Here is a 288,358-nt window from a genome sequence, read left to right on the forward strand (position 1 = left end):
AACTACAGAATTATCAAAAGAAAAGAGGAGAAGAGTAGGAAGAGGAGCCACTCATGGAATCCATAGTATTTATGTTCTGATCAGACTTGTTCAATTTTTTCATACTTTCATTTCAAAAAAAGTTCAAGGAGAGGGGCTACATGAAATTATAGCAATGAAATTTTGACTTCTGCTAGGCACAACTCTCTAACATCTCTAACAACTTGTGGAAGGTGCCTCTGCCTATTGCAGGGAGGTTGGAAGTAAATGATCATTAAGGTTCCTTCCAACCCAAATTATTCTATGACTCTATGATTCTGCGTATGCTGTACTAGTTAGGCTTGGCCTACATGTTGTTAATGAAAACATTTGTCTGTAAATCTACTTAGGTGTGAGTCATGAAACACAAGCAAAGAACTAAAAGAAGGCATTGGAAGTGAAGAAAAAAAATGAACTTACAAGACACAAATCGAAAGAGAGTTGTGTATAAAACTAGGACACAAAGCTTGGAAAGAACATTCCCCCGCTCAAGAAACCTCCTGCCTGCTGCCAAATACTGGAGATAGGAAACACCCACTGTGGTGGTGAACACGGTGTACTACAGCATTAGTACTTTGAAGACACTGGTGTGCATTAACACAGCAGGTGCTGTGCAGTGAAGGAATTAAATATTTTAAGAGTCTTCACTCAGCAGAATCTGTTGCTTCTCCACCTCCCAGCTGTTTTTGTCTTTCACTATGGATGCTTGAGGACTGTACAATCTGGTTTAAAAAAGAGTAAAAGTCATTATCTTTCTCTTGTAATCCCTATGTTCTTTAGTACTCTCCATGAGGCTTCTGCAAATCTACTCACTTTTTCTCTGCTGCATTGTATAAAACACAGATATTTGTCTTTAAAGATTAACTAATCTTTTCTTGTATTTGCATGCAAACTGTTATGGACTGAGAGTAGTCTTCTGTTCAATTTTATACTTCTGCACCAGTACAGTCATTTTTGTATTATGTCACACCACACTTGAACTATGATTCCCATTTACCTTATTACCTAATCAAGCTGCAGATAATAACTATAACAAAACACTTATTTCTCCATCCTTTTGGTGTACGTTTGATTCTTTATATGAAATGCCATATTTTGCATATATGTACCAAGCTCTCCCATAGTTTAATTCTGAGCTTCAGAGCTTTATACTGTTTGAAATGTCATTCTTCAGGGTTGAATACATTTTGATAAAATACAGAGATTTCTTTACCCAGCTCCCCCAAATACATGCTTTTCCCTGAAAAAATCTCCAAAGCTTTATGTAAATTATCCACTTTGTGATCACACATATACTTCCAACATATGGAAAAGCACTTGTTCAAACAAAGAATTAGCTGTCTGTTACCATTCTTTTCTTTCCCTGGCTCTCAGACATATGTATACAGACCCACACAGTCCTCTACACTTTTTAAAATGAAAACAATTTGTCTGCTATTCTGATGCAAGATATATCAGGAGAATAATGCTTCCAAGAGATCTTGGTGAAACTGCCTGAGAGACGTACAATATTTGCTTGTTCAAGATTCGATTTTCTGTTTGGTAGATTTATATTTTTCCACAATGACTTGGCACAGGAATGATCACTTTGCTTTGTCTGGTTGAGCATGGTGAATAGTGTCTCTCCTATAATTCTCCTGGGGAAAGTTACTGGGATAATGAGGCATATTCATGTACATTAAGTATATCCAGTTAATATGGATTCACAATTACAAGAAAATAAATTCTAAAGGCTCCTCACAAAGGGCAGAGAGAGACTACAAAAGGGATAAGACAGCTATCTCATAATGCAAAGAAAGAGATACTGGGGATGGGAATTGGGGTGATAATAAACAAAAAGTTGCAAGTTCTGCCTTAGTCCTTACATGCGCTGAGCTTATTGTATCTCTCATTACAGCACCTGAGTGCCTTCAACCATGCCCTGGGGCATTTTTAGAGCCTACTAAACTCTCATCTAAAATAAATTATTAAATTACAGTTAAGTTGGAAGGTTAAAGCATAGTCTTTAAAGCAACTAAAAATTCTTAGCAACCATGGCTGTTTGGTGCTTTCTTAGGCTAGGCATTTACTTAGTTATTAGTTTTTTACTTGTTTCTATATGCAATTGCATATACTTAAAAATATTCTTTTCCTTTGCAGAATAAAATCTAAAATATGCCCTCTATAGTTCACTCCTGAGTTTAAGAATTCCTAAGCCTAGAATAACAGATGTCTTACATTTGGGAAGGCATTAATGTGCTTGCCTCACTTGCATTTAGAATGTCATAAATCTAAACCAGAGAACAGATTTCAGTCCTTCATATTTTTCTAATGAGAAGTCTAATCATCAATCATTAAACTAACTTATGCCTTTATTCTGAAAGCTAATCAATTTAAATGCATTGGACCTGGAGGTTTGGGTCTACACATGCCTTAACTTTGTGAACAACAACACTTATGTAACTGATTACATGTTCTGGACCTTTTGGGAAATGTGTAGAATCTCTTTTCTTAGCATGCTTATGGTCAAGCAGGAGAAGGCAGAGTAAGTCTTCTGTAGATTTTGTCTGCCTAAAAGTTATCAGGCAGAACTTGTTATAGTTTCTGTTTGTTGAAAATATGCATGCACTTTGGCCTAATAATACTGTATGGAAGTAATGTAAAATAGAGGTTGTAACATAAGATCTTAATTTTAAACCTCACTGACTGTACAAAGAGAATGTATTATCAGAGAGAAGCCGAGTGGCATTTTATGCATTGAGTTTCAATATGGATGGAAGGAATCTTTACCTGTGTAGTTAGTAAGATTATGGTATCAGGAATGGTCTATGCATAGGGACCCCAAATATATTAACTTTCTTTCAGTTATAAAACAAAGGCTGAATTGGATTTGAATCTATTTTGCTGGCGTTCCACTCTACAAACGTGATTCTAACTAGCTTCTTGCAGGAACTGAAGTTGCCCAAATAACTACATATCTTGTTAGAAGGCAGGGTTACTTTTTACCCCTGCTTGGCATCAACTGCTTGAAAAGCAGTGGTACATAGGCAAAGAAAGAAACATGCCTTAATAGTATTACAATTGAAAGAACAGCAGATGGGATTAAATAACAGATTGACATCATGCTTTAAGAAACAGCCCAGAGAAGCTTTACAGTTCACTTATCTTCTTCCAACCTGTTTTTACTCTTTGTCGCTTGTTAATGTTTCTTATAGCTATGGAAAGAAAAACGCTGAAATGGATGTTTCTCCTCAAAAGTTCATTGTGTTACCACTGGGTCTTCTTCTTAACTGCTAAAGCATATATGTTAAGATATTTTTTCAGATAGACATTAATAAATCAGTACAAAGGTTCACTTTATTTGGAACATTTAAGAAATGTTTAGAGAACTTTTTAACTGAGGTTTCCAGTACTGCCTTCTCCTGATTGAGCTAAACACCTAAAAGTGATTATCATAATGTGACACTTGTACCCACTATTAGTTATGAAAGAATAAAGGTGGAGGAAAAAAAGCCCACACCTTTTCCATGCGTCCATGTGTGTTTATTTCTTAGTATGTAATAACTAGCTTCTTTACAAGATTGTGTATTGAGTATATCTGTTTGAACTCGACTTCAATCAAGCTATAATTGGGGCAAAACATCCTTTTCAAAGTCACTTACTTTGTCCTAAAAGTGATAAATTATAGAAGGATAGAAAAGCAGAACAAAGACAGGAAGTCTTCAGAAGAAATTGCCAGACACCGGTTCCTATACATTTACATACGAGCAGCTCACGTTGTACTAATATGGAATTCATAGCTAAATCTCAGATTTAAAAGAGGTCACATACCACATGACAGATTTCTTGTAGAACAATCTTGATAATTTATTCATCAAGATGGTATCAACTAGGATATGACAGTGGGGAAGGGAAGTAGAAACAGAAAGAGCAGGATGGGGAAAGATGTGGTAGAATTGTAGTACACTGCACAGGTTTTAGAACAGGGGAAGAACATTATTAGCAGGAGCCAAAATTAAAAATGAGAACTAAAAGTATGTAAAATAATGTAATCAAGGAAGATAATAAGATAGTGTCATGTCTGTAGAATTATAGTGACAAAAAAAAAAAAAGAGTGGAATAATAAAGCAGTACAGTTGGAAAATACAACACAAAAGATAGTGCGAACTATAATTCTGTGGTTGAAGGGCACACACCAACAAGCACAAAAGTGTGGAGAGAGCACAATGTACATTTAGGACAAAACCAGCATAGAAACACTTGATGAAATCTTCAGTAGTTCAGATGTAGAAAAAGGAAAGATGTTATGTTGCTGACATAAAAATGTTGAATGAAATATAAAAGGAGAGGAATATAGAGTAAAAGAAATAAGATATTTGCAGGAGCTAAACAAGGTTGAAGAATGAAGATAAATAGCATACTCTATATAAACAAGCACTAAATTAATAGAGGGTTATATTACAAAAAAGGAAGCTGAACAATGACTTGCAGAAATAAATGAAATAAACTACAGTGTATCGATAGCATGGACAGAAGTTCTTAGGGTCACAAGCAATTAGAGTCACTGAAAATTAAATATGGTAACGCCGTCTGTAGAAACAACAAATTAATTATTTACTGAGAAAAATAATGACATTGTAGTTTTGTTGTGCTTCATCTCACAAACTAGTAAAATCGTTATCTTGTAATAGAAATTCTTAAGAGTTCTAGTTTTGAAAAAGGCAACACAGAAGCATACCGAATTAGCTACGTATACTGTTCAGAGGATTCCTCTAAAAGCCTTTAAAAAATGAGGAAAATATGCACTGAAAATCTTACTTTAGTTCACCGAAGCTTACAGAAGTATCTTCTGACTTCAGTAGAAACCAGGTTAGATAATCAGCAGAGACTCACTGCTCCCCACGGGAGTACTGACTGAGAGATGGAACAAGGCTGTATTTTGCCCTTCCCAATAACCTAAGTCCAAGCCTAGTGGCTCTCAAGAAACAACTCGCTCACTCGCTTATTCTTCAATTGTTCATTACAATAACTTCAGCTAGCGGTTAGTTGGCAAGATGAGTACGGGGCACCAGAATTACACAGCTTTCTTCCTAGAGAAACTGGAACAAATCTGTTGTCAAGCGTGACTTTTGCATGCTCAGGTTCTCAATAAGATTTTCAAACACCAATTGAAAACACCTGAATGGTGTTTGCTTTTCAGATGAAATAAGTGAATAAATAACAAGGACCTAAGTTTAAGGAAAATTTTGCAGGTTTTTCTCTTTTTTTTTTTTTCAAAATAGGCCACTTTGAACAAAGATGTAATCATTTCTAAGTTCCAGAACAGAAACTGATCCTGTTTCTGTCAAGGTAGATTTCAACAGCCATTGAGAGAAGACAGAAACTAAATCAGTACTGGTTCATGTCTCAGTTATGGGTCTATCCTCTTTGTGCTGTGTTTAAGAACACAACACAACTTGTCTAAACGGTCTGGAAAGCAATAAATGAGGAACTTAAGTTCTGGCATAAACACATTGGAAGCAGTTGTTCCATTAGACACCCACATGAAGCAATGCCAATCAATCACAATTCAGACACTGAATCAAGAATACACTTTGGCACCAAAGGATTTGAGAAAACACAAATATATTAATAGTTATCATCTCAGAACTAATACTTTTTTTCCCCTCCATAACATATGTTGTGACGTTTTCCTATCACAGCCCAGAAAGCTGTCTCCTGGGCTGCATCAAAACAAGCATGACCTGCAGGTCGAGGGAGATAATTCTGCCCCTCTACTCTGCTCTTGTGAGACCTCACCTGCAGTACTGTATTCAGTTCTGGAGTCCTCGGCAAAGGAAGGAGATGGATCTGTTGGAATCGGTCTAGAGGAAGGCTGCAAAAATGATCAGATGGATGGAACACCTGTCCTATGAAGACAGGCTGAAAGAACTGGGGTTGTCAGCCTGGAGAAGAGAGTGCTCCAGAGAGATGTTATGGCAGCTTTCCAGTACCTAAAGGGGGCCTATAAAAAAGATGAGGACAAACTTCTAGCAGGGCCTGTTGTGGTCGGACAAAGGGTAACAACCTTAAACTAAAAAGGGTTAGATTCAGACTAGACATAAGGAAGAATTTATTTATGATAAGGGTGGTGAAACACTGGAACAGGTTGCCCAGAGAGGTGGTAGATGCCCCATTTCTAGAAATACCCAAGGTTGGGTGAGACAGGACTCTGAGCAACCTGATAAAATTGAAGATGTCCCTGTTCACTGCAAGGGGATTGAACTAGGTGACCTTTAAAGGTACTTTCCAATCCAAGCCATTCCATAAATGAGCAGCAGCAACAGCCTAGAGAAGCACAGATAAATTTAACAAAAATGGTAAAGGGAAATAAAATGCTGACTAGTCACGGAGCATCAAGGCTTGCATCAGCCATTCAAATGTTGTCTGGTGTAGAGCACAAAGTATTACAGCAGGAATCCAAAAATTTCAAAGCTATGACGTTAGCTTAACACACAAATGACTGTGATAACTCACCAGCACATAGTTTATGTCCTGTAAGAACACAAACAACAAAATGAAGAACTTGTTCTCAGTCACAGCCCTCATGCATTTCAGGAAATTTAAGTCAACCACCACCAAGAAAGGTCAGAGGAAAAAAAAAAAACTACACTGGAATCACAGAAATCCTGAATTCTTCAAATTGCATTTTTCATGTGCTGCTGCAAAATATCTTATTTAGTGAACATTACAAAAAAAGGAGTTAGAGAAGACTGCCAGCTAAACATATTTGTAGATCCATGTAGAATTTAGCATATGGAGAGACATCCACACAGTCCCTTAGCTGCAATGGGACATCACAAATGAAAAACTGACAGTTGCTAAACATTTTAAAAACCCACATGGAACATAAATATTTTCAGATGGGACTGTAAGAACCCTCTCCTTTCCATTTTTCATTGTTGGCATTCTTTAATTAGAAAGGTGCTTTGTTGAGTTAGCAGACAAAAATGAAGGCTAACGGAAGAAGGAAAAGTCAGCAGCTCCTGTCAGTCTCTGTAGCGTCCCATATTGTCAGCTGAAGTGGCAGCATGTACTGAGCATCAGTTTTCCTACTGTAAGTGAACATAAAATAGTTCAGTCTTACTTACAAAAACTGTTGGTGTTGAAATTGTATAAAAAGTAAATAAAGGATACTAAGACAATAAACTGCCTTAAAATATCTTGGAAACAATAGATACAAATGCAAATTTATTGAGAAGAGGATAATTAGTAAACCATTCCTTACTGCATAGAAGTAAACTACTTATTGGTAAAAACATGGTATTATGTATTTCTTATATCCTAAAAATAGCATGCTTCTTAACACCATGTCAAAAGGTAAAACTTTGTGATGTGCCTCTAGAGATGTAACAGAAAGAATTCTGCACAGAGAAGAAATAAGATCATGACTCCATAGATGAGAAACCTGTCTGTGTCAGCAGAGCATACCAGCATGGACACTCCTTTTTATACAGAGGTTTAAGAAATGTTAAGTAGGATTTTAACAACTTCTGTAAGAAGGAATTCCTTCCTGTATTTGTTCTTCCATAGGTGACCATGCCTGCCAACAGGGCAAGTCCTTTCCACAATTCCAAATGTATAAGGATGATTATGTTGCAAGTCATGAAGGGTAGAAGTAGCGCATGAGGTAGCATGTTATCAGTGTTTCTCATTTGATCAACTTGTAGATAAAATACCTTCAGCAGGAGCTATAATCTAAAGCAGTATGCTCTGTATCACTCACATATTTTGCATTAGTACTGGAAAAAAGGAACATTTTACTTAGCTGCGGGGATTAGGTCAGAGTAATTTCTCAGTATACATTCCTCTGAGACTGGTGGTATCAGTGATACAAATGGTGCATTCATCAGCTCCTACCTAAATTACTCTCAGCACATTTGATATTCCTGGGGAATTTCAGCCCAAGTGCTTCCACACTTTTTATTATTTGAAGCTTTGTACAGACAGCAGGAAAATACTGTACAGTTTGAGATGAAAGATTAAATCAAAGCTTCTATATTTAAGCTCTGTCCTTCTAAAAAACATACCTGAGTATTCTCAAATACAATTAAGCACATAACAAGACACGAACAAAACATCTGGACAAAATGTTAGGGACAAGATAGGCAGCTCAGTTTAGATAACAGTCTGCATTAATAGTGCACAAATTGTCAACACATATTTTGTGATCATGACAGCCATGGCCAGTTCATTCTGCTGTCTGCTAACATGCCAACTGTTCCTGTGTTGCAGAGACAGGGGGATCAGGAACAAACTTCAGACAGCTGGTACTGAGGACTGTGTGGGTAGGCAAAATGAGTACTTCCCAGGAGAAATGAGCTTGGACTACTGTTAAAAGTTTCTAATTCACGTTCTACTTCTTACATTGAATCAAGGCCAGCTTTCATGCAAAAGCAATCTGATGCAAAAGTGCTGGCCAAGCAGATAACCTGAATATAAACAAGGGAGAGAATAGGGCTGCTGGATAGCTACTTTTCCATTTAATTAAAACTTCTCGATTGTTGTATTGGAATTTCCAGTGAAGTGGAATAACATATTTGAATTTCGTTGGTCAGGTAACTGGACAATCCTCTAGTCCACCCAGCAGGTGACAAATAGCAAGCTAGTCAGCATCCTGGCTCCCAAATCCCCAGAGTTTCCCATCTTATGAGGGTGCAGGTCAAGAGGATGGCATCAAACTCTTTTTCAGTGGTGCCCAGCAATAGGAGAAGGGGCAATGGCCACAAATTGGAACTCAGGAAATTCCACCTGAATATTAGGAAAAAATATTTTCCTGAGAGGGTGACAGAGCACAGGAACAGGCTGCTCGAAGAGGTTCAGGAATCTCCTTCTCTGGTGATATTCAAACCCCTTGATCACTAGGAAGTGTATAAGCTCACGCCTTGGCTTTGAAATCCAAAAAGCTTTAAGATTCTTGAAACTCATCCAAGATTCTCCAGACTTCTCAGCACAAAGCCCCCCCTGAAATTTTATCCTAGGTTTGCATAATAATCAAACCACTTAAGTAAAGGTAGTGACTTTCTCTGTACCTTTTAGCTATTTTCATCCATAGTTTTATAACACCTTCTCTGCTCCTTTATTGTAACTACTAAGAGATCTGTGCAAATGATCACTTGTAGTTTGCTCATACAGAAAGACATTTTCATGAATTAATGAGATTATGGTTCATTGGTTTGGAATACTTGTAGTAATTAGACTTAATATAAGAATTCTCACAGCTGATCAGAGGTGTGAAAGGCATTTTATAATTAAAGCCTATATAACACCACATTGTCTTTATTTTTCAGCTGCTCAGTCATACATCAACAGATTGTATAGGCTACTTAACAGTTTGTGTTGTGAATACCTTATTGGAACCAAAAGAAAAGCCAAAAATACCCTGCAATTCTTTTCAAGAAAATTGTATTTCCAAGTATTTTTTCTTGTGGTCCTCTATCATCAAATTTAGTAAACAAGGAAAATTGATCCAGAAATAATACCTTTGTTATTACCACCAAACAGAATCTTTTTCAGTAAATTCAAAGGACAGCTGACATTTAATGGCTAACAAATTCTTGCTGTTTTTATAAGGCAATATGTAGAAGCTTTTAAAATTATAGGTCTTGATAAGGTGATCTTTGACTTAGCAAAATGTCCAGCAGCTTTGTATTCTGAAGGACTGAAAAATGCAGCACACCATGAAATGTGCAGCAATAAGTTGGCATTTCATAGTGATATCAGTTGTCTAAAACCAGTTATTTATTGTAGCCATTTAATGTTTAGTCACTGTAGGAACTACAGGACTAGTATCCCAGCCTTTATAGATTAATATTTTAGCTTTGGGAAGAAACTTGGGATATATTCCATCAATGTATCAATGTTCAATTACGTGAAAAGGGGCAGATATGATTATGGATGCCTAGAATGCATTGATTCATTTATGTGCCATCAGCCACTTCAACATTAATTTCTGATACTGCATGGACTAGCTTGAGCAGTGTGAAACAAAATATTTAAACTCTTCCACTAATATTTATAGACAAAAATGCCATTTTCCATAAATATTGATTCAGTTTCACCTATTTTTATATGTAGCATAAGTATCCAGAATGTATAAAATTCCCAGAGCTATCTTTTCCTGTGTAGGTATCAAAATAGAAATGTTTTTCTTAGATCTTCAGTTGCTACTGACTGTGAATACTTCAAACTACAGGGAAGGATACAGATGTAAGTTCCAAAATAAGCTTTGGGTTTCTTCCTTCCAAAAATCTGTGACTTTTAAAACACAGGTGAGAATTCAACTCCTCAGTAGAAAGTAACTCTGGCTTGTGATATACAAAGGTGCAAGCTGCATTTTGAAGCACCTAGTTAACAACAAACACATCTCTAGACACTGTCGGCTTCAGAAAAGGTTACTCAAACGGTAAATCACATTGATTTATGCTAGAATGGATTGATAAAACTAATATTCTCAGTTTCTTTATTAAAAACAAACAAATGTTTTTGCAAAACAACATCAAAAACCTCATACCCACTGAAAAACTGTATCCTGGGTTTTCTTTCGAATGTAATAATAGCTATTTTTTTACAAAGGTATAGTGTTTACTAAGAAATCTGCTCCTAGGGTAAGCTATTATTACTTCAGCAGTCTCCAGGCTCCAAAAAGAATGAAACTAGTTTCAGATATGTAGGATGTTCATGAAATGGATGATGAATTTGCGTTACTTACTGCACCTCGTCAATCGTTTGCTTTTTATCAGAAACTGAAAAGACTGCACAGACCAGCCACTTGGAAGCAGGGCCAGTCTGAGGAGTAGGTAAAAGCAGAGGCTGCCTCAACTAGCAGGAAATAAATAATGTCAAAGGTAGTAAATCTGGTAGCGTGGAACATCTATTATTCACCTGCAATAATTCGTTACCTGAAAAGAGCTGATGAATCCAATTTTGAGTATTTTTACAGTGAGTTAAGAAGTTTACAAAGGAAAATCAGTAAAAATATTCTTTTTTGTTCTAGAAATAAGCTAAAATAATCAGTAGAAATCTGTTGCCTTTGATAACCTGACAAGAGTTAAACAAATCAATGGTCAGCATCACAGTAACACCTGGAGATGGGAATGTTGAAATTTCTTATGGCAAAGTTCTGTTTCATGCTCCGACTGTAGAGCAGCAAAAGAAAAGGAAGGGAGAGGCTCTGGTTTGCTGCAGGTGACCTGGAGTATGGTGAAAGGTCTTCCTCACTCATGAAAAGGGTGGGGAACAGCACAGCTAAGGTCTGAAATGCTCACCACGTAATCCCTCCAGCACACCCATCTCAGATTTTTTATGACAGCGACTGAGAACAGTGACACACAGGCTGGTTTTATCAGCATTTTACAACAACCTACATTTGTTTCAACTGAAATTAACCTCATGGGATTGTGGGTAAGAGAGTTAAAGGGGCTTTTTTACCTTTTTTTTTTCTTTTTAATCTGACCAGCATATATAACATAAAAACATGCCATTTGTTCCATAAACACGAACACAGGGAAAATGCTCATACATTCACTGGATCTATTTCTGCTTTTGTGCCAGCTTTCTAAAAATTTGGCTGCAAAAGATCTTCCTAACAAATGGAATTCATGTGCTGGTTTGTATACTGGGGAACAGACTTTTTTTTTTACTTCATCCAGCAAAGCAGAAAGAAGCAAACTAATCTCAATTTCTTTTTTTCTTTCCTTTTTTTTCTGTGCCACAGGACTAAAGTTAACACAAAAATTGTTCTTCATAAAAACCTAAGTTTATTGATTTTGAAAGTGATGTGATGGTAACTAAATTGAAAAGTTTTGTTCATAAACTCTGACTTGTCAGGTAAAGAAACAAATCTTTTTAAATAAGAAATTAATCACTCTTATAATTTTAATGTCTAATAAAACAAAAACTCATTTCACTATTACTGTAACTTCTTATTATAAGCTACAATTTATATTATATTACAAATCCTCCTAAAGGTAATAAATTTGTCATAGAGAAAAATTAATAGAAAATATAATTACATTTAATTTGATTAAAATAGAATGGACTTTTTCTGTAATCTCACTTAATTCCAGACATTTGTAAAACAGTAAAATTACTAACAATGCTTAACATATTAAGTTACAGGCTTTATCAGCTGCCTACCTTCCTCTCCACTAGAGGAGAGACAAGAATGGAAATCTCATGTTCTGGGCCAAATTCTGCCATAGGCAGCCACTTTCTATGCTTCGCTGACCTGAATCTGTGTTACATAGATCTATAGTTTTGAAGGCAGAGAAGAAATAGGACACAGGAAGGGTAGAGTATTTCTACAGCTTCTGATTTCTCTGAAAATGTATGGGAATCTCACAGCTATTTTTCTGAAAATGAAAAAGAAACTCACTGCTTGTCTCATCACATTTACCCTAAAAGAATTCCCAGTTCACATGAGTAAAATCTTTTCCCTTTCAGTGAAGAAGGTTTGCTCTGGCAGAAGCCTGTTCACTGCTGATATTACTGATTTTAATATATGTGCGATGTTGCCCAACTAAGGAGCTAAATCTTCAGCCTGATGGAGGATCACAGCAGAAAATCTACTGAACTCCTCCTCTGTACTTTTTTTAAGGTGAAATCTAACCTGGCTAAAAACCCTGGGTACTAAACCGTGATGCTTTCCACAGGAAAAACTTTTTAGAATGAGGTTTTTCTCTTTTTGCCAACAAAGCTGACTTTGTAAATTCTCCGATGATTATTCTCAAAACAGATCCCCCTGAAGAGATTTGAAGCTTCCTTCTTGAAGTGTTTTGCTACTCCTGTCTTTTAACTATGTTCACTGAAAACACTTAGCCAAAGTAAATTACTTTGTGTCAAAAACATTTTGCTTAGGTACCATCAGGAGGATGAAATGGTAATTAATTTCTGCTGTTGACAGTATCAAGCAATCTTTTCAACTACCAACTCCTTACCCATCTGGAGGCCTGGGGTTTTTGCTTGTTTTGTATCATAAGCTGAGTTAGGCATCTTACACTTCTCCAGAACAGTCCAAACAAAGTTCTCCCCCCTTTACTTGCCTTTCTTCTGATCTCTCTGTGCTGCAGAACTGGCTATTAAAATACCATCACAAACCAGTCATGAAAAGAAAACCAAATCTAGTTTTGAGAAAGAACAGCTGCCATTTTTAGACAGAACAGATAAAAAATCTATTCTACACAGAAAACGTTTAGGCAGATTTTTTAAATTAACAGCAGTGCTAAGGCTTACTTAAAGATTTGTTCACTTCAATGACTCAGTATCTTGTGTTTTTTTCTATTTTTTCTGTGCCACAATAAATCAGGCTGTGAAATAAGCTTGGTTTAAGTAGCAAAAACATTATGATTTCACATTTAGCAGCATGAAAATTGCCTTATGTTTGAATTCATGCTTCTCAGTAAGGTTCCCAGATACCTTCCAGCTTACAGAGTTTTCTTTGGTGACTATTAGACCTGTCCAGCTTGAATGTATACGTAAGCAACCTCCAGCAAAACAAAGTCTTAGTGCACATGCACAAAAAGGTCGATACCATTGCTTAAGATATCAAGCTTATTTTATACATGAAATTAATTCTGGATGTGATAATGAGGTATCAGATATTAGTCAAGTTCAAGAACAAGATGGAAAATTCCAGTTATATTTACTTTGGGGTAGGATAGAACTCAATGTCAGTTCAGCATTTTTAAAAAATGGCTGGAAAACTGATAAAAATCTGAATATATAAGTAACGTTGCGCTGTTAAAATATCCCCATGTTAATATTCATATTCAGATAACAGAGCAGAAAAAAATAAGATAAAAAACATTAAAGCTAGATGAACCAAAAACCACCTTCTGAAAATTAAATATTTCAACATTGTCAGCATGAAATCTGTCAATAATTGCAAATAAAAATATACATAACTACAATATTTATTTTAGCTTGCTTTATTTAATTATAAAAATGAACGTTCTTATTTTCAAGGAAATGCTTTCTCGTAAAGGACTTCTTTAGAAAATTTTTGAAATATTTCTGTGTAAGGATTTATAGTTGTGGCTAAATATTTGTGATTGGAACTATGATTTTTGTATATAAAATTATGAATTCATTGTATTTGAGTCAATATGGGAATTTTATGTAATGAACTGTAGTAATTAAAAAATCTAATTTCATCTCAAGGTGCCTTCTTCAGATATTGTTCCTACAGGTACTGTTAAATAGGATCTCAGTCTTGAAAGGCCATAATAGGCTTATAAAGATGTCCTCAAAGTATTCTGCTTCACTACTACAGCTTCATAAATGAAGAGAAAATTTTATTCTTTGTAATTTTCAAGACAAAAGGAAAAACTCAAATGGCATATTCCAACAATGGAAGCTAAACCTAAAGATTGTCTTAAAATATATTAATTAAAAGTTGCATTTTGGAATTAAAGCCTTCAACACCTGAAACTGTGCCTGGAAAACATAGCAATGAATGAGGACTATAAACCTTTCAGAAATATCACTGTTCTGGAAGTCTGAAGATATCAGAGTGAGCATTCATAAGACATTTGTTCCTTTACTTCAAGACACGATGATGAGCATTTCTTTTAACACCTTCCTACATGAATATTTGAGCATCCAGGCATTTAAAAAAACAGATGGGGAAGGGGGAGATGCAAAAGCCTTAATGCGATCAAAATAGTAATTTTTCTGAAGAGTTTCAAGAGTTCTGAACAATCACTCTTCAGGTCTGACCTAATGGGCTTGAAATGATACCCAGCACTAAGCTGGGGAGTAAACATATTTTGGCCTGTATGTTGTAATACACAGAAACTAGCTGGGATGCTCTAAGCAGAAAAATTACTGTCAGAATGAGTTTGTATGTTAGGTTTTATTTATTTCAAATGTAACCTTTAAATATTACAAACTGTTCAGTAGGTGGCAAGCAGCATACTTAAGATGTTTCTTTTAATTGAAGAAAAATGTTAACTATGTAACACTGAAGTGAATTCTTTGATTTATTGGTAACAAATTTGCAGCAGTAAAGAATAGGTGTGAATAATGCACCAATTTTAACATCTCATCATCTTTCAAATACTTAAGCACTGTTTAAAGACAAGCAAACAAAAGGAACATCTAAGATAAAACTAATTACTGAACTGACAAATGTGATTCAGTAGCTGAAGAACATCTCATCTCTTATTTTTATATGTCCATTGTACCACTTACACTGAGATGGCATAAGAACCTCTTCAGTAGGGTGGAAGTGGGAAAATGCAGCATAAGTACACAGGAGTAAAAATAATTAGCATGCACATGGGTGCTATCTCTGCTTCCTGTATTACAATTTATATAAATACTATGTTCCTTTACACTGAATGTTTGCATTTATTTAGTGCTACACATGCAAATGCAAAAGTGACCATTGCTGAAGTTCATCATCTCAAACATCAAAGCTCACTGATGTTGACTGCAGAAGAAAGGCATCACAAAGAATTAGCCAAGGGCAGCTTCCAGCTTTATATCACAGTTCTCTCAGGAAGAGAGATGCATATAAAATCAGAAAGCTGTTTCTTAGAATAAAGCCACATTGTACCAGGCATTCTTTTCTGTGTACAGAAAGTAGTATCAGCCCAGATGGTTGACCATACTGTCAACATACAAACAACAAAGTAACTGTCCACTATCCTCAGATAATACAGAAAAGGCAAGATTTTACAAGCCACGGAAATACAGCCACTATCTGACAACTTCACCAAGTCTTCTTCTAAATGTTATGGAACTGCACGCATCGAACCGTCTCTCTCCAACTCCTGTGAAAACTATCTTTCAACAATGCCATACTGTGATATCCTTCAGAGAAGAAGCAAATAATATCCAGGCACACTGCTGTTACAATATACTATGTCATTGCTGAACCATCCTTAGAAGGAAGTTCCATTTCACAAATGGAAATTCCACTTGATGTGCTTCAAACACCCCCTTTATAAGATGGAACATTCTTACTGAATTTTCAGCAAGAATCATGCTTTCCTAACTCACAAATATTGCATATTCAGGAACACAAGACACCCTAGTATCCTTAGATAATGGCAAACCATGTCAAAACCAGTGTTATAACCCGGTTTCCTTATAAACAGTAATGAACTATTTGGCTTGTAGAAAAATATACATTAACTAGTACACAAAATAGTAACTTTAATGTTATCTCCGTGAAGGTCTTAATAAAAGGGAAAACATATGTAAATCTATTTTTCAGCATTAAATATTCACAGAATGTTTATTAAGACAAATAAGTAGCCTCATCAAGATGGAAGACTTGCAAAGATTTGTGAATTTTATGAATTAAAAATAAAAACAAAATGTTAATACGACTTAATGGCTTAGTTAATTATTTAAAATATGTCTGTGAAAAACTCTTTTAATATCTAGCTATCTAAATAGATTTTTCTCTATGAACTAACATTAACTGCTAAATTTTTGTTGTGAATGGGTTGACGTAATCAAAATGTACTATTTTTATGCTTTCTTACAGTTGCTATCTTCTTCATACATAAATAATAAATATTTCTTCTGAATCAGCTGGCTAAGCCAGATAAAATTTACAGAAATAGAAGTTGTACAACATTTTAGTTCTATTTAGGATCACGGGTCAAACAGACACTTGAAACATATTGCTTTCCAAGCAAACCTTTTTGCATTGTTTATACCATGCTATTAGAAACCCATGCCAAATAGAAAATTAAGAAAATTATTTCATACTTCCTAATGTTGCATAGTTATTTATAAGAGAGGTCCTACAAGAGGAATATGGCTATTTTGTTCCAGATGGTGGCACAGATAACAGTAAGCAAGGACAAGATTAACTGCCATGGTGAAATCTAACTATCAGGCTTTCTTTGCTTTTTATGGCTAGATCAATGAGGAGATTTGTGACCATTCTTTAAAATATTCCTTGATGCTTAGGTTTGCCTTCTCAGCTGGTGCTACAATTAGATCTTCTAGGGATTGAGATCATCAGTCACTTCAGATTCATTACAGAATTACTCATTCACAGACACGCCTTTAGACAAAAAGGCGCGTAGAAATAGCAGCTAAGCTCTGTAACTCTTGATGTCTTTATTGAGAAAGCTTTCATAAAAGTACTTTAAAATATTAAATAAATCAGTTCTATAAAATTTTGACCTCTATTTTTGAAATTTAGATGAAAAAAAAGAGTAAACAGTAAAAACCTTCGCCATAAGTGCCTGACATGCTGATCAGAATTTTAAATTACTTGATCCATTCAACCCAAGGATCACTACAACATTCACGTTTCTCATGCTTCTTTTGGGAAACGGTCTGATGGCCAATGCCTGAAGATGTAAACAAAGCTTTCTCATCATTGATCATTACAAAGAGGAAAAAGAGCGTGGGTTGTGCATTAAGACCATCAGAAGGATTCAGCCCACCAAACCGTACACTCTTAGCAGCACTTTTTCTTTCACTTGCCATATGACACAAGCATTATACTAACCAGATACTTGTATTTAGCTCTGACTTTGCTGATTGCCAAAGTGGTAAGTAGCTTGACATATCCCTCAACACTGCTTAAGCAGTTGATTTAGCAGTGTCTGAACATAACTTCGATGTGACTTCTACAGCTTTTGCAAAAAGAGAAAAGAGCCATGACAACAGAGTTTCTCTCACTTTCTTTCTCAGCTGCAATATCACTCCCTTCAGAAAATGACATCAGTGTCCATTTCTAAAGTATCAGGCTCTGGCTTGATCTTTAATTTGATTAGTTTTATATCCCAAAGGTTTGAACCAAATCCTGTACTTTTGCAAAAACAAAGTGATCCTAGAATGCTGCATTAAACACAGATGTTGTCAATCTGCACAATGATCCTGAAATCATGTTTTCCATTTCTTGTTCAAAATGTGATCTTTAAACAGCTGCTCTGTTGAGTCCCACAGGTAGCTTTGGTTTATTTTGAGAGAAACAAATCCTATATATAGTGTCCATATGTTCTTTTACTTTCAAAAGCTTAGTGGAAATAAGGTAAATAAACAAAAAAAATCCCACTTCGAACTGCAATGTATAGGCTATCCTCTGCTTCTACAGAGATGCTAGAAAACCTTCTGTGAAAACCATGAAGTTGAGTCTCATAGTATAAAGGTGGTAACCGAGGTCAAAACACTCTCATTTTACTGCTGACCTCTAGTGTTAAAGCCAATAGAACTTATTTGTGTTTAAAGCCCGGGACTTGAGTGCCCTGCAATACTGAGACCCTGATGTGAGAGTTCAGATTTTCAATGTGTTTTCAGATGAGCAGTGGAAAAAGTAGTAATGGAGTGAAATAAGATTTTTACCCCATTTACATCTGCAAAATAACAATAGCTCCAAGACTGAGAACAATAAGCATTTAAAGAAATGGGGTCAGGAATCCTATCATTCTAAGTTAAGATTACCGTCTATATTTTTCTCCAGCACACTGCCAGGCAAATTGCAAGATAGTATTTATTTCATTCTTGGACAAGTACAAAAGAGACTCCGATCAATTCCCCTCAGCTCAAGCTTCAGCTCCTACACTATTTGATTTCTTGTATTACTTTTTTACAATTTTGCTTTGTTTGATTCTTATATTTGTGCCTTGCCAGAATACCATAAAAAAATCTGTTCAATTTATGATGTGGGCAAAAAAAACCCCCTTTGATGTGTCTGACGTTCAATCCTAGCTTAATTTGTAAGTGATAAGTCAGGAGGTTTAATCTTAGTGCCCATATGTCACATCTAAAAAACCAGATCACACTTTGGCATGAATGGCAGGCTCTGCTTAGCAGAACTCTGGATTGACATATTGGAATGGGTTTGGGAGATGCTCCTGGGGAAAGCTTATTCATCTTTTATCACAGGTGGAAATATTCATACTTCAGGTGTCTAATACGGAAAAACAGCATTTTCAAATCAGAGGTTTCTTATGGACAACTATGAAATCAGCTTTTCCTTAGAGTCACTGATCTATGTGTAAGGATTGTTTTTACCTGAGTCAGTGCTCTAAACAATAGCGACAGCTTCCATCTGGCAGTTTCTGGTCCCGCAGGTATGAAAACAGAATTAAAAACAGGCAAGAACAGTCAAAAGATGTAGGGTGCAGACTTCCATGTAATTATTAGTGTAATAAAATCTTCTTTCTTTCTATTAAATATGTTTTTGTCTATACTTGAAATTGTGTGTAGCACATAGCTACTCAAATACCACATTTGAGGATGTTTATTCACTGTTCCAAAAGCGGTTGTAAAAATTATCTGAAAAATTTAGAGGAAGAGAAAACTAACTGCTAAGGCACATAATCCAGTTCCTCAAAATATAAAAGTCGTAGAAAGACCAATGTTTTTTCATGCAGGGGATGCATGTTAGCATTGAATAGAATTAATCTGTGCCTATGTAGTCTACTTCAATTTTTGTGCATCACGGTGTTTGCGCTTACTAGTACCTATTGTAGAGGAGAATATTTAAGAGTTACAGAGCCCTTCATTCAGTGGCATTTACTTGTTTAACGATGCTGAAACCTCCTGGTGGGACTCAATGCTATTCTGTTTCCCCACCACATAAGACCAAAGCCCATGTTTTCCAGTCCATCCTAAATTGCAAGATTTCAACCACAATCTTCTGCAGCTTTGAAAGCTAAGTATGGCCAGCTAGCTATCACATCTTCAACCTATCCTCAGACAACTCTTGCTAAACAGCCATTTGCTAAGGCTGGGGTCACAACAAATGGGATTTTCGGTGTTCTCTAAACATCATCTTATGCCAGAATGGGAACATTTTGCGGCCAGAAATGTGATCTTAACCAAAGATTCATGGGGAATCCAAACTCACTACTTGCAATCACATTATAAAGAAACACATTCCAATTAGCAGGAGTGGATAGAGGGATTTTTTCTTCAGGATTGTTTCCTCTCACAAGTATGTCCTAACAACTTTACAAGGAATGGAAAAGCCATTATGAGTAAAATACTACAAAATATTGCGGTCACAGTGTTAGTCATCTCATACCTAACTGCATGATTAGTCCATATATCATTAGTCCATTTCACTGTAGAAAAACTTGCCAGTGTTTTTTTTTTAAGTGATTAAAAGAACAGAAGTTCATTCTTTAATTCTAGCAAATTCTGATGAAAGTATTTATAAAAGGATAACTGGAAAGGGAGACATTACAATATTTGATATCACAGATCAATATAAACTAGAATGGGACAGTATGAAATACCTTTGAAGTTTAAGAGAAATTTGTTACAGAAACTTTTTGTCTGTTTTTTCTCCTACAAATAATCATGCAATATAATAGAAAAGTTAGGAAAATTAAAAAAGGTACTCATGCCATAGCTCAAACAATTATTGAGTCAGATTCTGTGATGCTGTTGCCCAACAGCGAGCTGGTTTCCCAAGTCACGTAGCACTCCTGTAAGCTGTGCAACCCTGCTAGACAGCGCCAATTACAAAAAAGAAGAGGTCTTCATACTCTATTTATATGATTGCCACCATCTAAATTACAGGAGCTTTGATTTGCTCTGATATGCACTAGAGCTAAGACTTGTACAATACTGCAGATTCCAGTTTAACCTTTGCTCTAGTCCCGCGACACAGTTCTACATTTCACATTGCTTTGCAGAGACTGAATTTTATTCTTTAGTTTCTTCACTTCTATTTTACCCTTTCCTTCTACAAACTTACTGTTGAATGAAATCTGATGTTGCCTTCTTCTTTTCTTAAATCTCCAGAGAAACCCTGTCCAACCAATGCAGTGCTTTCAGGAATTCTGTTCTGCCAGCTGCTCAGCTCCATTACAAAAGCACTTGGAGATGTAATTTTTCACTGTTTCTCTCATGAGCTGAGCTGTACAGAAGGAGATGGGTTAGAGTTATTCCCACGGAACACAAAGCAGTGACTGGCCGGAAGAAGCTGACTATGCAGATACTGATCATCTCTGATATTTCTTCATCATTCCTGGAGAGCACAGCTATCAATCCATGCCTAATCTAGGCAATATATAATATTTCTAACATAAAGTCTCCATAAAGCAGGAAATGACAACTGCAAAAGCTGATTTATCCAAGCTGCTCTGCTAGTCCCTATTCCATGACAGAACAGCTAATATGCTGACAGACAGCTTAAGGTTGAGCTGTTACTTTATCTCATTATGTGCCAGCCGATGCAAGTTAGCAACCAAAGCAGTTAATCCTCATGTAGACAAACAAAACTTTTGCAACAGCTAGTAGAAATAGTTTCAAGCTAAAGCAAATAGATTTCCATTCTCTTGTATTCTTGAAAACTTGCTTAGAAGTTGACCAGTGACATTCTAGCATCTTTTGGAATAATTTAAATCAAAGATTCTATACTCCAGAAATAGTTTGAGAACATCATTTTACTAGTTTTCATGAATGTTTAAATTCAAAATTATTGGTGATTGATTAGACCCACTTTATATATAGGTCAAAATGTTAAATATAGACACATCCATTTGCCTGACAAGTGCTTGTAGTGACATCTATTCCCGACTCTTGTGCAAAACCCCAGCATAATATGACTCCATTCCCTTCTAGAAAAAGCAATGCAGAACTAGATTTTTGTAGAGAATTATCAGCAGTAATACTACAGACTGTCAAAGCCTGGGATGATTTCACAGAAGCAGGGCTGTCTTACTTCATCCATAAGACAGTCAGTGATACCTGAAACTTGTAATCTTACAGAAGCATGGAAAGTAGAACAGCTCTGTTTGAATAATATGGAGGTCTGCCTATATTTTTAAGCCTTCTCAACACGATACAATTTTCAACAAATATGCTTGGTTTTAGATGGAGCCTATTCTGCAGTAGGGAATTAACAGCAGCAAGTGGAAAAAAAAAAAAAAAAGTTAGCAAATTAGTGCTAATCCTGGGAAACAAATAAAATATTTACCGTTTTATTTTTCCTTGTACTTTTCATTGACTTTGAAAGTCAATCCTTTTTCCTGGCTTCATTTTGACACTTCATTATCCAGCGGGTCATCACCTTTTGCCCCACTGAGTAGTGGTTATTTTTCATGCCAACACAGATAGAGGATTCAGACCTGATTTGTATTGCAGGTAATAAATGGTAATTATCTGCACCTTTTTTTTTCTGATGTGAATCACTGTCTCTGAATTGGAGGAACTAAATCTTTGTAACTTCGATGACAGCGGATTATAGTAGAACCAGTCTTTCTCTGGTATACTTATTGGGGCAAAGACTAGAGGTCACACATTCAATTTTGTGTAATTACTGTCAGTTTAATGATGAAGATGAAAGAAGAGCATATACTTAATCAAGCAGATAAGCATATGAAGCTTTTGCATTAAAGATTTAATGGAACAACAGACTCAGAACTGGAAAATAGAGAGTGGCTAAAACCTGTCCCTTCTGCGACTGCTCATGTTTTACTCAGAAAAATCATGATAAATGGTAAACACTTTCTTCTTTTTCCTCCATCTTTTTTCTAAGGCTGCTATAGTGAAAATCAGGGAAATAGGAGGCCAAAGACAATTTCACGAAATGTAGTTAAATTTTATATTTATTCCTATAGAAGACAATCGTGAAAGGTGCCACAGTAGATGCACTAGAGTCTGAAATTATCCATAGAAGAGAGGTAACACTGACATAGTGCCATGAACTGTTACCCTGACTAACAGCATCACAAATAGAAATGAAATCTGATGCAGTTCACATATTTAAAATTCACTTTTATTCTATTTGTCTTCATAACACTAGTAATCACTGTGGTGAGGAGCAAAATCCTACATTTCATCATCCTTGAAAGAACCACACGCTCAGGACTGTCTCTTACTGGACTGAGAAGCTCAGCATAGGTGTCACATCTAAACCCATTCAAGCTGTCCCTCCTACGTAATGTATCCCAGTGGGTTTTCCCTGGCCATACACTATATGAATTATCATGCTCTGCGGGAAACACAGCGAGCGTAGCAGCTCGCCATAGTACGAGCAGTTGGTTAGGGCTTCTCATAAGACAGTGGTTGAATAGTTGAAAGGATTGTCTGTACATTTTACAGAGAGGAAAAAAAAAAGGATTGAATAAACATATTCCTTGGAGAAGGAAACATAAGCATGAGACTACATACTACAGAGAGATGCTAACACAAAGGTAGTATAAATGCTACCACCTGCTTCTGGGAAGACTGTTTCCACCACTCAAGAAAATGACAGAGCCACAAAGTTGTTGTATAAAAGGAGATAAGAGTAAGCAGAAATATATCTTTCTTTACATGTGTATTAAGAGAAAACAGTAATAATTATTGGAACACATGACAGAGATATTCAACTCCAGCTAGGATTCTGATCTAAGATATACAAGCCCAGATCAGGATTAGACTCCTGAAGTGACAAGTTATTTAACTTTTAATATACATCCTCCTCTTTATCATTTCCTATTGATTAGTGTGGACAATGTTCCTTCTTTGTGCTGACTGTTGTAAATGCAATTTCCTAATTCCCTTCACTGCACAGGAGCATAGGTGCTTACCTCAGAGCTGTTGATCTCGCACCACCAGGTTAGAACATACTAAGACAGTCTGTGTATCTGGCTCTAAGGTCACAGACAAGGTTACAGCACTGCAACAAACTGAGTCCAAGCCTCTTGAACCACAGACTGCGTCCCACTTGCTGGTCTATTTATGCATCAAAAAGCAGCACTGGTAAAGGGCAATGAGACTGAATTTAACTGGATCCTGAAGATGATTATATTTTCCAGTTTGTACAGATCAGTCCACTAAAATGGTAATAGCAATTTTCAACTATATTTGAATACATTAAGTGCAAAAGTAAAGTTCTGTCACTCATTTTACAAGCTTATAAAATTTCAAGGGAATACAGATCTAATTACCTCTCGTATCCAATTTGCCAAGATAAGTAATAATTTCTACTCTTGTATTAAATGCAGATGTAAGGAGCATGTCAAATAGCTCAAGAGTACAGAGCTCTCCAGATGTTACACCTGTTTCTCATATATCATTTTCCTCTGTTTCATCATTTGTGTATACCAGAAGATTTTGAATAACTAAGCTTTGCCACCAGGGAAGGTCATCTCTGAATGATCTGTATTACTTATTACTAGTATTTACTTACATTTTATTAATAGTCCACAGGATCTACCGAGAATCTAACTTGGCTAAAAGTTCTAGAAGTATATGGTGAACATTCAAAGCACAGAAACAGATAACTGACTGGAAAATGCTATACTGGAATGTCAAGAGGAAATGAATTGCTTTGAACTTCTTCCACCCCTTGGGAAAAAGCCCCTGCCACTGCTTTTTGATGAAGTTACAGAAAAGCATGTTGCCACATTTTTTTTATACAGAAACAATGGATATCTTGTCCTATTATTAGAAACAGTTTCAGCCATAAATTCTTCCTGGATTTTGGACTCATCAGCTTCCCTGTAGATTTAGTGCACTTAAGGTCTGATGTCAAGTTTCGGAATCATCTTTTGCAAAAGACACTTAGTTGGATAAAGTCTGTATTCGACCAGAAGTCCAGAGGACTTGTGTAGTCACCATTATTTTGTTCAGACTGATGATAAAGACCTGATATACGATTCTGTGAAATAAGAGTGCTGCTGTAGAATACAGTACTTAGAGCAATATTATTGAGTCACCACCCCTGGAGATGCTTAAAAAAGCAGGTAGATGAGGTGCTTGGGGACATGATTTACTAGTAGACAGGTATGGTTGGAGATGATGATGTCTAAGATCTTTTCCAACCTTATGACTCTATGACTCCATGATCAGCTGTTCGCTGCATTTGATTAGAGCTGCTAAAAGCAGTGGGACTGAAATCCCAGAGACAACTAAAGGCTAACAATGGAGAGGTACACTACAGTTCTTTTAAATATCAAGTAATTGTAAGACAAGCCTAGTAAAATGTCTTACTGTGTCATTTTCATTTCTCAAAGCAATTCTTCACCTTATGCCAGGATGGCTCTGTTTACCAGTGCAGCACTAGTGGTTAAATATCTCTTGTCTGCAACATCTGCTAAGAACTGGAGGGGTTTCCGACTATGAACTGTAAAACTCTGATAACAAGACAGTAAGCCTGGCCCAGTGACCCAAAACAAAGGAAGCAATGAACGTAAAAGGGTAATGCTGGGAGAAAGAAGGAAAGTTCTGAATTAACCTGGGATGATTATGTGTTCTGACAGAAAAAAGTAACTCCTACTTGCTATACGAAAGCTACATGGCAGCAAAATGGAACAAAAACAGATGTAGACTTTGCATGCAGTAGACAATAGAGTATCTTAGCTTCTGCACAAGTAAGTAGAGCTGCTGGAATAAATTCTGTCAACAGCCACTAAAAATACAAGTAATTAGACATATATTTAATATACCAGACTTAATACATATCCTTATGGAAAAGTCCATAAAGGCATAGCATAACATCACAAAGGAGCATGCATACTTCCCATAAGATGTTTTGTTATGCTTATCTACAGAATATATTATTATTATTATTATTCCTATTACAGCAGTTCCTGGTGCAGCTTTGCACTATCCACATATCATTTCTATTAAAAGCTATGGAAAACTGTATAATGAAGGGTTTTGTCTGTTTTAATCTCTTGGTGCCCCTGCTGGCTCTTCCAACTCATACCCCTTATAGGTAAGTGCGACCAACAGAAGCTGTAACCCATGTACTGCACCTTGTAATATTGTTTTTCTTCTACTCAGGATTTTTTTTTTTTATAGCTAATTTTGAAATACAAGAATATTTTCTGTGTTCTGGTTTGAGCTGAATCTCTTAAAGGGCCCGTCTGTTGTGTTTATTAGAGCTCCATAGTTTGTTTTGCACATTTGAGAAGAGGGAAGACTTGATGTAGTTTGTCAATATTTCAAGATGATGATGGTAGGAATTCTGGTCATCATTGGATCTCAGAGAAATGACATCTGAGAATGTCATGTTATTTGTTGAGAATGTGGACAGTTGCACCAACTTCTGAAAGACATACTAAGTGAAAACAAAAATAATCCCCCAATGGCCAGTATAATAAACAATATTGTAGGAAACATTTGAAGAGATTTGAATCTATCATCTGAAAATTTCCTTTCATGACATCCACTTCAAAACATAGGAAAGGTCTTCTTATGGAACTATTTTTACAAATACTTCTAAATATTCTCAATGTATAATATCCTTCTCTTCTAACATTCCTTAGAGTTAAAATGTTTACTATCATTCTCCTCCAGAACATATTCTATTACCAAAGAATTCCTGAAGCTTGCTGGCCCACCGTGATGGAAATGGTGCCCAGGTTTGCGCCTGAAAGGGGTCCCAAGAAAGATGTCATGCAGATGAAAATTGACAGTTGTTCCATTATCAGTGTAATTAAACTGATGTGTCAACTTGGGAAGGAAAACTGCTTATTTGTTTGAGGAATTTCTATGGTTCAGCAATTATCCTCTCCTGATATTACTGCATACCACTAATATCAGACGGAATATCTGAGCTTTATTTTTCAATAGGAGTCTACTGTTGCAAGGTATAATGTTAAGTTAGGCATGCATAAGTGTTTCTTACGTGAATTTACTGGAGGATGTCTGACTGACAGGAAGAGAGAGAAAAGTCTATTTATATAAAAACACGCAGTGTTGATGGAGGCTTCCTCCTCTTCTCTCCTGCCGTTTCTTCCCCAGTGACTTGCCAACATATCTTACACTTAATCTGCATGGTCGACAATGGCAGCAAAAAAGCAGCTCAGTCTCAATGGACATTCAGCCTTTAATATCTCTTCCAAAACTGCAAACAGGCTCACAAATGTCTCTGCAAACCATTGAGATTCTCAAATCCTTCACAGAGTATTTCCCCATAAGACACCAAAGGTTTATTTGACTGTTGATGATCTGACCCACTGTCAGACAGTTGGACAAAGACTCTGACAATTAGGAGAATATAAAGATTAAGAAAAACATCAACTGCCCAGCATTCATGATCCTCTTCCTGCACTTTTATCCGTGAACAAAGAAAGTCATTTGTAAATGCCTCTCAGCCTAAGGATTTGAGATTATAGTACCAATGTTTCACTCCCAGAGACTGTTCTGCAGTCAATAAGATGAATTCAGCACATGAGCTAATGAATCCATACAGTGAAGGACAGCTACTCGACTATGAGTAGCTGACAGATCGTGGGATCCTAAAGCCTTACAAGACCAATTCAGAAGACAGTTAAGAGCAAAGGGACTAACATTAAGAATCTTACTTTTCTGCTTCCCAATTTCCTAAGCAAGGAAGTTACAATGAGAAATTAGTTGTGTTAAAAATGAATGTATTTATAGGGAAAAGTTGTAAGAATAATATTACAGTCCAGTAAATTAGGGAAATATGAATTTAAATGTTATGGTTTAAATCTCTGTATTTTCCTAAAATACCTTTTAATATTGTTCAAATAAAATAGCTGAAACACTGCAAAAATTAGAAAGCTGGTTTCCTCCATTTTACACATTCTCAGAGGTCCTTTCTGCGATTAGCCTTAACGTCTGTTGTGATTATGTGGTGTTTCTTTATTTTGTATAAAATGTCTGGCTTGAAGCAAAAATATTGTAGTATGTCAAACAAAACAAATTTAATACCAATCAGCTGCACTAATTGGAATGACAGTGACATTCTGCACTATACTTAAAGAGTGGAAATACCTTACAGACAAGAAGCCTGACATTTGACTGAGATTTCCTATTTTACTTATAATGTTGTTTAGAAATGCAACCCCTGAATTCGCAAGCATAAGATTCAAAATATATTAGTACAGTTACCACTGCTGACTTAAAAATAAACATGTTTCCTTTGATTCAACCTTAAAATTCACTTTTATTTTATAATCTCAGTTTAAAAAACTGGAACTTTTAATTTTTTTCTTTTTTTTTTTCTTTTTTTTGGAGAACAAGCAAGAAATACTTTCTGTCAGCCAGTAGGTAAGAATGTTCATCATTTACCTGCAGGAAGAGTCCTTCCCAGTTTCACACATTTATAATCTCCTCATCGCAGGGAAATGAGACTGATACTAGATATAATATATATGTTGTTCAGTCTGCATTGCCTAGTCAGTCTTCTGGTAAGACTAAATTGCAAGTCTGGCTGAATTATGGTAGTGTAGACCCTTATTAACTAACTAACAAATTAAGTAGATAAATCAATCAATCAATCAATAAAATCACCACTAGCAAGATATTGCTTAAGAAAGAAATTATACATCCAAAAGAAACAAGAGTTGAAGATAACCATCAATTGGATTAATAGCTGCTTTGGGATAGAGGTCACTTCCTTTTCCAGGTAGTAACCACCTCAGAAGACCACCAGTTCATGGTGACTCAAAAGTGCTAGGAAACAGAACCTATTATGGATAAATGAACATTTTAAAAAGTCAGAATTCAGGGAACAGACCTCCAGAATTCTTAGCCAACTGCGGACTGTGATCATAGATGCATTTCTGAAGAAAACTCTAGAACAGACATCTCGATTGTGAGACAAACAACTGCCTTAGATGACAGCTGCAACACCTTTAGCTTTCAACAGGAACCTTGTGTGCCAAATTTCCCCCAACATAATTCTCTAAGCATCTAAAACTGAGAACAAAATCAACATGCCTAAAATCACGATGTTTAAAATTCAGATCTCAATCTTTCCGCGCTTTTACTTTTCCTAGCAATTAAATAAGATAAATGTTTAATTAAGAAAGGCTTTTTTTTAAAAAAAAAAGTATACTCCACAGAGCTAAGGACATAAAAAACTTACAATGATAAGGAAGTTCAGAGTATTTCTGCCATGTTCACTCATGATTAAATTGGTTTAAATATTAGCTATAGTTAGAGTTGTGCAAAATAGACTTTGTTTTTCAGAAATTACACAGAACTTTTCAATTTCATAGAATTCTGCACTGACTCAGTTATGGGCTTCATTTGCAGTGCTGATTAAGTAGATTTTTGCATCAAAAATGCAAATGTATACACATTTCTGATGCAAAACACTCTTTGCTTGAATGCTGTTACGTCTGCTGTGATACTGGCCCGTTTGTGCTCAACAAATTTTTCTATGTTACAGAAACTTCACAGTACATTATGGGCTCAAAATAGACCCACTTGGGGATAAAGAAAACATCCTTAAAGTTATGCAAAATATTCATAACAAAATGCAAATACTGTTTACCATTTCCAGCATCTCAGTATAGCAACTCATATTCTAAATTGCAACCAGCTAGAAGCTATATGGAAAACTTTTTAATCAGTCTCTGTGCTGGATACTTATACACCGTCTTGTAGAAAAAATGCTGCAAAAAGGCTGGTCCCAGCATTAAGTATAAAAATAATAGTTTTATAGTAAGATAGTGGCTTCAGATACATTTAATGCTGACATATTCAGAACAAGATTCGTTCTTACTGAGAAGAATTTCTAGGAAGGGCATTTAACCAGATGGAAGCATTTTTTCTAGGGGTGAGAAAATCTATAGTTAAAGGATTGGATTTTAATTCCACCAACGTTAAACTGCACCAAAAATGAATTAGGGCCAAAATAATTATTCACATCACGCATTGCGGGGCAGTTATAGATTGATGTATTTACATTTTGCCAGAATAAGCATTGTCTTCTGAGAAATATAAACCCCTGCTTCTTTTAACCTTGTATCATTGGTGAATACAATCCTTGTCATTGCTCACTGACACAGAGAACGTACAACTTCTCATCCCCCCACGCATATTTACCTTGCTGTGTCCCTTGTTCTAAGTAACAAGTCCTCCACGTGCAGGATACAATGCTCTGTTTCCTAGCAGGCTGCATCAATAAACTAATGACACTCCTGTCAATCTTTCTTGTGGTCAATTCTGCTTCCTCGTGAGGTGTCCATAAAACTGACTATTTCTCTCCACTGTGCCTACCTCAGCATCGCTGGTTCACAAAACCATGCCGGCAAGCGAGAAAGAGAAAACAGTTATATTGCAAAAGACTGTTAGCTTGCAGAAAAAGAAACACAGGCAGCTACGTGGATGAGATCTCTATACCTTAAGTAATAGTCATTTTTCACAGAGTAGAGACAAAAGAATATTTTAAAAGCATATACCAATGTGCAGGGTTCACTGGGCTGAAGATGGTTGCTTCCATGACAATTATGAGGACATAGTCTCACTGTTTTTTTACTGAATTTTGTATCTTTAGAAAATTCTTCCACGTATTCTGTTGGATATTCCTTGCTTTTCCAGTCTGAAAACGTGTAGTGCAGATACTCACTGATAACTTCCATTTTCTGATTTGCAAAGGGCAACCACCACGGTGGCAAATTAAATTTTGTGGAAAGAGAGCCAAACTAACTATAAGAATAGTGTATGAAACACAGGGCTAAAGCAAAAGATTTCTGAATTTACTCCACAAGTGAAAAAAACCTGAAGTTCAACAGAAACCTCCTGGTTTAAATTGGGCTTCAGGCATTACCTGATCTTTCACACCTGCTCCTTTTTAGACTCGGGCGCCTGCAACTGATCCTCCATGAAAGAAATCAGATTAAAATCAAAACGGAAGAAAAGGATGACTATGTAGGTACTGAATTGTACCTGAAGTGCAGGTTATGTCTTCATTAGGAGTAAACACTTTATTAATTTAGGAAAACTAGTATACTTTGTAATGGAAATAACTTCATGATGACAGATTTACGTTCTATATAATTTAGTCCCTTGATTATACAAAATACTACTATAAAAATCTAGTTTTGCTGACACAGCAGAACTTACCTTTTAAAGGCTTCCCCTGCTGAAATACATCAGGAGTGACTGCTGTCTCTTACTAACTGAAATCAATGACTGACACTATCTGGAACTGGCAGGGTACACCTCTTTTCAAATGTAATAGTGTTCATCAATCTGGCTCAAACCGAAAACCAATAAGGGCAAAATTAGTGAGTAACAACAGAACCATAGGTGAATAATCCTAGGAGTGAGCAATAGCTAAGACTACACCTAGCGTAACTCTTCTACCAGGTATTTTAATTATGTGCATAAACAGAGTTTATTCAAAGGCCAAAATTTTCTAGCAGCCCAAGCAAACCAAAGATATCAGCAAAAACGTTCAACAGATGCACTTTTGCTCCATTCCAAGTTCCCCTCTGCTTACATTTAGTATGTGAAGTTTTGCTTCACCAGAAATTGTGCTTGACCCTCAGATTTTGGTCTATGTACCTCACAGATAAGTAGCTGCAAGTCCGAATGAGTCATTAGACAACACAAGGGAGTAGATCAAGAGACCTTTTATCTACTATGTCCATTCTTTGTCAAACGCAGGAATCAAGAATGCTTGAGATTTCACAGAGCAAAACACATTGTGAGCTCAAGGCAAACACAGTAACTAAACGTAAGGTAAAATACACTTCCCTGATACAGCTCACTGAAACTCGTAACAACAAAGTCTATCCTTTTTAAATTGTTCCTTTGTGTAAAAGGGATTATACTGCCCACGATTTAGAGCTTCCTTAAATGATTGCTGCGGTAAAAGATTATGGAAATTAAATGATTTAGGAAGAAAATATTCAGGACAGAGGCAGAAAGCCCCCCAAAGCACCCAAAATAGATTTTGCTGAATTATTTAATATAGCTATGTTCTAGCCCCCTTTTGTAACTTGAGCGTACTCCAGTTGATGGTTACATCGTGCTTAGGGACATAGTTCAGGGCTGGCTTGTCAGTGCTACATTAGGGGTTGGACTCGATGCTTTTAAAGGGTTTTTCCAACCTAAACAATTCTATGATCATATTCTGGAAGAATTCCAGTTTAAAAAAGTGCTAAGTCACCTCATTTCAGCATGTATGTAAATCTTACAATACAGAAATATTATATTGGCAAAGCAGTTTCTCCTGCTTCCACATTTTAAATAGTTATCTAATTCCACCTGATATTTAAGAAACCTGTTTGTTTACAGCATTTCTGAAGTGTTTTCTTAAGAAATTACTTACACCTGGTATATGATTCACAGAGGTGGGCTGAATTCTGTTAGTGAAGTGCTGTCGCAGTAATGCCTACAGATGACCAACAAGTCATAGCAGGCAAGAAAATAATGGTTATATTGTAAAAATGCAATTTATACATTTGGGACCCAGTTCTGGCTGATCGAGCACATTAACCCCTTCCCTTTGCCCTTCCCGCACTGGCACCTTTCACAGGCTGTGCAATAATATTAACGTTATGGACAAACACACTGGCGTTTCATACTGCAAACTGAAGGATGATAGCTGAGCAACACCTTGTGTTAGATGATAAAACTAACCATATGCTGTGAGTTTGCTCCTTTTCTTCCTTAATATAGCAGGCTTTCTCTCTCTGTGTGACCAATTTCCACGTTTTCTCTTTGAAGCATTTATGTATTTTCATTACATTCTGAAGCATCACCTTTCATAAATCACTTTATAACACTATTTTATATGTATTTTGTTCTTCCTCATTATTTCTTTCCTATCCTTTCTGGCACTATTCATTATGCCAAATGTTGCTTTCCAGTGTAAATCATGTTCCTTGAGATATTTTTACCAGTATGATTGAGAGCTGAGACTGACAGCTGATTATCACCATTCCACTTCCTTTTTTTGTATATCCTTAGCTATTAAAAAGTTACATGCTTGTCTCCCACTCACTTCAGCTGGAGTTAGTTCTTTTCTACCAATGCATACTTTGAATATTCAGTTAGGAAGGAATGCTATAATGAAGTAATTATTAAGTTACGTTGTTGTGAATAACTACAGGTTATTAATTTTTGTTAAGTAACTGTACCGTGCAAACATAATGCACATGATTCAAAAAGACATTTCCATTATGTTTAGTTAAATACATGGGAACTAGATACTTGGAAATACTTTCTCCCAAACAGAATCCATGCTCAGTTTTCTGATAACTAATTTAGAAAATAAATTTTATCCACCTGATACCACAACTAAGCTTACCTGTAAGCTTCAGAATAAAAGTATTTAAATGTGGGGAATGAGATACTTTTAGGAACTAATGAGATGAAAAACATTATGTCATAAAACAATAAATATTCTATCAGCATATAAAGAGTATTAAAGAGAGCAACAAATTTCAATAAGCTCTTACAATTGATATTATCTTTTCTTAAAAACAACTTTATCATGCTTCAAGAATCAAAATGTATAAAGTTAGGCATTTGTGTGTGGCACTTGCATATGTTTTGGGGAATTTCTTATATGAAGAAACTTTGCTTTTGATGTTTCATTACAATTATATATATATAATTTGACATATAGCTGGGGAATGATTCTTAAGTCCACAGAAAAGCTGCCATTTATCTCATTCAGTTTCACAATATCGGCCTGAAATCAGCACAGCCAGGCTTAACATGCATAACCTACACAGCAGCATCCAGATGATTGACTATAGTACACATAAGCGTTACAATAATACATTTGGTAACTACTCTAATAACACTAAACTGAAGAGCATTTTGGACGTCTGGCTTGGCATATTAACTAGACCTAAAGATCCAAATATGAACTAATTAAGGCTCTCTATAAATTACACAAGCTACATTTTGTATCTTATTGCTACGTAACAAAAATTGATGTGCTTTTGCATCTATTCGCTCTTGAAGCAGGATTTTGTTTCCCCTAACACTTACATTTTTGTTTCTGTTACCAGTAGGTCATAAGAGACTATAAATTACCCTCATTACCTTAATAATCAGAGGATTGCTGAATAAGCTCCATTCCATCATAACATAATCACATTCCAGCATCTGCATCAGGCTTTAAGACTTCCTACTGCTTATGAGGAATATTGGTCTGAGTCAATCAATACAGAAAGCATTAACATTGTGCAACATATTGTATACGTGATAGACACTTACATATCACTACAGCAGCAATATCTCAATGATAAACAAAGAGAAGCAATACACACTTTTGCTTCAAACAACACATGCAGGTTGTAACAACAAAATGTGTTTTATTTCATCTGAGTACATTACTATTTTCAATAATTTTCATCCCACAGAAACTCACCGTTCAGAATTCTACGTGTGTTAGTGCTGAGGGAATGTAAGTCAGTTGGCAGGCTAACTACAGAAACCTGCTATGTCTTAACTAGGAGAGGGAAGACAACATTAACTTGGTCCAATTTATCCGGTCAACGCAAGGAACAACTTCTTTGCCAGCCTTTCAAAAATCAAGCTCATAGCAGCATAATCTTGTGCAGGTTGTGCTGATCTATCTTGACTTTAAAGGTGATTAAATTAAAGTTGGAGTCTAAGTTACTTGCTCTAGGTTAGTAGTTGGGATAAGAACAGAATCAAAGGATCATCACTACCAGCTTTATGTTTCAGGATCCTGTATTGCACAGAATTCCTTCACATTGTTCAAATGTAACTAAAAATCACCTCTTTAATTGCTTTTAAATTGTTCTTAACCTTTACAGTGCAGAGAAAGCTGAAACACGCAAACAAACTGCTGTAATAACGCCTGCCTAAGCCTGCAGTGTAGAACCATGACTTACAGCTCCTTGCTTCTCAGGCAGCATCCAAGATGCCAGGGAGCATTCCCTTCCCCCTGCTTTGTTTTCCTGCCCTGCAGGGAACTGGCCTACAGCAGCATCTTGCTGTCTAAAATTCCCTTCCAAGACCTGCCAATCAAAATGCTATGCATGCCTCCTGCACTGCTCTGAAGGCAGATAACAGGACTTCCCAGAAGCACAGCATGATGAGCAGACAGATCTGCCTCCTCAAACTGCTCCTGCTGAAGCTCAGTGCTCGGGCCAATCTGCTCTGCACGTCTGTGGTTTGGGTCTTCACTTGGATAAGACTGGATTAAAAAGTGAAAACTACAACAGAGAATAGAAGAGTCACTGTTGGACTCCTGTGGATCTTCTTTCCACATCCTTCTCATTCATTAGTTGTATATTTTTTTCTCCAAGTGTTTCTCACTTATAATAATTAAATGCCAGCTTTTTCAGCTGTTCATTTGATGGTGAAATGTTTTACATCAATAATTTTTCTCAAAAGTATGAGAACTCTAAGGATTTCAATTTCTGTGACTACTTTCTGGGGGAAGGAAAAAAAAGACACTATTTTCACCACTGTAGATAGTGTCTAACCCTACCAGTTTACACTTTTCAATTTTGCACTTTTCATAAACAGGAAGTAAAATATTTATTTAGACTTAATGATGCCATGACAACTGACTTATTTTGCAACACTGCTACTCAGCTTTGTACCTGACTGGCAATAATATTCTGAGATAAGCTAAAAATCTCTGAGTGAAAACAAGTCATCACAATCTCAATCATTATCAGTTTATTCTCATGCTTCAAAAACCTTTGCAAAAAAGGCTACTCATTGGGCAGACTGCTTGGAAGAGCGTAAGCTCTTCTTCTGCTCCACGAATAACACACTGGCAGAATTCCACAGTTTATTTCTTCCATAAATGGTCTTCTCAGTCACTTCAGGGTATCTGCACCACCAAAGTACTCAACCAATAACAGCCTGACATAAATCTCTGACACCGCTGAATTGCCAGTCTGATAATTATTCATCAAGTCATCCTAGTAGTCAGTCTCAGACTGCTTAAAGACCTGCAATTCTGAATGTTGCAGGAGTAACTTCTACAGGTCAGAGGAGTGGGTACACATTGTTGGTGTAATGTCAGTGGAGAATTAAAATACGTTTGCACCAGATCTGACCAATGCCTCATTGGGACTAGTTCTTAAGTAATTTTTATTAAGGACTCAGGCACTTTATAAAGCAGATAAGCACTGCCAGGGCTTTTCAGTCATGTGTGCCTCACAGATAATTTGTCCCCCAAGACTGAGAGATCAAATATTTAAATGGAAGAAAGTTGCGGGCATTGCCCTTAAAAAAATCTCTCCTGAAGACCTGGCTCTGCTGCTGCCTCCTTGCGAGTGCACCTGCAGCAGGGTGCTGCAAGCTGATGCAACCTTGCTCTGCATGTGCCCTGAGCAGACAGGATGAAAGCTAGTTAAAACCAAAGCACAGTGTGATTTTGTTAGCATGGTGCCTAAGATATCCTTCATGTCTCAGACAGGTTCCTTAGGTTGGTCTTGTTACTGCACTAACACAAATAAACAGCTTTCAGTACCTTGTGAGTTCAAGAGGACTAAATTAGTGTTTGCTCATGGCATTGCTCAGGTCCTACTACCAAAAAAAAAAAAATAAAAAAAATCCCTTATTTGGATTTTTCTTCTTAATCTTAGTTTCACGTCTATTGAAAGGGATTAATTACAGCCATTAAGTACCCATCAAATACTTCTGAGCAAATCAATTGAATATTTTTATAATTTTACTACAGCTCAGTAATACTGACTTCCTTAAAAAAAAAAAGTCAAAAGACTAATTTTGAGATAATGACTGGAAGAAATAATAGAGGGGAGGAGTAGTGCTCAGATTTACAGAAAGTATCCAAACGTAAGAAAAAAATCTATGTGGCAGAGCGCCAGAACTTGCTATCAATACAGGACTTCTTAAGTATGTAAGGAAGCAACAGAAAGAATTACCATTGAGAAAGGTATAAAGATACCTGCTGCTTGTTTCAGGACAAATTCTGTTTGCCAGCCTCCCCAAGGCAAAAATATCTGAGAAGATAATGGCAATTCCAAACCCTCACACTAGAAAGTCAAGAACGTGAACCTGAAAATAAGGAACAAGAGTATGGTAGATGTAGGAAACCATTAGTACATTTTTCTAAATCACGACAATCATTTACAACTGGCACTTAGAAGTTTTTGGGTTTTTCATCTTAATCCCATAAGAAAATAAACTACTATTGCATCACTGTATATCAAATAGTTCATTAAAAATAAGGTAATGCCATTGACCATCCCTTGGTATATCTCTTCCACATGCAAAAAGTTACTTGAGTATTATATCAACAGTGCTGACCGCATTCATTAGAATCCTATTCAATCAGAAACATCGGTATTTTTTGCAGAAATTCAATGCTCTCTATGCTGTTGTGTGGTCCAGTCCACTGTGGTGACATCATTACATTGGTTTAGCTGCAGTTTTGAAGGTAAAATCTGTCAAGTTTCTATTCTGTTAAGACCATTTTGTGACCAGGTGAAGTAAGTAATTTGGAAAACATCAACAACTGACTGACCACATGTCTACCTTAAAAAGCCTACACTGGAATCCAGCCACTTAAAATAAATATGGACCCACGACATATGTTTATTGATTCCCTTTTATTGTTATTTTTGTAAAAATATAGTGGTATCACCATGATTTACTATTGTTGATTTTTTTTTATGATTTACTTTTTGGTTATTTCGTTTTTAAAGACTTCCTCCCTTAGAAAAGGCATCTTTTTCCCCAAACTGAAGTCAAATACACTTGATACCTTAGAGGAAAAAAACCCAAAAGAACCATAAAAGGTCAGTGAGCTAAAATGGAAACTAATTTCAGTGTGATAATTTTATATAACAAAAACTGATTTTGAGGTGATGATGTTCAATAGGTAATAATCATTATAAACAAGCAAAACATTGGCGCACCTAGCAAAATCATGTTATGTATAGCTTTATTACAGTTTTCAGAATACATGGATTAACAATGGCCAGGCTGTGATTTCATCAAATTCCTATATTTTAAACATTACATACAAACACAGAGCTTTTTTAAAAAATAGAAATGCATGAGTTTTGTCACTTTTTTATTTTTCTTTTTTTTTTTTCTTTTTTTTTCGTTTTTTTTTTTTGGCATCAGGAGTTGTATGACTTCCAAAAGGGAAACCAAATGGTGCATGAGAGCAGACTGACTGAACTGTAATAGATCATTGTTCACATTCTGTGGCATATGTATCACCTCAAACAGTGCTAAAAGAAGCACTGCAAGAACCAATCTTTCTCCTTTAACATTCTTCTAATGACATCAGTGGGTGCTGAGTGACAGCTTGCAGGGCTGCAGAATTCACAGACTTACACAACTCTCTTCCTTGTGCACAAAAGCAATATGTGATCTGAAATTGAGACACCTGAAGCTGAGGGATTTGGCTTTATCTGCTGTGATTTTTTTTTTTATTATTATTTATTTACATGTTGTGTGCATGCGTGGGCGTGTGCGTAGGTACTGCAGAAAGAGAGATGTAGAAGTTCCTTACAAGACTTATTTTAAAATCAATAACTTGCAAATACGGTATGGCACATAAGAGGTGGGCTTTACAATGCTTTATCTCAGCATTTGTTAAGCCCGACCTCTCAGCAATTTGAAGGCAAACATTGAAGTATCATTCAGCCAAGCCTTTGTTTAATGGATAAGAAGCAATTTACATACACAGGTAAGTTTGCTCCCACATAACTATTACCAGCTTTAAATATTTACTAGCTATGTCATTCTCAGTATAGGAAGTAGTAAATTCACCCATCAAAGCAGGTATCGCCTGAGGGATGCAAAAGCTGAACATTACATAGTTTTCTAAATGAAAGCTATAGGAGGATTTCCAGAGCCAAACCTAAAACTCAGCCAGATTCTCAGAATTTTGCAAACCATTTTTATACTGCGGGATGAATTTAAAGTAGGTCATTGATGAATTGTGGTTTGGATAGAAACCATGAAAATATTATGGGTTTTACAGCATTTGTCTGAGGTAGTACATATACCACACACAAAAATGCAAAAATATACAGATATTCATAACTATTTGCTTATTACAGAAGGGAACTATGGGAATGCTTGCATTTGAATCAATTTTCAAGAAAGTACAAACAATTTTAGATAACATTTTTCACATTGACAATGGTTGTCTAAAAGCAGAACAAATTATATAATACTATTTCTGGGAATACTTGCTGAAGCTGTTTGTCAATGCCCTCTGAGGCACTAATTTTGTTTTGGCTTTAGCATCAGTTCATAATATGATTACCACTTAACCAAACATCACTTATGTGCTGGGAAAGGATATTGGTTGAATCACAAACAAACATACATGACAAACTTGGTTGCATTTTTTTCCTCAGTAAACCGCCTAAAACTTGAGCAAAAAGTGTCTAGCGTCTTTATATTTCTGATCTGTACAGCCAGTAGTTGAGCAACAAAGGTGTATATTTGTGTATGATTTAAACATTTTGTTCCTGTATTAATTCTAAATTTAGTTCAATTCACTGCAAAGGTAAGATTATCATCCTCTTAAATAAAGTAAGAAATGTAAACAGTGTAACATCATAAAAAAACCCAATACCTCTTCAGTACTTGTAACTGGTAAAATGTGAATGCAAACAGATGTGCTGGTATATTGTTCATGTAATGTCTCAGAGGACATATAGTGAAACATAATTAGTAAGAAATTTATGTATGAAGCCTCCAGCAATTTTCTTTCTGGGATTAATTTGAATACAAATATAATTTAACTGATATACTTCATTTTTTAAAATTAGAAAATAAGGCAAGTGCATTTCTGAAAAAGGTGCTACTCTTCTACTCTTCTAGATAAACATGTGACAACTCTGAAAATTAGATCAATAAAAACATTAAAAATATCTGCAATTTAATATAGACTGAAAAACTATCAAAAGACAAAGTGACCAGCATCAATTTCAGAAAATATTTTAGACTTCATAAATACGAGCACCCTATATTTACATAAATTATCTTCTAAACTAGTTTTCCTTTGAAAGACACCTTTGTTCTAACAGATATGTCCATTAAATCATATAAATGTTTCAAATACGAAAAAATAGTAGTAAAATAGAAGTATCAGATGATGATGTTATTCTGGATTTGCCTTTTTTTTTTTGCCTAAGATTTGGTTCCTGAAAATCTGTAGTCAGCTTTCAGAGAGCTTTAAAAAAAAAAATACAACCTATGCAAATAAACTCATGCACAAGTAATTACTTCTACAGTATAAAGAATCTGTTGTGAGCTTTTGAGTTTTCACATATAAAGATTATACCAACACTTGTAAATCCCAGCAGAACGCCCATTTTAGATTTTGAATTCTAAGACATTGTTGATTGGAGAACAATTTTATATAGACATTATGAACATAATCCTTTCAAACTGGCTTTGTAAATTAAGCACATAACTGTAAATTTAATAGTTCCATTTTAAAAGTAATGCTTAAACCCAAGGTTGATATTGACATAATTATTTGTATGTCTTACTGATAAACAGGGAGACAGAATCCTGTTGCATGCATTTTTACCCCCTGAAGTACCACACAATTCTTTAGTTTGTTACTAAAACCACAAAAAACCCTAAACAATTTAGGAAGAGTATTAGTTGACAGCAGACATTTCACTATGCTTCAGAGTTGTATTCCTATAGCAATGGGCAAACCCCCTGTTTCCTTTGACGACAATTAAAAAATATACATATATTTCAATACTAGACTGAAAAGGAGCTGTACCTTTTCTTACAATAATTGGATATTGATCACTATAGTTTGGAAGTGTGAGAATTTATCCCAAACTATTGAGATAGTCTTAAGAGTTTCCTAACAGAGAAGCAAAAAGAATCTACTGTACAAAGATGCTTGGCTCAAGCAGTAGTGCAAAGTTACACTGCCCCAGTATCAAATGCTCCTCTAGAGCTAGCAGTTTGTGCACAGAAAACAATGTGACAAATTACTTTCCAAATATTCTTTATACAACATTTAAAAAAAAGCTTCCCCACAAGACCAGGCAATAGAAGTATTCCTAATGATTCATCAATCAGTGAAAAGTAATAATAATTTGTGAACAAGTGCCATCTACTACATTGTATCCTGTTTTTCTTAAATATCATAGCTGAGCAACATATGAGTAGTTCCCACTGGAACTCCCACTTAAAATCTTCCATCCCATCCAGATACGCAATGAATTTTTAGTAAAAAGGATGGTGAAGACTGACCTGAACACCAAACACTGTACATTCAACTAGAGTCTGGGGAGAAAAGGGAACAAGAGTTTCCCATTGAGTGGCAGAACATAAACAGTGTCAGCTACTGAACTGACTGCTCACCTGAGGTACTGCAGTGCAGGGGCCTCTATACCACGGAGAACGGGAGGAGCTTCCCAAAAAAAATCAGACTGCTGCAATCATTGATCACTGCTAGATAGTGCTCCAGGTAGAAAATTGATTCTTAGTTGCTAACTTCCTCAGCACTAAAACCCACTAGTGGAGATCCCGCTACATATTTTACCTGAGAAACAGAAGAAAAACTCAGAGGCAGTTCTGAATAACTTCATGATGTAGCTTGTCTCTAAAAACCTACACAAAGGTATTTTTAGCATAATTAAAATAGGACAATCATTTTTTTCCTCCAAATATCTTTATAAAGAATATATAAGTGCATAATTAGAAAAATCCCTCCTTAGATAGAGTTAAAAACTTATTCTGCCCTTGATATCATTACATTTTGGTAAAATCCTATGCTCCATTTTATTTATTTTTTTGCAGTGATAAGTAACTATACATCATATCACCAAAAGCGTAGATAAGTGGTATATCCTACTTGCAGCAAAAACAGCTGAATCCCCCAGGCTTAACATTGAGATATGATTTTCAGCAACCTGACTGGGGCTACACGTTGCTTTTTTATGGTTACAAAAAAGATTCTGATAATGTAGATCAGCTCATCTCTGAATTTATTAACATACAAGTTCATTATTTTTTCATGTCCAAATCAGACTGTAAATGGAATCCACAGCTGCATTCTTTCAACAAATTTGTATTTTCTTACCCATATAAAACATAACCTAGAAATCCCCAACTCTTTTCACATGAGTTGCCAGCTTTAAAAAAAAAAAAAATTAAAAAGGGGATAAAAAAAAGAATATAAGAAAATAAGGTAATAACCTATTGTTTAACACTGTTTACAGATCTTGGTAGTTGGGGTAATAAGATACAGTATATGGATTATTTAGCAACAGCTTTTAAAATACATAATATTTATACATCTTCTCATTTAATCAATACCAGTATTCCTTTATGATCATTGCCAATTTGCATGATAAACTCTTCTCAAAGTACATCCATTTAATTGTAAATAAAACAATTCACTAATTCTTTGGCATCAGAAGAGTCATATAGCTGCAATTGTTCCATTGTGGCGAGAACGAGACCTTTCCAAAGTTACTCGTCTGTTATCTGTAATACAAAGAGAGGAAAAACCAAATCACTATAAGATTTGAAACACGGATAATGCAATGTCAAGAGGTTTTCAAACAGCCCTGAAAATCATTTCAAATGATATGTAAATAAGTAACGAGGAGACTGGATCAGAGAAGTTTCACACTGCAGCTGCCAGACTGAGTTCAAGAGTTCTGCAATCAGCAATAAATTACTTCCTTGATCAGAGAAGCTGGGTGATAAAAGCGTTAGGAGAATCCTGAAACACAGTCCCCTTGGAAACAGCCCGCAATAACTAAAACTCCGGGTAAAAATCTTTATTTTATAAACAATTTATGTACAGAAGCTCTGGAAAAATGACATTTCAAGTTTCATGAGAATATACTGACCAGCATGGGGAAGGAAATCATACTAGACGCTACAAGTATAAAAGTCCTAATGCTGTTCCCTATAATTTGGTACAGAGTTAAAAATAGAACAGTTAAATCAGCCACTTCCTAAGCATTTCCTGGTTGTGCAATGTGAACAACTTTTAGTATAAAATATTACACAGTAATTATAGCAATGAATAATAAATATGTCTCTATCACAGGAAAACAATCATGAAGTACCAGCCACATACCTAAATGCCTTTAAAATAAAATTTTAAAGCGATGAATATACACATGCACGCACACAAGAAGGGGCAGAAAACTAGCCTCCACTGAGTTTTCTGGATATTTTGATCTTTATTTTTTTAACTGTGGTCCTGCTATAAATTTTTTAATTTATTTTTTTTCCTGACTGCTCACTTGTGACCTGTCCTTTTCTCTTCTCTCATGTTATGTTAGGTTATTGCTATTTGTTTGCACCAATGCAGTATCCACACCGCTACAGCATCAAAGTGCCCCGACATGTGGCTGGAATTCCTATCTAGTACTGGAATGTTGTGAAACAAGAGTCACTTAAGTAGCAAAAAGTCTGAATGACAAACTGCAGACAAGAAGGTTTTTCTCAGCTTTTTCTAAGTGAGTTGATTTAGCGTGCTCTGCTTACACAGCGCGGCAGACCATAAAAGCACACGGTACTTCTCCTGAGCTAAACGCTATTGTTCCAGAGATGAGGGGAAAAGCTGGAGCAAAGAGCAATCTAGGATCATATATATATATATTCCTGCAGGGAGGGTGCAAAGAGGCCAGAGCCAGGCTGTTTTCTGTAGAGCTCAGTCAGAGACAACGGGCACAAAATGAAACACAAGAGCTTACTTCGGAACATCAAGAAGCACTATCTCACTGTGAAGGTGACTGAGCACCGGAATAGGTTGCCTGGGGAGGTTGTGGAGTATCCATCCTTAGAGATATTAAAAAAGTGTCTAGACAGTTCTGGGCAATTGGCTCTAGGTGACCTTGACCGAGCAGAGTGGGTGGACAGGATGGCCTCCAGAGGTCCTTTCCAGCCTCAGCCTTTTTGTGAGCCTGTTCGAAGCTACCAAGCCAGAAATGGTCCAAGCACATCAAACAAGGTTCTAAAGAAGACAAACAAAGTCATGTCTGTGATCTGTTTCTGGGCAAAGAACAGAGATGCTTCTGCGGAGACTGAACTGGCTCTGCAAAATCAACCTTCCTTTCCCCTCTTCAATGAAAATGTCTCCAATGCTACAGGGAATTAACGGCTCCTTTAGCAAGATTATTAGTTCTTTTTATAGTTCTGCCTTGCCTCCTTTTCCTAATGAATCTATCCATGCATAGAGTATTCAAATTACCCTAAGTCAATCTGTTTTGCATGGGAATAAATCTCTACACTGGTTGCAGTGTTACTAGGCACTGGAAATGAAAACAGAAAAAGGCTGTCTAAAACCCAAGAAGGAGAGTTATCAACCCAAATGTGCTGCTGTTCCTCTGAAAGAGTGAACAGTAAAGAATTCTAGTGATACTTGCTCACAGTGGGGAGAAGTGTCTTCACCAGCAGACTATTTCTTGATATCATTTCAGAATCATTTACTGTTAAAACAGTTTAAAAAAAGGTTAAAACAGATTGAAAGAGTCTAACAACTGCTGATTTCTTCTTTTCCTTTTCTTTTTTTCATCATCATGTTAGAGACAAACATTTTCCACAAATGACAACAAATTCCGATTATCCTGTAATAGCAAAACTGACCTGAGCATTATAATTCTCTTCTTCAGCTGATGATAAAAAAATATATATTCCCAATTATCAGAAGTAATCTATTCTTTTAAATTACTTGCAGCTTTTAAATGGATATAGTTATATTTTCTAGAGGTAGGAGTACAAATTCTGAAATATTCAAGAGAGACCGGAAAGAACCACAAGGTTCTTCCCATCAAGAAAACTGTGAAACAACTCACTTATTACCAGTAAGAAATGCCTGTCAGCATTTGCAAGAGATTTTTCTGCAAATCTTAGAGTGCTTTATAGTGAGCCTTACTAAAACAAAGGCAAGCATGATATAAATTACACTTTGATAAAATTTTTATTCATTATAAAAAAGGAATGGGAGGATTAGGTTGAGTCACTATCAATGCAAAAGCTTTAATATATCTGAAAACTTTGGAGGTTAATATAAAGTATTTCTTGTTCTTTACAGAGACCTATTTTATTCAATGATGAGTCTGCAAGCAGCCTTGTGTGTGTGTATATTTACATCTGGTTAAAAAAAGCAGCATTACTATGTGTACAGGCGTATACACTAGACAAAGAAATTACTCATTTCTTCACCATATGTAATACGTGCTTGTATATGTATAAACATATTCATGAGGTTAAAACAAAAGGTTTCTTATCAGGATCTGAAACTAGATTGAGGTGGTATTTCACTGACTTAAGCAAAAATTTTAAAAGATCACGACATCTATAACACTTTGAACATCTACATTCAGTTATCTCCAACACCTATATGACTATTGTAACATCAAACTACATATAACATCAATAAATGGCAAAACTATTCACTGGCACTGGAGGGTGGGGAAGAACAGCAAAAGGCAGAAGCAGTAACCTAAGAGTATTATAAAATAAGCCAAAAAATCATTGCCAAAAGGCTTAATGTCACTTTAGAAGTAAGTAAAAACAACTAGAAGACATGATAATAGTACCTTATCAGTCATGCCTTTTGGGTAACATATCCAATGTAGATGGAAACTTTGTTTCTTGCATTAGTGTCATTAGCCCATCTCTTCTAAAAGTATACCATTTCAGAAGCACTCACAATGCTTGTATTAGAGACATTATAATCTGACGCAGAAACGAACACATGAACTTAAAAGTTGTCTATCAGCTGAATGGTTCTTCTCTCGTAGCAGTAAAAGGCAGAGCAATGAAGGATTAAAATGGAAAACAAAGCATATTTTTATATCATTAAATAATTTTGATCTTCTAGCTAGCAGGATCAAATAAAAAAGAAGTAAACATACAATTAAATACCGCTAAATCAAATCAGTAGTTCCTTTTGGGTGGAAAACTGGTTGGATGGCCGGGCCCGGAGAGTGGTGGTAAATGTTGTGAAATCCAGCTGGAGGCCAGTGACAAGTGGGGCTCCCCAGGGCTCAGTGCTGGGTCCAGCCCTGTTCAATGTCTTCATCAATGACCTGGATGAAGGCATCGAGTGCACCCTTAGCAAGTTTGCAGATGACACTAAGCTGGGTGGAAGTGTCGATCTGCTGGAGGGTAGAGAAGCTCTGCAAAGGGATCTGAACAGGCTGGACTGCTGGGCTGAGTCCAATGGCATGAGGTTTAACAAGGCCAAATGCTGGGTCCTGCACTTGGGGCACAACAACCCTATGCAGCTACAGGCTCGGAGAAGTCTGTCTAGAAAGCTGCCTGGAGGAGAGGGACCTGGGGGTGTTGGTTGACAGCGACTGAATATGAGCCAGCAGTGGCCCAGGTGGCCAAGAAGGCCAATGGCATCTTGGCTTGTATCAGAAACGGCGTGACCAGCAGGTCCAGGGAGGTTATTCTCCCTCTGTACTCGGCACTGGTGAGACCACTCCTCGAATCCTGTGTTCAGTTCTGGGCCCCTCACCACAAGAAGGATGTTGAGGCTCTGGAGAGAGTCCAGAGAAGAGCAACGAAGCTGGTGAAGGGGCTGGAGAACAGGTCTTACGAGGAGCGGCTGAGAGAGCTGGGGGTGTTTAGCCTGGAGAAGAGGAGGCTGAGGGGAGACCTCATTGCTCTCTACAACTACCTGAAAGGAGGTTGTACAGAGGAGGGAGCTGGTCTCTTCTCCCAAGTGACAGGGGACAGGACAAGAGGGAATGGCCTCAAGCTCCACCAGGGGAGATTTAGGCTGGACATTAGGAAAGAATTCTTCACAGAAAGGGTCATTGGGCACTGGAACAGGCTGGCCAGGGAAGTGGTTGAGTCACCTTCCCTGGAGGTGTTTAAGGCACGGGTGGACGAGGTGCTAAGGGGCATGGCTTAGTGTTTGATAGGAATGGTTGGACTCGATGATCCGGTGGATTTCTTCCAACCTGGTTATTCTATGATTCTATTTCATATATAATACTGGAATGCAATCTTGACCATACAAACCAGACACCTACACTGAAAAGTGTATGGACTTTGTTATAATAACAACTACTTGCTGAAATCTTGCATTCAATATAGTATCAAGATGTACAACATACCAGTTATTTGTAGAGGTGCCTCTGGTACCTATACATCATTCACCAAGTAATATGAATCTACTAATGGAAAAACACCAATCAAAGCCACAATAAGCTAAATGCTTAAGTACAACAAATATATGCCATGGAGCCAACAAAAATCCTAACCAATTATTTTTAGAGTGTGTTTTAATTTTATGGAATTCAGCAGTTTCACTCTTAAGGTGATCTCTCTTACACTCTATAGGCATAAAACTTTAGAAATTACAATCAATTAAAAACACATTGGTGGGGGAGAGGAAAATGTTTTTGCAAAAATTACACTCTGCAAAACGTATTTTTCCTTTCCTTAATGTTCCTTCATTAGTTCTATTATTAAAAGAGAAGTCTCAACAGCTGCAACAGAATTATTAACTCAGTAGCTTGTTACCTAAATAAAACTTATTTTGATAAAATTATTATATTATGAGAAAAAGAAATACTATTTTGCAGAACTGCAACACTAAGATTAATTGACTTTTCCATTTTGCTTTCTTCTTATCCACTCTTCCAGGTAGTAACATTGTGTTCTCCTAATTGTAAACCTTACTTCTTATGAGCAATCAATGCTAGTAATAATATAGATGTTGTGCAATCGAACGGATTATTCATGAGACTGAGATATCTGATAATAGAAGAAGTCTGAGTCTACAAAACCATACCTCAAAGGTACTCAACTAGAATTTGTAGTATCCTTTAAAAGCCACAAAAAAATTGTCTCTCTTGGACATGCCTTATATTAAAATTATGTATGTGTTATTAATTGCTACCCTGGGCTTCGTACCTTAGATGCCTAACTCCCCACGATTAAATGTTTGTTTCTGCCAGTCAGTTAAAGCATTAAAAGTGTTTCTTTGTATCTTAATTGCAGCAGTCAGTTAAAATACTAGAATGATCTTGCAATCTTATTTCCTGCAGACTTTCATAGAGTACTCATCAAGCGACTAAGCAAGTTCCTCCCAAATGTAAACAACTGCAGCACCCCTAGGTTAGTATTAAAAAAACCACCACCACCCCCAGGAACCACACAAACCCCCACAAAATGAACAACCATACATGACTGGTGCAGACAACTACTTTTTGCCCTCTTTTTAAAACAAAAGATTGAAATGTTAGTCTTCATGCAGAAAACGAAGCACCTAAATGTTGTACGAAAATGGGCTAAAAAGAATACTGAGGTTTTCAGGAATGAGTACTGCCAGAACTACTTTGCCTTCTTCAAAGACAGTGGACACAGACCCCTCATACCTGAATAATATTTATTTTAGAGAATGCCTTAGTTAATAAATGCTATATTCATCACTTTAATAAGAGCTTAAAATAGTGCCAAAATGTTGAACAGGAAGAGGGGCTGTGCACAGCACTGAGTGCTCCACTAGCAACTCCTGTGCTGCAGCAGGCGTAAGAGCTTCAGCATCAATAAATAGAATTCTGAAATGCTAATTTATTTTAAAAGCTCATATCATTAATTTGCAAAATCACTACATCTTTTCTTTTCTTTTTTTTCCCCTCCTGACTACGCACTCTAAGTTGAAAGAATTAACCCTCCCCTAGCTGACAATAATAAAAGGTGTTTAATGCTCAGAGCAAGAAGGTACCAACTTGAGATGACTTGAAAATGACCACACGAAGAAGGCAGAACACTCAGCAATGAATAAAATATTTAAAATCTCTCTTTTTATAATAATTTTGACTATGCAAAAGATGCAGAAATGCATGTTGGAATTTGCGCAGCCTACGCCTTTGGGAATCAGTGAAAGTATTTACATCAAATATTTATTTAGTCATTCATGTAAAATTTTGTTCACTGGGAAATCCTACTGAAACACATCTTCTTTTCATTAGCAACCCAAGGGAAAATACTCATACAGTCCCCGGTACTTCAGCAAGCACCACAAACACAATGTGGAAAACAATCAGAAGAGCAAGATAACTTCATCTAAATATGGAATGATTACACAAAAAACAAGTAAGCTGGTCACCTAAAAATGTTTTAAATGGATAAACTGTCAAAAGAGATGATAATTTCAAGGAGAAAACACTGCATCCGTGATATTCATGACACCCACGTTTCTGCAGTAGAAGGAGGCAGAAAAATGAATTGCACTTGACAAGCGTCACTTTTTTTCTCACAGAGATAACTGATTATTGTCTATACAGTACCATTGATTAAAACTGGGACACATTAGGATAAATTTAATCACTTTAGCCAGGGTAGCCTCTAGTTTTCTACTTGAGCCACCTTTGCGAAGGGAAAGCTGAAGCCAAGTTACGATGTCATTTATCTAGCAGCATATTATCAATTGCTTTAAAGAGCAATCCATGACAAGAATTAACTTTATTATTTTTCAATATTGACTGCACGCACCTTCATCAGCTTAGCTAACCAACAATGAAAGGTAAATCTTTCCAGAAACTGGAATTGACAGAACATAAGAACAAATATAGTGTAAGACAGCAGGGAAGCCCATCAATCTCCAGCACCTCTTTAACAGCTATAGTTGAACACTATTCTCTATATTTCTGGCCTGTGCCCATGGCATTATTTAGAGAATACCAGCTGAGAAATAAGCTAGTCAAGGAAATTAAGAGCTTCAAAACTGTTGTCTGTGTCTAGATCAAAGTCCTTTTGAGAAACAGCACCTTGAGAGAAAATGGCTCTCCTAACCTCAATTCTGTTGAGATTCAGACCATCTATGTGAGATTTGATTTCAAATTGATCTTTCAAAATGTGTAGCCTATAGAAAAAAATAGCAATGAGGTAAAAATCGGTTATGGGAGAAAGGCCGCCAAAATAACACCTCAGAAAGCACTCTCTGAAATAGCACTTTCCAGAAGATCTTTATTGCAAACATATGAAACAAGCAAATAAAACCGTTTTCTAACTGGGTTAAGGAAAACTGTACAGTTAATGTGTTCTTTTAATCCTTTAGTATGTTAAACACACATTTATTTCAACCTCAACAGGCACCCTGCAAATGCTTGGCAAAATCTTAACTACAGCCTTTCTAATCATTGCACTGGGTCATTTTACATTCATTTGGATTTGATATTTTTGTAACCGAAAATGAGAAAAGATCAAGTTATACGTCACCCTTGTTCTCAGCTTTTTTTTTCCTGAACAGAATCTCAAGTTTCTGACAATCAAACCATTTTAGCTGTCATTTAAGTTACTTCAGCATCAATTTCAAAGAAAACACTGAGATTTCAAGCAAAGCTTGTAGCTGTGAGGTCAAGTTCTATAAAGCCTGTTTTATTTTGGTTTAGGTCCAACCTCTGACTTCCACGTGAAAGCTGAGTGATAACCTCAGCATATACACAGTAAATGTTGTTTTAATGGAAAAAAAGAAACTTAACTTTAGGCCAAAGAAAAAGTCCTCAGAACCAGATAACACATATAAACAGCCCAAAATCATTAATTATAAATTTATCACAAGCTAATCTTACAATAATTTCAAAATTACATTCTTTATGTGCTTAGTGGGATGTTTAGCAAAATACTGATACATAAGAAAACATGTTGAAGAGAAAGGAAAGGTGTCAGAAGAAATAATAAAGGGGATTTCTACGACAGAAAAAAAACATCGAGAACTGTAACAGACTTAAAAGGACACCTCTCAAGGCTGAGCGGTTCCTCCCCAGAAAAAAGTAGACACACTAAGTTATTTGCAGAAGTCAGGAGTGCCAAAATTATCATCATACAGAGTCAGCCTTAAGGTAAGACAGGTCTGTATTTCGGTATGTATTCTGTTTAGAAATATTTCCTTCAAAAACATCAGTCACTCGGGTAACACACAGCACCCTCATTTTAAGAAGGTTGCCACACCAGCCTCTCTCACTGAGAAAATATGTGGATGTTCAGATTCTGTTTAACTTGCTAAGTAAGTCATTAACATCCAGAAGCACTGCAGTACAGAGCCAGGCCTAAAATATGGAGCTATAGGATTTAAGACCTAAGACAAAGGGGTTCACTCAGATTAAAAGGGAACAAAGACAAGTCTAATTTCACTGCTGCCACTCAGGCCCAGCCTGCTGGGCACCGTTAACTGTAGCCTTTGAATTCTATGAACACGCAGAACATCGGTAGGAAAAACATTTATGTTCTATGTGTTATACAAAAAAATGGTTGAAAAATGAAAAGTGGGAGAAGTTTTAATATTATATGGCATGTGTGACGACATTTAGCAGCCCAGCGCAATCCAGCTGTGACCACAGTCAATACAGTATGGGAACATGATAAAAGTAATACTTTTACAACCGAAATCAAGGATGTTGACCACCCACATCACAATTTCATTAAGTAAATAAAATACTTATCCTATTCAGAGCTAAAGAAAATCTCATTAAGTTTAGTATTTCTAGAATAAAAATGGATTTGAAACCCCTATTTTCAAATAATCTATTTAAAATAAATTTTACTATTGCTTACTCCAGGCCTTAAATATTAAAAAACAAAACAACAAAAAACCAAACTTGAATCACCCGGATACGCAAAGATTCCTCAAACCTTTAAATGATACACTTAGTATTTTAATCTGACTTTGGTTGCTTTGTTAATAGTACCACTTGGGATATGCATTGAAAGCTCTTCCACAAGAATAGCAATGGAAAAGCTTTACTTTGAGACAACATAAGCCTGCCTCAGGGGCTACAAGAGAAATCAATCTATCTTTCTCCTTTCCTCCAACAGTAACTGGCCTTTAAAATTACAGAGGAAAATAGGCCTTCATGACAGGACGATGCAGGCACATATACAGCCATTTTCCATTACTTTTTCAGTTTGAATTCTCAGTCGAGAACTAAACTTATAGAGGTGGGAAAATAAAGAGAAGATAAAGAGGAATGATTGCATCAGTTCAAATCCTCTCCAATAACACGCAGCACTGTGACCAGCATTTGAGTATGGAATTCACTGAAACCTGCTATGAGGAGCTGTCATCCTCATAGTCAGTGTTTTTTTTATTCTGTTTGTAATAAAATTTACTTGAATTTTGTGACAGCCTGTACCACCAGCATTCATGGAGACCTGTCACAGAATTTCGCTCAACCGAAAAGTTGTAATTATTGCTTCATTTCCCATACAATCTCACAAAATAATACTGATTTTTACGTCTTCCCTAAGAAATTGTCTTTTTCAAGCAGCAATAATGGCTATGAGCATCCCTACAATCCTTACGCTCTGCTGCACACACAACCATGAAAAAACACAGTTTCAGTCTTTGAATACTGTTAAATTGTATACAGTGAATTTTAACTTGGCTAATAAATTGTTTCAAAGCAGTGTAATTCAGATGATGGCCTTCAGATTTTTCTGATTACCATTATAAGTGATTTGTAACACATTACTCATATCACACCTCAATTAAGAAATTCTCATGCAAAAACATTTTCCAGTGCATAAAGATGAGTAATCAGCTAAATACAACCATTACACAAAACCAACAACAATGAAGTTCAATAAAGTCACAACACCTTTGTCTTTTAAAAACAGTACTAAAATTCCCTTGAAACAAGTACTGAAAGTGTACCACTAAACCTTTAATGTGAGCTTGCTCATTGGGAGTGTGTATACAGGTGTAAAGCAATTATTAGATTTGATATCTGAACGAACTCCGGTTCCCATTAGAGCCTGAATGCTTCAATGACCCTATTATTTTCCTTCCAATGCTCCCAGACCTGATCAACTTAATTATTCTGACTAGTGAAACATTTAGGACATGAATGTATGATTTGTTTTAAACTAAATGAGACAACTGAAAGTACTTCATAAAAGAACACAAAAAAAAGAATAAGCTATGTGATGTGTCAAATCCTGGAAGAAGGTCAGGACTAAGAAACAGTAGCAAAGAAGAAAATCTACTGCAATCAAATTAGTTATTCAGATATTTTCCCTTGAACTTCTAATTTGTAACCTTTTTTGCACCTCATGTGCAGTGCACTAGGTTATGTCTTATGAATCAGAAGGGTGAAACAAGTTCCAGAGAGTAAACAAGATAGGTCTGTTTCAGTAAGGAAAAAAGAAACCCAAATCACAATGCACAGAGAACGCGTCTCCTCTTTGGCACTTTTAGTAGTTGTCCATAAGTCAAATTAGATCCTCTTATAAAAAGCATTTCATGTTCACAGAGGAGTGATTTGCTGATGTAAAAAAAGCATTTCCCTGTTTTAATTGTATCTACTGTTTCACTGCTAAGGAAAAGTGTGTGACATTGCAAAAATATGTATTTGCATTTGGAACAGATCTAGCATGACGGTAATAAACCATGCCCTCGATAAAGAAGAGAATTTTAAAAAGCTCCCAAAATGTCCTATTCCCAGCTCCCCTATTAACACTACTGCTTTTACAATTTGTATTTGCTTTGAGAGTAAGTTGACTGTAAGGTTACGAACAGGACAAAGAAATATAGACAGTAACAGGTTGTGAACTTCAAGTATACAAGCAGTCATAAAGTTAGCATGTTCTCATGCGAATGCATTTGTCCTTAAAAAGAATCAAACTGACATCAAAGTGGTCCCTTTGCCCCTTGCCTCCTTTCACTAATGATACGTAATGGCTGCTGAGCCTGCAATAAACGTGTTTACGTCCAGCTAGATTGCCATCATTTTACAACCTAATCTGATACTTTTAAAAAAGAAGAAAGTCGCGAGAGACCAGCACCAGCTTGTGCTGAAGGCATTTCTTGACATCAGCCTTCACTTCGCACTTCAAATGGAAGCATTCGATTTGACAAAACATACAGAAAGTCAAGAGAGAAGGCTCTTTACCTCTTCTCCGAAACTGCCGGATAGAAGTCAATACCAATTCCTTTACAAAGTTACAATCAAAATCTGCCAGATGAAAGTCAAAGGGGAAGCTCTCCAGCTATTCCTTAAAATATTTTATTAAAGAGTGGTATAGGGATGCATTCGCCTCAGTGGGCTCAGCCCCTCCTCCACTTCACATTTTTATCAGTTAGGAGTTTAAATACTGGAAGTCACATCTCCCATGCATAGATGCTTTATTCTTTGCATAGAACATGAAAGTAATGAACTCAAAGAAAGGGAAAAAAAGAGAAAGGTCTCTTATCTGCAAAGGAATTTCTTTCAGAACAGGAGTTGGATAACATTCCAGAAAAGCAAGTATTTCCTGTTGTTTAATGTAAAGGGGCTACCACAGGTTTCTTCCACACCCAGACAATTGACAGCCCTAGTCAAAAGCAAACAATTTCCCTCATAGCCTGCAAAGTCTGTCTCCTGCATTTTTTATGTGTCAGAAACAAATTCTCTTTATATACATCTAAAAAATAACTCTGCAATAACTTGTCATCTACATGTAAAATGAAATATTTTAAATAATACAAAAAAGACAGACTATCCATAATTATTTTTTTATTAAATAAAATATCAGCATTTTTTATTCATGGCTACGTTAACATTTACAATTCAGCATTTTGCAATATTTAAATGAAATTGAATATGCTATGAGAAAACTTAAAACTACATCACTCATGTATAACCAGCTGGCACAGGCTGTGGTCTTCCGTGCCCATCTGCACCTTCACAGTAGAACGTTAAAGAAAAGCTCCTGTCCAAGCCTGCCAACATGGTGTCATCATTACCTGTTACTTCTCTACATACTCTAAATGATAATAACTAGATGCTTCATGTGACTTTTACTGTGAATTATATGCAACAAAGCATAAGCAGGTTTTGTGCACGTGAAACTATTGTTTATTAAAAGAATTCTTACAAGAAAGTAATTTAGAGTACACATGGCACACATAAAAACTTTTAGGAACTCGGGAGTCTAATTTCTTTCTTGGCTGAGCCCAGAATACTTCTTTATGATTCAATGTGAGAACTCAGTGCTCACGTAACGCGGAATCTGACCTTTTACATTCACCCAAAGAACAGAAGAGAAGCAGTTAATGCTGTGAAGGGGCAACAAGTTTTCACTGAAGAGCTCAAAACAGTTTTCTATTTTCTATTTTGATTAAAAAAATAACTACAACCAAATGCTAATGCCAACATTCATAATATTAATAAAACTACATGAATACTAAGAAAGCAAAATGATAATGATGTGCCAATTACACCAGAAAATCAGTCCTTCCTTCATATCTTCAGGCATGATCACCTCCTTTTAAGTAACATACTCCTCCAGAAAATTTCTGGCAATAGTCCGTAGTCTTTTATCCTGAAGATCTTACATAAATATAAACAAATTTCTCCCCGTCCCTTTTCATGTTAAACAAGTTTACCTAGATTTAATAAAGTTTTTGCTGTTTATGGACACCTACCTGTTTGCCACCTTCTGCCATGCAGTGTGGCTTCTCTGAAGCTTTACTGTCCCTCTTATTCACTGAAGAACTCGTGGCTATATACTGTATTAGAAATAGATTTTTCCAATTCTGCTGAGCAGTAAGAACTGCTGTTCTATGCTTAAGTCTCACTTGGCTACTGCATTGTTTCTGAAAGTTAAACTACTTCATATCAATCGCTCACAATCCTCCTGTGTTCTCCTACTTCTTTGTCAGTTATTAATTTCCTTAATACATTATCTGCCAGTTATTCTTCACTGACACACTAAACTTAGGCTATGTTACAATTCTCTTTAAGGTAACACTGATACCATACTCCAGCTTCAGCAAAAATGAACTGCACATATAACTATGAACAGGGGAACTGAGAGTTACAGAGCAGATATGTTCCGAGCAGGAATAGCAAACCTGTACTTTCTAAGTAAGAATACGGAATCCCGATTTTCACCTTTTCATTTAACTAATGGGCAGTCACATGGTGCTTTTGTCATTTATCTGTGCTTCTACCAGCAGGAATCTGAAACACAACATACAACAAAGTACTGGTTGCCACCTGATTACATTACAGGAGAAGGTGTTGCAGGTCTGTGCGAACATGTTGCAGGTCTGTGCGAACATGTTGCAGGTCTGTACACTCCGGGTTTCAGAATGACAAAGACAGAAAGCAAAAAAAAAAAAATGTATCTCAAATGTTTTTCCTGACTCCATCAACAAGAGTGAAAAGATAAGCCTCATTTCCCTTACTGTTTGTTTCAATCTTCTCTCCCATTCTCATCCTTTTTCACCACAGAACACGAAACAACTATTAGAGAGACACTATTTTTGTAGTTCTCCATCAACTTCCACTCCATACTGAATCACCTCTACTCCTGCACCTGGTTTTGGTTTAATTTGTGGGTGAACCAGCTTCATTTCTACCTGCTTTTCCCTCCCAGCAATTTCAGAACACTGCTATAGCCCTTCCAAAAAATTCAAAGGGTATCCACAACATCAGGTAAGCAGCTCAACATTCCCCATGCCATTCCATGAAAAAAGGAGTCACTCAGTCTTTTCATCTACCTTGACACAGTGGGACTAAACCAGCCCACTTATTCAGCTCCTGCAATGTGTGTGAATGTAAAACTTGAAGAAATATTCATATTCACTTTGGTTGGATGGGCAGCAGTAACGACACCTTACACAATCTCAATAATATTTTGGAGTTTAAATTCTGCTCTTCACCCTTCTCCAGACTGAAGTGACAGAAGGGAAGGACGGGACAAGGGGAGCTTGGCTCTGTTTAAGGGAGCAGAAGAGGCTCAGAACAGGTCACTGCTGCGAGTGCAGAAAAAATGAGCAAGTCATTCAGGGACAAGTCTTGGCCTTAAGCATCTTCTGAACAGAGAGGACTTGATTTGCTAATAAGGATGAGGGTTGCCAGGTCATCTTTTCCACTGTCACATGGAAGAGACTTTAGAATCCCACATCTCCTCTTAGATGCCTTCTAGCCTTCAAAATAATGTTTTCTACCACAAAATAAGCACTACTTTTCTATAAGGGGAAAAAAAAAGTTGGAAAGAAAAGTAGTTTACGGTGCCACTCCAAAGCAAGGAAACTACAAATTTCAGCGGAAGAAAAGAAAGTCAGGAGCCTGTTACAGGTGGGAGAGAGTAGGAATTTACACAGATTTTGCTGCCACATAAAATGATTAGGAAAATACCTCCTTAATGCCACTAAAATAACATTAGTCCATCAGATACTTTTTTGCCCAAAGCTGGCAATGTCCTTTAGAATTATGTTTTGCTTCACGTAAACAGTTTTAACTACAAGCTTCAATTCTTCAGTTTCATCTGAGGGAATATTTTTTCATGCTTGAACTAGTTTTGTCTTTACAAATAACAACGTCAGTGTGTTAACGGTTTACACCTATTTGTGATTCAGTAGTCACTGTGGCCTTTTAAGTACCTTTAGAACTAACTTCTTCCTCGAATTTACTTATAACTGCTAGAGCCAAGGAATTATGCTTGCTTTTAAAGCCAAAGTGATGAAAATCCTGAGCAGCTTGTCCACTGTCCACCAGAAGCTGAATGAAACAGATTTCAGAGCACACAATGCACAGTCCATTCTGTTGAATTAGACTTTTGATCAAAGGACATCCTTTTTTGTTTGTATTCTCTTTAACTGGATGTTCTAGACAGCATTTTCTACAAAACAGGACTGAGACTTAGCTGAATATCGACGACAATTTTTGTTGATACCCAAGTACTTCTGTTGCATTAGATACTCAAATAAACAACAATGTAAACTAAGAAAAACGACATCTTTGAGGCTCTTAAACTACTTCATGAGCCATTTATAATGAATGAAAAAATAATTTAGCAAACTTATCCAATTTTCCAACCTACTATTTCAACAGAAAATAGCAAGAAAAAGAATAGTAAATAAAAGAACCTGCACATCAGCTTAACCTGCAAGCTATCCAGGATTTGGACAAAGAAAACCACCTCTATAGACCTTTTTTTTGTGAGGATGGGAACTTATTAAAATCTTTTTTTTTAATTCTATGAAGTTTACATCTGCAATTTTGGACTATCCTACTCAGCATTAACGGAAAAGTAAATAGTAAATGAAAAATTTTCAAAAGCTTTAATATAAAATTTGTTACAGAGATTTTTTTCATAAAGTATGCCAATATTGCCACTTATATTCCGAGTGTTCTACTGACTGCAGCTTCAGGCAAATAATTTTTTCACAAAACAACATGCTTGCAAAGGGTTGAAAATTATATCTATAATACAGAAAGGAAAAAAATGAGGAAGAGAAATACACTCTGCAGAGTGCTAAGTATTTTCATATGCCTTTTTTAAATTTTTGACAAGAATGCATTCTTTGAATGACATGGATGAGCAGTAAAATAAAGTCAAAGTGCTAACTGTAATTTTGATTTACTGTGTTTGTTTTGAGTTATAGTTCATAAACAAGCTTTATGTACTTCAAGTCCAGCACAGCGTGAGACATCCATAATGTCTGCAAAGTCCAGTGGGAAGGATTAGTAAATGTCACAATACCTTCAGGGCGCAGCAGAGCCTTAAAATAGGTAAAGATTCAAGAGTTTAAACAGGAAAAGTACAGCAGGGTGCCTTGGAAAAAAAAATCTGTATCAGGCTGAAAGGTCTACTAACTTAAGCTTAATGATGAGCAAACTAAAAGGTCACTGCATTGCGATCAGTGTACGTTTGGTTATAGCTGTTTGATGTGACTGATACAATCAGTCCAGCAAAAGAACAATCAAACAGTTAAGTCCCACTGTGCTTCTTATAAAAAAGACCATCTTCTTTTCTTCTATGTTATCACATACATATGATGACAAGACTGTTTGCTGAAGGGACCATCAGATCATTAAATAAAAATGCTATATATTGGTTAAAATAAATTAATATATTTATGCATGTGTACATAAACACATTTTGTCACTTAGAGGAACAATAGATTATGTCTTTTAACATGCAAAGTCTCACTGGGGAAAAACAATATAGTGGTTAATCTAAATAGTTAAGATCTGTGATTTCTATTCTTCTTAAAACGTAGGTAATGGCTACCTGTACTATGTCTAGAACTTCATTAGCTTTACAATCCTCCAATAAAAATTGTTTTCATCTATATTACTAGTCACACATGGTCCTTTGAACATGGAATCACACAGCAAAAAAACCTATAATTTTGCAGTTTAAAAACCATGAGTAAATAATTTGCAAATCAGTTGTAATTTTCACTTCTTAAAAATATTTATGGAAAATAATGCTGTCACAGCCTGGCATTTCCAAAAGCTTTGCCATCTGAAATATGAATAAAAAAATTAAAGGTCTGAAAATGTTCTAAAAAAATTCTAAAAATAATATTAGAATAAAGTCCTGATAAGCTGACAAAATGAAGAAGCAAAACCTTTTCCTTTTAAAAATGCTGAAAAAGAATATTGAACGATGTTTAACATTCTTCCCTAAATGAAACAGAGATGCCAGTTTCAGGTTTAGCTTAACAACAGCTTTCTGTAAACAATGTGGTTCCAGCAAATTCTAAGTTTTCTGAAACTACTTTATGATACAAAATATTATTTCTTTTCATTAAGAACATCTTTAAAGCCTAATAAGCACATATAATAGAAAATTTCAGAACCATTGCAAAAGAAACCAAACCAAACCCTAACTTTAAGCAACAGTAACCATGAAAGGTTCACAATATTTTTTTTTTCTGTGAATGAGTATATTTGACATGATTTTAGCCTGCGGTTTGCCAAGGGCTAACTGATAAGATTCATGATAGAAGTAAGCCTCAGAAAAACTGCTCTGCATATTAAATTGTGTCACCAACCCCCTCTCAGGTTTCTAAATAAAAAAAAAAAACCCAAACAAAATTAAAAAAACCACAGAGCATCTACACACAAATTTATCACTGAGAAAAATAATTTACATCCCACCAAGCCCATTTCCTCACACTATTACATTTTTGAAGTCTCTAACAAATTCACAGCCTTCATACTTTTGTAATTAAAACATTAGTTTAATTAACTTAGTTGTTAACTTGCAGAGCAGTAGAATGTACATCTACAACCTAATTTCACCAAGGCTGTTCAACAACACGACTCAGCCACTCCAAAAAAGAAAGGCAAATATATGGGAGAAAGATGAATAGGAGAAACAAATTCAGTTCTGTACCATAGTGAAGGCTGGTAAGAGCATAAAATAACAGGACTGGAAAAATATATGGGGATCTACAGCTAGGAGTCTGAGAAAACAGAGATCCTGGCCGTGATGCAAGGAGAGAAGAGAATGAGCACCTAAAAAAGCAGCAATAGTTCAACCTTTATCTACTCCGCAGAGACTGGGTAGATAGTCACATCAAACTGGTGTGTAGGGAGCTATCTTTGAAACAACATCAGCGATTATCCCATGAGCAGCCCAAAAGAGGCAGGGCAACCTCTAGGTTGGTGCAGAACATGTTTTAGAGGATCTAGTTTAAGGCCTATCCTGTAACAGTAACCATGTGGTACTGTGACTTCACACTCTTTGAAGAGCAAAACCATACCAGAAATTGAATAGATCTGTTCACCTTGAAAAAACAAGGCCTATAAAAATTAATAAAAAACCCAAACAAAGAATAAAAAAAAAGAAGGAGGCTATTAAAAGTGTTAAGGTACAGATTATGCACCTCCTACAGGTGGCTTACACATACCCTATTCAGAAATGCACAGCAAAGACATGCCCAGTAACTGCAATAGGTTTAAGATGCAGAAAAAAATAAATACCAGGTATGATTATGCAGTGGGATACAGGAAGATGCTATAAACAGGCAGGCATTCTTCCAAATGCTGAAATCATGCCTAAATTAATGAAACAAAAAGTGATCTCTGCAGTATTAGGTATTACACATGCATACAACACCAAAAACAACTTACAAGGACAAAACAAACCCTGATAAGAATTAGTAATATGATGTCTATTACTATTTCCACTATAGCATATGAGAAAAGGCAAGGGCATAAAGGTTTGCAGCCCCACCTCACCGCTAAACTGATGAACGTCTACGTATCTAAGTGGAGCTGAAAATCCCACTAAGTACCTCTAAAAAATACATGGTCAAATAGAGAGTCAGTATTTAAGCAGACCACTTAGCCTCGGCTATTCCGTGTCTAATCCCAGTAGTTTAGCCAGCAGCTGAGCTGTCTTTTCTTCTTTCATTCTGGAAATGGCTTAATCATCCTGACTGGCTTTATGCAATTAAAAATCTCCCCACCTGTAACTGACAACTGACATAACTAAACATTAATTCCTATCCCCCAGTATTTATACTTAATCTATAATACTAATATTGATGATACTCAGATAATAAACTAAACACATTGATTGTTATGTCTGCAATCCCCTGCCTTTACAAAATTTACTTTTTGTGCAAAACTGCAAATTAATTCATAATATAGAGCCTCTATATTTCTCCCTTATGAAAGGAAAAAGATTCAGTTTCTTAATGTTTTGTCTTGCTTTTTCTTTCAGATGACCTATCAGATGACTGACCATTCACATGGACGACAAAGAGTTGAAGGAGTTGGGTTCACTCTTGTGAGGAGAAGAGCTAAAAAGGGATCTAACAGCAACCTTCAGCTGCGTGAAGGTGAATCATAAAAACTGAGTCAAATGCTTCTTGGTTGTGGCAGAAAGTAAAACAAGAGACAGCAGTCCAAATCTGCAGCTTAAATGGTAAAAAAAAAGAATATCTACACTAGGAATGCAGGGCAGCACTAGGGTGGGTTACCCAGGAGGTTATGCAGGTTTTCAGGACTTAGTTTGATAAGACACACCTGATTCCATGTAGTGTGGCGATAATCCTGCTTCAAGCAGGAGGCTGTATATGATTTCCAAAAGCCCTTCCAAACATTTCTCACACTCTATCAACTCACCAATGCTTGGCAAGCACAGGGATTCAGAAATAATAACTACTAACACTAGTTATTTTTGGCTTGTCATTAGTATTTACATCCATACTCTTAGCAGTTCTAAATGCCAAGGCTTTGGTTTCAGTGATATTTTTCAAATAGCAAAGGGTATTTTTGCCAATTTATAATTTCTAAATTGTTAAAAGCTTAAGCCAGAATTCTTCAGAGAGACTACTTCATAAGTAACTGTACATAATGAAAATAAACTACCATTATTTAGCTTCATTCTTGAAATACTTAACATGTGCCCAGTGGCTAAAGCATATATTGAAAAAATAAAATAAAGTTATAGATGGGATCTTGACCACTCTCTGTGAACTCAGTGATAAGATATAGTAGAACAAGGATTCAGGCTAACTATGTGATAAATTCCTGATTGGTTCATAATTTAATAAATGTAAAACATTACTACTAACATTTGTAACTACAACAGCCATGGTCAGGTGTGACTGAACCCATAACACAGGCATTTAGAAAGTGCTGCTCTGGATACAGTGCAGGAATTCCATGTTTCGAGCTATGTTTATTGCACAGTATTTTATAATCGTGCCCCCATGGTGCACATGCTGGCCACACTCTACTTGTGGAGCAGGTGCATTCCTCAGCAAGATATCCTACTCATTTTATTTGAGGTACCCAGTAAAGAACAATCCAGGTTACTTCTGGTCTGTGTGTCTGAGTTTACTTCCAAATTGCCTGAGGAACACTATGCATCAGGATGGAGATGCAGTGAACACGTGGACTAGGGCTCTTGAGTATTCCATCAAACATCTGTCCGTGCCACAGACACAGCCAAGGGGACTGTCAGCACCGTGGTGGGGAACTCAACCTCCCTAGATTATGTAAAAGCAAATAACTAGAAAACTCTTGAGATCACCTCTCATCATCTCCAGCTAAAAGCCCAGAGAGGGAGCTGTGCAAGGATAATGAGGGAGGCAGGGAGAAAAGTGGAAGACTGAAATCTTATTCTTCCTTAACTTGATTATGCCTGCATTTCTGAAGGATTTCACCAAAGAAAGGCAATACTGACAGACCCTGTAACAGCAAAGAATAAAAATATACCAAGGAAAGAAGCAAGCTATGACAAACTCTTGAGATGTCACTGAGATTTCTGAACACTGTGTGCCACCACAGGAAAAAAGACAAACTGAGAAAAGAGTCAGCATAGAAAACAGAAGGAAATTAAGAAGCTAAAAGAAACCACAGGAAAAGAGTACAGCCTTGACTTTGTGAAATACCAAGCGAAAACAGCTTTCTGATCTCTCTATGGAATTTTAGTGTGGTGGGGTTTGTTTTGTTTCGTTACTTCTTGTGACTTTATTATAGCACAGACTGTATCGGTAAGTCAGGAGTGACTGACAGATGTCTCTCCACTGTGTCTGGTCTGAAACCGTGAAGCACAAGCAATTTCAGCTTCACTTTATTCTAAATGTATGACATATGATAAACTTACAGGGCAATTTCAAGGAAATAGTCAACTATTTGGTCTAAAACTGTCACAATAATCTTTTTGAGTCAGCTTTGAGCATAACTTTCAGTCACTACTGAAAACTGCATCTGCCTTGATCAGGGTCGAATTATGGTCCAAACAGGAACGCAGAGAGGAATTACCAAAAGGTACAAAAGAGTAATATGCTGTCTTCCAAAAAGTTTGAATACACAGGGGTGCTGAAGGAAAACCCCTAATGAAACCTGTTTGGAATGCAAACCAATCCATATCAGGTGAAAGGGCAACAAATTCTTCTACTCCCACACAAATAATATCCGTCTAGCAAGATTTTGTGTTCTTTGAAAGAAATAACAAGAAGAGTGTCTCCGAACTAACAAATCCCTATTTAAAAAAGTGCTTTTCTTCTAGAAAGTATGAATTTTATTTTCTACAGAAAGATGATGCATTATCAACAGGAAAGCAAAATAAAGATACATAAACTAACTTTTAGGATAGTAAGAAAGTGATTTTGACTTTCTGATCAGTATTTTCCTGTAGCTTCTAGTAAATCTGTTTGTCATACCCCCAAAACAATTAATTTTGACTGTCATTAGATCTAGAACTCAAAATAATTATTCAGATTTAACTGAGAACACATCTTTGCTTATAGTTCATTACTTTTTGAAGCTGAACTTAAGAAACTGAAACATGATTTAGATTTGCAAAACTTGGGATCACTCAAGGCTGAATACTATATCCTCTAGCTCAGTCTAAACCCAGAAGGAACAACAAAATTCAGGCAAATAAACTTATTTATTTTAAAAGGACAGACGGGATGACATATGGGTTCAAAATTGTGCAGAGACTCCAAGCCTAAAGCTATAAACACATACATAATACACACATACTATATACCATGTATGCAATGTATGCATAATGCATTATGTATACAAATATATATCAGATAAATATATGGGGTTTGGGAAATCGGAACAGAACACCGCCTCAACTAGGAAAAATATGGAAGAGAAATTAATGGGAAATAATACAGCTGAGGAAAACATTTTTATACCGCTTCAGATAAGACATTAAATGGCGTGCAGCAGCACACACAAGTTAAAGAAGCAGAATAAAGAAAGCAAAGAATAAAACTACCTCCCATATGCTATGTGGTGGATGAACATACTGTGCCAACAAGAGCATTCTGGTATGTCACTTCAAGAGAATAAGGTGTGGGGACAATATGGCTCTACACTCACTGATACCTCTGACATAAAAACCCCCACGAGAAACAGACTACAAAAATCTCTTAAATGTCTGCAGCTTAATTGACTTTTTTTTTCTATCAGAGGACCTTGTGATTGTGACTGAGGAGTCAAAATGTATTGAATTAATAAAACCACAGCCATTTAGAGTAAATACAACCATAGATATTAATCAGAAACCCATGTTCTTAAGTTACCTAACTTGTTTCTATGCATATGGCTACATAAATTGCTTATTAGCACTCGTATGAAAAGATACTCTAAACACAGGACACCCAAGCACCATTCCCCACCTGAAGTCATGTACATTTTTAACTCAACTGAGGGAGGGAAAAAAAAATTAAATGAAAAGAAAGATTTATTAATTGAATTTATTTTTTTATCTATCACTCAGCCTAAGTTGAAACATGAATAACTGATTTAACACTGAAATGGCATTTAAATATTTGACTCCAATCCCCTATTGCTTCTAAAATCACTCAGAAGTCAAGATTATTAATCCTTCCTGACAGAAAATCAAGATTTAATGATCATCTGATAACCCTTAGAAATTACAAAGTAAACTTAGATGATAATTCAGACAAAATACAGTAATTTTACATATTTAAGAAAAACATTATGCAGAATGTCCATTTAGGCATTTCCTTTGGGGCAGTAACTAGTTTTTAAGAAAACACACAGCAAAAAAGCATGTTTTGATATGCACAGTAAGTTTACAAGCAAGGAGACCTCTACTTAGACAAAATAGACAAACAGAACCCCTCAAGCACACCTTCAAGAGAGCCTGCAATAGGAAAATATATGAAATAATTTTAACCTAATGACCTTGTTGCAATAATAATGTTTCCTTTAAGCAGTAGGGCTTTCAAGATGAAGCTGTCTATTCACCAAGGCATGTCGGGTCAGAATTGCTCAGTAATGTGCTCTGTACTATTTTACAGAGAAAGCGAGTTCAGCTTAGTAAAAATGGTATGTTGTAAAGCACTTTTAGGTAAATTTTTAGCTTCCAGGGAAAACTCTGCAGGTAAGTAACATTAGAACTAACAGTGGTGTGAAAAACAGGCGCAGAAACTGTACAATTTATACATTGATTTTTTTTTTTTTTTTTGCCCCTGAGTTCTCTTTGCCAGCAGAAACACTTTAAACCAAAGTACAGCCAAAGCAATCTATCTATATATGACTGGGTTAATTTTTCTATTTTGTATATTGTTGAATGATATTGTATTTCAAAGCAATTAAAATTGCATCTCCCCATCGTATGTACATTACCTTTTCTTGGTGCAAATTTACTACAAACAAAAAAATTCAACCAGGGCAGCATTCTATCTAGCACTGAGTAAAAGATTACACTAGAAAATTTAAGAGCCAAAGGAAGCTCTAAAGGCAGTTCCAGTACATTCTGGCTGTAATAAAAAATCATGACAGATGCTTCTCTGAAATCCTTTAGTTGTATAAACTTGAGACAGGATTTAGGGGTTTTCGCTAATCTGACCTGCGAAAAAAAATTTTGCTGATGCCAAATCTATTTGTTTTACCCTGACCATTTCAGCAATATACGTCAGAGAGAAGAAAGAAGAGTGGGAGCGTGGCCTACTCCACAGCACTGACTTATATGTGAGGGAGGGAGGGAGACCAAAACAGCTGAGGAACCTTCCCTGATCTCACGTACTGTATCAGAGGTAAAGGAACGTTAATTGCTTGAGCAAAAGCCACAGCAAAACCTCAATTTTTTGCCTTGCATAAACCCAAACTTTTATAAAGTTGGGTTGGGTTTTTTTTTCCATTAACATTTCTGTGCAGCAACTGACAAGAGACTTTGAAGACCTTCTTTACGTCTGCAGAAATGATGGGTGAAGATGAAAGACAAGACCAGCATTGCCTTTTCCTTTATTGCAGTTCTTACTCCTCTAGCATTTCTGCCCTGTCATCATGTATTTCACCTAAATGTAGTTTTATTTTTTAACAGAGTGTTTCTGACATTGGCAAAGGGCTTCCATCTATTTCTATGGCATTTTCCATATACTTAAAGAGTACATTTAATCCATTTAATTTTTTGATCTGTATACAGTTCTTGATTTATATATATCACTAGTATTAAGTGGATGGCAGAATGCAGTCTGAGCTAAAGGTGAAAGCTCCTTTGAGTTGTCCTTCATTCAAACTTTAAACGACTTCCAGATTCCCTACAGATGCTATTCTTTTCTATAAAATCTATTTCTTTGCTATTTTAAACACAAAACTTAAAAGGCACACTGAAAAGTGCTGAACATCTTAAATGGTATATGAGGAACTTAGGAGTTGCAGAAAATATTTAACTTTCTTTTCCTTTAAACTCCTCCCTTACTGTCTTCTCATTCTGCTGGTCAATTTGAAAAAGTGTTTTGCGATAACATCTGGCTATTAAAGCGAATGGAAAAAAGAAGCTTTGAAAGTGGCTGTAGTAATGATAACAAGCACAGTTGCCCAGTACCTGCACACAAAAAAAAAGAAAGACCAAAGTAATTTATTGTTCAGTGTGTCAGTGTGTTTTTTCTTCATTTAGTGCTTAAAAGCAAGCAAAGCAAAATATAAGAAGTTTAAAAAACTCATTTGGTATTTGTCTATTTAGGTTTTAGGTAGGTTTCTGATAGGTGTGAATTTTCAGATTTGCATTCACTTCATCTCATCTTAAGAGTCTCCCATGAAACTTCCTCCTCCTGCCCCCCATCCTCTGACTTTCTGAACACAGTTGGGTAAGGAAAGACAGGTAACGATATAAAATGGGAAGTGTCAACACATACAAAACAGTCTGAATATACATAAAGATCAGAACGAACGCAAAGAAAAAATAAAATAATTGCAAGAATTTCTTTAAAAGGTACATAGCAATCTTTGCTAACTCAATAGCAATAAGCAGGCATCACGCTGTCATCAAGGAAAAGGTTCCTCAGGTGACATTTTCTTTTCATAAAGTGTAAATACCAAATATTAAAGTTACAGAAGGAACTGGATAAACAAACAACCAAATATAGGAACTTTAAAACATCTTAATATTTACTGAAAAGGAAAAACAGATGTTTTCTTGAGGTGTTTCAAAAAAATACTGGTTTTCCCCCTAACTCCTTCTATACACATATGTTCTATAACATTAACCTGTACAAATTACAACAAATATTCCTGGTTAGCATGATATGCCCGTCTTCTACATATTAAATTTGAGCTTTGAATAAGGCTCGAATCTATGCCAACCTCAAGGGTTGAACAATGATGTCCTGGCCTGCAGGCTGCTTTCAAGCACATAATGTAATATTTTTTGAATACAAAAATTCATATGAAATTCACAGAATTCATATGTTAAAAACTTCACACAGTAAATCTAAGCTTTTATGCAGAAGGTGTTCTGCATAGATTCATGAATCCTGGTAAGTGTTCAGACTTCATATGAGAGATGCTTTCAAATTCTTTGATACCACCTTTCCTGTTTCAGCATATAAATCTTTACATTCTTCAACTTAAAATTGCCAGCGGTTCATGTCAAGACTATTAGAAAATGAGCAGGAAATAAGTTTTGATATTAATTGTACATTTTGGCAGCTGCTCAGGAGAGAAGCGTTTAATCCATCCTGTTCATCTCATGGGGATACAGACAGGAGAACTCTTTTTTACTGCATGAAGCATTAAGAGGATACGTACCACCGTCTTTGTTGGGGAACAGCTTGCCTTACTGCTCTCTTAAGCCGTGAGAACCACAGTCCTCCTCCTGAAGAGCTTTAAACTTTGCACACCAAAAAACTATTACTGCCTTCTCAGCTTCTCTCCCTTCCCCATAAAGAGTTGCAGCCTGCAATTTTAAATGTCAAACTTAAAACATAAAAAATACCCCTAAAGATGCTGGCATTTGTGGAACTGATGTCACTGTTGTCTTCCATGAAGTAAACAGAAGTGATAATGATAAATGATGATAACAATTATGCTGTAATGGTTTAAAATTAACTACACACAAAATTTTCCTTTAGGTTAACATTCCCTAAAACCTTTGCATTAGATTGGTCCATAAAAATCCTAACATCTTGAGTATTTTTATTAACATGTTTACCTGATGCTACTTTCCTATTTTAATTTCCCAAGAAAAATCCCCTACTTTGAGGGCAGAGACTGAGACCCATGTTTACACGCTATACTTCTGTACGTGACGAGAACAAAAAAAAATTGAACTCCTTTTCCATTAGAAGCTTATTTCCGATCTCAATATTAAAAATACAATTCTTGATTTTGAAGATAGTCAATGAACTTTTTGAACCACCCTAAGTCATTATTCTGTACAACAGTCCTCAAACATATTCCCCACAATCTCTGCTAAATTTCAAGTCTTATCACCACCTCCTACTGTGTTGCTTTTTAGTGTCATGTTAGTTGTGCTCAGGTAACTGTTTTGAATGATCACAGTTTATACGCAACCACACATGACTCTGTAGAATAAACCAAGCCAAGCGCGCATCCACTCACACACATACCATCACCCTGAGATGTCAACAACCAACAGAGCTGGGATTTCACATTTCAAATGTCATCAATATTTTATGAAAAGTATTAGATTATAGAACCCATTATTTCCAAGAGATCCGTGACCAAAATGCAGATTCCTGTATTGACTGCACTGTATGAATATGTATGTAAGTAGACACAGACAAAAACAGGGTTGCGCACACAAATACACACCTAACACACACAGCTTGTTTTCTTGTTTGGACGATAAGCATACACTTAGTTTCTAATAGCAACTTGTATCTAACAATTCATTTGGAAACCACGTTACTGTAATCTAGAGCTCTACTACAACACTGATAAAGCAATGAAACTTTTCATAGGACAAAACCAAACTATTTTTTTAAAATTTAGGAGTGGAAAAGAACCGTCATGCAAGGGGCACAGAAGAAATGTGCTTGGCTAAGCTACATGACTAATTTTAAATTTCTAGCATCACACCTAAAGTTAAATTTTCTATTTTGATAACTCCAGATGTCTTATTCTGGCCTAAAATATAAATTTTCCTAATAAATTTAATTCCCTAGGGCACAGATAATTTTAAATCTCAGAATATCATCTTTGCAAGGATGCGTGCTCCTGCAGGAGGACTGTGTATACTCTATAAGATTGTTTCATGATAGATTATACCTGACAGTACTTAGTAAGAATGTCACGTATCAAAAATACTGGCCAATAATGTGCAGTGCAAAGGCTGCAAATGTCAGTACAATGCTAGAGCTATCACAACATTAAACCATAGTATCAGAAACATTTGCAAAGACACTGTCATGATACTGCGCCTACTGCACAGCAGTGCTTTCAAGAGAAGTTTATTAGGACGTCTTTAAATACTTAGTCTTATAAAGCCTAAATGCCATATTCCTGTCTGTTTTCATTTGTACATATCCAGCAAGGGGATGTGAAAGTCAAGATGCCCATGGGTTTTGCTATGGTAAGTCACCTTGATTGTACCACCAGATTTCTGCTTAAAGCAGGAGGCAGGCACTGTACATCACAGCTCAACCACCAGCCTTGTCTCTTCACATTCATATTGCTGTTTTTCACCTCTCTCACCCCAAAGCCTTAAATACTCCATTTCACAACTGTAATATGCATTTCATTAGGGTCACAATCATATTTTACTTTAAAACAATTCTTTAAAGAATCAGACTATATTAGGAGTTGCATGAAAATAGTCACCTAATGTATTTCAAATACCTCATACCTTTTGTATTTACCTTCTAACAGGTTGAGTTATATGATAGTGATGACTCTTACTGCTTTTAAAGCCAGGAAAAGATGAAGAAAACCAACTTGTATTAACTCTAAGTAAAAAGCTGTTTCCCTGACAGCATTTACTTTAGCAGAACCTCACCCATTTTAATGCAACTGTGTGTTCCTCACTTGCCACTTGGAAGCCCATCGCAGGAAAAATAAACCTAATCAATAAAAGGGTTGCTATTATCTGCAACCTCCCTTCTTTACAAACACAGAGCATGAGGTTTGATTCAGTAAGCCAAATAAAGATCTGAATGGTTGTCTAGATAGTCAGTTTAGAAACAAAATGCATTTTAAAGATCAAGAAATGAAAGGCATATATTGAAAATTAAAACTAATTCACAACTATAAGGCCAATAAATTTCACACAGAAAAAATAAAAAAAGCGCAGCAAGAATAAAGAGGAATAAAGACAAATTGAGCTAATAAATAAAAAAAAACTGGATTCATTCAGTAATTTAAACATTTTCTACAAAGGATGACAATCACAGATAAATGGGGAAGTGACATTAAAACTAACAGTCAGCATGGATTATCATAAATGGAAAATTTCAAAGTCAGATAAACCTTAAGTTTCTAACTTAAAAACTGTAACTATATACTAGCTTTGTCACACAAATTATTTGACATTTTGGTTTATTTCTGCATGCAGTCTCAGTTTTGAATGAAGTTCTGCTTAGGGACAATATAACATCTTATTAGCTTCATAGAATCATAGAATTATCAGGTTGGAAAAGACCTCTTGGATCATCCAGTCCAACCATTTCTGTCTGCCACTAAACCACATCCCTGAGCACCTCGTCTACCCGTCTTTTAAACCCCTCCAGGGAAGGAGACTCAAACACCTCCCTGGGCAGGATCTGCCAGTGCCCGATGATCCTTTCTGTGAAAAATTTCTTTCTGATTTTCTAGTCTGAACCTCCCCTGCCAGAGCTTGAGGCAGGATTCAACACAGGATTCAAGGTGCAGTCTCACCAGTGCCGAGTACAGAGGGAGAATAACCTCCCTGGACCTGCTGGCCACAGCATTTCTGATACAAGCCAAGATGCACAAAATTTTTATACCTGTGTGTACGTCTTTATAGATACAAATCCACATTTCCACATGTATAGTATGCATACAGACACATATTTTTCAATCTCCTTTTCTCACAGCAAAAATTACTTTTAAGACCTGCATTTTCCCATTACACAGCATCAAGATGAAGTGAAGGATAAAAAGACAAGGTACTTTTTGAATGATAAAATGTTTTGACATTTACTTTAGAAGTGTTTTACCTCTCACATCTGTAATTTGCACCACAGACAAGTTGCCTAAAATATGTTCTTAAATACATCAGTGTTGCTCATGGAGCTTTTCACCGAGAGATTTGTCTGCTACATTCAAATATTGTCTGAGGTACTCCTCTGTCTAACATGACATGAAGGATTTCTTCATAACTCCTTTTGAAAATTGCTAGAACCAGGGCAAAGGCACACTGACAAACATGACAAGAATCACCATCACCCTCTATGACTTTGAGATAGATGTAACAAAAGAAGAGGCATCCAAAAATCCTATGGAACTGAAGTATAATAGAAACAAGCACGATGTTTCCTCCACTACTACATGTTTTGCTTTTGGATCACCATAAGTGCATATTCTTAGAAGCTGAGCATTGTACTTTTGGAGAGTTGTTTTTAAATTTCTACAGTTTATAGAACATTGTATAGCTACATGAATGACTAAGTCCTATAAAATGTTACAACTTGTAAACATTTCCAATACATATACCTAGACTGGAATATTCAAAATTCATTTGTGGCATTTCAGCAATATCTAAATCTATAGAAACAAACACTCTCCGTCTGACCCCTAAAAAAAATCAGGGATTCCAAGTCATTTACATACCTAGAATTAACACAAAGTCTTTTTTTTTTAATATGAGGAACAACAGATCCTCAGAATTATTTCAAACTATGGGTGATTTCTTATATTTTTTGAAAATAAACAGTCTGTTACATTTAAGATGCAGCATGCATAGCTAAACACATGCACAACTGCATGTACAGTTCACTGCTTGGAAAACTTCATACTTCCACTCTTCACGAATAGTAATGGTGGTAGAGAAAGAATAACTAAATGATAGACTCCTATGTCTTCAATGCAATGCTGCAGTCCTTAATAGGCTGTTCTTTTAAGAGAAGGTGTAGAGATTACACAAGAACTTTATGACCACTCAAAGTCTTAGTTTGAGTATGTCTTGCTTCAAAATATTTATTGTTGATAGATAATCATTCAGTTGATTTGCTTTCCTAATTCACAGGTAACATACTAGATTAATTATGAATTTAGCTAGTTTTACATCAAGATGCATTCTGGTGTTATAACAGTTATTTAAAACAGCTCAGAAGTGAGAAATTCTGTAAGCACTAAGTATATCAAAGGTAATAAAAAATGAGTTAAATTAAACTAAATCTTCTAAATTCTGCCCATACATATAAGTACAAAAACACAGGCATCTCTGTGAAAGTTAGAGAGCATTCACAAAACAAAGTATAAATGCACATAAAATAGGGAGAGAACAAGCTCATACTCTCCATATGTTTTAAGAGATATGGCCAAATTTTCAGTGTAGTTAGGATTTATTTCTTGACAAATGCTTAAAAAAACCCACCATACCTATGCAAAAGCAAGCAAGGCTGTATTATCAGTTACATTCCTTGTAAAAAACTAGAACTTTCAGCAGGAAACATGGAGGACATTAAGATTGTATTATTGTTACTGCATTTTTTATAATTTTGTACAAACAACCACTTTGCACCTTGAAATATGCAAGTTGCCGTCTTCATTATTGGTAATATACTACAATATATCCAGCCTGTGAAAAAACTCAGTTTATGACTTAAGAGCTACTGATTTTAATGTTTGCAATTGTTACAGTGTAAAAGAAAAAAACCTTGGAAAACATTATTTCCAGTAAAACCACCACTGTACTGCTAGTAAGTTAATAAATCCTTATGAAGATCAGACATTGAAGAGGATGTATGACTATATTTCTGATGGAAAGAAATGGCACAGTTAGGGAGGATGATTCTGTCTGCATCTTGAGGATGCGTAAAAAAAAGTTTCTGCCTTAATTTATGCTGTTTGAAAGCCCTGAACTAGTTTTCAAAACTTTATCCTTCAAAGGCATTCTTAATATTCAAAAAGACCTTGCTAATTAACTCCTAAAACTACCTCAAGTCCAACCTGCTTTTCCGGCTCCTTAGAAAAGTTTTAATTACACAGATTAAGCACCGGAATTCCAGCTGTCACCTTCCAATAGCTTTCTTTCTTTTTAAATAAGGTGCTTTTGTGCTGATCCCTCCTTTGCTTTGAGAAGAGCTGTGGATGAGTTGTTTTTATGATTTAACAATTCCATGTGACTTAAAAATAATGTGACAATACAGAAAACACATTTAACCAGCTACAGAACACACAACTCCTTCTGAAGCCTTATGGTATCTGGCGATCAGATTGGGTTCAGTAGATTCTTTAAGTGGTAATTAGAAGGTCAGGGCACTATCATCACAAGGGTGCATGACAACAAGACATAGGGCAAAAGCCACAGGGTCCTCCAAGGCAAAGTCCTTCTTTACGAGAGGAAAAACAACCCAACGCTGCTGTGACAGCAATTAAACACAACAGGCTTCCCAGACAAGTGCTGAAAACTTTGTTACAAATACTTAAGACAGCTGGATGGGGCAAGCAGATCCTGATCTATTGCCTTTCTTTCAGCAGAAAGTTGGACTGGATGACTCCAGAGGTTGGTTCCAGACTAGACTTCTCTATGATGATCCTCTGAATGCATCAGGCTACATAAACTACCACCACTGCAGTTGTCTCCCCTTTCTGTGTTACTATTTGGAGCATGGAGATGGCTGGAAGAGGAATATTTCAAAGGATGGAAGAAATTTTATCCATGCAATTCCAGCTGCACTTACTGTATGGATAAAAAAAAAAGGTAATGCAGTGGGAGCAGCTCCATGGTATCATATTTAGTTGTGAAAGGTCTCTTGATCACTTTCTCCAGTGTGCAGGGCTCTGCATGACAGAGCTAGCATTAACATGGTTGTGCATATTAGCTACATAACATAGCAGCTGCTACAACCTTCCATTTACAGACAGCGTTATCCACCTAGGATGCTGAGCATGGGTCATTTCCTGGATATTCTCTGGCCTTATGTCCTGTGCAGGTGATGGGCTGACTAAACACACCTGAGAGAGTCACATGCAATTAGGATGGACACAGTAACCGATTAAAAATAGAATAAAAATCACCAGAAATACCTACAACACCCAGTGCAAAATTCATTACTAATACAACAGCTCACACAGAATTTTCAGTAAAAATCTAAACTTTTCAGATAATATTTTAATCAAGGTCTGTTAATATTTACTACACTGTGCTCAACAGGAAGCACTCTCCTAGTTCCAGCACCAATAAGCTGGTCAAGTTCTGTACCTTCAGGAAATACAGTAATTTGTCACAAATGTTTGCAAAACCATTTAAAGTACACATATACTTTCTCACAAGTATGGAAGAGAATTCACACATTTTGGAACAATTTAAAATTTATCTGAGGTTCAGATCCAGACTCACTCATAAGAATGACTCAGAGTTAGGTTAATCTAGGCAACTGCCCTCAGCAGCCGAGCATTCTTCCTGCCATCACATTCTGTCTGTCTGTCTGAACTTCTTGTAACTAAACCAGAACTCTTCAATTCTCACTAGTCCCACCTTCCTTGCATGTCATTTCTAGCTTACTGTGAACAATACAAGCATCCCACTTGCCACTGAACTCTGGCGCTGCCTTCAAACTAAGACTTCTTAAAACAAACAGTATTTCCTTCAGACATAAGTAGGCAGCTGGGTAACATAGCAGGGAAAACTTTCCTTTATATGTGTAGAATATTTTGTGTGCTTACACCAACTATTTGCTCATTAAGGCAGGCAAGGTACTTGCAAAAACTGAAAATTAGAGATAGTAATATTTCTATATGACCTGGAAGAACATACTTACAGCGTCCTACTATACTTCATCAAGGCCCTCTTTCATAATTTTTAGTGTTCAATGTCAGTTACTTCTGCATTGCTGCATATAAAAGATTTAAGATTATGAATACAAATAGTTCACCAAAGTTTAAGGACCACGCTGTTTTTGCAAGGAAATAAGCATCACTCAAGAGAAATCCGTTCTGATTAGAGTTCTGTATTCAGATAGCTCATGTCTTTTATCTGGTTTTGTTTGGTTCTTGAAAGTGGTGACAGGGTGCACAGTGGAGCTGACAGTCGTGATTAAGAGGTCAAGCATTGAATTCAGAAGTTTTTTGATCTACTTTTTTCCTCAACTAGCACTTTCCTATCCTAAGTTATTCATATCAGCAGGAGGCTATGGATGAACACTACCCCCCAGCCTAAATACTGAGACAAGTTTCATTATCACCTATTGCTTGAAGTAAATAAATTCAATAGGAGTTCAGATAATCCATGCAAATATATTGCCTTTTGGGTTCAATAATTACTTTCTTTTCTTTCTTATGAACTATCAATTCCTCTTTGAGAAGCTTAAAAAATTTAAATTACGTTTTTCGGTTTTGGTTTTTTGGTTTTCATTTTTTTTTGAAGGAAAGGGAAGCTCTTCTGTCATTACACAAAAAAAGCAGCAAAAAAGGTACTCTCATGGACAGAGTCCGTTAAAAATCAGATTATTTCCACAGCATTCTCCTATTATTCACCTGCCAGTAAAATATGTACAGTCATTGTCTCTGTTTGAATGCCTATTTTTATCTGACTGAGGCTATATGGTCATTCTTGTATTTATTACTGAGTTACTAAGTTTTTTTTCTTCCTTCTTCTAAAGCATGTTTTTCTGTTCTCAAAAACTGGGCCACATGCCTCTGAGGAGAAAGTAGTGCATTATTTCATTCCCACCTTTTCTTCTTTTTTGGCATCTCTGAGGCCTGCTATGCCCAGAAGTGCTTCCACTCAAGCTGGACCATCAAATCAATTATCACAGCAGTCTGCTTTCTAAATATGAATGGCAATGAATGACAACAGGCAAGGCGAACTTTCAGTTTTGATTTGTCATTGGTAATGTAAATTTTTTTGTTTTGTCTTACAGATGTTTGTTATAGTGGCAATTTGACCAAACTCTTCCCTCTGCTGTCTGAAGCTGCATTGTTTAGATCCCAAAATGAAAAGCTTGCCCTTTGCCAAGGCGAAGACACAAGAGAGAATATGGGATAGGGAACCATTATCAACATAAAAGTTCTCTTTTCTGCTAAACTTAATACAATCATTACTGTCAATGAAAAAAAAAGCACAAACTTGACACAGTTTCCCTTACTAGGCATTCCATGATGTTAAGATGCAATTGTTCTTTTACAGCAGTTGCATCATTTCACAATAAATCTCTGTTTACAGTAATACGTTTCAAGTTTTTTGCAGCTAGAATTAGCATGCTCTTGTGGCAGCACTAAATGATTAATTAATGTCTAAAAGCATCCATGTATAAGGACGGAAGTGCAAACAAAGTAAATGAGAAAAAAGAGGTCTTACCCCATTATGCACAATCTTAGTTTGAAACTGATGTTTCTCCATTTATTTTTTGTTAAGAGGAGAACTAAACTACACAAATATAAGAAGTGATTTTAAAAATATCTATTTTTAGTGCTTCTCATCATTGACACTACTGGTTCAAGATGAAGAAAACATGTAACTTACATAAAAAGTCTGATTTAGTTTTTGAGAACTGATAACATACTATGAATGTGGATTTGAGACAGCAACTGGGACACATACTCAGAGCAAGTACACCTGAAAGTTTGCGTTATTGCCAGTATATAAAATCTCGATGGCAATATAAGAAACACTGTATTGCCTATTCCAGTGAAAACAATTTCAACAAAGCAGGCAGCACTTTACTTCTGCAGTCATAGACAAAAAAGCAAAAAAAAAAAAAAATCAAATCTTTACTTAGGTCATTTTAAAACACTCTTTGATCGTGAGTCAGTTTTAATATTCTCAAAAAGGGAGGTTTAATGGTACCACCTAGTGGTATCCATACACATATGGACCAAGTGGGCATCATATGGACAAGTACTATGAAAGCTTCCTAGTCGCTTCTGCCAAACCCCAGAACCAATACTGACATCACTTGAACCCTGACTTCAGATGCTATTTTAGCACAAAGCACTGTTTAGCACTCGGTAAGATTCTACTCAAGGGAGGCAATCACGACTTCTTTTTTTTCCTTCCTGCATATTATTAAAATCTTATTAAGTAAAACACACTATAACTGATTTCCAAACAGGCAGCTCTATTTAAAGTGATTATTTTGTGCAGGCTGTTACTTTGACATTTAAAAGGCTATTCCTTTAAAAGGCATGAGGCTACAGCAAAATGAAATCTAACACTATATCATTCATCTGGAATTAAGACTTCAAGAAAGATCAAGATTCTTCTAGTAGGACAGACTCCAGTAGGTGAAGCAAAAGCAGTATCAAGTGCTTAACATTAAAACAAAAAAAAACGCAAAAGAATCTTTCCCCTCACAGACATATTACTATCAAGTAGTTTGAATTTTTCTGCATATAAAGACTTCCTACCTGCATGCAAATGTAGAACCACACAATACTCCATCATGGTCAAACTAAACTGATCTAGAAGATTAGTTATTAAAATGTGATTAGACCTGACATTCATTATTTGTATATAAAAAAACATAGCACTTGAAAAATAACACTTAATACTCTAGTTAATGTAACAGATAACTAAGCTACTTTATCTGCACATGAATATTTGCAGTACCAGTCTCCCAGATTCAGTAAAGTACAAATACACGAAGCAGTTTAAAATAGAGATTATCATGACAAAAATGGAATTATACAAGAATGATGAGGTCCACAAGACCACTTATTTGCACACTCTACATTGTAAGAAAACTACTGGTTTGGAGAATTTTCCAGTGTGGTTACATCATTTTTTTATTATTTTATTTTTTTTAATACATGCTCTTTTCTGTTTCTACTAAAAAACAGTGTTTTACTGCAATTGAGATTTGCATAAAATGGCTTCCACTGCTTCTGCTTAACTGTAAAACCTACAAAAATACAACTGCAAGTTTTCTGTATGAGGTAAAAACATTGGCCATGACTGAAACATAGGACAGGCAAATTAATGGCACACGCACTGGGAAAAGACTTCTCCAAGTGCACAATTAACATAAATATGGATTAAAACATTCATAGACAACTCGGAGATATGTTCAATTTTGACACTCTCTATTATAGTTTACGTGCTTCTATAGATCCATCAAATATTTAAAGGATAAGCTTTGAATCTGTGCAAATTACTTGGATCGGTTATTCACTTGCTTAAAATCAATCTGTACACCAGAATCCAGACAAGGTCTTTTACTCCTTAAACCAAAATGGTTCTCTCCCCTTTTGTTTCTTCCAATCGCTAAAATATTAAAACTTGTACAATGACCTGTTAGAAAATTCTGTGTCGTTAAAAGATGTCATTTGTGGGTCATTTTTGTTCTTTAATTCTCTTCCATGACCAAGGGCAGCAAGTTCTCTCTAGGTCAAAATACTTGAGCAACCTAATGAAAAAAAAAAAGGGGTTGCTGCTGGGTACATTAAGAGCTCTCTCAAGAAAGCTTCTTTCACAAAGTGACCATGTTGCATCCATCAGCACACGGATTTGAAGACCATGTACCTTGGTTTCAATAACTTCTATTTACCAACTGACAGAAAGACAGTCTCTGACAAATTATTGATTTAAACTCGTTCTGCATGCCTGCAGCAAAACCAGAAATTTAGAAGCAATTCATTTTCCTTTCAAATAAAATCTACAAATGCTTTAGATTACCAAGTGAATTAAAAAAACCTTATTTAGCTAAAAAGTGCCTCTACCTGTCTTGTAAGGACATTTTATGATTATCTTTCAGACTTACACAACATCCTGAAAATGCAAATTGTTAAAAAACAGCTTGTAACAAAAATTTATTGCAGAATATTATTGATAAAAGAGCACAGTTAAACATACATATTTCAGAATATATAGCACCAAGAGATAGTTTACATTAACCAAAGTATATTATGCTTGGGTGTGTTTTGCCACGGATGCAAAATTCTGAATTAAAGAAATGCGAGTCACAGCCACATCTACAAACCATTTCATAGTGCATGAAAAGAGGAAAGAAAGCTTCGAACATTTCCTTTGGTCCTCCCCACACTCCATATGCCAGTTGTGAATTATGCTTCATAAGATAAATAACTAGTCAAGAGTGAAGAGATGAGCTGCTGCAGAGCACATCCTCAGGCCTGATGGGCTGACTACCTGTCAGATAATGTTGAAAGTAGGATTACGTCTGAAAAGGTTGACAGACCACAGATTTACCTCTCTAAATCAAACACTGTATGTTAGGCTAAACTCAGTGAACTTTAACTAATTAGCCCATCATTACAGTAAATTCATATTGAATAATTTACAAAAGCCTAAACCCAGAGTCTAAATTACATACAGTAATACTGATGGTAAAAGCAAGTTATTATGAAAGATTTCTTCCTAAAACTTTCATCTGAAAAAAACCAAATGCAACCTTTTAATCCTAATTGTTCAGGATGAATCCCCTTCTAAAAAAAGACAGCATTAACCACCCCCATGTTGTGAATATATATTCATGGAATCACAGAATGGTGTGGGCTAGAAGCCACCTTTAGAGGTCATCTAGTCTATCTCCCCTACAATTAGCAGGGATACCTTCAAGTCCATCAGGTTGCTCAGTGCCCCATCCAACCTGACCTTAAACGTTTCCAGGGATGGGGCATCTCCCATCTATCTGGGCAACCTGTGCCAGGGCTTCACCACCCTCACTGTAAAAAATTTCTTCCTTATAGATACTTGAAAGACATATTGATGTTGTGAAGGGACCACATATATATACAGAAAAGCTGACTCCATTGCATTTGAACATTGAAATCAATCAGTTACGCAGTCCTATACATGTCTTATTCTCCAATACTTTTTGCATTCTATACCAAGGTCTAAATTAATGAAAAAAATACAGAGGAGCAGGAATCTAACTTGAAACTTACATCATAAAGATATTCAATATGTAAGATAAATATTTTTTTTAAAATAATCAAAACCAAAACTGTAGAAACATTTTTTGAAAATAAAAAATTATTTTTAAGAAACAAAACCATGTTTGTCTTTCAGTTTACAGTGGCGTGAAAATGGGGTTTTTTTGGAATTGGGAATACACAACAAATGCAAGAAATGTTAAAGAAAAACCAGGTATTTCAAAACCAGGTATTTCCTGTGCTTGGTAAACGTGTTGTTATGGACTTTGCCTAGGACTTCTCTAACATCCTCTTTTTTTTTTTGCTACTGACCTGAGAAACATGCACTCATTAAAAAAAAAAAACCAAAACCAAAAAAACCCCCCAAAAAAACCCCAGAAAATACAGGAGAGGAGGAGCTGTTTCCTGACTAAGCAAGGAAAGTTTAAAAATTTCACTTGACATAAAAATGTGATGGGAGAACATTTGTCCAATTTAAGACTTCTGGCTCTGCTCTTTATGGATTAGTATTTGCTGCTTCTGAAAGAATACAGAAAGGAGGAGGAAGAATATCCAACCTCCAGCTCACTCTGCATTTCAGAGAAAAACAAAACCTTTCCAGGCTAGGGAGGGCTTTATTTCTCCTTCTATCCATAATAATTCTAAAAGTGAATTGCAGTTAGGAGCATAAGGCTCACTCCAGTACAAATCATCATAATTTACATGCACATAATAATCTTCAACAGACAACAATGCATTTGCTTGACAACACTTACTCATCCTTCAAGTGCCTAGTTCCACTCTTTCTGCCTGGTATTACTCAAGATCACACCACTTCACCACCTACATCAATAAAACCACCAGATTTCAGAGCTCAATTTTAGAAACATAAGCCACAACACTCTCTGTATGGCAATTTCTTAGACAATCTTTACAGAACACCAGCTGCTAATTTGATTCGTAGCTAAAAGATTAGCCTTGTTTTCTTTGAAACAGAACTTCTGTTCAGGATCAGCCACTTGTTGCCACTGGCTTTGTAATCAAATAATTTAGTTCAGGATTTCAACCACTTATGAACATTCCTGGAAACTTAAAACAATTATATACATGATATATGCTGTTACTTGTTACTAGATTAAATGCAACCTATTAGTTGCTAGAACTGCAAAGTTTTCAGACTGCTTCTATTGAGATTAAACTATATATTTTTTTCGGTTCCAAGCAAAAACAATTATTTAGGAAGGAATCATGCTCATATTGTATAAATAGATTCATGCAAGAAAAAATACACCACTGAGGCAGAAGCCCTTTTGCCCAACACGAATGAGGACTCATGGCAGTCCTTATAAGACCAATTAAGTTTTTTTATATATATACACACATATATATATATATGAAGATTTAAACAGACTCTAGACTACTTTTGTAATGGTGCAACTATCTCCTTGCATTTGCTAATGACTGTATTCATGAAAACATGGGCCAGATGACACCTCCAGCAGCTGAAGACACTAGAGAAAGATTTTGGGGTTGTGTGGTTTCTTGGGTATTTTTTTTCTTTAATAAAAACTATCATTTTTTTTCACTGGTTATAGAGACTTTTGACATTGTAAAGTTTGCTCTCCTGAAAATGTCAACAGATTTTTCCAAAGCCGAGATCCTAGCCACACAAGAGATTTGAAAGTTGTGTTGAAGATGTTATTACTGCCATCTGGAGACCACGATGCACTCTAAAAATCAGGCACTGGTCTACAAGCAAGAAAAGAATTGCCTGTAAGTCAGCATACGTAATATGGTGCTCTAAGAGGTTTCAAGTAAAAGAAGAGCAATTGCTTAGTAAGAAACTCAAGATGTTTTATATTTTAGTCATCCTCCCTATCCTATAATAATTTGTTTAACTATAACTTTTATGTTTATTTATGACAGGTTATTGTATTCATCCTGAGAGAAAATAATACTGCAGGTATGTAGACAAAGCAAGTATGAAACAATCACAGGGAATTACTGAGCATTATTTGCTAGAGTTCAGCAAGAGAACAAAACCTACAAAGGATGATATTTAATGACCTGTATCTAGAAAACTACCAGCGACAATTCAAAAACAGTCTCGATATTGTGTGAAGCTTCAGTGCAGAAAGAGTCATACAGACAATTTCAGAAAGCTCTCTGAATATTAAATGTTCCTGTGATATGCCAGCAAAGCAAAAATTCACATCATTCATGCTACTCTGGAAGACAAAAAACAACCTATAGTGTATTGAAGCTGTTGAGGATACTTTTAACAGCAAGCCTGCACATACATGCATGTGTACTCCCCCTCACACACACCATCTTACCCCCATACGACAAGAGAGAAATGTTTCAGTGGATACTTAAGTACACAGGTGTCATTTGCAAATATGTGGCCTTAATATCAAAGGACAAGGTCAGCTCTACATTCACATAAGTCCCTATCTCAGGCTCACCCATACATATACTTGCATAGTACACAGTCTTCAATCCCTGACAACTAATACTCAATCATGTACAAAATGTTTTTATGTTTTTCTCTCTCATGATGTAACTTTACCTTTCATTATACTTTACATGGCCAGAATTACAGAAATTTCTACAGACCTTGTACTGCACTGCTGTACAATGAAGAACAATTTCTCTGCAGGTTTTATGTTCCATTAGATCGCTTTGTCTTTGAACATTTCATCCTTTCAACTACTTTTCTAACAATAAGAGCTCTAACAGCAAGGCAATTCCAGCAAACTGCTAAAACACCTTTTAAAAGCTGATACATACTCCTAAATTCTCTCCCCTCACTGCTTCAAATTCTTTAACAATACATTTTAAAAAATCTTCCTGACATTTAAGCACAACACAGAAATAGATTAAGACTCTGCTTACTGATATTCTGTACTGCTGTTGCTTTAGAAGAAAATCATTACTGCCTTCAGTGAAGAGATACCTTTTTCTGAAATGTAAATTCTTTAGTAATAAACTCTTATTTCAATAGGAAAAAAAATATGCAAAAGTCTCCATAAATTTAATTCTATCTTCCTTCAGAGCTGCTGTCCATTAGGAGAATAACAGAAACTTTCAGTAAATTGCACTTTCAGGTTTTCATTCTAATAAAGTAGATTGAAAAACAGAATATGCTTTTGTTAAACCCACCTTGTAATGAGCAGTGTTTACATGTGAATTAAGTATGAAACATCTTTGGAATGTCTGACAAAAGCAATAAAACATTTTATGAAGAGTGAATCACCAGAAATCATTTATTTTTTGGTAAGGAAATCATTGATTTCCAAATAGTTGATTCAAGACCATACCAGATTTTAATCAGCCCCTAGTAATGGCAAAATCTGCGTTTCTTCTCAGATCAATTTAATTAAAACTCAAACAATGCTCTGTGAAGTCAAATGGACATTTGGTGTCCTCCACTAAACCCAATTCTTTCCTATTCATAATTCTTGCAAAGCTTAAAGCTACATAATTTGACAATGTAACTTGATTATGGAAGGAAAATCCTGTCCCCTTAAAGTTGGATTATTTCTCCCTCCTTCTTTTACTGAGGGGAAAAAACCCAAATAAATTCTTGTCTGCTTAGACTGACTGACAGTTTCTATAGGCTGACCTAAGGAACCTTTCAGCCCAAGAGCCTTCACACATCCCCTGATAAGTGGTGAACTCTAGTTTTACCTTGGGCATTGTCTCGTAAGCTACCAATGATATGACTGTAGTTCCAAGGTCTCCAAAAAAAACCTCACAGTAAACACTTCAGGAAGATAAGCTCCTGTGAGAATGCTGTCAATAAGGTTTTTTCTTTTCCTATTATGCTATTTTAGAAATATGTTCGCTTTACAATAAAAAAATACTTACAATAACTGAACTGATATGTCTGTTTTACTTTGTAATTTAAATTTATAGAAAAAAATATTGCAGAAAGGGAGATATTCCACCCCAGTAATATATCCATGGAGTTACAGGCATATAGACGCTACTATACAATTTTATATACCTGGCATAATTATTTAAATAGAATCCTCTTCAACAACAGGGAAATACTGAGTGTATTCACAGAAAATGGAAGAAAAAACCCACAGAAATAACAGAGAACGTGAGAGGTAAACATAACATATATCTAACTAAGAACTCCACTATCTTGTTTATTTTTAGACATCCATCTGGAAGACACTGTGCAGTATTTATATGGGTTTTAAATAAGAATATTATGATGTTATATACTTCCATGAGAGGGTAAAAGAGGATGAGCTAATGCACACACTGACAGATATACTGGTTATAATATTCTCACAAAATCTTACAGCCTATATAACTTTTTCCTCCAAAGAAGAAATCAAGATTGCAATATGCAGAGATCTACTGAGACAAACAGCACAAATCATATCACAGATTATCTTCTGCACTATGTTTTGAAGACGACTCAACAAAAACTCTTCCAAGGTCTGTGTCTTGTTTTTACAGAATATAGATCATTGCAGGATCTGGAATTATAGTTACTCAAAATACATGACTTAAGAATTGTTATTAACCTACATCATCAGTAACTCACATCTGGTTTTATTCACCATTAAAAATAACTTCACCCTAATTGTAGCACCCTTTTAAAATGTAAGAGTATTCAAACTCAAACAGCCTAGCAATACATTTACCAATTAACTAGCACTGATAGTTTTTAGGATGCGAGAGCAATTTTGGAACTACATACATGACAAATGTAACAGCTCAGCTACATTATGTTGAGTCAATAATGCATAATAATTAAAGGAACCACCTGTGCTACAGTTTTCGAAATGTAACGGAGATACTGACACGAAATTATGTTAAAAATGTTGATTGACCAGATCTCAAGAGGCTTCATGAAATTTAAACGTGCCCACAGCATAATAATAGGAAATGTAATCTGACCCAGTGTATTGCCATGCAAGGACAGACCTGTTTAAGCCCAACACACTACAAACGAATGACCAAAGATGTTTTGCAGAAAGATGCAAAATATTGCAGTATAAAATAATGCACAAACTTGCCAACGTATAAAATACCTTCCTAAAATTATCTTCTCCAAAACTCCTAGGAGCATAAAAATAATAGAATTCAGGCTGGTTACTACGAACAATTCTCTGGTTCTCAGAACAGCTTTGCTTTAGTTCTACAAATCTATTTCATCATGTGGGACATTCAAAAAGGCATTTGGAATTCTAAAGCCTTTTAAAAGCTTCAGAAGCAACCATGACAAGTCAACTCTCAGAAAAAGAAACTCCATAATACAGACACGGTATGAACTCCATATCTGTTCTGGGTACCCACAGAGTCCTACGGTGAATCTGATAAAAACAACTTGAAAGAAAATGAAAAGGTTCAATGGCCGAAGCAAGTGGCACAGTCCTGCCACTGGCTGGCATGAGCTCAAGTGTTATGTGATGCAACTCAGAGAATATTCTAAGGCTGCAGAATAATCCTCAGTACTTCCATTAATTCTCATTACCATTAACAGGCAACATGTTTTCACTCCGAAAGGAAACAGGCACTCTGCTATGTCTTAAGTCACAAACTTAAGGACTTCATATTTTGGGATCTTAGGAAAATTTGATGAGTGAAATAATATCAGTTTAAATTTTTTCAAGCGCTATAATTTGAAAAGTATTCCGATGCTTTCAGAGAAAAGTTTCATGTAATGTTTTTCCAGAGGAAATTGCAGAGAATGCTTGTCATTGCTATGCTGAAACACATTTTGAAGCACTTACACTAATAAAAGCAAGGTGTACATACCTCTCCTTAGCCTTGTGTAGGTTATTAAATGCTTCAGATGAATGACAAACTCTGATGGCATTAGTAACAACGATACAGAACCACCTTTTCAGAGGGCATTTTTTCAGAATGCGTATATGCCATTTCCATCTCACAGTTTATTTTCCTTTATTCAGATAAAACTCTTGTCTCAAAAAATATTAAAATGTCAAGTAACAACTCAGAATTAGAAAAAGCAACCGCTATATATGCAAAGTCTAGAGTTCACGATGCCACTTCTCTAAGTGGTCTGGTTTACCAAAATCTCATAAGTACTTTCTACACTCCAAGTCAACATGTGAACAATCTCATGCATACCAAGTTTACAGAATAAACTTGAAAGACAAGTAGCCAATCTTCAATACTTGCTCTAGAAAATGGGAGATTAGAACACATGATATAAGTGAAAATAATTATTCAAACATGTACATTTCCTGAATTTTTGTCTTACATTTATTGGTCACAAGGTGTTCTCAGAGCGTCTTCGTTCCCTTCATGCTGAAGGGTGCTGTCCATCTAAAAGCTTGAAGAATTCTGCCTAAGCAGGCCAGTGGTTAAAGTCTGCTTTAGTTCCTCTCCCCCCTACTTTTTTTCACCACTTCTCCTTCATCCTGCTTGTAAGTAGAATCCCTCTGAAATGCCAAGTAAAACTTCTACATACTACGGCTGTCGTTGTCGTGCTAAGCCACCAGAATTATCTATTATCTTATATTACTCCTTTAATTAGAAAAATCATAAGCCAAAATGCATACATAGTAGAAAACAGATTACACGACAAATATTTGTTTTTACGTAGCTTTAGGACTGTTGATGGAGTTCTCTGGACCCGATTTGAATGCTACTATAAATAGGTCTTACACAACCCATATTTATATTTAGCCATAAAAGCAAACAAAATTCCGTTTTACAAAATTCTGTAATTGTTTTATCTGAACTTTGATAAAATAGGCACCCGTTTCGTAATTTTTTAAAAAAACGTATTTGAAATTAAAGGAAGTGTCTGAGTGTCATCTGTAAATTATCAAAATCATTACAAAGCAGTAATATTCCATTGCTTCAACTGCTTTTTATCCTACAGAAGTTAACCAAGTGGTAGCAGCACTTCAGACTGCTTGTAGAAAAGATTCAAATTAGCTTCTGAAACTGAACAAGGGAGGTTCATTCTTTCGTTCACTCTCAAGGTGTACTGTTAATACGGAAACAGTACTGGCAGTGTAGCAACTCTCAATAAAATAATATTCAGAAGTTATTAAAATGTGCCTACTATCCATTTCACTGTACTGATTTGATTTTGATGCATGGATTAAAACAAATAACCTAAAACATGAGTATTAACAGACCACATTAAATACTTGATAAATATACTTTACACTGAAATCTAAAGCAGAAAAGAACATGCATGCGTGTTCCTTCCAGCAATGTTTTCCCAATAGTGAAAGACTACAGAAGTAATAGCACATATTTGGTATACGTATATCCATCTATACCATATATTGGATACACAGCAGCAAGAACTAGTTATTAACATTTCTGAAAAATATTAAAGTTGAATTCCATGGCAAAAAGCTCAGCAGAAAAAAACAGGAAGAACCCTAGCTGAATAGTTATCACCATGCAGAAATTTGCTTAAACTCATTTTAGAGAGAAAATATTCCTGAATCAGTTGTCTTTAATAATATCATACCCCAAGGCCAGTAAAAAAGGTCAGGAATAATTGGTGCAATCGTAGTGCTGGACACACATTTTAAACTGGTACCCTGTGATGAATGCCACATAATGCTGTTCTTTATTATATGCTCATTCCAATATTAGCAAACTTGCAAAAAGCAAGTATATTTTTGGAAGACAAAGCAACATTTCTAGAAACTGATTCCTAATTATTATTTTATAGCCTCTAAGCAAAGCAATTTACCTAAAGGAGAAGCTTCATACTTAAAATTCAATAGCTAGAAACAATAAAGAGACAGTAATAAACTGAGCAGAGAAAAATCACACAAACTTTTTCACATTGAAAAGTCTTGAAAAACTAGGGTAGGAGAATAGGAATTTTTTATTATTACTTCCATGACCTGATAACAAAGATTTTTACTGGAAAAGTCTACAGTTACAGTGTGACCCATTAAAGTGTAACTTTTATTCACAGGCTTAGCAAACAAAACCAATAGAGTTAAACATATTTTAAACGAGTTTTGCTTTTCCAGACTTTTCTGTACATTTCACTAACATTTTTTTTTCCCAGTCAAAAAACTGCAATACTGAGTAGCATCCCCTGCGCAGAGCTGCTGTTCCAAATCAACAGAGCTCCATTCCCATCTTACCTCCATCTCTTACCCTGCCAGCTCATCTCTTACTCTTTAAATATTTTGACAACACGACAAAAATACATGCTACAAGGTATGCCAGTGACCTTTGTAAAATGAATTCAACAGGTCATTTTGGTAGAATGACACTCTTCTGGAGTAGCTGTAGGCCTATGGTATTCGTAGCTCTGTCATCCAGATGAAATGATGCCTCCTTGGTCCAGCCCAAAGCAAGCCATGAGCACACACCATTGCAGAAGTTTTTTCCCTTTGGCTAAGTTTGGTTGTTCTTTTCCCCTCTCCAACCAAAATAATCAAGAATGTCCCTAGCAGCTATGCTACAGCTTTGAGTTATGTTTAGGCTGTGAAACCACGTGAAGAAAACAACTGCCTCATATTTTCGTACAGGAATTGCGGGGTTTGGACCTGGATTCAGTCACCTCGTTGGTGTTCTCAGCTGCAGCAGACTTAACACAATCTCCTCTGGTCCCTGGGAAGCTTTTCTGTGTCACCACTGGGTGACAAATCTCCCCTCAAGCCACAGCACAGAGAGACCATCTCTCACATTGCTATTTCTCAAGATATAGATAAAAATACATTTTGATCGAGGAGTTCTTTCAGTTCTCATCTGAGAGCAGAAACAAGCCCTGAATTAAGAATGATACTGGAACTGCAGCAGAATTAATTTGCTAGTAAATTATGTAACTTTTCTTTTATTTTTTTCCATAAGATCAGGCATATTGCAAATTATAAATAATTATGCACCATCTTTGCTTGTTGAAAGGGTAGAAGAACTTTGTTCGTCTAAAAAAAACATAAGCCAACATGAATCTAACCCCTGCTCATTAAGGATCAGCTAGATATACATGGCTTATTCAAAAAAAAAAAGACAACTCCATTTTGCCAAACCTTTAGCAGCACACATCCAACAAACTTTTGATTTAATGCCAAAAAAATACAATTCAATTGTCAATTTCTGCACTGCATTTTTCACAGTAAGGCATGTTTTAAATGAAAAATTGCAGAATACAGTGTACTACCATGAGCTTCAATGAAAAGCAAATGCAGTTCATAAACTATATGCAACTTGCATGTCGTAAGCAGAGGAGAAGTGAACAGAGGAAACACTGAAGCTGCTCAGTACTTCCTTAAATTTTCTCAAAATTGGATTTGCAGGAAGCAATAATTACTCAGATTAGATCAGTAAACTAGACTAAATTCCATACAATAGTATTGCCTCCCTTGAGAAAGTGAAACTCCTTTTTTGTAATTTGACTTTTATGGCACACTATAACTTTCAACCAAACTGGAACGTCTCATAGAACAGTGCTTGAGAAAGACTATCGGCTACAGCTATATGCCCAAACTCTTACTAGTGTAGGAAGCTAGTATTTTTCACAGTAGCACCACTTGCAACAAATTAATTATACTTGCAGTTTTAAACATTAAGACAAAGATACCTTGTACAACAAAGTTTTAAATGCCATTTCAAACACAACAGGAACATTTGTCATGTCTTAGAGTGCACAGATATCTGAAGGTAGAGCTACCAAGTTAAAAATCAGTGATCGAAGAAAGGATGCCAAGTTTTCACAGTAGCTCAATGACCAAGAGTAGCTCATATTTTTCAGTGAAAACTGTTGGTGAATCTTTTAAAAACACCTTTTGCCCACTTAGTTTCTAACTTGAAGATTTTAGAAAGCATCTTACCTTGTGGTCTTGGAGTTCGTTTCCTGCGATCTCTGAATGCTGCTCCTGACTGCAAGGCCTCAAGCAGACTATCCATCACTCCCGTCTCATCACCCTCTGAGAACAGGAGAAAAATAATATTAATCGCAGTGCAACTGAAATCAGACTTTGGAAAGAAAAAGAGAAGTACAAGTGTTGTCAAGTTTACTTAACACTTCCGTATAAGAACCATATACATTTTAACATAATGGATGCTGTCAGTGCGTCAGGTATCACTGTCTAGTTTGCGTATGATGATCTATTAAGTAAAATTGATGCCAATCCTACCATTCTCTCAACTTAGAGATGTTATTTTGTGCATTATTGATGACATATTTAGCATGCAGATAGATAGCTGCTGGCGAATGACTGCTGTTTCACTGTTAAATTCTTTTAAGACCTTCCTCAGTAGAAACAGGTCATCTCTCTGATTTAATCAACACACATGGAAAATCTGATGAAATTGAATGGCACAACGTTAAGTATTGCAGTACTGCAGATACTTTATATATTGCCTCTCATTTTTATGATGCACTAAATCCTTGGGAAAAAAAATATATTTATCAACACCACAAGCAAGGATACAGAGGCTTGCTACAGATCTAACAACATAACACGGATGTTCTTAAGGCAAGGTAAGGTAAGAACAAAGAGGGGAGAATGATGCAGTAAAAGTAGGTGGCATAACATTTCTTAAAAGCTGAATTCTACTTCTGCTAAACCCCTCTCTTCCTTTTTTCATAACCAACCTAACCTGTAGCCACCAAATTCTGGACTTTTTTGTATATTATGGAAATCTGGGTAGAAAGATTAGTTCCTTGTTATATATTTAAGTTTTTAACTTCCTCTGCATTTCAATCTGTTAATAACAGTTGACAGCAGCACTCAATGGAGTAAGAAATGGAGGTCAAAGGACTACTTTGTTACAAAACTATTGATGAATACATCTTTTTCTGTTCACATGTCTGTTATAACCCTAAAATATAGAGTAGACTCAGTGGGTCGGTGGACATTTTATTCACATCCCTAAGACTTCAAGTTAATATAGATTTCCCCAGAGAGTGGGAAGATAATAACTTTATGCAAAAGGTTTACTTTACAGTAAAACACTCCTGACTCACACAAAGTGTAGGAGGTTAAATGCACGTTCAAGATCTCAAGCGTTAAAGTTTAAAAGCAGCTTATTAATGCAAAAGGTATTCTGCCCTATTCTCTATTACATTAAAATTAGACAAAATCCAGATCTGATGTAATAGTATACAAATCCTAAAACAGTACCAGGTTGAAATTTGTACATGATGATCACCACTGTACCTACTACATAAATTTAAATTATATATCAATGTAATTTAAACCATTATGTATAATATACAACAGAAAGTTCTCTCTGGTGTAAGATGATAGGGAGCAGAAGGGTAGCAACCAGCACAAGACTGAAACGCCAGTTTTAGTTACAACCCATCTAAAACCCTTAAAAATCCTAAGCTGCTGAAAAATTACTAGATCAGTTTCTCTCAATTCACACTCAAATATACAAGGCCAGAATCTTGTCTAAAGCAAACAACAACTATTTTTCTTTGTGATCCTTACCCTACACATGCTTATTCATTGATTTATTGTTATTTTCTAACTCAAAGGTCTGCAAATACACATTGTCCAAACTAATACATAACAAATTGGTCTGAGACATTTAATGCATGTGACTGTAATAAAATTCACACCCTGTATCTGAGTGCATTGTCCAAATGGTTCTGGAATATTGTTAAGCTTGGCACCATGACTGCTTCCCTGGGGAGCTTCTTCCAGTGCTCCAAAACCCTCTGAGTGAAGAAACTTTTCCTAATATCCAACCTAAATCTCCTCTGGCACATCTTCCTGTCATTCACTTGAGTCCTATCACTGGTCACCAGAGAGAAGAGATCAGTGCCTCTTCCTCCTCCTCCTCTCGTGAGGAAGCAGTAAACTGCCACGAGGTCTCCTCTCCAGTCTTTTTCTTCTCCAGCCTGTGCAGAACAAGTGACTTCAGCTGTGCCTCACAAAACTTGCCCTATAAACCCTTAACCAGCTTTGTGGCCTTCTCTGGATACTCTCCAGTAGCTCTAGATCTTTTTACACTGCCCAGACTGCACACAGTACTTGAGTGAGGGGTATTCTTCCATAGAACAATATTATTTCTTCTTACACTGCTAAAGATCCTCAAGCAAGCTGAGAGGTACAGAGTGAAAAGATATGAGAAAATGAACAAATAAAGTCACATTTGTCATGAGCAGGCAATCTTAGCATCAAGATACCTAGATGTTTCATAATTTTTGACCACTCACAGGAAACAGAACAGAAGAAAGGAAAAAGGAATCTGAGTAGGCCATAATGCGAACGTGTACATGAAAAAGACTGGCATAAGCTCCATCCACTTATGAATGATGAGGAATAGTTATATCTATAAACAAATTTGCTCTGCATAGAGGCAATACTCTGGATTTTATACTTTACTTTTATAAATAACAACTTAAAATAAACTGGTCATAATAAGCACCTAATATTTGTGGTCAGATATTACATTAAATGACATTCTAAACACTAGTACTCTTGAACTGGACTGACAAATGCTCCAGTACCAAAAGATGAGCAAACAAAGATGAATCACCAATCTGATTAGAGGGTTAAGAAGTCATCATACCCTATTTCCAGTAGCAGTGGTATACAAGCTTGATTACAGCATTCACAGAAGACAAATCACAACCGGAAAAGCCTTTACAATAACCAGGGGAGTGGATTCTAACAAGAAATGCCTAAAGCAGCATCATTTCTTTCGACTGCATAAAGCAGTCACTGAAAAGATGTATGACAACCTCCTTCTGTGCTTACCATTTGCAAAGTCCCAAGAGAGAAAACTCATCCCAGTAGATAGCTTCCCCACGAGGGGGACGGTTTGATGCAGCAGGAAACAGGAAAACATTTAGGCTGAGTTAGTGTATTTTTGCCATCAAAAGTGATGTTCTAGAATAGATTCCCTAACAAAACCGGGGAAATAAGTCCAGGCATTTGAGGGCTGAACTAAAAAATTCTGAAAGGAATTATACAATATTGCACAAGCAACAGCAGGCACACGAGTCATGATCTTTTCAGTCCGTTGTAGCTAAAGAACCAATCTGTAACTCCTTATTGATGGCAAATCTTTAAGAAGGCCTTGTGACAAAATGGGGAACGAGAGCGCAAGAAATCAATTACTGGCACTTACGCTGCTGCATTACAGCACGAAGAACAATTCCTGGATATCTGTAGCCATGAACTAAGCCTTTCCTTCTGAGCAAGCACCTTTATTTTCTTCTAGTGTGGCTATGACCCTTATACGTAGGAGGAAAATTGTCCTTCCAAACAATAGTTTGTTTAGAGTAGTTATCAAGACAAAAATACATTAGAAAGTGTGCAGGCAGGACTAGTTTGTCTTGATTTTCCTTCGTACAACATATTAAATTCAAAACTTGACAATCAATTACGGGTTTAACTCTCATATAAAAGCACTTCCTAAAGAAGTAAATATGAGATTACATTCTTTGCTTCTATTTCCAGAACACAATTTTTAACTTCAGCTTTTCAAAGACAGATAATCTGTCTCAAACTTGACCAATTTTTTATATTCTATCCATCAGCTAAGTGCACATGGAGATGGAATGACAATGTTAATGCTACAATTATAAATATTTAGAAACAAGGCATAAAAAGCAGCATTTTCTAAAAAAGTAAAATTAATGTAAACATGCCTCTGCATGTGCAAAATTACAGTGGGAAAGACCACAATAGTATTACACAATCCTTAAGCATCCCTCTGTAAAAAGTAAATCATGACTTAAAAAATAATAAACATGTGAAGGACTAAAAGTCTGAAGTATGCTTTTAGGTAAGTCTTGCTCTAATTAAGTGAGTCTCCCTTCCACTTTGTATTTACATTTAAGTTTTTTAATAGTAACCCTCCCTACATGGAACTCTCTCTTCAACAAGTACTTAAGATGAGAAAGGTTAGCGAAAAAAAAATCAAGATGCTTTTCTCTTCTGTATTCCTTATGCTGCTTCTATCCACTGTATGTGAATTTGCATAAAAACAGTTTAAGTCCAGAGATAAATCCCATCAAGCACATAAGATGTTTTACCCAACACAAGTAAGCACACAGAGCTGACATTTAACCTACCTCTGAAGACAGCAGAGGGATTAATATCTCCTCACTTTTAAAAATAATTACTTGAAACAGCCTGCTCTTGCACTGTATTATGACTATATCTGACATAGATGTAGAACTAACACTCCTCAGTACGGGTAGGTAATTTATTTTAGCATAATCTGTACATTGCTAAATTAACCATGAGGACTGTGTCGTGAAGGTAGAAAACAAACAATTGAGAATGACAAAGAATGTTTACTTTATCTTATTTTTCACAGAGCAAATGCAATCCTTTACCTGCCTCTCTAGCCATTTAACAGAGTTCCTCTCAAACAGAGGAACCATTTCAACATCTTTCTCCCAGGATATGGAGGAGATACTCCATTAATTCTTTACCTTAGTTTTCACTGTCAAGGGCTCAAACCACACTGCCAAGCTGCAGAAGGCAAAGGCAGGGAGATTTGGAGACAGAAGAACCACCCACTGTAGAAGAGGAGCATGTGCAAAACCATCTAAGAAACCCAAGGGTCCATAACTCCATGGGACCTATTGAGATGCATCATCAGTCCTGAGGAAACTGGTAGAAGTTGCTAAGCTACTATCCACTATAATTGAGACATCATGAAGTCCGTTCAAGTCACCACTGACTAGAAAATGGTAAACAACTCCCATTTTTAAAAACCAAAGACCAAGGGAACTACAGGCTGGTCAATCTCACCTTTGTGCCTGGCAAGATCAAGGAGCAGATCCTCCTGGACACTCTGCTGAGGCACATGGTAAGAAAAGAGGTAACTGGCGACAACCAAAATGGTTTCAGTAAGGGCAAATCGTGTCTGACAAATTTGGCCTTCAGCAACACTCTCTCTAAAGAGAAGTTGTGGATGCTCCACCCTGGAGGTGTTCAAGACCAGGATGGATGAGGCTACGAACAACCTGATCTACTAAGAAGGTGTCCCTGCCCACAGCAAAGGGGTTGGTTCTAGATGATCTTTAAGGTCACTTCCAACCCAAACCATTCTACAGTTCATGATTCTATGAACAAAGACATGAAGATAAAATATTTGCCTTTGCTATCCCTGCTAGCACCTTATGAAATACAAACCTTAAGGAAGATTTAGCATCCTTTTTGTCGATTTTGCATTCCATTATCACTTCCTGACAAGTCTCATCTAATCCTCAAAACTCCAACATCCATACCTCCCAACATTAAGTGTAAAGTAATGTTCTTTTCTATTTCTAACTTGTATGGTTAAAAAGAAAATTAATGTTGGCCAAAAATATGCAGGTGAAGTTACCATTTTTTTGGTAGCCTTAGTAGCAATAAAAGCTAAGCCTGGACAATAGGTTTTACTGCCTTGTTTTGTTTTGTTTTTTAAGGTAAACGCTGCTAAGAATTCATATTGGAAATGTGTTTAGTCTGTTGTAGCTTATGAGGCTTTAAAAGTCATTCTTCTAAGAAAAAGACCACTGTTGAAAGACCATACTAGAAAACACATAGTAGTGCTCTGTTTAGGGACTAATCTGAATGATGAATGAGAAACGTACATGAAATTAGAGCTCCCTCATAGACTTTACATAACAATGTGAATATTTCACATCTCTGTTTCAGTAGGCATTCTTGAATTTGCTACTGCAGTAGTGGCCATTTCTGATGATTTCAAATTCATGGGAGTTTTTTTTTCTCTCCTCTAAACAATCACACTCATTTGTCCTAAAATCAAGTCCTTACCTTCTTCAAGATGACAAGTATCAGTTTCCCTGAAGCCAAGCTCACTTCTTATGAAGCTATTTTTAAATCAACTTTTTTAAATATTGAACTTTTTTGACTGAAATTTACTTGAGTAAAAGTACTGAGATATTTTATCTCCCCTCCCACCTCACAGAACACAAAGAACGGTTAGATCTAAGCAAGGTCTTAATGTACATTTGGAAGAGGTTTTATCCAAACATTGTTTAATGCAGGAAAATACAGCTGACATTTGGAGGCAAACAGTCACGTTTTTCCCCAGCTCAAAATGTTCAGTATGCACTCGGGAAGGGTTTCAGAAACTAGAAATGTGGTGAGACCAATTTTAGTTTCTTTCTGTAGCCTCTATTGCACCAAGTTTTACCTCAGCCTGCAGTACACCATCATCTATCAAAAAGGCAGGAATAAGCATCTTCCAGTAGATTTTTTCTCAGGATCTTCATGATGACTGCTTTTTCACTTTGCACTAGGAAGGAGACTATTTTGATTAGAACATAAAATCTTCAGTAACTACTGGTGTAGCACTATTGATGGCAAAATGAAACAACAAAATAGCTCAGGGTTTTTAAATTACTTGAGTAAGTTACAACTACAGAAACTGCACTTGACTTGAAGCCACAACAGAGTACAGCCCACGCATCCAAAATACAATCCACCACCTATCTATTCGGTTTCTTCAGTTCGTCTTCATAGCTAAAGTTCCCAGAGGCCCTGGAAATGCTCTTGTATCTGGAGTGCTTTGTCATCTTCCCTTTTACTTGCCTGCACTGGGTACTACAGAAATACCCATGTATTTTACTGGTACGCTTTCATTTTCCAGTAAAGGCAATACCCACATGTGCCTTGCAAGACATCTTGTATTCTTATTACAAATATACTAACTGTAAACTGGTCTAAGGTAATAAAAATGGCACAGCCACTTGGACAAAAGTTTACAGGAACTTGCCAATAAGTTTTACGTAAGTATAGGCCCTTACTGAAAGAGTCTAGTCAGACACCACATTAATTAGCACATGCTGCATCCCTGCCTGCTTCTCCAAATGGTTTCAAAATTATGCTTCTGTTTACTTCTTGTCTAATGCTGTTTTGCTTTGAAATTTTAAGTGCTCTTCACAAGTCTAATGTGTGTCCCATATAAATCTTTTAATAAAACTTTTTATTCATAGTCAGTACTAGAATTTTTAATTGCAATCTATTAACTTCAAAAGGTCAGTTTTCAGTGTCTTTTGTAAAGCGTGTCTGTGCTTTCCTCATGCATTTGCATTTTACTCACTTGCTAAATTCATTTTGCAGGCATACTAGATATCTTGAGGAAGCAGTCTTCCTTGGCATTTTGCACTAGAATATAATCTCATAACAGTTATTTACTTTTTAATTAAAGAAGAACAAGTTAGGACAGTATGACTGATAAGTGAACCTATACCTCGTGTCAGTTTACAAAACAAGGCAAACCCTTGCTTACGTGCCAATTAAGCTCATTGTTTAGGATAACCTGATCTTAAGCTTACATAAAGTTAATAGAATGAGGAAAAAAGAAAAACCAAAAAAAAAAGTGGTTTGTTTTACTCGCAGGTTATTGAAAACAACTTTTGAAACGCGTACACTTTCATTTTTAGAAATGTCACATTGGCCAAGGTCCACTTCAGCAAGAACGTACTTAGTTGAAGTGCATCAGCATTACCCCTGGGGCTTCATTCTGAATGGATTTATGCCCCTTGCAAGTACGACTTTCACTAAAATTAAAAACGTGGGTTACTTAGTAACAAATAGGAAGACGCTGCCTCTATGCAGGAAGGAAAAGATTGTGCAGCTCAAAAAAAATGAAAGAAAAAGTACTATATAATACCTAAACAATCTAATACTTCTGAGTATCTCAGCCACCTCCATGACGCGGGCAACCATTTACTTCCAGAGAGGGCCTGCATTCTCTACAGTCCTCCTTTTATCACTAACATCCCTACAGAAGATTTTGTTGTTGTCCTTGACATCTTGGGCCAGATTTAATTGTTTCAGGGCTTAAGCTTTCCTAGCCTGATCCCAGGCTGCTCAGACAAATTCTCTGTATTCTTTCCGGCTACCTGCCCTTGCTTTCACACTCTGTAGGCTTCTGTTTTGTGTTTGTGTTGGTCCCCGAGTTCCTTGTTCATCCACGCAGGCCTCCTGGACTTTTTGCCTGACTTCCTCTTTGTTGGAATGCATCACTTGTGAGCTGGAAAGAGGTGATCCTTGAATATTAACCAGCTTTTTTGGTGACCCCTCCAGGGCTTTATCCCATTGTACCCTTTCAAGCAGATCCTTGAAGACACCAACGTCTGCTCTCCTGAAGTCCAACGTAGTGAGCTTGCTGTGTGCCCTCCTCCTGTGCTGCTTCAAGGCTCTTGAACTCCACCATTTCATGGACACCGAAGCCAAGGCTTCCCTTGAGCTGCACATTCCACGCCTCCCCTTCTTTGTTGGTGAGAACAATGTCCAGTATAGCACCTGTCAGCTCTTCTACCACTTGGAGAAGACAGCTGTCAAACACATTCCAGGAACCTCCTGGATTGCTTGTGACCTGCTGTATTTTCCTTCCAACAGATCACAGAACCACCAGGTTGGAAAAGACCCACAGGATCATCGAGTCCAACCATTCCTATCAATCACTAAACCATGCCCCTCAGCACCTCATCCACCTGACTTTTAAACACTTCCAGTGAAGGTGACTCAACCACCACCGAGGGCAGCCTGTTCCAGTGCCCAATGACCCTTTACATTAATTTTTTTTCCTGATGTTGGGGTGGTTGAAGTCCCCCAAGAGGACAGAGGCTTGAAAATGTGAGGCTGTGCTAGTGGGTCTTATCTATTTGCTCTATCTGGTCTGCTGGCCAGTAGCAGACCCATATTTTAATGACACCTGTCCATGCCAGCTTCCATATTTCTCCATTATTGTTCCTCCTCCCCTGTTTTTGCTGGTGTGGGAGTTACTGGCTGACTTACCGTGGGCTGTGGGTCCACAGCAGACTACACGTGGAATAAATAACAACAACAACAATAATAATAATACCAGAATTATTATTATTATTATTACTTTATTAAAGCTGTTTTCGTTTCCAACTGGCAAGGTGTTTTTCCTTCTTTCATTTCCCTTTCCACTTTTCCTGAGCAGGGGTGGGGGTGGGGGAAAAGAATCAGGTCCACAACTGCTCACATTTTAGCTGCCAAATTTGACCAGGCCAGGGCTAAACCATGACTACAAAAAATTATTCATCAGACTGTAATTGCTTTATATAACCCTTTCTACCTTTTAGAAGGAAACTTCTGTAGATGCCTTTTCTTATAACGGAGTTAGTAAAAAAGAATTTTTTTTTAATATCTTTTATTGTAGAACATAAATAACTGTATTCCCATATGAAAGAACCTGTTATGCTTCTTCAAATGGCTTAGAGAATTCTTGGCCAGCTCCTGACAGCCCAACCAGTATAACTTCCTTTCTACCACACATTTAATCTGAAAAAAAGGGAAGCAATTAGCTCAGACTAAACTGCTAAACTTCGTTTCTTAGAATGGTACTTCATAATACATATAATTTGAAAAAAAAAAATAAAAATAGGTATTGGAATGTCAAGCATGCTATTTCATGACTTATCCTAATGAGAATGTGCATATAGAAAATTGCCATGACAAATGTCAAGCTGAAACTTATCTATGTCTTTGAATCCTTCCTATGCAACTTCCAAAGTGGCCCTGAAACCTACATGTTTTCCCATGATTAACCAATTTCAAGTGGACAGGGCAAGTATGGAATCTGAATAGAACACACACATTAAAACTTAGCAAAATTTAGAACATGTAGCCTGCAAAATTTCCAACAGGAAATTTACTGTTGACCTTGCTGTGTCACAGGATTTACCTGGAATCTACTCACCAGTCAAGACCTACAGCAACCATGGAAAACTTCACACAACTACACAGAGTATATCGTAACAAAAATTCAGAAGATGGCAAAACCATACAGTTTCAGAACTCATTTATAATCTAGGGCCTAACCTTGTATATTAATATCTTCATTAACACAGCTACCTGCTTTGTTATACCCAATTATTGGGTCTTCAAATCTTCTGCAAAGTTTCCAGATGATAGTTTTCTCATTACTACAGCACTTCATCATCTAAATAGCTATCTTGTTTTTAGCTTTTGATACATCTCTGAAAATACTGTTATGTAGTAAATTCTATAATATTCACAAATAAACACACTTTTTCCGTTGCAGTCTTTTAAAACATGAGATGAAATTTAAAGTTGTAATTCGTTTCTATCTTCCTGTCCATACTCACATCTATATGCATTTCTCTTGATCTGATTTTGACTCATACTAGTAACATTTACAACAATTTTGAAACTCATCTCCACCCCCATTTCCAAGATAGCTTCAAACTCCTGCATAAACAGATCTTAAAAGAATTGAGCAACTCCTCTATGATTACTTTGAAGGAGAAAAAGAAAATCCAAAACTTCACTCTCATTCAACAGACACTGATATTTAAGCATAATGTAAACCTGAACCTTTTTTTTTTCCAGGTGAATATTATATTTCAGAAAGAATGAATCATATTCAAATGGACCCTCAACATCAACATTAAAAGATAATGACTTCCCAGACGAATTGCAGCACTTAGCATCCAGCACCAAAACCTGATCATCTGTAGAATGCAAACAAGCACCATGTTTTATCAGTCCAGGTATCCCGTGTAATCACTACCTAATGCATACATTCAAAAGATTAAGACAACGACTATTACAAAATAGAACATATTTCTTAATAAAACTAGTATAGAAATCTGCAGAAGGAAGAATATGTCTTCCTTTTGTCCTCTAGCATAACCATTGGGAAAGCACGGAACCATTAAAAAACTGTAGCAAAAGTAACTTTGATTTGTATCTAACAACAGCCAATGCAAGTCTAACAACAGCTCAAGGAAACAGAAGGGAATTATTGCTGATACCGGTACATTCCAGTCTGAATAAATAGCACATGAATTCTTATGTAAGAGTACTTGAAATGGAAAAGTAGGAATATCCATCAACCACTAGCAGAGAACTTCATTTCCATTATCTTCATCTGCATTAGGGGAGAACGTTAATATGTCTTCAAAACAATTAATTCAATACTAATTGGGACCGAGGAAGCTCATTCTATCTTTTATCCTAACACTGGTAGTTAAGAGGTGATTTTAATTGCCATAGTAATCAGATATAATGAAGAGCAAAACTGTTTCTGATTAAATAACATTTGCATCAGAATTGCTGTTATATGCTTTTCAGCTCCTAGAAAACTGTCTTCAGTTCTTTTTTCTCTCTTATTCAGATATGCACATGGAAGCAATGCTGTTAGAATTTTGCAGATGTTAAATCAGATGGAAGTCATGAAAGACTACGTATAAATGCATCATAGCCCATTCTGCTACATCCCTCAAAAAAATAAGAAACGCTGCTGCAAAACAGCTATGAAGAACATTCTCTTTCCAAATTGGGTGACTCAGTCTTTAAAACACTGGCACCTCTGAGGTTATTTTATAAGTAGGCATTACCTAGGACAGCTCTTGATTCTGGCCACACTGCAGTTTTTTGCTCTCTCAAGAAACAGATATTCATTGTAATATTTAATTAATACTAATTAATTCTAATCTGGACTCTCCAGTGGCCATGAAAAAAAGTTGTAGCTGTTTAACCCGGTAACAGCAAAACAGTAGTTATTATAGCACACTACAAAGCTGGAAAATGTAGGAACCTTATTCTCTAACCTGAAAGGTTCTCGCAATGCGTTAGAATTATATTCTTGAAGATATAGCTAGAGAAATAACTGAAACAGAGCTAGGTTAAAATACCCTTTGGGTGAAAATCACCTTGTCAAAATGACAGCTTGAGAGGACATCTGCCTTCCTTCTCTAAGTCTTCTGTGTCACATTCACTTAGACAAATTTGCAAACTATTTATATAAGCAGCAATAAGCATACAGAAGTGGCTATATCAAGAAAAAATAGTTATTTGGGAAAGTTAATTGAATAGCAACGCTGTAGAATCCAGTGGGGATGGACCTATTCTATTGCCTCCTACCACAGCAATAGAGTTGTAATATGAAATGGATATTTCAATATATTTAAATATTGGAAAAATATCTTAGAAGTAGTAAGCTAACTTTGTGTCACTGGTTTAGAAACACTGGTTATTTAATGGGAAGTTTCATTGCATTTGACCATGTACAATCATTCACATGTTTTCAGTTTCATTAAAAAAGAAATTTAATGCAAAATTAAATTGTATTTGTTGATAGGATAGCTACAGCCCTTATACACAGATCTATTCACTGACAATTTGATCTAAGTGGGCTTTCCTACTTTTCAAAAGCTAATAACATGTCAGCTTACTTTGTCTTAAGCGGTCGTTAAAACTAATCTCTCGGTATGACTTAAAGCACACCGGTAGAGGGGAGGGTGATGATGGGATTGGATTTTTAGGTTCTTCTAACCCCACTCACAGAAAAGTGACTGTCCATGTTATAAAGGACTTGCTTTATCAGGTGACAGATATTACAGAAAGATCAGTCAAATGCTGAAAGAATAGATTAATAAAGTCTCATTATAGATCTTCATAAACTTAACTTCACAGAAGACAGAAAATGTATTTGCTCATCACTTGCATTCAGATTTTATATTTTGTTTATAGTTAAACTGGAATTATTATTAAACTGTATGAAATTTAAGTCTGTCATCTATACAAAGCAACAGAGTTGTTCGCTAAAACTTAGGCTACACTACGTTCCATGCAGTGTCACTGCCACTTCAAGTAAGGCCAAAAAGAACAGGATTTGTGGTAACACTGCAGAAACCCTCCAAACTAGCCCTAGGGAAGTCATTTTTAAAATAACAGAATCCAATACAAAAACCCAGAAAATCGCTGTGGTTTTGCAGCAAAGTGATGTACACAAACATACGAGAATTTTTAAACAATTCCACATAAATAAATTGGTTTTGACTGGCGAATGTTCCTTGAGGTTTGGCTGTCCACACACAAGTCAGATGAGGCAAGTTTAGTCAAATGCCAGAAAAACTGGCTTTCTAAATGCATGCAAATATATATAATTATCTATCAAGTGGCATCCTGAGTGACAATATTTTTGCACTACTCTTCTGACCAGTACCTTCCCATGGCTCTGTATTCACCTCCAGAGTCATCCTCTTAACTGTTGGAGTGGGTCTGTTTGCCTGGCCTAGTATTTCTCCAGTATTTTTCATCCTTGTATAAACTGACTTAACAGATGCCATGTACATGCCCTTGAAAGGCAGTGTTATTTCAAAACTTAGCCCCCATTTGATCAGTTTCCATCATACTACTAAGCTAGTTTGTCATAATTATGTAGTTTACCACAACATCACCCTTACACAAAGTTAATAGATCACCACATCTTCTATAATGCTCATTATAACCAAAAAAACCAAGCAGCATTTCTCCATGAGTAAATACATACCTGTTAGTCTGTTCAGTGGATAAAAGGACAAGCGTTTTACAGTTTGCTCAGATCAGCGGATTAAAAAACTCATGTAAAATGAGCAAAAAATTGCAGACTCAAGTAATCCCTGCCTCTTGTTTACTTCTGGACTCAAAGAGGTAAAGAGTGAAGCCTGTATTTTACAACCATCTGGAAATCTGCACAGCTTCAATATCAGAGTCACCCGGGACTTCTCCTGCTTTCTTACTTCTCTCTCTCTTAGGGTGGCCTCATGCAAAATAAAATATTCTCACAGCTGATAAGCTCAACACAACGCTTTTTATCATGCTGAAATGTCACTCTGTACTTCGGCTCCAAGCTCATCCACATTTTCCAGCTCCTAATAGGACTGCTGGGAGAACATCCATTATAACATGGAGCCTTCAAGCTTCACAAAAATGACGTTAATTGCTACACTACCTTGATTACAGAGATGTTTACAGAATGAAAGTAACAACAAAGCAAGTAAGCTACTACTTCTTGGAAGTAAATCCATATGAAAAAAATCAATTAACTGCTACAAATGAAAACAAGCCAATAATTCACAACAAAATGCTTTGAAAGGAACATTACAAATATTGAAGTGGCAGATACGAAATTACATGATCAGGTGGGCTAAAAGAAAACAGAATTTTCACTCAAAATAAACCTTGCTGTCAGCTTTCAAAATAGACAGCAAGTAGTTTTCATATTGATTGGGAAGGGCCTTTAGGTTGTTAGTCCTTACATGCTTTTTCTTTTAATAAATCTCTACAAAAAATGATGCCTTACCTTTGTTCATATCAATCAACTGCTGCTTCTTCTTCTGTCGTTCCAGCCTCTCTCGTTCAGCCTTTTCTTTTGCCAATTTGGCTCTCTTTGTCTTCTCCTCCATTTCTCTTCTTTTGTTGTTTTCTTTTAATGCCTCCTGCATTAGATAAAATGAGCATGGGTATCAAAACAAACACACAGACAAACCCTTTTTTTGCACACGTACTATATTTACACCCAAAGGCGGGGTTGGGGGGGAAATAGGAACTGGCACCGAATACTTCAAGCATATACACAAATCTTAGAGGGAACATCACTTACCGTTCTATTTGTACACGAGTGTTATCAAATAATCAGAAGAATGTAAACTGAAATACCTTTGCATTTACGGTGAAAGAAAAACATTTTTAGCAGCAACAAGCTTGTACTTTTTTCCTATTATGCCTGTAAGTCTAGCTTAAACCTGTAAGTTGCTGTTAGGAAAGATGGGTGGGGATGAAGGCAAGGCATACAGTTCCTCTCTACCAATCCTACTTCAGCCTTCTCACCTGCTCCAGTGTGGGTCCTCCCTGCAGGACCTGCAGTCCTTCAGGATACACCTGCTTCGGTATGGGCCTTGGAGCACCTCCTCCCATCCTCTCTGGGCCTGGTGCTCTCAGGGCTTTCTCTCACTTCTCCCTGCTATGCACCATTTTGCCCTCTATTAAATAGGTTTCTGCACAGGCACCACCAGCTTCTCGGCTGGGCTCGGCTGCACCCTGTGCTAGGGCTCTTGCAGAGCAGACTGCAACTGGCCATGTGCCTCTCCTCGCAGAGGCTCCGGCAGCCCTTGCTGCCAGCACCCACACGTGGAAACACCAATTCTTTGCACAAATCCTTCGTAACTCCTATTACATTGCCTGCCCTCTCACAAAAAAAGAAATATCTGAATTCCCTTAAGCTGTTCCCCAAGATCCTGAATTTCTCCTTAGTTTCGCCTTTTCTAAGACTCATTTATCATGAAGAAACTCACTGAAATCCATCATGATGGAATTTCACCTAATGTCACAGACAGACATGATAAATGTTAGGAATAATTTTCTTATTTATGTTCACTACAGCTGCAAATGTATTGCTCCCTTTCTTCTCTAACTCACAGTATACAATATCCTCTGCCTACAAGAACTGCAGTTCTGGGCTTCAGGTGTCTCTGGGAGTCCCAACATGTTATGTCCAAAGAATATGCTGTATCCAAAAATGTCCAGACTAAACACAGCACGTGCTCATTAATGATGTTTCAGCTTAAAAAGCAGAATAGCCAATACTTACTAAGCCCAGGGTGTAAGATAAATGATCTCCATGTCAACGTTTACCTCATTTCCTATGCAATTCAATCATTCCTTAAAAACTAGGAAAACAACACATGTTCACAAATACGAACAAAGAAAACAATATTTTACAGATGTCTCTCTAAATATCCACAACAGTTATTATTTCACAAGAAAGATTCCCTTAGGAGATTTGGGGTAGACACATATTACACGGTCCAATATATTCCTCAGAAATGACATTTCAGAAGTTAATAAATGAAGATGACTATTCGCCTTGCTGCATAAATGTTAGAGAGGAATTATGGATGACAACTGTCTCTTCCAAAAGGAACTTACATCTAAAGGTAACCTCAAGTGTTAAGATTTATTTAAATTATATCAGTATTTGGTAATCTGAGACACCTGAATGCCCCTAATTAATTCATTCAAGCAAGGGAAAGCATATTTTAGTGTGCATATACCACTTCAACAGTATACTGAGGTAAAATATTACATATAGCCCTTTCTGTAACAGCCGATACTCTCTTGCAGAGATGCTGGATATCACAGTTACCGGTGATGTTACTTGTAGACGCACTTGAAAATTGGACCAAGAACTGCATTTGCTGTATGATCACATAAACCAATTGCAATGAGAAACACCTTTTCTTTCAGAAAATAGAAGAGAATTAGAAGAGAAAAATCAATGTTTTATCCTTTTTGTTTTGGACAGTTCTGTCTCTGTACATTCAATCACACTTGACAGAGATTTCATTTTCCTGTAACTTCACAGGCTGTAATGAAAGTGAATGCCCAAAATCTTATGAGAGAAAACAAATAAGAAATGTCATACCTGAACTAGCAGCCCACTAGCCACTGACATACTATGATTAGATCATAGTTTCTGTCACGTTTTTGGAACAAGACTACAGTAGAATGAACTAAACAAGACCAAAAGTTATTCTACCAAAATACTGCTAACTGTGCAAGAGTGCCTATCTTCATCTACCTACACCCATCCTTTCGTATACATGTGGACGTACATACAAACAAAAATAAAGAAACCCCACCACTCTAATTCACGTAGGACAGGAAGTGCAAAGGTGGGTCTGTCCTTTATTTATTCAAAACGCACATTTCCTAGTATTTTACATTCTTCCATGATATAAATGCCTTAGAGCATCTTCACATATAGTCGCCCATGGATCATAAAGGAAGAGTAAGGGACAGCACATAAAAACCCACTAAGTGCCAAGCTGAAATAACAGTTTTCTCCAAATAACCTGTTCCTACAAGAGGTACAGATTGCAGCACTCAACATCCAGCACTTCCTGCAGCAGTCAAACTGGACACTCTGCAAGGCAGGAGAAAGAAACCCCCAGCAGGCCATTATGTCAACACGCCTCTCAAGCCTTTGGTTGCTAGACTGGCCATTTCAGAACTAACAACCCAGTGCAGCACTGCACACATACAGCTTCATGAGCATGTCCATAACAACACAAAAGGGTTACTCTACAGAAAAAGAACATTTTACCAGTGCTTAGCTTTGCTGCAGCACTCCAGTAACTGCTTGGTAAAAGCCCTAGAATTTCCAGTTACTGGGAAACATTCAAGGTCAGGTTGGATGGTGCTCTGAGAAACCAGATGGAATGGAAGATGCTCCTGCTCACTGCAGGGGAGTTGCACTTGACAGCCTTTAGAGGTTCCTTTCTATTCATAGAAACCATTCAATGATTCTACAATCTCCAATTCTCTTAAATCTCTTAACCACCTAAACAATTTTATGCCACATTCCTTGAAATCTAACATATCTTTCCATCTACATACCGATTCAAACTGAATTTCGGGAAACAAGGAACAAGGATGATCTATTTGAATCTTTACCATCATTTAGTGTATGGAAACCCTTTCCTTCATGATATAGATCAGAACCAAACCACCTGGTATATACTTATTACTCTATCAGGCAGTCTGACTCAACCATTTCATATTTTCTATGTCACTTAAAACCGTACTTTTAGTCAGAGTTGGATGAAAGCCTAAAATAATCTGAAAAAATATACTTCCAGATGTTTTCAAGTTATGTGTTGAAAGCAAAATAAATATATATTTATCTGTATTTATAAACATACTTTCTATTTGAATTAATACTGCTAACAAATTTGATCATAGTTTTTCAAAGCTCATTGAAGATGACTATGAATAAAGATAAAGAGAATTTTGACTCAGATTTGCTCTGCTTGAATTACACCACCAGTCTTTTAAGTTTCCTTTCCTACAGTTTTCCAGGCTCCTGAGTTTCAGGGCACTTCTTTCCATACAGAACAGTGCTATTTCAGATTATCAGCTTATTTTTAAGTACCAAATGTCAGCGACACCCTTTCTGTGCAGGCTGGCAGGCTAAAGTACCTAATCATTAAAAGGCAGAGATCAGTTTGAATACTGAAAACCAATAGAGGGGGGATAAAAGCCCAGCAGTTTCGTAACTGCAATGTAGCTCAACAGTGACAAAGAATATACTGGTATTCGTGGGTATACACTACACAGCTACATTTATTCCCCAATTAAAGGATAAAAACAAACTAATATAACAGTTACAAATAAGACAAATGTCACAAAGCAAGAAGCAATTCACAGTTAAGAATAAAAGCCTTCCCAACAGTTTTGGAAAATATTTTGAAACGTATTTATCTAGACACTGTCTTTTCAAAACATGTAAGTGCATGCAAGAACTGAAATAATTTTCCAGCGAATCTCAACAGACTAAAATATTTTAATGCACACAACCCCTTTTTTGATGTGTTATTCATGACCCTCTGTATTTTTGGTTTGCACATAACAGCATGCAGTTCTACTAATTCAACTGTAAATTAAAAGTTACAGAAACTTGGAGTGTGGGTTTGTTAGGTTTTTTAAAATAAAAACAAACGCAAATTATTGGCTCTCCTAGCAGAGAAACAGATTCAGAAAGGAATATTATCACTCGTTAAGGGAGGTGGTTGAAGGAGCACATAGCTTGATGTTCCCCTTGTGTTTATTAGCATTCACTGAAGTAAGGCTCTTGTATACAGTGCTGCCAGTTTATAGCTTGGCTTCCTTAAAAAGCAAATAAAAAATTCATGTATCACTTGCATTCTATACATATCTTAATTTTTGACAGACAAACAGATATTCACTCACCAACATATTTGTAAAAAGACTCTCAAAGGCAAATTATTAAAAACAGGAAGAAAGAAAAGAAACTGTAATGCACAAATCTCCTTGGATATTAAAGATGCAGTTGGCTGCAAGGCAGTCATGGACCAAAAATGAGCACTGCCTGTGATCCCATAGGCCTTCCCTAAATTTGCCTTGCAACTGCAAAATACATGAACTTAAGTTCCAGGGAAAAAAAAAAAAATCCTTTTCATTCATCAATCATTAGAACAATGAATGCAGATTAACTGGAAATTAATCTACAGAAGTAAAAAGAGTAAAAATACAGCAGATTGAGCAGTCAGTTAACATGTAAAAGACCTTTCATGAGTATTCCTTGGAGGATAACATTCAAACACATTGTTATCCTTATGAAAACAACAGAAAAGAGATGCAATGAGGTGGCATTTAACAAGTGCAGACAAAGTGAATTTCCTGATGGGTGGCCATAAAGCACAGTAAGTAGAAAAGACTGTTTGGGGTGCTGCCCCACGGTGCATGAATCGGGGCCATCACATCTGAAGTGAAAAGTCTTCAGTGAGCCACTACAGCCCAAGGTTTTTGGCTAGCGTAACTACTGTTGAATATTCAGGTAGGGAGAAGGGTTTTGCTGACAGCTTATCAGCTGCATTGCAAAAACATTAAAAACTTGTCTTAAAGGGTAAGGCAGAAGAGGTTTTCAGTGGTTACTGTACAGTTTAAGTCTATCAATGAAAAACTACATTGTACGTCTAGATTACTTAACAGTATAAGTTTGAAGAATCACTAAATAGCCCGCAAGTGGACAAATTTGGGATTGTTTCAATAGCTTCTTTAACACAATACTTGGATACCACAACAAATAAACATGCCTAATTCACGTTATTCCTAAATGGGACAGAGTTGAAACACCTACTGACACACTATCAAAACTCACAGAATCATAGAATAGTTTGGGTTGGAAGGCATCTTAAAGATCACCTAGTTCCAACACCCAACTCTGTTATTTTCATTACAAACAAAATTAAAAAACAAATGTAACAGGAATATATGAAATATGTTAGCTGCTTTGGGTACAATGTGAGCAGAGAAACTAGGGCCCACAGCAGATGAATTGTTGCTTTGTTCCAAAAGAGATCTTTCTGGATCAAAGAAAAGAAAAGTCAATAGGTCGCCATCATCATGAAAGCATAACCCTTTAATTTTTTTTAACACAAATTCAATCTACCTAAGCTATATCTCTAAAATCTATTCCTGCCAAAGCCTAAATCCAGTAGACGAAGTGTTCTGGGTTTTCTTCCCAAATATCAGGATCCTGACTATGAAGCACTGAAAGGTTTCCAAGTTTCTGGCTAGAAATTCTCAACAAATTTTAATAAAAGCTATAAGATTTAAACACAAAGCAGGGTATATGGATATAAAGTATTAAAATAAAGTAAAACTTCCTGGGTTTGTAAGATTTTGCGTGCATCTTTCAAGACAGGGCTGATGGACTATCAGAATAAAGTGCTCTAGAGGTTGTGTGGCATTACACTCCAAAGAAACAATGAATGTGTACACAGCCCAATATTGAAGGGATATGCTTATTGATCTGTAATATTTTTCTTCAGATTTCTTACATCTTCCTTCAAGCTTCATATTATATTTTGACAGGATAATCCAATTCTATGTGCTTGCTTTGGATTTTCCTAAACATGATAAACAAGCAAATATAAACATAAGGAAGTGAATGAGCTATAATTTACTACACCATCAGCAAGCTAATTGAAGATGCAATAATGCAGTGATCAATCTGAAATCACAATTAAGACAAACATGAATTCAAATTATCAAATTATCTTAATGTGAACAAACAGAATGATGAGTCTAAGAATATATGAAACACCCATGCAGAGACCTCAGGAAGAGAAGTCAAATTGCTCCTAACTCATTATAGCTTTTTAGAAATATATTAGGTGCAGACATAAGCATCTACAGCCTGTAAACATCTTGTACGGAAGGGTCTCTTTTAGATTTAGAACCTTGCAAAAGGACGTAATAATATCTACTGGTTTGCAGGAAGTTTTAAACATGAGGGTTATGTTAACAGCTTAACTACTGAGATAGTCGAAATCCAAAACTACATCTGGTTTTCAGAGTGGAATGAGGATTCTAAATCCTCATTTAAAAACTCTGAGTTTCCTACATAATGCCTGGGAATGATGACATTACCCAGTCAGACTCACTGCCACTAGCACTGAATGGATAGTCTGTATAGAACTATCAAATTGAACATTCTAAAGAAAACTTTTTAATCCTGTTCTTTTTCAATTATGAAACTTAACTCTGTAGTTTCCTCTAGGGTAAGAGCAATCATGCTGCCACAGAAACAAATCAGACTTGTAGGAAACAAATCACAACCACGTCTATGCTGCCTGGTATTTCTCACTTGCTTACCTTTAAGCAACAACACCTCACAAACTAACACCTCATCACTCTATTTCAGTTTCATTTTTTTTATTATTGTCTATTTTTACATCTTTTGATTATCTTCCAAGTGAAACGTCATCCTTACCTTTCATATCATGGCATAGCTACTTATCTAGCAGTACTAAGAGCTTGTTAATGAAGTTGATAAGTTACTGCTCCTATGTGAATTCTTACGTAAAAATTTTCCTACACATAATTCCTGATTTGTTCAGTATCATGATTTAAAACAAACAGTTCTCCTCAGCACTAGCTGGATGTAGGCACTCAGATGAGACTTTAGAGACAGTACAAAAGGATCTTTGTGTGGGTTTTTGGAGCAGGGGAAAGAAGGCTTTGCTATATACTGCCTGTTAATAAGGACAATGTTTCACTTTTGATATTACCTCTTGGGAAATTTCATTGGAGAAAATACTTCTTGCTCATTATTCTTTATTTTTTTCCATAGCTTCCTGCTTGCTAGAAACTGTTGTCTTTCAGACTACATTAAAGAACTCTTACTTTATAGGCATAAGGGAGAAGCTGTATTCCCAAACAAATAACCAGGGAAAACAATGAATAAATACAGCCTTTCTTTTAAACCACTCCTGAATTACAAACCCAGTTCATGAGTTTGAGAGTTGGGAATTTAGCTTGACTACACATAACTTTTCATAGTAAATCATGCATTTATTATGGATTAATTTATGTATTGTATATTCATTGGTTTATATTATGGTAGCCAATGACCTGCTGTACCCAAGGGACATTTCAAAAAAAGCCACAGAAAAACCATTCCTGAGTCATGAAGTCTTAAATTTGCCTGGAAGCAAGTTACAAGTAAACAAATAGGCCTTACAGGTACATTTATACTGCATCCACAGTGGTGAAAGCTTTTTCACATGAAGGCAACACATTAGATGTTTTGTCTCCTGCCTGGTACAGGGCACGAATCTTATAAACTCCTGGAAGATCAGGGTAGTGGTCATCCGATAAAAAGTACTAGCTTACTGATCATTTAATGTCTTATCATTCTGGGGGGATTTTCACATTCTGGATCTTGTATTACAGGGTTATTGTAAAAGATCCAAGCCACAGAGAAATCGTCAATCAGTAGTCTGTATTGATACAAAAGGGCAGTTTATTTCATAGGTCTTGTACAAGAACACATTTCATACCGTCACTTCAGTTACTCATGTCTGCTTAAATATTTACTTACATGAGAATACAACCCTTTCTCCACAAGAGAGAGAAAAGAATAAGATGGTACCTTGTTTCAGGTAACTAATTAATTATTATTTGTAAGAGCCTGAAACTATATCAAACTAAACGTTCCAGGTTGCAATCAAGAACAATCAAAATTTGTGTTTACTACCAATGGAAGAAAGGACTAAAAAACCGAAAAACATTTCTTCTTCAAAATAGTCCCAAATGAAAGGTATTATTATTCAGTGGCTCTAATATTTTAACTGCAAACAGGGGAAAAGTACCCCACCAAAAACCTCCTTCAACTTATTGCTACTTTTGATTCAATTTCTCTGTAATCATCAGCTCCAAGAGAGGAATAAATATACTTTTTTTTTTTTTCCCCCCTGGGCTTGATTTTGAATCGTGTTCCATTTGCTAAGGAAAGTCATGCTGAAGTGCTTTACTTATTTCTTGTGATATGCCTTGACTACACTGATATTATCAAGACATACCTAGCCATAAAATCAAAGAAATAAACACAGACAGAAGTGACAAGTACCAGAAAAAATCTAGTTAAAAACTCATTTCAAAGGTTTAAATAGTCTACCTAATCCTAGGACAAAACAGAGAAATAAACTAAAAAAAACCCGACTGAGTAGGAAGAAGCAGTAAAGCCATGAGGGGTAAGATTACTAACTGTAAATGGTAGAGCGGAAAAGTGATGCAAACTATTTCATTGTCTCAATAAAGCCCTGGCTCTAATTACGTTTCTGCAAAATGGTTAGAGAAGCCTGGGGACAAAATGAGAGCAGATATGGAATAATAAGTAAATAAACAAATTGTTTCTTCTTTCTGCATCTCTGGTTGATTCATCACATTTGAGCTCAGTGAGCCGAAATGGCTCACAAGGAATATTTGGTTAGATGATCTGTCAGAGGTGCTGTAAACTTATTCGGCTATTTGCAATCATACAACACGCAATTTTTTGTGGTGTCACTTAAGACTGTAAATTCCTAACTACACACTGCAATGTTTCTCCTCCTAACACCACAGAACAGCACAAAATAATGCTTACTCTCCTTTGGATGTTGATAAAAAATAAGAACAAAAGACTAATTCGGTACTTGACTGGAAACTTCTATCTCCGGACAGTTCTAAAGACATAAAATAACAACAAAACATCCACAAATAAGTCAATTTCTGGGGTAATTGTCTATTGCTGGTAAAGTAGAGAAAGTTCCAAGGGCAATCAATATGTCTCTCAAAGAAACTGAGAAAGGTCAGTTACTGCATCAGCTCACACCGCCTACCCATAATTTCCTTTCTCCTGTTGTTTTGGGATAACAGAATAACAACTTATTTATATAGCAAATTTTGCTGGAAAACAACTTGAAGAACAACTACGGAGCCCTCAAAGGAATACCACTGTATTGCTGCTACATTTTTATCGGAAGAATGAAGGATGAAAATACAACATTGACTGTTCCAGAAATAGTTTCTCTCATCTACTCTACATCTTGTCATTCGTGGTGCATGTATTAAATACTAATTCTGTCCAGCTTGCAAAAGACAAGCAGTTAGAAAAGATGAGGCATGCGTATTGTTTACTTGTTTCAAGTCATAAAAACGGGCATTATTTTCTATTCACTGTACGGCACTTCCTCTAATGATTGTCAAAAGTCTTTAACATAAGTTTTCAAAAGACCAGCTGTTTCCTTAACATTAGGAGTTTGATATGAGCATAAGGCAAACATCTATCAACCTCCAAACATATTTTTATATATATGTACACATACACACACAGACACAGAAAATTTTCTGTGTGACCTGAGGACATGCAATTAAGAATATATTTCTGATTTAATTCTTTTGGATTAATCTTTTAAAACATTCATATCTATTCTAACTTTTTCAAATACAGTAGCTGAATTGCGTGCTTCTGTAACACAAGATGATCTCTTTAGTTGCAAGTAAATGAAATTAAAATTCTCATTACAATAAACCTCAGCATTCTTGCTTTTACAAAGCGAAACCATTGCAGAATCACAGGTTATGCAGAGAGAAATGTAAGTAATAGCTGTTGTACAAAGGTAGTAGAAGAATCTAGGGAATGTGTATTTGGAAATGCTGTAAATTCTCAGTCTCTTCTGTTTGTTCCTGTATTCTTTTAAGTAGTTATCACTTCTTTTACAGTAAATTCCACAGATTCAGTGAGTTTCAGCATCTTTTGCTTTCAGTACACTTCTAACAAGCACCAAAAATGTTACAGAAAAAAACCCCAACCTAATTACTTTCAGAAATGTTTTCTTTACTTAAAAAAAAAAAGACTGTTCAGTGAACTTTTAATGTTTGCCCTAGGATTCCCCAAGTGTCTAGAAGAAATTAAATCCCTAAACAAGAACATTTATGACACTACACTGCGCAAGGCTCTGCTCTAGTGGATAAAATAAGTAAAAAAATTATCAAAAACACTAATTACAATTACTTCTGCTACTACTCGTATATCTCTGAGCAACTGAATTGACTGAGGCATAAATGCTGCTGAGGAAAAAAAGTGTCTCCTTAAACTACATAAGTCTCAGATTTTCACTTCTTTTACAGTGAAGCATTACTATTTAAATTAGTATGCATCTTACATATGGTCCAAGTTAATTTCCTTATTTAGTAACTTCTTTTAAGAAAAGGCTTAGAAGATAAAAGGACAGATGAAAATTTTAAAGACCATAGCATCACATGTATATAATTAACTATCTAAACCAACATGCAGCATTAGAACAGTATCCAAGCAAATTACTTCATCCGCTATCTAAAACTAAGGCAAAGCAAGAAATTAGCCCTGCTTCTCTGGAAACTCAGAAAAACTATTTGTGGTGTGTCTTTGCTATTTGGGACGTTAAGTGTAATATTCCAAACTTGACAGTTCTGTCTTGATAAACTAGATTAATTTACAGAGACTAAGTCTTCAGTATAATTTTCTGCCCCATGAAAGCATTTAATTGCAATTCGTTATTAGGTAAAACACACAAATATCCTAGAAAGGACTGACCATACATGGGTTTGTAGAAACTCTAGAGGAAGAAAGGCCCCTGAAACACCTGGTGGATCGTGAACTTTGCTAGAAGTAGTAGAAGTTTCCATCTATAGTGATTTCCTCTTAACACCGAAAGCACTTCAAGTTAATTAGAAAATAAGACAATTATGTCTTGCAATGCACTAATGCCCCTTCCATGGTATTACTCAGTTACTCCAAAGCAATACGTGAAGCTCTTAGAAATATTCTCCTTGGAAATTCAATTATGACTATTGAAGAACAGCAGTGCACCAGCCAGATATTTAGTAAGTCAAAATGAAAGAAAGTAAAAGTAAGCAAGTAGAAATATGGTCATTCCAATACCCCTTCCAGAAAATATTTGCCTGATAGGTCCTATCACTGTCACAGCAGTCAAAATACGTACTTGAGGATAGATTTTCATCATAATATTTGGATATTGATAGCCTGAATCCATTTCAAGTAACTACAACAGAGGAGACGTCCAAATTAATTGAAAATGTAAGCCTTGTATTTCTGAAAAAGTAAACCCACTGAAATATCTCATGACAACTATTCCTATTCTTGACAAGTCTTAACGCATGTGTTGGCGTACTTACTAATTATAAAATAATTGCCAATTTGCTTATGGGAAAAAAAAAACCACAGCCAATTTAAAATGAATAGTTAAATATAATGTAGTAGAAGTTTTCCAATAAAGTAAATTTGGCGTGAAAATAATGTTTTAAAGTAGTTATTTCCTCCATCACACTGAACCTGAAAGACCTTAGGGCTGGGCAATAACTAAAGCCAGCTATTGGCAATAGACAGATTAGTGAGCCACAGCTGTATGGTAAACAGTGGCATTTCCAAGTGATGTTAATACACTGTAAGGCTACAACATTGTTGACATTCTAGGCATCTGTTTTCCCTGTATATTTCCTATGATGCCGCTAATTATGGCTCCCAGATAGCAACAAGAAAAGATGACATTAAACCCATTAAAAAACATATTTGTTTAAAAAGAAATTCTTAAATTCCTTCATAAAAAAAGCCATACCCTGACATCAACCACACTCGATGACTGCAAATCGTAATATAAGCATCTAAGTGAACTTCATGAGTTCTGCCAGCAATACAGAGCTCATCTTGAAAGTGTCGGCCTTAGCATCATTAAGGCATCAGCCAGATTCTAACACAACATGATTGCAGACACATCCATTTAGGTCGATTTTAACGTATTTTTTAGTATCACGCCCGTTTGTTGTGTATCAACCAATAGGAAACTGCTTTAAGAGAGGAAAAATATCTCCTATTATCCATATGTCGCAACCACATTGACAGTTGAGTTTGCAAGTTACAAACTGGAGGATGATAGCTATCAGTGACCAAAATCTAAATAATTCTGGAAATATCCATTCGATTTCCTGCCATAGAAGAAAACGTACAATTAACTATAACATGAGAAATAGAGAAAAGGAAAAAATTGGGAGAAAGGAGAAAAAATAATACATATAAAGTTTTGCAGACGTTACTCACCAAAAACAGAGTTCTGAAGTTGCTCAGATCACCAAAGAATTCTTCTATGCTTATTGCTTTGGGATCAAAGGTAAAGTACTCTCCCAAATTTTCATACAATTTAGTCATGTTGTTGTGCATGTTGGACAATTTCTCGTATTGCTCTCGGGCACTCTCAGCAAAGCTGTAAGGTTTTGTCAAGGAAAGTGATTCAAATATAATTCAATCTAAATGCATTAAAAAAAAAAAGGAAACCCGGAACAAAGGTTAGTTAGAACTGAAAATTTGCTAATGCTGTCCTGCTTTCAAATATGACATTTTTAGGTATTAATCTTTACATGTTTGCAAGTTCATACCAACCTGAGCTGGTGGCACTACACTTGTCCATTGAATGATCCCTTTCTAAGAGTGAAGATATGCCACTATTAGACTATACAACTGACTTAATAAAATTTCCAATATCCTGGACATTTTTCTTCTAATAAACGATTAATTTTTTATAATGCATTCTATGAAAAGACACTCTGAAAATAAGCTTGCGGTGAACGTGACTACCATGCCCCACTCTGTTGAAGCAATGTCATTTCCCCCGTATCATATTCATATATTTTACATGTAAAACCTGCACTGTGCCTGTCAATGACAAAATGATACAGTAAGTCATCTAACTTCCTTGGCCTTTTATTATAGATCGGTCTTCTTTGTGGATTCTTTAGTCACAGAGCTCAGCACAGGCCTCAATGCTTCCCATACTAGGCACCCTTATTTGTGGCACGCTCTCAACTATGTAATTTTACAGAACTTATAAAAACAAAGCATACACCCACCTGCTCCAGTTAAGTGACACAAACAGCCTTGAAAAATTACTAGTCAGAAAACCACCACGGAGCAACAGTGTGGGTTTTTTCCATTAGGAAGTATGGAAGTCTAGAAATGAAACTGAGATTGACTTCCATCCCAGCAGACATCATTAAAAGTTTGGCAAAATCTTTTAAATAGAAAAATGTGGTGCTTTTTTCCCCTATATGAAAAAAATATATTTTTGGAACAATTTATTTGCAAATAGAAAAAGTGTGTAAGCTACTAAGGGAAATATTAGTTTGCCTTGAAGCAACTAAGTTTCATTCACTCTGCTGTTTTCTTCTGTTGCAGTTGTTTATATCCACAAAGATACAAAGTCCCAAATCACTGTTAAAAAAGCAGCTAGTACACAATTAAACTAGTTCTGCTGATACTGAATTGTAGCTGATGAAAGTGTTGTGCTGTACATATCAAAACCCAAGAACAAAAGACACAAGTTATTCCCTCAACTACAAAAATCATGCAGCCTGGCTCCCTGTGGCTTTTACTTGTAACAACACTCTTCCATGCGGATTCTGATTCTTAATACAGCAGAGCTCATGCTGCAACCTTTCCCCATACTGAAGTCTCTACTTAGAGATACTGAGTAATTACGAAAAGTGATACTAGCAGTCTCAAAGATCCCCATCTCTCTGCAAAACAACAAACAACCTGGAAACTAATTGGAAAGGAGACATTCAGGGAAACTATATAAACCATTCAGTTTTGAGATTAGACTAAACTTAAAAAATTATTCTCAGAATATAGTAAATAAATAGCAGAATAAAGAAAGGAAATTCAGGTTGATAGTCAACTCCTAACATTCCTGTAGCGTTCAGATACTGTTGAGTACTACAAAGGCTGTAATTTTATAACCTACATACAGGATTAACAAGGCTGAAAATATCCTCCACTGGAATGTTTCCTAATGTTTCACTGGGATTTTCCTGCTGTAATAGGAGGGTACACAAATAGTAATTTTAAAATTGGTTCTTATAAGTATGATCAAAACCTTCACATAGTGTAAACTTTCATCCTAAAAAAACTTATTTTTCAAGGAATTCTCTCTTTTTCATTAAACCCTCAGCAGTATAAAGGAAAGCTGTATTGTTTTGTTAGCTTATAACGTCCATTTACAATGGGAAAAAACCCTTACAAAATGATGGATCCTGGTATATAAATAGAGAGATTTTGAGACAGTAATATCTACTTATATAGTTTCATATCATTACAAACCTATTATACCGGTAATACCTATATTTTCAGTATATTGAAATTAAGTTTAACCTGCTTGGTTAGAATTTCAAGCTTGGGCTGTTGAATTGCTCATCTTAATACAAGACAAACTTGGTATAGTTCAGACTTCAATGACATTTAACTGTAAAAAAGGAAATGAAAGTTTAATGGCAAGAATACATTAAATAGGTAATAGTGTCGCATTGCTGAATTATTGAGCACAGTCTAGAAATTTTAGAAAAACATGAATTGCCTTAAAGTCAGCAGACTGCCATCTGGAATAACTCACTAAAATACTAAGAAAAAGAAACACAGGTATATAATAATACAAATTTTATCTGGCTCCTTTAAATCAACCTATTATGTTATAGTAGTATATATTATATTATATTAAAATGGAATCCCAGATTAATTTATTAAAAAATGACTGAAAAGTCTGAAATGAAAATTTAAAAAAAAAAAGAAAAACGTATAAACATTACACATTTGAAATTAATTCTTTGAAACAAAGCTCTCAGCATCAAATTCTCCATTCAGGTTGCATATTAAATGTGAGAAACAAACAGAGCAAGCATTAAAAAACAAAGAAAGAAACAATACTCCTAATGAAGCTAGAACGTATTTTGAAGGGACATCGTGGAAACACACACTGCAATTCCAACATTATTATGGTTTATCTAATAAGTATCAAACTGGAAATAAGAAACACCACTAACAGATGGCTTGTAAGACAAAAGAATGTTGTTAAGACAGATGATTACGATGGGCAAAGAAGAGTGTTTTAACTACTCTTAATTTTGAAGGTAAGTCCCTGTTGTAGAGACAATGGCTTCTAGGTCATATGCCATGCCGCATTAACAAAGTTAATTTGTCACACTCTATATGCTTCACACAATCTTAGAAAATTTTAATAACTTGAAACATCATCTCAAAATGTACTACAAGTCACTGCAAAGACAAATCAATACAGTAAATCCAGAGGAGGAAAGCCATACTTGTCTATGCTATCTCATGAAAAAAACATTACTGAAAAATCTAAGGTATTAAAACTTTGCATAGTGGAAATACTTAATGCCAACAGTTTTCATTAACATAGATTGAAGATTCAATAGGTGTTGATTTAAAAACTGTAAACAAGGTTTCATTCTTAGCGTTCTGAACCAAAACAAAAAAATCACAGAACTAAGTGCAAAAATGCTTGTTCACCCAGAAGAAATGACTTTATTCACCACAAGCTTGTTTTTCCATATAAACACATTTTTTAATTTCTTTCACAACCATAAGAAAATTCTAAACCAAGAGTTTACTGTAAATACTATTACTGATGAATAAATAAATAACAAAAGCACCAAAAAGACACCTAGAACCATACAAATGGGCTTCTAAATATGAATACATGGAGAGTTACTGCTTTACGAAGATCGGGAAATACACCACTGCAACAATAACAGAACCATATCTAATGGCCATCAAGGCAACTTTGTACTTAATTATCCTTACTGCAGTTTTGAAATACTTATTTTAGTGCTTACTAGGTAAAGGGAATTTTATGCCTTTTAATCCATTTGCTTTTTTCATTTTAATAGTGCTGCAGAAGGCAACTACACAAAACTAGTCTGAGATCTTCTAGATGTCAGGTTTGCCTTTCTGAAAAAGTATTGTTTCAGTTTAAAATTTGCACGTGCTTTCCAAAAGCACTACCCTATTTCACTGGATTCAACACATGACCCTGAGATTAACAAAATCCATCAATCACTGTTCAGTAATTGGTACTAAAAATTTATGCTTTACCATGCAACCCACTAAAATTCTCTGTATGCCTGTTGCTAAAGAACGCTAAAGAAAATTAAAACACAAATGAAGAACAAAAGAAAACATCTTTTAAACTACAAAGATACAGGTACACACAGGTCATTCACTGCCATTATCCTTATAATTTTATTAACTTCTGCTGCTACATTTCAGTTATCTACTGATTCTACTTTTCCCCATTTCTTCTTGCTGTTAAAAAAAAACAAGCAAACAAACAAACAAAAAAAAAAAGGCTGGGAAACTTCCACACTTGTTGTTTTCCCTTATTTTAAGAGGATTTTGTTTATGTGTTTGCATTACAGCTGCCAACTTAAGCTTCCATCCAGTTCTGTTGTTTGCTTGATAATGACCACCACAAGGAAGGGAAAAAAACGTTTAGGAACACTATTCTCACTGCAAAAATCCTAAGCATAGTGGCAGTGTCAGAATACAGGTAAACAGTAGCACAGCCGTATAAAGTCAGCTGTAATGACTGAAAATATCTTTTTTGTAAGTCAGCCAGTGAGTTTTTACACTGTGAAACACAAGATGACTTGTTTGCTGGCATTTGAATGCAATGCCTAAGTTAATTCACTTAATTAAGCAAGCAATGGATACAAATGTTACCATGACACTATATTACCACATCATGCGAGAGATCAAGAATCTCTAATTACTATCAACAGCAGAATTAAAATCTTGATGCCCATATTAGGATCATAACCCTGGTACTTCCATGTTTTCTACTGGTTTCTTCCACGTAAAAAGATGAGAAAAAAGATCAGAGAAACCAAGGTTAAAGTCTGAAAATCTTCTGGAGGGCAAGTCATCAATTCTACCATAACATCTGTTACGAATTTCACATCCCTGTATTAATAACTTGAATAACAAAGTTAAAGTGCGTGAACACACAAAAAACTCACTTGCCCAAAGGCAACACCTATTACTGTCAGCATTTACAAAGGAAAGGAAAGTCAACACTGACAGCTTGGCATTCATCAACAATAAATATGCCACAGGAGAAAGAACATGGGTAATTTAACTATAATTATAAAAACCAGCAGTTACAGAGGCCCCTCTCCAGGGCACACAGTCACTATAAAAATGGAGCGTAAGGGATGTTGACTACAGGTCTGAAACAGGAAAACAAAAGGACCTGAGTTGATGCCTTTTGTAGTTGATGCTACCTCAAGAAGAAGCAAGAACACACTGTGAAAAACAAGGAGATACCTGCCAGAAACTTCATAACACTTCCCAAAAGCATTTCAAAGACTGAATAGAAACATTTTGACACGTCCTTCCAGCAATTGGTAACAGGATGCTGAGAATAGGTGAAAGCAGCATCCCATTGGGAAAGTTTTTCATGTAATGCTTGATTCTCAAAAGTTTGTGCTGACATAATAAAAAAAAAAAATTAAAAAAAAATAAGAAAGAGGCAGCTGGTATTACGGTATAGATGGATTAACTCCTAGCAGAGAGCAAAACCACAAGGACAAAAGAAAACAAAGGCCCACTAGGAACAGGGATGGAAGATGTTCATAAACATACTGAACCTAAAGGGAAAGAAACAATGTATTTAGCATAATTATATTAATTGTCACTACACTGAGGCAAAAAACAATCAGCCTGGATTTTTCTAGGAGTCTAGAAAACAAAGCCAACTAAACTTTATTTATTTAAATACCTGATCTACTTATGTTTCAAATAACTTCTGTTTTACTGAATGTATCAAGGCTTCTTATTTTACTATATACACTGATACCAACATTCATTACAGACAGAAAATGTTTTCAAAAGACAGCACAGGATCATTTAAAAGACAGAAACATGGCTTCATTATAAATCCCTCTATGATTTCCTTCAAATTTGTCCGCATCAGTCTTTAAGTGCATTTCTAGCTGTTCGTTTCTACAGTTAGATTTTATGTTACACACTGGTTTTAGATAAAAATTATAGTGAATCATAACTTCGAATTTACAATAGGAAAACTGGTAATCCATTTACATTTCTGATGCAAATAACTTTTTTGTTAAAAAAAAAACAGTTTTGTTGGTTTTAAGTTTCATGTTGACAAATCTGCATTGAGGAGTGCAAAAAGTCCATGTGAGCTATGTCATCAGGCAAGGAAAAAGCTTGGAGCCTTCAAAATCCTAAATACTACAAGAACATGTATTCTTTCCTGTTTTACTGAATTTACAACTGGAAATAATTTATTATTTTGTTCGCTATTCCACATTCTTGAGAACTCATTTACTGCTCTGAAAATTTACAATTTCCATCAGAATGTTCCGTCTCAGATAATACTGCTTAATTAAAACCAGCTTATTAAAATTTCCATGACAAATTATATATTTGAATGTTTCTCTCCTGTCCTGAGCTGAACCACTGAATTAATGTCAGCAGTACTTGAAGCAGGAGGAAATGTAACTGCACATCATAATGCTACCTTATTATTCTGGAGATACACATTCACACTACAACTCTTTACAGGGACAGATATATTTGGAATACCTGGAACAACTAGGATACGAACAGTTCGTGTTTTCGTAAAATAAAAACTTCATTATTAATCCAATGCAGAGTCCATAAATATTAATGGTATAAAACCAGTGTACTGCATTTATTGTGTATTCTTCTATCTTGAAGAATATAAAAGTTAGTTGAACTTCCATTAACTTCCATTAACCTCCACTGTCAGTCAGCTCAATCCATAACATGTTACTGCAGACACTGTGGGAAAAATCAATAAACATGCTGAAAAACTGACTGTCCCAAATGCTTGAAAATAAAATTGTTGCAGCCCAAAATGATATAGTTGAGGGAGAACTAATTAAGCAGAAAGAATAAACACAAAACAGCTGATTTTTTTGTGTGCGTGCGCTTTTACAGAATATTAGGTAAGACATGCAAAAGTGGGATTAAATAAACATTTGTGACACCACTCATCAAAAATGTTGCATTTTACCAATATCAATGTGTGGATCACCAGATCTGCTCACAAATTAACCTTATTCATAGGTGGCACTTGACATCCTTAGCAGCAGGAAATTACTAACAGGAGGAAATTAACTGTACAGTAGAGCAGGCAAGAAATAGAAGACTGCTTCCATGGAGAGGTCTGCATTTATGCGCACGGGGACTTTAATAAAAAAATCACAATTTAATTCTATTTGGACATCTACATGTCTGAATTATGTGTTGAGTAGCAGCCAAGCTAAGCTTAAATGGGTGACTGAGCACTGGAACAGGATGTCCAAAGAGATTATGGAATTTTGGAGACACTCAGGAGGCATATGGACATGCTTCCATAAACCTGCCAGAGATGGCGCTACTGGAGAAGGGGATAGGACAAGAAGTTCCTTCAAAACCCAACCATTCTGTGACTCTCGGAAATCTAAGTGAATAAGGCTTTGGTTTTTCTGTTTATACATAATTTCAACTTCAACATAAAATATCTCAAATAATGTCTCTCTAAACTGGATATATGATGCAAATTCATTCATTAAAAAAATCCCAAATTTACAAGTTTTACACATTATACCTGACCTAAATATAGCTTTTCCCCCTCCAAGCATGCCAGAATCAAATCAGATTGAGAACTGAAGAGAAACATGAAACATCAAGAATAAAACAATTGCCAGAATCTTCGCTATGAACTATAAACACTGTTTTAAAATTACCTTGCTGAACAGTTCATTAATTCAACAAATCAAATGATTTTACTACTTAAACTTGTTTTTCAATGAAATAGATTGTTCTCATCATCATCAGAATTTTACAAGATACTGACAAAACAGCTAAACCAAGCATAAGGGACAAATAATTGAGTTTATCTGGTCTGGGTTTGATCGAGCTTGCTATCCACACTTAAGCCAACTCACTACCTATCTTGACAAAAAAAGAGAACCAAACCCAAGCTTCACAATCATCCATGAAAATAATGTAATCTATTGACATGATCAACTACAACTAAAACTAAGACTGCTTGTTCATCTATTACCATGCACTGTTCACAGAGTAAAACACTTCCTACAGGTACACTTACCTACAACTAATACTAGAGAAATCCACTTCAATAAGAAAGCAAATACTTTTGTAATGATTTCCATATACTACCAGTATGTGTAAAAGTTTACTGAAAATATTTCAACCATACAAACAGCATTCTGTCATTTCAAAACTATAGCACACTGCTTCAGAGCAGGAATCTGGATCAAGGAACTGCCAAACTAAGCAAAAAATATGGTTTCTATAGCTAGAAGAGAGATTTTGATTTTCAACAGTAATGCCATCTTTAATGATGTTCCAGTGCTCCTAGTTTCTAATCTCCAAGCTCATTCATCATAGAGCATTCTTTGAATTTCACTGAAGGAACACAAACAGAACTTATTAGCTGAAGACAGAAATTCAGCTTTAATAACAGTAAGTCATTTACACTGATAGCTTTATTTTCACCTGCTATCAGTATGTAAACAGACGCTAACAATTTTATCATTCACATTACATACATAATGTATCTCTGTAACTACACAGAAGACAAGACTTCTGGAGCATACGGAGATAATTATGAAACATAATTATATACCTAATCTTTGCCCCCTGTTGAAACCCTTTGTTTTCTTAAAATAAAAAAAAAAATAAAAAGATGCAGAAATCTTCATTACAGTAAGCCTCAGCTACCCAAATTAGAACCCAAGACCCACAGAAGGAGCCCCATTTTCTCTGCTTACACAAAACAACATACTTCTAAAGAGTTTAAGATTCACTAATAAAATAGTCATAAAAAGCTCAGTGTGAGAATTCCTTTCTCTTTACAAAGCAAATTACCTCATCAAGCAGAATTTGACAGAATACCCACAAAAAACCTCACACAAGAACAGTTGCTTCTTAGCCATCATACAGCAAAGAGGTCTGTTCCTATCTCTGGTCTTCGTTACATTAGCACCTAAAGATATCACTAACTATCAGAATAATTTAATACAACTGCATTCATCATGTACAGACAGTATTTCAATGTTTGCTTTCATGAAAATAAAGCACACAAAGAACACAGCCATCTGATAACAGCAGTAGCTGTGACCTGCTCCTTCTCCCCAATTTGCCAAATCACACTTAAGTTCATGCTAATTAAGACGACATTTTCTAACTTCTCCCTGAACGGCCATAAAACTTCCATCATGATAAAATCTAGAGAAGTCTGCCAATATTTACTTCTAGCTCTAAGCAATCATATCAATTCCTAAGTTTCATGCATTCAAATTTCTCAATAATGAAAAGACGATTTCCATTGATTCTACATACACCACTTTACTATGCACAGGAGAAAGCTTCTGTCAACATAATTTCAATACTGCCTTTTTATTTATACTTCTGTTAATCAGGATGCAAAGATCAGTGCTCATTTCTCCAAAAATCCCATAGGAACTCTCCAGGCAAAAACTGATAAACAAGGGCCTATTTTATAAAATATTCAGTCCGAGGAACAAAGCTCCACAGGCTGTTTCTTAAATTGGTTTATATTGGAAACGTCTGCTCAAAGACTTACAATGCCGATTTAGAATTTTCCTGTGGTAGCATGAAGAAGAAAACTTTAAAAATAAATAAGAGCACTCGGGTCTTCAAACAGAACACATAAAAGGCAGCACTTATAAGGCCACAGGCTAGAGAGAAGGGAAGACCTTGACTATCTTAAAAAAAAATAATTTTTAAGGTTAGAAAAACTCCAGAATTAGAACTAAGTATGAACATAAATTAACATAAAAGCTTATTTTTCCTCCTTCAGAGGAAAAGACCACTGATGACTTCAGAAGTCAAGGATTTTTATCTCTAAGAGGAAAACAATCCCCCACATCCTTACCCCTTATTTTTAAAGGAAGACAGAAAGATCAAAACAATTGCTAAAAAGTCTAGTACTCCTGAAAGCAAAGCAAAGCTTTCATCTTGACAAAAATAAAGCTTTATTTCCACTGATGAAGTCACCAGAATTTAGAATCTTCTTTTGCAAAAACATGCTGAGAGGAATTGAATTTACTGATGTCCCTGACGGATGACAGACATCCTTTTAAGAGAATGGCAAAATGCCAGAGATGAATGAAAGAGGTGGACTGTTTAGCTTCATTTGTTACAAAAAAGAAGTTGAGAGAGCTGTTAAAAATAAGGAAAAAAGATTATACCAGATAAAAAAAAAATGAAACACAGAGGTACAGACCTAACTTCACACTCACTCTACGGTTAGGCAATTCATGATCTTCCCTCATAGTTCTTAAGCCTTTTTAGACCTGCAGCACATAGTTCAATGTTACAGTGGCACGAAGACAGGATGACTGACGGGAGTGCTCAAACAGGGATACAAGAAGATGATGGGACAGAAGGAATGCAGAACCAGTCATTTAATACCACAGTACAATGTAAACAATTGTCCAGTTAATTATTCCAGCTTGGTAATGCTTTACAGATTATTCTCCTATATTTGTACAAAACTCACAGATCCTTGCTCAGACGCTTCAAAATCATGATCGCATTTCTGCCCATAAGCCCATATTAATAAGTCTGAAAAGCAGTCACTCCCTATATACTTCATAAAGGTGTTTTTCCAACACCTTTTAGTACGGAAATCATCTCATTCTTGACTCAGTTGTCATTTGTTATTTTTGTGAAAATAATTGAAATAATATGAATAGTGTTGTTTGTAGTCTTTTCAAACTCAAATCTGTCTCCTTTTTTGTGGTGGCAAACAATTAATTATAATCACTATTCATGCATTAATTAGAAAGCAACACTGAAGACATAATAGTCAAGAATATATCAAACAAAATGTTGCAACAGTAATTGATTTATAGCATACCTTCCCTGGAGAACAATTACATTAAAATCTGTTCAGATGAATAAAAACAACTAAAACACAGCTAGTACAAACAAAATGATTTTGCAAAATTTGGTTTCCATATTATACTAAAATTAATGTGACTGTTTCAAACAACGCATTGACAGTGTTCTAACAATGATAAAAATAAATTAGTCATTGATACCTATTTCAGCAAACTCACGGTACGGTAGCCACTGCTAGAAATATTATATTAGCCTTTGGAACACAGTGAGATGCCTTAAACAATCATTACAGCTTTGTGTGCCCTAAATCTTTCAGAGGAACTGCAACCATATTCACTTTCTCTTTGATCATGCAGTTTTTCCTTACTTCATCTGGATTTAATTATGAGAGGTATGTTTGAGCTGTCAGTCGTACCCTGTTTTAACAAGCTTCAATCAGTAGATCTGATGGGTACTTCATCTAGATAAAGCTTTTTGGGGAAGGAAAGTGTGGGGAAGGAAAAGAGAAGGACTTCTTATATTTCTAGGTTTCCTTTAATGCAGCAATGTCAGAAGTCCTCATTTTCTTGTTTTTAGAAATCTCAAAAAGTTTAGATCATATATTTCAAGAGATGTTAAAAATCAAGGAGGCAAAGGAATGAATTTATGTCACTTGATTAAAAAAAAAAAAACAAACCACAGAATAAGTTTATTCAAATTGAGATTTCTTTAGTGCAAAACAACTGTTGTAATGAAGTGTTCAGAAATTCAAGCACAGACGAAAATGAGAGCGAAAGGCTACACGCTTAAAGTGGGAGCCTATTTTGCATACAAATAGTATGCTGAATACCAGGTGCATACTCAAAACCACATATCATGCACAACTGAGTAAAATGGAGAATGTCCTTTCCCTCCTCTTCTTTCTCCAGATACAGTTACATATTTTTGGTATTAATAATGCATTTACCTAGCAATTATTTGCTAGGAACTAACCATGATATCCACACAAATAGCCTTGTCCCAAAGACTGGGAATAAAACAAGGAAAAGTTAGTAAATTGAAGTAATTGCTCAAATTTCTATCTTGGCCAATAAAAACGGCAGGATATTTCTTAAACAAATGTTCTGTTCAGACACAAAAGCAACAACCACAATCACAGGCCACTCAGGATCTGAAATGAAAGTTTCTGATACTCAGACCACACATAGAAAAAAACTAGTGCACTTCCTTGATAACACAACTCCCCTTCCAAAAAGTTTTTTTATCATCTTTTTCTTTTGGAAGACTCAAGAAAGGCAAAAATCTCTTCTATCAACACCTGATTTTTATAAAGCAATGACTTACGACAGTTTGATTTTGATCAAAAAATCAAAGAATTTTGTGCTGCAGCTCCAAATATTTATAGTGTCTTCCTTTAATTTCTTATTTTAAAATAAGGACATAGCAATTAGAAAATGGATCCCTAAGAGATTAACATTGTAGCAGTACAAAATTCTTTATAAAAGATGTCTTTCAGTGATCCAGACAATTTGGTTTAATATAGATCCAAGGATGAAAGCATAGATTACGTTAGCTTATCACAACCAAGAAGCCTTCAGATTTCCATGTATATAAGTAGATTTTTGCTCACAGAATTTGATTATTTAGAATTTCGTAAACAAACAGCCTTTTCCTCGCATTTAATTTTTCCATGCATCAGTGTAAATTACTGTCAAAAATATTTGCTCTCACTAGTCAGTCAATATATGCTCTAAAAATTCATTTCATCAACTTTCTTACACTTTTCTCCTCTCTCACATAAAATTGTTTTCAGTACCAGCTTTGAAGCACAGTTCTAAACGTAGTCTTCAAAGTGCAGAAGAGAATGGAGCTCCCTCATGTGGTACATAAAAATAATCTCTGGGATTAAAGCAAAAAAATCCAGCACAAATCTACAGTCAACTTTGTAAAAAGATTCATAACTTTTATCCACTGCATGTCACAGCAAACACGATACGATAATGTGTTGCGGGTCTAGAATATTTAAACACAACAGAAAAAGTATACTTAACCTTTTATTAATTCTACTGACCTTCATGACAAATACCCAGTCATACAAACTGCGACACCAGTCATGCAAATATTTCAAAGCAATTTTAGTGGGGGATTAATTCCTTTTTTTCAGGGTGAAAAATTAGGTAAGTGAAAGGATTAGTAAATGCTACAAGGCCACACTGACATTTCTCAGTGGAAATGAAATTGAATAGCAACAGTCATATCATAACCATCATTGAACAACAGGATCTCCTAAACAGGGATGGCTTCTGTGTGAGTGCTGCTCTGCTGCTCAGGACTAAGATCTTTAGAAAGTGTTTCTGATGTTGTGCCTTTCAATTGCAAGAGGTCCTATCCATATTTCTGACCTGCCCATTATCTAAGTTTATACAGGTACCCATTAAAAAGGTGCACAGCAGATCATTTTACATGCTGAGAAGGCACTCTCTGAGTGTATCTGAGCTCGACAACATCAAGTAGCAGTCTTTTTTTTTTTTCCCCTCTCCACAGCTTAGTAACGTCAATTGAATATATAAAACTAAACATAGCACAAATTGCTTGTAATCTGATTTTGAACTTGGCAGGGTCAGTTCTTCAATAGGATTCAAGCTGCTGAGATTCTATGAGCTTGAACAATTAGCAATGCAAAAAATGGAGAAAGAAAACACTGTTTATTCATCGATGCCCTGAATTTTCTAAAAAAGCCACTAGTTCGGAAAAGAAAAGCAGATTATATGTATGTCCTAATTCTTCCTATCTTCTATCACAGTGCTTTCAGAAGCAGGATTTTCTGCCTATGCTGATGAAACACATCAGACCTTCAGATGTACTTCTAAGAATTACAAGCACGATCAGTTTAATCAAGTGTGTCTTGGTTGCTTTAGCATATCCATTTAAATATGATGTGAGTGTTCAGAGATAAAAGGATTTTAAATGTAACCTCTCATAAAATGATACACTGCTGATTTCCTTTTCAAAAGTGCATTTTAGTCATTCTTTTCTCGCAGTTAGTTTGGGCAACACAAAATAACGTAAATTTGGGGCATACATGTTTGGTGGCTGTCAAACAGCCAAACAACTCACTGAAATCTCAAATCCAATACCCAAATCACAAATTTCTTAGTATGTGAACTTAAAACTGGGCATCCTGGATGCAAAATGTAATGTACACCAATCACATTTTTTTCAAATGTAATTCCATTCATGTTCCTACTTCAGCACATGTCCTCAACCCTTACGGTCTGGTAAGAATCAAGTCAAATAGGCAAGCAGCACAGGAAGAGCCAAGACACAAGATTATTTTACATTTCATCTATGTAATATTTTTGGCTGTACTTTTCTTCAATATAAAGTGAAAGAGAACCATCAACTCCATAACTTCAACAGCAAATAAATCTTTACTTTTCTGTGCTGTACCTTGAGTAGGAAGTGTAAAGCCTTTTTCCTCTTCCACTTACTATTTCAATATAGGGTAAAAAAAGGGGGGTTGCCAACAGAAAATTCAAGAAATCACAAGTTTATCTCATATTTAAATGTAAACAACTACAAAAATAAAATAGTCTTAAATAATCAATACCACATAGAACACTTAAGTGTTGTAATACCAGCACTACAAATGCTCATAATTTGTTGATATTAACCAAGATCCTAAAGTTTCAACAATTGTTTTATGAGTGATAACAAAACAGACCATACAGTGATCTCTGCTGATTATCTTAAGAATAAAGTAAATCTAAGTTCAAGAGAGTTGAACAAAGATTGAAGTAGTCCACTTTTCCCCCTGTGGAAAAAAAAAAAATGATTTTGAAGTTCCCTTGTTTCTAGCCCTCCCTCATTTACAAACAGTATCAATAAAATTACTTTAATGCTATTTGTTCGGGTTTTTCCACGTTAGCAAGAAAGACTAACAATGGTGGAAAACATCAAAAAAAAAGCTTAACTGAGAATTTAATCAAGTGTTCACTTCTTCTAATGCAAGACTTGGAGAGAATAAGTGACATCTTGATATCTCAAACTGGAATAAGTCACTCCTGTTTAATTTCCTTCCACAGTATGCACTCATAAGCCTTCCTAATAAGACTCCTGCCTGGTGCTAGCATATCTTAAGACATGTGCTTTCTGCTTCCTGCTCCTTGGAGTTTGTTTTTAACTGTAAGCAGAAGGCTTCACTTAAAACACATGCTCAATACCAAGAAAAACAAAACACCCTGATTTATGTAACCATCAGTATAAGAACTAACGTCCTACATCCAGGAGTGAAGCCCTTCTGTAAGAAACATAACTTCATACCACATAACTTGAAAGTGACAGTAATTGCCTTTTCATTGCATTTTTTGGACAACATATGGTCTCTGACTTGGGGTATTTTATACGGATTAATAGCCAGTCTCTTCCAAAAATATGTTTTTCAGTCAAGAACTGCACTTTCCAATGAAAGTGTTTTCAAATATCATTTCTTTAGATAGCAAGAACAAAAACTTCATATCAATATTGCAAGAAAAGGCACATGTATAAAACTGTCTTAAGGATTATACATGACCTAGAAATGAATGGTTCTCTTTTCCAGTTCCCAAAGTACTAAAAAATGCCTCTACATTTAAAAACACAAATACATTCAGGCAATAGATAGTTACGCCAAATGTAGGAATATATATAAAAGTTCCAAGAAATTCTCCCCCTTTGGGCTTTTCAGAAGCCCCCGGTAATGAGAAAATTCAGATATTAATGTAGATGCTCGTGCAGAAATAAAAAAGAAGGCACCAGTGCATTTCAAATTCTCAGAAAAACAAAAACACACTTTCCTAAAAATGACATCTCAAAACACTTAGTGAATTATTTTTCCATAACAAGCAAGGAGGAAATCCCAAGTGTTAACAGATGACAAAGAGTGTTAATGCCATTAACATTCTTTCAGTACTCTGTGTTAATGTGTAAATGATGTCCTGCTGCTTTGTCACTCTGAGACATGAAAAAAGGTTCATAGCCACTTCCAGAAACTGAGATTCTGATTCAGAGTATATTTGTTTCTTCCCTAGTGGCCTGCTATGAGAGATTCTGCAGCACAGTGGCTCATACAAGAGAATTATCAGTTGATGTTTAGTGCACATTAAATATTATCTAACATTCTCGGTACATAAAAGTCACACACACACTTAAAAGTAGGCTTCTCCCCAGATCATTTCACTACCACTGAAATACATCAAGGAACTAATAAATCTCTAACAACAACAAACCTAACAACCAGTGATTGAACAGCATGCCCTCCCACCACGCTAGACTCTACCACTTCTCCCTTCTCCTCAGAATGAAGCTCCTGCCCATTTTCTAGAGGACTAAACCTTTGCCTCAGGGATGCATGCACATGCTGGGAAGGGGGAAAACGTGGTATTTCTTATTTATGCATCTATAGTTCTAAGTAAAGATTAATTGGTAAGTTAACTCTGTACAACTTTTCATTACTCCCTCTGAAATAGCTTTTGATTCTGTTGTCTTTAATCTTTCTTAATAACATTTAAAGTTAAACCCCATTAATCTGGATATTTTCCTCAATCCCCAACTAGACACTCATATTTTAACATCACTAAAAAGAAAAGAGTATATACACTCCTATGACAAGTGTAAAATTCAGAGTTTTCTAGTAAAAAAAAAAAAATCTTCAATTAAAGGCACAAGCTATGAAATAGAGTGAAAGAAACTTCTCATGTTTAAAGCTGAATTATCTAGAATTTGATATTCAAGCAAAATACAATTCTAGCCATACATCAAATCATGAAAAAGATGTCTGAAAAGTCAGACATAAATTATTTAATATAGCATGAAATCACAGAAAGAATATTTTAATCCGTCTCTTTTATTTTCCTTAACCACACTATATTATACTTGGTTATAGCTGCAATCCTCATTTTGAAATCAGCTATTTGACCAACCAAACAGTCAGCTTCACGATCCTAAAGACTTCAGGGAGTGTTATAAGAATTCCTCAGAGTGTTATGAGAATTCCTTAAAACTGCACGATAGCAACTATAAAAAGAAGTTCAGAATCCCACAGTATTTGCATAAAGCTCTCAAGAAGTTCACAGCATTCATTACAAACAACAGACACGCACTTACAAGATGCAGAACTCTGCTCCAGCAAGTAGCAGTTATGGAAGTTTGAGCTCTGTTTACTAACTGAGTGCAAAGTTCCACTACAGTGATGCTGGTAACCGAGCCAGATTTTTGATGCAGAAAGAGAGATAAATAATATTACATTTTTTTCACTCTTCACATATATGAAGCGACCGCTATTGCATATAAACTTAAGTAACCCGATCACAGTATAAACAGCCTCTCATAGAGGAAAAGGAGCCTACAAACAAAACCCAAAAATCTTCAAAGGTTTTCAAGGTGTCACAATGCTTTGAGACTGAAACCACAGGGAGTCAAACCAGCACTATCATGTCTATTTAAGATTGTATGAGTGATTTTTCTCCTTTACAGATGCAGCAGAACTTACATTGGTTGAATTTATGATGTCAAGATGGCATACTATAAATACCCACAAGCTTTTAGTTAAAATGAAGGTATGTAGCATGATAGTGGCATTATTTGCTGCGACTATTATATTCTGCTTAAATCAAATGACATGATTGTATTATGTCTTAATTACCAATGTCTTACAAAAGATGGCAATAAGCCTGCAGCTACATCTGAGTTTTTTACCTTATTCATTGAATTTTATGATCATAAACGGAAAAAAAACCAAAACACCTTTAAGTTGGAAGTCCCACTGACAATTACAGAACCATTTCACCTGTATAACTGCACAGCTCTAAAGGAAGTGATGTAAATCGAAAGTGCTACTCTCAAAATTATTTCATTTAGTTGCCTATAGTCTCAAATAGCTATTCTAATAATATTAACCCTTTTGCTCATCTGTAAACAATAAAATCATCTATTAAAATAACAGTTCAATATGTATTAAGTTAGCAGATTACAGTCAAAGCTGCATGATTTAAACTCTAACAGTATTACTTCAGAGTTTTTTAATCAATGGGGTATATTGACCCAAACACATTACTGCTGCAATATATTGCATTTTTTCAAACTGGTTCTAGAATAGCTTTATACTACTCTTCCTGTCTTTCTATTTTATTCCTCAAGTAGTTCTAAGCCCTTATTAAGCATTCAAGAGTTACATCAAGTAGCAACTACAGTTGGGTTTGGTTTTTTTTCTAATGTCTTGAATTATCAGATGATCATTCTTCTTTAAGAAATTCAGGCGATAAATTGCACAGCAGAACAAGGTAAGCATTACCTACCTAGCTCTTTTTTCACCAAATCACTTGAGTGATGCAAATATTTTTTATAAGTACAGTAAGTACATAGGTAGCAAAACAGCAAATGGCAAAGCATTTACTCGACAACTGAAGTATAATGTATACAACCTGTAAAACGGAGCTGTCAAGCTTAAAAAGAAAATATAGTTGCAAAAGGTGCGTTTCAGTATGTTGGTTTCCCTTCTGAACAGAGAAGGGCCTACTCGACAGCATTCAGCCTACGCACGTTATAACAAGGCGAAGGACAATTACAAGCCAATATCATAAGATCTTCTGATGTGAATGTATTTCAGGGAAATAATAAGCTGCTGGGTTTTTTAAATAGCAGAACTGATAAATGTGATTACTAGTAAATCTCTTAACCTAGCAAACAAGACAAGGTGGAAGAGACTATGTAAGTAACAAGAAACAATTTTCCACTTAGTCATGAGTTGTCTCTCTTAAGCTGCTTTTCTGCAGTCTTGTCAGAAACTTAAAATAAATCCACACAGAGAAGATACTTAGTATCTTCTTGTGAATTTCTGTCACTGAATCCATTCATATGGCTAATCCCTCTAAAACTTCCAAATACACAGTAGTCAGGAGAACCTCTTCATTACATCCACCTACTAAACGCGATGAGCAGATATTAGCTGCTCTAGACATCTAACAGGGGGAGGGAAGGGAGGATTGAAGATCTCACAAAACCGTAACTTCTGTCTAGTTGCAGTAAGACAGACCCGATATCACATGAATTATCTGCCTTCTATAAATACAAGGAAATCTTTGGACTTGGCCATGTACAATACTCCAAATACTTCCACGTATACAGAAATGTGCTTTCTGCAAAATAAAAACCTGAACTTTTCCTAAAAGAGAAAGAACTTATGATTACTTTTTTCTCAGTTTTGTCAGCTTCTTCCATCTGCAGTTATCTTCACTTGTTACTTCATACTTCTGATCAAAAATAAAATCTGGATATATGACAATTTTGGAGGAAAAACAGGATAGACAGATATAATTTGATATTGTCCCAGAGATTTTACTTACTAGTGTTTAAAGAATCTACAGCCCCTGCTCCTTACAGAAATAAAGGGACAAATCACTCTTGAATACAAAACACATAAGTAATTTCTGTTTCTCTGCACTAAAACAAAAGCACGGAACAGCAAACTTAAAACTTATTTCCTAGTGTTGTAAATACTTAACCAGATGATCAGAACGTTCAGATCACCAATGAAGACATTAAAAAAGGATATGCTCATCTTCTCTACAAATTTATCATGTTCATCTTGTGGTTTAGGGAAATTCTTAATGTCATTTTCCAGACGCTGGATCTGATTGTTCATTGAATCAAGGTTGCTCTTCAGAGTCTGGGCTGAAACTAAAAAAAAAAAAATGACAATGAGTACAAAGCTTCCAGATTCCAGAAAGGGTATCAGAAGGGGTAAAAACAATGACAGTATAAATAGTCTCAGGCACAATTATTCTATTAAGTAGACTCACATTTTTCTGAATTACTGCCCATAAAAATTCTACTCTTCATAAAAATTAAGTGCAAATATCTAATGTAATATACCAAATCATCATATTTAATGTCAAAATGTCACCACTTAATTCTACCATTAGTTCAAATTATTCAATTTCTATTTAAATTTATTGGTAAAAATTCTAATATTTCATTCTTTTAAATCTAATTCAAAGATTAAAAAGTAACTAAGGTTCAAAGAGATTTTACCTTATTAATACAAGTACTTGGTTAAATGAATGATCTTATTAACGCATGTACTCGGTTATAGAAATGATTTAAGGAATAGAGAAAAGTTCAAATGTTTTCCTTTTATTGAAATTAAACTGATTTCTAGAAACCAACATCTGTGAAACCCTCTGTTAACATCAAAGGCAGGTCTGAATAATAAGAGCTACTGAAAATTAAAAATAAGTGCAGGACATGCAGTACAGCACTGAAAAAAACCACGAGAAAGTATTCTAAAGAAACATTGCTCACTGTCAAATGCTACTCTAATGTGTATCACCATTTCTGTTAAACAACCATCAATTGAAACATTACAAGATTAATCTCTATAGGAAAACATCAGATTATAATTTTGAAGGTGAAGCAATAATGTACCATAAAGGAAATTGAGAAGGAGACCAAAAATGACAGTCTCTGCAGAGAAGTCCTTGGTCAAGTCATAATATAAAACTAAGTAAACGCCATAATCCTAAGCTTTATGACATAATTCAAAGCCTACCTATCATTCTCAATCTTATCACAAACAGCCATTTGACAAGCGCTTACTCTTGATTCAAAGATGTAATTTAGAACCAAAGTCTATCTTCTGTTTTTTGTCTCCTCTTCCATTGTTTACAAATGTGCTTTCAAGAACAAGCAGACATTCTCAACACCACTCTTCACCGAAGTGCACTGAAACACTTCCAACGTTTTGCATCTTTCCTCCAAATCCAGTATAGAAGATCTCAAGTATACTCTGTTTCAGAGGCTATTTGTACTCCATAAACTACTTAACCTTTAGTGACAGTGCATGTAATCCTGGTCAATTCTCAGAAAGACACTGCCACAAACAACTTTATGTGTGGAATTGGAGGCAAGAACATCCAGCACATCATCTACTCTGCAGGGAGTGGCCAACTCAATGGACTGTATTGACTGCAGGCAGCTGCCCAACAAAGCTAACACCGTGGATTTACTCATCCTACGATTCTCTGTGTTGTTAAGATATCTACAAGACTTTTGCTTTTTTCAAAGGGTTTCCATTTGTTATTGTTTTTCTATCATAAGCCATTTGTCCAAAAGTTGTATAGAGGTTTTTTAAAAGACCTATTTATTCTCCTGTTTACTTGTAATTTAAAAAAATTGTGCTGTGATTAAGTGAAATTAAACAGTAGAAGGAATTTGATTCAAGACAGCTTGAAAAACAGTACGTTAGAATAAAAATCCCGTAAATAATGAAGCTGTTTCCAGAAGAAAATCAATTCTATATTCTCTGTAAGTAATGATACACATCAGCCATAACAGCAATGATTTAACTTTTCACAAGCATGTTCAATAGTGCACCAATAATGTTGTCTTTATCACAGACATAACCTTGATTTAATCTTCAATTTTTTTTCTATTTTATACTGGAATTGTTAATCACGTAATCTTAAAACTGTAGTGAAAGAGTGTTTTAAGCTTAACTAAACTGGATGTGGGAGAAACATAAATCTATACTGACCATAGAAAAGGAGCATTTTTGCTCGAACTAAATAACCTGAATTAATGTATTATTTTTATAAGCTGTTATGTATTTGGATAAGGAGACAAACAGCACTGAAGTGAAATGCTACAGCTGAAAAATAAATTAGGAGGATACAAATGATAATTTCCTTGATAAAAAGAATGGCAGCTGGTAAGAAAATGGCCAATAAAACAGATAAAGCTAACTGTTTTCAACAATTTGAAAATATTTAAATGTATGACCACTTAGCAGGAGTAGTAGTTTGGCAATGACAAATAAGAACTCGGAGCTTCTGTGATTAAAATGGAAGAGAAGCGTTTTCAGTAACTCTGTTTTATAAAACTAGGCTCAGAAAGCAGTTTACACTAGGTGCATACTGACTTTGAAGAACTTCCCTATTCACAACAAATAATCAAAAAAATGGTAGAATATTCATAGGATCACTGAATTTCAAGGTTAGAAAAACCTCTTGGATCACCAAGTCCAACCATTCCTATCCACCACTAAACCATGTCCCTGAGCACCTCATCTACCCATCTTTTAAAGATCTCCAGGGATGGTAACTCAACCACCTCCCTAGGCAACCTCTGCCAGTGCCCAATGACCCTTTCTGTGAATTTTTTTTTCCCTCATGTCCAGCCTGAACCTCCCCTGGCAGAGCTTGAGGCCATTCCCCCTTGAATATAAGGGCCATTCTCCCTTCATATAAGGATGAATTAATAAGTCTCTGAGAACACGTGTGGGTGGTAGAGGCAGAAGACTGGGGGAACCACAACGTTCACCCTAAATGTTCTCTTGCTGCCAGCACTACACTGAGCAGCAGGTTGTGTGGGCTGCTGCACACTTTGTACATTCTTACACCTTATGTCACAACAAAACCCACATAAACCCAAAAACCTATATACAGACCCATCTTCAAGGCCAAAAGGATGGAAAAAGTCAGCAAGGTTTCTCAATCTGTACCAAACCGTATGAGACCGACCCCTTACTTAGGAATAAGAAAAGAATGACTTGTGGGGAGCTGCTGCAAGATGGGAAGAAATACACCATCTTTATTTTCTCTACCTCAAATCCCTGTAATAAAAGGATTTATGAGACAGAGGAAAAATCCAGTGCCAGACATCAAACATGTATGTTTCAACTAACACATTACCATGCAAAATCACTATTAACTTATAGGACTAATAGAAACAAGGTGAAGATGAAGTTAGGCATATTAATATACTGTCATATTTTTCATGTCCATGGAAGACTAATATAACACCTAGACTTCTCAATATTCCCTCTGCACAAATATCCAATGGAGCCTAATTAATCATGCATCATAAAATTTATGACTTATTGAAAGATTTTGTGTATTCTTGTTTATGTATAATAGAAAATCACAGTCACGGAAGAGAAGTTACAATGTTATTTTGATATGAAAATAGACAACTTTCCCTATATTAATTTCTCCTCTGTCAAAATAAAAAAAAAATAAAATCCGATCCACTTATTTTGGAGAAAGCAGGTGCACAGACTGCACGCTACAGTAAGCTTAGTGAATGTCTGGTAGATCACTTTAGTCCTAGAAAAATGCTTCAAGCAGTTAATCTGATGTTAATGTCAAATGCCAGCTCGTCCCCACAGTCAAGCTAAGCATTTTACATTTACAGTAATACAGTAATAGTACGAAAGGACAGACTAATCCCTTCCAAAATAAGATTGCGTCAGACTAAGAGTCCCCCCCTATAACAAGGGGCAAAATGATACAGTTTGATTAGGTGCAGGATTTCTTGCATAACAAATTCAAAGGTTCTCTAATCAGGATGCAAAGCAGGGATGGCCACATCCACATTTAGTAAAAAGTCTAAACTGACAGTTAAAGACATATTACTTCAGTAAGCAAAGGCAGTCTGTATGAAGCAAATGAACTAGTGGATGTGTAACTCTAGACAGCATTTGTGCCATAATTGCATTCTAAGCGTGCTAACGATTATTTATTTCTAACTGCCTGAGGGCAGGTGGAAGGAGTCTTTCACAAAAGTCTGAAAATCAGTTTGAGGGGAAATGGGTGAGCAAGTACATAACCTGCAGGAATTACAACCATTGATTACTCAATTCATACCACTAAGTGAGTTAAATATTAGGAGAACAAACATTCTGTTGGAGTTAGGTGAGCAGCGGTGCCTCAGCCTGCTTGAGGATTGATTTTAAGAACCACAGTTAGCGTTTGTGTGAGCTTGTGTGTTATCTTAGAGTATGTCTATATATGATATATGTGTATGCATAGATGTATAAATGCCATGATAAATCTCTCAGAGGAATACATATGCGTACGCATGTATGGGGTTTGTGTGATACAGATATGCCATGATCCCCCTGTCTCGCAAGCATGTATGTCCATATATTTATGTGTGTATATAAACAGATATACACCTCCATCTGTGATATATACCACAGTATGTCTGTGTCACAAAACGATCCATACTTGATGCTTCATGGCTGAACAGCTTCCAGACTTGAAAGCAGCACAGTTGCCTTAATGTGTTATTTCTCAGTTAACATGCCACTACTCATATAAGAAATCTTTCCTAACACAGGTATATCCTGTCCACAGGACACAAGCTATGATCATCACGTTGCCACACTGCTAAACAGATAAACTATTGTGCTGAAAAGGTAAATCCAACATTAGAAGAATGATTCTGACGTGTGTGGTACAGGTCTGGCTTTGGTCATAATTACTCCTCAGTACTAAAGAGAAAGAAAAATTGTAGATACCACACGCATTAATTACTTTGTCAGAAAATAGGTCTTCACTATGCAATAGTGTGACAGACCTAGAACAAATTTCAATAGTAAAAATAACTGTGCATTGAAATGTTTGTCCCAGGAATGACACTGAACATAATCATTAGAAGTTCTTAAGAGGAGACAAGATAAACTGTAAAGACAGATGGGGTTAGATAAACTCTTAAGATTATATCCAACCATGCCTACTAACAAGCAAATGCTCTTCTTCCCAGGTAAACATCATGTGTTTTCAACTGAAGTTAGGCATAAGTCAAGTACTGAGAAGAACTTTTTTAGGCCAGTCACTTCTCAATTTCCAAGCAGACCCTGAAATGCGGTAAAAGAAATTAAGTTCATAAACTCAAAAGAAGGATTAGAAATGCTTCAGTGGAGGTTTAAACATCTTGGGGTCAAAGGGAAAAAACTAGACTATTCTAACCAGCTAGGGCACATGATCATCCTCCTCTTGCAAAAAAGGGTAAACTTTCTGACACAGACTACATACACTTAACAGCCAATACATCATGCATAATATACTTATTTCTCTCTGCATCTTATAAAGTTTAGGAAAAACCCACGTGGAAATGTTTTGTTTATATATTATGACCATGTACTGTAAATGAAAACATGTAATTTGAAAAAGCTCTAATGCAGATATATTTCACACCTAGATGTGCATTTTTATGTAGAATTTGCCTCTTGAGATTTCATTTATCAGCAGGATCTCTGCATTTTTGTTGCCTTATCACAACATTGATACTGAATGGTGAAGGTGGCAATGACACAGCTCTGCTTTATCATTTCCGACTTCTACAGTAAAATCATTATCTTAGTTAACCGCAGACAAAGCAGTTGTGCATTAACTCTATTTTCCTATCCATTTGCGAGCACAGATGAGCCGCAATTTAAAGATAAAGAGCACCTTGCAACAAGTCCAGTCCCAAGTAGCTCTTGGCTTTAGAATTTAATGAGATTCCATCTAAGACACTAATTGTCTTTCATTTTGAGATGATGTTTAATGAGGCAGAAGCCCTAGACTGCAATATTGTTCTCCATCAATGGAGAGAAAGGAATCTTAGCAAGCCATATCAGAGAAAATAATACACTACACTAGACCAAAAAAGGGTCACCATCTCAACTGTGATCAACACAACACTAATGTTCACAAATGTATACGACACAATAATATGTCTTACGACAGCAAGAAAACAAGTATCTGATTCAATTTAAGAAAAGCATGACAAATTTTAAACACACATCTGGAAAGCACTATGCCACACAAGCTAAAAAGTTAGAAAAAACAAATTCCAGCTACACACTACTAACAGATTTTTAGCTTCTCAGATTAACAGTCATCTAAAGTGAGGAAATGTAATTTAAATATTACAAGCACTGAAGTGCAAATGCCATTAACAAGCTTCTCTTGACAAGTGAGGCAGTGGGGAAAAAAACTTTGCCCGTTAGGCCTAAAAGCAGAAACATCATGAGCAGCATGTCTTCCTTCTCTCCTCTGGAGCTGAGGAAATTACAAACAGTGCTCATAATCCTGAAACACTCAAAATAGTAACAGAACAAAGAAATTTCTGTCGTTGGCCTATATATAATATCAATGTGCACACAGAGTTGTACTCTGGTTTAGGTAATGAATCTTCTTGTCTCAGTTCCAGAAATTATGTGTCTAGGTACAAGTTTTAAGAATAAAATACTAATTCGGATGCAAACAACACAAGTTAGGAAGACAAAGAATGGACAAACAGTGCATTAGGAGCCCAAAATGTATTACAACTATCACTGTCAGCATAAGCCAATTGTTAAAACTCCTTTCCAAAGCACAGCACAAAATCAGCGATCTTCTAAGTGATATATATTTCAACATGAAATCCCTTCCTTTACTTGGACAGTCATCTAATCCAAGTCATTACTGACTCAAAATTGCCTGTTTCTTAAGGTCACATAAACTGGCAGCAATAGACCAGTTTTCTGAAAAGGAAGAAACTCCTTGAGCCCCTAAGATTCCCCTTCTAGTAGAATCCTGCCATCTGTTATGCTTATTTTTGCGACCCGTATAAATCCAGCATGCACCAATTTCCTCCTGCATCTGAACTCTCTGCCCAATATCAGTCTTTTCATGTAACTCCCCAGCTTTCTGTGACTGTAAGTAAACTGTAAGCAACAGTACGCTGCAGAATATAATCTTTATCAGTTGAATGTGAACTGACTTTCATCCTACAATAAAAATGTCACAGAAAATAAGAAAACGTCTCAATTTCAGAAACGTAACTGAAGTATTAGAGATCATCAGTGAGAACAGGAATTGTGCCCTGTAGCATTCTCCTGGCAACAAGACTATCTCCGTTAGAGCACCCCAGAAAATTCACCTTACTTTGATGTTAATTTCATTAAAATGTCTTTCAAGATCTCAAAAGCAGAGTTAATTCTGAAACCAGAGCTTATAATTACAAAATCAGTACCTATTATATGAGCATACCGAAGCACCCAGACCCAGGACTGTTCATTGAACATGTTAAATTCTGCTATGTTTATTTTAAAAGCACCTATTTTGCACTGTCACTATTTATCCACAGTCCAAACTTACTTGGTTTGCATATCAAAATAATAAAGGCATTCTGCAACTAACTGTGAAACAGCTAGGACACACCATATGCAGTGGTGCACAGGTGCAAGAATTGTAGAAAGCAAAGAATACAAAGAAAGACGAGCAAACTATGTGTTGTTACTAAAACACTCACCAGAGAAGCTGTTGAGCAACTTCATACAATAAACTTCACTTCAGACTCTCAACTTGTAAAAGGACTGTGGTTTTATAAATAAACCGAAGTGCAAGCCGTGCTACCAGAGGTGCAACAACCTTCCTAACATTGATGAAAGTGCAAATTCAAGAACAGGAAAGAAAGTAAAGAAAGAAGTAAGTGCTGCTCTGCAGCTTTCACCTCTCTCTAGCGGCTCATATTAAGAAATTCTAAATGGATTACACAATTTGAGAAGTAATTTAAAGCAGTCTTCAAATCTGAATTGGTTTAACTATAGTCAGAAATACTTAAATGCTTTAATTTCTTTAATAAGCAACCGCCAAGGAAACTAATTTCAACTATTCTTTAATTCTGCTCTTGATATTTACACTTCAGGGACAGAAGTAGATCCTTAAAATGCTTGCCCTACAAAATAACTTAGTTTAACGCAGAATTCTAATTGTAACTCCAAAACCCAGCTTTAGAATTCAGAACCACCATGACTTTGCATGTCACTCATTACACATTAGAAGATAGCAACTAAATAAATCCTCAAAATCTTCAAAGCCTCTTAAAGTTTAGCAAGCAATTTTGAATAGTGTAAACCAATCCGGAATCCTATAGAGTCTCCAGAACCATCTCTTTCAGAAATTGCACCTTGGAACCACAACACAAAAAAACACCTATCTGTTTCTCCTTCCCTGTCTTCTTCACTGATGCGTGTCAATGAAGGAAAACACATCTGATGAGAAAATTTTAACGTGATGATGCATAAGTTCCCATCAGTATGGCAATATATGCAAATACAGAACCACTACTAGAGAAAAAAGTCTTCTAGTATTTTTATGTACCTAGCTGTGTATTGACTACATTCAGAAAAACCCACTGAAAGAGCTTCTGCCATTTCAATATTGGAATTTATGTGAATGAAAAGAATGACAGAAGCGGCTATACAGTGCAAGATCGACTTTTGATTAGGATGCAAAATGCCAGCTTCAGATTCTATTATGGAGAGAAAAGTCACAGATGCAGGCAATAAATTTCTCACGCCAGAAGGCATTGTCTTTTTTATATCCACTAATGTGCCAGATTGGGCAAAATCTGTTTCAGCAATTGAAACTGTGCAAGGTGGAAAACACTGCAGATCGCTTCGCGAAAACACAGTTTCTTCTACTGCAACAAACTATAAAACTTTTGTTTGACAGAAAAATTACTACTATTTATAAGTATGCTTTAAATTGCTATACTTTAAGGTAACAATGGCATAGAATATTTTGAAATATTTTCCCCATTCTAAAATTATGGCATTAAATCACAGTAAAGTACCTGTACAGAATTTAGAAATTAATATTTTCTTACACTATTTTAATAATGCATTAAGCATATACGTATTTGCATTCCACAGTGCTTCGGATTCCTAATGTCCTTTCTAGGGAGATGCCTCAACCATCAGAACTGCATGCTTTTAAATTAAAGAAATAAATTTTTTGTGTCAACATGAGTGAGAAATCCATCCTTCTGTTATTAGTACTTTCTAGTCTACGACACAGACATAATACACCTTCCCCAAGGCAACCTTCATTTGATTTTACTTAGAATACTCTGCATTTCTTTTAACAATACTTTAAAAGAATTATTAAGTGCTACATGTTCATGTCAGGCACAGAATTCTGCACATTAACCACTAAAAAAACCTCATTATTTCGGGAAGCGACTTCGTTTTCTGTACTGCATTTAAAGTTAAGCTCAGCCATTTGCTCGGAATTTAGCAGTCCTGGGGGAGTCCTTCGTAACTCCTCAGCTAACCCCAAATCCATACACAGTGTGTACACATATAGTGTCACTTCACCTTGTTGTAACACGTCGGGAAAACTCAGAATGACCAATGACCAAGAACAGCCACCAACATTCTACATCCACCTGTGTCTGAAGTAAAGATCAATGGGACAACACAAGCTCACAGAACTTCACATGATCTACACAGCCCAGGAACTCCCACTCTTGGCAGACATATCAGGCAGGTAACTTAAGAGCAGCTGGACACAATGTCCAACCAACAAAGATCTGATGCTATTTTATTTTAAATACAGGCATGATGTTTAAAACATGAGCTGTGATTTACAACTGTAGCTCTTAAAAAATCTGAAATTAAGTTGTTTTAAGATACACAGGTAATGTTCATCCTCTTAATTTTATGTGTTACATATTTCTGATTTCTGGCAGGCTTGACAATCAGAGGAGCTGCAAGTTAAAAAATATGCAGTTTCTCCAGGAATTCCAAATGACACTTTTTACAATATGATTTTGTCTGCAAGTCCCAACCTATTTATCTGACTTTGATAAGGCACCTCTTGTTTTAACTTTGAAATTTTTGGTTGACTGAGTCTGCAGAAACTGAAAGGAATTTGTCAGGTGTTTAATAAAAATCAGATTATAAGATGTAAAGAGCAGATACTATGAAAAGCAGTAACAGCGGTAACAAAAAAGTGAATCTGGTAGAAACAGGAACTAAGGGTTGTACAGTTTCAGCTGTAGGGGAACAACAGCAAAACACTGCAGACTGGAGGAAGTTAAGTGAATATCACTTCCATCAGAGAATCCAATTTGCTGCAATCTTGTGATCTGTTTTTTGGTTTTTATTTTATACAGTCTGCTTCAAGTAAGGAGGAATGCCTTTCCAATAATCTCATGCTAGTTAATCAGTTTGACCTTTGCTTATACTTTCTTGAATAAAACTGTTTCTTCTTTTTTCCCTTTTCATAAACCTCTAGGTTGATCCTCCATCTTTAAAAAGATTAAATATTTTATTATACCTAATAACAGATTATTGAAAATTTTAGTACATGCATGTGCAGTTCACCTAATCCCATTGACCTTTTCATATTAAAATCCAGTTGTATGCTTTATCTGCCATTTGTTAAAAAAAAAATCATACATCTATTGTTCAGATGCTAGTTTTTTATTCTTTTATGAAAATTAAAGCAAAATGAGACTTAATTTTTATTTACACGGAACTGGGAAAATGTACCCAAGATTCCCAAAAAGCTGAATTTCTTAAGTCTTGTATTTGGCATTTTATGTGTAGTTCAAACTATGAGGCTGCCTTGTGCCTAAAAAGTAACAATTATACACCTCAAGATATCAGACTGTCATGTGTTTACTCATATTTCCTTACTTAAAATCCACAAAGGGATATAATTATCTGGTTGATTTCTTTCTATTTTATGTATAACTAAGCAATGTCAATGCCTTCATACCTGTAGCCAATTTTTTCCAAAAGATGTCTCCTACAGGAAAAGTAAACCTAACGGTCCTTCCGCAAAGCTACTGGTTTATAAACCACCAAACAACAAACACAACGTGAAAAGCTTCCCTTCCACACAAAGCACATTAGGAACCTACACAAAAATGACCACACACGACAGACCAGATGAACAAGGCAATTAAACCAAAAAGCACCATGGGGAAAAGTTCAAGCAAGCTGCACAAACCAAAAGATTCTGCCAAAAATTTGCTTTGTTATAGAAAACAAAGAAGGGCTGAAAGAGAATTTTTAGTTATTAAAAATGATCAGCAGTTCATGCTTCTGATAATAACGCAGTGCTGTTTATAGGAAGTGTAATGAGCTTTTATCTTTCAGAATGAAACAAATTTAACTGTAATAACACTATTTTCATTTATATTCTAAGCATCAAGATTATTAGAGACCTTGGTCCAATTAATATGCTTTCTCTTTTGCATGCTATAGATGAACTAAACCTTACTAACCCTTTTGGTTTAATTCGTCAAGTCAACTTATGGAACATCAGAAGCTTTGACTCAAACTATAAAAAATTCCAAGAGGCATGGTAAAGCAGTAGCCACAGGAAAAAAATTACTAGGAGAACAAATGTGCCTAATAAACCATAAGGCTTTGTAAAGAAATTAACAAGAGATACAAGAAAAAAAGAGATTAAACTTAAAAAAAATCACCTCCAGAAAAGAATTACCAAGTGATAGAAAACACCTCTGGAATTTAGATAAGATACCAGAAAAATTAATAGTAATTGTGTTTGTATAACATCCATAGCAGTGCTCACATGTAAGTAGCCAGCCAAATGCTATTTAAATGTGTACATTTATGTTTTTATGCACATTTCTGTATGTGAGTGTATATTATACACTGCAGGTGGTAATTATCTCCTCAGTCTCTATACTGTCTTAAAACACAATCCCATCCTCAACTCAATATAGGCAGATCAGTTCCTTTTTGTCAACAGGCATTCATGCCTATGACGTATTCATTAGCAAAGTAAAAGCGAAAAATGAAGACATTTAATCAAAACAAAATATAACTTCTATGCAGAAAAAAAAAATACGTGGAAAGGTACTTGCAAAGTTTGAGAAACAGCAAAAAAATGGTATGACAAAACGCATCACAAATCTGTGAATAAGCTGAAGATGAAACAAAAGCAAAGTTAGGGAATAGTTCATCAATCAACAAGTCCTCAGGGAAAAAAAAGAGTTCTGCTCTCCCTAGACCAAAGTTTAAAATAGAAGACAAACAAAGAAAACGATGGCCTAATTAAAAAAGTTTCTATTGAACTACTCCACTGAACAGAGACACTGACTGGTAACACTGAAATAAGGGAGTCAAAAATTTGTGAGAGGAAACCTGGGTAGTGAACATGTGTATCCAGCTTCCTTTCCCCTCATATTATTGTGCTTCCCCAAGTATTATTTATCTTATGATAAATCGGTAGTGCCAAGTCAAAATTAAACAGTTCGTGTTAGCTTCGTCAGCCACTATCACACAGTCCTTACTTCCCACAGCTAAGAAACAAGGGTGCAAAGCAGCACGGTGTACTAGAAATAAAAAAAGACTCAACAACAAATGTACTAAGTTTTGTATCAGATACACTAGGGTATGCTGCTGACTGACCAAGACTAAAATCAGTATTAGTCACTGACTGTACTGTCCAATTAAACTAGATAATTCGCACATAGTCTGGGAACTTTAGAAAGCTTATTCGTTATTCTGCATTCAAGTGTTAAAGCAGGTCTTAAAATGGGAAACATTCTGTGCACGTACACACACACACAAGTGCTCACTCTCAAGCAATAAGACTTCAAAGGCTTAATGGTAATTACACTGCTTAAAAAATTCACGTATCAGAAGGCGTGTACGTAATGCACTGAAATACGCTGTATTATCTCCACAACTTATTTCAGGAGAAGTTGCTTTATTACTGATTTTCCTCCCCTCACTTTTTCTCAGCTCAGCAAATACCAGAAAAAAAAAAATCCATATGGATTATCAACTCTTTCAGGTTACATAATCCTACAATCTAAAATTAAATGTTGGAAGCATTTAATGTCAAAGCAAACAGTTATTACCTTTAGGTGTTTATCTACTTGCTTACCTTTACTTGCACTCTCAACGTGCTGCAATTCATCTGGAAATTTTAGGATGTCTCGGTAATTCTCCTCACAGATTTCTGCTAGAAAATGCAATAGGGTTGTTTTCTGATCTGATGATTTAGTATCGCGAATCTAGAAAGTGAATACAGAAGAAAAATAAATAAATAACAATTTTTAGTAAAATGTTTAAATAAAGTGAATCTTGCAAATGTAACCTCATTAGAAAAAAAATTACCTACGCTGGTTGCCTGCAAATCAAACTAATGATTTTTAAAATGAAATTTTTGCAGACTACAAAGGGAACCTATTCCTATGCTGTACATGTGAAGAACAATTAATTGTGCTGAGAACAAGTCCTGAAGACAATCCATAAAGTTGAGATTTTAGCAACGCCAATTCAGAAGCCTGCTGTGACGAAAAAAAATAGCTGTGAACAGAGATTAAACAGAACAAACTTTAGTTCATTCCTCCAATGCACCCTACTGCCAGATTTCTAAAGGAAACCCTTTGAAATGTTGCATAGCTGGACAGCATGCTAAAAGTCAGAATTTGCTCTTTTACCAGTCAAGTTAAAGAAACTCCTTGTCATAAATCCCTAATTTCTTATTGCCGCAAAACCTAAAGCGCACTGCTTCATCCAAAAGACTTTCAGACATATTCTATATAGACGCATGAAAGAAATTCACACCCCCCCTCACTGGAAAATGAAACGGCCATGAAAAGCAAAGGTCATCCTAACTGCCAGTAAAGGAAATGTAGTATGGCCGGTTTTATTATATAAAAAGCTGCATGAAAATTGTGCACAGTGTGAAGAGACAAGTAATTGTATATTTTCCCTAGCCTCTCAACTCCAGAGGCAAGTTTTAGTGGTCCAAAATAAACCTTCAGGTCTTCTGGAAGGTGATAAGGCCTTCTGTTTTCCATTAACCTAAGTGCAGTAGTTGCTAGAATAATTTTATTACTTTCAAAAAACAATTGTTAAATAATTGTTAAAACACAAAGCTAGCGGCAAATTTTCAAGTAAACATATATACTTGTCGTTAAGTCCCTTGGCAGAGTGCACGTGTGTACAAAGGAACATGATGAGCTTAAGAAAATTAGAAAATAAACTTAAATCCAAATTTAGTTTCTCCATTTTTATGCAGACAGACAATGAAAGTATGAGTTGATTGAAGATTTTGTAGAAGTAGAGATTATCCCTTATTGACAAAGGCAATAGAGACTGTAGGTGTATGCAAGAGTCTGAGATAAGCGTACTTGACTTTTTATAAAGAATCAGTATTACAAATATATCTGTAAAGGTTTTTTAAACCGCATTTTACTAACTCATCTAGTACAGTTCTTACATAGAAGTAAGCTACAACATACACAACAAATGAAATCAAGGATTTATTTAAGAAGAATACATAAATGTGCGTATAAAATCTCCTATTTGTTTTCTCATTCTCTAAATCACTAGAAGTTCTAATTCTATAATCCTCATGACAGGCTCGCCATCGATGTTCAATTTAATACAGGCCTTTCAGCTTTAAGGATTACCCTGTTAAGAATAAATGAGTGCAGGCAAAAAACAGGCTTTTAAAAATATAAGGTATTTAGGCAATTAAGAAAGCAATTTAATTCATACTGATTCAGTGATTAAGGACTAAACAATGCCCGGTAATTGTATGCAGTTAAAAGGTTTTAATGTCCTACGTACATAGAAGTTTTTCCAACTTGAAAAAAAATCATAGATTTACCAGCTAAACATCTGCATGGTAAAAAGAAATTGCATTTCAATTTATCTGTGAACAAGAACTATGGGATTTGCAGTCTTTGATCTCTCTGACATCGTCAAGTGGATAAAGCATTTATTTTTTTTCTAAATGGACAAATTTATTTTGCCTCCAGATTACCACTGGAACATGTTTTGTCACCAAGAGTACCCATCATATTAACAAGAGATAATACTAGCACCTGCTGAGTTGCTTAAAATCTGTAGAAAGCAGTCATTCATATCTTAAACTACTGTGTCTAATTCACTTCTTTGGCCCAATCAAGAAACAAGTCTCAGTTAACACCCATCCCTGTTTTCAATACGTAAGAGACACAATGAGTAACATGTAGCTCTGTCTGAGCTTCAGAATCCACATACATACTTTAAAAATCAAGTTCTAAGCCTACTACTATAATGAGAAGATCAAGAACAATGTAGTTTAGTGGATATAATTTAAATATAAAAATGGAAACGAAAGACAAGAATCAGAATGCCGACAACACAGCTGCATCTTTACATTCTCTGTATTCACAGAGTATACTTATATTCAGGGTAAATTTTTGTCTCCTGTCTTTTTGTTCTTGGGTACAATTTAGCATTTTTTACATTACAGTCATATTGTAATAAAGTGAAATTTGTTTTTCTTATATCCAGTTAAACTGTTCCTTGTTCCATTTTATGACCTCCGTCTCTCATTCTTTTGCTGTACGCTTGGCTAAAAAGCCTGGTTGCACCTTTACAGTAACTTATTTGTTCTTGGAAGGTTGCTAACAGATGCCTCCAAAACCTCCTTTCTAAATTCTCTGAGCCAGACAAGCCCTTTCCCATGACCCTTTCCTCAGTGACCTGGCCCATGACCAGCTTGGTGGTCTTCTACTCAATTTAATCAACAAAGTAGAATTTTGGTACAGAATATTCAACCCCATTCTCCTCCTGCAACCCAGTAAATCCTGAGTTAAGGGCAAAAAAAGTCACCACCTGTCATCTCTTGACTACGCTCCTCTCAGTGAAGCCCAGGACTTGCCAGCCCTCACTGATGCCAGGGCACAGCACTAACTTGTTCTTCCACTAAGACTCGAGGTTTTCTGCAGAGCTGCTTCCCACTCTCGAGACAACACTTCTGTGGCAGTTTAAGCCTGTCCCAAGCACAGGGCTTGACACACAGCAAATCACAATGTCACTGCATTAAGTACAAAACTGACTTTACAAGACTAATAATGGCCTTCAGCATGAAGATAAATTATCTTTTTATAAACAAGAGCTCTGGAAAAGGGCAAACTTAAAATGCTAGACTTAGAAACCACAGCCTCTGTTACATTAAATGTTAATAAATAGAAAATCAAGACTAAGTATGTAGTTTCAGATAAGACTATTTAAAGAAAAAGCTCAGGCAGCTGATGTTTAGTCAATGTCTTTTGAACTGAAGAAATGTCTTATTTGGGTTAGCACACTAAAAGCAAAAGATTGGGGAAGGGCAATCAATATTTTTCCCTCCTTCTTTTCATTTTATGCACTTCTATTTGCCACTTTCACAGATGATAATTGCAGCTGAGATTTATAGTAAATAGTGATTAGATTTTTTTTTTTCCAATCTGGTGACTGTTAAATAGTTCTTAACAGTCAACTGAACCAGAAAGACGTACTTCAATGAAATATTCTATAGGTTCTAAATTCCAAGTGATATTAAGGGTTCATAAAGGAGCAGAAAAAAAAGAAAAATAACAGCCATTTCACAGCCTTATCAAGAGCTCCAGCCTCATGACTGTAAGTAGACAGACACAGGCCAGTGCAAAATGGAAAAGGTGGACTGCACGAAGGGTTACATCTTTAGAAATAGTCAAGGATTTCCTTGCCATTGACCTAGGTATGTTAAACAAAAAAACAAACCCAAACAAAAGAGGTAAAAAGAGGGATTTTTCTTCCTGCCTAATAAATATACATACTGGAAAACCAGGGTGTTGAACGTAAAAATCCCTGTCTTTCCCAAGTATTTGCATTATGGCCTCTGCATTTTCATCTTTTTAACTCTCAAACTATTACCATACTAGAGAAATTTTAATAGTTCCAAGACTTGCTAAACCTACAAATTTCAACAACAGTTAGTTAATTCACGATTTGGAATACAAATAATTGCTGTATTTCTGCATCTTTCATAGTGTTAACATGCTGCAATATAAAGGCTTTTAGAGAGCAGTGTCTGCATATATGGCATGTGCAAAACATGAACAATGCACGGCACCAATTTAAGGCTTTCCAAATTTATTCATTTATAAAGAAGACACTAAACACTGTGGTATGAAAACCGTCAAATAAAGGTTTGGATTCCATGGCCTTTCTTTATCAGAGAACCAGATTCTGGGAATAATACATTTAGTAAGGAAAGAAAAAAAAAAATCAGTAGATCAGTGAGTGTAGCCTTCAGAAAGCAGCTTCCAGCTGAATGGAGAAGCATCAATTTGAGTGGTCAATACTATTGGATTCATTGTTTGAGAAAGGATTAAAGAATAATGTACACAGAGCATAATATTCAGTGCACACATTCAAATCAAGTAATAATATAAAAAAATAAAATAAGAGTACTGTGTTTAAGTTTGCAACACAAAAATAGCATTTATAAACAAAAAATTACCCATTACACCTTGTATCTCGGTAAAAGCATTTTAAAAATGCAAATCATACCATAACCCAATTCCAGATTTTTTTTTACAGGTATTTTTTGATTAATTTTTCAGGTGTGAGCTTTAAACGTTACAGCTTATGCCAGGAAAAACTTCTATGTTTTAACTACCACTAGAGTGACACTTTATTATTATAACTATAAAAAACCCCACTTTCTACTGATTTAAGAGATTAAAGAAATCTTCCCCATTTTAACAGAAAAGGGGTTGGTAGACAGTAAGTGTACACTAGTCAGTAATATTCAAACTATATAACAGCCTGTCTTGTACTATTTGCACTATTTGAACAAGAAGTTACATAGCATTACTTATTACATAAAATACACATCAATCCAGCTAGAATTCTACAAAAGCTTTAATAAAACAGAGGAATGGTTGCTGTTAGTCTTTACATTAATTAGCCACAAAAAGAGCAAAAGTTGTACCTTACATAAGCCTAAAGCTTTCAATTAAATTTCTGCCTGGCATAACTTCATAGAACTGAGGGGTCTCCTGTCCTCAAGAGGAGACTGTAACTGCAATAATAGGGTGCAGAACAGCAGCTGGATCATTTGCACACGTTAATAAAACACAACAACTGGTAAAAAATATTTACTTTTAGTGTAGTATCACAGGAGCATCCCTGAATTTTACTACTTTTTCGGCCCTATCTGTATTTTCACAGAGCAATCACTTTCACTTAAGCAACCACGAACGCTCTAACACATATATCAGAGCAGCTGCTACTGCTTGCCAGCCTTGATACAGCGCATGAATTCTAATGTCGATCCCTCTTATTTGAGCCAAATTAAGTTCTCTGTCTTCTGCCAAAGGTTGTTTACAAATCATTTCTTTCTTCAATATCATCATACACTGCAATATAACATCCAGAAAGATAATCTCTTTTTAAGGATTTGCAATTACTATGCAGGCATTGGCTGTCTAGCTACAACCAGACAGGTTTGAATTCATGCTTTCTTTTCTTTGTTTTGTTTACCATGATTTAATAAAACTTCTTACACAATAGCAGATTTCTATGTACAAAGTTTCCAGCTCTGGTTTAAAGCATATTTATTTTAAAAAAAATAAACATGTATTCTAGATCAATACTTGCCATTTATTTGTTTTTTCCAGATCATGTACGTAAGTACAACATCTACTGATCAATTAATTTTAAGATTTTTCAAAGACTACAAAAAAAAAATCAGTGTGTAAATCATTTTCTTGAAAAGTAAATTCAACACATTTGGCTACTGCATTGAAACATCTGTGTGCACTCTTGTACTCTGCACACAGACATGTGTATACATAGATATTTTAACTTGTTGACAGATGTTTGAAAAAAATAATTAAAAACTCTCACAATGGACAGAAAGTCTGACATGAACAGAAAGCCCACTGACATTAAAAATGGTTTCAAACACTGGCCTAAAAAAAGAAAAGAAAAAAAAAAAAACAAACTCAAAAACTTACAAACGTTAGGCCTTTCAAAACCACTGATTAAATACCCACTGCTTTGATTCCTCTTACCCTAACACAATTTCTGGTTATTTTTTTCTAAGACATACTTTATTTCAGGCAAATCACCAACAGAAACAGCTGACTTGACATTTAGACATCACCTTATAACAAAACACACCCAGTACCTAAATACAACAGCACACAGCACTGTCAATATCTTACTAGGGAGAACATTTAAGTATTTTCTACGATCTCACTGGAGTGGGGGAGAACACTTCCCTCAAACAACTAGCTCAAAAGGAAAAGAAAACCCACAAGAGATTTTGTTTCTGAGGGCAAGGCTGAATTAAATAGTTATAGATTGTTGTTTGTTATTTTAAATGGAATTTAGCTGTAAACAGAGATAGCTATGCTTCAGCAATTATTCAGTTCAGTAGAGGACAATTTGAAGGATTAGTCAATCTACATTAGCTGTGTCAACATCCATGGGATTTGCATTGACAGCAATTTATAAATCTATCACCTGGAGTGCAAGAACATCTTCCCAAATCTATGCCACACTACAGTACCATTCATGCACGGTCATTATTTCCCCTCCCCTTCAGTAATAAGTAATTTTTCACCTAAGCTGTTCATTTACCTTTAGATTCCACTCCTACCAAAAAGAAAATGCAGTACTAGATTAATGACAAAATCCTTCAAATTCACCTCTCTTTAAAAAAGCTTTTAAAGAACAAAAGTTATTTCTCAGGTGATGTTTTTTATTTCACCAGAAGTTAGCAACATCTTTGTATTCAACTACAACATGAAGAAACTCTCCCTACTGAAATATATCAGATCAGACTTGCTGTGCATTTGAAATACTATCCTACCCCTCCAAGGTTAAATGTCTATGAAGTATACCCCAGATTTCCTCATGGTGCCCAAAGAAGAGACTTGAAACAAATAAGTTACCAATTGTTCTGTAAGATTCATGCCACCTTCTAAAAAAGTCTGTTTACAAATGTTGCACTCATTTATTTCAAACATACTTTCAAAAGTACTTCACTGAGATGATGAAGTTTAGATCAATGACTTACACATTTTACTATATAAACAAACAAGCACTGCACATCTGGCTGCTACAGATTCTGAAGTTTTCATTGCATCCCATATTTTGCCACCAGAAGTGAAGTCAAACTGAGGATACCCATGTCCACCTTTTTTAATCCCAAATACTTATTTCAATGACACTGCTCAAGAGATGGGAAAGAAAGGCAAGTAGCTAGAACCATTTAATATACTGAGAGTTTTATGTATATTTTATTGACAAGATGACAGTCAATCAAATTTAGATCAAAGAAAGTTGTTCTACTTATATACTCCAGAAAGACTCAGAACAGACTTTGAGTTAAATAGCTGCCTTAAATCATCATTGCATCAAGAAAGACAGCAATAGCAGGAGACCATCCTGGAAATGTTTATTCTATACTTGCCTATCCACTAATAAAAATGGAGGTGCGGTCAGTAAACAACACTGACTGAATGTTCTTCCCTGTTTAGGGTACTTTCTCCTATGTTATGAGTTTCATGAATCCACTCTTAGGAGTTTTATAGTTTTACCTTACCTTGCAAAGAAAGCTGATATTAAAACCAAGAGACTGCGCGTTTCTGGAGCCAGAGTTCATGTAGTTTCCAAGGAACAGCACTAACTCTAATAGCTTACTGAAGCTTTCACTCTTCTTCAGCTCTTCACAAGCCAGTGTAACTGCCATAATGTCAGGTTTGATATTGTTTACATGCTCCTCAAACATAAGCTTGAAAAGGATTCCATTAAGACGAGACCGCAACATTTTCACTGAGCTCATCTATGAAATAAGAAATATTAGATCAGAACATAAAAAAACCAGAAACTTACTTTGACAAAATAGCTTATATTATAAAAACAGTACTGTGCAGCCAGGAAGACTACATTTTCTGTGTATTTTCATTGCCTGTCTTGTATTTCCAGGCAACTGTACCTGCCCACAGGTATTTTTCCCCAAACTATTCACTTTGTCTGAAAAAAAATTAGTGCAATGATGTATTTAAAGTAAGAGTGCTTGTGTTACCCTAACCACTTAACACGTGAATTCCAAACTCTCTGGCAATAAACACACTGCCATAATGCTTCCTCCCAGCAAAAGTAATGCCATTTCCACCACTTAATAAGAACCAAAGATGAGCCTGAAGGTATACCCGGCAAATATTTGGTCACATCTCCAGTGAAGTTACATTTGAACTCTGATATTTCCCTATTTACCAAAACTAAGCTTCTCAGCTTTCATTCCTTCAAAATAGTACAACCTCTCAAGTGTGTGCTGATACCACCACAAACACAAGCACTCCCATCTGATTAAGCTAAAGAACTATACTTTCCATTTTCAGACAGCCTTACGGAGTTAATGAACAGCTCTCAACTTGCTCTTGGTCATTGGGAGAGCAAAAGGGTAGAGACACAATGAATTCTACGGACCCTTGCGTGTTTATTTCTGCAGTTTTTAATTAAAATGAAACCCAACCTGAGTCTTCCAGTTATTACCTACATATATAGCAAATTCTGAAATACATAACATGAATCCTATCAGTATGGCATCAGCTATTTTAAAGATACACTATGGTATATATTTGATGCTAAGACTTTTCAAGTTTATACCACCAAAAAAGCCCCAATTTCACTACCTCAAAGAATAATTGGAAAGGACTTGAAAAGATTATCCAATACCAACTGCCCTCCCGTAGGCAAGGACACCTCCCACTTGATCAGATTGCTGAAGACCTCATCCAACCTGGCCTTGAACACCTGTCCCCCAACCTCTCACCCTATCAGTGGTGCTCCTGAAGCACTTTGTCCCCTGGAAAGAAAAGCTTTGTTATATAAAAAAGCTATGTTATATAACAGATCTTGGATATTGAAACAAAGATTTTTATGCGCTCATGATTCTGTTGCCCAAAGCTTTACCATGGGTCTTGAAGGAATCATATTTTTCCCACCAGTGCTATCTACCAGCTACAGCAGCAACAACTTCCACAGGAAAGACTCGGGTGGCCTGAATAATGAAGAAATCGCTAAAACTAACACAAATATGAAAGCACTGCAGATGGTCTCAGACAATTGATACAATCAGATTGGAATGAGGAAAGAGGAAGGGATCAAAAAAGAAACATTTCAGCATAACTTGCAATCTTTTTTTATACTTCTCAATTGTCATAACTTTCTCTGCATTCCTCTACAAGCCAACATCATGTAAAGCCTTGAAATATTATTATTCCACTCATTCTGTATTTCAGAAATATCATACTGAAAACATCTGCCTGGAAAGGCTCTACTTTCACTTAGCTGCAGTAGATGGAAATTAAAATTAATCACATAATTTGCTCTAACTTTTGCAGAACAACCTCTTACTACTGATTTTGCTCAAAATGTCACAGAAAATTTTCAAAAGCTTTAGGTCCTGAAAATCAGGTTCAACAAAACATGTACAACCCAGTGGGATTTAAACACTTGTGAAGAATAACCCTTTACAACACACTTCAGTCAGTTTGAACTTTCATTTTTTGATGCTGTGAGATGCCATGGAACACTGACAATTTGTTTGCTTTGCTAGGCAGTTTGACTACCAAATCAGCAGTATGTTTTAATTAAATTTGCTGATCTGCAAAACATTCAAAAAGTATCCTGACAATTTCATAACAGCTGCTTTGAGTGGGTTGTTTCCTTAGAATCCAAAACATTTTTATATACATTATGCTCTTGATGAGCTGATGACCACAAATGCTGGTTTATTTCCTCCTTCCTGACACTGCCTTGGTTTCTCTTTCATATGCAGGTTTCCAAGTACACGTGTTCAATGGCTGATAAACATAATGAACTCAGAGCTATCTTGTGCAAATAGATAAGGTGCAAAGATCATAGTCACTTACCAAAAGGTCAAATTGTTTATAGTTCTACAAAAGCATACTGTCAAAGGCATAAACAAAACAACAAATTCAAAAAGGTACATGTAGCAGCAAGCATTGGCTTCCACATAAACAATTAAGCAGCAAGAAAATAGGTGGTACTTTTCCAGCTAACTGTAATAACTGGACTGCATGCCATTATTTCCCCTTCTGGGCTTTCGTAAAGGTCCTTGTCTGAAATCTCTGTCTAATCAAGTTCTTTATTCAGTTCTTGATTCTTTGTTATCATCATTCAATTCTCAAGTCCTGTATTAAAGCTAGGATCAAAGGTTATTGGAGAAAGAGGCAAAAAGCACAATTAAATTTGCCTCACTTCCTAAGGAAAAAAAAAATGACATTCCTATACTAGAAATTTGTCTACTTACTCAGCCGCTTGCCAATAAAATATTTAACAGTTGCCTTTTTTTTTTTATTTTCCTATCAATGCTCTAGAAAGGTTAATTCTTCAGCAGCTCTAGAAATTAGGGTGAGGCAAAAGAAGAAGAAAATAAATTCATTTAAAATGACTGAATGACTCTAAACCAATGCAGCTGCAATACACTTGTACAATTCTTGCCGGTTCACCTGCCCTCAGCAAGGATTACAGCTAAAAGGGTTACAGAATCTGCAGCTACTCAATTAAAGTTATTCCCTTCCATTAACAATGAAATCCTGACAATCCAGTTCTTCACAGCTGAAGTTCTGCATTCACTAGAAACCAGCAACATCCCCTCTTAGGCTTTTCCAGTACGCACACCAGAAACTGAATTCTTCGGTCTGTGCCAGTCATTTATTTTGTTGATTCACTGAAAAGTTACTAACTGAAACTTAAATCACTTTCTTGAAGTGTTAATGTTCTTAACTGGAGTTCAAAACTCACAGTTGGTGGTGAAGAGAAGTGAGTTAACTTAGACTTTAGTTTGAACACCACTAGTAGCACAAAAGATTGGATTTTTTTCCAGCCCATCCTCTGAGGTCATGGAGAATGATTGGGATGCACACTTTACAGCACCGAAGGGACTTATGCTTTTATCAAACTTAATGTTTAATAGCACTAAAACTGCAAGCCAGTGTCCTTACTGAAGCTGCGGCTCTGCCAGGTCATAAAAAAAAAAAAAAAAAAATGAAGTCTCCAGCAGGAGTTTTACTTTTGAAAACTAGAGAACATTCTACCTAGCTTGTTTAATGTTAAACAGCTGATTCAGTTCATCTATTCTTCTTGCTCTACTTCAACATTAGTGCAATCTTTTCTTTATATGAAGTCATGTTGCCTTTTTTGATCCTAGGATATAACTTCAAAAACAGTTCCACTAATTAATTTGGATGTATAATTGATTTTAACATTTCATCTAAATGAAAATGCAATTCTAATTTTCATTTACATATCAGCTGAATATTAAGTTACTCTCTTCTAAGTTCATCATTAACTATGTATGTTTTTTCTACACAAATGTTAAACAATTTATTCCAAATTGTATTAAATTTGAGGGGCACAGCGATTAACCATTTAACATCTCTTGATAACTAAGGCACCTAAATTTATATATATATAACAGTCTTTCTGTCTTCTGTTCCTAAACAACTTCTTCTTAACATCAAGGTTAAGATTATTATTAATGCAAAACTCTGAAACTAATTCAACACAACAAAAAAGGTCTCCAGTCATGTAGGGAGCTTAAGTTCAGGTGTGTTTCTTCCACTTTACTGGACTTATCTAAATCAAAATTGCACACAACTCCAGCATTTTAGTAGTAAGAATAGTCGAATAAGCAAGCAAGATTACAGAAACTTAGCCCCTTCATAAGGCAAAACACCATTTTTTGATGTTTTCTAATTAACGTTCCATTAAATTCCTTCTCAACTGTTTGTAGTTGGTCACTCTTTAAAAGAGTGTATCAACGAAGAAGTGATCGTTAGTATATTAGTGCTGTCAGAAAATAAGGACGCTTTAATGACTTCTTCAATACAATCAAGTGAAAAAATCAAGGACCTTTTAGTTTCAATCCAGGAGCAACCATAAGTCTGGTAAGTGCACGACTTAAAAACATGACATGAGATGATACAGGCATAGTAACTATTTCAGCTATTCAGTTTTTCATATCGAAGAAGTTGTCAATGCCATTGTGTCTCATGAATTCTTGGAAGTTTAACCACTCAAACCCATTGTGTCTCATGAATTCTTGGAAGTTTAACCACTCAAACCTAGCGAGTTCTCCATAACTGTTCAACAAACATACAAGGCAAGGTAGTCAGACAAAAGACTTCGTCTGGCACAAAGTGCCTGTTGCTCAATTCCATACCATAACTCCTCCCAGAAAAACATTTAATATGTATTTACAGAGATTTTTAGATTATTGCTCACCAAAAAATAGATGGCAATTCTCCCTGCTGCAGGAGTTGAAAAAATACCAACCAAGATAATTTAAACCTAAAGTTTTTCTTTTTAATCTATTTAATAAAATAGAACCCTCCAATTAATTAGTGCACTAATACGTACCACAACTCCAAATTGTTCTGGCTCAGCAAGATCATTATATTCATCCTTTAATTCGGCTAAGGCATTGAGTTCTTTCTGCTCAGGAAGATTCTTCACTAGATTCTAAAACAAACAAGGCATTATGTTAAATTTGTTATATTAAACTAGCTGAGATCTGAAAATAACACGCTTAAAATACCACAACATGGAAATGCATGAAGAAATTATAGGAAGCTTATTTTATTTACACAGCTTTAACATTATATAAACAGCAAAACAAGCCAGTAATTATTTAATACAGACGTCAGGTCCTCTGTTAAGAGGCTCTAATTTGAAGAATGCCTTCTCAGTATTAAAGTTAGACAAAATTCTTTGATGCTGTCAGGCCCTGAGGAATTATACTCTATCTACAAGCTTTTTTTTTTTTTTTTTTTTCTTCTTGCTCATTAAATATTAATCAAGAAATAACTGGTCTTAGTAAAATAAGACATAACTACCAAAACAAATTTTATACATTCAAAACAGCTGTGCACAAACATCACTTAAAAATACTTCACAGAAAAAAACGAGCAACATCATAAAATTGCACGGATCATCTGAACAGCAAATACAATGGAACTCAGCAAAATGGATAACTTGCTTGAAATGTTATCCATGTCCCCTAAGAAAATTGTATGGTTTAGTATATGATCTTCATGTCTGAAAAAAAATCTATGCTAAAAATATAAAATATTAAGGCTGAAGAACACTTCAAAAAGCAAATATGGTGTAGTATTTTGGATACTGGATGTGGATCCAAAACTCTGGAGTTGCTTAGAGACAAGTGTGATTCTGTGGTATTTCAAAGGGTGTTGAGTTGCCTGAGTTGCAGGCACTTACCTACAGAAAAGAGGTAGAGACACCTTCAAGATCTAGGCAAACACAGAGCCCAGCCTGCTTTCCCAGGGTGGCCCTTCAGAAGATGTGGGGGCAGGGGGTAGTTGGTGGTCTAACTGCCTAAGTACATAGCAAAAGCAGGCAACCTGTTTCTGTATGCTGGATCATTTATAGATATTTAATACACATACAGGGGCCAAAGAGGTAGCGCATTTTTGTCATCAATAGCTTACGAAAAATCAACATGACATTTGCCCAGCTCCACAGTGCAATGACTCCTGTCCCAAACAACCAAGGTAAAAAAATGTCTTCACACACTAATCATTTTTTCATCTACACAAACATACTGGGTACTGAGGTATTACAGAGAAAAGGGGTAAGTCCACGTTCTTCAACAAGAACCTCTCGGGTTTAGAGGTTCACTTCCAATAAAGTATCCCTGGAATAAGCAATTTTATAGAACTTTAATTATAAGACAGATATTAGATATAAGATAATTGTGCTACACGTAAAAAATGAGATCTTTTAATGCTTTCTGCTGCGCTAGTTACAGAGGTAGAATATTGTAGAACACGATCCTTGAAGTTCTTGTGGTTAGGTGATTAGCACATCAGTTTTCCTCCCCTCCCACCAGAAAAGTGTCTTGTCATGTCTTCCCATAAGATATGAATAAAACAGAAGAGACAAGCACAGTGACACTGTCAGAGAACCGATAATGACTGTTTAGGACTGTGTCACAAAAAGACTGCGATACGAAAAGAAAAAGAAGAAAAAAAAAAAAAAAAACAACAAAAAACACCCCAAACTTACATGCCTTTAAAAATTAGGAAAGCAACGAGTGAAGCTTATTTTTTTCAGATAAAATCTTAACTGGAGGAAACCTGTACTATTAGAGTTACATGTCTTATTTTTGGAACATACCAATCTTGACATCACTCCTGCAATGTTCGTATTCATTAGGAGAATTTGAGTACTGATCACTGCCAAGTTTGATGAAGTAGGCATCAAGGTACAATTTTCAGAAACGTATCAGTCTAATTTGTCAAACTGGCAAGTGATAGCTACCTTAATTCTCTTAGGCTGAAAGAATCACACATTCACCCATATTAATAAGGAGAAATAAACATGACAAGCAGTCTCATACAAAGCATCCCTTGCCAAGTGCCTCAGTAGGAGGAGTTCAATATACTTGACAGAGACAAGCATCAGGTTCACCTGGATGCCATACAGTTAAACCATGGCCTCCTATTTATACCTAAGTGTGTTTCCTTTCCCATTAACCCAAAACTATGTCCGACAGATACCTACTTCAAAAAACAAAGCATCTGCAAAATATTATTGCTCATTTGATTGACTGTTTAATATTGGTAAAGATAAAACACATCAACTTATTAAATAATGGAATTGTTTTAACCTATTTTCATCAGGTACACTATTTACCAAATGCTAACGTCAAAAATTTCACTGTATTTCTCAGAAACGTATATTTAATTACACATGAATAAACTTATGGTCTAAAGCTAACACATCAAGCCATTTACTCTTGGCTTCTAGGAGAGTTTTGCTCTACTAGCATTACAGCTCTCCATATATATATAATAATTAGATATGTTTACTTTCATTAATAGTACTGAATAACTGAAAAAGAAGCTAAAGTGTTGAGCCCATACTTAAATTCATGTCAGTGCTTTAAGAAATAGACTTCCATAATGTATTTATAATGATGTGGTTTTAAATGAAAATAAGGTAAAATAAAAAGAAGTACAAATCTAAGTTTCTTCTTAAGACACTGAAACTATCAATGACTAGTCTCTGTCACAGTGCCCTAATTCTGCTAAACATGGCATTAGACAACTGTTATGTTTACAAGAACTCACCCTCTCAAAGACGCACTGGGAACTGAGAATATTTTTTCCTACAGTGTTTTCCTCAAGGAAGAGTTAAAACTTGATATAGACTATCACGTACTCAAACTTATTAATCCAATTAATTTCATTAAATATTCCAACATAAGTTTGAAATGCAACAAGAAATGAGGACTTGAGAAGCCTAACTGTAAAAGCAGTTTTCTACCTGCTCAGTTACATTACACCCATTTAGCTTCCGATCAGTAGTAATAAAAACTGTTAAACTGGTAAATTAGTTAATAACTCAGAAGATTAGAATAAAAATAAGCCAGAGTAGACTGAACATGAAATAGATTATACAACCCACTTACCCAAACACATTTCTAAGACCGTCTTTACAAACAGAGAAGGAATCTCTTCCGGGTTATCAGCTCAATCCCCCTGCTATTAGAAGCCGCTCTGTCACTCTATCCCCTTCAGAAATGAGCCAATCTCCAAAACCTCATTTTTTGAAGATTACAGGCAGTTGAGATTGTAGGTAGTTGCATTCATGATGAATTCATACACATTTATTCTGCTGTTAACACTGCCTTGCAGTTATTCATCTTTTCCTCCACAGTGCTCATGCACATCACTTCTCTATACACAGTTATAATGTAGTCGTAACCCCTCTCAGCTATTTATATTGCTAATCTAATCAAGCCAATCTTTTCTAGCTTCCTTCTATAGACAACTTCTCCATCCTTCAATCATCTTAAGTAGTTTTTAAGTTCAGCTTCTCCATCTCATATTCATTTTTGTTAAATATACTGAGTATTTTAGCCGAGTTCTTAGAATTCCATTATTTGAAAGCATAATAATTCTCCTCTCTACTGGAAATATTCACCTGATATACCCTGCAATCACATTTGCCTTTGTTATGATGCACTGGATCTCACTGGGATTAAGTTCATTTTCTTCACAGCAGCCCATAGGTGCTGTTTTGACTTGTGACAAAAACGGTGTTGATAACACACCAACGTTTTAGCTCCCGTTGAACAGTTCTTGTGCAGCTGTAAGGCCTTCCCTATTTTTCATTGTGCCTGCAGACCAAGGGTGGGCAATTTGTACCCCCCTGACTTGTCAAGGGCACCAGAGCAAGGTGCTGGGACTGGGTGAGGGCTTAACTGCTCCACCACTGTGGTAGCCATATTCAACCTGTTGAGCACACACTTCTTGTCAAGAATAAACTTCTTCAAACCGATAAAAAACCATTACAACAGTGGCTTACAGCATTTTGGAATTAACACGTAAGATAATGCCCTTATAGCTATGCCTAACATATTATGTCCTATGCATTACTCACCAGTCTAAATCTCGTAAATGTTTGTCTTTGAAAGTGAAAAAAAAGGAATTGTCAGGTATTTCCTTTTGAAGGGAAAACTTCACAAAGTGAGAGATTTAAAAGTACTTTTGTTAACAGTGTCTTTTAAAGACAGTTTTAGTGCTATATGTGACCATATGCAAAATCACAAGCGAAATAAACAAAACAGTAAACACAGCTGGTAAACTTGTAGCTGTTATCCAGGAAAATCTACAATATTCTTAATCTTCAATTTTTATACCTTTACAGCATTTTTACATGGAAATAAGCTATGAACAAAATCAGATACTTTCACATACCTGAATCAAGGATTCACTCAGCTTCTTTTCATCAACCTCTAATATTATATTTTTTATTCCTTCATAAGGCAAACGGAAAGAACCCAAAAATATTGCTGAAATAGAGTAATAAATAATTAGAATCAAAAAGTTCAAGAAGATTGACATAAGAAGGCAAACTTCATTTCTAGCAACTAACTGAAAAATCATCTTGATCCAAATTAAAACGACTCACAATTAAAGCATCTATACAGAACAAATGCTACGTGAGGCACACTACTGCAGTTCGACACAATGGATTTCATTCCTAGGAAATGAAACTGACAGCACTTAACTGTTTAATCAGCCTCACTTGCTCCCTAACAGTGTTACTTATCTCTAGCAATAAAGTCCTCTTCTTCTGAATAGCACCATCTGCATTACTACTCATCCTTACTCAGCCACTAGAAGACTATTACTTGGTGCTTTCAGAGCCACGTATGAATAGCTGTACGGCATTTACCATTAGCCAGATGATATTCACATGACATGCTAGAAAAAATTGCATGTCAAAAGGGTAACGAAGAGCTGAGCAAAGACAAAAAATACCCTAAATCCACCACATTTCTGAGTAACTAAACTTTTATGAGAGATAACGCCTATTGCACACCTCTCAAGGACAGAGTTCTGAAAGCTATCTGATCTCAGGATTTTGTAACTTCTCAACAGAGCCCCATTCAATAAACTACAATGTATTCCTAATACAGACAAATCAGTAAACCTTGGTAATAAAGTGTTATGCATTCCCCACTACTAGTATGGCTGATTTTCTTGCGTCCATGTTTTCAAAACTTGAAGTCATCTATCGCTTCTGTCAGAGTTTGTTTTCTGCTTAAGAAAACGTGCTCATGGATGTGGTAATAAACAATGCACAGATTTGGTTTTACACACTTCATTTGCCACAGGCAGAGCTGGACTAGCTATGTTCTATGGTATTTCTAATTAAAATAAAAGCATCTACTGCTCTTAGTGATTAATTTTCCTCCATAATTAAACAGAAAGGAAATGAGTTAAAAAAACAAAGGTGGGCTCTTTTCCTCAGAATTTATAGCAGTAGTTTTGCACCTAAGTTATCCTTTCTCACCATATTTTTCTCTTTAAAAGTCTAACCCCAACCAAGCTCTATTTCTCTATTACTTTAACCAGAAGGAATCCTTTGAAACGGCCTCTCAACCCCAATCCACAAAACCGACAAACACTGTCTTCCCAAGCTGCATAGTGAATTCAAACTATATATAGAATCACTTCTCAACTTAAAGCTCATATTCACCTAGTTTTCAGAAAAAGAATGTTGCATATGTAAACAAACAAAAAAACAGTTGTGCATGCACACACTATTTATTCACCTACTGCATTTGACATCACTTACATAAATTTTGTGCTGTTTTTCCATCCAAAACTCTTAATTCTTTAACCCTTTTCTTTGACTGAACTGTTTTCTTTTCTTCTGATTCTTCTACTGTCTTTTTAGCTGGAAAGAATGTGTTTATTAAATTACAATCCATTATTAGAACTGTTCAAACTTAACAGACTAACAGCAAATCAGCTAGAAAGCCACAGTAATGCATCTATTAGAGGCAGCTATTTGAGGCACTGCCTCAAAGTACAGTAAAGCATCTAACGAAACCAAGCAAATGTTTAAAATTTGGACGAATATGAAATGAAAATATTAATATGAAAATGACCAAATTTCCAAAGCATTATCAAATTATATCTATACATCTTAACACACACTTGTTATCTTCAGCTCCAGTTTACTCCTCACACTTCTATAAACACAGTGATTTGTCATTACCTCTAAGTGCGTGAGTGCCCTCTGTTGAAAAATTAATAACTTGAATACTATTTGAACTTCTTCAGCCAAAACCAGTAAGATAAATCTTCTGAGATTTATTATACAACAGAAAGGCTGGGTTTTGCTCATTTTTTATGCTGTCAATGGTAAAGAACTAAGTCAAGTAAGAAGATACCATATATTTTCATCTGACTTATTTTTGTTTAGCAAGGATCACATCACTAGTAATGTGCTAATGAAATATTTAAATTCTACACTGATTTTGCATAATTTAACATAATTAATTTTAAGTATTAATTAAATAAACCAATTAAGAAGTAGTTATTTCCTTTTAAATATCACATAACATATTTGGCAATGAAGGAACAAAAACGTGCTTAACATTAATTAACCTAATGAACATCTTAGGACATTCAAAAGTAAATGAAAAACTTGAAAGTCACATTAAAAGGAAGTTTTAAGCAAACTAAATATGTCTGTCTTCTCTGAGCATTGCTTTTCGCTGTACTATTTTCACCAGCATGGGTTTCACAACAGGTAAAATATCTCCTAAGAAAAGATGTTCATTTTTATTTGAAGAATAACACCAAAGCCTCAGTTTTAAAAGCTTTAAAAAAGATAAAAAATAAAAACAACAAAAAAGTTATTTTTCTTCTTATACACAATACCATTAGGAAAACATCTGGCATGAAATAATTCTACTGGCTTTATAGTGCTTGAATAATTAGTTTACCTTGAGCACTTTCATACCAGAATAAACTAAGCTAGTACAAGATAGGTATCTCCTCTCCAGCTACCTCCAAAATGCTTAAAGCAGAAAAAACTGAACATAAACACTATTCAACAACGCTGTACTGCCTCTCCTCCTGCCTCATCATTACTCTGCAACCTTAACTACATAATATGACCAGATTTGCTTCATATTTGTAAAAGGACAGAGCTACACATGACCTTAATACTATACAGACAATACTCAAAAATCCCACCAGCAAGGACCCTTCCACTATAAGGAACTACCCTTTAAAATCCTGCAGAGACACTCCATGAAACAATCACACCCTCATCACTAGTTGTTCACAATTAAACAAGGAAATAAAACCAGGTGCTCAACAAAACAAACACACACTTGCAAGTTAACAAGTAGCTGTCCCATGAGAAGGTAATCAACATTATGAGTTCCATTACATGAACAGGAGCCTCTGAAGAGCTCAGATTTGTGTGTGGTTAAGACGAGTGGGAGAAACGATTCAAGAAGATGAAGTCTTTGAACAACACGCCCTCATAATCAGCTCAGACGCTTGTCACATTAGTTGCAACCACTAAACACAAACCTATATTGTAACCAGCTAAGAAAACACACAGGCAAAGCCAGTGTTTATCACTTCAGTCTTGTGGCTTGCAAAATTGCAGAGCTAACAAAAAGATGAAGCTGCAAAAGAAAATGGAAGCAGCACAGATGTTTTTGTTACCAAATGTTACCCCACACAAAGAAGCTTTTTCTCCCCCCTGTAGTGGTGATTCACAAACACCTGATCAGACACTGCAAGAGGAACACCTTTGTGAGCAAGAGTTCAAAGGTAAAGGTGTTAGGTTAGACCAGCTGGAAAAAACACACACTAAATTACTCAGCTACCACAGTATCAAAAAGGTAAAATGGTTTTGGGGTCCCATTTTCAAGCACACAATACTTGACAGAAAGAGACACAGAGAGGATTATTATCCTTCCTAGTTTGTGTCCAGATTGCATTCTTCTAGCAGTTGTGAAACTAGTAACCACACTTAGGACACAAAGACTAAAAGTTGCAAAGTTTTACAGGAAGCCATGGCTACTATTACCCACTTAAGCCTGGAGGTCTGCAATAATTACAGATTTTATAGATATTTAATGTCTAGATTAAAACTTTTCCATTTGGAAAAGACCAGAGATGTTCCTTCCAAAGGTTCTTTTTTCAAGCACGAGACTTAGAAAAATCAAGCTAATTCTATGCCAATTTACAGAAAACCACAGAGAAATTCTCAAATCGGATGCTTATGTGACTGCACCAAAACTGCAATCCAGCATCAACACCAATCTTATCAATGTAAGACTGATAGGCAGCAACAGATATTAAATTACTAGAATTCCTCCAACACAGTTGGACCCATGCATGAAGAGTACATTAAGCACCAGAGAGCTACCAAAAGCTACGCTCTTCCCTCTTCTGTCAGTGGTGCTCTCTCCGTCTGACTGCATACTGCATATCAGCACTGACTCAACTGTGACAGGATCACAGAACACAGAATTTTAAACAAAAATCAAATAAATAAAAAGCTACTTGATGTACAACATATTGTTGCCCACCAGCATCCCAACCCTTTTCAGGTACTTCCTTCACAAGTGCCTGTTTAAACATGAGAGGCACTTTTTCATTTGATGCCAGAAAACCAGACAGAGAGATGGAAATAGTATTTTATAGCAGGCAACATAGGGTAGCTCAAAAAAGCAGGCTGGAAAATCAGTCTGGAAGCTGAAGTATCTGCACTACTTCGTACAGACCTTGGAGTTTAGTGGAGTGAAGTACTTGGATAATGGCACTGGTTTACATCTCTCAAAACTGACCTGTTTACCAACTGTCTGACAGACAGTACCTCAAGTTAGTGGCAGTCGTAAAGACACCATACAGACACAATAAAGATGGGGACATTTCAGAAAAAAAAAGAAGTGTAGCGGGGGACCTATTTCCTTCCTTTCTGACCACAACAACTTGTTAAGCAATAGGACACTGAAAGAAAGACATCAACTCTCCACATCTGAAGCTTATTATTATAATTATCTCACATCAAATATTTTCATTGAGTTTACTTTTCTTGATCATCTACCTCAAGCAGACAAAAGGAGGAAAGGGAAAGAGAGAGAATATGATATAGCAAAAAGGAAAAACATGTTCTTGCCTAGTTAAATGTCTCTTTAGATCTGTATTTTCTGGTCTTCAAACACCAAACCATTTTGCCTACTTTTTCTTTTTTTTTTTTAATTCCCATTAGAATTCTATTTTGTCAGTAACAACATATTTGTTTACCAGTATTGGAGGAAAAAAGCTGATGCAACATGCTGCAAGGGATTGTTTTCAGTTCACCTTATATTATGCAATGCATGTGTGGCTCCAGTGTATACCTTTAGCAGTACCTTCAGCTGGGAACTAATTTAATCCCACAGAAAGGACACTGTTTGAAACCTATGCAGGGTTTCAAGAAAAAACAGCAACACTAAACGTTATTTAAGATGAAAATACGTTAAACAAGACTAACGACAATCATGGCAAAGAACATGCACAAAGCTGCTGAAATACTTCAGAGAAGTAATCAAGGGTAAAAAAAAATTCTACGACCAGTACGTTTGTACTTCTGTAGCAAAACAAGCAGACACAGCTCTTTAAAATTACCATTCTACACCTGTTCATTAATTCAACTACTGAATGGCATTAGAAGCCATCATGACAATTTTTTTAAAACTTATACAATTTCACTTACTGCTACTGGAGCTATTAAAGCATTTTACTCTGAGGAGAAAGGTCCAGTTCGTATTAACTTCTCCCTTTCTTTTTTTTAAAACAAATAGTGAATAAGTTTAATAAAGAATTAATGGTGAAAACTGTCAGTCATGCACATGAAAATTAAAGGGAGAAAAATGGAGTACATTGAATTACAGTGTGAAGAAAGAGATTATGTGAACTTTAGCCTATGTGAACCTGAGCCTTAATCTCCAATTTCTATCAAGTCTGCAGCCACTGTGAAAAAATGCCCTTATACTGTGACAGGACATGAATGTGTAATTTCATCTTATTTCCATCTGGCAAGTGGACTACTGATTGCATTTACTACCATTTGGCAGCAGAAGTAAATATACAAAATAAATTAATTGCTTTATTATGCTTTTTAGCCAGCAGAAAATCTATGGCTAATACAGGAGAACAGAAGAAAAAGTATCAAGTATAGAGTATCAAGGGATGTAAACTATACATACAGGAGTATGCTTGAACAGCTGAAACTATTAATTAGACTGAGAAGTTCACTAAAAAAAACCCCATGAGATACAACTTGGTAGAAAAATGAAATAAGATGATAGGAACACCACGAAAAGATTAGAAGATATTTTGTAGCACAAAAATTCAATAAACTCTACTGCAACATAATAAAATGTCTTTAAGCCTGGCCAATTTGACAATATTGGGAAGCTACTTGTTTTACTTCCAGAGGCACCCAAGAATGAAAATGAAAGTCAAAAAAAGGGGGAAAGGAAGGATATCAATCCAAGTAGTCTCAAACTTGCACTTGTTCTCTTCCCTCACCAATACACCAACGCCGAGCCTTTCCATTTGTCTAACTGCAGAAGTTCCATGCTCAAATGAAACACTGCAGCAGTTCACACAAGGCCTGGTTAGTAAAGTTGTCAGCATCATCAGAATTACCATCCCAATCACTTGTTTCCATAAAGCATGAAACATGACCAACCACTTGTTCCAGACAGCCAAATGAACTCTGGCAAGTTTCACCTGCCCAAGGACAAACTATGCAAACAACCTGTTGATCACCAAAAAGTGCAAATGTGTCCAGAGGCATCCCAAATGAGCAGAGCCCTGACAACAGCAAGTCAGAGAACAACAGCACAAGCTAAATGGACCAGTGACCAAGGAGGTATCCTCTAATCAATCCTACAGCAAATGAAACTACATTCAGCGGATCCCAGAGGAGAAACAGTGGGAGATGCCACAGTTGATGCAGCAAGAGCCAACACTTCTCTCCAGCAGAACACGGATGTCCTGAAATTCGTGAACTGCATGAACTGAGATTAAAGTAATTTGGTATCCAAGTTCACTTAGAGTCTCCACACTGTCACTGGTCTCCAACTTCGACAAACAGCAAACCATTTCCCCAAATATCCAGAGATAAATGCAAGAGCATCCACAGATGCCAGCCATGCCCTCTGGTCAATTAAGACAGCAGCTCTGCCACCTCATGACTGCTTCCAATGCCACCTGGCATTTCACAGTTCACATAAAATCACTCAGCTAACAATTCCTGAAGTAACATTAATTAAGCACTCCTGCTGTCACTCTGTCCCTTCTGCAATCAAAAGAGCTAAATATCTGGTACAGCATTTTAAACAAACAAAACAACAACCAAAACTTACAACAACTACATTACAAAGAAAAGAAGGAATTGATCTGAAAGTGAATCTTAGTTTGAGCTCTCAAGATTACCAAAAAAAAAAAAAAAAAAAAGACTGATGGGAAAAACACATGGAGCCTCTTGCACTCTCATATGTTTTTTGCCTAATTAATGTAATCAAGCTGAAGGAAGTGACATCAACCCAACAGATTATGCTCAGTGGAAGAAAAAAAAAAAATCATTAGTTAGTTTCACAGATTAATTTTGTCAAAAAATAGTAGGGAATCTCTATTCATAGTATTTGCTCTTATAAAACAATTGATTGTTACTATATTTGGCCATCACATTTAGTGTCTGGATAAAAATATTTCTTGTTCTATTAAAATTGCCCCCCAGTGGTTCTAACTAGTCTAAATTTGCAAGTGCAATTTGTAAAACTGCATCAAGAATTTCTGCAGTAAAGTTCTATGGCTGAAGTGTAGTAAAGCAACTACTCCATACTGCAGTTGCTTTTAACTTTCTAGTAATAACTTCAATAACTTGAAATCAAGTTCATGACTGGGCCACAAAAATTTTATTTGAAAAAAAAACCAGAACAGCAACAAGAACAAAAACCACACACAACTGATTTTGCCCCCTTCTCTTTATCCTGCTTAAGCCTGATGTACAACCTGTTGCATTCACTGATAGACAGTAAGCAAATATTCATCACATACAAACAGTAACAGAAATACCTGCAAGCTCCCCTCCTGTACAGCTGAAATCAAACAATAGCAGGCAAACTATGATTAAACTGAAAATAGCCTCAATGGGCCTACTTAACTGCATTGGTATGATGTGCTGTAAGAAGCTGGAATAAAAGCCAGTAGCCTTTTCCATAAACTCTTCTCTCACATTGCCTCCATGAATACTTTTATGCAAGAAAGCCTCAAGACTGTCGACCCCATTTCTCCCTTCAGCGCTGCCACTGCTTCCACATCTGTGATACTTACTGTGAACATGCTGGTTTTTGCTCTAGAGCCCCTTATCTGTGGTGAGCTTTTGCTGGGCACTGAGGCATTACATGTCTTGACTGCCTATATATTAGTGCTTGTCTAATGACTAAAAAGATCAGTCAATGCATTTCAGAAGTAATATAGTAAGTTTAAGTGGGTCAGAGAAGGTATTTGCCTATAAAAATAAAATGCTGCCTGTAATAGTATTTCCAATTTAGACAGTTGCATGTCCCAGTTATATTCTTCCCTCTGATTTCAGGTCATCGCCACCTCAGAACTGAGAGATAGCTATAATTATTTTCCAGATTATATCCTATCTCGTACATCTGTTATCCATACAACTTTCAAAACTAAAAGTATCAAGACTCAGACAAAAAAAAAATTCAAATTACAACTAAATGTCAAAAAACTACAATCTTATTTTATGAAGGTTTTAATTAACTCCTTTTTCTGTTATTGCTATGACAAACCTAGTAAACAAAAAAATCTTTTATATAAATAGTTCAGCTGTTTTTCCTCTTGATTAGTCTTGTGAAAGCCACATCTTCCCCAAAAAAAGACACCTACAGGAATCCCTTTCTCCAAAGGAATTTTAGAAATAATGAAGCTAAAAAAAGATCCGAAGATCAAAAAGATCATTTTACACAGCCAAGTTAAATAGATTCTGCTGTTCCACAGAACCAACTCCAGCTGTAGTAAAAATATAAGTGCTAAATAGATTTCTTTTCCTTTTTCACTGTTGTCTTTGACATATAAAGCTCCTGACTAAATATACACTAAGTAAAATACACATTTCCAAATGCACGTTCCAGTATCCTCTCTTTTTAAAGTATTTTTCTACCTTCAAAGTTTTGGACAAGCACGCATGAAAAATTTTGACTTTTATACATTATCCCCCAAACTCTGTTTACCATCCTCAAGATCTATTGTAGTTTTTCAAGTGTAACATGGTGCATCCCATGCTGGTTACACACTCAGGCCCACACAGTGAAATATGTAATGTTACATTTCCATTGACTTAGTACTTAAGAAATTTGATTTAATGTTTAGTAAAAAGAATTCCATTGTCATACTAATTTAGAGTTTAAAAAAAAATATTGGTAATTACCTGGTATTTATTGTTTTGTTAAGCCAGTATAACTCAAAGGGATGCTTACATAGGCATTAATTCCAAAGCATAACTTCACAGGGGAAAATAATTGGTAAATTATCTGTCTTAATAGATTCCATTAGTTTTTATAACTAGTAAGCAGTGCCCTGTGAAGCCGACTGGTAATCACAGCTTTTATAGCTGATAAATACTAATAGCAACTTTTATCCTTATTTATAAAATGTCAGGAAATTAGTTTTCCATAAACAAATGTTAGAAATTGCAGCCTTGAGGTGGACAGTATCAAATAAATCCAATTAGCTGCATTTAATCTACAAAAAGCACATCTTTCATCCTCATATGTGGGCACAAGTAGTTTTGCAGCCCATTAGTGACAAGAACACTGGCTGTTGCAAGCTTCAGACTAGAATTACCAACAGGTTTAACCAGGCATGTTACAGGATAGTGACTTGTTTGGAACAAGAGCTACCACACCACAGAGGGAAGACGCATCACACCTTTCCACATCACAGTCATTCTGACCAATGATCATTCTAACTAGCATCATCCCAGTAGAGATTCGATACACTGTGACCACAAAATATTTCTGGCATGTTAATATAACTCTGAAAAACAACCACTAACTGAGATATTTCATAATTCCATATCAAGACAACCAAAGCTGCAAGGTTTCACCTTAGCAATTAAGAGAATCAACTAATACCTATTAGGCAATGGTCATCACTGATGTATAACTGTCTCTCATGTATTATGTATGACTTTGGTCTCCCCTCTGATAGGACAGCTGTCTCTGAAAGCACTGAGAGAGTAAATATGAATTAGCTACTAATGAAACTTGCAGTGACAAAAAAGGGAGGTAACAAACCAGGAAGACTAGCAAGCAGCGGGATTGAAATGCTAGAAAACTACACGTCTGTTCAAAATACAGAGAAAGACCAATGCCACCGGTCATAAATGCTAAAAGATCATGAGTTCATTGAAGAAAAAACACACTGAAGATTTTACTACATATAAAGATGTAACCTAAGAAACAACTTTCAACTGTTGGAAGCTGGGAAGTGTCACTATTCAGTTTATCCTGTCCCTGTGTACACAAAAAGCCAGACATTTAATATATATTCATTAATATATGTTTACTCTTTTGCTTAGCATGTACTCTCAGTCACCTCATGAAAACAAAACACCAGCCTCAAGTAGCTTGAAGATGACCCTGTATGAGAAACGTTTATTACTGACTTATAACAAATCTACCTGGTAACAGCATTCTCTGGGTCCAAGTATCTTGAGGTTTGGTGGAAACACAGAGGTGCTCACTGAATACAGGTGCAAAGATTGTCTGCCTTCAAGAGCTAAAAGATAAATTACTTCCACATTACAGGATTAGTCTTAAGGGACCCAACAGGGTACTAAATTAAGCCACTTGCACTGTAGCAGCCTGAAAATAGTCCTGAAACACGGCTACCAGTGTCTCACCTTTACCAAAATAGTCAAGTCTCACTGTTCACCTCAACACATTTTAAGCACATACGTATACAGAATCAACACTATATTCCACATTTAGCAGATGTAATCTATGCTCTGCTTAACTATTTTACCAACAGAAGCAAAATTTGGCTCAAATTTCCTCATTAAAAGGAAGCATCTCAGCAATAATGACTGAAAGATCTTTTATGCAAGATCAAAAAATGTCCTAAAGGAAAACCTTGGAAATTATTCTGAATGTTAGTATGAGAGAAATAGGCAACTTACAGATAGTTCCACATTGACTTAGAATCATGTGGACCTAGTTTATCATGGGGAGTTCTTACTTTTAAATAGCCTTTGGGCCACAATTTTTTATTCATCTGTCGCCTCATGGAGAAATTATTCCATAATATTATACTAAAACGGGCATAGTCCCACCTTACACAACACAAAAGGTATCTGAAATAATAAAGTTCCAGAGAAGTTTCAGTTTCACACAACTGCACAAGACACACAAAGAATATACAAAATGGTAATTTCAACTTCATATCCTTTAGAAATCATTAAGAACTAATTGAATCACTCAACAAAATTATGAGCTTTTTATCTCTTAATGTCTACGTACCTAGCATTTTCTATTTCTCAATGAATTCAGAAACTTAATAGCATGATTGTTAGCTTCTAATCCTTCAGATAGCTTTTTAATATATCTTCTGCAAAGAACTTGTATTCATTTAGATAACAGAGATATCCTCGTTATATGTTTATAATATAGAAATTCCTGCAACGGCAGATATTCTGTTTAAACTATCTCCTAAGAGTGTTACAGTTAAAATAACTATCAGTCAGATAAAAATCTCAAAAGAAGATGAAGATTTTTTTCTCATCAGAAAAAAAAGGAAGGAAAAAGCAGTTTTGCACATAAACCAAACAGGCATGGGAAGGGAAGCATTTCTTGTAAATATGACACACCATTACAGGTCAGTACACTATGCACCTGGAAGCAGCCAATGGATCAGACAAATTTGGTCAGTTTACACTTCCACAGAAAAAAACCCTATGCTGTATTTCAGAAAAGATAATTTTGAGAGAAAGCACATTTAGCAAGTACTTCAGCATGTACAAGCTATGGTTCTGCTGAAAGATGTAGGGAATATCTCTTTAATACAGACTTAAAAAGAATTATTTTACAAGTAAGGACATAAATTTTGCTTAGAACTACATCTTTGTTTACACTGGGCTTTTATTTATTTAAACAAATACATAGTTATTCCTGGAACTCTGCTGGATGCGTTCAGGATATTAAAATATAGGTGTATAGTCTGTTTAATAGCAGCACAGACTTTCCTAGTAAGTAGCCGATCCTTGCCTCCAGACTCTTCTTCCTCCCACTTTCACTTGAGTCATAAATTCACAGCCACACTCTTGGCTTTACTTCAACTGAAGAACCTGCATTACAATGCTCAACTTCACTGCAGTAACAAGATCTGGAGCTTCCTTTACCAATACTGACAGGTTATCCAGAAAACTTGGCTAGAGCCATAAATAACACATTACAAAGCAAAAGATATTATTTTAAAACCACCCTGCATAGAATTACAGAACACAGAGCTAGAAATGATAAGTGATTGACCTCCAACTCGTTAATTCTTACACAAGAAACCTAAGTCACATTTCAGGAAAATTTCCACAACAGATAATCTTAAAAAAATCTGTAAGATCCATGAATGGGCTATTTAGTCATGTTCTAAGTAACAAACTTCAAATTAAACAGATTTTCCTAGTATCTAACTTAAATTCCCCTAAGAAAACAAAGTTGCAAAAAAAATACTTGGAGCATCTCTTGAGGTTTTGGAGGTTTTTTTCTGTTTTGACATTAGAGAAGGTACTCTTTTCAGTCTCATCTTTTACCTATTCAGATAGAATGTGTTTGATTCCAGGAACACAGATTTTTATTAGTTTAAAAACAAACAAAACCCACTTGTTTTTTTCAGTTCACAAATCCTTTTTTTCAGTTCAACTTCTGAGTTTTGTTTTCATTGAATTCATAGAAAAAATACTCCCTGTAAGAGCATTATAGATCAAGACTACCTCATGAATGTATTCATATTTCATGCTAATTACTCTTTGCACACAATCCCTTTCCCTGGTGTGCTTAGTACATGTGTCTCTGTCCTCAACCGCTCGTTAAATGTGCTGTATTTATTTGAGCACTGCATCACTAAGACTGAAATAGACATTTCAGAATACAAAACTGCCTTTCTTCCTCTGCTGCATTTTATAAAGCTGCTTAAAAAAAAAAAAGCTCAATTTCCCTTAGAAAAACAAGCTGTATAGTAGGTACAGAATGTACTAACTACTAACGGAGTTATCACACAGTAGGCTGGAATTCCAAACTTGTTTAATATATGTATATGGGTAACATACAAATGTTTGTCTACAACAAGTAGTGATCCTTACTTTTTTCTAATGGGAATCTCCAAGACATACAATTCAAGAAAAACACAACACATGCATGCCTTTGAGTGTTTACCTCCCCATAACTTTTCTCTACAGCCAGAATTCCACCTTTCTTCATGATTTTCATTTCCAAATTCTGTGAACTCAAGTCTAACAAATACACGAGTTCCATAAGCTATCATCTGAAATTTAAGACATTATAACTAAGACAGCTCAGTCACAACATTGCTAAAAACATACACAGGAGACCTTTTAAGACAACATACAGCTGTTCTCACTCCAACAGTTTTTCTTCTAAGCCTTTAGCACAAAGTACTGTTCTACAAGTTGACCACAACTCCAACACTAATTATACTTTCTGAAAATCAGTTCTTACCATTTCCAGAAGAGGTTCATTAATTTACTACATCTTTGGAATTACCAAGGAGTTCCCAAAGTTTAGTGAAGGGACGCCAACAAATACCTAGAGTTAGTCAAGCAGTAAAACTATCGTATTTTATTTATAGAGAAAGACTTTGATAGCAAATCTATCATACTTCAGAAGAAATAAAACTAGCCTCTTAAATTCTACTGCTAAAGCTGTGCAGCAGGGGCTTTTTAATTAACGTTCACAGATTTCTTAACCAAATGGTGGTCTTACAGCAAGCATTCACACAAATTACATCTCCTACATTCTTAGTTTCATGCATAGCACTAAAAAAGGCGTGTATCCGTACAAGTGATACAGTTGTGAAGTAACTAGCAGTGTTTCATACTTTGTATTCTTGCTCCTGGAGTCTCCAGGTCTAACTTGACCTAGTGACATTTCAGAAGCGTTAGGCAGTGCTAATCAAAATAAAACTGAAGGAACCACCTCCACACTAGAGCATATGATCTAGATTCATAAGAGACATAACACCGATTCTGAAAATGAACTCAATTTCTACAGGAACTGTGTAGAATACATTATGATATACCTCAAAGCAATCAATGAATAAAGCCAGCAACTTTGAAGTATCCCATACCACAAACTGTTTCCCATCTGTCTCAATCCGAATATAATTTAATTCACAGACTACTCGTATGCGCTTTTCTGAGGCTTCAATTATTACAGTTCTTTATGTACTGCCAACCAAGATAATATCCAAAGTAGCCAATCCAAACTATTCTGATACAATGTGAAATTTAAGTGTGCTCAAATGTTACCTGGAATTAAATATGAAGAATTAAAATTTACAAACACTGTCTCCCAAATGGAAGCTTTTGCTTTGGCCCCTTTTAAATGCTATTCCCTTTTTAGACCCTTTGTATTATGATGAATAAAATGGGTACCACACAACCCCTCCAACAAAAGCAGTTGCTACTGAACCTCTACCATTCGCACTGCCACGTATCTGGCTGTCACATATGAAAAAACATACACAGGAACATACATGCAAGTAATCCTTGGGAGGTTTCATTTGTGATTCTCCTGCAAAACAGACCAGCTGGAGTGAAACTACATGCATCCTTCCTGAGGTCTGTTTGGCAACTATGCCTCTTGGTGTAACCATTGAGAGTTTATTTTAAAAATGTAATTTTTAAATAGCTGACTTCTGCAGTTAAGCCTTAGTATCTGAAGCAGAACTGCACTCCCCCGACTTCTTTTTCCTCTTGATACTTTAAACATAACATGACAGGGTATCCTTAGCTGGTACAAATTGCCCCTGCACTTCTGGGCAGAAAAGCTTTTATTTCATTGTTACATACAGCTTTTTCTGTTAACTAAGGAATAAACTCTTACACATTTGCTGTGATCATTGTTTTAAAAATTCTAAGGTAATATAAGAAAAAAATGCATATAGTAGTATATATAAAGACAAATATAGCTCTATATATGTGTGTCTCTATGCTAAGTGGTAATAATTTCAAGCATCAGTCTGTTTAAAAAATGCAAAACTTTATCCATCCCCTAGTTTGACAGTTCATCTGTTGGATAAATCCATTTGACAAGGAAAGGAAGAGATGAAAAATTGCAAACTAATAAATACCTTTCTTCCTTATGGCACTTGAATTTATTCTGTTGTTAGAAAAGAGCAATAGTTTCAAATATATCGAAAGATTAAACCAAATCAGCCTGCTTGGCATCTATGTGAAACCGAGATATGAAGACTGATTACCTAAGCATGCAATCTAATTAAATGAAATTCCTGCAGGACACTAAAACATGTGGTTACCTTACACTGCAAAGCAGTATCTTCCTTTGGTTTAGATTCATACACTTCTGAAAAGGAGAGGGTGAAGAGAGAAGGGAAAGAAACATACACATCCTGAATTAATAAGAAGACCAAGGGAGCCACCTGCAGTTTGCAATCCAGAAACAAACACATAATGAGTTTGTGGGCTTTCTTTTTCATTTCAACAAATCAATGGATACCATCGAGCTACCATAACGTGCCCGTGCTTTATGCTAGAGATTTCTGCATTAAACCGAAGCTTGCTGCCCCACCCCTACAAATACAGCTGTGTTTCAGGAAATTTAGGCAAAACCTGAGTCCATTTAAAGTTTGTAAAAGTGCTTTAGTGAATTTCCTCTGGGCTCCGTACCATATCAAATTCAGATCCATTTTTTATAAGTGCTAATCCCTTCTCCTTTTCAATTAAATGAAGGCAAACAGTTTTCTTTCAAATTTAATGGTGCACCAGCCTCACTTTCTGACTGCTACTTATCTCCTTACTAAGAAACGGCTGAACACTAACAGAAGTTCTTTTTTTCTCTCCAATACAAATGTTTCATTACATCAAGCAAAAAGGAAGGGCTGATGAAGAATGATGTATATATCATAGTTATTTGTCAGTCAAGAAAAATAGTGAATATAGGCTTTTGAGTATTCACAGAGGAACACAGCTCAGAGGTAAAATAGATCTTAAAACATCTCCTCACCTCAATGGCAGAATAAAAAAGTTGAAAACTGCATTGAATGCATGCAAACTTAATTATGTCAACAAGACTGAAGCTAAAACATTAATTCTAATCAAAGAAAGAATATGTTTCAGCAGATTAACTGGTCATGCAAGGGGTTTAAAATAAAAAAATCATTTCAGAAAGACACACCTGTTAAGTAGGAAGGCAAAGAGGAAGGAAAAAAGTCAACTGAATCAACAATATCTACTGACTTGCACTGAAACTAGCCTCCCTTACTGACTTCCTCTCTCTCCTCAGTATCTGGCAGAAGTGTAAATAGAAAAAGAGTATAAGTAAATAGAACTTAAAATCACCTGCAAAATAATACACTATCGTTTAAGAATAGGCAGTTTTACAGAGAAAGAAAAAAAAAAAAAGAAGATAACACTATTTTCTTCAAAAGATGAAAAATCAGCCTTCTTTGTATCAGATGTAGAATACAAAAGATAGATATAAAAAACCACTCCTGACTAGGTGATTGTGTAGTCAGCTCCACTTTCCCTTCTTCATAAGTACCTTGCACCATTGAAATTGGAAGGTACCATAAAGTTTGAAAGACACAAACCACTGTGAATATTCAATGGCTTAACGGGTAGCAAGAAAAAGGGCCTCAAAGAAACACACTGAAGATCATATATGGCTATTCCACATGGTATTGTAACGTGAGCATTTTCTCCATAATATTAATGACTGAGACCACATTACTTACTTGCACATGGATATTACAGAACTAGCATGTTATAGCATCAACAAAATGTATTCAAAACAGAGAAGCTTTTTTAATTAAAGCCTGATAGAAGTATATAAAGGACATTGCATGTTCCTGGTTTAAATTACCCAATTTGTTCAACATGTAAGAAGAAACTAAATACAGACAGTTAAGTCTTTCACATAGAACTTACACAACTTTTTCATATAGTACTACAGAACTTTTTTGAGGAAGAATAATTTCAAATACGGATATCATTAAGTTGTTCAAATTTTCTAGCAAGTTGTCTTAACAATGGAGAATAGAAATTTAAGGTAAAATAAGATTTTCTTATGGATGCAGTAAGCAAGGAAAAAAAAAACTAAAGTGCATGTGAATAGCGGCCCACCTACGTTCTGGCCATTAATTCATTACTCCAAGCTGACATTTAGACCTCAAATGACACAAATCCACAGAAAGTAGGATGCAATCAAAAGACTATGACAGTTCAAGCTTTAATAATTGACCTTAATTAGAATGTAGTCATTCAACCACTTTAAGGCAGGGAAGAATAAGACACAAAAATTTTACAAGAAGTGAAAGAAGTCTTGACAAGCTACCCCAATTAACAAATGCAAACAGAAGACACTAGTCAATGATCTACTAGTGTAACAAAAACTGACAAGATCTTTCAAATATTATTTTATCAGTAACACTGAACAACCCCAGACTTTAAAAGGAGGAAAATCTCCACTGTAAGATCATAGCGCTTAGGGTGAAAACCTCAAGATGCTGATGACTTGTTGCAACACCATTTGAGCTTCACTCTTCAGGGGTATGTAGGATGGGTGAGCGTAATGTCAGAAAAAAGATGGAGTGCTGATAAGTTTATGTTTGAGTGTTACTATCTAGTAACTGGAATAATGGTCTATGTTCTATTCTGATTAGACTTAACATTTTAATAAAGTACAAATAAGTGTTGAAGTCTCCATAAAGTTTTGTATATCCTTTGTTCACAAAAACATTGAGTGCAACATCTGCCTAAATCTATCATTCACCTACGTACAGTTTTCCACTATTCTTAGAAACATTCCACTTGCTATTTCTGACAAATTTTAAAAGAAAGTTTACCTTATAATGTTTACTAATTTTTTTTTAAATTACTAATATTTTAAAACTCTGTTACAGATGAGTCCTATTGAGGTTGTTCACAGAGGGAGATAAAGCTAGGACTGGGCAGCCAGTTAAGCTTTCATACTGTAATTACTAAAACAAGACTGTATTAAAATAAGCCATTTAATATATTTTATATTACATACATATTATTAGACTATACATATAGAAATAAAAACCTTAGTATTTGTTCAACTGTAGTTCAACTGTAGTTGAACAAATGTCCTTTCTCACTCAAACTCCCATAATGTGAAAAATACAACTCAGCTATTAAAACCTTACTACAATTTTGAGAGCATATCATAATGATTCTTGAATTGTATTTTAAAAGTCTAATCATAAGGAAGCAACAGAACCCTGATCTAGAAGTTTTCCCTTGAGTTAAGTTGGACGGATAATGAATTCTGTAATGGACCAATCCCAGTAGTTACAGACTATTATGTACTAATTACTACCTTTACAGATCTACTGTACACATAATTAATTTCTTTAGCACATCACTATCATTCTTGACTGGCAAAATACACAACCTAAATTACAAGAGCCAGAAATTAACACTATCCTTTAGGGAGAAGGTATTAACTTGCTATGTAGCATTTTGCAATTAGACTATCAATCAAACTGTGAAAAGTGATCTGTATAGCAGCAGGCCAGACACACTGAATATTGTCACATTATTGCAAAGTTATCTGAGGCTCCAAGCACATGATGTACCACAACTTATGTACAGAGCCATAACATTTTAATCCTTTAGTTCTACCTCCTAGAAGACACTTTGTACAACTATATAGGTATTTAACAATCAAAAAACCAACACACCAAACCAGGAAGGTTTTGAGATCCTACTTCACAAAGCACCGCAGGCATCACACTGATGCTGATAGTGTTCTTTTTCCTTATACCACTAGCCAAAAATATGATCTGATGTCAGTTAATGGACAAAAGAAAAATTTAGAAGAATGTTCTAGCTGCACAACATATCATTGTTACTATCTCTGCATCTGCACCACAATTCTAAGCTTAGAACACTCATCTAAACTCTTCAATGTAAATTTGAAGCCCTGGAGTCCATTTGTCAGAGGCCCTTAAAAAGTATTCAGATCATCGTATTTCTCTTGAAGAAAACTGGACAAAACCCTTCCAGACTCTACTGTGACAGTGATAATGAGATCTCAGTTAACTTAGTTAAAACGCTAAGGATCTCAAAATCCTGTAAAGTCTGAAAGGATACACTTTAACGTTTCCATTTCTCCCTGTACAACAGATGTTTTCTTAACACTGGTTTTACAGACCCAAACCTGCAGTTTGACTGTTAGTACTGATTTGAACCTATCTAAATACATTCTGCATATTCATGACGCATCAGTATTAAAGATCAAACATTAAGATAGCACGTACAGATTTAACCTTATGCGTACTCTCTAGAAAATAATTTAGATCTAAATATATTTGAAGCATAACCATACTACCAGGCAGGGATCATTCCTTCCTGGTCCTGCTGCTCTGTGATTAAACATTTACAAGCAGCTAACAGATGAATGCAATTTAACTAATGCAAATCGAGCTTCAGAAGAGTTTTATTACAACTTCAGCCACACCACCACTTCTGGTTTCCAACAGCACCACTTCCCTGCAGCTTTGGCTGCCTTCCTTGAAAACCGGGCGTATTTGGTTAACCAAGCAGAACATGGTTTAGTCAGAATCAGCATTTAAGTTGTTCTTGGAGTACCTTAAACCAAAACTATGTTAAATGAGGAAAACATCCCAAGTTTCATTCTCATTGTGCCAGAGAATCATGAATAAAATTCAGAGGGTTAATCAAATTTGAGTGCTGCAACCTATACGCAATTACAAATATTTTATACGAGTGTACACTATCATTTGTTTTTTCTTCAGTTACTATTTCCACTGGCATTCCAAAATGCCATGAAATACAAAATAGTAAACACTAAGTCATCACAATTGCTTTTGGCTATTGTCAGTTTTCTTCTGCTTACTCATTTATTTGTTTTACTTACTGACTGTGCTCTTGAGAGAACATAGAAAGACAAAAAGAAATGTGTTTTATCATCCTCCTATAATATACTAGGAGACCACACCAAGAAATGGCACTAAAGCAGAAGAGAAATTTGATCTTAGATTACGCTTGAAATAAGCATTTGGAGGATTAATGAGCTGCTTGTGGCTGTTAAGGCAAAAGGTGAAAAAGAACGGGGAATATCATTTAATGTTTCCCTTTACAGATAGCAGTTGCAGAAAAAAGTTGATTGGGGAATGCAATTACTTGAGCCTGTGCTGCAACTAAATGCTCCAACACTCTTGACTTTTACATTTTCAAGTTTGAAGAAAAAACTAAACTCAAAGACAGACAACACTTTCTCTACTAGTAAGCCAAAGAAAGATTATAATAACCTGGGTAATATGTAGTAGCACTTCTAACAATTCGTCCATTCTTTGTTATGACATGCTCTTTTCTACAGCCATTAACTGAGAACAATATAAGGAAGAACAGGAAAAATATCTGCAAGGTTATCACCACAGTAAGCTACCTGGGCAATTTCTGTTGTTCGTACCTCTAGAACTGTGCAACTATGTCAACAAGAATTTCCTCTCATATGAAACCAACAGCTATTTCAAAATTCCAAGAAGTTTTTTTTCAGCATTTTTAATAAAGAACCTTTTCAGGAATTCAGCTCAAGGCAGAAGCTGTCTCATTGCATTCTAAGTGTTATCTGCTGCCAAGGGTCCTTTCCCGTACAGGTTTTCCTGTCTTGTCACAAGAAAACCAGCGTCAGACTCCACACCATTTTAACCTCACTGCAATGCTATGAGCCAAAAAGCTACCAGACTTAGGGATGGAAAAAAAGTTGCATCCCTGCAGATGATGTTTTTGTATTACCGCATGTAACACCTGAACATTTAGAGCAGAAAGTAGGAAGCACTGTAAAAGAATACTAATGGCTCAAAGTCAGTGACTTTTCAAAAGATCATAAGCTCTGAGTCAAAGAACCGTATATTTACCTCACAAAAAACATCGCTATGACTAACTCTTTGAAGGGATTTCAAAAGAGCATCAATAACTCAAGGAATATACTCAATAAATCGTTCAGGAAAGTTATGGTCCTCTGACAGACCTTCCTTAACTTCAGCTAATTTTTCAAATACTGTATTAGTATAAACCACAGTTCTTATTCCTAAAATTCAAACAATAGTGTACCACAAACTTCTATGTGCAATAAAACCTAAATCTGAAGTAACAAAATCCTCAAGTAATTGATAGAAGTGTGAGTGTTCCAGCGGTTGAAATTAAAACAGAAGATTCCCTGTGGTTAAAATCCAAAGGAACACATGAACTGCTAATTTTCAAAGCCAACAAGTTATGGTAAAAAAAATGTAGCAGCACAAAAATGCTTAGTGCCAGTACACATTCACTTCAAAATACTAAATGTGTATTTGCTTATTCAGATTTGGCCTGTGAACACTTGATACATCTGATTCCATCTACCTTCAAGAACTGAACATCCCTGAAGTATATCGCATTCTAACTGCTTGACAAATCGACCAAAGATTTGTAGCTAGATCAGGAATTCATTCTTTGAGTATCTACCACTTCTTAAGACTCTAATTTGCTGGGCTTCCTCATTAGCTCGAGTAAGTTATTATCGAACTGTACTTCAACAGTACTTGCTTCTTTTCAGTGCCTGAAACAAAATTACCAGTAAATGGCCACATATGAAATACTGATCAATTGACCATTAACTGTGAATAATAATGAAAAGACTTGGAGAGGCTGTGTGCAGCTTCAGAAGTACTCAAAGGCCATCTGAAAGCCATGAAGAGCTAACGATGGTATTAAAGTATCAAAATCATAACCAATATTCAGCTGTTAGTAACCAAATAAATATTACCATCATGTCTCCTATTTAAGGAATAAAGTCTTAGAGATATTAATGATTTTTGCATCTAAAACCAATAGCAGAAGACCTATTTACATGACAGAGACCAGCTGGACTTGCACTTGTCAGGAGGCTCCAGCATAGTTTTTATTCTCACTGCATTGTCCTCTCTAGTAGTCAGACCTGTTTGACTCTGTCTTCCAACAAAGCAGCGGACTCTGACACTTTTCCTTCATACTACATAAACAGTTTAAAGAGTGTGCACTCACACATTTAACCCTTTGAAAACTAAATTACATCATTCATCAATGCCAGTGACGATGTAGTTCAACTGTATATAATGTGGGGAAAAGGAGGAACACTTCTTAGATTATAGAACACAAATGTAAATACTCATTAAAGGAGCATTTGTAAAGGCTTTGCTTTTCTAAAATGAGAGCTGAATGTATAATTAAAAAATGAAAGCAAAGACGAAGTAGGGAGCAGCAATTCTTGCAGTAGATTGCTATGCTTAATACAAATATACGTTTTAAACCATCTTCCTGCTATACAAGCATTATATGAGTTCCGTGATATTGCACAAAGTATAAACAAGACTGTCACTGAAGTTTTAAACTTAGCAAAATCATAATACAAATTAAGATAAGAATGTACCTTTCATTTGTGTTCCAAACGTAAGCGCCAATTTTGCAAACAGTTCTGGATTTTCAAATTTATCTTCCTCAGCTTTTACCCAAAAGCTGTTTTCTCCTATCTCTTGAGGTTCAATCTGAAACACAAATGACATCTCCAAGGTTAACAATCAGCATCTTCAATAGCTGAGTTAAAGCCAATGCTACTACATTTGTGTGATAAATGGACTGAATTAAGTTTAGTTATGTTCCAGGTATGATATTCTTTTAAAGATGCTGCCTAAGCAAACTGCAATCTGATTAAGTGCCCTGTGTCTACTCAATGATTTTTATTATATTTCTCCTATTCAACAGGTTTTCCCAAACAGTCTTGATCACATGTTTACATTTGGGTTTGAACTTATTCTAGCTCTCTCTTCGTCACTTTCTAGACAATTCCCAAAGTTTATCCTTCAACATTGAGATGCACCCCTTGCTACTTGTGAATTGTACAAGGAATAGTCTTTCTTATACTGCCTAAGCATGCAATACCTTATTTGCAAATGATATGTCAATGTGGACCTTTCAATAACTCAATACTAAGTCCATAGCAAGAATCACTTTTTAAAATATTACAAATATTTTTACACAGTTTCCATTTTTCAAATGTAAACACAGATTTTGTTCCAGTACCTTATTTGATACTGGCTATATTTAAAGAAAAAAGTAGTCTGCAATGTAGAAGCTGAAGGTCAATTTTACTATTCATGTATGATTCAGAACCACTATATTGTTTTCAAAATATCATAGAACCATAGAATCACCAGGTTGGAAGAGACCCACCGGACCGTCGAGACCAACCGTTCCTATCAAACACTAAACCATGCCCCTTAGCACCTCATCCACCCGTGCCTTAAACACCTCCAGGGAAGGTGAATCAACCACCTCCCTGGGTAGCCTGTTCCAGTGCCCAATGTTCCTCTTCCAGTTTTTGAAGTCTTATCAATTTTTGTTTACAAGTTCAATTACATACCAATTAATTTTCAAGGCTGTTTATCTTCAAGATGGTATTCAGGATATTTATCAAAACTATGCTTGTAAGCCTTATCAGGATTTCACTGCTAGACACTGCTACTCCACCTTTGCAATCTGTTAATGTGTAGCTGCTTTGCCACCAGCTGTAGGCAAGATTTTTAACAACTACCTTAATCCAACACTAACAGTGAAAACATTTACAACAAAAGGCACTAAATGATTTCTGTTCCCCAAATGATGGTTCCTTAATAGTGATGACAAAAGAGACTTTCCTCTTTTTCAGTGTGCAGGAGATCTCTGGCACTGTTCCCACAACACTTAATGCTTAAGTGTCTATCTGTACTTACTTTCCATTGTCACAGAGTATTAAGATGTACACTTTATGCATTATTCCTACAGACACCTGAACATAATTGATTACAATGAAACTGGCTGCAATGACAAATATGTACTAGGAACTAAAAAGCTTATTTTCCTGTATGTTTACAGGAGAGTTGTCACAGTACATTTACAAAACTAGCACAGCTGACTAGAATCAGATATTACTTAACAAGGACAACTGTGTATACAAAGCATAAGTTACAGGAATGGCAGGGATTCCTCCCTGCTTCAGCAAGATGCTTAAATAAATGAAAAAGATAAAGAAATTGTAGGCGAGAAACCATCCTAACCAGATAAAACAGTGGCGACTCAAACATGAGCAGCAACTTCAGGAAAGAATGATACTGACAATGGCATACAAATGTTCTATGGATATTTAAAAATAACAGCAGGACTGTGCAATTAGCTTTACATTCAGAATCAATAAAGTTAATATTTATTCTCAAAAAAACTGCTTGGCGTTATGAAAATGCACTGAGAATTATATGTAAATAAACAAAGAAAACATTGCTAGATCAAATGTAATAATAATTTTACACAAAACTAGACAGTTAAGAACTCACTCTAGCAATAATTTCTTGAATGTTTACAATCAAAACTGATGTTTAATAACATCATTGCCTTTAGAACCCTCTGATAAGTTTTGTGGCTGTCTTACCAGGGAAAACATCTGCCTTTCTCAGGCATAACCAAAGCAAACACACTCTGTTCTGTCAATAAGCTATCAAAGCTAGCATTACAGTCTCTGAAAGCCTGATCCACATTCAACCTGTCCTCAAAAACGCAAGAAAAAAAAACCATAAAACACATGATTTACGGCTTCCACTGCTTGCATAACCCAGACAAGACAATACTAAAATCAGAGTCGTTCTTTGCATTGTCTTCCAAAATTTAATGTACCCATTCATACCAAGTTTTACTGCATTTTATACCTAGAGACTCAAGTAAAATCTTTTAATACATCTCCTTTCTCTACATCCTCTCATAACTCAGACACAGCTACTTCCGTTAAACAGCTGTTGTTATCCCTTGACTCCAGATCCTTCATTCTGTCAAGAGCAAGATTGTTCAAGCTCCTAAATGGCAGTCCTGCCAACAGCTTTCCATCCAACCGTGTCATTCACAATGCATTTCCCCTGTCCTAAACCCCACCAATCCTTAAATTATTTCAAATTTTGCTGAACAAAGCAGTAACATTGATTTATAAAGATAACATTTTAATTGTTTGATAACTTGAACCTGCTTTAAACAAGACATTTTACCTCTGAAGTGCCCACATGGCAAGTCAAATACCATTAACAGCTGAAAACATGTAGAACTTAACTCCATACAAAATCAGTCAAAATTGTATCAGTATCCTGATCTTCAGTCAAAGTGTATCAGTATCACTAGAATATGGGGCATTATGGGCTCATGGAAGCATTAAGCTCTTGGAGCTTACCCCATCACATAATGTGTCTTTGAAAAGCAGTAGCAACTGAATTACAATCATTGCATCAAACCTGTTTTGGATTAATTATGGAATTAATTCCCTGAACTTCATGAGTACTGTTACCAAACTTATGTAAACCTTGCACATCATCATCTTCTTCCTCAAAAGCCACTTTACCAGAAAGAATAAAAATAAAAGCATTTTAATACCTTTGACCAGTTAATTCGCTTCATTGAAACTTCCAGTTTATACTTTTTCTTCTCCTTCATCCCATGTGGTAATGCTGGTATCACTGGAAAGGGAGCAAATGGAACACCTCCAAGAGGTGGCGGCATTGGAGGACCACCAAAAGGTGGTGGCGGAGGTACTGCTCCACCAGGCAATGGAGGCGGTGGTGGTGGCATTGCTCCACCAGGCAGTGGAGGTGGTGGAGGTGGTACTGCTCCACCAGGTAGTGGAGGCGGTGGAGGTGGTACTGCACCACCAGGCAGCGGAGGCGGAGGAGGTATCATTGCTCCACCAGGCAGCGGAGGCGGAGGAGGTATCATCGCTCCACCAGGCAGCGGAGGCGGAGGAGGTATCATCGCTCCACCAGGCAGCGGAGGTGGCGGAGGTATCATTGCTCCACCAGGCAGCGGAGGTGGCGGAGGTATCATCGCTCCACCAGGCAGCGGAGGTGGCGGAGGTATCATCGCTCCACCAGGCAGCGGAGGCGGCGGAGGTATCATCGCTCCACCAGGCAGCGGAGGCGGCGGAGGTATCATCGCTCCACCAGGCAGCGGAGGCGGTGGTGGAACATTCTCACTTGTTTGGCTTGGAGGTAATGGTGCTGCTTCTGTCAGTTGACCTGATGGTGCTGCTTCTGTCAGTTTCAGGCCTGGACCCTGGAAATAGGGAAAAAGAATTCTTTTCATCAGGGAGGAGAGGAGGTTTATTACGAAGTCAAATGAACTAGGATGCCTCGTAGTCAACTGTACCTCAGAAAGTGAGAAATGTAACCATTCTCCTATCTAAATGAGGAGCAATAACAATAGATTATACCATGTACCATAAAACTGCCAAGTAAACTGAATAACCTAGCATTTTTATAAAAATAAATTGTTTCCATTTTAAAGAAAATTTAATAGTAGCACTAACATTGAAGTAAACAGAACAGCATTTTATTTCTTACTAACACACAAAACATTTATCCCACTTAGGATATCCTGGCAAGCTGGGGCATCAGAGATGGTAATAACCACACTGAATTTTAACAACACTAATCTTCTGGTGGAATATTTTCCACAGAAATCACTGAAGCTGCTATGGCAGTGCAAAAGGTTATGGAATCGTAGTTGTTCACAACTATCCTGACATCTGTTGGGGGGACAGGAACAAGCACGCTTTCCCTTAAATCAGTCCACGGTTGTTTCTGCACAGAAACTGCAATACCCATTCTAATGAGTTGTAAATAGACAACGAAGAGAAACAGCAGCTCACTAAAGTAGTGAGGTTTCTGTAGTGATAACATGATCCTAGCCTAGTATGAATTCTTCAGGATTTTGTCCTTCAAAACTATCTGTTAAAGAGCGGCATCAGGAGCTAAGCACAAAATGCTGTACAAGGTCAATTCTACTGCCTCTACAAATTTCTTAATACAAATTTATCATGTAATATAGGCTGCTCATGTAGTCTGATTTCTGTACTATTCTTCCTACACAATTATTTACCGTTTCCAGGAAGCAAGAGTTGGTAAAAAAAAAAAACTGACAGAAATCTGAGAGTGTGTAAAATTAAGGGCCACTATATATTATGGGTGGAGCATAACAAAAAAAAGTCACAGATATGAGAATGTTAATACCATTACTGTGAGTGACCTGTAATGTCTGGATAATCTGAACTGTGTTAAAATCAATATAACAGGATTAATAATTCAACAGACTAAAAATAAATTCTTGGCTTTACAGAAGGCATGTGTTTCTTACTACTCAAGCTGTAATGTAACAATCAGTTGAGAACTAATTAAAAGACTGTCAAATGTAACTTGCCTTGCAGATATTTGTAAGAAACAAAAATTGGTCAGAATAAAGTATGAACTGAAGTTTCTGTGTGTGAAAATAGAATAAGAAACCATAAGACACCACAGGTAACAGAAGTGACTTGCATTGATAACAAAGGACACAATGATGATGGACACTAACCCAACTGTTAAACACAATGCAATGTGCTTACGTTAAGATGAGAAGGCCAGTGCTCTGATAAGTTTCACAAACAACTTGCCAGCAGAAGACCATCATCCTGAAAGCAGGATGATGGCAACTGGATTATAATACATCACATGCTATTCTTCCTCTTATTATCCAAATAGGAAGTGAGTTCATAAGCATTAAGATATCCTCAATAAGAAAAGACGGCAACAGGAAAACCTCACCTAGCACTAAAGAAGCAGGAAATAAGACAGGATGAAGCAAAGGCATCAAACCATAGAGTCCACTGGTTCCTAAAGGGTATAGAAGACCTGTCTATAATCCTGTTCACTGCCATTAGACAAAAGGAACACAAAAAGGGTTGCAAAGGGCTCAACAGGCAGCATTTCTTGTTCTTTCTGCTTCACAAGCTATCCTGGACAGGTTAGTTAGAGATACAGTTTCTGCGCTTGTGAGGAAAATTTATGAGGAAATGAATGCAAGCAAGATCAGCATTGCTGAAACAAAGCATTCCCGTTCCCTTCCATGAGAGCATGCATTCTTTGTTCTATTTATCCATGAGACCGTATAATGCCAGCATAATACTCATTTCAGAAATAGCGACAGTCCAATAGCCACACCTGAACAAAAATACTGATGTTATCAGTTGCATGCACATGCTGAAATTTGTGTATATTGTGCACACACAGCCTTCCAAAACAAACACTTACTTCAAAACAAACAGAAGTAGTAACATTAAAGCATAAACAAATACTTGAACAAAAAAGGTCAGGCCAGATTCAACCATTTCATAGCTTAAGGAAATTCTTTCGTTGACGAAGCAAGTATCTGTGACAGGTGTTGAATGCACTACTACTTCCATTAACTATCGTTAGTAGCTTACGCTAGCTTAAAAATAAATCAATACAGCTATAACATACATTTCTAAACCCATAGAGACAATACACTTGAGGGCAATTTTTCCCACTTTTTTTAAAAAAAAAAAAATCAACTCAACTGTGCAACCTCCTGTGATTTGGTTTTATTACCTGTGTTCGTAGCTGTTTGATTTCTGTTTCAAGTTCTTTGATTTTCTCTTCTCGTTTTTGTACCTCTGCTTGTGCTTCCTGTCGAGCTGTGAACTCTTCATCAAACTGTAATGATTAACCAATATACACGTGTTTGTCCATTTATGTCCACACTAGATACTATATTTTCAGGAATTCTTTGTACAATATCACAACAAGAGCACTCGACGCACTTAAAGTGCATGTCTAACACGTTTTCTTCCACACTATTTCTTCCATCAGTGGAATCACGACAAAGACCCACCTAGTGAGTACAGCTCTAAGTTCAACAGAACTCTGTAGACTTCCCACACTAAACTCCAGTATGCATCTCGTGCTGTGAGCTTAAATCTGAAGAGACATAGGCAGCTTCAGCAGTATCATCCATGAAGTTACTTAATAGAGGAGATATCTAAATAAGCCAGTGGTACCTTTACTCTTGATGTCCTCATATAAAACAGAAGTCGAGTTTACAACATCATTGTGACAGATTTGCTGGATATTTTCATCCTGCTACTGTTTTTGCTAGGCTTACAAGATATTAGCATCTTTAAAAGCTGCTCTTATTCATTCTTCCACAGGATAACACTTATCACTAGGAAGAACATGTGTTGACTGCCACTCACAAAGTACATTATGATAAATAACTCTGTCAGGGAAGCATCAATACATTTTGCTTTCTATAAAGGTCAGACACTATAACTCCTATTAAAAATGAATCCACATTTTACACTGAAGAGTGTAATGACTTCACTCAGTCTTTCACTTGAAAAGGAAACCTCATAACATAATCATTTATCATGGGCATTATAAGGAAATAAAGCAGTATTTTAATGTTAGCATCTCTGAGCCTGAAGAAAGAGTTAATGCTTTTTCAAACACAGAACAACACTGCTTTTCAATTACTTCCTTCAAGTTCTAAAGCAAAGTCAGTTATGACTATTTTCCCCATTCTTTAAGGACAATAAGTATTTAATGATGACCAAGTATTTCAGGACAAAATAGCAACAAGTGGAGTTATTCCCATCAGTTATCTACTGCAGAGGAATACCACTGAAGATACACACAGCTAATACTTGTCATCTGCTTCTGAATTCAGAGCAAGCTCCACCTGAGCTGCATGGGCACACACAGAAAAACCTAAACCCATCTGAACTATTAAATGTGAAAGAACATCCCGTTTGTGAGCTACAATATTTACCCACTTCCATTAATATTCTGTGAAATAAGCCTATTGTGTTCCTGCTAGGCTTCTGTTCCATATCTTAAAAAAAGTGATGATTAAAACTCACCTTTCTGGAAAATTCTGCCGCTTTCTTTTCACTCTCTTCTACTTTAGCTTTATCCACACATGCATCTAGATTTAAACAACATACCGCACAGGAGTCAGGTAAAATGTATCACAGCTCTGACGGGTCTTCCAACTATAATTACCCTACGAACCTATAAACTGTCATTTCAATGATATGGTGTTTATTCAGCTGTTTCTCTCCCATGTGACATGAGCATCCCCTTATGCTTGAACCAATTAATTCACTTGAAAATCAAATACTTGGAAAATATTACAGAAAATATTCTGAGACTGAACTAGTGGCAATTAAAAAGCCACTAACAGTTAACACAAATGTAAATTCTGTTCTATCTAATATACCTGAAATTCACAGAATTTATGAACAAGCAGTTTGGGGTTATGAGCACTGTCATATTCACTAATAAGTCAAGACAAACTTAGAGGAAACAAGCTTCTTCAGTGCCATTTTATTAAAGGCTTCAGAGATTGATCTGGCCTCCTCCACAAGTACAGCTCTAGCTTACAAACACATTTCCAGAAAACTGAAGAAATACGCAGCAATAAGGTTTAGACAGAAGCATAGAAAGAAAAACACGGACTTCAGTCCAAGGTAAAAATGCTTATTGTATACAAACCAATAAGATGAGTAAAATCCACATCCATTCTTCCTCTACATTTAAAATCTGGGTCCATGCCACTACAGTGCAATACTATCTGTGATACACATTCTTCTATTATCTTGTAATACTGAGGTCTAACAAAGAAAAGAAGTCAATAAGAGTATGAACAATCACTTATGCAAGGTGGGGGCGGGGGGGGTGGGGGGAAGCTCCAACTCCTAGTAAATTAATTATACAATTGCCAGTAAAAGGATCAAGTTAGAAGGCTTATTTGTATTCTTGCTAATGAAGCACTGATGTCGGATTCTCAGAAGGAAATCTGAAAGTCAGAACTCCAGAAAATATTCGGCATTTTTCATTTTTCCTTTGCTAGACAACAATCCAACAACATTTTCCGTATTTTCAATAAATGCTGAAGTAATTACTTAGCAAATTCTCCACAGTGAATTCCATCATCCACACCAGGACTAGTATTCGATTACTTAGAAGATTAGTTGATTGCTACTTTAATTGCTTAATATAAATCTCTACACAGCAACAACAGGAACCTCCTAGACTAGGGGGATTCTGTGCTCAAAATTTTTAGTTCTTACCAGTGCAAGGTATTACAGCTCAATTTCACATACCACTGAGCTCTGAAAGCAGGAGACCTTAAATCTAAACGGATGATACACCAAACTTTCAAATTAAATAAAAAATATAAAAATTGAAGATTTCTCAGGTAATACTTTACATCTTAATACTTTACACCTTGCACATCAACTGCTTTTATCATCCCTTTAAAACCAAACAAAAAAAATAATTCTTGAAACAAGATTTTGTACATGGCACTTTCACACTGCTAAGACCAAGAAATACACAAAAGGGAAGCTTATACTGAAAAAAACAAGATATAAGACACTGCACTGTGAAAGTGTTTTCAGTTATTAGTTATAAAATTAACTTTCAAGTTCTTTGAAATCATGAAGAAATCAAACTTGAATAAAGGACATAATGCTCAACAACTTAAGAGATTTTGAGATAAGAGTGTTAGAGTGAGGTTCAAATATTTGAAATAAGTATTATTATATGTAACGACACTTTTTCATTATTGACATAAAGCAGAAAGGCAACTAACATTAATTGCCGGACAACTATTCATACATAGAATCATAGACTCATCAGGTTGGAAGAGACCCACCGGATCATCGAGTCCAACCATTCCTATCAAACACTAAACCATGCCCCTTAGCTCCTCATCCACCCATGCCTTAAACACCTCCAGGGAAGGTGAATCAACATGATTATGAGCTACCTGGTTTACAAAGGTCTTGAAATCTATTTTTCCCCCTACCCGCTCCACAAATCAAACCTGGCAGCTGACACTTACCGGACATAGTAATCATTCCTGATGAGCAGGAAATGTTGGAGAATTGACAAGAAGTAGTTTTCAGAAGAAGTATCTTTCAACATATTATACAGTAGATGAAACACCTCATTCACATCAGTGCAAATATTGTTAAGGAAATACAAGGACTTAAACTAAAACAACAAACTAACAAAAGACACAAAATACCCCTACAGTATAAACATCCACCCCACCTCAAACCTATTTCCCTAGATATTGTTCATACTGTTCAAGTAAAACCTTTTAACACTCTAAACAGTTACTATACTTATTGGCAAATATTGTTTTTCCACCAAGATTATTCACAGAAACTGCAAGCGACCATTCTGAATTTAGGTAGCTTTAAATTTACTGCTTCACCACAACTAGAGGCATGCACCTTAAATGCTTCAGCACCTGCAAGAAATTTTGTTCCAACCTGATTATTTAAACACATTTTTCTTCAAACTTAATCTTCCATGTGTGTAAGCTTATATCTTCATGTATTGTAAGTCAGAGTTTAGATGTTAATTACAAAAAGTAGTTCGGTTCCCAATAACTTAAATTTAAGCACTAATTTCCTAAATAAGTCTTGAACAAAAAAAATGTGGAAAGAAATCCGATTGATAATGTCCCTGGTAAGATACACAACTGTGAAAAAGAAACAGCAGATAGAGCATTCTAACTTTCATTTAATAAAGTTATTAATTGATGCAAAAAGTTCTAACACCATTTCTATAAAGGATATTCCATTTCAGCTCTGATATCATTGAGACGATGTGACAGTTCAATTAAGTCTTCTTCTTTGTTCTCATCAAACACTTTCAGCTGAATATCAAGCTCTTCATTTTCCTTATCTTTCAAGCCCTAATTTTCAAGGCATAATATATCTTAATTTCCCCATTTTTCAAGCAAGTAATCCCCCCTTTCAAAGATTACATCACAACAAAATATAAGACATGAACCTCTGCAACAGGAGTAAGCCGTAACTCAGTGCCTGGAGTTTATTATAACAGCACAGCTCAAAAATTAAGGCAAAATATCACCACATACGGAAGGTATGGGCTGCAGAAGAAACATGAAGCATTCTAACTGAGCTTAGTTCTCCTAATGGGACATAGTCCCCAGCTTATGCTTATTAATGCATAAAAATTTTCTTTGAAATAATAGCAAAAGGATGTTTCAAAACACAAATGAAAGTAAATTTAAGGAGCCTAAAGAAGTGCAATGAAGATATGCTTCCAACTTCTGTTAATCTAGAATATAGCATAAAAAATTCACAGTACAAAAAAAAAAACCCACAAAAATTAGTACTTAGAGCAGAAAGAATCTGGTTTTCTTGCAAAAAATACAAGTAACTTCCCTAATACTCTTAAGAACCAAAGTTTAGCCTCCTAGTAGGCAAGTAACAAAAATAGAAAACTAGTTCAAAAGCTGTTAGTGTGAATGTACTCCAGGCTTCAAATGAAAATTGGCCAGAAATTGTCATATTTGGATATGCTCAAACTGAACGGCAACCACATATGTTGCTCAGAGAAGTAGAAAGTCATACCAACTCTAATGTTTAAAAAAAAAAAAAACCAGAGAAAGATACTCTGAATCTGGACAGATATTCCTGATGGGAGCACCAGAATTGTGTTTTGGTTAATAGCTATAAATCTACCCCTAAATCACAAACATTATCATAAACAACTACCTGGGAAAGGCATACTTCTACACAGCTGCATGAAGACATGCAGTCTCAAAGAGAACGCAGGAGACATTTTCATTTTCCCTTTAAAACTCCAAGCTTGTTTTCAGAAGGCATATTAAAGAAAAATAGATTTCACAGAAAACAACAGGAACAGCATATACAAAGAAAGTTAATCCAGGATTGGTCCCACAGCCAGACTCATGTTCGCTGCATGTGCTTTGACTTCATTACACTAAATTTCATGACTACTCTGATTTCTAATATACTTACCTGTTTCAGCTACCATTCTCATTTACATAATTCACGTGACCCTAAATTTGCAACTATGCAGAATTAAAGCAGATTTGGACTGATAGTACTTATCAGGTCTGACTTACCCCACCCCAAATCTTTTCCGTCTCCTATGATAAGTAAAATAACTTTGTTCCCTTCAATCACAAGCAGTTGACTGGGATCAATTCCTACATACAAGTGACTTACAGGCAATATTTTCTTCAGGCCACAACGTAAAAACTCATTTCTCAAGTGTATCCTGAAATCAAGATCTTCTGGAGATGTAACAAGGGCATTGATGAGCTGCATACACGCGACCTGTTATCCGAAATACAAGCAAAATATGTATAGAATGAAAATAAATACTATCTTGGACTATTCCAGTTTAATTACAAAATAAGGTAGAGATTATCTATTATATTGTGTGGCACACATGCAAGACTTGACTTGGATTAATTTATGCAACAAACACTTCTGCTGTCACATTGTGAATGTGCCTGCTATGTCAAAATTGTATGACAAAGGATCATACTTCCTTTCAGAAAATTATTCCCACACTGCAACTCCCTTTTTATCCTCAGTATTTGCTAATTACAGTAATCAAAAATTAAAAAAAACCAAAACACCTATACACAAAATAATTCACATCACCAGGTGTCTTTTCTGCTCCTGCACAGCACTTTTGCAGAAAGCCTGAAGTCTCAGGATGCTGGCTAATGCTTTAATTGAACAGCTGTGCACTTCAACTGATTTACTTTAAAACAGGTAGACAATAGCATAAAGCCAGAAGTGCTGATACACGTTAAAAGACTAATATGGGACTCTAGGGAAATACCAAGTTTGGTAAAAGATGTTAACTGGAAATAGAAGTAGCATTAGAGTAAAAAAAAATAAATAAATAAAAACCAGTAGTTGCTGAAAGAAAAGTAAGATAAAAGCAGCCTTCCTATTTTAATTACACTCACTATTTAGTTCTAATCGAACACCTTATGGAGTCTTAAATTTCTATTAAAACACTCTTTCAAAGGCACTCCCTTTATACAGCTGTATCTTCAGATAATGTAGTATCATCATATTCGCTTGAATGATTCCTGTTATTTTACTATGATGACATGACTTAACAAGCCAAAGTACATGTCCAATTTGAAATTAATAGAGAGAAGAGGTGCCATCTGCTATGATTGCTTTTGCCAGAAGATACTCTGGCTTAATGGCTTGTGCTAATACATTACAAATAAAGAACTATTTTGTCAGAAACAAGTTAATGAGTCTTGCAATTGTACCTTTCCTGACGTATAAGTGAGGCTGAGGAGGGGCGGTGCGTGTAGGAATCTTGTGTAGTTGGATTTGTCTCTTTTAGATCAACAAGGTCATGTAGTAGGAAAGCACTTCAAAACAAATTCTTATGTGATAGCACTATGAATATGAGGATGTCATTTATTGAAACTTATTGGACTTCATTAAGTCATCAGCTCAGAAACAAGATATAAAACATAGCATTAACACAACTGTAGCTGATGTATCTATGATCTAATAAAGGAAAAAGGTATACCTTCCACACAGGCATACCTGCCCTGCCTGAATGCTACTTGTCCATATCTTTCAGCCACTGTGCTTTAGCAATACCAAATCTGTAGAAATACTGCGTTATTAGAAGGAAATAAGTCAAACTCATCCTTTAGTAGGATATTCAGCCACTTAGTCTCTACAAAACACTTGCAGTTACCAAAAAATACAATTAAAAGAAGCTTGCATTGTAATAGCAACCAAAACTCTTGGGCTATTCAGCCCAACACGTGTATACAGAGAATAAAAAAAGCTCTTATCTACTGACACATAAGCAGCAATGAACATGGGACGCAGTGTATGACTCAGTGATCGTCACTGGCACAGAAGACTGTTTATTTCATTATTTTAAATAAATAATTTCAAAAAATTCACTAGACAAGCACAGATGTCAACCACACCAAGGAACGCACAGTCCTCGTTGACTAAAGCAGCAGTGATATCCTGCCACATACTACTACTTTCAAAAGGTACACTGCCCAACACAGACACGTCCCATCCACATATGTCACCGTTATTATATATGTGAACATTTAAGAGGCTGTATATACTGCTGACAAAAGTCTGAGCAGTAACACAGCTGCATCTATGTAGTGTAGTTTTCTTAGCAATGGAAAAAATCTGCTTGCCTATCCCAAGGGAACAGCACTACATTTTATAACATCAGGACTCAAAAGGGCAGGTTAGCATACAAAGCAAATTACTACATTCTACCCACAGGGCAAGAGGACTGTAGTTCCTGAAGTAATTCTTCTCAATACATGACTTCCTGTGATACCTAAGCACTGCCTGCACAAAGACCATTACAATAAGCTACACGTCTATCTTCAACTGATGATACTGCCAGTACACTGAAGGTGAAAGCTATTAGAAAAAAATTATACTTGACACTGATCAGTTTTGACTATGGCTTATTTCTGCTTAATGTAAGAGGATGGGCTGTGTTGTATGACACTGAGTTTTAAATATCTAAAACTAGCAGTTTTACACCCACTCAATTTACTTCTCATAGTACTAAGTGATTAACAAATTATCTCTGTCTTTGTGTCATTAATTTTTAAAAAAAAGGTCAACCATTCCATTTACCAGAGATAGGCTAGAATTTAACCCAAGTCATCATTACCAGGGAGCAAGATCACAAGCTATCAAAATCTGTCACAGCCAAAAAAATCTTTTGACAGCAGTTCCTAGAAAATTTCAGTACAAAAAAACCCTTCAAAATACTTAACCATTTTAACAACATCTCTGCTTATCTATTTCTTCATTCAGCTAAGGCACTCCACTTGTGGTTCTAAATACTCACCTCAAGAGCACAACGTAAACTTGGTCAACCTTTTTACAAATACATCACTTAAACAGAATCAGTTCAAAGCCACAAGTACAGGAGGTTTTGTTTATTTTGGATGGGGCAAGACTGGGGTTAAGAGGTATTCAAACAAGCAATGCAAGTTAAAGTCCTTTTTCATGCTTTTCCCCTAAACCTAAAATATATACAGGAAGCACTGCCCCCAACTCCTTACCCCCAATCTTCTCAGGGCTCCAGTACCATTAAGTAAGACATTTCAGAGAACAAACTGAGAGCTGCACTTTTAGTGGTCCATCAAACCACAAAAAATACCCAATGAAGAAGATTAAGCAGTTACAAAGAGAAGATGCTTTCAGACTTATTACCTGAGCATTACATCCGGCATCCAGGAAAAGGAGTATCACTAACAACTCTCTTTTTATTAAGATCAAGACTTTTTGATCTTATTTTCGGGACAAGGAATTGAGTTTCTTCATTTCAGACCATTAACAAATAGAAAATCTAGCATCAGCAGGACATTTCTACTTACTTTTCCTCTTCTACTGAACACTGGAGTAATAGCACTAAGAGATTTTGGTGATAAATAATCCAAAGATCATAAAATAATAGTCTTCTAATGTTTTAGATTATTTATGAAGTTATTAATAAAAATATAAAAAAGCAAACCCACCTGCAGTTGTAAGAATTCATGATTTTCCAGTCCTTCAACAATCTGAGAAAAACGTTCCCTGTTGTGCCTTTCAGCAGCAGTTGTTATAGCACCTAAAAGCTTGTCCAGACTAAGAGAAAGATCAACTGTTAACAAGTGTACCACAATCAGCTTCCTCATTTTAAGGATAATTAGCCCACTATTTACACAACTCAACACTTTAGTGCACTGTCAGCAAATATGAATGCATTTATTTAGATTTATCTACAGAAAGCTCAAACAAGGACCCAAGAGTTAAAATATCAACACAATTAATGCTGAATTTAAAAAAAGGTGAATAAATCTCTACATTATTGTGATATGCAGCTAAGAAACAATCAATAACACAAAATCCCACTGCCTTTACAAGACTCTGCACTAGGTACTAGCTGAGGTATTTGACATTTAGGAATTGTAAGAAATTGTCTTTTCAGAATCAAAATGTTTCTTTATTTTTTTTTGCATAGAAGACAAGTACACTTGTAAATCCCTCCTCATTTGCTTTTGTCTGAATTGATATTGGATTAATTCATCAGAACAGGTGAAAGTCTCTTCATTTTAACTACACTAGGTAGCTAAAGACTTAACAGGTGTCCAAACTGGCAACTCATAAGCATTTAAAAAAAATACGAAAAAAATTTTAAAAAACCAACTACAAAAAGAAACTTACATGTTCTCCTCTCCAACAATGCAAATAGCAGAAAGGATTTTCACTGTTTCAGTCATCATGTGCGGTTGCTTTGGATCAATTGCTCTTGATAATAGCAAAAGACTCCTTTCATCTCCTAGAATCCTTTGCAATCCGTACTTGAAGAAACAAAAAGCTTAGAGTGAAAAGATTATATTTGTCTTGAATAATCAACATCATCTTTAGCCCTCAGCTGCTTAGGAATCCTCACACACACATATTCCCCCGTAAGAAGTTTGGTAACATTGTCCTAAAACCCCTGCTTGGGGACACAAGTCAGTCTCCCCAGTCTTACATTTGAGGTTTTCTCCTAAGAAAGTGTGTCAGCTCCTAATGAACATATAAAATTGGGTATGTACCAGATGACAAACCTGTTTATTTTGTGTTAATGAAACACCTCAACAGCATGAAAAAATTGTTGGTTTTTTTCCTGTAACTGTATCAACTCCTGGCAAGTCAAAATACTTTCCACACAACGATGGATAAAGGTTGAAATTATTTTCTGAAACAGCTAACGTCTTGTATATTTTATTTCACTTTCCTTACACAAAAATTAAATAAATTTAAACATTGACATATTGAACTGATAACAGTAGTTAGAAGTAACTTTAATGCACACTTATATTTGTTAACTGAGTGGGTAGGGGGAAATTGTTATAACAAAACTTCAGGTTTTGCTACAAAACTAAGTTTAACTCATTGGCTTCTAGAAACAGTAATCACTTTGTGAACTAGCAATCCATGTGAGAACAAAGTGAGATACAACTTAAACTAGACCAAGGTTTTACCCTTCACCCACTGCCTACCAATTTAACAACTGCATCTACAAAGACACTAAATTACACTCAATTTAAAAACAGGTGAATAGTACATTAACAATCATGTATTGAAATCATTTAGAAAGAAATATTTCCCTTGCAATTTCACAAGTAATTAACTTCCTAATTCACTTATCTTAAATCCATACTATCATTCTCTTTTTGACAAACATTTACTTCCAAAAAATCAATAATATTTAATAAAATTAAGACAAAATGAATATTCAGAATATTCATGAACAAGATTCTCAATAAAATCTACATAAACTACATTTGTGACCTACATTTCCAGAGTCAGCTGAAACTGAATATATAACCTTTCCATCCTTTTCTGAGATTCAACATGCTACATGGATCTTGAAGTCAACAAAAAAATAAAAAAACATGCTCTAAGTATCTGAATTTAAAATACTCCTTACCTTATTGTTCATAAATGCTTTGAGGCACTGGATAAGTTTATGTTGATTCTTCTTATCAATACTTTCTTGCCTTGAAAGGGAGGAGGAAAACAACATAAGTACAAATAACCTTGACATTTTCCCCACCTCTCCCTTCAAATGATCCAAGTCCTTACTGTTTCTTGTCCAGAAGCTTTTCCAATACATCCAATAGAAGTCCAAGACCTTCATGTCCAAAATTGTTAACCCAGCTGGAAAAAGTAACAAAAATGCTTTTAAATAGTTCTTAATCAAATGTAAAATTTGCAAAGTTATGTCTCTATCTAGTATTGCTTGTACATATCCTCATAGACTTAGCTTTAAGTCTCACTTCCCGCAAGATCTGATCCACCAGTAAGAAAAATGCTTAGTTCCGACAGCTAGAAGTTGTTGCAAATCTCTGTGAAAGGTGAGGAGATGTTGCAGATAGCTGCAAATGTTTCACCCTTTTCTAGTGTGCTGAGAACTACTTAACACTGCCAACAACTATTAGCATAATTACTCGGGTTTCAAAAAAAACCCCACAATTCTCTGTTGCTAAGCAAACACAGTATGATGAAAACTACAGTAGAAATTACTACTTACCTCACTGGATTGCTAGTTAGAGACACTCTCAAAGACTCTAGACAATTAAGAAGCTTTTCCTCTGAAATTCCAGACCGCAATTCATGAATATATTCTTGTGAGGACAGTGTGCATTCATGCTTGCTGTTTTTCAGTCCACCCTATCACAGAAGACAGAATGCTGCTTAGTGGTTTATTGATCACAGTAGTGTTGACATGATAACATGTAAGCCCAGTATTTCCATGTGAATTTTAAAATCACTGTTTTCCCTGTACAATTATCAAAGACATCAGATTTGACTTTGATTTGTCATAAATGTTTAATAGTTTAGGGTTTGCTTCACAAGGGTAAATATTTTTTCCTGTAATCATCTTCATTCCTTGGACTAAAATGTACGCCCTACAACTTCAATATAAAAATTTAATTGTATTATTCAGTTATAGTATCATGTTTAATTGCTACACACCTTCATTTAACACCTAGTTCACAACCCCATAGTCAAAACAACCATAAGCAGAGGGATAAAAAAACCCCACACTTGTTATTAAGCATCTCTGATCATTCCCACTGCACCTGCCTTCTATTTTTTAAAAAAACCTGTGCATTATCATGATGGACATATCCTGACTCTGAAATTAATTCTCTTCTCCCAGAGAAAGGAAGAAGCCACTGAAAATGATTTTGAAAAGGAGTTGGCATCCACCAACTGTTAAATCAGCTTTCTTAAAATCGTGCAGCTCCGTGATTCCATTTCTTGCTGTACCATAATACCATATTTGGCCATGAATAGAGATCTCTAGAAGATATTGTTTGATGCAAAAGAATCACGTAGAAGATTTGATGAAGAGCTCACGGCCCGACTGAAGTGTCATTACAGAAGAATAACTACCTACAAGGTATTCCGTTATTAAAATATCTGATAATCAGTTTTTAGAGCTGTAGTATTCAAAACCATGAACAAGACACAAAACATTTTACCAAAGAGTGCAACTAATCTTTTGTACAGTTGCAGAAAAGTAGGTTTACGTCAGAGAAGAGGTTGTGATTTATATGCAGTCCCTAAAGCTCCTCAGCAATAAATGGTCTACTGAAGAGAAACTGATAACGATGTGCCATGGGTGTAAACGCAATATGAGAAGTATTTGTATGTATTCAGTTTTAATTGTATCAGGAACTTCTGACTACTGTAATCTTCTAATTGTCTCTCTCTCAAAAATTTATATACTTTTTATGAAATTTCCAGTTTGCTCTATTCGAATTCTTACCATTCGTTTTCCCAAAATGGCACTATGTATGGCTGACTATAAAATGACTTGCACATGTTTCAGGTAACTATTTTGACCTACATACATTCCAGTATTAATGCGTATAACAGAACTAAGTCAATGTTTCACCATGTATTTACCTCAACAAAACCAAAAAATTGTGAACACATTAAGACAACAGCATCCACTGGACTATGTCAACTTTGAAGATGTTTCTTACTGGCATGTGCAGCATGGTTAGCTGGACCACTCTTGCCAGTTATACATCAAAGGATCAAGACGGACAAAACAATGAGTAAATAGAATATAAGGAACTACAACCTGTCACTATCAACTTCCTAAACAAAGACATGTTCTTCCACTGAAGGAAAAAAGAAAGCAACAGGTGAATGTTTTCTCTATAAGAAAAGAAAGTTACTTAAGATCAGAGAAGTACATTAGCAGTACATAGTAAAAAACACAATAGCACAGAAAAATCATCACCGTGAAAGACCAGAATGCTAAGAACTAGAACACAGGAAAATATAAATGCCATTCATTGCATTGGACAGAAACTAAAAAAGATGCTATATATAATAACATATGCCATCTACACAACACTGGATACGTTTTTTGTCATTTCAGACAACAGCTGTTCCCAAAACCCTAAGAGTAAAAGAAGAATGCAGAAGCACTGCTGTAAGCTGCAAAACCTATAGAGTAATGACATAACAGAAACTTCAATGAAATGCCATTACATGTTAAGCCTGACCCAAAAAGCACTTCTGGATGCAAGATGTATTCTTTTTTCCAAAAAGATTATTTCTTTTGGTTAGCTTTTCCACTGTAATCTGCTGCAGGCTCTAAAGGCTATACCTACTCAGATGAGGCATTTAAGGTCTTTGCCAGGTTTTTGTTCAAATATAAACCAAGGTGTGCTCTTGAGTGCTTCTGTTTCCATGGGTTAGGACATTAGTGAGCCCTCTCTACTCTGCATAGCCCGTTGCTTTCAAAAGGCCTCTGACTCCTTCAAAAGCAGTTAAAGTAGGTTCAAAGTTAGAAGAATTGGCAGCATGACCCCCTAAGCCTCCTTACAGTCTTACAGGAGAGACATACTCCTTCACTATGTGAGCAAGAACCTTTAACTGCATAACAATAAGGAACAATAGCTTCTTTCTTTTTTTCATACTCTTCAAAACAGATGATCAACAGAAGTTCCTCATAAAAATCCATTTGCAAAACCTTCCACTTAAGTACTCCAATTCATGCTCGAGAATTCACAGCTCAACAGGATTATTTCCTGTTATTTCTGCAATCAACTTATTGGTCTCAATAGACTCTTACTTCAAGCCATGCTAACTGGAGTGCTACAACCAAGTGCTATTTCATTTCCTGATTCCAAACGTTTGATTCAAATACTATTTTTAAGCAATGCTATGCTTTCACACAAATCAGTTTTCTGTTTATACACTTCTTAAAGCACATTTCAGTGAAAGCTGTGCTATATGTGAGAGCATCTTATAAGGATGAAGGCAAAAGTGAGGTACAAAGACTCAGAGGGTCACGTCCCACAGCAGAACTCTCAGAGATTAAATCAATGCATAAGATGCAGAAACTTAAAATTTACTTATGACCAGTTACCTTCACAGTATTACAATTAGGACACAATTATTGATTCATGACAATTCAAATGGAAGCCTGGACCACACATTTAAAATCCTTCTGTGAAGAAGTTAGAAGGTATGAAGTTTTAGTGAAAAACTAAGCTTACAGGAACTCCTAGAAGTCTAACAAAAAATAGCATAGAATAGAAAACTTAGCTTGCTTCCCCAGTAGGAGATAAATGTAATCAATTCAAATCTGTGTGTAGGACATGTTTCAGGGTTTAAGGGACAGCAGAGACAGGACAGACACCTTGCAGTCCAGAGCACAGTGAGAAATAAACATGAGCAGCTTTCTCACTGCACAAACTTTTTTTTATATATATAGAAAACAAGGCAATAACTAAATATTTTAAATATTTTTATTTCAGTTTGTTCTATTCTACCTTGACCCCCAGGTTATTTCTAATGCGTTAGCTAGACAGAGGAATTCCTTATTCAGGATCTTTGTAAATATTACAAGGGACTTAGCAAATGTGCAGCTTTACACATGTCAGATGTGACAGCAAAGGCCTGTAAATAAGCTGGGGAACCAATATCTAACAAACCGAGAAAGCAAAAGCATTTTGCCCTCTATGGGGAACAACCAGCTATTCTGTCCCCTTGGTGCTAAAGAACTGTGGAGCACAGCTGAACCAATTGGATGGGCTGTAACAGTTAAAATACAAGATCAGAAAAACCTGCATGAACTATTCCACTTTGAGGCACCAGACAATTCCAACTTTGTTGAACTAAACTCAAGCTAAAGTTGAGTTCAGCTGCAGTTAAGTATATTGTTTCCATTAGACAGCATTTATTTCAGTGATAATGCTGGTAGCCAGTACATTGACTAGAAATCTTGCAACATCCTAAATGGTCGCTGCTATCCAATACTATTCAGTAATACAGGGGGGAAAAAAAAAAAAAATCAGTCTTTAGATAGAAAGAAGTAACTGATGCCAGCATAATTATTAAAGAAGAGGAAGTAATAGAATCTACTTCCTCCCTAAATGACTAACAGAAGAGTTTTTGCATACTCCCTACCAATAAAATTCTGTTTTTTCTCAAGTGAAGAAACCACTATTTTTTAATTACAAGTATAATAACAAAGTCAGATAAGACAAGTTGTTTAGGGGGCTGGGAGGGGTGTTTGTTTCTAGGAAAGAAATAGAAATGCTTTAGATCTTTCGGTTCTAAAGCACATATGCTCTAGCTGTTGCACATTTGACTTGGAAAAATAGTCTCCTTGTTCAAGCTATGAGGAAATGCTATCGGCTCCTAAAGCAGAAATTCGAAGCTTACGCCATTCATATTCACTTCATCTGCAAGTATTAGCCAAACACATTAATTCAGCATATTGAAAAAACAACTAACAAGCTAATCCTACATCTACATTAATGCCTTACAGATAAACAGGTGTGCAGCTGCCATTTCAGCATAATTATCACTGCCAAGACAAGCAAGGAAAGGTTACTTTGCAGGCAGCTAGTAACAAGCACACATCAGTGCTTAAGATCCCAGGTAAGACTTGAAGAAGTTTAAGCTCTCTGTAAAAAGGCAAACTTCTCTGCAATTGTCACAACCCAACAGTGCTAGCATTAGCAGTCCAAGACTCTTCTCCTTCCTAACCACAGGAAAAATGTATATCTTCAGGAAATAACTACAAACGCCAACAGATGTAATCAATTCCCAAAGGATGACTCCCAAAGGATGACTCCTGTAAAAAAATACACTGAGAAGCAGCACACAAAGATGCATGCATTCTTTAACAACATGCAGAAGCCATACTCTAAGAGCAGTGTTTCGTATTCTACTATTCCACAAGTTATTTGTGCAAAAACATGCTTTTAATGCATAACTATTTTTGCTTTCCATTAGACTCTGAATTAAAAGGCACCAGAAAGAAAAGAGATAATACAGAATTCCTTCATTTCCCATGCTGCATAAACCCATTTCCTTTATGGAATAATTTCTGCACAAAGCAGTTGTTCAGGCTAACTCTTATAAGAAAATCAAGTAGAAGCAAGAATTATTTGTAACTAGTTTTAAAGCACTGTACTGGAGAATTAATAGTTTGTCACAGTAAACTATGAATACTAACAATAAGGACATCAAACACATCCATGTCTAAACAGAACAAAGTAAGCTAAATACTGTAAATTTATATCTTCAAGCGATTACCTTCAATAAAAAGCAAGAGAAGCCTAAATTATTTATTGAATTGCTGCTCACCATGAGCAGATGAGTTCTCAGTGAGTTTGAAGTATTTCGAAATAGATTCCTGAAAACTTAAGAACCCTCACAAGGGCAATCAACAATCTTATACCGGCAAGATAAACATGAGTAAGGTAGTTCATAACTGTTTTGATAAAACAAGGATTCAGTTATGCCCACTGAACTTTTAAATCCAAAGTAAAAGTTCAAAAATATTCAAGCCTAACCCCTAAAAATGGAAGTGTATTCATTACAAAAAACAAAACTATCATGTTCGTACTCACCGGAACTTTACTTCCGACTATCTGCATGCAGTGGTCAGCCAAGAGAGGTTATTGTGTAAAAGAGATAATAATAATAATACATAAATAAACATAGCAAAGTACTTAGTAGGATGTAGCATCACACAAACGTTTCAGTGTTTAATCATTAGTAGCAGTTACATTCTTTTATTACTTTATTAAACCGTTTAGGAGTTACACCTTCTCAACAGGAAAACAGTAGTTCTACTGTAGGAGAAATAATCTGCAATTCTTATGCTCCCCTGCTGAGTCACTAGTATTTTACACATTTACAAGAAAATAACCGAATACCTAACTTGACAATTACATCTTGAAAGATTAAGAGTTGTGCCATTTTTGTTAAAATTTTCAGGTCAGATATTTTATGTTTGACACTAAGAAAACTAGAGAAAAACTAATGGCATACTGACTTCCTGGTACATAGAACAACTTCATTTACTCTGGAGCTTTTGAACTATTTAGATGATGTCATCACTGAATTTAAGTCTTCATAATCAAAAACACAGCCTAGAGTTATAAATCTAACTTGCATTTCAGAGAATCTCGTGGCATTTTTCTTCAACTGCTCAGTATGGATGCTTTTAATTACATGGGTAATTAAACAGTGATTTACAGAATGACATGCCCTTTTACCATGGAACTGCATCTCTGCGTATTCACGAACATGAAGCTGACTTCACACGAAAGAAACTCTCTAGAAAGGCAGCATATCTCTGCCTTGTTCTATCACTTTACACTAGCAACCATGTTCCTGTGGACATCAGGATTAGAACCTTGTGCCTAAGTATCATAGGCCTTTCCTTGTTGGCTATTTGCCTCAATTTGATAGCAGCAGTTCAGTAAACAGCCACTTTTATTTGATTCAGAGACCAACACAGTATGATTTCAGATCTTAAGGTGATTGTATCTGTTCAGCCTCTACCTGCTTCGTCTTCTGCTCTTATCTCTTGCATTATTCTTTTAGGAAGTCTTTCAGAAGACAGAAGTCCCTTCAAGTCTTTCACAATCACCTCTTCCTGACGAAGCTTCCTCTAGAAGCGCAAGATGGATTGCCATCACCAGACTATTTCTTTTCCAAATTTACTACCTTCTTCTCTCGTTAATGTTCAACTCATTCAACATGGCATGAGACATCATCAAGTTCTGTTCTGAAACATAATTCTGAGCCTTCAGCCTTCACCATTTCCCAGGTATAATACCCACGGTCAACAACATTTCTCTTTGAGCAAGAACAGCCATCAGAAGCACAGATAATCAGTACACATGAAAGCTTATTAGCTTCTATCCTTCCTCCATCATACAAGGAACAGGAAAGCTTTTTGTCATCCATTGAAAACCAAGGTTTTCTTTCTCAGTCAGAATTCTGAGGACAGTATGGTGTTTCAGAAAAGCATGGACAACATGCTGCAGACGGCACACAAGGCAGAGAAAGTGAAGCATCAAATTTTAAAATAATTTGGGTAAGACAGCATCAGCAAATGAGTAGTATTTTCAAATGAGTGGAGAGAGCTCAAGAGCCTAACTAAAACAAACATGAAATGAATTGGAACAAAAGTCACATCAACTGTTAGGTGTGTTTTGTGAGGTCTAAGCAGAAGACAAGGCCTGAGTATTTTCAGCACAAAATAAGTAAAGCCAGGTGGATATTTATCTGTGATCAAAGAAAAACGTAGAAAATTTTAAGAAAGATCATTTTGAATACGATCAGCATTTTCATGGAAGACAAGCCTGAAGATGGCCTGAAGAAAAGAAAGTTTGACAATTTGTGATGCAGTAAAAATTGGTTAGGGCTTGAATTCAACTAAACAGAACAATACCCTAACTAAATAGAAGACAAAATTAACAGTCAAAATGAGGTTTTGCTTTACTGTAAGATCCCAATCAACATTTTACAATTGAGCTCTACTTTTTATATTTTTTTTTAAGTAAAGTTAAAATGCTAAACTAAAAGCTAAATTAGCGTAACACCCTATAGACGGGTCATGCATATTTCTAAACAACCTTAAAAATTCCATTCAAATGCTGCGATTCAATTGCAACAAGGACTTGCTGAAGCACACAAACTTTGATACAAGCTGTTTTTCCATTAGGAAAAACAATTTGCATACATATAAAACAGCCATACCAGCGCTGACCTAAGCGCAAAGCACACATTCCTGTACGAGGACATTTTGGAATTTTTGTTTTTCAATTGTTTGAATGTTTTGGCAAACATATCCCTAGTTCCATTAAGTTTTTCATGTTGCAGCATGTATGGTGGCAGCAATGCATCCATCAAAATTTCCAGCAGTTAGACATGCAATCGTAGCCATGCTTTTCTTACTCAGCTAGAAAACTTCGGTACTTGAGGCAGCTAAATTTCAATATTACTATATTTAAGAGAGTTATTTCCAGCTATTTTTTGAGAAATAACTGCAAGTGCTTTCATTATGAAAGTTTCTAGTGCTTCAATGAGGTATTTTTTGCATACTAACAAAAAATTAAGATTTAATATTGATCACAAGTGAAGACAAAAACCTTACAACACACAGTCGATATTTCCCGACAACAGTCTAGGCAAAGTATACAACCAGAAATTTCATTATATTCACTGCATAAGCTTGAATAATTCTCCAACAACTTGCACGTTTAGCTAGATGAGGCTTCAAGCACTGGATTCCTTCCAGGGCAGGCTGTGGATTTTCTTTAAGATGAATTCATGCAGGAACATGACTCCTCTCAGAAATGTAAATCACCATTTTCACATTATAATGCAAGTTTTTCCTCACTTAAGTTTATAAAGTTTAATGCCAAGCACTGGCATTTAATAATCACTACTCATCACAGCTTTAATTTTTTTTTTTTTAATTTAACTCTGCAGGGTTGATTTTAAAGGTTAAAAGAGAAGCAAGTCAACTGTACTGCTTGCAGTTCATGCTTATAGTTTCATAAGGCATACGTCAATACAAGATTGTTTGTCACTTCATTTCACCAAGAAACAGGTTATTATTTAACGCTATCTCTATTTAGCACTCAGACTCAGCTCTGTAGAGCTGCTATCAGTACTGCCATTAAGTATTCGAACAATTAGTCCACATGTCATCTTCATATCCAGTAACCTTTAATTGCATACAATGAATTAGGTGTGAAACAAAGATGAGCTTCATCCTAAATTCCAACTAAAAGAACACACATTGCCTAATTTTATTCAAGAACTATGCTGAGAACAAATTTTATTACTTGAAGTTTACCACTGCACCTTGGATTCACAAAGAATTTACTACTAGCTTCAAATTCTTCACACAAAAAAATAGTAGCACCAATCAGGACAACACTTATTTCTAAGGAAATCAAAACATATATCCCTATACATATCAGTCATGAACTTGCAGCATATTCTGCTTTTACGTGATAAGAACTATATTTGCAATAGTCAATTTAACACACAGAGAGCATTACTGTTATTTTATAAATTACTAGTACTGATAATCTCACTGCAGAAAATAAGATGCAGCTCTGCAATGTTTGAAATTGTATTTCTCCATTCCAGCAAACTTTGGGGCATCCAGTGGCTTTCTTACACTTCTGGCACCCCAAAACAAATACAGCTGAGAAATTCCGCCTGAAGCATCCTTCAACTAAGGGTTAATCAATCAACTTAAGTTGATCAACTTAAGGGAACGATCAACACAAATGAAAGGTCTGAATATTATTTTTCTACTCAAAATGTAATCTGAAACTTGTTTTAAGACCATTTTTTCACTAAAAGGATCATTTAATTTACTACCAGAATATTTCTTACCAGAATATTCAACTGTCTTCAAGCCATCTACAATAATCAACATATTCAAATTACACTATAATATCGGCTGGTTTTCAATTTTAAAAACTTCCAAAATTTCAACTCCCTGTTTCTCACACTGGAAATTTCACATCCAGCGCTTATGTCAGTAATGAAGCCACAAAGTCTTGCTATCTGTTCCAAAAGCTTCTGGTACCAAAAACTGGCAAGAGAACTCCATAGAAATATGGCTCAGGTTCCACCAGTTACTCTACATTACTGGGTTTAAGTCTCTTACAGTTTACAAGCAAGCATCAAGATTTTACACTGTCCAACAACTGAGATGCAAACTAACCTTTCAGAGGCAGCTGCAAGCATTTAAAAGTGTATGAGTTAAGTACAGATGTATTCATTTTTTTCCTACCACTTTTAGGAGATAATTGCAGACAAAAAATAATGGAAGTTTCAAGCTTGAAAAAGCGTAATGCACAGGAATCTAAGCTTCCTACTTTTATCTGTCTTGGAAAGGTGACTACTTACGGATTTGGCAGTTGCAGAAATGTACTGGACAACCATTTCCCGTTTTGTGGTCAAGTCTTTATCTCTCAAAGGAGCTTTACGTTCCTCATTTAGATTCATGTCTTCCTGTAAAGAAAGAGATCACACAACATCAAGATGCTATTTCATGCTTCTATTAGTCTTTGTTATTTTAATACTTTTCTTAAACAAATGGCTCATTTCTAACAAACTGAAGTGACTTTTTCCAGCTTGTCTGCATTTCAGTTTTAATTCTGAGCTACCTGATTTTTGCATTTTATTCTGCCACTGCAAGTGTTAGTTGATTTCAAGGTTTAGCCAAAATTGTAACTGCATCAAGCGTAGTTACCATCAGTGAAATTTGCCTTTTTGCTCTTCAGAAATAGACCAAGCAATTTAAACCTACATAATACTAGCATTATACAAGTTACTCAACTGTTCACGTTTAGACAGGTCTACTAGGCCTATGCCCTCCCAAGAAGTTAATACCTGCAAAAAACAAATGCCAACATAAGCACAAATTAAAATCTCGTAACATTAAGTAGCACACCATCTCACCATCATTTTTTCAAAGAGATCCATAACTTCTTTTTCTGATAAGTTCATGCAACGTTCATCCACAAGTGCCTGGGCAAGCGGGATTTCACTTATAGAAGGTTGAGAGTCAATAGGATGCTGAATGAGAGGTTTCTCTTTTTTCACTGCTGATTTTCTGAAGCTCGTTATTCTGTCACGCTGCAGAGACATCCATATAAAAATAAGTAAAAATACAAATATAGGAAAGCAGCCAATTGCATGGCAGTAATACACACACTTATAGTTAATCCAGGCAGCACAGTTAAAACTCAAACTGAACTGTAAGTAAAAATACTCTAACATTCAAAGGTTACTTGTCACAGAAAGACAACAACATTTAAGGTAAATTCAGGACAAGTCACATGCAAAAAGAATATAACTGTGTTGCAGTTTCTAAAGTACACCATCTACGTGAAACTCTCAGCATTTCAAAATCTTGACTTCATCTTCTCACATTACTCCCTAATTATCCTGGTAGCGAATAAATATGGTACCACAGAGGTAATGTCCAAGCGTTCCATCATCTGAAGAGCTATAAGTCTTTGGAGGACAACTGAAAAAGCCAGCGTTGGGAAGGAGGTACTCACAAGTTCATCAGGCTTATAAAAAAAAATCCTGCTGAAGTAAAATAAAGTTTGTAGAGGAATTAACGCTCCAAGTATAGTTCACAATTCCTTGCAGTATTTTTGAGTACAAACTCCTGAAATTAGTGCATAATTTTAAAAAGCGAGGTAAAGGATTACTTACACCGAAGCAGCCATCCACAGTTAAATATGCATAACAAACATTAGTAAAAGCATACCACACAGACTGCAGTGTCATTTCACCAGTTAAGGATGACTTGGTTTATGCCTTATGCCAAACCCCCAACCTTTATGTTTTTTTTACTGCATGGTTACTTAGTTAATTTGTTAAAACTGAAAACAACCAACAAGAGCAACTTCCTCATAAGGCCATTTAAAACTGTATCGTTAACATGTAAGTCTGTTCTGAATAGTCAGCATTTGTTTTTACTTAATAATACTGTCTTTAACTGTATATAAATATGTTTATTTTGAGAACATTATGTCTTCAGCAATTATTTTAAATTAATTATTTACATCAACAAATACTTGCGTATTTGTTTCAGGCATTCAACAGCCTTATGAAGATGCGCTTTCACCTAACAGCAGCTTATGTAGGGTTACCAGTATCATAGCAGTTATTGCAAAGTCCATGAGGATACATAAATCAAAATTACTATTTTCTATAATTGAACAATCTCAGTGAGGTGTGAAAATTTTAATGGAGTATTTCATTTGTAGATTTGGATTCTTTTTCAATTAATCCGATCAGTAGCAGAGAAATTTGACCCAGTGTTGTGGAATAAGATTTGTTTATTATTGTTTTGTTTACTATTGTTTTGTTTCTTTTCCTTGGTTTGTTTCTTTTTCTTGGTTTGTTTTGTGTAGTTTTTTGAGATCCTTCATGACTACCTTAAACTTTTGAACAGAAAGTGTCCCTAGATAAGCTGCATGCCCCTCTGAATTTCTTTGTAGGTCTTCTTGTTTTGTTTGTGGTTTTGAGGGGAGGGGAGGCTGGGTTTGGGTTTTCCTCTTCCTTAGAAGTCTTACATTTGTGGACAGAAACACATTACCTACAAGGATACTGTTGATGTCTTTAACAAGGCAAGAACTTTAATGCCATTTTTCCTTATTAGAATAGTTTACATCACATTTTTTTGAAGCTTAAATTAGAGCACGGCCTATTGAAAAGGCCAAAGACTGGACACCATGCCCAAGAGGCAAACCCCAAAATTACATAAAATGCAGTTCTACAATTCACTTACATCAAAATGCCCATCCAGCAGTCATGAAAAAAAAAGGGATTTAAGATCAATTTTACAATACCGTGATCTGTTTCAAGCAGATCTTATTAAAAGAATTTTTTTTTTTAAATCAGATTGCAATGATGTGATCCCTTTAAAGCCATAAATGAATCTTCTACATGATTACTACGTAGAATTTATTCACTTCAGACATATAAGTGATTATTAACTAAGTGGTCGGTGTGGCTCAACTATTATATACAGAAAATAAAAGCTCATAATTTTACTGAAATCAATTGTGATATAAGTTTCTGTAAAAATATTTGTAACAGGTTTCAAAGTATACAGATTTATAAAGTTAGTGCTACTGAACTTGAATTCAAACTTCTTGTTTGAAACATAGTACACATTTATTACACAAAATTGTTCCACTTGTATGATCTGGCAACTAACCTAAAGAACCACTGCAAATTCTTTACTGTTAAAAAGAAGGTCAAAAGAAATAACACTTAAGAGTTAAAAAAACTTCTCCAAATATATATCAGTAATTATTCGCCCTCAACTGAAGTTGCAAATAAAGATCTTCGGGAATACTAACTCAATTTTCTGACATCTAATCCTTCATATCCTTATAAGCACATGTTATATTGTCCACAATATTTGGAGTAAAATAGCATGCAGTGCTGAGTTACCATTGCGAGAGAAGATGTTACAAAGACCTTACCACATCATCTGCCAAAGTTTTTATTTGAATATTCTATTAAAAAAAACACACACACAAATCAAAGAAAAAAAGACAGTGTTACCTACTGTTTCAGAACAAAGACAATATACATTTCATGTAATCTAATATTAAAAAGCACCCAACATTTCAATAAGTGTTGTAACAAAACTGCAGCATGGAATCTACTGCATTTTATACACACACAGGAAAAAAAAAAAATCTTAAAAAAAAAAAAGTCTTGTATCCTATTTCACCTTGTCTTTTCACTATTTAACTCAAGGACCTGAAGCCTGCATAGCTTTAGTACTCCGACTCTTAAAAAGCTTTCCAAACCAAACACGGACTACTAGAATCAAACTGTGTCAGCAGATCACTATGTGACACTGTCAGTTCTGACAGAGTTTGAGACTCTGAGTTGAGGAGAAATCCCTGTACCGTAGCTTCTTGAGCTTTCTGCCAATTTCTCCTTAACAGTAACTTCTGTGAACCCATAGATGGACTGGTTAAAGCCAGTTCACAGATGATGCACAAAGCAACCACTACTATCTCTTCCTCCCTCCCTAATACAGTTTCACTTTTTCCTTAACAGCAGTAAAATCCTGCTGACAAAGACAGCAATCTACAGTGCATACGAGTATTAACAACCATATCAAGGAAAAATATGGAGTAAACTGAACAATGTTTAATATACAACAGTCAGAAACAGGTAATTAAGGTCTAACACTTTGGAGAAGAAGCAGAGAGGAAATATGACAAAAAAAAAAAACAGCTGTATATGAGTAAGTGTGGCAGTTGATTCATAACACCACCACCCTGCAAGTCACTGGTATGAAAAAAACCAACCCTATTTGCTCAGGCAGAAAAGTTTCACATTCCTTGGTTATGCTCTCACCACCTGAAATGATCAGGGTGCTTCTAGTCAATGCCCCATACCACTGTGTACCATTAAGACAGAGAAAGTTCAATCAACATACACCACATTTCTCTTCCCCTTGGTGGAATATATTAATACACTGTGCTCCTTCTAATTCCATTTTCTATCTCCTTGCTACAGTTCTCAATATTCTATTTCTGAAATGAAGAAATTTATAGGACTACACAAACAGTAGAGAAGGCATCAAAGTGAGAAGGAGAAATGGCACACTCATACTTTAGAAATACAATGAACATAAGCATCAAGAGGTATAGAGGACAGTGAGGTGGTCCCCATCCAGCCAGTTGTTTATTCCCTTGCAGCAAAATCACAGAGATGAGCAGAAGTGCAAAAGCAAGGTAAACTTATAGGTTGAGATAAAGACAGTTTAACAACTGAAGAAAAAATATATATATAAAGAAACAAACAATGCAAAAGCCATCCCTCACCACCAGCAGACCAATATCTAACCAGTCTCCGAGTAATTGCTACTTTGGAAAAAAATTCCTCCTCACTGCCCCTTGTTTTCTTGCATGACACATGCTGTAGAACATCTCCTTGGTCAGTTTGGATCAGCTGTCCTGGCTTGAGTCCCCTCCCAACCTCCAGATCACCCCATCCTACTTCTTGAGAAGGTGGGAACAGTAAGAAACAGAAGGCTTTGACACTGAGTAAGCCCTGTTTGGCAGAAGCTGAGACACTGGTGTTTTATCAACACAACGTAAACCTAGAACATAGCACCATATGGGCTTCCATGAAAAAATAAACTCCATCCTAGCCCGACCCTGTACAGATAGCTAGGATAAAACCTTAGTCTCTTACCACTCCCAATGTTGACACTAAACTTTCATCTTCCTAACTGACAGATCCCAAATCTACATCTCCTCTATTTTTGTTATTTCAACTTAGTACAGAGTTAAGAGCAAGCAATCTTGAAATCAAAACTAAGATGTCCTTACTTGGTAAAACAGATCTTTTATTTTTAATTTGGATTATTGAGCAAGAAGTCCAAATGAAATAAGGCCTAACTGTGACTTCCAACACAGAGAAAACCATGTAAGCAACAAGTTCCAAAACTCTGTATCCTTTTTAGTAATCACTCAAACTAGAAATACTTCTTTTTCCTCCTTATCATTTTAGTACTGTCAATCTCTCCCAGAACCTGGAACAGGATAATCTACTTCATCTCTACATTTATACTGTATTTGTCACTCAAACTCCTCTGTGCAAAACACAGAATAATAAAGCAATATACCACACAGCATCTTTTCAGACATCTCAAGCTCACTTCCCAGAACTCCTTATGGTGCATAAGCTACACTGCTGCCAGTAGCTGCTAAAGACAAGGAATACATTTAACAGGTAGAAGAGAAATTGCACATAGCTGGAGGCAGAGGCAAGGCAGTTATGTACCTGCAGATTCTCACCGACACACCATTTTGACAGTCTCTTATACTAAGAAAGAAATCAGACTTCCAGTCAGGCTTAAGAACATAAATCAAATGTAGTTTACCTCCCAAGGAGGAAGTTTTAGATACTGTAGTTTTTGTAGTCAGTCGTCTAGCATTATCCTTTCAGCCTTCTCTAAGACAACCTGAGCATCACAAGGTGAAATCAAACCTCTCCAAGCTTGTTAAGGACAATAACTTGCAATTTTAAGAGCAACATAAAGGCAAAGGTTTTGCAAAAGTCTCTATGGTAAAGCATTTGCAGATAAGGCATATCAAAATAATATCTTTATATATAACACACATATACATGTTAAGACAGCAGCATATCGTATCTCTCTCCTAGTTCCTAGTATCAAAATGCAAGACTCTCACTACCATCACAAAAAAAAAAGTCAAAACCAACTCACAGTCTACCACATGTATAATGAAGCAGTGCTAAGCTGCATACCTTCTAAACTTAACAGCAATTTTCATGCCACAGCACACTGCTCAGGCAAACCATGGTGTGCTGCAACACCCGCTTCTCCACACTAGCTACCAAATCCATTAACAGCTCCAACTGAAACAGAAACATGGCCTTCTCTTAACTTACTTGTTTTTAAACTAAGATGATATAACTGTTTTTTAAATTTATCTGGATTTCGACATCAGCAAGACATAGTAAAACTTAACTCAAGGACAAGTGGGTTTCAACTGGCTGCAAAAAAATTTGCAGAGAACCAGGATGGGAATAACTTCCCACAGGAGTACCTGAACCAAGGGAGTTTAAGGGCAAAACCCAAAACTGGTTACAAAGTACAAAAGTACAAGAAAGTTTTGCACAACCTTATTTTAAGTCTTGCACGCACAAAACAGAATTTACTCCTACAACCTCTGTTCTTCAGTACGGAGAATGAGTAACTTTCCCATTAGACAAATTTAACCATCTGTTAACATACTCAATTTTGTAATTAAACATGAAAGTTACCTAGGAAATTGTGGAGAGATACCAGAAACGCACTAGCTGATGTGCAGAATCTAGAACTATACACTCATTTAGGACCCTCAAGATCTTAATCCACGACGAAGTATACCTGGCATTACTAATAAAATTAGTAAAAATGTAATTCACAAAATGTTTCCTTTCTAGCAATTTTTTGGCACTGCAAGAAGCATTCACCACATTTTCAAGTATAACCCAAAACTGTTGTTGTAATCCACATATATAAAAGATAGCTGAAGTTAGCAACACTAAGACTTTGCCCTTTTTCATTTAGCCTGTATGACACCACATTTTTGTTTGCCTTGCAGCTGTTGACTTCATAAATAACTTAAATACTTATTAAGTTATTAAACTATGTCTTATTCTATAACTTGAACATGAAGGTAAACATTCATTCCCTGGGGCACTACAAAGGGAGATCAAGAAGCATGAGAACACCTCACACCAGGCTGCCAAAATGAAGCTAGGAAGCTATTCACACTGACAGCACAAAGGCAGCTCAAGAAGTCAGTGCTTCAACTGGAAGACAGCAGCCACGTTTCCAATCAGGAAGGCGCCTGGTTTTCTCCAATTACTCTTGTTGTTTCCACAGGAGACAAATCATCTAGAAATGAGTAATAATAGGAAAAGAAGTTGGACAACCCCTCATGCTAAGTAAAGCCAGAGGTGACTGGTAATTATTAACAGCAGAGGGCACCAATTCGTTCGTTAATCACCACACTTAAAGACCGAGTGCCTTAGCACTGCTCCCAAGAGGGAAGGAGAGGAAAACCAGAGGCACCTTAAACATATTGGACACAAATGCCATTGTCTGATCCTTAAGGGATGGCAAGGAAGGGTACCCCCACACTGAGTCTCTCTGCAAGCAGAACAGGGACATGCAGCAGTCTTGTTCGAATAAAAACAGCAGCTGTGAGAAACTGAAGAGGGTTCCTCATTTCTGTCAGAAGTGGCACTATCATGCTACAAAAGCAACTGGACTGCTCAAAACCCGTGTTTTTCCAGATAACTTCAAAGAACCCTTTACCAAAATGCAAATTAATACAGAAGTTGAAAGAAATAACAGTAAACAAACAGACAGCCATCATTTCAACAGCTTTATCACAGAATCACACAGAACTGAATATAACTGAATGTGAGGGATTTGAGGAAGCCAAATCAACACAGGTTTTATTTGTGGCTCAAACTGCTCTTAGTGTTCTGACAAGTTTGTTTCAGACAATCGCTTATTAGTGTTCAATGATAAGTCAACTTTAAAAATCAGAGCAAAATTAAAAGCTTCTTCCAAAAGCTGCAGTTCCACAGGAGTGTAAGCCAACAAAATTGCAGATTATGAGACACAAGGGCAAGGGTGGCACCAGGACAGCCAGCAGCAAGTGGTTGCTATTGTGCTGGTATTGGGCAGCACTGCTTGTCAGTATCAGCATACAATGTTCACCACACCTACAGCAAACATCACTTGGTTTGGAATAAAACCAGAAAGTGATATTTCCTAGGAGAACTTTCTTTATTGTGACAAGGTTCATCTTCACTCTTACTGAAGTGCAATCTTAGTCGGTTTCTACTCATTAATTGACATGCAGCCCTTCTAAGTACAATTACATGCTTTGAACCAGGGATTAATCTCTTGTTGAAACTCAGGTTTTTCTTTCAAAATGAGTGATGACCAGTTAACTCAACAGCAAGAAGAGTTATTTTGAAGACATTCTGAAAAACAAAGCAGAAATTGCTTTGAGAAACTGATTTGAGAAATGTCTTCAGTACCTTTACACATTTTTTTTTTCATTTCTGCTTACTTGCTTACTATTTCACAGTGCACACAAGTACAGGCTAATATCCCTGTACAAATGACAGGCTCAATTTCTAAATACTTTTCTTCCTGCTACACACAGAGACAGTTTTGAGAAGATTCCTAACAGAGCATGCTGTCAGTTTCGTAGAACACTTCTTGCTCTTGTGGGTACAGTAAACACTGAAATTAGTGTTGCAGTCCATTTGAATTTTCCTCTGCTACCATTTGAGGAGAGGATAAAACTAGTCAAATTAATCTGCTGGAAGAGAACTGATACAGTTTAAGGTAGAGTAGAACATCTATAGTAAGTTGAAAATGCTGACAGAAAGTCTATACTGTGAAGAGCTTCATTGGATATTGGGCAGCTCCTTGAAAGTGAAGTATTTTACTTGGAGGATGGGAGGATAAGTATTTGCTTTGTGGTTTTTAAATAGTAAGAAAGCCCTCACAAAATCCAACCAAGTGAAACACAGCCCACAAAGGGACTGGCAGTGGAAAGGATGCAGCCAGCCAAAGAAGCAGGAATTACTTGTGAACATTATTCATTTTGTCTGTACCCAGCAGTCTTGGAACATATGGTCACAGGGATCATGTCAACAACTTCTTAGAATAATCTTGTCTGTCTTCCAAGACACAAACTTCCTAACAAAGAGCAAGTATTTGATCAGACTAGTATTTGATCCCTACGTAATAAATGCTGATAGTAATGTTACTTTACTTTCCACTGATAATAAATGGTGTGATACTAAAACTTGGGAAAATGAGCAATGTTACTGCCACCTCAAGGAACTTGAGCATTTCCTTGAGGAACAGAAATTCTAGATTGACTAATTCCTGCAGGCACAGACCATAATGGAACTCAATAGTAAAAGCACATTGGGTTAAACTGAAGTTGCTACTTGTACTGCACTGCCACAGTCCCGTAGCTCCAAGCGTTGGGATCCTACAGTACTATTCCCCAGGTGTCCCAAACTTAAGCTTTTTATTTAGAAATTTATTCTAAACTATGAGGTAGCGCTGCTCTGAAGGTTTCACACTGCTCAAGTAGATTCTCTTATATTTATTCTCACATAGAAGTGTAAACTAATAAAAACATTTTTCCCATCTTTGATGTCCTCTGTATCTGATAACACTATGCAAAGAACACTTGTGAGCAGCAAACATGCATCACATATTCAGCACGCTTAATACTTTCTCCAACACCACCTTGTCTCCAATTATTTACTCTGAGGATCACTAAAAGGAACAAGAAGGGAACCTTAAAGAAAGCCACCTGTTAGATTCATCACCTTGAACTTCCTTGTTTCCCATTCTCCCCCAACACAGTCTGAAATTAATTAAAAAATCACAGTTTCTTCTTTATACAGGACAAGCTCAAATCTATTAGAAACACTTAAGAACATTTTTGTTTTACATAACAGAGAAGGTGTGGTGATATTGCAGTACACACTACATTAAAGATCAAATATTACCCCACCCAGGTGGACTGAAGACCTTCAGTATCTGAAGAAACATTGCAACATTTCCCATGTGTGGGCTTGTTCCTGAACTAAACTTCCAATGTACTTCAATTTCTACAAATCAGCTGAGTTTATTGTTTATATCATAATGTAGGTTACAATAATTGCCATAGCAATCATTTTTGGATCTGCCCACGTGCATAACGTGCTGCTTTCACACCACATCCAACTAAACAGCTATCATGAGAAGATAGCAGAAATTTAATAATTCCAGCAGATGAACTTCAGATGAACCAATAGTAAAGGAGGACTTCTAGCATGCCATAACACTAGTCTTATTAGTTCCAGCAAATAACCAAAGAACCAATAACAAAGGAGGGGTTTTAACTGTTTTAAGTTGTATGTTCTTCTTTGTCCTGCTGCTGCACAAGAACTTAAGTCAATAGAGCACCAAAGGTGTGTATGGAGCCTGTTTAAGCCCATACTGCTGCCTCAAAAATGCAGATTTTTAATCGTCACTCCTTTCTCCCATATATTTAAATTAATATTTAACAAGAAGAATATATATGTTTTGCTGATAGAGCTAGTACTACTTATGTCAAGCAAGATTCCACTTATTGACACTTGGCAAAGGGAAACCTAGAGGTGCTCATTCTATCAATGCTGTAAGACAAAGCTACAAGATATTAAGTAAAAGATCAGTTTGCTACAAAAATAACATGCAAGTTTAATACAAGTTAGTTCTGTCAACTTGCAACTTCACACTTTGTTACACAAAAACCAAAGAAAGTGTTTCCACTGCTACTCTTCTCTAAAAATTATCTGTTCTATCACAATAACCCTTAATAACAAAAAAAAGTTTTTCCTCCAAAATAAAGTTACTAGACATTTAAAAATTATACCAAATGTAAAGAACGACTAGGGTACTCAAGTCATAAGGAACTGTGTAAAAACATCCATTTTAATAGTTTCCTAACTTCTTGTTGTTTTAAAGTTGAACAAGTAAACTGATGAACAAGCAACTGATATTGTCTGTTGCTTCAGCACCAATTGCCATCTCTTGTTCTACTTAGCCTCTAAATTTGGGCAGGGATGAAAAGAAATGGAGGAAAGTTATTAGCCATTATGTTTACCTCTACAAAAACCTGCAATTGATGCATAAAACAATAAGTCATCCTGTAACCCATCCAATGTTTTTATGCCTATCTGTTCCTTCTACTGGATCATCAGCAATCACAGTATCATTCACATGCTTTACAGGCTAGCTGTAATTCAAAAACCACAAGTCCCTCCTAAATAACTTCGATAATCAGCACCACAGTGCTGAAAATATCACTTTATTCCATATACACGCTGTCAGTTCTCACTGTAATTGTCTTTCTTGTTGCCTAGGTGGAAGTTTTGTTTGCAAAGCTTCCTGTATTGTACAGAACAGCTCTAGAGCAGTGTCTCACAAGCAGGAAGTTTAACTACCACAAGCAGACTGGCTTATCACTGTATCTATCACCTCATTTAAACAGTATCAGTATCAATTCACATTAAAAGCTAAAGCATTTACTTAAACATCAGCAACCAAGCACAACCTACTCTACCACATCAGTACTGCCTTACCAGTATACTGTTCAGCAGCAGAAGCAAACTTTACCAAGACATTTTTACTCTTCAATAATAGTTGTGCCCTAACTAACTTCACTTGCTGGAATGTCTTGACTTTGACCTATTAAGACAAAGATTCTTCTAAAACACAAGCCCTTCGGTTCACTTCTTCCTCAAGCATACACTTGATGCCAGAATCCTCTGCAGGCATGCACTGGTTTTACTCAAAGACACTATGATCTCAAATGTAATACATTTTACTCGTTTGCCAAAAATCTCTGCTCAACCTGACTCATAGTTCATGTACGCCCTATACAAACATCTAAGCAAGTCACATGTACAGAGCAGATTATCCCTCCACAAGAGAATGACACCAAGCAACCTCAGGAGGCAAAGGTGATGGTGTGGTGCAGGTCCTTTAGCACACAATCTGTCTGACAGCAACTGATAGCACCGAAGCATGATTTAAAGCACTTGGTAGCTCCTGCACTGACATGGGTGGAGCAACACAGCTGTGAAACCTACCCTCCCAACCACACTCAAGTTTACTTCTGGTTTTAAGCTAACTGATACAAGCTTTTGTTCCCACATTTGATACTAGTTTATGGCACATTAATCAGAATGTTGAGTTCACAGCTTTTGATAAATCTCAAAGCTGACGAGGTTTAAAAGACTTCAGTATTAAGCATAAACAATTCCTGCTTTTAAAACAAAGTATGAGTCGCTTTTTGTTGGATGAATCACCAAATCCACTTGCTTTCCAATTAAATAAGCTCTCTTACCCCTCACAATTTGGTTTTCATGTTATACAAGATCTTTCTCCCAATCTATTTTTCAAGACAGCATCACACTAAGAAGACAGCCTCATTCAAAACTTTTGTTTATAGCCGAGTGCAGTATCTGCTGCAGAACAACTACCAGACAAACCAGAAGTGAATGGGGGGGTAATGGAGCATACTATTTGCGTAGCACTAGTTACTGCATGCACAAAAATATTTCTACCATACCAATACTAAACAAGCATGATATATTATTAATTTCATTTAAAAAGCATTGGCCGTATTAACTTCCAGTTAGCCAATATTCCAGCAGTCAGGAAGCACTACAAATCCTATTATAACACCTCTTTTCAATCACTGATTCACAAAATCACAGACATTTGAAAGGATCTCATTCCTTTCTCAGTTTAGCAATAATTCCTGCCCAAAAAGCAAGTTCCACACCAAATTCAAATCAAGCTGCTGAAGGCTTTGTCCAGGTTTCCAGGTCTTGAAACCTCCAAGGACAAGGATTCCATTGTTTCTGGTCAACAGACATGAAATCATCCTTCAAATTATTTTTTTCATTACAGTCAGTCTCCTCTTCTGCTCCCTTCATGACCTCTGTCTCCCACTCTTCTGCCATGAGCTTCCATAAGAAGCCTGACTTCCACTCCTCCGCTAAAAAGACAAACGACTTGGTAAGACCCTGGCTTCAGCTGAGCTCTGATAGCCATGCCAAATCAGACCTGACACTTTCACACACTTTACTGATTTCGTAGGTACCCAACAGAATTATAGACTTTCCATGGGATACTTAAGTGTTAAGCAGAGAAAATGACATCTAAGTTAAGGATTAACAAACACAGGAATCCCAGCAATCTCCCTGACAACCTTAATTTAGTCTGTTTCCCCTAGTATAACAAGCATACTTTTAAACAAGCAAAACAAGCACATTGCCAAACGGAGTAAAGAACGTAACTGCTCGTTGCCATCTCATGCCAGCCTATTCTCAGGGCTGGCACGAGATCAGATGATTGTTTGCCAAAACAATTTAAATTTTTCCTGCCCTTTTCATTGTAAACAAAAATAATGACAAAACCACCAGGCACTCATTCCCACCTCCAGTCCTTGTGCCAGCAAAAAATGAGAAAGATGAAATCAGAGCTCTTTGAGCAGCTGCAATGTGTGAAGGTACTCATAAGACAGATTGTACCACAGATCCTCTCTCCATAGCCTAGTCTTATTTCCCATCAATTGTGAATTAATGCCATCAATTAAGCTTCAGTCCTTAAAAATAAAATTAAAAAAAACCAAAAATAACCAAAAAAACCCACCAATATCAAAACAAAAAACATCAAAGCACTATGCTTCTGCAGGTCACACACCATGGCCCACCTTTTACTTTCACATAGAGGGGATGGGGAAACAAAAATTCTCCACCTTCTTCTTGACTGTCTCCTCCCACAAAAAAATGACTTCAGCTTCCCCAGCTCCCTGCCATATAGAGTCACTTTTAGTCTATCATACAAAATCACTCCCCTAGCTTTCTTCCCAATTAGTTACCTAATTTCAGCTGCTTCACCAGAAACTAAAAATAAATCTTCTGCCACACGTAGTTGCACACCCTCTCCCACCAAGCCTTGGTTCAGCACTACACTTGATGTGTGAAATCCAGTTCTGGAAAAGACATGCTCTTCTTAGCATACCGTGGAGTTCCTTGAATTACATGCAACAGAGCACAGGTTGATTCATCCCCATCACTCTACCAAAACCTGATGAATTATAAGTTGTGAAGCTGAACCAAGAAAATTTCCATGCCAAACTCTGAGCAGCTTTCTGTAAACTCACTGACTTGTAGGAATGGTGTGGCTTCTCTTACATAAGTCCCAAATATACCTTCATCTTATTTGCTCAGTGAAGACCACAGGGATGAGGTCCAAGTAAGGTTGCTCTCTGGGTACCTTAGCCTAAACAGAACCAATTGCCCATTCAAAACTGAAGCCAGCAAAATGTAATAACATTATTCTTCTACATAATCAATTAAGCCTTTCCCTGATTACATTCTTGTTCTTCCCTGTAAATTCATAGCAGTAATCGATAAGTCTGGCTGTCCACTCACATCACCTCCACTTAAAGCACCTAAATCCCATCCTTTTTCTCCTTCAGAGGTAAATCCCTCTTCACATCGGTTTCATACACCATTTCTGTACATCATGTCCAGAATGGAAAAGAATCTACTTTCCCACTCAACCCATTCACTCAATTACACAATGATAGGCCAGTCACTTTATTGCAGGGCAAAACTATCTCTCAGAAGACATCTCGTTCAAGCAACATACCACTACATTGACCCACACCGCTGGTGGACTGTAATCATCTCCTCAATAAACATATGACTGCATATGAAGTCCAATATTAACATAATATACTTTTTCCACTAAATGTGACAATAAAAGTCTACTCCAGTGATTCTGGAATAACTGAAAAGGACATGCAATGGAAATGTTTGTTCTGTTCAAACTAATTGTGAGCTTACTTCACTTTGATGTTTAAACAATGTATTTCTTCCAGAATAAGGTATTCTCTTCTGCCAGCGTAACATTCAAACTTCCATCCTCAGCTTCCAATAGAAGCACTTCGATGTGTGATTTAAAAATCACTTTCCTGCAGGGTTCTTCGAACAGCCTTCCTAGCTACTTTAGCTAGGAAATTGTAAAAGCATTATAAACAAACCTCTTGTTTGTATAATGAAGCTTGTTTATATTTATCCATGTGAGGAAGTATGAGTTTGTTTCCACTAACACCATAAACCAAAATAAGACACATCATGTTTTGTTACCTTATGGTAAGATACACACGGTCAATTTCAACACAACCACACTTCAAGTCATGCCTTATTCTGTCATTCTTTTGAAAGACTGTCAATTTCAGTAACTTTTAAATGCCTTGTACCTTATGCTTAATTAGCATCTTGCCCACATGCATTCTAACCTAGTTTTCAGTGACAAAATGAAAAGTCACAACAGTTCTCAGGGTGATCATCCCAAGAAGTACACCTTTCTTAGCTTGGGCAATGCACTCAATGAAAGGAGCACAGAGTGGGAGCACTAACATATTGACTTAGTTTTACCACTGCCTGTGAAAAGAACATATTGCGTAGATTAAACTAAGTTTGCAATATTCATTAAGAAAAGTCAGGTAAGCTTTAGGTGCCTGCTACACTACTGTTCTTGAAAATCCACCAGAAAACCGAGCTAAAATGAGCTGATTCAAAGTTAAAACAAATGAGTGTAAGAGAAGTAAACAATTAAACGTAAACACTGGCACATTTAGCTGGTTTTGCTGCTCGTGCATTTATAAAGCAAGATACAACCCACTGCTGTTAGCACTGAAATGTGCCTATGTTTCAAATTATTGTGTTTGTAAGCAGAAATATCTTCTTGTAACTGAAAAAGTATGGGCATAATGAACAAAACTTCACATTCCTAAAGAGAGGTGGGTGCTTGAAAGCTTGTCAGGTCTGTCCAAAAGACTAGGAGCAACTTCCAAAAGTTTAAACTGGTCTCACGTTGAACTCAGAAACTCTCTTGATACCAAAAATGCCAGCAAATAAACTCTCTGAGACTCTTTTGGGGGTTTTAGAAAACAAGCATCCTTTACCAGGCCTGGGAAACATGAGGGAGTTATCTCCATCAATCATGTACAACAAGACAAGAGCCGGGCACAGAATATATTTCCCATTTACGTGCATGCGTATAAGTTTTCCCAGAAACCTCCCAGACATTCCATTACTTCCCCAGGACTAATTTTAATGTTATTATGAACTTCACAATAGTCAAAACTCTTACTAATCTGGAGCTGGCTCTAGCTGTCCTTGCATTTGAGACAGGGAAAGGCTGCAAAGGGAGGTGATTAAAGTAGAAAACACATGTTTCCAGCACAGATCACAGTGAACACAAAATATTAGCATCGCCAAACAACGGGCTTTCAAAAAAATAGAACCATAGAATTGTTTGGGGTGGAAGGGACCGTGAGGATCACCCGGTTCCAACCCCCCTGCCCTGGGCAGGGGCACCTCCCACCAGACCAGGCTGCCGAGGCCCGTCCAACCTGCCCCCGGACACCTTCAGGGCCGGGGCAGCCTGGGCCAGGGCCTCGCCCCTCAACCGATGAAGAAATTTTAAGTCAATACAACCCACTTCGATGAAACCTGAGCTCAAACAAAAAGCGTATCACTGTTTTTTCTACCAGCGACTACTTCTCATCCCACACTCAGGAAGCAGACCGCTTGCATCATAACCCCGTAACACATTCTGGGTGCTCCAACGCCGCAGGAGCCCACACCCGCGGGGCCGGGGCCGGGGCCGGGGCCGGGGCCGGGGCCGGGGCTCCCCCACTCCCCCTCGGGACTCGCCGCCCCCGCCCTCCCCCCCTCACCAGTTTGGGCTTGTTGCGGCTCTCCTCGTCCGCGGCGCGCCCGCTGCGCTTCGCCCTGCCGGAGCCCGGCGGCTCCTCGCCGCCGCCGCCGCCCGCCTGCCCGTCCATGCTGCCCGCCGAGCCGTCCGCCCGGTCCCGGGAGCGCCGGGGAGGGTGCTCAGAGCCCCATCGGCTCCCACGCCCCCGCAACCCTGCGCCGCCTCCCGTCCCGCCGGCGCCCAGCGGATATGCGCGTGCGCGCCGCGATTGTGACGCATGCGTGGGGAGCGTGCGCGTCACCAGGGCGCGGGGCGGGGCGGGAGTCAGGGAGGTGGGGGGGGCGGGAGTCAGGGAGGTGGGGGGGGGGCGGGAGTCAGGGAGGTGGGGGGGGCGGGAGTCAGGGAGGTGGGGGGGGCGGGAGTCAGGGAGGTGGGGGGGGCGGGAGTCAGGGAGGTGGGGGGGGCGGGAGTCACGGAGGTGGGGGGGGGGGCGGCTCCTCGCCTAGGCTCCTCTCCGGACGTTTTTAGAAAGCGGGTGTCCCTTCATCAGCCCTTAATCCGCGATCTCTGTCAGGGATGTACAGCCAGGCAGGAGCTGGGACAGAATAGATTTCCCACGAGCCTTGTGCCTCTTTCCAAGAACTAATTTTAATGGTGTTATCGCCTCACGTCAGTCAGAAGTCTTGCTGTGGGAGCTAGTCACTAAGTTTTGCTGCAGCTGGTCTGTACGTCTCGTTATCTTGTCAGAGAAATCTGTCCTGTATCAAGACGTCAGAAAAAACAAACATTTCTGGACATCAGAAGAACTATAAGCATATAAAATCTGCAGGTGGATCTAAGCAAAAGGAGTGAGGTGAAATAATGCAACTATCCCAATTAGGAAAATCTAAATGAAAAAATTCCTCCACACCAAAACAAAACAAAACCAAAAACCACAGCTCTGCTCAAGGCGACGAGGCAAACCTCAGATCATTTTGGAATTAAGTTTGTGATGCAGTGTTTTGGCACGGCTCCGAGAACGTCCTACAATGGCCTGAGGGTGGAAACTAGTAGTTGTACAAACTGCTTAACTTGGCCTAATCTATGACGAAAATGTATTTTAAAACTATGCATTTTACAAAAAAATGGTTCATAACATTAAGAACATATAAGCACAAAAGGCCACTGCTGTGTGCATCTCTCCCTATGGATTTGCGATTAATCTTAGTCACGTAACCACGACAGCTAACAGTGACTGAAAACTGCAAATGTGCATCTGTAAAAAAGTTATGCCAGGTCTTACAGCAAAATTATCATAGATAGGCATGAGATATTTTGAGCCTCCCTAAAACACACATGATTTTATATCTGAATTTGAACGAAATAGGCCTTTGAAGATGACTGTCTGAACCAGCAATATAAGAACTTACTCTGCTAACATCCTCCCTCTGAACATATAAAAAAATATAATCATGCAAGGTTCCTGAAGAGACATACTCCAATGAAAAGAAAGGGTTCTGAGTACATGAGATTTTATAAATTCAGTGACAGAATCTCCATTTGTCAGAGAAGGCATCGTCTTCTTAGTAGCAGCAGATCTAAAACAGCTGAAGTCAACTGCTCACCGAACCAGTTATTCAGATTTCAGTCCTTGAGAAATGTTCTACTTCTCAGGTTTCTGGCGGTGAAGAAGAAAGTTAGCAAGGTTGAAATCTTTTTCCTAACTGGGCTGTGTGTTGGGGGATGGGAATGGAGCAACATACAGTATTTAACTTAACCACAAACAGGAAACATGCTGCTAAGTCACCCACTAGTACATTCTCCAGCTTTCCATCCAAAAATTCTATATCATTAGCACAACCACTCTACCACAGGAAACATACCACAATCCTTCCGTTACTCCTCCCGAGCTATAAACTTTCTTCAAATTGTCTTGTTTCTTTTCCTGATCAGTATCATCATCACGGTCAGATTTTTCTCTCCTACCCTTTTCTCCTGTTTTTGCACTTTTCATTAGAATCTGTTTACATTTAGAATTTTTAAAATCCAAAACTTTATCTTCAGAAGGAAATCACTCTAAAGTTTTTACAGTGCATGAGAGTGTGGCAAATAATATCACAGTGTATACAGCTTATCTTAATCGGTAGAAAAATAGGATCAGAAGTATTAACTATTAGACAGTGAAAGTCAATGAAAAGCATTATTTGCATATGAATAGATATTCCCTATTGACAGAATAACCTTACTCTCTAAAAAGCACTCTCTTTAATTGCTGAATAGATATAATTTGTTTGCAAACCTAGATCCAGAGAAAATCCACTCAGTGATAAGATAAGTCCAAGAAATACTTCTTTGATAAAGTTTTATTTTAATCTAAAGTGATAGTTTCCTGGCCTCTGTGAGTCAATCGTACATTCTACAGTGTTTCTGTAAATTAAGTCTCCAGAAGTTATTACATTTGTACAAAATTTATGTTGGTGATTTGAAGGTGTGTTAAAAACACCCTGTATTAACCATTAAAACAAAGTGACTTTTCATGTTACAATCATGAACAATATCACAAGTGTTAATTAAAAGCACATATATTTCTGGCTATTTCTATAAATGGTTAAGGATTACAGCTTCAGCAAGGTTAATTTTCTATGGCTACCGCTACATTTTGTTTTAACCAGGTGAGGTGGCTGCAGAACAGTTCACTGATTAGGTTACAGCCTAATCTACTTTTCCATTTTAAGTCAACTTATTTTGCCTGTACTTATTTATAGGAAGAGGAAGCTGACAGCTTCCCACCTATTGTTTAAAAAGAAGTTTTCATGCTGCATTTGTTAGTGAGATGTTAATTCTGTAGTCACAGCAGACCCATAGTTTGATTTCACTTATTATGTCTAGCTCTAATTTAAATCCTAAAGCACTAGAGCTGGATGAAGTATGTCGTTATTGAATGTTATATTAAAAGTACAGTCTACTTGTTTCAAGGCATTTTCTTTATTAAAGTGACTTACATAAATCCAGAAATATACTGAATAATGATTTTAATCTGAACAAATCTTTAGTGATTTTAATTTACTCCAGGCCAGGCTTAGATTTGACTCTAAATGAAAAAGATGTACCATACTGTTAAAAATGGTAAGTTAGCACATGAGTAATATTAAAACACTCATTTAAAAACTGCGACATAGTAGTTAGTAACAATATATAGATGCAGAGAGAGGAAAAAAATGTAATATTGTCTTAGTGAAATGTAGTAAGGTCATAGTAAAAGCTACTGTTTACGTTTTTTCTCTCATCTTTAGTAGTTTATACACCAAACACCTATGTAGTGCCTGTATCTGACAATGTAGTTCAGAGAGTATGTTCTCTCATGTGCTGCAGTTTTGTAGAAGGTAACAGAAAAGGTCTTTCTGCAGATTGTGGCATTTTTTTCCCCTCTAAGGCTACTGGGGGCTCTCTTGGCTGTTCTGCACATCTCTCTACAGGCCAATAGCTGAGTTACATAGATTATCATGCTGTGATATGTTCTCCAAATTGTTTACAAAATGTCTTTTTATGCTCCTATCTCACACCACAATTTAGTTCTCAGACATAGCTAAACAGTTCAATGTAAACTCCTCTTATGCACTACATGGATTCCCTAGACCACGTGCAGCATTAGAGACCTTTCTATTTGCCTTGCTTTTCCACATCTTTACAGCTTTTCACCAAAACTGAATACCCTGCTGCAGCTGTTCTCTAGGAAGCCCCTCACACGTGGGGATGGTCAGAACAGAACAGAACAGGGTATTTAATGGTCAGGCTGCTCTATTTGGTAACTTTCCTACTTTGTTTATTTTGTCTACAAAGAAAGCTGTATCATGGGCAAACAGTGTTTATAATTTCTGACAGTGATACGAAAGCTTAGTAGAGAATTCTGCAGTACAGGGAAGTAATAATTATCAGTGGAGCAGTTTTAAATGTATCTCACCATAGCACATACTGCAACAAGGAGATTTCTGGTCGGAATTAGTTGAAGTTCATTGTGACAGAAATCTATGTATGTTTAAGGCATTAGTAGATCATAATGAAGAGCTTCCAGGCACATGGACAAAAAATAGGCCTGATTAAATCTAAAGATCATGTCAAGGAGTGTTTGTTAAAGTTATTCTATGGAAGAATTGGGTTGAAACTGCTGGAATTTTCACCCATAGTAATTTCCTGCCCAGCATATTAGTAATAGTTTCCCTTGTTAGAAAGGAATTGATGAGTTTTTTTTACTGTTCTTGTCCTTAGCTGTAGTACATTTTGTTTATTGGTAGTGTATATACTGGATAGAGGGATTAGCTTCACCAGGTTTGCATCAAGGATTTTTTCATAGTTGTGCAAACTCCGCTATAGACCGTTGTTGGGGAGAATGGTGGGACACATTTTAAGTGTGTCCTTTTACATGAGGTAATACTGAGATTATTTAAGCAGGTTCTTTAAAGGGAGGCAAGCTAGTTATATGATGCAATTATTTAGTGGGTAAACAAATACTATTTTATTATGTAATTTCGTCATAGTGTTTAAAGGATTTACTTAGTAAAATACCTTGAAAAGCAGGTATTGCAGCTTAGAGGAATGAGAAGAATTACTCTGAGCAGGAATGTATTTGGTGCACTCCCTATACAGGTTAGGTTTTGGTTCACTTAGTATTTGTCTTTAACTTCAAAGTGTCTTTAATAACTGCCACAGAAATAAACTGTGTATAGCTTTTCTGATGGGAAAATCTATCTCTGAAGTCTAGTATGCTTCCTGGTCTTCTAGTACAGTTGTACCAAGATAATATTGCATGAGGATAACAGAAAACAAAGTATCTTTTCTTGTTCTGCATTTTTTGTTTGTGCTGTATTATTCTTCCTTTTCTGTCTGTTAACCCCTTAAATATTGCTGGAACATGTAATCTAAATTCTTTGCTTGTCTTTCTGGTTCTCTCTATAAATGAGTGAAGATGGACTGTGGTAAAATCATGGAGCCAGTGAGAAGCAAGTTTAACTCTGGTGTTATCCTGCACATGCACAATTGTATGTTTTTAATTGGAGAAGTAGCTGAAGATGAGTTTACGGCTCAGTTCAAAAGAATGTGATTTTTCAGTTGATAAGAACAGAAATTAGATTTTGTTTAGTATAAGAGGAGGTGACTCCTAGGTGGTGAGTGGTATATCTTTTCCTCTCTTCATGCATATGAAAAGTGTATTTGTTCAGCAAACTTATATGATACAAAGTTAATAGATTTAAAGAATTTTTTTTTGTAAATTAGTCTACTGAGCTAATTCACCCATCTGTACGATCCCTAGCTCTGACATAAGGAATAGGGAACAAATATGGCAGTGAGAGATTACCCGACTATCAGTAAGATAATACTAAATTCCCACTACTTTAACTCTCTGCTAAAAGTGCCCTGATTCATGAGACGTGACAGTTTATACTGCAACAATTGATAAGATTTTTATCTTTCTTTGCCTACCTTATTCTGATGAAGGGAAGAATACTGTCTGCATTTAGGCTGCCACAATTCACAGCCATATGTTTTAAGATCAATTGAAATTGTGCAAGCACAGCAAGGTGTATAGGCTGAGGGGAACTTAAGCTTGTCAACCAAAGCAGTGTATATTATTCCCCATTTCTGGGTCAGAACCCTTTGGCATTGTGCTGTCTATTGAATCTCCAGTGATGGGAGTATGAATCTAAAGCTACCAAAACAAAACACTCTCCTGTACATACCTCTCTGGAGAAACATGAGGACGAAAGCAAGACAGATGTTCCTTTGCTTAATGCATTATAGGGAGGTGACAAGGCTACAGTGATAAGGATGGTACAAGAACTGTAAGTTTCTTTTGTAGAAGAATATTGGTTCAATTTACAGGAATGATTACTATCTATGTTACTTGAAACTTATTTTTCTGACAAATCTACAATTTCAGAATAGAAATGGTATGGAAATCTATAGCTGAAGTTCTCCGGGAAGAAGACAGCAAGAAGACCAGTCTAGAGGAAAGGGCTCTGTAATCTGCCTAGACAGCTGGAGTGAGAGTGTCAAAAACAGTGTTTGAATCAGGAGGATTAGGAAGAAGCTAAGAGAGGGCAATGAGGTAGCTATGTAGTCAACTGCTAAAGGTGTCTAATAGCACAAGAAAGGTCAGGGTTTCCCAATTTGGCTGGAAGGTCATTCCAGACCTCAGTGAGGGTGGTTTCGCTGCACCCGAAGAAACAAGAACTCCACAGAGAGCTCCACAGCCACTGTCTCTGCTGGAATCAGTCACTCTGTGATCTAAATCATACTTATTTCTTGGGGGAGTTTGTCTCTTTAAAACCTCCAAGGACTTTTGAGCTTCCCATTCCCTTAGTAAGGAAATTGTTTTAGCAACCTGAGGGCATTGGAATTATACACTGGCAGGGCACTGCTTATGTGCAGGTAATAGTTCACTTAGTTCTAAAGTCTTCAATACGAAGTTCCTGTTTTATTTTTTTACTTTGCCTTTTCTATGTATGGTTCTTACTGTTCTGATAATGGAAAGTTGTTGGAATTTGCCTTAAGTTTTATTCAAACTGTGGTTTCATTTTAAAAAGTGAGCACTGCCGTCACAAGAATTTTGTTTCTGCCTGCTACACTTTCCCAGTACTCCCTTCTGTGTACAGCAAACATGCATGTGACTGTTGTTAAGTGGATTGCAAAAGCCATCTGGGTTAAAATTTACCTTATTTAAAAGTGGTTGGTTGTAACCTAGCCTTGGTTCCTTAATGTTGCCTATCATGTGGTTTCAGAAGTGCCTGCAAGAGGGAAGATGAGGAAGAGAGCAGTGTAAATCCCCTTCATCATTCAGCAATCCCTTTCAGGAATCCAGCTCACTGCTCTGATCTGGCCCAGCTGCATCATCTTGGCTTGGGCTGCTGAGGAAATTGCTAAATTATGAGGGACAGCTGTGAGAAGGCCTGTGAAACAACCATGTGAGGTGAAAAACACATAATTACAGGCCGAGGTAGGCTTGCTTGTGGTTTAAGGATTAAAAAGGGAAAATACTAAAGTGGAAACACATGAAGTCCTAACTGAAAAGACTAGGGACTTGGGGAAAAGGTAGTCATGGAGTAGTAGCAAGGCTGTATTGCTGCAGCTCTTGAAAGCTAGTTTTTATCTCTAGAGTTTTGTTTGTTTGGCCAGGGAGGATTCTTTGTTAGACTGGTGAGTGTACCCCTTTTTCATGAAGTAACATCTTAGATCCAAGCTATATTTTATGTGTGTTAGTTTCTAGATGAATGCTTTATCTTTTTAAGCTGCATACATGTCTTGCTTGTGCTGTCCTTCTTTGTGGCTGAAGGTGTCTATAAAAGTGACCCAAGTAGTGATGTTTTAACAGTATTATTGATTTGGGCTGTGTAGCTATAGAAAAGGAAGTGTCTTGACTCGCTTATATAGGAAGTATCAAGATATAGGATTTCTATTTCATGACAACAGAAGAGCTTTTCTGGATTTAATTCCTTTTGGAGAAATCAGTTTATATAGTGATAAGAGGTTTTGTTTGGTTTTGGACCTTTTTGGATCTTTACATGGTATTTTAAATCAACTGTTGTTTTTAGGTCATTGTTGTGGTTTAACCCAGTAGGCAGCTAGATGTCATGCAGCTCTTGTCTTGCTGCCTCCACAGTAGGAACTGGGGAAAAAAAAAAAGGTAAAAATTGTGGGTTGAGATGAAGATAGTTCAATAGGATAGAAAAGAAAAATGGTAATAATACTAATAATAAAAGTATAAACAAAACAAGTGATGCTTAATGCAATTGCCCACCACCCGCTGACTGATGCCCAGCCAGCATTGTGTTTTGGTTAGTTATTTTCTTCTCTTCTGTTTAATGAACGTCGTGTAGCTGTGAAACAATTTCTTGAAAGCTTGTAATTCATATATTACTCTTCTTAGTATAACTCGGATTTCTTTTTTTATCCTTTGTGATCTACTGATTTACTCTTAGTATAATTTTACTAGTCATGGGTAGCCAGTTGAAGTCACTCTTGAAATGATTTCTCTGAAGTAAATGTCTGCTTTAACAAACCTATTTCTTTTCCTTTATCTCTAATAAACAAATGTGTGTCCCAAGACAGTATTCCAAGGTAAAAATCTATTTAACACTTATTGAGGGACTGATAGTACTATACTGAGCTAAAATCCTGAGTTAGTTTCTAAGTAAAAAAGCATAAGAGTGAACTTAGCAAGTTCAAATTCTGTCCCAAAACAGTCTTGCTAATACAATATTGCAGTTCAAGGAAGCTGTGGTTATCACAGAATCATAGAATGGTTTGGGTTGGAAGGGACCATAAGGATCATAAAATTCCACTCCCTCTGGCATGGGCAGGGACACCTTCTTCTCAGAGTACTGTGAAATAGTCTGTTTATCAAAAGAAAGATGGAAATGCATTGGTAGTTTTCTAATCTCAGGGGTGCAGTTTAATGGTGAGGTGTTCTTATTTGGTTTGAATGACATCTAGGCAGATGTGAGTAAGTCTGAGTGCATATTTAAGCTGTTTATTTTTGAGGAATAGCTTATGGCTTTCTTGATCTTCTGTGTAGATACGTGACAGAGCATCATGGCTTTCCTGGATTTCTTAGATTTTTATTTTTTTTTCTTTTTTTTGGAAGCTGGTTAAGCAAGTACTGGCTGTAAGTGCTCAAACAGACTGAGGAAGAATAAATATTTCAATGCACAGCAGTATCCAATGTTACCTTTGTCTTACTGAAGAAAACATTAGTCAGCATATTACCAATAGCAATGAAATCATATTGCTTAGACTCTGAACTGATTAGTCGGAGTTCTCATGGCTCTCCCTAGCACTGAGGCTAAAAAAGCAATCATGGTAGTGGAGTGTATAGGAGCTTTTACTGTGCTTGCTTTGGAGTACCTCTTCTAGCACTTATATTTTAAAAGTCTCATTCTATAGACTTGCTTCATGACAAAAAACAGTTTCAGTAAAACTAGTTTTCGGAGTACCCTACCCCTGTTCTGTGTAGTTCTTGTGAGACCAGTCATTTAAATGAGATGAGTCACTGAAGCACTTAATGTAATTGCAGTCACTTGTTTATGGTTGTATGGACTGAAGTTAAAAATATCTCAGTCATATGAATGTTTAAATAAGGGATATGATGCAATTGTGAACAACTTCCAGTTTTTAATAACTGAGACATTACTTTAAGTTCCATAATGAGTCCTTTGGTTAATTGAGAATCTCGGGCTTTACATCAATTATGTCACGCTCCCTGAAATCTTTAACAGCACTTTCTACAGACCTCAACATCTTATTTATTGTTGTAGGAGAGCAAATCAACTAGACATTCCTGTGCTGCTAAATACAGCCAGCAAGCTGCTTATGAATCAGGATTCTAGCAGATAGTTCTGCTGCATATCAGTGAAAACTTTACTGGCTAGCTGTCATGTGCCTTATGTGGACAAATACCTACTTCTTGGATCTTACTTTTCACATTCTAAGTTTGCATTCCAGTAAGCAGTGTTTTCAGTGTTCACTGAAGTAAGCTTATGCTTATAAAGGACTAGGGGAGGAGAAAATACAACTTCACCATGCAAGCCTTCTAGTGTATAATACACAGTAAGTTTGGAAATTTACAGTGGTAAACCCATGGTTGATTAGTAATTAGGCTTTCAAATATTCATGAATCTAATTTCCATACAGAGCCGCAGTTAAAGGCAAATTACTGGATAAACACAGTGATATCCATAACTAGAACTATATATTTTTTATAGCGGTTTCAAAAGTCTTTGGGTATTGCTTCTGGTTTTTAGGTATGAAAAATGCACTGTAAACACACATTTTAAAATCAAGGGGTATATAATATGAATATTAATTAACCGCTTTAGAGATTGAAACTAATTTCTCCATGTAATATTTGTTTGGGAATGATTTTCCTGTCAGTTGTTTGTGTATCTCCTGACTAGTATCTTTCCATTTCTCAGCGTAATGTAAAAAATAGTAAGCTGCTAAGAAGCAGCTCTGTTTCTAGAATTCTCTGAATTTACTAGTAGCTTTGAAAGGCAAGTGATCACTCAAGTATGTCCAATGCTTGCACTTATCTCTGTATAAATATTTTAATATTTCAAATAAGCTAACATAATACGATTGTTATCATCTCAGATTAGCCGATCAAGACTACTCAGTGACTAAACAGCTGCGCACCTGATAGAGACAGTGGAAACAGTCTTTGCTTGTTCCCAACCCATTACTTGAACCTTGGGCTTTTACAGTGTGACTGCCCTGGCAGATGGGTTATCTTAAGCTAATAATCTTTTCACAGAAACAACAAGAAAATTAGAAGTGATTGGCATGATTAAAAAAAAAAATTAGTCCAGTGCCCTATCTGAGAGATTAAATTGCCAAGTTCAGTTCAGCAGAATTCCAGAACTGGCCTTCCAGCGCCAAGCTGGATGCTCTTATTGCAGGATGGCAGGTACCAGATGCTTCATTCTGAAGATGGGAAAGGTTTTTTTGAAACTGATACATCTTCTCCAAAGCGTGTCATTCCGAGTTTGCATATACCCTGCTGTTCTAGATACTGTTTGTATTGCTGTGCTTTGACTACTTCTCTTCCCAGTTCACATTCCTGTTGACAGTCTGTCAGCACCACTGATTAAACTGGCACAAAGAGGTTTAGTACTTAGCAGAGCACTTCCTGCGCTTTGCTCTTCTGCAGTCTAGAAACGGTTTGCTATGTCCACACTTCACTTCCCACTCTAAAGCAATAAAGCAGGATGTATGTCATCTTATTCGTTGATAAGTCACTTCCCCCCCCCCCCCCCCCCCCCCAGTTTAGCTTTACGTCTGTTGTTCAACTGCAGAATTTGATGCCTTTTGCTGGCAGTTTCTGCATATTGTATTTACTAATTAAGTGTAGGAAATATAATAGAATAAGTATTGGAACTAGTAGAATACAGTAATTTAACATAAATTCCTGGGCTTATATATTCTTCTTTTGAACTAAAGCTAATGAGGTGTTAGTGATGCACAACAGCCAAGATTATGCTAATCTGGTTTTAGTGAGATGAACTGAAGAACTTTGGAGTTTGTTATTTTTTTTTTTAATTGGAAATCTAGTACCCTTTACAGACAGCTGAACAAAGGAATGGAGGAGTTTGATTTTCTCAAATTTTTTTTTTTTTTAACAAGAAATGTCCATACCCATCTATCTTATAGCACTTTAAGTACTGGAAGGCTGCTATAAGATCTCCCTTCATTTCTCCAGGTTGAACATCCCCAACTCTCTCAGCCTGTCCTCATAGCAGAGATCCTGGAAATAGGTGGGCTTCCCACTCAGCTCTTTGCTTTACAAAAAGATTATATACCTAACCAACCTCTGGCTGCAGTTCAGTTTTGCTAGTTCAGAGCTTCTCCTGGTTTGGGCTGCTCCTAGCATTCCTCATTAACAATTAACCAAGAAACTCGCTGCATTCTGTCTGTAATGAAGCTGATTTTCTCATGAAATAGCAACAGAAGTGTGGAGGCTTCATATAACTGTCACACCAAATATGTTCAACTGGTGTCACAGTAGGAACAATGTCACTGCAACGGGAGTTGAATGAGTTATCTGGGGGAAAAAAAAAACCAAAACAAAACCAACCTTGAATAACAAGTGTCACAAGCACAGGCTAGACCTATATGAACAACAAAGAACAAGGAGAGGAAGAGAAAGCTTACGGATTTTATACACCACTTCCTGGGTTTCTTGGTAGTATTTTTGGTTTTTTTTTTTACTTATGTTTGAGTATATTTATATGCAAAACCAAGTACTTTCTCAGTAGACAAAGCTGCTGTTAGTCACATTATAGATGATGTGACCACATAGTTTGCAGAAAACAGGAAACAGCTTTCTGCCACACTTCCTCTTTGGGGAATGCTTCATCATGACAGTGCTCAAAATTCAATATTAATTTGTCAGCTCTGGGAGACGCCCAATGCCTCACACTGAAGAAAGCGAGTATAGGCAAATCACTTTCAGTTGCTGGAGTGACAAGTAATTCTTTTTTTCTCCCATCAGAATAACTGGTCAATTATTCAGGCTCTGCTTGTGCATGTGCAGGAACTAAAAGGGAGCTTGCAGTGGTGCCAAAATGTAGGAATTGCCGTGTACCAGATCTTTAATTAATGACATTTTATGGGAGAAGGTTAAATGCTCTGTTTGCTGCAGGACCAATGAAGATGTAATTTTTTTTAAAAAATTGAAATCTAAATAGAATACAAATGTGGTGGGTTAAGCACCAAAATAAGTATGTAATTCAGCATGAATTTAATTTAAGGCATTGAAATGACTCTCATTAAAAACATTCTACCTAAAATATTGGTTTCCAGTTGACAGACAAGTATAAGTTCATGGAATTCTTAAAAGAAACCTAGGTTTCTGCAGTCTGTGAAAACAATTTTTTGCAATGTAGGGTCTATGCTTCAATCTGAAAAGTTTTATATAGCAAATGGTTGTAACTCAGACTGAGACTTAGCGTGTTTGCCACAGATATGGGGTAAGAAACAGTCTGTATCATGTCAAGGGCACTTTCAGGTGTCTACTTGATTCGATTTGCATCTGTAAAGTGAAAGATTTTGTTTTACCTTGTGTTCGTGACAGTGGTATAGGAATGAATAACAGCAAGAGGTTTGATTTGAAAGTCCTGCATGTAGGTACAAATGAGAAGTGAGTGAAGGGGAGGTAGCCAGCATTTGCTGACAGTATCCTTTGAACACTTGAGGAAGACTAGTATGTTAATGAAAATCTGGGTGAATGTCGGTAATGATATCTCATTCTGTGTTTTGGGACGTGAAACACAGACTGGTCTAACTCGCTATAAGCATGTCAACAAGGCTGCTCAAGGGAGCTGCACTAGAACTGTTGCTGTGTGGAATTCCTAAAGAACTTGTTTGGTGTGAGTGAGGGAGAATGAATAGCTTTTAGGAGAGATTTTGAAAGCCTAATGGGATTTATAAAAACACAACAAAATTCTAATAGTACAATATTAAACAAATGAAGAAGAGCGTTGGTTTCATTATTAGAAAATACTCCATATATGTATTTAATCTTTTATTTAATTTTTATCTTTCTGAATGTTCTCCATGATCTAATTCCTTTTCACATTAGGACTGAACAAATACTTTTCTTTGCTTTGAAACAAAAGAGTTCATGCGTGCTTCTTTCTGCCTTCACTTTTTGCCGATAAGGCTTTTACTTTCCAGACCTCATTAAGCAATCAGTTGAGCAGGCTAAATGAGTCTTCCAAGTGGTAATGGATACTTATTCCATGTAAGTACAACAAGATTATGAGATACTGGACTGCTGAGTACTTAACTGACATAGTATCATTTATATGACAAATAAATGTATTGAGTAAATAATTCAGGTGCTTATGATAGCAATGTGATCTTCTACCTGTTAATAGAGTAGATCTGGGTCACTAGCCTGAGTAGTTTTATTTTCTACTTTGACCCTTGTATCTTCCATTCCATGTACCTAAGAGGACCAGAGTTAGGGGCTACAGCCCTATGTTTTTAATTTTCTCCACATTAAACCAAATTCACAGTTGAGTATTTGTCAATTATTTCCACTCAGCTTTGTTGTATGCCAGGTTTTCCATTTTTGTTTCATGTTATTACTTCTTGCTCTGGAAATCAACATTAAATGGAAACGGAGCATTGTCACTGTATACAAGTAATTATGTGGCATTCAATTTTAAATGGACCTGCCTTTTGAAAAGCATGCTGAAAAGCACCAAATGCTTCCAGGCTCTTATGTTATTTTGTACTAGAATGCAAGAGTGAAATAAATATACTTTAAATAAGAAAATACTGAGAAAAAATCAGATGATTCCTAACAAGAGGCAATAATGTTTCAGCAAATTTCAGTGAAGTAAGTAATTTCAGAAATAGGTGTTTTCTGTGCAGTAATGAGATTACTTAAATAAAATTACATGTGATAAACGTGATTTCATCATCATTTTAAATGCTCTATTGCTTTACCATGTCAAACTTGATGAAGGTCCAGAATCTGTTATCTAGACTTAATGTAGACTTTGATGGCTAATATTTCATGAATTCGCCCTTACAAATGTCAAATGTTTTTATATTAATTGTATTTAAGGGTCTATTTTGTGCAGTGTTACTTTGAAACCCTACTAGAAGCTGCTGTATTTAAGAAATATTGTTTTCAGCATATAACAGGGAAATAATGTGATTGGATGAAGAAACACTTTTTTTTTTTCTTGTTCTTCCTGAAGTCCAGAGTAGAAATGAGTCACACATTAATGGTATGGGACAGTATTGCCTCTTTAGGTATTTGAAAATTTTACAAGGAGATTTAAGATGGAGATGAGACAGCAATACAAACTTTCTAGAAATGGTGTCTGACAGTTGGATACCGCTGTCTCTACAGTTAGGGTAAATGTCACTAACCTGCAGTCATACACAGTGTGTATAGATGTAGAGAGGTTGTGTGTATTTGAAGGGAAGTAGATAGCAGAAACATCTTTGTATTGAAGAGTCAGGAATGTGTTCACATTTTATCCACGACATTTATCCTTTCCACAGAGGATGCTGATTTCTCTTGCAGAAATTCTGGATTTGACCTTTACCTGCACAGAATGGAAATCCATTTTCTGCACATTTCTAACAAGTAAATTTTGGAAATAGGCATATGAATAAGAATGTGTCTGCAGTGCTGAAATCAGCTGGCAGCGCACACTGTATGAAAGCAGTTCTATGCACTATGACAGCTTTTCCAACAGACAGGTAGACAATTTTATCATCAGCTGAATCTACCTTCATATAGTTTGTCTTTCTTTGTCTTTTAAGTCCTTTACAAACTGTGCCAATACATAGTGCTGCTGATGTGTTTGAATGTTGTTTTTTTTTTTACAGTACATTTTCTTCAGGCAGGGAGTAGAAGCAAGACTTTTGAGGCCTAACTTGAAAATTGAAGTAAGTCTGTTGAGATTTGCTTATCTTAGTCCATCCCAGTTTTGTGACACCGTAACTTCTCTCAATTATGGATGCTCTCTTTATGTTATATAGAGTTTAGGGGCAGTGTTCCTATAACACAGCTGAGCCCTCTGTAAGCACAGAACTGTATAAAGAGATGGAGAATGGCATGAGTTACAAATCTTGCAAAACTGTCATATCTTCTCGTAATTTTCATGCCCAATCCTCAAGTTTTCCACAGTTTTTGAAGTTCAGGCCATGGAACTTTGTAAACTTTCCAGGAATATGAAGTCATGTAATAAATGGGATGGTTGGTTTACTCTGTGTGTGTTTACTCTTCCATGTATAAGTCTAGCATATATTTTAATGTCAGTATGCTATTATGGATATTAGTAGCATCTAACAACCCCACTGTTTCCTGAGTCTGCAGAGAGGACGTTAGTGTTACCACCAATTTATGGATAACATTGTGGCTTATGTCCTCTGGAGCTTTGTCAGATAGGAAGTGATGGTGAAACAGGAAACCAGGCATTGTATGAAAACATCCATAAGTGTGTAACTCGAGGAAAAACCTGCAAAAATAATTTATGAAAGATATTGCTGTATACTTTTATACAATAATACGTTTAGTATTGTGCACAGCTGGCTACTATATTTGTTGATAATAATGCAAGTGACTAATGTGATCTAAACTTGACTTTTTAATTAAACCTAAGGGTTCAGGGGAGGAAGAAAATTATGTTGAAGATGCCAACAAATGTAGCAATATTTTGCTGTAATCAGGGCCAAAGAAAGATAGATACTGAATGTGAACAAATGAAAAGTCATTCAAACTTATTTAAGCATATTGTTTTCTTTGGTATTCATAAACTTGTACATGCTTTACACTTGCTTAAAATCCAGGTAATGACAATTAAATGAAGGAAAATTGAACCAAAACTGATCTTGAACATTCAACTAAAGCTGGCAAATTCATTGCGAAGCAGCTGAGAATAGGTATGTTTTCATACAAATGTTAGCTGGATCTTCCTTGTCAATGGCAAACTAAAGATTGACAGCCAGATTCCATGCTAGAAGGAATGAATGTCAGGAAAACCTTTCTCTTTTTCTATTTTCTTTTTTTCTCGTTTTCATCTCCATGGAGAACTTGCCCCTCTATTCTCAATTTAAAAGATCAAATTCATAGGAAGTTACCAAGGCAATGCTATAATGAGTAATAGTGTTTAGGTAAGGACTAAAGTCATTAAGCCTGTCTGAAAATAAATGTGCCTGCTCTACAGATTGAAAAGGTTAAGGGATAGCTACACTGAACTAAATGTTGTCTGCAACTGAGCACTGGAGCAATCCTTATTTAATAAGGATATGGGGGGGGAAGAGTCTTGCTTGAGCAGCTTCAGAGAAAGAAGTAGGACGAACTAAATGATCCCATAGCCGGTGCTTTCTCTGACTTACTGCCATTTGATAATTAAAGTTTTCTGAAGAGTACTTAGGAAGTGGACTTGGATGTACGGTTTTATGAACTAGTAATAAATTCTTCTTAAAGGCTAGGGGTTTGTTAATTTAAGCCTAGTTTTTGTTTCCGTCTGATGTAAGCTAACAAATGACTGTGGTTTGTCAGCAATAACTATAGGAGGAGAAGTCATTGGGATAAAGCATTTCTAGATATCAGAAAAAATAAAAAAAAGAGAGAGAGAGGGAAAGAAAGCAATTAATGACCATTTGAGCTTCCATGTATACCAGAAACAATTCTGGTTAGAGTGGTAATGCTCAGCAGAGAATGCCTATCATCTCTGTCCAAGAAAGAATTACATTTGGACTTGTAATGTCACTGAAATGTGATTCACTTCTCCAGGTCTTGTTTGTTATTGAAGGTTTGCAGCAAGTTGTTGGCAGTATGACCCCTAAATATACTGTTTGTAGACTGACTATTAGCGGAGTAATAAAGAAAGGCTTACCTGTCTGATATGTGGTGTTGGTTAGAAATAAGGTTGGAGAAAATTGCTGATAACTTTGTAACCCCATGCTGCTTTTGAGCTCTGAAAAAGAAGGGTACGTAAGTTTTTATTCTGTTGTGAGTGGTAGATTGTGCAGGTTCTGGTTTATTTGAAGGAAAAATCAAATGAAACCAGTAGGGGAGTAGGTTGAAGAAAAGAAAGGTTATTCTTAAAGCTGGTGCAGCTTTTTCCAGTGTTCCCAAACCAAACATTGCAGAGAGTACTGACGTTAATTAGAGGAATGAGTACAAACCAAAAATTTGAAGTTGAAATGGATTACAAGAGGAGGTTTAATGTTGACATCTGTTTTGCTTGTTCTTTTTTGCCCTCATAGTGCTACACGTGTAGACATTGAATGTTAGTCTTTCTGTGATTTCTGAAAAAATTAAAACTTTGGGGAAAAAATCAGATTTGTTTATAAGAAATATGATATTAGTCTCAATTTGAATTCTGTTCTTGAATTGTTTTGCTTTTGAAAAGTATGATAGGTTTATGGCAAGGTGGTATTCAATGTGGGAATGATTTTAGGTCAAGCCAAGTCACTAATCTACTGCTTAATGCACTGCTTCCCTTAACTTTGTCATAAGAGCCTTGAAGCACCAACGCTTGTTCAACTGCAAATGTGCTTTTTTTACCATCTTTGAAATTCTGTAGCTAATGGTTTTCCTATTGTTGAGCGAATGCATTTTCTTAAAGCTGTTGAAACAATTGTTAGTTTGCTCAAGTGTAACCTGCAATAACCACTTTGCAACATGTGAAATAGTACAGCGCATCCTTTCTGCAACTTTTCCATACCTACTTATGCTTTATTTTTCTATACCTTAAGACAAATGAAATCTGTGACTTTCTTTTAAATTTTCGGAGTCAGAAAGCAGGAAAAAAAATATGAAGTCTCCTCAAGGTAGTCCGTGCAGTTTAACACTGTTTATATGAGCGAAGGCACAGGAAGGCAAATATCTGAAACTACTACATGAAGTACATAAGACAGAGGGACTCTACCTTCAAATTAATTGGCAGTTTGTGGTGGCAAATTAAGGCAGACAATAACAAGTTGAAGTGAGTATTCTTGGTCAAATGTACTTCTCAACTAGTTCTGTTTATATCAAGGTCTTAGTTACTATTGAACAGTCATTAAGCTGTTTAGTCATTGCTATGAAAATACAGTAGAAATATTTTGTTTGCTTTTTCATAATAGAAACAAGACAAGTATAAAGGTACTGCATTGTGTGTGCACGCTTGCTACTAGTGTATTAAGTGAGATTGAGCGAGTTGAGATCTGAAATGTGGTTATTTTTGCTAGAAGTACTTTTCTGTTATATATGTTGATGGCCTAACAGAAGCCTTGGGTTGGTGCTAAAGTTCTTATGTATAAAACTTTAAATGGGTTGGAGTCTTCTTACATAATGATAATTACTTGTCATGTTATAGATTTGTGGCTGGAGCACAGAGGTACGTCAGATGGCTTGGCTTTACTGATAGGACAGTAAACATGTGGAGACCTCCCTTAAAGATTTGGCTTAATGAAGGAGTTAATAATAAAAATCAATATGCTTTGAACAGAAAGGTTTTTCACAAATCTGAGAGAGACGTTGTTGTAATAGTCAACTCGGTATTAAATGTCAGGTATTGCTTTAGAAAAATGTGTTGATGGGATACAGTCTACTAAGTTATAGTTTTAAAAAGCTTAATTTGGAAGGTACTTCTTTTGTTCTGAATCATAAAACATTCAAATTTGTGGTGATGTATTACAGTGAGGTTCTACTGTTAGATTTGGGAATGTGATGCTTCCCTCTGCTGGCCGACCCATAGAGAATAAATTTTATCTGGTGGAACAAGCTAAAAAATACTGTAAAAAGAGCAGTCTATGTTTAGGACTGAGATAAGAGGATTGTTATTGCAGTCTCTTACACTCGAAGAATTAAATCTCTTACCTGCATCACAAAACAGCTTTATGTTGTAAAGTGACTAAAATTACATCAGTCGGTTTTGAGAAAGAGTAAGTACACTAATATTTTAAGCCATTTCATGTCTACTAGTTACACTAATGCTAAGTATTTGCAGTACATTACAAAGAACATGCAGCAAAGTATTTGAATTTTGCAAGGAAGACATATCCAGTTTGGAACCCTTGAACCAGAGAGCTTCCAACAGATGTTTAAAATGGACTTACCTTTCAGCTTAACTTCAGAAGTTTAAATGCTCCTTTAATCTCCAGATGAGACTTTGTGCATAAATCTCATTCTGTGAGTTGATGCAAAACCCACATAAATTTTGTGGTCACTCACAGTATGTAAGATAACAAGGAAAAATGTTTAGCTTTTGATTGTACTCCATCTTCCTCGAAATGAGTTACCAGTGATGGTAATATTCTAATTAACATGAGCATTTGAAGACGCTTAGTACAATTTAAGACTGCATTGTATATGAGAACCTCATGCTGTCAAAGCCCTTGCATATCACAGGATGTTCTTTCAAATGATTAAGAGACTTCTAAGTCTGTACCGTCAATTCTACCTCCTTAAATGATGCCGTTTTTCCTCTATAATGTGTAATGTTGCAGATTCTTCACCTTTACAGCTAGAGATGAACAGCTCACTGAGACCTTTTCTTTCCTTTAAAATGTAAGTTCTTATGTTAAATTGGTTGTAGCTACTGAGAGGCTGCTCGGGTGGGTTCCCCTGAGATCCAAAGAGACTGAAGGCTTTCACTCAGGACTGTACGTTTGTTCAGCTGGATCTGCTGTGCTTCCAAAGTGCAGCTCTTATCCTGTAGTAACAAGCACGAAGGTTGATTGCCGCTGGTGTTCATAGAATCATAGAATAACCAGGTTGGAAGAGACCCACCGGATCATCGAGTCCAATGTGCAAGTGCACGTTTTAAGAAAAAATTTCCAGGGAGCTCAGGAATTACCAAGGAGCTCAGTATCTCTTGCAGTGGGCTTCCACTTATTGTTAAGTGCACAGAGTTGCACGTGCTTGTTAGGAGGTGCAAGACGTGGACATAGATGGAAATGTCTTCAGAACACTTTTCTTGCCACTCCTTAACAGTAAGCAAACTAGGAAATTACGTGGCTGAGTTTCAGTTCTTCGTATATGGGGGATCTGAATTATATTTCCTGCTGAAATATTTTTTTTTAGCAAACCAACTTCTGTTTGGTTATCTGCTGAACATTCTGGGGCTTGCTGTCAGGCATCTATATAGCTAAATATAATGTGATAGATGTATTAAACTGGAAAAAAAACCAAAACAGCTGGGCACAAAAGCTTTACTGAATGGAATTAAAGTAGGAACTTAATTTTGTGGCTTCTTCAGAGTTGGTTTGCAAAACTATAGTTCTAACAGCATGAAGATGTGGGGTTTCTTAGTTTTTAGGGTTTTTTTTCTTGTTTATTAATCAACTATCTGTGAGACTAGAGATTTATTTCAACTTCCAAAGTTAAATATGTGATGACATGTTTCAATAATGTAACCACGTTACTTTTAGTAGTCCACACGTGACATTACAGCTAGAATTATTATCAGCTAAAAGGTGACTTTATTTATTTATTTATTCAAGGAACTTTTAACAAAAAGCTGCTGAAAAAGTTCTGATAAAAAATAGGATTATTTTTCTCCAGACTTGTTCTCATGTTTCGCTCTTACATGAGAGTACTCCAGTGATGACTCTTCAAACTTTTCAAGTCACTAAAGAGAGAAAGTAGCAAAGTTTCAGCAGCAGAGTATTTTAAGTAAAAAAAACAGGAATAAATGCATACATTTGTGAAAGCTTGGCTCATTTTATGCATGGAAGTTATCTGAAAATATTGATTTAGCTGCGTCCCTGGTAACTCTTTCTTTGGAAAATGTTGAGTTACTTGACTATGGATTTGTGGTTTGGGGTTTTTTTGCAGGGTTTTTTTTTTTTTTTTTTTTTTTTTGAGGCAGTTCATAAGAGGTTAAAGCTATTTTGTAATTCATGTTTTACTCCTGCTTGATACAAATCAGTCCTGGGGCTACCAAGACATATCGAACTACACAGAACAGGATGCATATAGATTGAATAATAGCAAAGGAACTGTCCCAGTTCCAATGAACTGCTGAAATTCTAACTGGAATTCAGTGCAAGGCAAGATACAAAATTTATGCTCTTCAACTGTGACACAGAAGTCCTGCAGCAGTAAATCTTAAGTTCTGGATTCCAAATACTTGCTTAAAATTCTTCAAACGGTTTTTAACACTTTCATATTTTATTTTCTCCATTTGTAACATGATAATTTTCATCTTTCCTAATATTTGATTAATGCATTTGAGTTGAATTCCATCTTTGGTAAATGCATGCTTTTTCTTCTTTGACTGAAGATACTTTTTTTTTTAAATTTTTTTTTCCTCCCTTCCCATTTTTCTTCTTTTTCTTGAAAGATGAGTGATGACAAAAAGAATGAATCCAGAGGACTTGTACAGATTGTCAAAGCTTTTCCTGTATGAAGGGCGACATTCTGTTATTCCATAAAAATGTTGTTAAATCTATTATTTAAAAAAAGAGGGAGGGGATGGGAAGGGGAAATGCCCCAAGGGGATGGGAAAGGGAAGTGCCCCAAATTTGATTCTCCTCAGCGTTATTTTTTTTTCACTGCAATTGCAACATTTTAATTCTTGGTATGTTGGTTTATTTTTCTTTCAAATTCTGTGCTTTTTGGACTGTAACCTAAGGTAATGAAATGATGTTTCCTCCTGAGGGCTGGCAGTTTTGGCAAGCAAGGTAAGAGCTGCCCCATACTGATGAGGAATGACAAAACTTATATTAGAGTGGTATTTCTGCCTTGTCACATGCAATAGGAAGTTGATAGGATTGAGGAATACAGGAAGCTTTCACAATTTTATGGCTGAACTCGCACAAAGCAAGAATTTATAGTGGTAGGCTGTCTTTTACCAGGCAGATATGCCCACTGCTGCCTCTTAGAATTAGCAGCCAGAAGAAGGGTGACGCTTGAATTTCATTTCCAGTTGAAGTTTTGACCTTCAGCAGTCATTCAGAGCCTTTGTGCTGTGCTTTCCCTGGCTGTAAAGTAGAAACAGAATTTGAGTCACAGGAGTCTTGGTATATAATTTTCGTAGTACTCCACAATATCTTGATGAAAGGAGGTGTGTAGATGCAATTAACACTAGATGAATCTGAATTGCACTCTCAACAAAGAGAAGTCTTTCATTTAGTCTACAATAAAATCATGGTATCCTAGGCAACAGATTATGATCCCAAAAGGTGATGTTATAGTTCAGTATTAATTACTGATACAGAGATCAAAAGGAAGGGTGAACGGAATCATTTAAATAGTTTTTGGGGTGTAAAAAAGCATTATGTTAGGAAAAAAAAAAAAAACAAACCCAAACCTGATATTAAATGCATCCTACTGAATATATAGAGGTGTGCTCTCTAAAGAAAATCACTTGCATAGTTAGGACATTAATCTTTGAAAAATTGTATGCTTGATAATTTAAATTAATACAAAGAGATCATGTTTATTGGATATGGATTATTTTCTCAACAGGGAATTGTATCAAATTTTCTTTTTGAGAGCCACCCTGTGAGACACAAGGATTATCAGCTGATGAAGTGAAGATAACTGTTTTATTTACAGAGTAATTGCCTGATTATAAATCCTTGTGTTGTGAATGTATTTTAAATTCTCTGCAATGTTTTGCAAGAAAGATTCCCTATCCCTTTGAGCTTTAGGGCCATGTGTAGGAATACAGGAAATGTACACCCTTCCCTTATTCATCCCCTCAAAAAAAATTAATTTTGTAAGAAATACTTCTTGTTCTTCTTAAATATGCCACTGTCTCCATTTACTTTCTACTCAGTACATTTAAATGGTATAGCTTTCAGCAGCACATAGTGAGTTTCCTTTGCCTTCTCCTTTTCTCCGTAATTTCTTTGAAATAGGAACCAATAAAAATAATACCCTTAGAAGGCAGAATTCTTTTGTTTATTTTTGAAGAAAGGATTCTATCATCATCTGGACAACAAACTTCATGCATCAGTTCCTTGCTGTATCATCAGTAAGGAAGATGGAAATAAGCAAGAAGTTAGCAGGGTGTTTGGAGAATATTTGTGGAAATAAGATCTTGGAAATAGGGCAATAATGAGTAGATGGAAAGGGTAATGTAGACATGTGAATTCTAAATGCTTTCAACCTGAAAAAACACTGGCTGCTGGGAATATATTTTAACTGATTATCGTGTTGCTACTAAGGTAGCAAAGAATAAGGCATACTAAAACATTAGTTATTAATTACCCTGTCCAAAAGTTTGGCCTGTGTTTAGAAATTAGCAATAGTCAAAATAAGAACAAATGACTTCCAGTTGGTGGAGAAATATTTTTTTTTTTAATCTAAGTTCTTGTCAGATTAGCATAGTTATAAATAAGCATTATATGTGCCTGTAAAGAGGATGACAATGAATGCCAAAACTGAGCTTGAAATATATAGAATTTGTCTACTTTGTTTATATAGAAACTAAATGGCCTTTAGAACTTAAGGTGTCAAGGCTGTTTTTCAGCTCTAGGATCTGTCTTCTGCAGGCTACTGACAAGCCCATGTTCAGTAAGTATGATCTATTGATGTTCTGCAGGATGGGATGTCTCATGGGTTTTCACAGAAATGTTCAGAACTTATTACAGAAGAAGAGTGTAACAACATATAGGAACTAAAGACCATGTGGGCTTGCGCTGGAATTATGTTCATAGGTAGGGGTCTGAAAATGGGAGTTGTATTCACCAGTTCATTTCTAGTATGTGAATGAGTTGCTGTACAAGCTCATTTGGTAGTATGAGATAATTTAATGACTTCTACTTGGGCAAATTATTAGCACAGTACCTTTCTCTCACTCTGAACATACTGATTTATTCTTTTTTTCCACTTTGCTATAACTCATCCTCAGTTACCCGTATTAAATAGTGATTAATGCATAATGTGACTAATGAGTGAATACATCCATATCAGTAACATACTGTATTTTTTAATATCATTTTTGTTGAGGCTAAGAAAGCATCTGTTCGGACACAAAACATTGGCTACAGTTAGTATGTGTGAAGATACCAATCAAGCAATCCTTAGACTTTCATCTCATCTTTGGAGGACTATAAGGATGGCTGGGAAGATTGTGCAAAAAAATGTTTGACCCTCCACTGACCAGCCTTACTGAGGTTATCAGAAAGGGTAGGCACAGGGGTAAGGGTACCTGCAAAATTTAATTTTTTGCTGAAAGTCTATTACTCAGTTCACACATTAGCATTAGATAGAATAGGAAGAACAGTGAAAGGAAAGAAGAAAAATCTTAGCTCTGTTGAGCTGCAGAATGTTGCTGTAGATAGGCTGCAAGATTGCACTAAAAGTTTAAGTGAATTGCATGACATCTACAGGTCATGTTTGCCTTCATGGAACTTTGTGGGGCTTCAGCAAAGAAGGACATAATATTTAGTGTGATGAAAACACAGTGGGCTATAATATAGTGCATTAGCAAGACGAGTTCATCAGTTTATTGCTTAGATGTATTGGGTTAAGTGCAAACAAAGTAAACAAAACCCGCTAACTTGACTCTAGCTGGTAGTACTGTAATGCATATGAAAACTTGGTTTCATAAAGAGTAGAAGAGGAAAATACTTCACTCTGTTCCTCTGAAATAGAGGTACTCGGTAGCTACTGATGAATCAGCAATTCCATTGTAGGGAGCTTTTCTTTTATTTCCTATTATGGTTAGAAAATTTCCTTGTTCGAAGCCTCGTTTTATTGTGTGATGAGAGTTCAGCAAACGTTCCCAAGTTTATTTAACTTTTGGGCTGAGCTTGATAAAACTCTTTTAAGGTCTGTCTTCAAAATACTCAGTTCTCTTCTATTCAGGGAGGTGTTAGTGTTTTCTGTGGTGAACCTTGTTAGAAAATGAGAGCATTATGGGATACTGTGACTTCTCCCTAGTAGTATTCAGAAATCCACAAACGCTGACTTTATTTAAGGATGGTCTAATCTTCTGTGCTGTGGAGCTATTAAGCTGAGGTATTATTTGCCCCACAATTGATAATTCCTACAAAAACCTTCAGTTCCTGTAGTACTCTCTTTAAGATTAAGTCATTGACTGCTATCCTTTCCCCCTTCCACGTTTTTACTGGAGAATTAATTGTTCTGTTTGGGCACCTTCAGTGCACGCCATCCAGTTTGGATTTTGTTTTCTGTAAATGTTTTTCATCCAACCCTAATACATCAAAGCTGGAATCTTAACTTCACTACTTTTAGCAATAAACCACTAAAGCATTACTTGTCTCTTTCTATGCTGTGTGAAAAACGGATATGTATTTCCTTAAGTCTTGTTTGTTCTTCTGGGCTTTTTGTGACCTGGGCAGTGGAAGCGAAGTAACAATGAGACTGTCTCTGGATAGAATTTTTTGACTCAGTAATGAAAGTTTCAGGGTAGACTGCAGTCACAAATACATTCAGTAATTTAACTTCTGGGTAAATAAACATGCCCTTAACTTTTGAGGGTGGTAAATTAGTTCCTCTCCTCTTTTCTTACGTAGGTTAGTTTCTCTCCAGTGCCACCAAAGGACAATCTCATACATTATTAATCCCATTTAACATGAAGCATCACACGAAGTTCTGCTGGCTGCTGAAATGCAAAATTATCAGAGCATTGCATGTGGCTTGTGCTGTGATGCTTGACACTTTCTCTAAGGAAAGTAGAGAAACAGCGCAAAGGTAACATGGATTTAAATTTAATAGTTGATCTCTGCAATCATTTAGAGTGCAGGAATTCTTCAGAGGGAAGTAAGGGATTCCTAAAAGTAACATAGGAAAGTAGCCGCTGAACTGTTATGAGAGGACTTGCTGTGTGTAGTTGAGCACAGTGCACATCCTTTGAGAGCAGGGGGTTTTGCCTTCAGAGTAGCTGGAAGAGCTTATCAGTATTGGAACCTCTGTGGTGAAGCTGCTGAACTTACTAATGGTTACCTATAATCTTTCAAAAAACTGTTGTAGTTTAACAAGGATGACAGCTTCTAGTTTACGTTGTGTGCGCGCCCTGGGTCACAACTGAGCCTGCTGAGGAAGAGAGGGAGAGTGCACCTTGTTTAAGATTAAATGAAAAAAAAATTGTGTGTCCCTCTGGCAAAGGGAGTAGGGCAAGCTAGTAAGTAGGGAGCTCGGATAGGGGATGTGCCAGTCTGGAGTATAGAGCGCAGTGGGACACAGATCTAGCAGGAGAAAGGGATTAAAAAGCACTGCAAGAAATCTTTTTTCAGCCATTGATGTTTTCTGGACTAGAGAAAAAAATGTAGCCTGCTATCTCCCTCTGCATGGATGGGAGTTTTTAAAACCCTTGCACTTTGGTCTCTCTGATCTAGAAATTCTAAGCTTCTGTCTATTTACAATTTTCTTGGGTTTGAGGGTTTTTTTTGTGTGTGGTTGTTTTATTCCTAATAAAATAATTGGAGTTCTTATTGTGTGGTGTGCTGGTGGAAAGCTAAGGAGAAAGTAGCTGTACTTAAGGTACTTATTGGCTGGGAGTCCTACTGCAACAGCTATGTGTTGTGTCTAGCTTATGCAAAAAAAACTTGCAATAAAATTTGGTTTGCTACCATTCTCATCTGTCAGAACTAAAATGGTTGTTTGCTGAATGTTTTTTAGTCTTTGTTATGCTGCTTCATGATAGGGAGAACAATCCCGTACCTGGATTACGTTGAGAAGGTAGAAAAAGCTCCCTAGAAAAAAAATCTGTATTCGTTATGTCCTTTAATGCAGCGTTCTCACTTATGCATTTGAGTCATTATAAATAATAATAAGAAAGTTAGGCAGTCTGTATGAGGAATATAAATAGCATAACTGACTAACAGCTTCTATTTATGAAGCTGTTAATAACATTACAGTTCCTGTTTATGGTGTATTTTAAGACAAGCAGCTTTTATATGCACAAAATTTTGGTGATATCTCAGAATGTTGACAGGGAGCTTGCAAGTTTTGCATAAAACGTGTCTTCCACGTGCCTTTCCTCAGGATTCTTGTAAGTCTGGCCTATACTCGGTGGGAAGTTCTATATTCTTGCATATGTACATCTCTTTAGATAGAATGTTGAATATAGCCAGCATATCCAAGCCTCTCAGCTGTTCCTGTGTCCATGAGTGAAAAGCAACACCATAAACAAACTTCACTGACGCAGTAGTTGCAGTCTGCTTCTCTAGTGCTACTCTTCACTTTCTGCCTAGAAGAAAGAGGATTTCTGCATAAATGAAAAGATCTAGCTATTCTAGATTTCTTTATTTTAGAGAATTTAAGTGGGATTTAATACTTATTTTCCTAAAATATTTCAAGTTAATTATGGATTTTCTTATTTATTTCTGTTATGCTTGCTTGTCATTTGTTCAAGAAGATGTAAAGATTATTACTGTGCCTTTTTTTGTTAGGCTTTTTGTATGTGTCTGTGTTGTTATGTAGTTGTTTTGGATTTTATCTCTTTCAATGAATTTATTATCCTATTTTCAGAATATATAGTCTAGTCTTCTCCCTGTCTTTGCAATCTAAAAGTGTATGGGGAAAGAAGACTTTAAAGTCTTTTCCAAAATGTAAGAACATCTCTGGTTTATGAATTAGATAATTATAGGCATAGCTTTTATCAGACCTTACCATTTGTTTTTATTTCTGTAGCTTTAAAAGCATCAGTTAATCATTCTCAATAGACTGAAAAATAGTTTCCATGTAAGCTAACAAATTTGGAAGCATAATTTCTAAATCCTTTAACTGATCCTCCAAACAGATGTTTAGAATAAATATTGCTTGTCTAAAAGCAGATATTGCTAATGTATAATAAGAACTGCATAAAATTGCTGGAATTTCTTGCTTTTGTCTTGAGAGAATCAGTGTTAATAAGTCAGATCACTCTTTTTATCTAGGCAACACAAAAAAGCCTATGTCTTCTTGCTTTCCCGGCTGCCATTAAATTTTGGAAAAAAAGGTTGTTTCCAAGCTTTCCAAAGGGAATATTTCACAGAAGTATTTTGACCTTTATAGCTTACAAAACCAATTGACTTCCTTTTTCCCATAAACTATTTTTTGGCTGTGATTCTTCTACAGCAAAGCTTTAGTTGTGAGGAAAAATACCAGCTCTGAAGAAAATAACTGGACTGCCTTCTAGTGGTTTTAGTTGCTACAGATTGTTCTTATTTAAAAAAAGCAAACCCAAACCCTCATCTCTTCAAGTGAATCATATCGTTCCAAATTTAGTATATATCACCCACAAATATTTCTTAGTATACAACACTTAGAAGTGCAGTTCTGTAAGTGCACAACCCCAAAACAAACCACCAACTGAAACAAAACCACAGCCCCCTAAGGAACAAAAATGTGTGTGACAACAGAACCATTGAATTATGTATTAGAATCATGCAGAATCATAGAATCACCAGGTTGGAAAAGACCCATCGGATCATCAAGTCCAACCATTCCTATCAATCACTAAAACATGCCCCTCAGCACCTCATCCACCAGTCCCTTAAACCCCTCCAGGGAAGGTGACTCAACCACCTCCCTGGTCAGCCCGTTCTAGTGCCCAATGACCCTTTCCGTGAAAAATTTTTTCCTAATGTTCAGCCTGAACCTCCCCTGGGGGAGCTTGAGGCTTAGTATTAGGATAGTTTAAAGATTCTCAAGTGACAAAGTACAGAGGAAATTAATATAGTCTTAATTTTAAATTTGATTTGTGTCATTAGACATTTCCAGAAGTACAACTTCTATTAATCTAGTGAAGACCTTAATACTGTGAGGTGTGGGGGATTTAAGTGTTTTGCGTTAAATAAACAGACCTAATTTTTGGAACTCTTAAGTAAATTATCTTGTTGTAATAGCAAGTATTTAAAGTATTAATGCACACTTCACTCTACTGTATCTGCCACTTGTCAGTAGAAAATATGAAGGTCTCTGTAAATACATGTATCTTACCAGACACTGACTTTAACCTACATGTAAGGATATATATTTTTGCTATAATCTCCTGATGACTCCCTTAACTCAACATGAACTTGAGCTACAGTAGAAATCAAAGCCTGTCATTGGTATCACTATTATTACTTCCCAGCTTTGTGTAATCTTCCATGAGGTATTTTGTTTCTTGTTGTGCACTGAAACTTACACTGCAGAGAGTGAGGATTTTTAGTTCCTTTTAGCATGCTACAATAGAAATGACATCACAAATTATATTCTGGAATCAGAACTTCATAGCTATGCTCTTGTCTTCAGCAAGACTCCTAGAATTTACACTTTTTTTTTGAAAATTTTATTGTGGAGAAAAAAATTTCTCTCAGATTCAAATTATCTTCTAGAAATAAAACAACTGCATATGCAAAGATCTTAGTACTATATGCTGTGCACTGATTTTGAAACAAAAAGGGCAAAATAACAGTAGGGCACTGTAAACTTTCGTCTGCAAACTTCTTCGGAGACTATACGAAAGGCAGTTTTCTGTGGTCATGTTGTGGAGGTACAGTTGAAGAGCTGTGGAGTTTGGTACAGGCTTTACAAGAAGCTGAACACTTGCAAAATTAACCCTTAAATAAACAGAAGAGTTTGGCAATAAGATTTTACTTTTTTCTGGATGGCAGCCTGGCAAAGATGCTGAAGAAAGGGAACAGATAACTGATGAGGTGTGACACAAACTGAGGTATAGAAACCTTCACTGACAGGATAAGTGTACACAGAGACAGCAGCAGTGCTCAAGGCTGCTGGGATATAGATGGTGGCAGGAGGGCCTTGCATCAGCAAATTATGATCAAGTTTCTGAAGATGCTGACCACTGGTGAAGATTTATAGTGCTCAGCATGAGGCACTAGTGTACATGGGGCCCTTTTATCTCTGTCATTAAACTTAAAAAGGAAACAAGGCACTTGCTCTCTATACAGTCCATGGTAAGTAGCATGTACAGGCAAAAGTCATGAAAAACATTAAAAATGGTCCAGCTCTTTACTAATACAAGAAGATTAACATTTAGAAATGGAGAAGGAAATGTGAACTCCCAGTAGTGTTAGAAGTCTTGTGGTAAAGCTTGGTTACTGGCTGTTATTAATAGCTTCAAAGTGTGAAACTACTGGATTTCATGGTGATGGCACTGGTTGATGCTTAATTCAAGCTATTCAGTACTATCATCTCTTCCTCTGGTTCTTTCCTGCTGCAGTGTGTGATTTGATTCATTTTCCTTTTCTTTTCTGCTATTTACCCTGCCTTTACTGCAGGCATTGTTGGAAGATATTTTTAAAATTGCTTTCCATAAAAGGGGGTTCCAGTATTGCCTCTCTGTAGTACCTCTCTTAAATTTGACTTCATTCAACTCTAGCAATGTTTTCTCAGTAACCGTTTACAAAGGATGTCATCTGCTTTGGTTTAATTTCAAATTTGACTTGGTGGTCTCAATCCTCAAACATAAAGCTCACATGTTTCAATGCTATGAATTGAAATCTCTGTGCTATTGCTGTATCACAGAAAAGTGCACAGAAAGCTGTAGTGTTGTTTTCTTTTAAGTGTCCAGTAGTTGTCTCTATTGAAAAACTTAATAACTGTAGATCTGACATAGAGTAAATTGGAGGATAAAGTATCCTTTTGTGCTTGGTTTGTTTTTTCTGTTGTCATCTGTCCATCCTCTCCCCTCCCCCACTAAAAGCCCATAGTTGAACAAAAAGCAGCTATTTTGAAAGTCCAGAGGAATTATTTTACTCGGGTTTTTTTCTGGTGTTTGTATTTCGCATGCTAAGCACTGTACAGTTAATATAGTAGATCTATTTTTGAGCTAGGATTCTCTTCCTTGGAAGAAATACAAATGAAGAATAACTGAAAAAATTAAGTTGTGCTACTGAACTACACAAAACAGGCCAAGTGTCTCAATTTGGCATGGAAAAGAAGTTCTTTTTCTGGCAGGTTTCTTTTAAGTTCTTATTGTTGAATTAATCGTTATGTTATTTAATTGTTATATTATTTTTTAAAGGGTAGTATTTGAATTAGCTGGCAACATAATTCTGAAACTGGAATTTCATATCTGTGTATGACTCTGGAGAATAAATACCAAGGGGTAAGGAGAAGAGGTCTCTTTTTCAGTACTCCTTATGAGTCTGATAGAACTAGTTTCAAAGAGCTTCTTTCTCAAAAGTGAAGAAATAGCGTGATGCAAGGGGCAGGAGGACCTGAGAAAAGGGGTTTTTTTATTTATCTTTCAAATCTTTTTTTTCTTTCTCAAGAGCATTACGTTTTCCCCAATGTATGAATGAGGCTTTCAGGTTTGAGAGGCTTCTTGAATTGGTAGGACTCTAACTATGCCCCAGTTTGCATACCTTTTCTAATTATGCTAAGTTAAATATGGAACTTGGAATTTTTAATTTAGAATGAAATCTTAATTTTCAGGAGGATGTAGTCCATAGTGGCTTTGGGGTGTTCAGAACCAGCTGATTTTAAAGCTGCTTTTTATCCTTTTACTTTAGTATTTGCAGTCATTGTCCCTTTTCTGTAACAAAGCTGCCCATGCTTTACGTGTTCTCAATGCAGTGGTTACCTGAGAGAGAAATACATAAATGGGAATTGGTGTTTGTGGTGTAATTTCAGTGTTCACCTTAATTCAATTTGATTCTAGACATCTGTTATGAAAGATGGAGTAGATTCCTTCTAAGTTCTTATTTCTCATTGACACCTCCAATTTCTTCAGATGTGCTGCTCTGAATCTCTGAATAGAGCTAAGGCATAGGTCAAACCCTTTCCTTCATGAAATCTTCAGCTACCTGACAATAATCAATTAAAAACACAAACTGTAGGCAGGATTAAACTAACCAAAAAGTTAGTTAGAAAAATGGGCTTTAAAGGATGGAAATCATTATTGACTAGAAATTCTTCAGGGACATTAACTATGTATTTGATAGTTGCCAAGGAAACACAACCTTCCTGGTGACAGCATGCATTGCACATAATAAGTAACTGAAGTAATTCTGACAATGACTGATCCACTTTAGCATACCTGTTTTTTGTTCAGCCTCTGCAAAAATTGCAAATGTGTTTACATCTGACTAGATTAGTATCCACTATATGCGCTGAACCATTAGTGTTTCATATTTGGTGTTGCAAATAGATTCAAAACAAGAGCAGGATATCAGCTTTTCTGGATTGAAAATTTGTCATTTTGCAATAAAACAGGCAGCGGCCGTGTGTCTGGCTGGCCGTTTCTGATTAACCATTGGGCGTTTTGGAGGATGTAAAGGCCAATACAGACTTGAAAACTGGATTATGTTTATGCTATGTAATGGTGGAGTACCAAAATAGTGGATTCAACCCAGATAATGTAGAATAGCAGCAAAAGTTTTGCAGTGCTTAGTGTCCTTAGTGTGGGCATGTAGAATTCTCTACTGCTGCAGCAAATGCAACATGAACTTACTTAAGATTTTCCTGCTATGGAGTGAAATGGAATTTCTGAGTAGAAGAAATTCTTTGTTCAGATAGCATGCAAGTCTAGTGATCATCTTTGAGCACAAACACAATCCATTTGAAATATAAAGTATTTATGTAGTAGTACAAACTATCAAATGATGATAGGGGAAGACTTAAGAGTTGCCAAAGCAAAATTGATAATATCCCCAAATAAGTGATCTCGGTCCCTGAAGTTGTTAAGTAAGGTCTAAAAGAAGAAAACAATTGCTCTACCAGTGGCAGCTTCAGGAAGGCTTCATGTTCCTTGGTGCTGTCAATAATTCAAGGTCGCCTAAACTGCACAGAAATATGTTAGGTGAAATGAATGTTTACTCCCAAGCTGTTCTTGGAAGCTTTAATATGTAGTCACAATGTACTTTAATACTCTTTGAGGAGGCTAATGTGGGGACTGTAAACAACTTGGAACATAGGTTGCAGCTAAGGGGAAATTGTCTTTGAAAAATTGGTTTTCACAGTGAAGCTGCTGTAGTTGTGACTCTAAAGGCAGTGAAAGATAGAAATGCTTGCAACGCTACCACATGTGTAATGCAATGTTAGTTAAAGCATACCTGAGTGAAGCATCTGTACAGGGTCTAGGGATCTAGGATGGCAAGCCCTCCTGACTAGTTCCAAGGGAGGAAATATGCTCACACTACTGAGCAACTACCATCGACCTATGTATGGAACAATACTACAGAGGTCATTTGTCTGCAGTTTTAAGGGCATAAATTCAAGTAAATAGATGATGTATAAATTTAAGTTCTCCTGAGAAATATTAAAAAGACTGAATAATGGTTAATTCTTGCCAAACAGGCATTTACACAAATTTCACCTTGCCTGCGGAATTGATTTTTCTGCATTAAGGAGATTGTTTTATAATTTAGCAGTATATAATTCTTATTTCATTTAGATGTTGGCATTTGGATGATTTTTAAATAGATCTTACTAAGGAAAGAAAGCTAATGACTTAATTGAGCAGTGGCTGAAATAATCCCCAAAGATGTCTTTTTACATTGTAAATTAATGCATGTTTTTGTCATTAACTTCTATAAATGATTGGGGGGTTTTGCCCTGCTTTCTAGGTTCATCTCTGTTTTGTAAAATAAATCATGATGAAAATTCAGTGAAGAACTCCCCGTTCCATAATCTGCATGAAATATGCTTGTATCCATTGTCCAAGTACAATTTGAAAATTGATCACAGCTCTTGCTTGCTGCCATGTTCCTCTGATATTTGGTGGCCTGAATGTCATTTCTAAGGCAGAGAAGGAAGTGACTGAGAATGGCTTGAATTAAATATGAACCTCATCTTTATGGAGGAGGAGTTGGGAAGAGATTGAAATCATAAAGCTTTTCCTGAGGCCCACAATGTATCTAGAAATAAATTATTTGGAAAATTGTGACTTTGTCTGAAGTTATGAAATGCAAGTGATAGAACTTTGCTCAAACATCTATGTGGATTTTGATATTGTTTTTGTACTGACGTATAAGGTAAAATATACCATAATTTGGGAATTAATTAATTAACCCTTATCAGTTCTGCAGCTTTGTTTTGGTTCTGCTCCTGCTGTAAGCAAGTTCTTGGCTCCTCTCTGGAGCCTCCTACTTTTTCTTCCCAGATAGCAGTGAGTCTGTTTAGCTAAGAGAAGAATCTTCTGCAATGTGGAGGAGTGGGAAGGAGGAAAAACAGCAATCGGAAAGCTTGCAGCATATGAGCAATCTCCTCCTTCAATAGTCTTCTCTTTGAGCTTTAAGATAGCTAGCTGCAAGGAAAGGACATCGCAAATGGGCAGCTGTCATTTTTACAGTTCAACCACAGTCATTGGAACAGAAGACAGAAAACAGTGCATCAGGAGTAAACTGAAAACAAATAGCTACTCCATCTGTTATAGTGGGAGTAGCCATATGGAATAAAGTTCAAACGGTGTTGTGTTATGGTTGTTAACTCTTTGGCTACATCCCTGTTGTAGTCAAACATATAACTGAAATGAGATAGCTACTGATTTTCAATGACTGTCTTGCTAGAGTGGGATGGAGCTTGTTCTCCCATTTCATCAATAGCATCAGAAAAAAATTTAATGTAGTATATGATATCAGAGGGCCCAGCTTTGTTCAGACCAGTGGTGAACAGGAGTGGCAAGGGGGAAAAAAAATATGCTTTCTAAGGGTAGATGACAAGTATTGCAGCAGTGCTTCATTTTACCACCAGCTATGGCTTCAGAATAGTGTAGGTGCTGAAGTAGGAGGAGGGGGAGAGGTTAAGAAGTGACTTTCTAAACTAGTAGCTCTGTACATGTGGAATACACTGAAAGCAAGATGATAACGTAAGAGGTGGATGTTATAATTTTTTTCATTGTATGCTTTGCTCACATGTAGCTGAATTTTTCCCTTAACTGAAGAGCGTAAACTTTGATTTTTAAGACACCTTGCTACTTTGACTGTTACTGCACTAAAGTTTCTTCAAACTTATTGCTTCCTTTTATGGGGATTAGAATACACTATACACAGCTGCTGCTCATATGCCTGTTTGGATTTTGGGTTTTTTTCTGATACCTGAGAGCAGTTTTCTATGTCAGATTTCTAATATCAACATGCTGTGGGAAATGACCTTGCTATGGGTATAGTGCTTACTGTTAATCTGGAGATACGCTGATAAAGATCTAAAACATAATCAGATGGCCTTGCAGCTCAGATTTTAATTGTATTACTTACTAACTGTTGTAGCTAATCATCCAGAGATTCCCAAGGCAGTAGGGCAATTTATACGTGGTTGGTTACTTTGGTTGCTGTTGTTTGATGGGTCTGTTCAATGCTATTTTCTGCTAGGTAGGAACTGAAGCACTTCTGTGCTAAGTGTAGTGCTACTTTGAATACCAATATGGTAAGAATGGGAACCCACTGATTGCAGAAAATGTGAAATGAGTGATTGGCGTGTCCTAGAATTTCTAACTGATATGATCAATCAGGTTTCACAGGTGTTAAGACTAATCTTTTCTTAATAGTATCACATAATAAAGAATAATGAAGATTGGGCCAGTGGGAATGTTTGTGGCTCTTTTTGAAGGATCAGAAATAATTCTAAATATTCTATGTAGTGTAGCCAAAAGAATCTGTATTTACAGTAAGAACCTAAATAAAATCAAAAGCACAGTCACTGGAGTTTAAGGTCTTACACAATTATCTGTCGGAGAAGTTTCCCCATAAGGAAAGACATAGGACTAAATGATCCCCTTAGGGTACTTTCCAAATCAGTTAGCTCTAAAAACCAAACTGATCTCTGTTGGGTAGCAGCTACCAGAGTACATACTTGACTTTTCCAGAACTCCAGCACAAAATATGATCTACAATATGAAAGCAAGATGGCCAAGACTTTAAGAAATATAAAGTAACTATGTTATATGCTCTGAAATACAGTTTCCAAATTGTATCAAGGAAAATTTATTTACAATCAGAAGCTGTTAACATTTAGGGTGTAATTATTCCACCATTAGCCATCTCATCTGAGCATCATCATTCCTTAGTGAACTACAGTAAATCAAATGTGAAGCTGAATCTACCTCAGTTTTACAAATTAATTTGGACAGGGATCTTGATTGACCCAAATTAGAAAGAAGATGTAACGAGATTAAGGCTGTCAATCTAGGGATGGGAGAAGTCTGATGCTTTAGATGAGAAAAACTGATTTGCAACACCAGGGAAGTGACAGCTGTGCTCCAAGGTCTCCCCGCTGCCTCCCTTCCATCTCAACAATGACTTTTCAATGGGGATGTGATGTAGCTGGTGTGTAGCCAGCAGTTTGGGAGCCCCATGTTGAGAAATTCCACATATGCTTAGTTGTTACTCAAAGCTGTCACCAAGTCGTGGCAAAGAATGGTATCCCAACTTCTATTATTACTGACTTTAGAATTATAGATAGAAAAAAGTTTTGACATAGCGGCTATATAAGCTGAGAAATCTCACTGTGTATTTTGTTCAGGTTTTTTTAGTTTGTTTTTTTTCTTACTGTCAATTGGGTGGCTCCCATGGTCTAATGAACTGGGTTGTTCTTTCTAATATACTGGCTGTTTACTTGTGCTTGTAAAAATTCATAGTTCACTTTGTTAAATGTATTTACGTTGAACATTTGGTATCAAAGAAGCTTAAAAGAGAAAGTTTAAGGAATTAATCCCTTCGGTGTGTTGGGATTTTTAATATTTTTTTTTTTTTTTACTTCCTTGAACTACAAAGTTTGGCTTCATACTAGGAATGCAATCAGAAATTAGGATAAATTCTGATTAAATTTTTTCTGCAAACACAGGTCTTGCTTGTAAGAGTCCAAGCCATAAATTTGACTGTTGGATGTTTTGAGGTTGCTTGGACCAAGCTACTGGAGATAAAATAGATAAATCCAAAACATTTTGAGGCAGTAGTAAATCCACTAAGTGATAGCATGAGCATGTTAACAACTAGATTGGGTGTGTAATGAAAAGATTATCCTTATGCTTACGGGTTTCTTTTTTCCGTGGATTAAAAATGTGTTGCTAGATAGAAGTTGAAATATTCATACCTACATATATCAGGACAGTGCATCTAACTACAGAATATGATCTACTTCACTCACTTTCAGCATCTACGTTGTCAAGGTAGTATTTTGTATACATAGGTGTTAGATGAATGCTGCAAAATATGTTTTGAATATGTGGGACAATTTCCTTTGCATCAGAAAGGTACTTTGTGAGTAGGAGAGTAACTGAATGCTGAGGACAGATCTTGGGCTGTGACAAACCCAATTTTAATTCAACTTCATGCTTTAGCTATTGGACTTTATTAGATGGCTTTGAATTTTCGGATTTTTAAGACTTCTGTTGGGTTTTGGGGGAGATCTGCTTGTTTGTTTAAACACAATTGAACAACAAGAATTTTCTTTGCTCTGCTCAATATAGAACAGGCTGATTTGCTGAAGTCTTTTTTGTTTCAGGATTATGGTTTTCCTGGCAGCTGTAGCCCAGCTGGTTTGTTTATGAAATCCAGACTTATTAACTTTAGATTTTTGTTATGAAAATGTCAGATTTTTGCATCTAATGGCTATACAACAGATTCCTGTCTGTCTATCTTCCTCTTTGCCTGTCTTTTTCATGGGAAAAATGATAAACAGAATTTTAAAGGCTTGTAGTGTATTTTGAAATCCTTAACTTACGCAAGATGTACAATTTCAATATACAGAACAACTTCAATTGAAATATCTTTGTAATGAACTTGAAATATCAAGGGAATGATACACAAAATCAAACTGTGCATCAGGACTATTTTCTAACTAATGATAATTAAAACTTTTGCGCACTTTCCTGTGTTTAAATTGCAATTGGTTGTATCAAAGTTTGTCTGAACCAAATACTTCAACCCTGGGGTTAACCATATTTCTGGATACTTAATCTTATCCAGAGGGAAGCAAATCAAGACAGGAGTGCCAATCACTTTGTGAAATGGAAAATAATATTGCCCAGGGTTTTTTTTATCTAGGGATGCTTCTGAAATAGTCAGTTAAAGGCTGAAGATAATTAGAACCAAATGAATTTTGTGCAGTGAACGAAATGTTATCCAAGTATAAAATTAATTTAGTTTAAAAAAAATCCTACAAGAATTTCTCAACTTTTCATGGGCTAATATGTGATCAATGCTATTAGAGCTAATACTGTAATAAGAGGTTGTATTATGGAGACCCTAAGCTGAGGCAAGCAAGGAGCCTATGGATTTAAACTATTAAAGAATTACTGCATTTCTGTGTTAAGATGTAAGAAGTTCTATGATAATGAGAACAGATAGAACTTCAAATTAAAAGTTGTTATTCCTTCTTTTTATCACGTATGCCAGGGTTTGTGCTGTAGCCAAAAGTTTTCATGAAGTAGTATATTTTGTGGCTGTAAGTGGAAACAATAAATGTTGATTCATCAGCAGTGATACTTATCTGAGTTTACACAGCTGATGTTGCAAGTCCCATAATTCAAACAACATGATGATTCATTTTGTTAATCACTCTGTGAGATAATATTTTGGAATTAGGTTCTTGTTAAATAGTGCGTGTTCCCTTGAGCAGTGGAAGCATTAAGAGCTGAACATGACTTTACCACTTGAATGGTAAAATTCCTTTAAAGAAAGCCTGTACAAAACTTCTGCTGTGATGAGAACTAAAAGTTGTCCTAAGCTATTTAGTAGATATTTGTAAATAAAATATTGAGGTCAGATGAGAAAGAGACTGACACTCTCATCACAATGAATGCTGTCAAGGTGCAACTACATTCTTTGGATAGAATTTTGAATATTTGTTTCAGCATGTAGCAAGCATGAACAGTCAGGCTTGTTTGGGATATATTTGTTAAGATACAAAACCAATCCTTGGTAAATAACAAAAGCCTAGGCAGCCTCTAGTTGATGCTTACCATCAGGAAAAAGGAGTTCACCCACTTTATTTCCAGTCCAAAATAAAATATGGCTGCCAGTATTTAAGTTGATAGAGTTGAGGGATAATAAATAGAGTACGCATCAAGGAAAAATCCAGCAGGATATTAAAAACAGAACTTTTGCAGTGAGGGTCAACAATACCGGAACAGGTGCCCAGGTTGTGAACTCTGCCTCTTTGTGGATAGTCAGAACTAGACAGCCATGTTCCTGAGCAACCTACTTCAAAACTGAATTTAGCAGAGTTTTGAGCTCTGATGTAGGAGGGGGCTGGAAATCTAGCCAGTGACTTTCTGAGGTCATCTTCCAAAAAAACTAGTTGTGATTATTTTTAGATTTATTTTAGGTAGGTGCAAGAAAGTGTCTTCATGGTGTCTGGATCACCTTTTTTTGAGCTGCTGCTTTTTCTACATTAGGAGCATAATTAAATTTATATCCTTAAAAATCTTGGAAAACTAACATTTCTAAAAGATAGTATCTGATTACATAGAATAGTAGCTATTTTTTTAATGCTGAACTCACTACTTAAATCAGGCTCAATAAATGGTGGAGTTGACTAGGTATGTTCTTTCATCTCTAAAGAAACTTTGATTCATATTTAATGGTAGATTTCTCCACAATCCTGATTTTCTTTCATGTTCATTTTTTACTCAAATATATATTTAAATGGAGGAAGTATTTCTTTCTTCTACTTTCCCAGTTATTTAAGAGAAGCATTGACTTACTGTGGTCACACCTCCAACTTCAATTTGCATACAGTATTAGAAAATTCTTATTTAATACTTAGTCATATTGTAAGACCTGATAACAAGTGCACAAGCAAAAGTGAACCTCTGTAAAGATTATCACTGGTATAGTGAAATCAGTGAGCTTTGAACACTGTTGTGGTTCATTCTCAATCTAAGCATCATGCAGCCACCTGCTCAGCTACCCGTATGCAGAGGAACGGGGAGGAGGAGGGGGGGCAGGGGAGCTAAAACTAATGATAGCTTAATAGGATAGCAAAAGGGAGATGGTAATAATAGAATACACAAAACAAGTGATACAGAATACAACTCGTTGATCAGCGGCCAATGCCCAGCCCATCTCTGAGCAGTGATCGCTAGCCCCCGGTTTATATACTAAGAATGACATTTCATGATATGGAATGTCCCTTTGTTCAGTTAAGGTCAGCTGTATCCTCACCTGTTGATTGTGTTTTCACCCAGCTTCCTGTGCACTACTTGCCTTCTTGCTGGCAGGACAGCACAAGAAGATGAAAAGTCCTTGTCTGCTTAGCAGCAACTAAAACTGTCAGTGTGTTGTTAACATCATTCTCATACAAAACACAGCACTATACCAGCTACTAGGAAGGAAATTATCTCTATCCCAGCCAGAATCAGGACAGACAGAGTTACTGATTGCGTATAAAGTAATTCATCTGGTCTTTGTAACTGTGGACAACTGATAAAGCTAACAGACCTTGTATACTGATGTTCTAGTTCTGCAAGCGCTTAATGTACCCTCTGCAGGAAGTATGGAATTAAAGAGAAAATGCTGAGGCAATTTTATCATGGTAGGCTTTTTTACAGACACATTTATTCCAAGTGCAACTACCAAACACAAGCTTGCATGCAGTTTAGAGTGATTTTGTACAAATTTATTTGTAGTCAAAGGCTGGGTGAGCAACAATCTATAATTGCTACTCAGGGGACTCTAAAGGGGAGAAAAGGGACAACTTCTGCAAAAAGAGGGGATAAAACCTGCCACGCTGACTTGAACATGAACCTAGATAAGATTACTTTTAGTCCTTTTAGTAGCTTTTAGTACCTAAGTCCTTTACAAATGTTACAAAATAGGCCCTCTGGTGCTAGTATCTTGTGACTATTTCAGTTTGAAATATTTTTGTTCTTCTTTAGATCATGTTGAGGAGCAAAATACAGTGTTAATTTGGAATAGAATGCAAGCAAAGGGGGTGCAAAACTCTCTTCAGTGTGACACGATGTTTGCTATATGTCTGTATATGTTTGAACTGAGCTGCCTATCCAAACACTTCTGACTACAGTCAGAATTTATGATGCCTAATGCTGCCAATTTTTGCCTCGGAGCAGAACTGAAAGCTTTAGTAGCATTTTCAGTAGCTTAGACAATAACCAAAATAGCAATGTTGGGGTGAATGAGAAGCCTTCCACAAAATGCCAAGCTTAGTGAGACAATTAGGCTATTTCCAGATTATGCAGGTACAAACTATAGTAATTCTACTGTTAAAATAATATGTATATGAGGGGCCCTTTTTTTGTTTCAGTCTAGTTATGTAAGAAAATTTCTTCTAAGTTGTCATTTTATGAAACAGCATTGTTATTCCAACTTTTAAAGAATGAATAGCAATTTAAAGGAATTTCATAGTTATTTGGCTACTGGTCGTTTAGAGAAAATTACAGGTTAGAGGAATGGAAGTAAAGAATGGAACAGAAAGAAATATCAGTTTCTAAGAACTCACAAAATAGTGCATGAAGAGTACTAGCCATCCGCTTGCTGATGGAATTATGTACTGCTGAAAAACAACAAATCAGAAAGCATCTGCTATGTTATTGTAAAATCCATGTGAAGTGCCTTTGTCTTGAATTATCTTAATTTCAAAGGATATAGAAGAGCAAGAAATCTTCAAGACGACCAACAAGAATGATAGGATACAGAATGCTTTCCATAATAGGAACGTGTAGGTAGTGTAGCATTTTCCACTTACAGAAGACAAAACTAATGATGCTATGTTATGGACTCTGAAAATCAAAAATATCATGGATGAGTTTCTCTTACTGTAGAAGAATTGAAGCACTATCTCAAGGAGACTGTAGGTGAGGGAGTTAAGCAAACAGAAGATTGCTCTTGAATGCAGCATGCTGTCCATGTCTGGGACTTCTTGCTGCAAGAAGTGGTGGCTGTTGAAAGTTTACATTGTTTCAACAAAAAAAAAGTAGGAATAATTAATTACTTTATGGCAGGGAAAACCCTACTGAGAAGTGTTGAAGAGAAATAAAAGCAAGTCTGGCTTAGGAAGCTTAAGGGAGGTGATTGAGCTCTTGTGACATTGGTAAGCATTTGATTAACTCTTGCCAAGAATTATGCTATTTCATCAAACTTATGTGCTTTATTACATAAAATTTTATAATTACTCTTAGAGGAGACTTCAGGGGGTGGGGTGTAAGTGCTGTAAATAAATTAAAATGGTGAAATAAATCTTTTGCCATATTGCATCCTCTGTAGTTGTAATGGAGGTAAGGCTTTCTGAATCTGATGTTACTTAGCATAAACTTTTTATTATAATAATATAAAATTAATCCTTTAGGATAGATCATAAAGTAACTTGCTTCTTTACTGTAGGTAGATGCACAGTATGATTACTCAAAATTGCAAGTTCTTAAAAATTCCTTCTCTTTCATTTTCAGACTTTAGTGGGTGTTACAGAAGGTAGGAGCTGTTATTCTTGGAAATGCAGACAAAATGGAACAATTGAAGGCTGTCTAGGTTAGCTGCAAACCCCTATGTAGGTGTGGTAATGTAATCTTGCTTCTTATACCTCCTGCTGATTTCCTTTCCCCCTGCTACCTACATGTATACTGATACTGAATGAAGGGCTACATCATTTTTTTTGTTTCAGTGTTTGAGTATGACTTCTTGTTTTCTCTCAAAGCACAAAACCCCTTCTGCAGCATCTTTTCTCTATGTATGAACACAGCCTTTTTCTGTCTGCTCTCATAGTGCCTAAATCTGTCCTTGCTCTGCAGACACAGGAGTAGTTTGGTGTATTCCAATTAGTCTTCCAGATAATTTCTGTAATAAAGGAAAAGGAAAGAAAGAAACCCACAAAGTACAACTTGTTCTCTGTGAATATGGGTTTAGGCAAGAGCTAATAGGATGAACTTGTATGATTCATCAACATTAAGTTTTTCAGATTTGTTCTTTAAATTGGAGACTGTAAAAGAATTTTCAGGACTGATTGTAAAGAAGTAAGTGTTCTACCTCCAAAATGAATGAAATGCAATTCAGTCTCCATTACATCTATTTATTTGAATCTGCCAAGACAGGAGCCAATTAGTGTTACAGATCATGCAGGCAACTAGACTGAGACCATCAAAGTGTTCCATGTAGATCAGTGAAACGTTCTTGCTTCATAATGCCTTCCTGTCACTTCTAGTGATGGTGTGACTATACAGCTCATTTTATAGGCTCTGTGATTCTGTTATCTTACTGAAATTTCCAACTTTCATGGTCCTTGGAGTTAATAGGCTCATAAGTATGTCTAGGAAAGGAAAAGTTCCAGAAAGTTTGCAGATGGCTTATTATAACATTATTATAATGACCCCAGACCAAGTATGAATGAAAGACCTCTACTGTCTTAAGATCAATAATAACTGTTCAGTTTAAGTAGTGTTTACTATTAAGTTAATCGCCACTAAACATGTACAGCTCTGATTTTTCCACTTAATTTTTAAAAAGTCTTCAAATGATTACACTTTTTCCTCAACCTTTACTGCAAAGATTTTAAGATGGAAACTATTTTCCTTGCTTCATAAGTATTTTTAGTTCTTCCTTCCTTTTAAATAATTTCAAGGAGAGACCATCCCTGACGGCTGCCATTGTCTCTTAAACCTCTCTTTGGATGGGCAGCTAGCTTACCTTCCCAGACTTTTAAGATTATGAAGAAGTCCATTTTTCACTTAGCTGGTTTACCCTTCACAGCTGAGAATGATTTTATCATTCTGTACTCCCATTCAGGTTACATTGTGACATTGGCACTTTCACAACCATCCTGTAGTGATGTTGAAAGAGCACAGTTTTGTTTTGTGAGTGAGCAGCAGCTCAAAACCCTGTCAAAGACTAAGTGTTTATCTTCTGTTGTAAGGTGACTTATGTTTTGCTAATGCACATGTGACAAGTTACAGTGTTATTTTAGTGCTTTGGAGGAGTCTCATCACATCATGCAGAAAACTGGCCCTGTCACCCAGTACATCTACACTCAGGATTGTTTTAGGATCTCTGAAGCACTTATATTGGTGTTTCATTTTTGTTAAAGTCAAATTATTTCATTCTTCTCTTTCCTACCATTTAATTATCATTATTCCTGTTCGGTGTAAGCCCTGAAGTGGATTTGTTTCAGCAATAGAGTGAAGGCAGTAGTGGAAAACTGCACAGACTTGTTTTTTTCTCTGTGGATTTATAACAAATGACTACATGCTCGATATGGAAGCTGGTTCTGTCTAGAATTTAAAATCATTTGTCAAGAACCTGTAGAGCTTAATTTTCTTTAAACTGTTAAATAGAAATCAGAACATGGGGAGTGTCTGTGGAAGGGGCACTAAATGAAGCACTTAGCAGCAGAGTATCTACAGATTCAGAGCTAATAGATTGTTCTCTGCCACAATTTAAATCCTGAAACTGAATAAAATTCTAAATGCGGATTCTTATTCCTATGTGCTGCTTGAGAAGTCTTTGCTAAATTGTTCTGTGCATAATTCAATGTTCATCCTTTTAACTTTGAAGGCATATTGCCAAAGAACTACTCATGCAGTTAAAGAAAAAAATCAGAATGTAGCCCATAACTAAGCTACGCAGTCTTACTCCCTTTTCCAGGTTTTTCAACAAATGATAAGGAGTGTACTCTTCAAAAATGCATTTACAAAAAATAATTGTTTTAAATAGTTTCTCGTATGTACAGCTATGGCACTTAATGACTGTTGCAGTAAGCTTGCTAAATTGCTTTCACTTTATTTTATAAAGTGCATTTATACTTAAGTGTCCTTACTGTAAATTCCATTGGTGTCTTTGGTCCTGATTGATGATGATTAGCATTTTAGGTGGAAATAATGCATCAGAGTTGGAAAGCAAGCTTAGAAAAGTAACAAACATCACAAGTTGTGTTTGTTATAATTAATGCGATTTGAGAGTATACATGACAGGGAAGATATCATAATTAAACCCTTTACTGTAAGTTGTGGAAGACATTTACTTCAAGACACGATGCTTTTTTTTTTTCCTGGTGATGAAGGACTCGTCACTGGAGAGCCATTCGTGCTTGGACTGAAAGTTAATTGATGTTCTTATTTTTATTCTTATACTGAGATGAACTATTCACAGCATAATACAGTTATGTTATTGTGTCTTATGTTTCACTTTTCATCTTAGAAAGACACTTCAATTACTGATTAAGTATTTGTAGCTAAATTTCAGGCTACTATTCCTAGAATCATGGAATATACATCCAACAGTGAATTTCAATGAACAGTCTAAAATATTGGTCTTTTCTTCCAGGGGCTAAGCAGACATCTGGGAAAAGTTTCAGCACTTCTAGGTTCTGTGGGACTAGATTATCCATAGCATTGGGATGTGTTTCTGAATGGCTCAACAGAAAATCTCCTGCTGCAGATATTGCTGTCTCTAATGTACTAAAATATCCTTCTTTTTTTGCAGCAACCTATTTGGGCAGTTACCATCTAGCTCCTTTAGTTGACTTTTTTTCTTGTAAAACCATCCAAATTACAAATTAGTGCCTTCTCAGCATTATTACAAGAGAAATGCTCCAAAGCAGTTCACTCTGTTTCCATGTTGCTTGATGCTTGTCTGACTGCAGTGGTTGTCAGGACACTTGACTTGTTCTACCATTTTCTGAAAGACTGAATACATTTCAAGTTCTACAGCTTCCTTGAAGTACCTTTTGGTGATTATGGAAGTAGGATAAGGAACTTTGAAGTGGTTACTTGCATAAGAATTTTGAATGTCAAAATGGAAAAAAGATGCTAATGGTGTGGAGGACATTAGGATACAGAAGCAGCCACTTCAAGTTGAGGGGAAATTTGGTAAAAAGCAGAGAAGGCAACATCAGTGGGAGCCTGCTTAGGGTATTATTAAGGTCAAAAAATAGATAAAGTCAACACATTTGAGTGGGCTTTTTTAATGGTTTTACGCATCGTGTGTGAGATTGAATCTCCAAGTCCTGTGCTCTGGGTATTTTTTGTTGTGTGTATTTTCTGGGATGCAAGCCTACATAAATGGAAGAAGAGAAAACTTGCTTGGAATCAGTCTGATATCCCCTAAAACTTGACAAGCATAGATCAGAAAACAACTGATGCTAGAAATGCTATGAAAATAATGTGCGATTAATAAATATTATTTGCTTCATTGAGTTTAATTTATATGTGGGGGAAAGATGCAGCATGCTAATAAAATTACTTATTTTATGAAGTGAAAAGTAGCAAAAGAAAGGAAATAGTTTCTCCCGAGTAAGTGCATTGAAGTAATTTAAGCATTTCAAATGATTTTCAAGCATTAAGTAACATAGAGAAAAAAACATATGCTTTAATGAAAGTACTTATCTTACCTCTCTTGTGGAACATATTTCTGTTTAAAAAAGATTAGTGCAAAAAGACAGTAATTCAGGAAAAAAAAGCTTAAAGCGTTCCTAAGGCATACACGTTTCTTGGGTTTTGTTGTAATTCTTCCAAAATCACAGAACAGAACTCAGCAGAGGCAAAATACTAAAGCACCTTGAAAAATGCTAAGCAATATTACATGTAGAGGAAGATGAAATAAAACTGCAATACAGAAATTCTATATTTGCTGAAATTAGAGGTTGTTTTCACAGGTGCATAAAATTGAAGCCATTAGCTTATATTTGCATTTAAGTAGTGAAGTGGTAAAGCCTAGACGGTTATAAAATTGTAAATTATAATCAGAAAGGTAACTTTACATATTATAGGAAGACGTAGGAAGATGCCTCAGTTTGAATACAATGTTTGTGAGAACTTTTAAAAAGTATATTAAAAACTAGAGTAATAGTGTTGCACTGTTGAGATATATAGGCGTTTGTGTCAGCATATACAGAGATTATGTTTGCAACTGGAAGCAGCCTATTTTTTCCAGAAGAAACTTACCATCAGGAGCTCTAAAACATGTTAGCTCCGCTAATATATTGCCACTTCTTCCCTCTTCATAGAACCTCAGTTTTTGTCATTTGTTTGTAGGTATTTCTTAGTGCTTGCTATTATTTACTGAGGAATCAAAATTGTACATAAATGGTTATTAATACATGCTCAGATGACGAGTGTCTCTCTTTTTTTCTTACCCTGTAGCAAGTTTATTTCTGAGAACGTAGAATAAATGAGAATTTCAAGCATTTGCTGCTTCTAACGTAATGAGGCTTTTAACTTATCATCTAAATGACATGAACTGAGGAAGAACTGCTCTCGGGGAATATAAGAGCATCACTCCCAGTGACAACAGCGCTGCCAGCAGTCTGAGGGAGTGAGGCAGGATGGGGAGTCTTAGCTGTAGGATGAATTATTTTTGAAGAGGGGTATGCTTTATAAAATTCTGTCTAATGATGTCTAGTGTGGTTTGGGGAGGGGACAATTGGTGTTTAGGTAACTACAGACTAAGGATGCCATTGGTGTAGACCTTTTTCTTGTTCAAGTTAAAAATAGATAAATACATAGGCTTTTTTTAGGCTTTTAAACTAAATAAATACATAGGCTGAGAGGACAAGAGCCAATCAAAAGGAGAGAGAAGATCATTTTATCAGATAAAAGTAGCGGGGAAGCAGGGATGTGAGTTCAAGCTTTACATGGACATGAATGATTATCAAGTTTGTAGATTACATTCATAGTTCCTGTTCGAGCCTAGTTTCCCACTAAGTTCAGAGGTCAAAAATTCTTGATGAAATCCATTCATGAAAACAATACCCACTGCGACTGACAGTGAAGCGTTCATATGGGATTAGAGTCAACTGGAGTATCTTTTTGCTAATGATTAATTTTCTTGGGTGTTATTACATTAATGGGGTTAGGATAAAAGAGGTATCTCATTCCTAGTGAAAAGGTGTTATAGTCTCATTTATTTTATTTTATTTTCACTTATTAAGCGTGCATACTGAGCACACGATCCATGATTCAACTACCACACTTTTTCTCAAGCTATAAAATCCTATGCAAAGCCAATAAGTACAAATATATGAATCTGAAAATTGTATTCTGATATTTGTATTGCAAACTTTAGAACTGATAGATCTGTTAAACTGAAATATCATCCTTTCAACAGCAAGCACTAGCTATAAGCTAAACTATTTCAGTAACAGTAAACATAATAAAAATCCTCGTGATGAATCTCGGTGAAGTTCATTTAATAAAACTCCTAAGAAATACACTGAATTCAAAGGAATGTGAATAATCTTACATTACTAATGATAAAAACTACCTAATTTTTTTAGAGTGGCAAGAAGCATCCAGGTTTTACTATGCAAGTAACAATACAGAGTAAAAGCCCAGAAAAGATACCAAGATCTTTGTAATTGAAGTTTCATTGTTCTGAAATGATAAAAATGCTTCCAAGTTAGAAGTATATTAAAAAGCCTCTTCAAGACAGTGCATTTGTATATGTGGCAGTATACGAGTTGCTTAATTACTGGGGTGTTTTGGTGAGAGGATGAGTTTAACAGAATTTTCAGGTTTTATATTTCAGTCTGACAAGTAAGCCACTCGGGGTTTATGGCTAGCTCCTCAGTCGCAGATGAGGATAAGGATTATTTTAAAATTGGGTCAAAATTTCAACATTGAATCTCTTTGGCTGCAATAGAGAAGAAACATATTCTGCCTATTTGACCTAACTGAAGTCAAGAGAAGGATGAAATAAATTCCTGAAAACACAGGGAAAAGGAGGTGGCTACTTATTTCAGAAATGCTGAAGGTGGGTTTGTAATTCAAAGAACCAAGTTTTTGTGACAGTGCAAGACAATTAAATCTGAAAAGGTGTGGCTGTAAAGCATGCGTGTATTGGCACAGAAGTGCAGATCAGTTCTTTAGATGACTCTTTATACAAATGCCAGTTCTGTGCAGTAAGCATGGAACAATAAAATGATTTTCTTAGCAATACAAGATTAGTGAATGAAGCAGCCTAATCATGTGCATTTCAGTTACTTTTAACTGCATTAGCATCAATTGTTGATATACTGTTGCAGTCCATCCAGATGGCTGAATCCTGTGCTTAGTGTTCTACTGAAGCAGGCTTGCTCTTCGCAGAGATTGTCCCAAGATTATCAACAAGTAAATTCCGTTCTGCAGGTGTTCCAGAAGATGATCGACCTTTGATTATGTGGCCACTAGTAACTACTGTGGGGAAGCAGGCTCTGTAAAGTAAGGCAGTACAGAATTAGGGGTAAAAGGGGATGTTTATTTAAAACTGATTCTAGTCTGGTCCTATAGGTTGAAAAGCTTATAGCGATTAGAATATATCGTGTGTTATTTGAACACACCTTCTGGTTTAACATCATCCAAAAGGAATCCAGAATAACATATCACTTCAAAATGTGAACCGGTGTGCATCCGCTAGTGGGAATGATCAGGAGAGAAAATTCTCACTCCACTGAACTACATGGAGATGTAGAAGTGGCAATCTAGTAAACACACTGATGTCTCTGGTGTGTAAAACATCTTTTTCTGTGGTTAAAAGCATGAATGATAAATGTATTTGTTCAAGTTTTACTAGTCTTAATTTGTCACAACAGCATGGTTAACTTAATGTCCTTTGTATGAGCTGTTTGGCTTTGTACATGCTGGACCTGCTGCTATAATAGCTCAGGTAAAAACATCACTTGTTCTAGGTATGTTTGTTTGGAAGAAAATGTTACACACGATTTGTCTTCCTGAAGTGATCTTGCTTAAGCAAGCACTATTTCATCTAGCCTTGCAGAGTAATCGTGCATGCATGGTCATGTTTCAGAAATCATCCTACTCAATCAAGTCAATGTGCTTACTAGCTATTTTGTTAGTGTGTTTATCTTTGTATGCAGTTACTTGCTTTTGTTGTTGAAGAATGTTTTTTAATGGATCATGTGGAGCTCTGTGAAAGTGAGCTGGCCACAGATACAGCTTAAGAGTATTTTAATAGAAGAAATTTGAACCTTCTAATGATAACATGTTCTCCTTTGGTTTATGTCTTTATTACATACATAATTCTTGGATTCAAAGGAGCAAAACATATGAATAAATGCTTTTTTGTTGTTGTTGTTGTTTCCATTTACTTTACTACTAGTTATGTTCAGTGTGCCTAGTCTCAGGCCTTTGGCTTTAACCTGCCTTGAAAACTGAGAGCGAAGGTGCCCCTCTGTATTCTCTAAGAAAGTAACATCTGTTCTCTGACAATGGCTCCATCAATGTTTTCTGTACCTGTTTTCTTCAGTCAGTCAAGTTAAGAATTATCAACAGTGGGAATGTTCTTGTTTGCGTTCTTTTTAGTCCTCTCTAGTAAATACTAAATGTGCCTCTTTCTCCCTGGCAAGCATGTGGTTCTTCTGTACTGATGATATTTCCTAGGTTAAAGCATACTTATAAGAGCACTGTACAGCTAAGATTGTACGTATGAAGCCGTTCTTGTTGCTAGGAAGTAATGAACCTGATATCGAATGTGCTGATTTTTCTTCTGGAACTGTTCAGTGTATTCTGTTAAAGTTTTCCTAAATTAAGCCATAAAATGGGGCCAAATTCTAGAGCATGTTAATACTTAGAGTGAGCTTAAAACAATACTTTCATAGCTGAATTAACATAAAATGGTAAATATACTCATTTTCTGGTAGTATACATGGGGTATTGTCTCTCTGCTGTAGTAACGTATTTGTAGTGTAATTTAGAATATAGTTTCATTTGCTTTGCTGGTTTTGCTTAAATGTCAGATTATTTTGGCCAGGCTCTGAATATTTCTCCCCTATTCCTCAACGTGAGATTTGGGATGACAATCCTTATTGCCTTTGCAGCGTTGCAATGAATTCTTCCCTTGGGAGATACTATTCTGAGCACGGATTTTTGTAACAGTGGGAATTATTATCTGTGACTAATAACAATCTCTGCAGAGCTTGTTATACAACGAAGACTGATCATGTGCTTCAATATATTCATGTGATTGTAGCTATGAGAAGCTTAAATTTCTGAAAATTGCTGCCTTATCAAAAAAAGGTAAATTACTGATCTTTTTTTCCCTGCAGAAATAAGGTAAATTATTTAAATGACTCCTGTTTTAATTCAACTTAAATAACACTGGAATGAACATTCACACAACAGTCTGGAAAAATGTATGAATTAACAAAGTTTGAGCTGGTCCTTCAACTGTTCTAACAGAAGTTTTAATTCTCATTTAAAATGGACCCTTACACAGCTAAACTATGTTTAGAAAATAACATTTCTTAGGAAGTGCCCCATAGGTGTTCAACTAAGATATCAGTACAGAAGGTCTTTAGTTGGAACTATCTTCCACCCCTTACACCCCCCCCCCCCCCCCCCCCGATTTATTTATTTATGACTCTTATTTTTACTAAATGAATGTCTTCAGAATTAGGACCCTTCTTAGCACAGTGTGGAGCTCTCTATAATAGTTCGAGTTTTGCAGGAAGATCGGTCTCAGGATGTTCTCTCTGGCAATACAGCTGCATTTCATATTCTAATATCCATTCCATAATTTGTGTTGGAGAAAACTTATAAACAATGACTACAGGAGTGGTTGTAGTATAAGCATGACGTTTATTACCCACTTGGTTGTCAGTTGATCATGTACGTAACAATACTTAATCCTTAGCTAGTCATAATATGTATAAAATAAAAAAACAACACTCAAAAGACCAAACTAACCAACAAAAACCCACAAACCCCAGCCTGTGGATGGCATGATCCATTCTGTCTGACACGTAAACTATCTTCTATTAAGTGTATTGGAAACAGAACTTAAAATGGTAATCTTTTGAAAACAGAAAGCTTTCCTTTCATATAGTTATACTAAGTGATATATTAACTGCACAATATAGCCAAAGCTTGATCAGATTTTACTAGCAATGCTTACTCCTTAGGGTATGCTGTATAATTGAACTGAGGGTTGAAATTTCTAATAGTGTGACTGAACCACAATTGTCAGGTTGTCAGTCTCCACCCAACCTTCTTGTGGTCAGGTTGCTTGTGACATGTATTGATATTTCAAATGGTAAAACAGGATTTCTTCACATAACTGTGATGAAGTGTCTCTTACAGTTATGTTCCATGAAATGAATTGTTTGGGTCTGTCTTCAGAATAATTCTAAGTTTTGACTACTTTGAAGGAGATACTGATTACTGCTGTAATAGGCCACCAATACAAGGTCAGGAAACAGATGCACTTTCTGTGGTCTGAGGTTCCACTTAAAGATTTGCCTGACCTTTAATTCCAAGTATTAGTTTATCCGCATAAGGGTTCCTGCAGTAGATAATCTGGTTTCCCTATTCGTAAGTGGGAAGTATTGGTCTCGTGAATATGTTACTGTTGGCATAGAAGTTACAACATGGTACCTGAAAATAAGTTGTTGCTTTTTCAGTATACAAACGCAACATGTTTCAATACATCTGGTACGTTATGGCATGCAAACTTGTACAGAAGGTAGAAACTGCTACTTCTGTTTTGCTTCTATTAAGTCAATAATGAGGATGTAAAATAAAAATGTAAGTAAACAAGAGATTGTTACTCAAGATAAGAGCCACAGCTTGGATTGCAAACAAGCTGTCAGTAATGATAGCCATAAGGGACTTCTGTAGTAGGTAAGCCCAAGAGAAAAGGAGGATACAGTAGCTTGTTACAGGGGCCATGTGCTTTTTCTGCAGAAATTGCACGTGTGATAGATTAAAGTGATTTCTGAGGGCCTAGAGTAATGAAAAAGTGGCTTCTTACTTGTTCAATGACACTTATGTTCTTTTTGATTACATTTTGCAGGGGGGAAGATTGGATGAGCCACTGCCACCTCATCAGGTACCTAATCCTTTACTGGGAGACAGCGTGTTGCTAGGGATAGGGAGATAGGGGGCAGTAAAGGATGGGGAGTACAAGCAAAGAAGGGAAAGTAATTAGGAAATAGAGTAGTTTCAGAAGCTCTGTATTTGATTGTTACATACATACATTAAAGTTCCTCAGATTATAAATGCAGCGTGATTGAGGCTTAAAGTGTGTTCCCATGGAGAAAAGTCAAAAAGCAGTGATTTGAATTGTGCGAACTAGATAATGATTTTGAGAAATAGATCATGACGTAGAGCTATCAAAAGTAGCAATAGAAGGAGAACAGGGAAAAGGTTATAACTGTAGAATCTTAACTGTATGAAGTTGTCAAACAGTAGAATAACTTAATTTTAATGAAGCAATAAGACTCCACAGGGTGGCGAACAATCAAGTAAATAATGTCAATTTAATGAGGTTCTAAATGTTTCAGGCCTTGTTGTAAAACTAGATTTTGCTCATCTCTGTAACACATAATGGTATGTTAGTAGCAATACCATTATGTCCTAGAGCACTGTAGAGATGCAGTGAAATTACAGTATAGGAATGCAGTGTTACACAAAAGCAACTGTGCCATCTAAATTTTGTAGCTCTCACCTAGGTGATTCTGTTGTCTAAGGTGAAGAAAGCTGTTAAGCCTTGGAATTTTATTCCAAAGCAGGATGATGATGTGAAAGTAAAATTACATGAGACACAAGAAAAGTTAAATTAATTGAGATGGTAAAAGTCCATGTGGTAGTCACATAAGATGAAAGCAGCAAAACTTACTTAGGCTTTGTAAGAGAGCAGATAAAAAACCCAGGGGAGTATCGCTCGTTATTCCAAAGACTTTTTTTGTGTGGATGTCTGGCAGAGCAATACTGTTTATGAACTTAGAGGAGGGCTGCTATGATGCTCTTGTGGCTTGAATTTCCTTTATTATGGGCCTGTTTTGATAATTTACTCATTCAAGCCCTGAGAGGATTTTCTCTGATCTGCCTGCTCTTTTGTATTACTCTAGTTATGTATTTTAACTTTCTTGTTGTCTTTAAAATCTCAAAATGGTTACATTTATGCCATTCGCATGTCTTTCTAATTCTTTATTACATTGACTGATAAATAATTGTAGTGTCAAATCCTGCTTGTCTTAGTGTTTTTCAGCTAGCAGGATACTCTGGATAGCTAATTAAACTATAATATATAGGAAAATTTATTATAGTTAAGGAGAATAATTGCCAGAAACTACATTATCAAATGTTTGTTAAAGTTGACTAGCTTAAATATTGATCAAGTCAAACAGAAGAATCAATATCAGATACTGGGACGTTATTTTAAGCTGTAGAATACAACTTCCTTCTAGTGAACTTCAGAAAATTCACAGAAACTTGGTGAGAAATTTCTGCTTATCAAATCAATGCTTTTCCTTAAGGCCAAGGATCTATTGCAGTATTCCCATTTTTTTTCCTACACTTGTGAGAAAAACCCTTCTAACTCCTCTGGTCCTTATCTGAAGGTTTATCAAAGAGCAGCCGCTCAGGTTTGTGTGGGTTTGTTTGCATTTTTTTACCTTCCTAATTCAGCATTTAACCAGAAGTCTACTTGTGTGTTTGATGTATGAGTTCTATTGTTCTGAATCACTTGGCTCCAATGAATGTCCTTGTTTTCAATCTCCGAAATTGCAGTTAGCATTTTTTTTCTTTAAATGTTCTTCAGAGGTAAATTGCAATTAGGAAATGCAGGAGCTCCCTTCCACCGCCTCCCACCAAGTGCCTAACTGGAGTTTATTTTTTTATCTGCTGCCTACAATTTTATTTTAATTTTTTTACTCCGTAATACCCGATACAAAAATCCTAATTGGAAATAAGTCATGAATTTGCCATTGCAGGTATTCCAGTGTGTTCAGGGCTTAAAGTTTAAAGACTATAGACACGACATGGCTGGGCTGTTCTGAGGTTTTCTTTAACTCTGTTTTTCGAACAGCTTCAGGTTGACTTGGTGTAGCCTTAGCACCTGGTGGAGTAGAAATGACAAGTGAAACATCCTCTACCAGCTCTCAGACTTTTGAGGCTGGTGTCATTGCAACAGAGCAACTGCTGGTCTGAGATGCAAATGTAGTCCAAATCTGGCACTTGTCTGTCTAGGTCTGGCCCTGGCACTCTCTGAGAAAGCCAAATATTTTCAGCTGATGTTTGTTCGTTTCTTGTGTTTTCTGCCAGAACTTGAATGTATTGTTACGCACATACTGTGCCGTATTTCTGTACTAATCTATGTACTAGGCTGGCTTTGTATTTTGTATGCAGTATGAAAAAAGCACAACCTTTTATTTGAAATTAAATCTATTTGGTCATATAGTTAGGTGTCTGCAGTTTTGCAAGGCCAGCAGTCCAGCCTAGCACTAATATTAGCCTTTAAGTTTTTGTTCATTTTTTTTCTCTCAAGCAAATAGCGCTGTAAGCTACATGCAATACCATCTTCGGTGTATTGTTATATATCTGAATGGGATAGACATAATGACAGAGTTTGGAGTTTCTTTATATTTGTGTGCTTGAGATTTGAAAAAGACAAAAGGTTGTTTTATGCAAATATACATTTTAAAAAGTTCGTAGTATGCAATTCTGGAGTCTGGTCTAATCCATTCTGTCAGTGTGTGGAGGGATGAGATTTGGAAAAGCAGAGAACACAGGAAATGCATTTCTTCATCTTGCTCCCACCCACCCCCAAAGGAGAAAATATAACCCTGTTACCAGGGAAAAATCAACATGATAGAGAACTGTTGGATCTCCAATACCATTTTTTAAATCCAATTGGTTGCAGCTGTACTGAAAGGGAACAAATGTTTTACTGCCTTTGCTGCCAAATAATAGATTATATTTGGAAGCATAAGACTAATGAAAAAAATACAATTCAGAAACCTAGTGATTGCAAAGCTTCAGGCATAAGAAAGGAAACTGTTAGCTTTCTGCATAAAGCATATTGGGCTCTAAAAATTTGGGTTTTATCTTTTCTGATAGAGTCTTAAGTTATATGTAATATTTTTTCCTGAGGATTCGAATTTTCACCATGGCAGCGATCCCAAGCTTCATGCTTTCTGCTGGCTATAATTTATCTATTTACCAGCAGTAGCAGCCATCTGCTTGGGAAATCATGTACTCAAACTTGTGCAAAGGAGGGCAGCAAGCTGGGGGAGTACTGGCTAGAAGAAAGACTTGTCCTGTGGAGGGATAGCGGGCATCAGTAAGTGAATTGAGAATGAGTGCTCTGAAAACTTTGTTATCTTAGCTAAACGATACAAAGGATTGACTGCTCATATATAATTTTTAGACATAAACTGTGCACTAAGTCTGGGACTAGGGCTTCAGAGGTCTGGAGTGCCTGGCTGTTGAAGGTCAAAGTTGCAGCATTCTGTTGGTTATGAACAAATATGGGATTAACAATGTGCCAGTTCATCATCTGTGGTCAAGCTGAAGCCTGTTTGGCAGTGTGGTTTTAGGTGGGTTAATAAAGAAAATATGCACTGTCCTCCCTAGTAATGAAGCATGTTTTATACCAGATGTTGTTGGATATCATGAAACATTTGTTCATAGCATCTAAAACAACCTACTTTTGTGGAAAAATGCACTTTTCATGCTTTTAAAAGGTAACATATACCTGGATTTTTAAGCTTATGTTATTCCTGCTATGTATAGAATTATTGCAGAACTGTATAAAATAGAACTGTTAGAACAGTAAAATGATAAATAGAATTCAAAGATTTTTTTTTTTCTTTTTTTTACTTGGATGCCTATCTTGACTATGTACATCATGCCTTCAAGTTGCAAATACGTGATTAGTTTAATCAACTATAAAATATTATATTTGGGCATTAATTAAATTCTAATTAGCAATCTAGCAATAGTTCACATGAATTTGAATTTGCTCAATGATATTCTAGTTTTTCAAATATATTCTTGGCCCTGATGCTATCAGGCCTTCAGGCAAACACAGTCATAAAAATGCAGGTGTGTTTAGCAGATATAATAAAAATAAGATGAAAGTGCAGGTGTGCATAGCAGGTTTATCAAGTGATGCTTCTATAAACTAAATGTTAAGAGGTAACCACTAGTGCTGTGGCTTTCTGATTGCCCTTCCTCCATCATTTTCTCTCCAGCTCCCGAGTGGCTGTGCCATTTTATCAGAATATGCTATGACTCACTTCCCCATTTTATTTTCTCTTGCAGATGGCATCATTTCATCTCATGCTCTGAAAGTGACAAGTGACACTGTGGCACTGACTTTATTGTATTAGGATGTACTATCTATGATGATTATATAATGTGTTGCAA

General features: G+C 36.1%; 1 protein-coding gene across 4 annotated transcripts; it reads right to left on the reverse strand.

The window, feature by feature from the left end:
* Window positions 1-37,553: 37,553 nt before the first annotated feature.
* DIAPH2 (diaphanous related formin 2) lies at window positions 37,554-231,668 on the reverse strand. 4 transcript variants are annotated; one of them, XM_069868007.1, is made up of 28 exons: window positions 231,457-231,667; window positions 218,065-218,097; window positions 215,516-215,692; window positions 214,961-215,065; window positions 210,643-210,663; window positions 205,281-205,420; window positions 204,833-204,907; window positions 204,678-204,747; window positions 203,423-203,559; window positions 202,735-202,843; window positions 199,400-199,510; window positions 197,975-198,093; window positions 197,230-197,346; window positions 195,876-195,994; window positions 195,242-195,306; window positions 193,932-194,036; window positions 190,927-191,601; window positions 187,913-188,027; window positions 166,975-167,076; window positions 165,588-165,682; window positions 161,224-161,325; window positions 156,377-156,616; window positions 148,898-149,027; window positions 135,987-136,112; window positions 116,745-116,908; window positions 104,103-104,238; window positions 89,885-89,980; window positions 37,554-42,114 (listed from the first exon to the last, which is right to left on the reverse strand). In XM_069868007.1, exons 1-28 carry the CDS (start codon window positions 231,562-231,564, stop codon window positions 42,050-42,052), a joined length of 3,657 nt encoding a protein of 1,218 aa, XP_069724108.1. In that variant the 5' UTR covers window positions 231,565-231,667; the 3' UTR covers window positions 37,554-42,049. The 4 variants fall into 4 exon arrangements, with proteins under 4 accessions (XP_069724108.1, XP_069724110.1, XP_069724109.1 ...); XM_069868009.1 differs by lacking the exon at window positions 218,065-218,097 and having other exon boundaries at window positions 231,457-231,668; XM_069868008.1 differs by lacking the exon at window positions 210,643-210,663.
* Between the last annotated feature and the right edge of the window lie 56,690 nt (window positions 231,669-288,358).

This window comes from Phaenicophaeus curvirostris, chromosome 13, assembly GCF_032191515.1.
Source record: "Phaenicophaeus curvirostris isolate KB17595 chromosome 13, BPBGC_Pcur_1.0, whole genome shotgun sequence".
In the NCBI taxonomy this organism is placed as follows: domain Eukaryota; kingdom Metazoa; phylum Chordata; class Aves; order Cuculiformes; family Cuculidae; genus Phaenicophaeus; species Phaenicophaeus curvirostris.

What these genes read in the sequence shown, in the direction of transcription:
- DIAPH2 (XM_069868007.1), bottom strand. Translation starts at nt 231,564, where the DNA reads ATGGACGGGCAGGCGGGCGGCGGCGGCGGCGAGGAGCCGCCGGGCTCC. An exon ending in GGATTTTACTCATCTTATTG is followed by an intron (nt 195,307 to 195,875) that starts GTTTGTATACAA and finishes GTTTAAATCTAG; the next exon opens with ATGCATGTGTGGATAAAGCT. An exon ending in TCAAACAGCTACGAACACAG is followed by an intron (nt 191,602 to 193,931) that starts GTAATAAAACCA and finishes CCCTATTTCCAG; the next exon opens with GGTCCAGGCCTGAAACTGAC.